The 257,834-nt window shown below is 44.4% G+C and overlaps 11 protein-coding genes and 1 long non-coding RNA gene across 30 annotated transcripts in view; 7 read left to right on the top strand and 5 right to left on the bottom strand.

The window, feature by feature from the left end:
- The first annotated feature begins 660 nt into the window (after positions 1–660).
- On the top strand, positions 661–6,782 carry LOC121585159 (bifunctional arginine demethylase and lysyl-hydroxylase JMJD6-like). Its single transcript, XM_045210668.1, has 3 exons — positions 661–1,120; positions 1,471–1,612; positions 3,757–6,782. The coding sequence occupies exons 1-3, from the start codon at positions 1,011–1,013 to the stop codon at positions 3,886–3,888; spliced, it is 384 nt and encodes a 127-aa protein (XP_045066603.1). The 5' UTR covers positions 661–1,010; the 3' UTR covers positions 3,889–6,782.
- A 7,506-nt stretch (positions 6,783–14,288) lies between these two features.
- Positions 14,289–49,132, top strand: LOC121585156 (protein TsetseEP-like). Of its 7 annotated transcripts, none has more exons than XM_041901540.2 (5): positions 14,291–14,807; positions 30,972–31,260; positions 36,985–37,069; positions 38,824–38,898; positions 45,535–46,153. In XM_041901540.2, the coding sequence occupies exons 1-4, from the start codon at positions 14,487–14,489 to the stop codon at positions 38,855–38,857; spliced, it is 729 nt and encodes a 242-aa protein (XP_041757474.1). In that variant the 5' UTR covers positions 14,291–14,486; the 3' UTR covers positions 38,858–38,898; positions 45,535–46,153. The 7 variants fall into 7 exon arrangements, with proteins under 7 accessions (XP_041757470.1, XP_041757474.1, XP_041757473.1 ...); XM_041901539.2 differs by having other exon boundaries at positions 45,530–46,153; XM_041901536.2 differs by lacking the exons at positions 38,824–38,898; positions 45,535–46,153 and adding an exon at positions 48,547–49,132 and having other exon boundaries at positions 14,289–14,807.
- Positions 49,133–53,142: 4,010 nt separating this feature from the next.
- On the top strand, positions 53,143–57,978 carry LOC121584238 (alpha-N-acetylgalactosaminide alpha-2,6-sialyltransferase 2-like). Of its 2 annotated transcripts, XM_041900070.2 has the most exons (9): positions 53,143–53,521; positions 54,815–54,893; positions 54,999–55,170; positions 55,280–55,442; positions 55,623–55,761; positions 56,073–56,176; positions 56,528–56,611; positions 56,707–56,800; positions 57,287–57,978. In XM_041900070.2, exons 1-9 carry the CDS (start codon positions 53,397–53,399, stop codon positions 57,464–57,466), a joined length of 1,140 nt encoding a protein of 379 aa, XP_041756004.2. In that variant the 5' UTR covers positions 53,143–53,396; the 3' UTR covers positions 57,467–57,978. The 2 variants fall into 2 exon arrangements, with proteins under 2 accessions (XP_041756004.2, XP_041756005.1); XM_041900071.2 differs by lacking the exon at positions 56,528–56,611.
- A 740-nt stretch (positions 57,979–58,718) lies between these two features.
- Positions 58,719–153,779, top strand: LOC121585154 (caskin-2). 5 transcript variants are annotated; one of them, XM_045210962.1, is made up of 20 exons: positions 58,719–59,018; positions 62,658–63,196; positions 109,687–109,738; positions 122,747–122,844; positions 125,149–125,294; positions 127,419–127,514; positions 130,250–130,380; positions 138,409–138,517; positions 138,740–138,848; positions 142,084–142,178; positions 144,614–144,731; positions 146,551–146,727; positions 146,975–147,052; positions 147,727–147,869; positions 148,094–148,157; positions 148,289–148,395; positions 148,640–148,852; positions 148,989–150,930; positions 151,024–151,306; positions 151,796–153,779. In XM_045210962.1, exons 2-20 carry the CDS (start codon positions 63,103–63,105, stop codon positions 151,890–151,892), a joined length of 4,152 nt encoding a protein of 1,383 aa, XP_045066897.1. In that variant the 5' UTR covers positions 58,719–59,018; positions 62,658–63,102; the 3' UTR covers positions 151,893–153,779. The 5 variants fall into 5 exon arrangements, with proteins under 5 accessions (XP_045066897.1, XP_045066899.1, XP_045066898.1 ...); XM_045210964.1 differs by lacking the exon at positions 146,975–147,052 and having other exon boundaries at positions 147,730–147,893; XM_045210963.1 differs by lacking the exon at positions 146,975–147,052 and having other exon boundaries at positions 147,727–147,893.
- A 150-nt stretch (positions 153,780–153,929) lies between these two features.
- On the bottom strand, positions 153,930–186,744 carry LOC121585155 (Na(+)/H(+) exchange regulatory cofactor NHE-RF1-like). The gene is made up of 6 exons (XM_041901535.2): positions 185,835–186,744; positions 162,720–162,890; positions 160,592–160,745; positions 157,584–157,627; positions 156,041–156,154; positions 153,930–155,313 (listed from the first exon to the last, which is right to left on the bottom strand). Exons 1-6 carry the CDS (start codon positions 186,339–186,341, stop codon positions 155,167–155,169), a joined length of 1,137 nt encoding a protein of 378 aa, XP_041757469.2. The 5' UTR covers positions 186,342–186,744; the 3' UTR covers positions 153,930–155,166.
- Positions 186,745–190,564: 3,820 nt separating this feature from the next.
- On the bottom strand, positions 190,565–210,013 carry LOC121584010 (ras-related protein Rab-37-like). Of its 3 annotated transcripts, none has more exons than XM_045210665.1 (9): positions 209,589–210,013; positions 201,570–201,680; positions 195,515–195,556; positions 195,030–195,096; positions 194,867–194,919; positions 194,238–194,303; positions 191,431–191,487; positions 191,097–191,173; positions 190,565–190,782 (listed from the first exon to the last, which is right to left on the bottom strand). In XM_045210665.1, exons 1-9 carry the CDS (start codon positions 209,751–209,753, stop codon positions 190,674–190,676), a joined length of 747 nt encoding a protein of 248 aa, XP_045066600.1. In that variant the 5' UTR covers positions 209,754–210,013; the 3' UTR covers positions 190,565–190,673. The 3 variants fall into 3 exon arrangements, with proteins under 3 accessions (XP_045066600.1, XP_045066601.1, XP_045066602.1); XM_045210666.1 differs by lacking the exons at positions 201,570–201,680; positions 209,589–210,013 and adding exons at positions 197,816–197,926; positions 199,579–200,556; XM_045210667.1 differs by lacking the exons at positions 201,570–201,680; positions 209,589–210,013 and adding exons at positions 197,816–197,926; positions 199,716–200,556.
- Positions 210,014–212,925: 2,912 nt separating this feature from the next.
- Positions 212,926–226,689, bottom strand: LOC121585153 (xylosyltransferase 2-like). Of its 3 annotated transcripts, XR_006657810.1 has the most exons (12): positions 226,558–226,689; positions 221,159–221,696; positions 220,546–220,721; positions 218,900–219,102; positions 218,107–218,187; positions 217,178–217,394; positions 216,677–216,853; positions 216,283–216,539; positions 215,865–216,060; positions 215,245–215,578; positions 213,486–214,978; positions 212,926–213,426 (listed from the first exon to the last, which is right to left on the bottom strand). XR_006657810.1 is itself a non-coding variant. In XM_045210960.1 (11 exons), exons 1-11 carry the CDS (start codon positions 226,687–226,689, stop codon positions 214,650–214,652), a joined length of 2,640 nt encoding a protein of 879 aa, XP_045066895.1. In that variant the 3' UTR covers positions 212,926–214,649. The 3 variants fall into 3 exon arrangements, 2 of the variants coding, with proteins under 2 accessions (XP_045066895.1, XP_045066896.1); XM_045210960.1 differs by having other exon boundaries at positions 212,926–214,978; XM_045210961.1 differs by lacking the exon at positions 218,107–218,187 and having other exon boundaries at positions 212,926–214,978.
- A 2,492-nt stretch (positions 226,690–229,181) lies between these two features.
- LOC121550914 lies at positions 229,182–239,614 on the top strand. The gene is made up of 5 exons (XM_041863363.2): positions 229,182–229,448; positions 230,672–230,763; positions 234,157–234,255; positions 235,750–235,920; positions 237,136–239,614. The coding sequence occupies exons 1-5, from the start codon at positions 229,358–229,360 to the stop codon at positions 237,328–237,330; spliced, it is 648 nt and encodes a 215-aa protein (XP_041719297.1). The 5' UTR covers positions 229,182–229,357; the 3' UTR covers positions 237,331–239,614.
- Positions 239,615–246,029: 6,415 nt separating this feature from the next.
- On the top strand, positions 246,030–250,694 carry LOC121551092 (butyrophilin subfamily 1 member A1-like). 2 transcript variants are annotated; one of them, XM_045210954.1, is made up of 7 exons: positions 246,030–246,184; positions 248,050–248,130; positions 248,782–248,880; positions 249,008–249,109; positions 249,218–249,493; positions 249,612–249,690; positions 249,797–250,694. In XM_045210954.1, the coding sequence occupies exons 2-7, from the start codon at positions 248,071–248,073 to the stop codon at positions 250,381–250,383; spliced, it is 1,203 nt and encodes a 400-aa protein (XP_045066889.1). In that variant the 5' UTR covers positions 246,030–246,184; positions 248,050–248,070; the 3' UTR covers positions 250,384–250,694. The 2 variants fall into 2 exon arrangements, with proteins under 2 accessions (XP_045066889.1, XP_045066890.1); XM_045210955.1 differs by having other exon boundaries at positions 246,039–246,184; positions 249,221–249,493.
- Positions 250,681–252,034, bottom strand: LOC123482619 (nucleoplasmin-like). Of its 3 annotated transcripts, none has more exons than XM_045210958.1 (6): positions 251,849–251,938; positions 251,628–251,741; positions 251,440–251,525; positions 251,085–251,295; positions 250,871–250,924; positions 250,681–250,761 (listed from the first exon to the last, which is right to left on the bottom strand). In XM_045210958.1, exons 2-6 carry the CDS (start codon positions 251,677–251,679, stop codon positions 250,742–250,744), a joined length of 423 nt encoding a protein of 140 aa, XP_045066893.1. In that variant the 5' UTR covers positions 251,680–251,741; positions 251,849–251,938; the 3' UTR covers positions 250,681–250,741. The 3 variants fall into 3 exon arrangements, with proteins under 3 accessions (XP_045066893.1, XP_045066894.1, XP_045066892.1); XM_045210959.1 differs by having other exon boundaries at positions 251,628–251,738; positions 251,849–251,928; XM_045210957.1 differs by lacking the exons at positions 251,440–251,525; positions 251,628–251,741 and having other exon boundaries at positions 251,849–252,034.
- Positions 252,035–252,279: 245 nt separating this feature from the next.
- LOC121551772 (ATP-dependent DNA helicase Q5-like) lies at positions 252,280–254,857 on the top strand. Its single transcript, XM_045210956.1, is given in 6 exon segments — positions 252,280–252,373; positions 252,598–252,719; positions 252,875–253,396; positions 253,865–253,961; positions 254,127–254,401; positions 254,568–254,857. Coding segments are annotated over 6 exon segments (1,197 nt in total). The 3' UTR covers positions 254,655–254,857.
- Positions 254,858–255,193: 336 nt separating this feature from the next.
- The window catches only part of LOC121551095, a 3,507-nt gene continuing 866 nt past the window's right edge, over positions 255,194–257,834 (bottom strand). The window contains exons 2-3 of the long non-coding RNA XR_005997020.2: positions 256,250–256,434; positions 255,194–256,017 (exon numbers count right to left, since the gene is read on the bottom strand). This is a non-coding gene — a long non-coding RNA (uncharacterized LOC121551095). The remainder of the gene's footprint in view (positions 256,018–256,249; positions 256,435–257,834) is intronic.

Here is a 257,834-nt window from a genome sequence, read left to right as displayed (position 1 = left end):
TGAGTATGAAAGGTCTTTGGTGAGACGTGATATACCTATGTTATGTGCTGTGAATACATAAATTATAGCCGTGTGTGTATATTGAACAAAAATATAAACGCAACATGCAACAATTTCAAAGATTTTACTCCGATACAGTTCATATAAGGAAATCAGTTAATTTAAATAAATTGATTAGGCCCTAATCTATGGATTCCACATGACTGGGAATACAGATATGCATCTGATGGTCACAGATACCTTTAAAAAAAAAAAGTAGGGGTGGGGATCAGAACACCAGTCAGTATCTGGTGTGACCACCATTTGCCTCATGCAGCACAACACATCTCCTTCACATAGTTGATCAGGCTGTTGATTGTGGCCTGTGGAATGTTGTCCCACTCTTCAATGGGGAATGTCAAGAGTGTGTAAAGCTGTCATCAATGCAAAGGGTGGCTACTTTGAAGAATCTCAAATCTCAAATATATTTTGATTTGTTTAACACTTTTTTAATCATATGTGTTATTTCATAGTTTTGATGTCTTCACTATTATTCTACAATGTAGAAAATAGTAAAAATAAAGGAAAACCCTTGAATGAGTAGGTGTGTCCAAACTTTTGACTGGTACTGTGTGTGTGTGTGTGTGTGTGTGTGTATATATATATATATATATATATATATATATGACACTCACTCACTGGCCAGTTTATTAGGTACACACATCTAGTACTGCGTCGGACCCCCCTTTGATTCCAGAACAGCCTGAATTCTTCGGAGCATGGATTCTACAAGGTGTCGGAAACATTCGTTGCTCAATTGATACCATAAAGGTCTTGTAAACTAATAACTAAGATTTGCATAAAAATGTCCTCGGACAGAGTATGTTTTCTGCAATGTGAGAAGGTCAGATGGTGTACTTTTGTACTTGGCCATTCTGTGTTTTCTTTTCTGTGGTTTGGTGATCCTAAACCTAATCCTGGGTATCTCTGTTGCTTGTTCTCTAGGAGGCTGGTGGCATGTGGTTCTCAACATGGACACCACCATCGCTATCACTCAGAACTTTGCCAGCACCACCAACTTCCCCATCGTGTGGCATAAAACTGTGCGGGGCCGGCCCAAACTATCCAGGAAGTGGTATCGGTAAGCACTCCTAACAGAACCCCCACAGCTATAGGAACATAAGTCTTTCGTCAAATAAGAAACATTACAATATTTTGTCTGTCGGGAGGCTGTGGAATATGAGGAACAATTCTGTGCACTGGGTTTTGCGTCACTGTTTATTTGGACCAATTATGATTTAGCAGAGGTGAACTGTCACCTGGCATCTTTAGAATTTCGGAAGGGGAGGGGTTTGTTTGGTCCATAGACGGCCGAGATGATTACAGAGGAGGGGGTGTGAACATCTAGGGCCCCCCACAGCCTAACCCCAGATCCACTAACTTCCACTAGGAGGGTGTTTCTTTTTTTCATACATAACATCTCTCTCTCAGTATCCTGAAGCAGGAGAGGCCAGACATGGCTGCCCTAGCAGACAAAGTGGACCTCCAGGAATCGACTGGCATCGCCTCGGACAGCTCCAGTGACTCTTCCTCCTCCTCCTCTTCCTCCAGCTCCTCTGATTCAGACTCAGAGGTACATCCTATTTCCTCGAAACACACACACACACACAGTGTGGTATTCACACATGAATATACATTAGCCCTCTACTCTAGGGACCCCTTAGCTGGGTGTAAGGTAGCACTATAAAATAGATGGCAGCAGGCACCTGTTCACATGCGGGCAGATGTCACGGGGTCTGCCACACGTGAAACGGCCACACATACTGTATAGGCAATCATGTCGCCTCATTCTGAAATGCTGTTATGCAAAGGTCCTGTCTCTCACTACTGCATATGAGCACACACAACATGCCTTGACATTACAATTAGAAGGCAGTCAGAGGTGACAGAAGTCTAGAGATAGAAGAAATTACATGAAGTTACGATGTGCATATATTATATTTTCCTGCCTTAACACGCACCTATATAATGCCTTAAATGTTAAGGGTATATTGTTCCCTCTAAGTTGGCTTGCTGGGTCACAGAAACATAGCCACGGGTCAGTCTTGGGTTTCTGGAGCTGGCGGAACTGGTGTTGAATATCTCACAGCCTTTTGAGCAGAGGCCTGCTTGGTGGACAGCATGTCCCTCCAGTTACATATACATGCATGGGCTGTTGGGTGTAGGTTGGGGGTTACCCTTGTGTAATGGTTGGTAGGCCCTGCCTTCCCTTGGATAGAATATTCTGTTCTGCTGACTTAGGTGTTCCACTGGTTGAACAAGAACACTATTGTCATCAGATGATTGTCTGTATATACATTTGAAGTCGGAAGTTTACATACACCTTAGCCAAATACATTTAAACTCAGTTTTTCACAATTCCTGACATTTAATCCTAGTAAAAAAATCCCTTTCTTAGGTCAGTTAGGATCACCACTTTATTTTAAGAATGTGAAATGTCAGAATAATAGTAGAGAGAATGATTTATTTCAGCTTTCATCACATTCCCAGTGGGTCAGAAGTTTACATACACTCAATTAGTATTTGGTAGCATTGCCTTTAAATTGTTTAACTTGGGTCAAACGTTTCGGGTAGCCTTCAACAAGCTTCCTACAATAAGTTGGGTGAATTTTGGCCCATTCCTCCTGACAGAGCTGGTGTAACTGTGTCAGGTTTGTAGGCCTCCTTGCTCGCACACGCCTTTTCAGTTCTACCCACACATTTTCTATAGGATTGAGGTCAGGGCTTTGTGATGGCCACTCCAATACCTTGACTTTGTTGTCCTTAAGCCATTTTGCCACAACTTTGGAAGTATGCTTGGGGTCATTATGGCGGTTTTGGAGCAGTGGCTTCTTCCTTGCTGAGTGGCCATTCAGGTTATGTCGATATAGGACTCGTTTTACTGTGGATATAGATACTTTTGTACCGGTTTCCTCCAGCATCTTCACAAGGTCCTTTGCTGTTGTTCTGGGATTGATTTGCACTTTTCGCACCAAAGTACCTTAATCTCTAGGAGACAGAATGCGTCTCCTTCCTGAGTGGTATGACGGCTGCGTGGTCCCATGGTGTTTATACTTGCGTACTATTGTTTGTACAGATGAATGTGGTAATTCAGGCATTTGGAAATTGCTCCCGAGGATGAACCAGACTTGTGGAGGTCAACAATTCTTTCTGAGGTCTTGGCTGATTTCTTTTGATTTTCCCATGATGTCAAGCAAAGAGGCACTGAGTTTGAAGGTAGGCCTTGAAATACATCCATAGGTACACCTCCAATTGACTCAAATGAAGTCAATTAGCCTATCAGAAGCTTCTAAAGCCATGACATCATTTTCTGGAATTTCCCAAGCTGTTTAAAGGCACAGTCAACTTAGTGTATGTAAACTTCTGACCCACTGGAATTGTGATACAGTGAATTATAAGTGAAATAATCTGTCTGTAAAAAATTGTTGGAGAAATTACTTGTCATGCACAACCGACTTGCCAAAACTAGTTTGTTAACAAGAAATGTGTGGAGTGGTTGAAAAACGAGTTTTAATGACTCCAACCTAAGTGTATGTAAACTTCCGACTTCAACTGTAGCATGTTAAATTGGTAACAGGTGTTTGTAAGTAAACAGTGTGTATGAGGGACAGTGACACCTAGTCCTCTTATTATGTAATTATGGGATGTAATAGATGTGTAGTATGTTATATGGAGAGATGTAACCAAGACCTTTCTGGTTTGCCCCTCTCCCTGCAGGCTGAGTCGGGCTCGGAGGGGGACGCCATGTCTCACCGGCGGAAAAAGAGGAGGACGTGCGGCATGATGTCCAACGGAGACAGCAGCACCAAGGATGACTGTGTCAGCAAAGAGCGCAGCTCCTCCCGGTGACCCCCTCGCTCCGCCCCTGCTTCTCCAGAAGGCCACACCCAGGGGGACTCTCGCACACCGAGCGGCCATTTTGTTTGTTTTCATTTGTGTGTCTCCAAAGGAGATTATGGTGGCCCTCTGTCTGTTGGATAGATAAGAGGGCTGCCTCAGAGACCCAGCCTAACCCTAGGCTGTGATAAAGGAGATTCCCCCTGAGGCGTGGACCTGCTGGAGATCTATCTGCCACCGCTCAGCTTCTAGTCAAACGTCAATCTATATTGCTGTTAATTGTAGGGGGTGAGAAGAGCAGTATTTCAGTGAGAGGGAGGGGTGTTGACCTTTGGAGAGAGGTGGGCTGTTGTCCTGTTGTACACCAGGTACTGGGGCTGAGGCAGGGAGCCTATCAGGCTGGCCTGTCTCTACAGTGCCATGGTCTTATGTTGCTCAGTGGGGAAATGTTTTCTATTCACAGTGAGATGATGGATGGATGAATAGGTGTGTTTTGGATTTACTTTAATTTGCAGTACATGGGATGCCAGTTGAGTTTTATCATGGCAGATTTGACCATCTTTAGATATTAAAGTGTACTGTGAGAGTTCTGTAAGTCGATACTGTATGACAGGGTAAGGGTAGAGGAACGATGCTGCCTTGAAGCCACTGATTATATTTTTTCTTGGTTAATTTGATAATATTTCTGCTTTCATCCTCTGGCCTTCTTTTGCTAGTAACAGTTGAAATCGTATGCGTATGTGCTGCAATCAAAACAGTTAATTCAGTTACAGTTAATTTAATTTAATAGTTAGCAAATCAACAGTCCAAAATCCAGTCAAGACCGTTTGCATAGTGACATTTCTCTTTCATATAATTTTTATTTAGCTGCTGTTGGCATCTGTAGTGCAGACTAATGCACATGTCTAGTGAAACAGCTTTTTCAAGACTTAGCCCAAGTCATCCAGCAACAACTATAAAGGCCAAGGGTTCCCCCCTGACTTAGATTTAGCCGGTTCAGCTTGACATTCAAAAGCTTGACCTTTTTAGGTGAAATTGCCTGTACTACACTCCCTTAGCTACAGGTTGGGTAAGATTAATCACTCTCATGTGCCACAAATGAATGTTGGGCTATCAACAACAATAACATTTCACCAAAAAGAAACACTATTTTTGCAATATTGGCTGGTTATGATTGGTTTTTCTGTTATGTTTCTGTGAATTTAATTATGTATGGGTTACTCACACAATTTTGGCACACACTTTCACATTTTTATGAAAACAATTGGAGTTATTTAATAGTGATGCCTCTCGTGTAAAAGTGTGCCATTTGCTGCTATATTAATCAACATTTTAAGATGAATGAAATAAAACTATTCAATTTATTTGACATTACACAGCTATACTGTAGATCAGGGGTGTCAAACCATTTTTTTTTTCATGAATCTTTCCGGAGAAGAACGATCTCAATTGACATGACTAAAACCAAATCGAAACTGTGTAGAAATGATAATGGACATACTTTTATAGTCTCTTCACCCTGTCCAGCTTGCTAACAGTCATCGAAACGAAAGCTAGACAGTCAGGGAGCACTCTTTTTTGCCAATTTTGACAGCGAGGAATATAACCAATATTAGTGGACCTAAATGAATGCCAAATGTGGCCCTTCTGGGCAAAATGAGTATAACACCCCTGTTGTAGATGCTGGTTTCCCAGAGCCAGATCAAGACTATTCCTGGTCTAAAAAGCACTTTCAAATAAGTCTCTATCACGGATGCCTTTTAGTCCAGAATTAGAATGAACCTCTTTCCGGGAAACGAGCCCTAGGTGTTTGATCTTGTGTTCTGATTCCAAGCCACCGTTTTTTATTCTCCATTGCATACAGAAGGGGGCACCAATGCCAGAGCTCTCACACTAGCTTGGCACCAGTGTGTGTGGTTTACAGTCCAGAAGAAACGGTTGTGTCAAAAGTAGAAATGAGGGCTGGCAAAGGGAAAAGTGTAAACATTGTAGGCCTTGTAGTTGCACATCTTGATCTTATTTCTCTGTGTAGTGCAACTAAGGTTTTTTTTTAAACATTGCAACAACAAAAAAATATGTGAGGGGATAGGTAGATATTCTGGACAGACTAAATTCATGGTTCTATCCATGTGGCTTCTAGATTATGTGGCATATGCTGCTCTACAATGATTCAACTGCTTTGTATTTCGTTAGTGTAAATTCAAACAAAAGCAACTAGCTAATACATTACTCTTATTCAGCAAATAGAAGTTAATGGGTTGAATGCAGATTCTGCTTGTATAACTTTGTTCTGTGGGGTTCTGTGTTTTTTTGTGCTTTAAAACTGGCGTTGTCATCTAAAATGATTGAAAGTACTTTGAAATATGTGAATTGCTGTATGTCTATGCAGTAGGTGTTTTCCACTGTCTTTAGACAAAAGTGCCTATAAGCACCAATTGATACTGTCATTGGCCTGCAGATGAGAGGTTGTGTTGCTACTTGTGGTCAATGCGTCTGGTGTTTGCGCTGTTTTTAACCCATTAGGTGCTCACCTCATGTCAAGCATTTAGCACTATTACCGTCCCTGGGGTCGGTCACATAGTGCCTTGGATCCGATGGGGGAATGGTGTGAAAACCAGGAGCCTACATGGGTACATCTCAGTGGTCTAATGTGGCTTCCTTTGGTCGACCTCCTCCCTTCAGCCGCACTGATCTAAATCTACAGGACTGGAAAAAGGAAGCCCTCTATTAGGGTTCTGCCATATTGCTTTCACTTTCCTGTCTGTCCAGATCAGGGCAGATGAAGGAGAATGATGAGAGGAAGCCATTTTAAGAGATTTAGATGTACACCCAGACATACCTTGACGTTAACCAGAACAAAGTTAATAAATTAATGTTGATGAGTTAATAAATTCTTTTTTTATGCAGCAACGTGTTGGTATGTTTCATTCTACATATCCATAGTTTCATCAGAATCCCCTTACAGATTGTTCATAGGTTTTCAACTAAATCAATAAATTGTTCAACTAACTATCCAAAACCCTTGGCCTAACCTTAACCCTTACCTTAACCCCATATCAGTAGAGTTGCAGTTGTTAGTTTGTTAATAGTTATAACATCTGTAGACCATCAGTAACATCTGTAAGATGACTAAAGTGGTACCTGTGATGGTAGTTGCCAAAGCAAACCCTAGTGAATCATAAATACTGATGAAAGAAGTACGGCACTAGTATGGCTGGCTGGAATCTGCCTGTGATAGTGTCAAAATGGGCAGGGCATTTGGGAATGGGATATTCAGTGATCTGAGTATACACACAAATAATAATTTGTTTTCATGGACATTGTGAACATGGTAAGGGTAATAAAGTGCCTTCAGAAAGTATTCACACCCCTTTACTTTTTCCACATTTTGTTGTGTTACAGCCTGAATTTAAAATGGATTACATGTAGATTTTTTGTGTGACTGGCCTACACACAATACCACGTAATGTCAAAATGGAAAGCTGAAATGTCTTGTCAATAAGTATTCAACCCCTTCATTATGGCAATCTTAAATAAGTTCAAGAGGAAAACTGCTTAGCAAGGCACATAATATGTTGCGTGGACTCACTCTGTGTGCAATAATAGCATTTAACATGATTTTTGAATGACTACCTAAGTTCTGTAACCCACACATACAATTATCTGTAAGGTCCCTCAGTCGAGGTGTCACGTTCGTTGATGAACGGGTCAGACCAAGGCGCAGCGTGATATGCATACATGTTTATTTGAACTGAATAAACAACGACAAAACAACAAACGAAACGTGAAGTCCAAGGTACACAAACAACATACGGAACAAGATCCCACAACCCACTAGTGCCAATAGGCTGCCTAAGTATTGTCCCCAATCAGAGACAACGAGCGACAGCTGCCTCTGATTGGGAACCACACCGGCCAACATAGATCTAGACATACTAGATCTAAACATAGAAAATACAACATAGAAAATCACAACAAGGAATATACACACCCTGACTCAACATATAAGCGTCCTCTGAGTCAGGGCGTGACAGTACCCCCCCCCCCCCCAAAGGTGCGGACTCCGACCGCACAACATACACATAACAGGGTAGGGGCCGGGTGGGCATTCCGCCTCAGAGGCTGATCCGGCTCAGGGAGTGACGACCTCTCACTCTCCGCCTCCCTGTTGCGCCCCTGGTCTGGTCTGGAGCCGCTGCTTCCCCTCTCCTTCCTCCCACTATACTCCAAGCCCTGTCTGGACCCTGGTGTGGGAGAGCCCGAACCTGGAGAGGGGCTGACGTCTGGGTCTGGAATGGAGCCGCTGACTGGAGCTGGACCGGGCACCGGTGGAGCGGACTGCTCAGGCTCCGGACTGGAGCCGCTGACCGGAGCTGGACTGGGCACCGGTGGGGTGGACTGCTCTGACTCCAGAGTGGAGCCGCTGACCGGATCTGGACTAGACCCCGGTGGAGCGGACTGCTCTGGCTCCGGAGTGGAGCCGCTGACCGGAGCTGTGTCAGGCACCGGTGGAGCGGACTGCTCTGGCTCGAGTGGAGCCGCTGACCGGATCTGGACTGGACCCCCGGTGGAGCGGACTGCTCTGGCTCGGAGTGGGAGCAGCTGACCGGAGCTGGATCAGGCACCGGTGGAGCGGACTGCTCTGGCTCGAGTGGAGCCGCTGACCGGAGCTGGACTAGACCCCGGTGAAGCGGATTGCTCTGGCTCCGGAGTGGAGCAGCTGACCGGAGCTGAACTGGGCACCAGTGGAGCGGACTGCTCTGGCTCCGGAGTAGAGCAGGTGACCGGTGCCGAACCAGGCACCGGTGGAACAGGCACGGGCCGTGCCGGACTGGACACACGCACCACTGGCTTGGTGCGAGGAGCAGGAACAGGCCGGACCGGGCTGGCGACGCGCGCCACTGGCTTGGTGCGAGGTGCAGGAACAGGCCGGGCCGGGCAGGCGACGCGCACCACTGGCTTGGTGCGAGGAGCAGGAACAGGCCGGACCGGGCTGGCGACGCGCGCCACTGGCTTGGTGCGAGGTGCAGGAACAGGCCGGGCCGGGCAGACGACGCGCACCACTGGCTTGGTGCGAGGGGCAGGAACAGGCCGGGCCGGGCTGGCGACGCGCACCACTGGCTTGGTGCGAGGGACAGGAACAGGCCGGACCGGGCTGGCGACGCGCACCACTGGCTTGGTGCGAGGGGCAGGAACAGGCCGGGCCGGGCTGGCGACGCGCACCACTAGCTTGGTGCGAGGGGCAGGAACAGGCCAAACCGGGCTGGCGACGCGCACCACTGGCTTGGTGCGAGGGGCAGGAACAGGCCGGGCCGATCTGGGAACACGCACCACTGGCTTAGTGCGGGGAGCAGGAACGGGCCGGACCGGACTGGCGACACGCACCACTTGCTTGGTGTGAGGAGCGGGACTGGGTTCCTTTATTAACCCCCGCTCCTTCTGCTGCCTAACCAGCTCCTCTCGCCGTGCCTCTACACTTTCCTTCTCCCTTTTAGCCTCCTGTAGCGCCTCCCTCTGACCGAATAACTCCTGCTCCCTCTGAACCAATATCCCCCGTAACATGGTGGCCTCCTCTCCTAACCTGCAGACCCGCCCTTTAACGGCCTCCTGCTGCCTCGTCGTCCACACCGTGTGCCCCCCCAACATTTTCTTGGGGTTGCCTCTCGGGTCTCCATCGTCGGCACTCCTCTTCCCGTGAGGACTCCTCCGGGAGCCCCCACGAGTTAGGAACAGAAACTCGTCGTCGTCGTCATCCTCCGACTCCTCAGTATAATACTGTTCCCACTCCTCTTCCCATGGTCGTGGGGACCCAATCTTGAAACCAACCGGGTGCAGTGATCGGGGCTCTTCTCTCTCGCTCCCCGACCACCCCTTTAGCTCCCAAAACATTTTTTCTTGGGGCTGCTTCTCGGGCTTCCTCCTCGGCCGGCTTCCGTGTTGCCGCTGCTCCTCTCCTGCCTGGGCTTCCTTCTTCGCCCAGGGTCCTTTTCCCGAAAATATCTCTATATGCCTCTGATTGGGAACCACACCGGCCAACATAGATCTAGACATACTAGATCTAAACATAGAAAATACAACATAGAAAATCACAACAAGGAATATACACACCCTGACTCAACATATAAGCGTCCTCTGTGTCAGGGCGTGACACGAGGAGTGAATTTCAAACACAGATTCAAGACCAGGGAGGTTTTACAATGCCTCGCAAAGAAGGGCACCTATTGGTAGGTTGGGTAAAAAATGAATATTCCTTTGAGCATGGTGAAGTTATTAATTACACTTTGGATGGTGTATTAATACACCCAGTCAATACAAATATACTGTACAGGTGTCCTTCCTAATTGAGTTGCAGGAGAGGAAGAAAACCGCTCAGGGATTTCCACATGAGGCCAATGGTGACTTTAAAACAGTTGCACCGGTGCGTCAATCTAAGTTACATAATACAAAAATTCCCATCAAAATCCGTCAGGTTAAGCTAGAGATATGTTTTTTTGCATGGGCTGCGTCTCAATCCACCGCATCTGCCTATGTGGCCCTGCATCTGCGGTTGAAAGTGTCAGAGCTACAGCGCAGTTTATCAGACCAGAAAACGTCTGTAGCATCTGAACGGTGTTCCCTCTAATTGTTTTCGGAACTGAGCAAATTTCAGGTCTGCTGAGTGCAAACTTGAACATTGTGAAAGTTCTGTGCAACTTCCGGCGCGCGTTTACTGTGAGCACTGAGGCTGTATCCGCTTTAAGTTACAGTTTTAACAGTGGTCAAGTAGGCTACTGTGGCTATTTGATCATAATGTAGGCCTACCATCAGAAACAATGGAGAAAATGCATCCCATAACATTTTAACATGGAAATAGCTGTTCTATCGTTCAGCCTACAGTAGCAGCCAATGTGTGGTATTCATTGTAGGCCTACATTCCATGAGACCTTTGGGAAAAAAACATGCAGGGCTTGACATTAATCTGTTTATCCACTTGTCCTTCAGACAAGGAGGTGACTGAAAATGTTGTTGTGTTGTTTGATGCAAGGAACCATTTAAAAAAAAAATATTATTCCCATACCGTTATTACAGGGAATCAGACAAATTATGCTACCCTCTGCCTATTGGCTACTTAGTTTATTTAAGCCTGTCTGAAAATACAACACTGCCCCTTTAAGACAAAAAAAAAGCTATTTACTTGACTCACTTTTCAAAGATGGATAGAAATGCACACGTTTTGTGCTCTTGTAGGAAGCAATCACTCCCCCATTTCTTACTACAAATGATCTATAACTGGGCTAATAACTCACTAACTATCAAAGGATATGAACAAATGTGCAGACGTGGCTACATGTAGCTCTCGCTTTGATCTCAAAACAAGCACATCTACTCATGACTGCTCATGCTGTAAACACAGTCCAGTTCAAAGTCAATGGCACAGATCCATATATGGCAATGGTTGATTTGCATATAGGCCTACTTCGCCTCTGATTGATTATGGCACACTGGTCTGTGTAGAGTACGGGCCTGAGTCGTGCCTGTCAATGCAATAGAATCCTACTACGATGCATTCTGCCTACAACAAAATCTCTTGCATAGTTAGTTTTCCATACTAAGTCTTGCATAGTTTGTTTTGTTTCAGTATGTTGCATTGAAAGTGGCTAATATTGCATTGATTCGATCACAATTCCAACAGTAAAGGGAAACGTTGATAGTGTTAACTAACGGGGAAAACTAGAAAGTTGAGTGAAGTTCAATCTCATGTTTCTATGTGCCGAGGGGCAGTCCCGGGGGAGCTGTGCGCCCCTGCACACACGCAGCTTAGAGGGAACATTGCCCACAAGTGTCACTGGACTTATCTGACGGAGGACACGCGGCAGCTGGGCCTGGTGGTTTGTAGAGGGACGTCCATGGTGCTCATCTGTCCTCAGGACGGCATGGAAGCCATCCCCAACCCCTTCATCCAGCAGCAGGACGGATAGTCGGCCAGCCTCGTTCTCTAGGATGACCTCACAGTAGTCCAATTCCTGGTGTGTATGTAAATTGTATTTCCTTGATTCCTCGCATCCTCTACTTGCCTCCTTCTCAAAATGCATTGGAGGAGAAGATCATAGGAGAGGAACCTAAGATCTACTCCAATGTGCTTTGAGAAGGAGGGAGGATGTGAGGATTCAGTTAAATATTATTGCGGTTAGTATGATTTTTTTTTTTTTTTTATGGATGCACTCACTAACTGTAAGTCGCTCTGGATAAGAGCGTCTGCTAAATGACTAAAATGTCAATATAAAATGTAAATCTAAAGGTAACCCATACAAATGAATGGAAGTATGGAGGTAGTTTTGTGCCAACAAAAATAAAGGGTTCAATATGTGTCCAAAAAAACACAAATATTTCCTTAGCTTTCTTATGTCTCTTAGATATAGGATAGACAGTTAAAAACCTTATTCCTTATGATTTATTTTTTTGCCATTTATGAATGTGTTATTCAATGTGTTTCTATGGGCTATAAGTAGTAAAGCCCCCCCCCTAGATCCTAGATAAAAACCTGGCTCACCTGCTTTCCACCAGACACTGGGAGATTAATTCACCTTTCAGCTGGACAATAACCTAAGACATAAGGCCAAATATACACTGGAGTTGCTTATAAAGAAGACAGTGAATGTTCCTGAGTGGCCGAGTTACAGTTTTGACTTAAATCTACTTGAAAATCTATGGCAAGACCTGAAAATGGTTGTCTAGCAATGATCAACAACCAATTTGACAGAGCTTGAATAATTTTGAAAAGAATAATGGGCAAATGTTGCACAATCCAGGTGTGCCGTCCATTATGTAATATGTATTTCAAAAATATTGTCAAGTTATGAATTGTATTAATTATTATACTGTATTGAAACTAAAACAAACAACAAAAAAGCAATAAGATATGATGCAAAACAACTTGTTTGTATCTCATAAACGAGATAAGAAACAGAAAGTAATTTTAAGCTGATCTTAAAAAAGAAAGCAAGAAAAAAGAAAGTTCTTAGAGACTTACCCAGAAAGACTCACAGCTGTTGAATTGAGGCTGTAACACAACAACATGTGGAATAAGTCAAAGGGTATGAATACTTTCTGAAGGCACTGTACATCTTTAAAGTAGGCAGACTCCTCAAGCTTGGCAGTTCTTTAGGAAGGGCGCGTTCCTCTGCCAAGGCATTGCTGACGACGCATGCCAGATCTTACAACACCTAGTTACGGTATTTTACCTATCAGCTGGGTCATTCCTACATGTGGTGCCTTTTGGACCTCATAACTTTTGGAATAAAAAATAAAATAAACGTATTCTATCAGAAAAAGGAAATGTTTGACTTTTAGAAAAACATATTGGTCAAGCTCAGGCACTTAATTTCTTTTGGGTGCATTTTCCAACCTGTTAGGTGCATAATCCTAACAGGGTGGAAATTTGCAGCCTAAATTAGCCATAGCTCTGCGAGTGAGCAAGATTGAGCTAGCATAATGGTGACCACTTGAACAGGATTTTAACTTCTCTATCAAACATATTTTAACATTTAGAAATGTTAATTTTCTCTATAATTTAGCCTAACAGGGTGGAAATATATGACTGGGACAAACAGACTAACAACATGAAATGTGGAAAAATATATAAAACTGAGTGTTTATATTTATTTAGCCTTGCACCATTGTTTTCCCACCAAAGACATGATGACACTTCCTGAATGTGGTGTCATTGTAGGAAGGGGTTGTTTTGTTAAATGGAGAATTACAACAAACTAACAGGGTGGAAGGTAATATCAGGGACACACAGAAAATCTTAAATAAAATAATAATAAATGCAATAATCATGAAAAAAACGTTATTGATGAGAGATAATTTAACTATAAAATAATGAAGAAAGATTTTAAATATGTTATGGCTTATACTGTATTTCTCGTGGAACTTGATGAATAACACCTGGGGTCATGGCAAAAACGCTTACCTACACTGAAACAAAGTGTTCAAAATGCATAACATTCCCTTTCAAGATCCATATTTTTGTGTTTTTAAGGTAAATGACACCTGACCTTATATTTAAAGCCTTTTGGAATCCACATTTTACACTAAATAAGAAGTGATATTTCCTGGGGACAGAAAAGGAAGGCACTGCAATGTAGGAATGACCCAGCTAATCAAATCATATGAAAATTGCTGTGTTCAAAACAACTGGAAACTCGGAACTCTCCGACTTCAGTGCGTTCAAGACTACAAGGAGAAAACGAGCTCCGTCTGAGAAGTATTATTAATCCGGGTTCCCAGTTGTCTTGAAAGCACCATTATAGCAATCTGGTGCATGACAGCACAGTCTATGACGTAGCATGCAACCATTGGTTGATGCATGCAATGTCTGAGCAGAGGAACGCGACCGAGATGACGCTCAGCTTTAAAGTCAGCGTTTACACACGCAAGTTTATACGATTGTGTTCAGTGGGAGCGCGGATGCGATGATCTGCAGTGTGCGTGGGACTACACTCTGACCAACACACCATCTGGCATCTACAACAAGAAGGACAATTTTGCATGTACACATAAAAAGACAATATAATACATCTGCAGAAAACATAACATTTCACAAGTGAACCTTAAATAATTCTACCATCATGGAACTTGACGCGTCTATCATTCTCCCTGCGCTCTTCTTTACCATTCTTGCTGTTGTCTTGGCAGCCAAATTCATCCCCAAAAAACAACCAGAGGAGAAGAAGAAGAGGGTTAAAGTAGGCTATGGAGACGACAGTCCTCCTTCCAGAGCATTGGCACCAGCAGTACCAGTAGTGGAAGTACCAAAAGTGGAGATATCACCACCAGTGATGAAACCTGAAGTTATCCCCGAGCCAGAAACAGTTGCCCCAGTAGTTGAAGAGATCAATGTTGTAGAAGAAGAGACAGTAAAAGAGCCAGAAATTATCCCCGAGGTTCAGGTAAGATATTATATTTAGCTTCATTGACCTGTTATGAATAGAACATCTGGGCTTAGGTAATTCTTTGACTAATTGGTTTGAAGATGATGAAGTGACTATTTGGTGAACTGACCACAGCCTTTGTTGCTTAGTGCCTGGCCAGAAAACACTGTGCAATTGCTCTACTTTTAGATTAAATGTATTCTAAATCAACATTGTTTTAAATCCAATTTTGCGTCAAGTTGTGCCATTTACGCACTGTTTAAGCACGTGATTTCATTTGCAGCATCAATGCAATACTCTTGCATGCTATTTCACATCAAATACGAATTCCACCAAAAGCTAATGTCTCTTTTGATAATCTAACATTAAATGTGTTTATTCAGTTAATAAATCCTTACGTTTCAAGCTGGATTTAAAATGAGCCCAGCTTGTATTGTCACAGAAGAGAAAATGACAATGAAAAACCATCTGTGTCTCCAAGGCCATTAATACAATACTTGCTTTATAATACCCATTTAGCTAATGACTGTGTTATGTGCATGCCAGAGCCAATGCTCTAAAGCCCACAATAAGCAGAACTGAATGTACCTTGTCTCCCAAGGGCACTAAGCATTTTGACCCCCATACCTCCCCCCCATGTATCCTATAGTGCAACTGACCTTTTCCATCACAAGCCTATATGAGCCCTTTACAAGCCCCTGACTAAAGACAGAATGTGTCCACTGCTGCTGTAACCCGACACACACGTCACAGAGAATACATTGGAGACACCCTCTATATTTGGTCCCAAACATACATTATATTCTATATTTAACGACCGTGAGGTCCAAGAGTAGTTGGACAGTGACCATTTATTTGTATTGTTTTATCTGTACTCCAGCACTTTGGATTTTAAATTATACAATGTCAATGAGATTAAAGTTCAGACTGTCAGTTTTAATTTGAGGGTATTTTAATCCATATGGGGTAAACCGTTTAGAAATTACAGCATGTTTTGTACACAGTCCCCCCATTTTAGGGAACCAAAAGTATCTGGACATTCAAGTAGTCAAAAGTTTAGTATTTGGTCCCATATTCCTAGCACACAATAACTACATCAAGCTTGTGACTCTACAAACTTGTTGGATGCATTTGCAGTTTGTTGTTTCAGATTACTTTGTGCCCAGTAGAAATTAATGTTAAATAATGTATTGTCATTTTGGAGTCACTTTTATTGTAAATAAGAATATAATATGTTTCTGAACACTTCTACATTCATGTGGATGCTACCATGATTACGGATAATACTGAATGAATCATGAATAATGATGAGGCACAAAAATAATGCCCCCAAGACATGTCAGCCTCTCACCATTACCAATAACAGGGGAGGTTAGCATTTATGGGGGGGTATGATATTTATGTCTCTGTAACTTTCTCACTCATCATTATTCACGATTTGTTCATGATTATCCATAGTCATGGTAGCACATTAATGTAGAAGTGTTCTGAAGCATATTATATTCTTATTTACAATAAAAGTGACTCCAAAATGACACAATAAATGATTTACCATTCATTTATATTTTACAGCTTCTTCTATAGTATTTATCTTTATGGTCCACTTTGTTAGACTCACTTAATCACTATGTTAGTGGCACCATGCCAACCAAGCTGAGGTGGTTTGTGTGTACATTACCACCTGACGTGCATTTTGCCGCGCTCAAGTGCTAGTCGGAACTCAGAAATGTCGGACTTCCTAACTGGTTGAACGTGGCACGTGGATAACTACAACCAGTTTGCATGTCAGACATTTCTGAGTTTCCTAGTTAGGGCTAGCACGTGAACAGGGCATTACTGTCTGAGCTTGACTATTATGTTTATTTTTTACAGTTGCATTTAAAGTGCACATTTAAGAGTGCTCTCTCTCTCCTCCCTCAAGCTGAAACAATCAATCAATCCAATCTATTTATAAAGCCCTTTTTACATCAGCAGATGTCACAAAGTGCTTATACAGAAACCCAGCCAATTCAGCCTCCTTTGTTATGAGAGACATAACATCTCTCCATTGCCTGCTATATGGGACTCAGCCAAGTTGTGCTGCTGCAGCCCTGGGGCTGGGGGAGCTCATTGGTGAGTCAACATACAGTGCGAATGGCATGGCACTTCGTGTGGCTGGCTTTCTGAGGGGCTAGATTAGAATAACATGGTGTCTGTTTTAGCGCTCCACTTTTATCACCATCAGCTTTCACATCAATGATCTGGGGCTGGGCTCTCATTTACCACATTAGACAACCAACATGCACTGCTCCGCTTTGAAGCCTAATATTACCTACAATAACATGTGCGTATGTTTAACCGCTTTCACATCATTGATCTGGCCTCTCATTTACCATGTTGGAAAACTAACCTGCACTACTCTCTGCACAAATATAATACCATTGAGGTGGAATAACATCTTGATAGATCCATAGGTGGTATGCAATACAATTCTGTACTGTAACTGCATAGTATGCAAAGTATGCAAACTGCACATTTACATTCTAACCAAAGGTATAGAGTTCTGAAATCACTAAACCTTTGCAATGCGACCAAGGCTACATCTGGGAGCTGTGGAATTTGGGGCTCCTTCCTGTGCTGCTTGCTTTGCTGAAAGTGTTCCCTTACTAGTCCCCTCTCCTCTCCTTCATTCCCTCCGTCTCCTCATGTTTCGGCTGTATGTCTGTGTGTGCTTAGCAGCGGAGGCATGCTCTATGTCACGTCCATAGTCTTCCCTTCTGTTTGAACTTCACATTTCTGTTCCTTAATCTTCTCTCACTATCACTCTCCTGTGTTGTTTTGGGTGTGGGGGTCAGTGTAAGGTGCTCATAAATGTGTGTTACTGTCCTGGACACACCCCCTTCTCAAACCCTGTAGACTAGTATAGACCCTATAGAGCAGCCACTATAGAGCAGGCACTATAGAGCAGCCACTATAGAGCAGCCACTATAGAGCAGCCACTATAGAGCAGCCACTATAGAGCAGCCACTATAAAGCAGCCACTATAGAGCAGCCACTATAGAGCAGCCACTATAGAGCAGCCACTATAGAGCAGCCACTATAAAGCAGCCACTATAGAGCAGCCACTATAGAGCAGCCACTATAGAGCAGCCACTATAGAGCAGCCACTATAGAGCAGCCACTATAAAGCAGCCACTATAGAGCAGCCACTATAGAGCAGCCACTATAGAGCAGCCACTATAGAGCAGCCACTATAGAGCAGCCACTATAGAGCAGCCACTATAGAGCAGCCACTATAAAGCAGCCACTATAGAGCAGCCACTATAGAGCAGCCACTATAGAGCAGCCACTATAGAGCAGCCACTATAGAGCAGCCACTATAAAGCAGCCACTATAGAGCAGCCACTATAGAGCAGCCACTATAGAGCAGCCACTATAGATCAGCCACTATAGAGCAGCCACTATAGAGCAGCCACTATAGAGCAGCCACTATAAAGCAGCCACTATAGAGCAGCCACTATAGAGCAGCCACTATAGAGCAGCCACTATAGAGCAGCCACTATAGAGCAGCCACTATAGAGCAGCCACTGACAAACGTAAAGAGAAGCATTAAGATCAGAAGCCAACCCAGAGTTGTTCTTCCATATCCTCACTATACTCCATTAGAGGATTGTGTAACAGTATTGAACAGTACTTTCTCCCTCAAATGTTCCATGACCACATTGACAATACAGAGGGTAGCAAACTAGAAAAGAGAGTATTGAATATTCAGCAGTCTAGTTTTGCTTGTTATGGGTCAGGGTCTGCAAACCTTTTTAACTGTACCCTACACCTATAGTAGTCTGTGAATATGCCACGTTATCGTGGCCCCCCTAAAACCAGAAAGGAAAACATTTCCACTAAAGCCCATTATTCCATACTCAAGCTGTAGCAGTGTTGGAACATTGTGTGTGTGTGTGTGTGTGTGTGTGTGTGTGTGTGTGTGTGTGTGCGCGCACGTGTCGTGGAGGAGCACACAGTATAACATACATACATGTACACAGACACGTCAACCTATAGTGACCAATCAGGGGCCATGACTTATTAACTCCCAGTAGCCAGGCTTTGCCAAATCAATGTCTACACTGTGTTCTGAGATTAAGAGGGGCCCCTTCTCTCCTCCATGCTGCTCTCTTCACTATGTGGAGGTATATGCACTCTATAGATGTGTATATGTGTTAGAGGGTTGGCCTTAAGGTAGCAAAGATACTGTAGTATGCTTCTGGCTGAGATTGATGAGCAGTAAAATAGTCTCAGCAGTTCCTCACCTGTCAGCCTACAGATCTATGACTATGTAAACCCTTTCACCTCCCTCATATGGGAGAGCCCAATCTGTCTCCTCGACCTTTGGAGTGGACATGTGTGCTTGGCATGTTTGCCTGAACAGCATTCTCGTTTTACATGTTCCAATGGCTGCAACAGTCCACACCCTGCCCCCATACCCATCCTTTCTTGTTGTACAGTCAGAAAGAGTTAAGCTAGCGTTCTATGCCTCAGGCTTGAATGTAATCATGTTAATCAAGTGTTGTATTTGCTCACCTCTTTTAGCGATACATCTCCCATGAATTACTGTATCAGGGAGGAACAACACAAATGTTGATTGTGTCTTTTCACAAGTGTGACTTTTTTGCTTTATTTATATGAACATGTAAAACCTTCAAGAAATCATTTACAAAACCCAAAATTAGTTGCAGATGTTCTTCTCTCTCTGCACCTTCTATTCTAACCTCTTGGATCTTTCATCGTGTTGAAACACACCATAAATGGGAATGTGTCTAGGCCTGCTAGCTAACTCTCTGCTCACGCTGAGAAGGCAGAGATACACAGGCAACAGCTGGAGCAAGCTGTTCTTTTTTCAGATGCAACATGGAGGACAGTCTACTGTCATCCGGAAGTAGTTTGCTGCCTGTCGAAGGCCGTCAATTTGTTTTTATACAGGCGAAACATTCGCAGTGTATAGTGGCCAATGTATGGTACCCTTTGACTGCTCATTAGTTAAATCCAATGTTTGTCAGTTGTCCCATGAGGGTAGTTCATAAGTAAAGCTGAGTTATCTTATGGCAGGACACAGTGGGTGTTATGTGTATAGTACACAGACTACAAGAAGAGACTAGGGAGTGTTTCTCAGAACATTCCTCAGCTCTCTGCTCTCTTGTGTGTTCATCAGACTCCTAACAGTAGCCTGTGATGGAATCTGCAGGGCTGCTTACTCATTGGTCAAGCTCTCCGCTGACCTACCTCTCTTGGTATTTCCCCTGGTCTCTCTGCCTACCTACCTCTGCATGCAGGCTGGAGCTACAGTCTGCTCTGGGCCCTGTTGTCCTTCCCTTTCCCAGCGCTCGAGAGCTTTGTCTGGACCCAGACCCAGACCCAGGCAGGCACCCATCCCCATGAGAACATAATGCCATGGCTTCACACAACACAACCGCTAATTCCCCTCTGTAACACAGGCATTATTTTATTTATATTTTTATTTCACCTTTATTTAACCAGGTAAGCCAGTTGAGAACAAGTTCTCATTTACAACTGCAACCTGGCCAAGATAAAGCAAAGCAGTGCGATAAAAATAACAACACAGAGTTACATATGGGGTAAAACAAAACATAAAGTCAAAAATACAACAGAATATATATATACAGTGTGTGCAAATGTAGCAAGTTATGGAGGTAAGGCAATAAATAGGCTATAGTGCAAAATAATTACAATTAGTATTAACACTGGAATGATAGATGTGCAAGAGATTATGTGCAAATAGAGATACTGGGGTGCAAAAGAGCAAAATAAATAACAATATAGGGGATGAGGTAGTTGGGTGGGCTAATTTCAGATGGGCTGTGTACAGGTGCAGTGATCGGTAAGGTGCTCTGACAACTGATGCTTAAAGTTAGTGAGGGAGATAAGAGTCTCCAGCATCAGAGATTTTTGCAATTCGTTCCAGTCATTGGCAGCAGAGAACTGGAAGGAATGGCGGCCAAAGGAGGTGTTGGCTTTGGGGATGACCAGTGAGATATACCTGCTGGAGCGCAGACTACGGGTGGGTGCTGCTATGGTGACCAATGAGCTAAGATAAGGCGGGGATTTGCCTAGCAGTGATTTATAGATGGCCTGGAGCCAGTGGGTTTGACGACGAACATGTAGTGAGGACCAGCCAACAAGAGCGTACAGGTCACAGTGGTGGGTAGTGTATGGGGCTTTGGAGACAAAACGGATGGCACTGTGATAGACTACATCCAATTTGCTGAGTATAGTGTTGGAGGCTATTTTGTAAATGACATCGCCGAAGTCAAGGATCGGTAGGATAGTCAGTTTTACGAGGGCATGTTTGGCAGCATGAGTGAAGGAGGCTTTGTTGCGAAATAGGAAGCCGATTCTAGATTTAACTTTGGATTGGAGATTCTTAATGTGAGTCTGGAAGGAGAGTTTACAGTCTAACCAGACACCTAGGTATTTGTAGTTGTCCACATACTCTAGGTCAGACCCGTCGAGAGTAGTGATTCTCGTCGGGTGGGCGGGTGCCAGCAGCGTTCGATTGAAGAGCATGCATTTAGTTTTACTAGTGTTTAAGAGCAGTTGGAGGCTACTGAAGGAGTGTTGTATGGCATTGAAGCTCGTTTGGAGGTTTGTTAACACAGTGTCCAATGAAGGGCCAGATGTATACAAAATGGTGTCGTCTGCGTAGAGGTGGATCTGAGAGTCACCAGCAGCAAGAGCGACATCATTGATATACACTGTGATGTCACGAGAGGCTGTGTCCTGGAGGGACGTTACATCCCCCTGAGGTGGCTGCAAACCCAGACAGCTATGGCTCCATCTGCTGGTATGGTCGGGAACTCCACCCCTCTATGGCCAATCTTCCCACGCAGCTGAAACAAATGAGGAGCTGATGAGCTGAAGGTTTGGGAAGGGAAGAGACACAGTCTCCAACGTGGGCTCTCTGGAGGACAAGAGGGCTGCACGTCCACTTCCATGAGGAATATAAGGATTTGGAGATACTTACCTTTGGGAAACACTCACCTTTGGATATATGCACCTGTGGAAATACGTGAGAGACATTTGGAAGGACTTTTTGCTGGGTTGGCCACTAGCTGCAACGTGGACTACAGTAAGGCTGGGGAAAAGTTATCTAAGCGAGTGAGAATTATGATTTTGGATGTGGAAGAGACATCCCTGAACTGTTAACCCTTAAAGAGCCACAAGAGAACAGAATTTTGTTATATTTTCGTTAATTTCCCAAGACCTATAATAAAATCCTTGTTTTGTTTGAACCTTGTCTCCTTGCACTACTTGAGCAACCCCGCTGAAAGCTGTGTAGCCTCTCGTGACGTCACAACACGGAGAAAAGAGTCTGCCCAAGAATTGAACCCTGTGGCACCCCCATAGAGACTGCCATAGGTCCAGACAACAGGCCCTCCGATTTGACACATTGAACTCTATCTAAGAAGTAGTTGGTGAACCAGACGAGGCAGTCATTTGAGAAACCAAGGCTATTTAGTCTGCCAATAAGAATGCGGTGGTTGACAGAGTCGAAAGCCTTGGCCAGGTCGATGAAGACGGCTGCACAGTACTGTCTATTATCGATCGCGGTTATAATATCGTTTAGGACCTTGAGCGTGGCTGAAGTGCACCCATGACCAGCTCGGAAACCGGATTGCATAGCGGAGAAGGTACGGTGGGATACGAAATGGTCGGTGATCTGTTTGTTAACTTGGCTTTCAAATACTTTCGAAAGGCAGGGCAGGATGGATATAGGTCTGTAACAGTTTGGATCTAGAGTGTCACCCCCTTTGAAGAGGGGGATGACCGCGGCAGCTTTCCAATCTCTGGGGATCTCAGACGTTACGAAAGAGAGGTTGAACAGGCTAGTAATAGGGGTTGCGACAATTTCGGCGGCTAGTTTTAGAAAGAAAGGGTCCAGATTGTCTAGCCCAGCTGATTTGTAGGGGTCCAGATTTTGCAGCTCTTTCAGAACATCTGCTGTCTGAATTTGTGTGAAGGAGAAGCGGGGTGGGGGGCATGGGCAAGTTGCAGCGGAGGGTGCAGAGTTGGTGGCCGGGGTAGTGGTAGCCAGGTGGAAAGCATGGCCAGCCGTAGCAAAATGCTTGTTGAAATTCTCGATTATTGTAGATTTATCGGTGGTGATAGTGTTTCCTAGCCTCAGTGCAGTGCATTAGCCCATGACAAGAAGTTGGCAGTTGGCACTGACACAGTGTGGTGGGCATTGACTCCCTTTCTCCCAGCTTGCCTCACCATAGAGCTGAAACCCTGGTGTTTTGGTCTTTTCTGGCTATGTTGGGCCCTGTGCTGTGCACTAGATGAGTCAACACAGAGGAATGGAGGAGGTCTGCCCAGTGCCCGAGTGAGAGGGGGAAAGAGGAAGCATGAGGGAGTGATTTCCACTCTTAAAGGTTAGCCAATCCCCCAGTGAAAAGCTAAGAAACAGCAGCTCTTTGTAAGTTCATTGGCCAGGCCTGCACAGGCCTCTTGGCAGGTAGTTCCTGTTAAAAGCTACCGTCAACTGCAGTGCTGAATACTGTATGTCTAAACAGTACAGTACATGCTTTCTATACAGTGTTGGTATGTATGGAGGAAGTCATGGTGGGTTGAGCTGTTTCCTATAGAAGTGTTGCTGCTCTAGGCTGTGTGCATTGTTCTGTCAAAACAACAGATAGACTGTATCATGTGATTCACTCTTTTGATATCATCAATTGCATGCATGTGGCCTGAATCATTGAGGATGTTCTTACTTAATAAAAGTCAGCTGTTTCAGATAACAGAACAAGGGCAAAACTATTGTATAATTTTAGTAATAATCCAATATATTCCAAGTCAATCATTACTTGTGAGAATCAACATTTGGACTCAATTTAGAGTCAATGACATGTTGAAATGAAACCTCACCCACAGTCTCCAGTCCAGTGGTGACGTCATCGATGGCACAATGGAGTAGGATCTCATTCCTGCAGGCCGCCACAGCACACTGTGACCATTGACTGCCAGGACACAAAGCTGTGAGTCTGTGTGTGTTTGTATACACATTAGCGACACCTCTATTAGCAACACCCTATGGCTAGCTCTGCACCTGAAAGCTCTGAACACTAATTGGCTTCATGCTACCCCACCGGATGTTCCTCGCTGTATAGCTCCACACACTATCGAGGTATGTCTGTTGTTGTTTCATTCATTGGTAATATCATCCACCGATAAGGCAGTGGCTTTGGGGGAACAATGTGTCTGTGTGTACGCAGAGACACAGAGCAGGGGTGGGAGGTTGCTGAGACAACGGGACACTATTCCACCCCAGATACCTTGGCCCACTGCCCTGAGCCTCTTTTCAGGGGATTGTCTGATGGACTGCAACAACATGACACAAACAGCCTGGTACCCCCTGGTATGAACGCATCTCAATTGACATTTCAATGGAGGAAGAGAAGAGAACTTTAGGACAATGTAAAGGAGAGGGTACAGTACACCCAAGGGGCTTCAGCTGAATTCTCAGCTGATGCAATCTTGACGTGGACAGTAAATACACAAAGTTCATCCCGCTACATCAGAGGTGTGGTATCAACACCACCCTTGCCCACCACCCACTCAAGGGGCGCGGTAGCACTATAAGTTCCCTGAGGCAGCTAGAATTTCACATGGCAGGCCAAGTGCCCTACCCTGACAGCTCTTAAGAGGATCTCCAGTGAGACCAATGCAGTTTATCACCATTCTGTTTATTGTTGCTATATAGGTAGCCACATTATTCAGTATCCACTTGCAGAGAGATATCATTCTCTTCTGCCTCCTTCTATGCACGGACCACTATCAATGTTGCAGATGATTAGGAGCTAGAAGCAGAGTATCATGCTAGGTATCAGGTGTACACAGCTATGCAGCTGTCTATTTACCACCACAAACCGATGCTGGCACTAAGACTGCACTCAACGAACTGTATAGGGCCATAAGCAAACAAGAAAATGCACACCCAGAGTTCGGCGTTTCTTGTGGCCGGTGATTTTAATGCAGGGAAACTGAAATCCGTTTTATATCCCTTTAAGAGTGTGCTCCTAATCTCAGCTCGTTACCTGTATAAAAGACACCTGGGAGCCAGAAATCTTTCTGATTGAGAGGGGGTAAAATACTTATTTCCCTCATTAAAATGCAAATCGATTTATAACATTTTTGACATGCGTTTTTCTGGATTTTTTTGTTGTTATTCTGTCTCTCACTGTTCAAATAAACCTACCATTAAAATGATAGACTGATCATGTCTTTGTCAGTGGGCAAACATACAAAATCAGCAGGGGATCAAATACCTTTTTCCCTCACTGTATATATACAGGTAAAAGTCAGTAAATTAGAATATTTTGAAAAACTTGATTTATTTCAGTAATTGCATTCAAAAGGTGTAACTTGTACATTATATTTATTCATTGCACACAGACTGATGCATTCAAATGTTTATTTCATTTAATTTTGATAATTTGAAGTGGCAACAAATGAAAATCCAAAATTCCGTGTGTCACAAAATTAGAATATTACTTAAGGCTAATACAAAATAGGGATTTTTTTAGAAATGTTGGCCAACTGAAAAGTATGAAAATGAAAAATATGAGCATGTACAATACTCAATACTTGGTTGGAGCTCCTTTTGCCTCAATTACTGCATTAATGCGGCGTGGCATGGAGTCGATGAGTTTCTGGCACTGCTCAGGTGTTATGAGAGCCCAGGTTGCTCTGATAGTGGCCTTCAACTCTTCTGCGTTGTTGGGTCTGGCATTCTGCATCTTCCTTTTCACAATACCCACAGATTTTCTATGGGGCTAAGGTCAGGGGAGTTGGCTGGCCAATTTAGAACAGAAATACCATGGTCCGTAAACCAGGCACGGGTAGATTTTGCGCTGTGTGCAGGCGCCAAGTCCTGTTGGAACCTGAAATCTCCATCTCCATAGAGCAGGTCAGCGGCAGGAAGCATGAAGTGCTCTAAAACTTGCTGGTAGACGGCTGCGCTTGACCCTGGATCTCAGGAAACAGAGTGGACCGACACCAGCAGATGACATGGCACCCCCAAACCATCACTGATGGTGGAAACTTTACACTAGACTTCAGGCAACGTGGATCCTGTGCCTCTCCTGTCTTCCTCCAGACTCTGGGACCTCGATTTCCAAAGGAAATGCAAAATTTGCTTCCGTCAGAAAACATGACTTTAGACGACTCAGCAGCAGTCCAGCTCTTTTTTTCCTTAGCCCAGGTGAGACGCTTTTGCGCTGTTTCTTGGTCAACAGTGGCTTGACACGAGGTATGCGGCAGTTGAAACCCATGTCTTTCAAGCGTCTCTTGGTGGTGGATCTTGAAGCCCTGACTCCAGCAGCTGTCCACTCCTTGTGAATCTCCCCACATTTTCTATATATTTTTTGCATGTCACCTGTGCAACTATAGGCGTCAAAACTCTTGATCACTTTTACTCCACACACAGAAACGCATACACCCTCACCCTCCCTTTGGCAAATCAGACCATGACTCTATCCTTCTGCTTCCTGCTTACAAGCAAAAACTAACATAGGAAGTACCAGTGACGCGCTCAATACGAAGGTGGTCCGATGAAGCGGATGCTAAGCTACAGGACTGTTTCACTAGCACACACTGGAATATGTTCCAGGATTCATCCGATGGCATTGAGGAGTTTACCACATCAGTCACCGGCTTCATAATAAGTGCATCGACGACGTCGTCCCCACAGTGACCGTACGTACATACCCCAACCAGAAGCCATGGATTACAGGCAACATCCGCACTGAGCTAAAGGCTAGAGCTGCCGCTTTCAACTCTGCATTGTTGGAAAAGGACCTGTAAGTTAGCATTTCACAATTTGATTAGATTTTATGTGCTCATGCTGTGAGGTCATGCCCATACACTCTTAGAAAAAATTGTGCTATCTTGAACATTAAAGGGTTCTTCGGCTGTCTCCGTAGGAGAAACCTTTGAAGAACCATTTTTTGGTTCCATGTAGAACCCTTTCTACACAGGGTTCTACATGGAACTGAAAAGGGTTCTACCTGGAACCAAAAAGGGTTCTCCTATGGGAACAGCCGAATAACCCTTTTGGAACCCTTTTTTCTAACAGTGTACTGACCCAAAATGGCTGAGGGCATGTCAGTGGATGCCACATCTACAGCATGAGGTCAGAGGTCACTGTCACTGTATGAGCTTAGTGAGGGGTTAATTGGACAGGCAGTTATTAACAGGGCCCTAAATCCTCTACAAGCCATCCTAAAGCTCTTGGCCTAAGTTTGGTGTCTGGGTGGTACAGACACCATTAGAAAAATTAAACCTACTTGAGGAGCCTGAGAGATGATGACTGATGCACAATGGAATAATGACCTCATACACTTCTACTAGAGAGAGCTCTCTAACCAAATTAGGAGAGAGATGTAAAAAGGCAGTATTTGTGATGATAGTGTATCTTAGACTTACAAAATGCGAGCAATGCATCATCTCATTCTAAAGCAGTGGTATTCAAAGTCAGGGGAACTGCAGTGGGGTCGCCCGAAAAAAGATATATACTTTTTTTGAGTAAATGTATTTATTGGTTTCTTTTCATTTTGATAAGAAATCAAGATGCAATGCATTGAAGGTTATTTGTTGATATAAAAATCTACATTTACCGATTTTAAGATTGTGTCATTAGATTTGGGTTAGGGTGGGGTCGCGAGAAATTCTGGCAAAAATGGGGTCCCCAGAAATTCTGTCGAAAAAAATGTGGTCCCCACTGAAAAGGTTTGAATTCCATTGCTCTAAAGGGATTCTATAGACCTACAGTACCAGTCAAAAGTTTGGACACACCTACTCATTCAAGGGTTTTTCTTTATTTTTACTATTTTCTACATTGTAGAATAATAGTGAAGACATCAAAACTATGAAATAACACATGGAATCATGTAGTAACCAAAAAAGTGTTAAACAAATCAAAACATATTTTATATTTTAGATTCTTCAAAGTAGCCATCCTTTGCCTTGATGACAGCGTTGCACACTCTTGGCATTCTCTCAACCAGCTTCACCTGGAATGCTTTTCCAACAGTCTTGAAGGAGTTCCCACATATGCTGAGCACTTGTTGGCTGCTTTTCCTTCACTCTGCGGTCCAACTCATCCCAAACCATCTCAATTGGGTTGAGGTCGGGTGATTGTGGAGGCCAGGTCATCTGATATAGCACTCCATCACTTTCCTTCTTGGTCAAATAGCCCTTACGCAGCCTGGAGGTGTGTCGGGTCATTGTCCTGTTGAAAAACAAATGATAGTCCCACTAAGCGCAAACCAGATGGGATGGCGAATCGCTGCAGAATGCTGTGGTAGCCATGTTGGTTAAGTGTGCCTTGAATTCTAAATAAATCACAGACAGTGTCACCAGCAAAGCACCCCCACACCATCACACACCTCCTCCATGCTTCATGGTGGGAACCACACATGCGGAGATCCTCCGTTCACCTACTCTGCATCTCACAAAGACACGGCGGTTGGAACCAAAAAACTCACATTTGGACTCATCAGACCAAAGGACAGATTTCCACCGGTCTAATGTCCTTTGCTCGTGTTTCTTGGCCCAAGCGAGTCTCTTCTTCTTATTGGTGTCCTTTAGTAGTGGTTTCTTTGCAACAATTCAACCATGAAGGCCTGATTCACGCAGTCTCCTCTGAACAGTTGATGTTGAGATGTGTCTGTTACTTGAACTCTGTGAAGCATTTATTTGGGCTGCAATTTCTGAAGCTAGTAACTCTAATGAACTTATCCTCTGCAGCAGAGGTAACTCTGGGTCTTCCTTTCCTGTGGCGGTCCTCATGAGAGCCAGTTTCATCATAGCGCTTGATGTTTTTTGCGACTGCACTTGAAGAAACTTTCAAAGTTCTTGAAATGTTCCGGATTGACTGACCTTCATGTCTCAAAGTAATGATGGACTGTCGTTTCTCTTTGCTTATTTGAGCTGCTCTTGCCATAAAATGGACTTGGTCTTTTACCAAATAAGGCTATCTTCTGTATACCACCCCTACCTTGTCACAACACAACTGATTGACTCAAATGCATTAAAAAGGAAAGAAATTCCACAAATTAACTTTTAATTAATTGAAATATATTCCAGGTGACTATCTCATGAAGCTGGTTGAGAGAATGCCAATAGTGTGCAAAGCTGTCATCAAGGCAAAATGTGCCTTGAACACATATGGAATCATGTAGTAACCAAAAAAGTGTTAAACAAATCAAAATATATTTTAGATTTGAGATTCTTTGAAGAATCTCAAATATAAAATACATTTCGATTTGTTTAACACTTTTTTGGTTACTACATGATTCCATATGTGCTATTTCATAGTTTTGATGTCTTCAATATTATTCTACAATGTAGAAAATAGTACAAATAAAGAAAAACCCTGGAATGAGTAGGTGTGCCCAAACCTTTGACTGGTACTGCACATTTAGCACTAGTATAACCCTGAATAAGATAGCTTTTATGAATGTGTGAGTTGGGTCCTATGCATAGAGTGTTTTGGTGTTTAATAGCTGAGGAATTCAGTGGCAGAGGGGAAGAGGCTGTTGGTGGGTAGGTCTGCTAAATGGATTCCATTCCAGTGGCTGGGTGTGAGTAGCCTAGAGAGGGCTGCTCAGGGATTAGGCTATGAGACACAGTTGGGCCTGGTGGAATCCATGCCCCTGGCCTGCTCTGTCTGCTACCATTTGTTACTGTGGTGGGTTAGTCAACATGTCCATCGCCATAAAGTCTGCTCCAAGAAGAGGGGTAGGGTCGTGACACAGGGGGCCATGAGCTTCCTCTGCTAAATTTCATTTTCCTTTCTGTGCCAAGATACATTTATACACTTTAAAGTAATGTGTCCAATTTATATAGACACAAATATGAACAGCCACAGGCAGAAATGTCAACAAAACATAGAATATTTTGATTAAATCGCCTTCAGCTTCTTTCCTTCACTGTCACTTTGGTCTTCTAAATTTGGAGACTTTAGAACTACTTTAGAGTTGGACTACATTGTAAATGAGCACCCTACTTATACTCTTAGTTCTAGGCTTTAGTCATTGTTACTCTGATCAGAGATGACAGGAGGCCTCTGGCAGCGCATCAAGCCCTGAGTCCACTGTGTCCCCATATGTGTCCTCACTGTCTCTCTGTGTCCTCACTGTCTCTCTGTGTCCTCACTGTCTCTCTGTGTCCTCAATGTCTCTCTGTGTCCTCACTGTGAGATTAGTTCTCCCAAGTATCAGACACCAAAAGCATTAAAATAACTTGTTTGTGTGTGTGTGTGAGTTCCTGCGAGTCCAGTTCTGTCAGGGCCAGGGAAAGTTCTGGAGAGGGAGGGGTGGAGATGGATTGAAGGGGGGTTTATTTGTGCCTGTGTCATTGGCAGACGGCATACAGAGAGAACACAGCCACTAAACAAGAACCTGAGAGTGAGCTGCAAATGACAGCTGTCACTCATAGAATAACCATTACAATGTGTCAAGAGGTTATCACATCCATGTGGGTCAGCAGTTGAGACAGCAGTTTGTAGAGGTTTGCTCTGATACAATGGCACAAAATATGCAGGTTTTACATTTCAGAATGTGAAGGATGATGTTATGGGTTATGTCCTTCCAGCACCAATTTCAGAGGAGAAAAATGCATTTTCTACCTTTTATAGAATGTGGGAAGCGATGCCATTTAAGTATATGGCTATATTTTCCCACCATAGGCCTACTCCTTATAGAATGTGGCAATTTGGATACTATGGGGGTGTCCTATTGCTGTCTGTAGTGACAGTTTGACAGACACTTTTTGCACAAGTTCTTTTCAGTGTCTCTATTCTTGGCAGTTTCCCAAAGTCAACAGTGGTTGAGCCCTCAGTTTGTATTGTTATTCCTGTGAGGAATTGGTTCCACTAATGTAATTGTCACAGGTACTATAGAAACAAGTATAGCCTAAAGCTCTGCTATATTTAGAACCTAGGACTGCTAGGTTGGGAATACAACACAATTCCCTATTAACCTCGATTAGCCACTACACAGACCATTGAAGACCATTGGAAAACAAAGTCATATTCACTGTCTGATTTTTATATTAATCACAATTCCATTGTGTTAAACAGCATTTCAGGTGTACAGTAGATGATATCTGTTATACACTTTGTCCCTGCAGACTGTGCCAGAGCCCGTGCCAGAACCCGTGGTTGAGCCAGAACCCGTGCCTGAGCCCATCCCAGAGCCAGAGCCCATCCCAGTCGTTGTTGAGGAGCCCATCCTTGAGCTCATCGCCGAACCTGAACCTGTACCCGTGGTGAAGGAGGTCCCCGTCAGAGAGCCCACCCCTGAGCCAGCGAGGGAACCCACCCCAGAGCCAGCAAGAGAACCCACCCCCGAGCCAGCGAAGGAACCCACCCCTGAGCCCGTCTTCGTGCCAGAGCCAGAGGACCTTGAGAGCAACGGTAGTACGTTTTAATAGTTTTTGGGTGTCAGCTAACTGTCAGCTGTGGGTACAGTCAGTCATCCCAAGTCCGAAAGCAGATCAAGTTTGACTCCCTGAATGGATTGACTTTAGTAATGACTAACATATAATGCTGCATCATACCAACCTCAAAAGGGCCCTAATGCATTAGCCAGCATTAACGTATGCACATCAAAACACTGCATACCTAGCAAATCCTCATTTAGACTGGATCTGGGGAGGCTAGCGGAGACACTTGCGTGTATATACGCTGTGTGGTATATCCTCCACTGACACGTCCCCTTACAGTCTTGAGACTTGCCCTCCTTTCACTGGAACTGAGTTGTGCATTCAAACCAGCCACCATTTTGTCTTTCAGTCAGGTATTTTCTGATCACTTGAGGCCCCAGGTCTCCATTGAGGCAGGTCTCATTGTGCCAGATTACAGTAAGTGTTTCCAGGTGAGAGGTTGAAGTCAGTCAGGCCTCCCTGGAATACTGTACAATACAACCACACAGAGCCACACAAACACAAGAGCTTTGTGCCTATGGGCTTTTATGCTGTCGCTTTTGTTTCCCGTTCAGTAGGGATCATCAACTAGATTCAGCCGGGGGCCGATTTTTTCTTGAGCGGATGTTCAAGGGGACGTAATATAATTACAGTCTAAAAATAATTTGTAGACTGCAAATTGACCGCAAAAAGCCCAAACGAATACGGTATCATACTTATCATATTTCACTAAAACATAATAACATAGTATACGATCACATACCTGTATATATCTCTATTATGCGTGGGAATACTTTGGAACAGATTTTCAAAATTAAAATCACTTGGAGCTGATTTCCTGGTGTTTTTACAGTTTTGTAAGTCCAACAATAAAATAAAATAAAATATATATATATACAGTGGGGAGAACAAGTATTTGATACACTGCCGATTTTGCAGGTTTTCCTACTTACAAAGCATGTAGAGGTCTGTCATTTTTATCATAGGTACACTTCAACTGTGAGAGATGGAATCTAAAACAAAAATCCAGAAAATCACATTGTATGATTTTTAATGAATTTATTAGCATTTTATTGCATGACATAAGTATTTGATACATCAGAAAAGCAGAACTTAATATTTGGTACAGAAACCTTTGTTTGCAATTACAGAGATCATACGTTTCCTGTAGGTCTTGACCAGGTTTGCACACACTGCAGCAGGGATTTTGGCCCACTCCTCCATACAGACCTTCTCCAGATCCTTCAGGTTTCGGGGCTGTCGCTGGGCAATACGGACTTTCAGCTCCCTCCAAAGATGTTCTATTGGGTTCAGGTCTGGAGACTGGCTAGGCCACTCCAGGACCTTGAGATGCTTCTTACGGAGCCACTCCTTAGTTGCCTTGGCTGTGTGTTTTGGGTCGTTGTCATGTTGGAAGACCCAGCCACGACCCATCTTCAATGCTCTTACTGAGGGAAGGAGGTTGTTGGCCAAGATCTCGCGATACATGGCCCCATCCATCCTCCCCTTAATACGGTGCAGTCGTCCTGTCCCCTTTGCAGAAAAGCATCCCCAAAGAATGATGTTTCCACCTCCATGCTTCACGGTTGGGATGGTGTTCTTGGGGTTGTACTCATCCTTCTTCTTCCTCCAAACACGGCGAGTGGAGTTTAGACCAAAAAGCTCTATTTTTGTCTCATCAGACCACATGACCTTCTCCCATTCCTCCTCTGGATCATCCAGATGGTCATTGGCAAACTTCAGACGGGCCTGGACATGCGCTGGCTTGATCAGAGGGACCTTGCGTGCGCTGCAGGATTTTAATCCATGACGGCGTAGTGTGTTACTAATGGTTTTCTTTGAGACTGTGGTCCCAGCTCTCTTCAGGTCATTGACCATATCCTGCCGTGTAGTTCTGGGCTGATCCCTCACCTTCCTTATGATCATTGATGCCCCACGAGGTGAGATCTTGCATGGAGCCCCAGACCGAGGGTGAGTGACCGTCATCTTGAACTTCTTCCATTTTCTAATAATTGCGCCAACAGTTGTTGCCTTCTCACCAAGCTGCTTGCCTATTGTCCTGTAGCCCATCCCAGCCTTGTGCACGTCTACAATTTTATCCCTGATGTCCTTACACAGCTCTCTGGTCTTGGCCATTGTGGAGAGTCTGTTTGATTGAGTGTGTGGACAGGTGTCTTTTATATAGGTAACGAGTTCAAACAGGTGCAGTTAATACAGGTAATGAGTGGAGAACAGGAGTGCTTCTTAAAGAAAAACTAACAGGTCTGTGAGAGCCGGAATTCTTACTGGTTGGTAGGTGATCAAATACTTATGTCATGCAATAAAATGCAAATAAATTCATTAAAAATCCTACAATGTGATTTTCTGGATTTTTGTTTTAGATTCCGTCTCTCACAGTTGAAGTGTACCTTACAGACCTCTACATGCTTTGTAAGTAGGAAAACCTGCAAAATCGGCAGTGTATCAAATACTTGTTCTCCCCACTGTATATATGCAGTATCTCACAAAAGTGAGTACACCCCTCACATTTTTGTAAATATTTGAGTATATCTTTTCATGTGACAACAGCTTGTATAATTTGCTGTCCCCTCAAAATAACTCAACACACAGCCATTAATGTCTAAACCGCTGGCAACAAAAGTGAGTACACCCCTAAGTGAAAATGTCCAAATTGGGCCCAATTAGACATTTTCCCTCCCCGGTGTCATGTGACTCGTTAGTGTTACAAGGTCTCAGGTGTAAATGGGGAGCAGGTGTGTTCAATTTGGTGTCATCGCTCTCACACTCCCTCATACTGGTCACGGGAAGTTCAACATGACACCTCATGGCAAAGAACTCTCTGAGGATCTGAAAAAAATAATTGTTGCTCTACATAAAGATGGGCTATAAGAAGATTGCCAAGACCCTGAAACTGAGCTGCAGCACGGTGGCCAAGACCATACAGCGGTTTAACAGGACAGGTTCCACTCAGAACAGGCCTCGCCATGGTCGACCAAAGAAGCTGAGTGCACGTGCTCAGCGTCATATCCAGAGGTTGTCTTTGGGAAATAGACGTATGAGTGCTGCCAGCATTGCTGCAGAGGTTGAAGGGGTGGGGGGTCAGCCTGTCAGTGCTCAGACCATACGCCGCACACTGCATCAAATTGGTATGCATGACTGTCGTCCCAGAAGGAAGCCTCTTCTAAAGATGATGCACAAGAAAGCCTGCAAACAGTTTGCTGAAGACAAGCAGACTAAGGACATGTCCAAGATAAACTTATTTGGTTCAGATGGTGTCAAGCGTGTGTGGCGGCAACCAGGTGAGGAGTACAAAGACAAGTGTGTCTTGCCTACAGTCAAGCATGGTGGTGGGAGTGTCATGATCCCCTCCCTTCGGAGACTGGGCCGCAGGGCAGTATTCCAACATGATAACGACCCCAAACACACCTCCAAGACGACCACTGCCTTGCTAAAGAAGCTGAGGATAAAGGTGATGGACTGGCCAAGCATGTCTCCAGACCTAAACCCTATTGAGCATCTGTGGGGCATCCTCAAACGGAAGGTAGAGGAGTGCAAGGTCTCTAACATCCACCAGCTCAGTGATGTCGTCATGGAGGAGTGGAAGAGGACTCCAGTGGCAACCTGTGAAGCTCTGGTGAACTCCATGCCCAAGAGGGTTAAGGCAGTGCTGGAAAATGATGGACACTTTGGCCCCAATTTGGACATTTTCACTTAGGGGTGTACTCACTTTTGTTGCCAGCGGTTTAGACAATAATGGCTGTGTGTTGTGTTATTTTGAGGGGACAGCAAATTTACACTGTTATACAAGCTGTACACTCACTACTTTACATTGTAGCAAAGTGTCATTTCTTCAGTGTTGTCACATGAAAATATATACTCAAATATTTACAAAAATGTGAGGGGTGTACTCACTTTTGTGAGATACTGTATATGTCAAAACAAAATTGCTAAGAAAACTTGGGTGGCCAAATAAAATCACCCGCGGGCCAAATTCGGCCAGAGGGCCACCAGTTGGGGAACCCTGCCTTACAGTATATCCTCACTGAATAGCATACTGGCCACTGCTGCTGCTAGCAGGCAATCATCACTGGGTGTGTGTGCAGGGGAGATAACTCGATTCCAGGAAGAAAAAAAATAGTAAAGCTACCATTTTGCATGTTGAGATGGTAAAGGGGAGAAATGTGGACTTTGAGACCAAATGTGATCTCATGTCTCCACCTCACCAACAGTTAACTGTTGATTGACAGTGAAACATGAGTTTCAATAAGTGACATGGACTGATGATCGCTGTGGTTTTTAGAACATACTGGTTAGCAAGGAATGTACATTGAGTATACCAAACATTAGGAACACCTTCCTAATATTGAGTTGCACCCCAGCCCTTTTGCCCGCAGAACAGCATCAATATTTAGTCTTTCCCATTCACCCTCTGAATGGCACATACACAATCCATGTCTCAATTGTCTTAAGGCTTAAAAGTCCTTCTTTAACCTGTATCCTTCCCTTCACCTACACTGATTGAAGTGGATTTAACAAGTGACATCAATAAGGGATCATAGCGTGCATCTGGATTCACCTGGTCAGTCTATGCCATGAAAAGGTGTTCTTAATGTTTTGTATACTCAGTGTATTTATTGAGTCATTTGAAGTTGACAGTTACCTAAGGACAGAAAATGAACACTAGTTCACCGTAATGCAGTTCCATGGAGCTACAACTATGTGATGTCTTAACTCTTGTCATCCTATGATCATGTTTAAGATCTCTATGTAAATGTAACAGGTGTTACATTTAACACCACATTACATCTAATTATTGAGCTTGTATCTTCTTGGTAGAATGGACTCCTTGAAAAATGGTTTGCTTACCCTGATCAGTGTCTCTTTCACTATCAGACCTATCTATGGGATATGACCTTGGTGGCTACAGGCCAGGTTTGTACAGCTGTCTGTATCAGTAAAGTGTATTCCTCTGGATGAGAGACAAACTGCCTCACTAAGACACGGGACTGTTGGGGTCTGGTTCCACCAATAGCACAGGGTTGTAATGTCACTCTGTGTACTGTAAATTGAATCAGCGACGTTGGCACACATAAAAGTGAATCAGCCATCTGACTCTGGATTTAATCACGGCCACACGGTCACTCTTGGCTCCGTTTTGACTGTACTCTACTGCTGGTCTCCTGAGTGGCGCAGTGGTCTATTCCACAGCTGTGCCACTAGAGATCCTGGTTCGAATCCAGGCTCTGTCGTAGCCGGCCGTGACCGGGAGACCCATGGGGCGGCGCGCAATTGGCCCAGCGTCGTCCAGGGTAGGGGAGGGAATGGCCGGCAGGGATGTAGCTCAGTTGATAGAGCATGGTGTTTGCAACGCCAGGGTTGTGGGTTCGATTCCCACAGGGGGTATGAAAAAAATTAAAAATAAATAAGGTAAGTCGCTCTGGATAAGAGCGTCTGCTAAATGACGTAAATGTAAATGTATGTCCTTCCTGATATACTGTAGCAACAACAGTACTGTAACTAACAGCCACAGAGGCCCCAGAGGGCTCTTCGATCCAATGAGCAAGTCCAAACATTGATCTGTGTGTGTGTGTGTGTGTGTGTGTGTGTGAGAGAGAGAAAAAGAGCTTGCAAACATTAGGGGTCCTTGTACTGTATGTATGAATGATGTGTATGTGTGTGTTGACCATGGTCCCTCTTGTTTTCTCTGACGTGGCATCAGCTGAGGAGGTGCACTTTACCCCAGGAATGAAGATGAGCAAGTTGGAGAAGCTGATGACCAAGGAGGAGATGGAGGAGGAGCAGAGGTGAGACTCTAGTCTAAGCTATCCTCCTACTTCACGCCAATGCAACCACCTTCTCCCTCTCTTCCTCCCTCCCCTATCCTGTCCTTGTGTGTTGACCTGGCATTTAGGTGCCATCTATGACAACATCTCCCCTGCAGATAGGAGGAGGAGGTTGGTCACAGAGTGGACAGTTAAACCAATAACCCACCAAAGCAGTGAGGGACTTTCCAGACTCTGTACCTGTAGCTACTAACTCCCTCAAAATAAATGTAGACTTGAGACATCCCACTGGGTACAGACGTCCATTCCACGTCTATTCCACATTGGTTCAATGTAATTTCATTGAAATGACGTGGAAACAACGTTGATTCAACCAGTGTGTGCCCAGTGGGATGTTCTGTATCTTTATAGGTCACCAGATTGTAAAATAAGATTAGTGAACTTCACTGAAGAAAATTGAGGGGCACTTAAGGAAGAAGACAAAAACAACAACTGCTTGTTTTGAAGCCTAGAGGTTACTCTTAGTTTGTAATGCCAAACATCATCCTATAGACTGTGGTGGTCTCTCTCTCAGTTACAGCCTGTACTCATCACCCTGTCCTTTCTTTACCACCCCCTCCTTCTGTCTCTCTCTCTCTCTCTCTCTCTCTCTCTCTCTCTCTCTCTCTCTCTCTCTCTCTCTTTCTCTCTTTCTCTCTCTCTCTCTCTCCTCTCTTTCTCTCTCTCTCTCTCTCTTTCTCTCTCTCTCTCTCTCTCTCTCTCTCTCTCTCTCTCTCTCTCTCTCTCTCTCTCTCTCTCTCTCTCTATCACATCCTAGGGCTTGAACTTGCATAAGCAGAGGGAGGGAGGCTTTATGTGATGTAACAGGGCAAGATGCCTCCTATCTTTTGGTTTAGCCAGTCCTGTTCTCTGCTAGTGGAGCAGTGCAGTGAGCCTGGGGCCCAATACTTGCTGGGGGTTGGAATGACTTAGTGAGTGAGTATGCAGGGGGCGGATGGGGACTCTGTTTAGGGGTGTGACAACAAGGCAGTATCATGGATTAATAGCAGCATTTACCGTTTTTTTTTTTTGGGGGGGGGGTTCTCCCCAGATTCTATTGCGAGGGGAGTGGATGTCTGAAATGCCATGTGATTGGTGGCTTGTGCCTTCTAACACAAGAATTGAATCAAGGTCTTCAAATATCTGCTAGGCTTGGCTCTGTTGTTTTATTATGTTACCATGGAGATGCGAGCTGCTGAAGAAGAAGGAGGGGTGGGAGGAAAGGCATGTGGGCCTGAGTTTCAGGAATGTTTTTCTTTGTCTTTTTTGGGGAGTATGCTTCCACTCTTGTTTGGAGCCTGAGCAGTGACTCAGGGTTTTAAATGACCAACAATGTATCAATACATTTTCATATGAGAAACTATAGTCCCACTCCAGCCCCAAACCCAGCTATATGTTACTAAATCCCTGTGCCCTGTACCCTGTGCCTTTCACTTGTGTGTTTACACATGAGAGCACAGCATGTACTTGCTCACCACACCAACCGTTGGGCCTGAAATAAACTCAACCACAACTTTGGCCTAAACTTTACATCATACAGCTCAGTGCAATGTTTTTACTTTTGGCACTAGGTTTTAAATGGAGAAGATGTAAGCATGTGAAACTTATTTGCATTTCCATAAGTGCCAAAGTTGGGGCCAAAGTTGTGGTTAAGTTGTCTGTTTCCAAGCTGTGAAATTGTGTAAAGTTCTGGGCTGCTGTACATAACAGCTTTCACCCTGCCTTTATCTTTTCAGGATAGAGCTCACACCTGATTTTACCTCTCTATAAGCAACATCGACAAGCACACTGTGAGTTAGGAAGGATTATGGGTAAGGTATAATTTCACTTTAACCCCCCACCCCAGAGCCTCTTATCCACTCCCAAGTCTCAAAAATACCACCTTCACTTGACCACCCAAAACCCCTCACTTGACCACCCGACCTCCCTCTGACCCCCTCACCTCCCTCTCCTTGCTCCCCTCACCCACTACCCAGGGTGTGACACACTGTGTGACTGCCACTCCATCACTGGTGAAGGGCAGAGCCATATACAGTACATATCTATATCTATATCTATATCTATATGTAAATATATATATCTATATATATACAGTGGGGAAAAAAAGTATTTAGTCAGCCACCAATTGTGCAAGTTCTCCCACTTAAAAAGATGAGAGAAGCCTGTAATTTTCATCATAGGTACACGTCAACTATGACAGACAAATTGAGAAAAAAAAATCCAGAAAATCACATTGTAGGATTTTTAATGAATTTATTTGCAAATTATGGTGGAAAATAAGTATTTGGTCACCTACAAACAAGCAAGATTTCTGGCTCTCACAGACCTGTAACTTCTTCTTTAAGAGGCTCCTCTGTCCTCCACTCGTTACCTGTATTAATGGCACCTGTTTGAACTTGTTATCAGTATAAAAGACACCTGTCCACAACCTCAAACAGTCACACTCCAAACTCCACTATGGCCAAGACCAAAGAGCTGTCAAAGGACACCAGAAACAAAATTGTAGACCTGCACCAGGCTGGGAAGACTGAATTTGCAATAGGTAAGCAGCTTGGTTTGAAGAAATCAACTGTGGGAGCAATTATTAGGAAATGGAAGACATACAAGACCACTGATAATCTCCCTCGATCTGGGGCTCCATGCAAGATCTCACCCCGTGGGGTCAAAATGATCACAAGAACGGTGAGCAAAAATCCCAGAACCACACGGGGGGACCTAGTGAATGACCTGCAGAGAGCTGGGACCAAAGTAACAAAGCCTACCATCAGTAACACACCATGCCGCCAGGGACTCAAATCCTGCAGTGCTAGTGTCCCCCTGCTTAAGCCAGTACATGTCCAGGCCCGTCTGAAGTTTGCTAGAGTGCATCCAGAAGAGGATTGGGAAAATGTCATATGGTCAGATGAAACCAAAATATAACTTTTTGGTAAAAACTCAACTCGTCGTGTTTGGAGGACAAAAAATGCTGAGTTGCATCCAAAGAACACCATACCTACTGTGAAGCATGGGGGTGAAAACATCATGCTTTGGGGCTGTTTTTCTGCAAAGGGACCAGGACGACTGATCCGTGTAAAGGAAAGAATGACTGGGGCCATGTATCGTGAGATTTTGAGTGAAAACCTCCTTCCATCAGCAAGGGCATTGAAGATGAAACGTGGCTGGGTCTTTCAGCATGACAATGATCCCAAACACACCGCCCGGACAACGAAGGAGTGGCTTCGTAAGAAGCATTTCAAGGTCCTGGAGTGGCCTAGCCAGTCTCCAGATCTCAACCCCATAGAAAATCTTTGGAGGGGAGTTGAAAGTCCGTGTTGCCCAGCGACAGCCCCAAAACATCACTGCTCTAGAGGAGATCTGCATGGAGGAATGGGCCAAAATACCAGCAACAGTGTGTGAAAACCTTGTGAAGACTTACAGAAAACGTTTGACCTGTGTCATTGCCAACAAAGGGTATATAACAAAGTATTGAGAAACTTTTGTTATTGACCAAATACTTATTTCCCACCATAATTTGCAAATAAATTCATTAAAAATCCTACAATGTGATTTTCTGGTTTTTCTTTTCTCATTTTGTCTGTCATAGTTGACGTGTACCTATGATGAAAATTACAGGCCTCTCTCATCTTTTTAAGTGGGAGAACTTGCACAATTGGTGGCTGACTAAATACTTTTTTTCCCCACTGTATATATATATATATATATATATATATATATATATACAGTTGAAGTCGGAAGTTTACATACACTTAGGTTGGAATCATTAAAACTCGTTTTTCAACCACTCCACAAATTTCTTGTTAACAAACTATAGTTTTGGCAAGTCGGTTAGGACATCTACTTTGTGCATGACACAAGTAATTTTTCCAACAATTGTTTACAGTCAGATTATTTCACTTATAATTCACTGTATCACAATTCCAGTGGGTCAGAAGTTTACATACACTAAGTTGACTGTGCCTTTAAACAGCTTGGAAAATTCCAGAAAATGATGGCATGGCTTTAGAAACTTCTGATAGGCTAATTGACATCATTTGAGTCAATTGGAGGTGTACCTGTGGATGTATTTCAAGGCCTACCTTCAAACTCAGTGCCTCTTTGCTTGACATCATGGGAAAATCAAAAGAAATCAGCGAAGACCTCAGAAAAGAAATTGTAGGCCTCCACAAGTCTGGTTCATCCTTGGGAGCAATTTCCAAACGCCTGAAGGTACCACATTCATCTGTACAAACAATAGTACGCAAGTATAAACACCATGGGACCATGCAGGCGTCATATCTCTCAGGAACGAGACGCTTTCTGTCTCCTAGAGATGAACGTACTTTGGTGCAAAAAGTGCAAATCAATCCCAGAACAACAGCAAAGGACCTTGTGAAGATGCTGGAGGAAACAGGTACAAAAGTATCTATATCCACAGTAAAACGAGTCCTATATCAACATAACCTGAAAGACCGCTCAGCAAGGAAGAAGCCACTGCTCCAAAACCGCCATAAAAAAGCCAGACTACGGTTTACAACTGCGCATGGGGACAAAGATCGTACTTTTTGGAGAAATGTCCTCTGGTCTGATGAAACAAAAATAGAACTGTTTGGCCATAATGACCATCGTTATGTTTGGAGGATAAAGGGGGAGCTTGCAAGCCGAAGAACACCATCCCAACCTTGAAGCACGGGGTGGCAGCATCATGCTGTGGGGGTGCTTTGCTGCAGGAGGGACTGGTGCACTTCACAAATAGATGGCATCATGAGGAAGAAAAATTATGTGGATATATTGAAGCAACATCTCAAGACATCAGTCAGGAAGTTAAAGCTTGGTCGCAAATGCGTCTTCCAAATTGACAATGACCCCAACCATACTTCCAAAGTTGTGGCAAAATGGCTTAAGGACAACAAAGTCAAGGTATTGGAGTGGCCATCACAAAGCCCTGACTTCAATCCTATAGAAAATGTGTGGGCAGAACTGAAAAAGCGTGTGCGAGCAAGGAGGCCTACAAACCTGACTCAGTTACACCAGCTCTGTCAGGAGGAATGGGTCAGAATTCACCCAACTTATTGTGGGAAGCTTGTGGAAGGCTACCCGGAACGTTTGACCCAAGTTAAACAATTTAAAGGCAATGCTACCAAATACTAATTGAGTGTATGTAAACTTCTGACCCACTAGGAATGTGATGAAAGAAATAAAAGCTGAAATAAATAATTATTTGCACTATGGCCTATTTATTGCCTTACCTCCATAACTTACTACATTCACACACACTGTATATATATTTTCTGTTTGTATTTTTGACTTTATGTTTTGTTTACCCCATATGTAACTCTGTGTTGTTGTTTTTATCGCACTGCTTTGCTTTATCTTGGCCAGGTCGCAGTTGTAAATGAGAACTTGTTCTCAACTGGCTTACCTGGTTAAATAAAGGTGAAATAAAAAAATAAAAAATAAAAAATATTCTGACATTTCACATTCTTAAAATAAAGTGGTGATCCTAACTGACCTAAGACAGGGAATCTTTACTAGGATTAAATATCAGGAATTGTGAAAAACTGAATTTAAATATATTTGGCTAAGGTGTATGTAAACTTCCGACTTCAACTGTATATATAGATATGGCTCTGGTGAAAGCAGTGTGTATCTATGCATTCACCCATTTACTGATTACACTAGTATGACATCACCAACAGTGTACCTCCCGAGTGGCGCAGTGGTCTAAGGCACTGTCCATTGCAGTGCTAGCTGTGCCACTAGAGATCCTGGTTCGAATCCAGGCTCTGTCGTAGCCGGCCGCGACCGGGAGACCCATGGGGCGGCGCACAATTCGTCCAGGGTAGGGGAGGGAATGGCCGGCAGGGATGTTGGTAGAGTACGGCGTTTGCAACGGCAGGGTTGTGGGTTCGATTCCCACGGGGGGCCAGTATGAAAAAATATAATGTATGCACTCACTAACTGTAAGTCGCTCTGGATAAGAGCGTCTGCTAAATGACTAAAATGTAAATGTAAAAATGTACCTTGCCACCAGGCGAATGGGCTGCAGTAGGCTATTGTTTTTCTGTTTTTGAAGGGACTTGTTAGCCACTAATAGGCTTCCACTGATGTGGTAGAGCACACAACTGGGTCAGATAGGGCACATGCTGGCAGAGCTTGCTTTATTCTTTCTATTATACACTTTCTGTTTGATCCCCGCCAACGACCACCAGACCTATAGTGCATTCGGAAAGTATTCAGACCCCTTCCCTTTTTCCACATTTTGTTACGTTACAGCCTTATTCTAAAATGGATACAATTTATTTTTTTCCTCATCAATCTACACACAGTACCCCATAATGACAAAGCGAAAACAGGTTTTTAGACATTTTAGCTAATTTATTAAAAATAAAAAACAGAAATACCTTATTTACAATTTAATCAATTTTAGAATAAGGCTGTAACTTAACAAAATGTGGAAAAAATCAAGGGGACTGAATACTTTCCGAATGCACTGTACATCCCTTCCCCAACACCCCTCTCCCATCCCTCCGCCATCTCTCCCTCTATGTCCCCCTGTGTCTTCAGACAGTCTAATATCCTGGAGCTTAAGGTTCTATAAGGATACAGTTAATAGTCATCATATGCTGCTGCCTCACGGCCATTGAAAACAAAGGGACCTGCGATCATGGGAAATACTGCACTGGGGCACCAATGTGGGTCATCATCAGTGCTGCAGGGGAGACTTCATATAAAACATACAAAGGCCTGTCCCTATGTAGACCTTCCCCCCCCCACCTTCTATTGAGATGACATCTGTGAGGAATCATTCACAAAGGCACATTCTTTACCTCTTAATGCTGGTGCCAGAGGGGAATCCATTTGGAATTGGTTGGTTGCGCGTGACACCTGCTAAACAAATGCTTGAGAGAGAATCAGTTCCTCACTTGCAAATACTGCACACCCAAAATGGCTGCCATGATAGTATTAAAGAGTTTCTTAATTTAGTGGTTGGGTGGGACTTTTGTCAGAGCCACTCTGATTTTAGGAGCCACCTGCAAAATTAGAACTAATCTTGTGCCAACAGCTGCGCTTGCACACGCTCAGGGGGCCTTGCAGAGAGCTATGATGGGGATTGAATACATTTGAGCTTCTTCAAAAGCTGTGTGCTAAAAGTGCTCCGATGATAGCCTACAACGTAAATAATGAGTAGTAGTACTAGTAGTAATAGTAGTAGTAAATGTAGTAGTAAGGACAGAATATGATATATTATTTTCAATCGATATGTACATGAAACAGTCATATTTGAAGTTAAATTTTTGCTGAGCCCCTGAATCTTGGACCTTTGCTGCTATACCATTGTACCCTCTGCAGGCGATATCGAGGTAGTGAGACACTTAAATTGGGAGGATTTCTTTACTGTGTCTGTGTGAGCTGAAATGCTTTCAACATAATTGCATTTTCATTCCACTCTGTTGATAAAATGTTTGAGGAACAGGGCTTGGACTTATTTTACCATGATATGTTTTGTCATGATATGTTGCCAAGTCAGAGTGACAGACAGTGATACAAGATTGTATAGTGTATACCTAATGAACTGTCAGCTAATAGCCAGATGGTGACAGCATTTGATCAGTGTAGCCTGAAAATGCAAATCAGGCCACTATTTGCAAGCCGCATTTATTGGCTCTACTTGACAAACAAAGAGCAACTTTATTATTCCAGTAAGGCTGACTCACTGGAATATGAGTATCTTCCCAACCAATTTTTTGCTCATAAACTGTTCATGTTCAGCCTACCAGTGTCTGTAGGTCTATCTAGAATGTGTATTACTGTATCTCCAATTACAACATTGTTGGGCAACCTAGACTCAGGGGTAGACGTTACATAGTAAATGTAAATGCGGGACACTCTAATTAGTATAATATGTTACGTTTTGTATGGTATATATTAATTTGTAGATGTCCACAATCCATTTTGTATGATATGTTACGAAATACAATTCGTATGATATGTTACGAGATTGCTAAACATATGATATGTTACGAATTCCAATTTGTTGTGGCTAACGTTAGCTAGACTAAGGGTTAAGGTTAGGGTTAAGGTTAGGAGTTAGGTTAAAGGGTTAAGGTTAGGGTGGGGAGGGAGATCTGTGGTGGTGGTGGGTATTCTATGGTGGTATGCTATTTTCCGGGTGTGTTTTGCTCAACCTTTGGTCAGAGCACTGTCTGCTCTAGGTCTCCTGAAACCTACTAAACCCTGCTGCATGCTGACATAACAACCATGGCAATGGTGAGTGATCTCACTCTCTCTCTTCCAAATCTTGAGTCTGATATCAGTCAAATTCCAATACTACAGCTACTTAACATTTCTGGCTCTTCAGCTAATAACAATAACCGGCGTATAATATCAATGAAATACTTATATTTATCAATAGATAAAACTGTACCACATTGTAGTGATATATTAGTTCTCTCTGTTTTTCAGTGCAGCTGAGTAGGCGATGAAGAAAAGGAAGGACTCTACACCCACACCTTTCTATTCTTTACTTTGTTTCCTGAAAAGTGATCACTGAAGAAGAACCTTTGAAACCTCTGCTGAGAAGAGCGATCTCTTCTGTTGATTGTCCGGCGACTCTGCTGTTGATCTGGAAAATATCTGTTGCTTTTCGTCCTCTACTCTTTTCTTTCCTTCTTTATTACTTTTGAAGGATGTGAGTTAAAGGCTACTGCTCAACTCTGCCTGTGAATAGCATGCTGCATTACACCAAACACACAAGTGCCTATGTGAATCTGTGCCAATCAGTAACATCCGACTAGCCTAATGATTGCATTCTGAATGCTGAGAAAAGCATATATCTCACTCCTGTCCTGACTTTGACGATCGTTGGGGCTTTTGTCACTTTAGAAGTATGTAACCAATGCACACTGACAATGAATGGGCTTCTTTTCATATGGGACTGGAGATCGGTTGTTAGAATGGCTGAAGTTGAATATGTGTATGACAACCCGTAGTGATTTTTGTAGAAAGATTGAAATGTTTAGTTTAAACATGACATTTTGGGGCTTTTGTAAACTCTTGATTATTAAAAGCCAGTTTGTCTAAAACCAATACTTGTTTAAGCCTCTTACTCATTTCCACCCATTAATCCACACATCTTTCCATTTTATGCAGATCAGCACATCTAATTAAAAGTAGTAAATTAATCTCATCATTGAGTTTTGCTCACCTACTTTGTAGCACATTTTGTAGTACATTTACATACAACACAATGCTAATCAGTATGTCATGTATTGCATCTTTCTATGTAAGCCAGATCAGGTCATACATGGATTGATGATGATATCATAACTTCAAATCTCTCTATATACATACGCAATAATAGCTGTTCTCATTGCACCACCCATCATATGATTTCTGGTAACTAGTAGGGATTTGTATGCTGAAGACGTGCCTTAGTTGACGTGCCTCCTCTGTCAGGTAGGTGTTCACACCAATGGATGTGCAGTTAACTTCAGTGCGACTTGAGAAAGAAGACCTCTAGAAGAAGGTCCCCTGAAGTGTTATAAAGTGTTTTTATAGGGCAGCATGTAAATGTCCTGTATGTGAATGATGGCAATAATAAACTGTGAAGGACCTGTCTACCCCAGGATATGTTTTATAGCTGTGTTTATTATAACATTAGAAGACACATCGTGTCCAACTACAGTCGTGGTCAAATGTTTTGAGAATGACACAAGTATTGGTCTTCACAAAGTTCGCTGCTTTAGTGTTATGATATATTTTTGTCAGATGTTACTATGGTATACTGAAGTATAATTACAAGCATTCCATATTGACAATTACATTAAGTTTATGCAAAGAGTCAATATTTGCAGTGTTGACCCTTCTTTTTCAAGACCTCTGCAATCCGCCCTGGCATGCTGTCAATTAACTTCTGGACCAGATCCTGACTGATGGCAGCCCATTCTTGCATAATCAATGCTTGGAGTTTGTCAGAATTTGTGGGTTTTTGTTTGTCCACCCGCCTCTTGAGGATCGACCACAAGTTCTCAATGGGGTTAAGGTCTGGGGAGTTTCCTGGCCATGGACCCAAAATGTCGATGTTTTGTTCCCCGAGCCACTTAGTTATCACTTTTGCCTTATGGCAAGGTGCTCCATCATGCTGGAAAAGGCATTGGTCGTCACCAAACTGTTCTTGGATGGTTGGGAGAAGTTGCTCTCTGAGGATGTGTTGGTACCATTCTTTATTCATGGCTGTGTTATTAGGCAAAATTGTGTGTGAGCCCACACCCTTGGCTGAGAAGCAACCCCACACATGAATGGTCTCAGGATGCTTTACTGTTGGCATGACACAGGACTGATGGTAGCGCTCACCTTGTCTTCTCCGGACAAGCTTTTTTCCGAATGCCCCAAACAATCGGAAAGGGGATTCATCAGAGAAAATGACTTTACCCCAGTCCTCAGCAGTCCAATCCCTGTACCTTTTGCAGAATATCAGTCTGTCCCTGATGTTTTTCCTGGAGAGAAGTGGCTTCTTTGCTGCCCTTCTTGACACCAGGCCATCCTCCAAAAGTCTTCGCCTCACTGTGCGTGCAGATGCACTCACACCTGCCTGCTGCCATTCCTGAGCAAGCTCTGCACTGGTGGTGCCCCAATCCCACAGCTGAATCAACTTTAGGAGACGGTCCTGGCGCTTGCTGGACGCCTTCTTCACAACAATTGAACCTCTCTCCTTGAAGTTCTTGATGATATGAAAAATTGTTGATTTAGGTGCAATCTTACTAGCAGCAATATCCTTGCCTGTGAAGACCTTTTTGTGCAAAGCAATGATGACGGCACGTGTTTCCTTGCAGGTAACCATGGTTAACAGAGGAAGAACAATGATTTCAAGCACCACCCTCCTTTTAAAGCTTCCAGTCTGTTATTCTAACTCAATCAGCATGACAGAGTGATCTCCAGCCTTGTCCTCGTCAACACTCTCACCTGTGTTAACGAGAGAATCACTGACATGATGGCAGCTGGTCCTTTTGTGGCAGGGCTGAAATGCAGTGGAAATGTTTTTGGGGGATTAAGTTCATTTTCATGGCAAAGAGGGACTTTGCAATTCATTGCAATTCATCTGATCACTCTTCATGACATTCTGGAGTATATGCAAATTGCCATCATCAAAACTGAGGCAGCAGACTTTGTGAAAATTAGTATTTGTGTCATTCTCAAAACTTTTGACCATGAGTGTATGTACACCTATGTGTATGTCCTGTGCACACACACACACACACACACACACACACACACACACACACACACACACACTCACACACTCTCACACACACAAACACTGATAACAGTGTGCTTATTTTGGATGTCACGTGTTGAATGTGTACAGTTAGTTTCTGTTATATGTATCTATTGTGTGTGTTGATGAGTGTGAGTGTGTCAGCGTGTCATGTAGAACCAGGCATTGGAAGCCGTGCCATCATGTCTGTGTGTATTTGTTCTAGGGTGCAAAACGATCAGTTGGCGGCCATCTTTCTCCTGCTGATGCAGAACCAGGAGGCACTAGGGGAGGTGACTGAGGGAGACATGGAGGAGCAGCTCAAACTCTACTCCCTGTAGTCTGGGAGAATGGAGAGTTGACCCACATGAGCAGAATGGGGCGGTGCTGTTATTGTCAACCTCTCAACCTTATATTGGGCTGAATAGCCTGTTCCCCCTTTTTAGAGTGCAGGTGTCAAGCAGAGCAACTGTCAATGTATAATACAGTATTTATGTTTGACTTATCGTGTCAGACAAAGACAATAGGTTTAATATTGTGAGATACTGTAGAGTGATAAGGTTAAATGGCATTACCTATAAGACCAAAACAAATTGTACAATACTTGAATGTAAGACACAATTCTTTATACTGTTCTTGTTCTGTTAACCTTGGTTAATATTGTTGGTAAGTCACATATACTGTATGTATTTTCAGTTGTAAATAACTATTTTGGAATGACTTTGTAGTGTTAATATAGGTAATATTGAAATATACACTGAGTGTACAAAACATTACATAGACTGACCAGGTGAATCCAGGTGAAAGCTATGATCCCTTATTGATGTTACTTGTTAAATCCACTTCAATCAGTGTGGATGAAGGGGAGGAGGCAGGTTAAAGAAGGATTTTTAAGCCTTGAGACAATTCAGACATAGATTGGGTGAATGGGAAAACAAAAGCTTTAAGTGCCTTTGAACGGGGTATGGGTAGTAGGTGCCAGGCGCACCGGTTTGAGTGTGTCAAGAACTGTAACACTGCTGGGTTTTTCACGCTCAACAGTTTCCTGTGTGTATCAAGAATGGTCCACCACCCAAACGACATCCTGTGGGAAGCATTGGAGTCAACATGGGTCAGCATCCCTGTGGAATGTTTTCGACACCTGTAGAGTCCATGCCCCGACGAATTGAGGCTGTTCTGAGGGCGAAAGGCAAAAGGGGGGGGTATTAGGTAGGTGTTCCTAATGTTTTGTACACTCAGTGTATATGTTTTTCAGATATTCTAAACACTCCATATTTTAAATCAAATGTTTTTAATGGTTGATAAGGGAGGTCTGAGTGTGTGATCTACCCTTCAATACTGTGTGGATATATTTTAGTAGTTTGTTTAGAGTCTCAAGCGATGAGGTTTTAATAGTTAGTACCACAGGTGGCTGGTGGCACCTTAATTGGGGAGGACGGGCTCATACTAATAGCTTGAACGGAATAAATGGAATGGTATCGAACACATCAAACACATGGTTTCCTTGTGTTTGATACCATTCCATTCACTCCAATCCAGCCATTATTATGAGCCGTCCTCCCCTCAGCAGCCTCCTGTGGTTAGTACTCTGGTGTATCTTTTTACCATTTATTTTATTAAATAATATGACACTCAAAACAGGTTGTGTGATCATGTATTTTTTTATGTGTGTTTGAGTGATAACACTTTAATTTGTTTGTCTCTGTTTCTACACTGTATGAACAGTCCATTTGATAAATCATGATTTCACATTGGGCTGGATATTTTTTCAGTAAGTCTAACACCAATATTATTTTGCTAAACTTCTATAAGAAATAGCAAGCTATGAAATGTACAAATGTTTAAACAACTTTTATGATTGTGTCACATGAACACATACAAGTTGTTTATGCCTTGTCCAATGTTTCTATGATTATGTGTTGTACATGTGAAAGCAGGCAAGAACAAATGAGGTAGGCTACACTGATAGGGTCTAGCTGTTTTGACCACACCACAACTAGATGAGTACTCTTCCCATCTACTGTTTGTCACACTCTTATCATTCCTCTGTGGGGTGGTACCACTAACATGTTTGAAAAAGTTACAGTATACATAGTTACACAGTACATGTTTGAAAAACACCTTATAAAAAAATATAGTTGCTCAGATCGTTATCAAAGTCATGCAACGTTTGTGTTTATGTCATAATAAATTTCAAGGCATAATTATAATCACTTCCTAGTATAAATTGGCTTCATCCTCATGCCATAACTTTTGTAAGCTGTGTTGGCATCATTCTACATAGCACCACAGGTGAGTATTAGTTAGCAGACAGAGACAATGGAGAAGATTAAGGACACAAAGTCTGGATCAGAGAAAAAGTAGGGGTTTTAGTGGAATACCCACAGAACTCAAATGAAAGTCCTACTTGTCTCATTTTCAGCTCATTTATCACCTGATTTACTTAATAAAAGGCATATTTCAATAGGTGGTCCAGGTGTCCTCTGACACTATTGTTCCTCAATCAAGGTGGGAGACCGATATTTTTTGTTGTTGTTACTCAAAACATATTTTTTTTACCCTTAAAGCCAAACTCTGCACTTGGAGAAACAGCGCCACTGGCAGCTCCAGGCACATTTATTATTGTTTTTGTTTTATTTATTAAAGCCACAGTTCAGTCAAAAATGTGATTATCCTGTGTTTTATATACCGGCCCATTTATTAGGTTGGTGATCATGTGCCCACTGGAGCCGCTTCTTCTTGTTTTTAGCTGATAGAAGTGGAACCCGGTGTGGTCGTCTGCTGCAATAGCCCGTCCGTGACAAGGATCGACATGTTGTGCGTTCCGAGATGTAGTTCTGCACACCACTGTTGTACTGAGTTGTTATTTGTCCATTTGTGGCCCGCTTGTTAGCTAGCTTGCACGATTCTTGCCATTCTCCTTCGACCTCTCTCATCAACGAGCTGTTTTCGCCCACAGGATTGCCGCTGACTGGATGTTTTTTGTTTGTCGCACCATTCTTGGTAAACCCTAGACACTGTTGTGCGTGAAAAGCCCAGGAGGATGGCCGTTTCTGAGATACTGGATCCAGCGCGCCTGGCATACCACGCTCAGTCGCTTAGGTCACTCGCTTTGCCCATTCTAACGTTCAATCGAACAGTAATTGAATGCCTCAAAGCCTGTCTGCCTGCTTTATATAACAAGCCACGGCCACGTGACTCACTGTCTGTAGGAGCGATCCATTTTCGTAAATGGAGTGGTATACCTAATAAACTGGCTGGTGAGGGTATATTTCCACACTATGAGGTTGGAATAATACTGTGAAATTGTGAAAATTATGATAATGCACTTTTAGTGTAAGAGCTGTTTGAAAAGACCGCCTGAAATTTCAGCCTGTATTGGTGTGATGGAGTTTTGGCCTTCCATGGTGACATCACCATGCAGAAATGATTTAATAGACCAATAAGAAAAAGAGTTCCAAACCTCTCTGCCAATAACAGCTAATTTTCAGTTTTCCCCTCCCCACTCACACCACTCCCAGACAGTCCTAGCAAAATTCTTGCTTGAGAAATTGCCCTTTGCTAAGAAGCTTTTTTTTTCTTCTTTTTGACCATTTGAATTGAAAACCACAGTAATGGACTTAATTGTTACCCAGAAATGATTTGATATTGAGATAAAAACGACTGCATTGGACCTTTAAACGGCAGAGGAGCTCCAGCAACAATAAAATAAAATAAATCTGAGTACATACTCTGCTGTTCTATTGCACGTGCAATGATGTGCAATGATGTCTGCCGGACAAAAACAGTGTTCATTGTCTGAAGTAACGTCTTTGCTGTTGTAATATCACAAATGAATGTGACAGTTTCACCGCTACGGATTCCAATTTTAAGTGTGTGTACATTATTATATTTAAACGTGGGATATTGTTTTAGAATAGGAAAAGTTCAAAAATAGCTGGAGTGCGTCTTTAAATTACATTTCTATGGGAACACCACTCATTCCCATCTCTGCATGAAATAAATTCTGGAATGCAGCAGAGTTCCCATTCTGATCTGTGCTGCATTCTTCTGGTCTGGACAGGAATCACCTTGACATCAGCTGTTGGTCTCTCGGTGCTCCCCCTGGCCCTTGGTTATTTATCTAGTCACGGAAGGGAAAAGGGGCTCTACTGGTTGAAGGTTCCTGTCATCAGCTGGAGACCAATTAAAACCCAATCCTATTCTGTCATGCTGGAAAATGATTTCTCAGTCCATCTGCAAATCTATGTAATTACTTACTCCCCTCTATCCATCCCACTCTGTCATTTCTAGATCACAAAGGATGTGTTTACACAGGCAGCCCAATTCTGAACTTTTGTCCATTAAATTGTATTTTGACCAATCACATCAGATCTTTTCACATCAGGTCTTTTTCAGAGCTGATCTGATTGGTCAAAATACCAATTAGTTTTAAAAAGATCAGAATTGTGCTGCCTGTCTAAACGCAGCCTAAGTAACGTAACGAATCTGAATTTATGAGAATTCTTATATGGCACTAGCTATGATTTCATAACTCCAAAGACAACGCCTTAAAATCCTAGCTACAATGGCACCTGTAATGAACATGTAATGCATGACATGTAGACTACGCTCTCCTCAAATTGTAGTCTAATCATGTATCAAGTTTAAGCAAGTTGAAAAGGTAAAAAGGTAGAAGTTATAAAGAATCATTGAAACGCAAGCCAGCCCGAATTTCCCTAATTATGGCCACACCTCTTTAAACTGCCAATTAATGTGAATTGAGACGTTTCCATATAAAGAAACCCAACACACGAGGAAGGTGCACTGACAGTTAAAAATAAAAAATAAACAGGAAGGAGACAACACAATCATAGTCTGCGGGACAGATCAAATTCTGACCGAAAAAAGACGCAGAGGAAAAACAATGGTATTGCTCCTGTTGTGCACAACACGTGGGTCATTAAGGATATGGACCTTGTTCGCCCAGCTGACCTGGGATTTAGAGCAGAAAATGACTTGTAACTGGAAAGTTAAACTCAAACTTTTTTTTAACTCAAACAGCACCAGATATTATATTCTCTAGTTTTGAGAAATATGGCGATTTCTTTGAGGAAGTGTGTCTTCCTAGTAGGGGCTTTATGTGTAAGTTTGACTATAACCACGATTATGTATGGACAATACTATGACCTGAACTTCTTCCACGACAGATTTGCGAACAGGTGAATATTCTGTGATTTCTGAAATTGTTTTCCCGCTCAAATATTTGTAGATTCCAACAAAAATCCAATCGCATGCAAATCGACTATCTGCATCTGTCTTTACCTCGGTATTCTACGACCTGTTGCATTCAATTGGGACATTGACACACTCAACCTACTGCTACTGTAGTTTTTTGGTGTCTTATTGTGGAATGGTTCGATTTTGGCAGATGAGATTACATTTATCACATTGATGCATTTTTTATGGGGGGGGGGGTTGTAATAATCCGTTTCCCATTCATAAGACTCCACCTTCATTTTTGCAGCTGAAAGTTGAAACTCAAATGTTTTACTAAATGAGAGGACGTTTGAGGTTCCAGTGTTGCTGGTGTCTTTAAAGTTATGCTTGCGGTCTTGTCAAGCTCTGAGTTAGTGGTAAGGCCACTGACTAGGCTAATGTGGAACGGATGTGTGACCTATTATATCCCACAACTGACCTCGTTTTATTGATGTTCAGACCTGTCCTGAAAAAAAAAAATAATGTCTACATTACAGTTTAGACATTGTTTGTGCTCCGGTTTTTAAATTGTGGATGTAAATGTAATATTCTGATTCCACAACTCAGACAGCAGTAATTATCACAACTACAACAACACTTATGGCAGTAATTTGAACTCTAATCTGAATTGAAGTCAGGTGTCCTGTCACTTGTTTTCCTCTGTTCCAAGGAAAGGTCCCTTTTAAAATGCATGTTTGGAATTGTTTTGATAGGTTTAATTTGTCAGGGTCTCAACTTACTGTTGAGAGTTAAAATAGTACAATACATCAAGTGGAATTTTGAAATTTGGTTGTGCATCAGCAGTTTTTCTCTTATGTCACTCAATTAGCCCATGTCAGCTATTTTTTAAATTTGATTTTAAGTTAGTTTTGCAGCCAGCTATCTAAACGTCGTTTAATTACCTACCAGTGGGCCCCCATTGATTTTGTTAGTCACTCTGTCAGATGTCATATTAAAAACGGCCCTTTTCTCTCCGCCCCATGGCAAAATGAGTAGAATTGCATGAAATTTACAGAAATTACACTTCAAATTTCGCTTAGGGTCCCTAAAAAGGCTAAATATATAACTGCATGTGTGAGTACGCAGACCCGCGAGCCATGAGGTTAGATTTTGTGGGCCCCATCAAAATTGCCCATCCCTGATTTAAACAAATCCGCTGGATTGGTCTGATGTGCTTCTGTCCACTTAACAAGGTTTTGTGTGGATTTAACTCTTTGTTGTGCATTTTCAATACATGTGTTGTCTTCTCCTTCCAGTCAAGACACAGAGTTTGATAACATTTGGACTCGCGATGAGGAGCTTTGGGACAACACCACAGCAACTGGTGAAGAGAAGGTAATCGCACAGAGATTATGTAGTTGCCTCGCCTCTAATAGAACAAAGGCACACGTATACGTCTTGTACAGTACAATGTCAAGTGAGGTCTGTCTCTCTACTCAGCTAGAGGGTTTGTGTCCTCTGAGAAAAGCAGTGAAGAAGGATGACTTCTTCAGACTACGCTTTAACTTTAAAGTGCCTGTGCTGCAGTGGGCTGGGAGCTTCAGCCATTCAGAGTGGGGGCGATTGGAGAAGTATATGCCCCCCTATGGCTGGAAGGACCTGCCCCAGGACGGTATGAACATTCCCTCCAAGACCCTATTTAATAATCTCAACAAAACTACGGGTATATTGTATATAAACACATTGTCCTCTCTCCTTTTTGCTTCTTTGTTTTTGATCAGTTGTGAGATCCACTTTGGCCCTGCTCAACGACTCATCCAGCAGCCGCCTGTTTGAGCGCAGGTGGCCTGATCAGTGTGTCCGCTGTGCTGTGGTAGGCAATGGCGGCATCCTTCGAGGCTCCAAACAAGGCAGGGCCATCGACAGTCACCACTTTGTCTTCAGGTCAGTAGTGCTGCTGCAGCTCCCCTTTGACCAGCTTCAAAAACCTATTAGACTTCTCTTATTGCTCTTTGACATAACTAAGATCAAGTTGTTGCAATTGTAAATATTTCCTTATACTGATCCACTTAATTTATAAGCAAACGCAAAAGTAATAGACTGATGGTAAATTATTAATTCCAGGGTCAATGGGGCAATCACCAAGCACTTTGAGGAGGACGTGGGCACAAAGACATCTTTCTATGGGTTCACCACAAATACTATGAAGAATTCCCTCAAATTTTACAGAAAAGATGGCTTCAGCAAGGTCCCACAGGGGCGGGTAAGAACTTGTGGGACAGGCTACACGCAGCGTTTCCCAAACTCTGTCCTCGGGGCCCCAAAGAGTGCATGTTTTTGCCCTAACGCTACACAGCTGATTCAAATTATCAAAGCTTGTTGATTATTTGAATCCGCTGTGAAGTGCTAGGGCAAAAACCAAAACATGCACCCCTTGGGGTCACGAGGACCAAGTTTGGGAAACCCTGGGCTACAGTGTTGAATCCGGTCCATTTTAAAGTGTTAGGAATTTGTCACACTGAGTGGTTGTTTATGCAACTATTCCTTAAAGCTTTGACTATTTCCTATCTGCAGAGAGGCCGATATATCTTCATTCCATCCAACAAACGTGACTATGTGATGATGTCAGCTGCTATCCAGGGTCTCACTGTCACCTCCGGTCATGACAAGGGGGACTGGTGAGTTGAGAGGGTCATTAAGAAGAGTAGTACATTTGAACAGCATGATACAATGGTGTGTTACAGTACTGTGGTCAAGGAAAGTACAACGATCTTGCACTTATGCTGGTGAATGGGTTTATCTCCGCTGTAATTCACCACAAGATGGTGCCGTTGTATTTCTATGAATGTAGTGCAGTGCGCAATGGATAGAATCTTGTGAGTGGTGGTATGGCTGTAGGCATACAATTCACTTGACGATACTCGTCTATTTGTAAGCTCCCTTGCTATTGATTATTGACATTTTTTTCAGGTAACATTCTTAATGGAAAATGTTTTTTCACCTCATACTACATTTGTCCCCTCAAACAGGCCCTCTCAATACTTTGGATTTAAGCCACCAGTTCAGCACTTTAAAATGCTTAATCCAGATTTTATTACATATGTAACGCAAAGGTAAGGGGACTCGTATTGCCAAGTCAAATGGAGACTTTTAGATAATTATTGGCTGCTTTTAACATTGATGACTATTGACTGTCAATGCTGCACAGGTTTCTGAAGTCTCCCCTGCTGAAGTACAGTCAGCTCTACATGCCCAGCACTGGTGCTCTGATGCTTCTGACCGCCCTGCACATGTGTGACCAGGTCAGGTCACATCACCACATGCTTTGTCATTGGTAATCTATTGGTCACTGTTTAACCAACCAAGTGTCTAATGACATATGGCAATTTGGCAAGTATGGAAGTGATTTATTGGGAAACCATGACATCCTCTTTTTATAGTCCTGGTATAGACCCCATATACAGTTATTCCATATTGATTGTGTCAGATGTAATTAACATAATCCTGCAGCAACAGTAAAAGTGGATTATAATTCATGGACATTTTTGTAGGGGTTGATCTTTTTTTGTAAGGGAAAATCAAGTCTGAAATTTGAAAGTGGAAATGACACTTCAGAAGCCTTTTTAAATGTCAAATACACACGTTTAATGTAAGATCCTACATCTGTATTGAAGGCTAGATGCTATACTGAAACTGTATTATAGCCTGAACTATGCATGCAGATATTTACACAGCTGACTGAGAATGCCATTCATGCATAAGTGAACAAATCTCCTACCCTCCTGCAGGTGTCTGCCTATGGGTTCATCACAAAAAACTTTGCAGACTTCTCTGACCACTACTATGATGCTGTGAAGCAGCCCTTGCGCTTCTATGCCAACCACGACATGCAGATGGAGAGCTGGTTGTGGGAGGTACTGCATGCACGAAAAGTAATGTCACTGTACAAGAGGACAAAAGAGAAATGATGGACACTCAATTGTATTTTCATGTGAAAAGCCTTCCTTGAAATACTGTTAACTCCTATGTTTGCCATGGCGGTGGTCCCTCTGAAGGAGTGGCTGCTGGAGTTGTGTGGCGTCCTTTGTCATTAGTCACACAGCAACATTAAAGGGCTTTGACGGTGTAAAGCCAATCTCAGGTGTTCCAAGCGTCTGTTTGTGGGATCGGGCCTTTGATCATTTTAACAACCCTTATCTTCTCTGAAGGCAGGTGCAGGGAGCCGAGACTATAGTCTCTCGGTCATTCCTCTTTCTCATTTTCCTGCAATGCCTATTCTCATTTAAAACTGTCGGTTTGACTGGGACTTACATTGAACACATTAACGTTATGAAGCCAGCATCCATTCATGCCAACCTTTTGTAGGTGAACTTTGACTTTCAGCCTCTTTGTGCAGTGCCTATCCAAGGATGGGTTACTCCAAGCCACAATAAAGAAAATGTGACCCATTCTTGGAAGACTCAAGCTTTGATCTGCTGAACTATTGTTACATAAATGGATCTACATGGCTGAGTGTCCTCAAGTGTCTGTTATGAAAAATCCTGATAATAGACCAGCAAATGCTGCTAGATTATGTCATTAACTGTAAAAGCAAGATAATGACCACTTGTAACAAATTGTAGATTTTTTTTGGGAAAGCTGTGTTATCGCCATTTTCTGCCACTGACACCTGTGCAAAATGTTATGGGACAGCATCCCATGTGCAATAATTGTTTTCTTATTCCAACAGCAAATCTTTAATTTGACGAACCTAATTAAAGCTAGAGTCTAATTGAAACAATAGCAAAGCGGTCACCCGGCCTCTATTTTGGTAAAAAGCTGAGGGAGGGGCCAGGAGAAATGTAACCACTCTCAAATTCATAGAGCTATGGATGCAAGGACTGACCAGCCATGATATCAACATTATAGTTGTAACCATGTTTTGAGGCTATACAGTTTGTTTACATACACATGTCCAAAAATGTATGTACAACTAGGGATTCTAGCTTTAAACTTTAATGTAGTGAATGTTATGGATTTTTAAAAATATAAATAGTTGGTTAGTGATAGACAATGTCGAGATTATCACATCTTTGATGGAAAAATATCCCTACTTCATATGTGAAGTTGCACTGGCGCGAGTTGGGACGCACTGCTTGCTCTTTTTGGAAGCGGAGGAGGGGAGAGCGGGGACAGAGGACTGTGGGAGGGACGAACACATTCTGGATTGGATCTGGCGGAGCAAGTGACAATATAGCGGAGTCTGGCTTTCGGTTCGGAGTTGGAAAATATTGCATCAAATTATACAAACTGTTTTATGTATTTTTATATTTGACATATATTGGTAATAAGTAGGCTACGTGTTTACGGGAAATAAGAGGAGTACTAAGATTCGCTTTCTGTAGGAGACGGACTCAAAATTACTTTCCTTGAGTTATTGGAAGGCTACGATTACTTTTGCTTGTACCCTGGAGGGCTCTGAAAACTGCCACCTTGACATGTATTCCCGTTTTCTAACATGCAACAACAACACTGTATAAGGTAAGACAAATGTGAATTTAAACTTCATCATCATGGAGAGACAGGAATGGCCCCTACCGACGGGCTCGGAAATCTAGTTAAGAAGTTCAGTCCGAAGGTCGCTAGCAAGCAAGTTAGCTTTGCTAGCTAGCTAGCCATGTTATTTTAGTGAACGAAGCAATCGCGAGACTGAAAAGTAGATGCTAGCTAAAGTGATAGGCTTGCTACATATGGAGCAAGAACTACTAGCTAACGGTATTTTTCTTTTCATAATCCAGTTCAAGTTGCATTGCACGTTTGCACCATGCTTTGTAATGTGTGTGTCTTATTTATGGATAACTTTGTAATTGAGTGATAACTATCTTACAGTTGCATGAACAAAAATGACTAGGTCTACTTCTAAAAACACATTATTGGCAATACATTATCCATAATCAGAATCATGCATCATGGTATAGTTCTCCATTGGGACCAGTGAATAAAGTTGCACCCCATCACCAGTTACACACGCCAACCTCTCAAACACACATTCATATTGTATGACCCCATACAATATGGGGGAGGAGGAGGACATGATCACTGTTATTGGGAATGACAGCTTACGCCCTGTGCACCTCTTTGGGTGTGTGGTGTACTCAGACTGCCAGCTTATGTAATGTAGCAAGTTATGTTCGCACAAAAAAACAGTGCAGACTGCAGAGCTGTGCTGTGCAGACACCATCTCATTAGTGTGATCCTGCTGTGCACACTGTGAACTTTCTCAAAACGGTGTATGTTTATATAGCAACATTTTGCTGAACATGAATTTGCAGGCAAGGGTGATCTGAACTGGGCAGAGGAGATGACGAGTATTCTCTCTAGCCCAGTTAAATACCATTAATTTTACTATTAGACTGCTCTGCAAGCCTTAAATCAAAATATGCTGGTTATACTCACCAAATATGGAGTTTTGCTGCGCAACTATGGTCATTTACTGCCGTCACGCCCCAGTATGTGCTTCAAAAAAGGTGTAAATAAACGTTTTATAAATTATCTTTCGGGATACTGTACTGCTGCTGTATTAGCCGACCTGTGCGTGGCAGTAATGAGGAGAAGGGTGCAATTCAGGGCATTCCTGCATGTGGGCATTCTTGCATCTACAGGAACACCTCTTTATACTTCTAGTTGTTCGTTTTTAAGTTAGGACAGGCAGGAGGTGGGGGCGCTCCAGTACAGTAGGTGGCTTTAATGCACAATAACTTTGGATGCCAGCCGCTGATAAACCCCACAGAGAAGGGGCGGGGGCGATAACAGTAGCTAGCTAGCCATACACCGGTAGACAGTGTCCTTTGCCCATGCCTTTCGGGCACTGTTTTCCCGCAGTTCTGTTAACGACAGCGAGGGCAGGTGTTTGGCAGGCGGGAGCAAAGTACACTGTGCGCTAGCTTAGCGAGCTAGTCCTAAGGAGAACCGGTACACAGCAGGCGGGAGCGGCACTGTGTGCTAGCTAGCTAACTAGTCGCTAACTATCAAGCTAGCTAGTCCATGGTGTCGCCCCAGCCTGCTATGCTAGTGATCGGTAGACAGTGTCCTTCGCTAGCTAACTAGCAAGCTAGCACACGGTGTCGCTGATTAGCTAGCTAGTTAGCTATCACACAGTGTCACCCAAGTCTCCCGCCTGCTGTGCTAGCGGGAGGGGGGGGGTCGACCGGTACTAGACAGTGTGCTCCTCCCCCGCCTGTCGGGCACTGTTTTCCCACAGTTCTGTTGGTATTTGGTATTTTATTAGGATCCCCATTAGCTGTTGCAAAAGGTGCATGTTTATCAATAATTGGAAGAAACATCTCGATGCTCCTTATTAATCACACCAGACCAACAAATATTTTTTTCAAACATCATCCACATAAGAGTCACAGCGAAATCTTTTGTATGATCTCTTATACACTATTTTAGGCCCAGCTTTTGGAACTTTTGCTTTCCTGGATATAGCCACTATATTGTGATCACTGCATCCAATGCGTACGGATAAAGCTTTTCAACAAAGTTCAACAGTATTAGTAAAAATGTGATCAATACATGTGGATGATCTTGTTCCTGTAGTGTTTGTAAACACCCTGGTAGGTGTTTTCAAACGACAGTGACGGGTAGGTGGGAGCAAAGGACACTGTTGACCAGTGTCGCTCCTGCTAGCTAGCAAGGAGGACTCCGGTACACAGCAGGCAGGAGGCGGGGGCGACACGTGTGCTAGCAGGAATGCCCACATGCAGAAACGCCCCAAATTGCGGGCTGCAGTTGCACACTATTGGTAATGAGTGATTTTATTGGCGGTGCTGAAGAGTTGGATTTGGCACATGCGCACTTGGTCAAAAACAATACATTCTTTCCAGACAAGACAAAAAATGTTGGTTGCTTGTACATTTTTAATTTAGACCTTTTTTGGAAGTACATACCGGGCGTGACGGCAGTAAATGACTAATTGCTCAGCGAAACTCCATATTTGGTGAGTAACAAACGTATTTTGACATTATAACGCTTGCTGAGCTGTCTAATGGGGACATTAATGGTAGCTAACTGGGCTGGAGTGGGAACTCATCATATTCATCGTCTCCTCCTCTGCCCAGTTACTGGTTCAGGGTGATCATGAACACATCACAATTTGCGTTATTGTACTTTCATGCATGAGTTCTATCTAATTCTGCTACCGTCTAAGTGCAACAAATATAGATGAATTGTTTACATTTTACATTTTAGTCATTTAGGAGACGCTCTTATCCAGAGCGACTTACAGTTAGTGAGTGCATACATTTTCATACTGAAGTTTAAAAGCAACATAAACACTCCTAAACTAGGCTACTTCTTGCTCTCATTTCCCTCAACTGTTCTGGCCATTGGGCTGGAAGAGTTTAAGTAGCCTCCAATTCAATTGCATTTGGTACATGGTCAAGCATTGAAAATCTTATCACAGAGCCTCAGGGAAAACTGTAAATAACACCAGCTCACGTGTTGAAAAGGCTCTGAAAAAATGTCCATCATCCTCTATGGGCAAGTTGGTCTCTCATGAACCATTTGTCCATAAAGTCCTGGTATGCACTGCAGTCATTAAACCACATTTTTTCTCATAAATTGCACTGATTATCAGACTTGTGCTGTTGTTGAGGAGGATGGCCAGAAGAGGCTACTTCATTTAATCTCAGATATTTGCTGCTCACCATGAATTGAAGTGACAACGATGCGTATTTATGTATGTGAGTGAGATGTTAATTTTGTGGGGAGATTCTTTAGAGTTTTCAGGATATTACTCCCTCCCTCACTGTTTTAGTAAAGGGCACTCCACTGATTTTCCTGTAAATTCGAGCAGGGAAATAAATGAAAAACTGATGCTAGGCATGCTGGGCTTTGTGCTAAATAGTTTTTTCTTCCCAATTTAATATTTTGATTCATTTCCAAATTAATAGGCCCATAGCATTGGGGTGAAATTTTGTTGAAGCGTGGTAAAAACCCTGTTGCTGTTCTTTGGGTTGGAGCTTCCTTGTGGTTACACGCTTTCTGACGGCCCTGCTTTGGTTTCTCCTCCATGTGTTCTATAGCCATATGGGCATGTCTGTGTGGTTTGTCCAGTATTGAATGCACTATGATATAGCCTATTAACCTAACTGTTATTCTCCTTTTCTCTGTTCTCAGGTTCTGGACTGCTGGTTCAAGCTGCTACATTCCAGCCTTCTCAGTGCTCTGACCACAGCACCCGCCGGGGCCCTCCAGCACATAAATGGTAGCTCCACATGACTCCAACCCCTGATACACTCTGTACAATAAAATATTTCGCAAATAAAGACAGAGAGAAAGTTGAACAGGAAATTTAAGCAGCAAAAGAGATTTTCCATCTCTCAGGCCTCCCTTGACTTGGCATCCGTAACCGGACTGGGAGTTGAGGCAGCTGATTTGAGGCTGTGAGTCCTCCCCTCTACTACTTCACATTCCATGTCAGCTGTGTGTGTTTCTGTGAGAGCGTGAGGACAGTAACTCTGAGGTAGGTTGATGCGGCTGTGCCTTAGCATGGCGCTGTGAGGAAGCCGCTGCCTGGACTCTCGACGGACGCCAGTGAAGCGCTTACACACCTTGGACCATCATGGGGAAGGAGCAGGACTTACTGCAGGCCGTCAAGAACGGAGACCTGCCCTCCACTCAGAAACTACTGGCCAAGCTGAAAGCCAGCCGAAACAGTGAGTCCTCAAGTTACCCTTAAATCTCATAGCAAGATTTAATTTAGCACGCAGAAAGGCTGAGGGAGTGTGCAGTGCAATGCATCTCCGTTATGTTTATTTTCCCAAGCTTTGGGATTATAGGCAGATGGCGCATAAGTAAGACAATTAGATGTGGGCACAGTCAGAAATCTCTTCCTCTGGAGGCAGTAAGGCAATTGGTAACATGCTTAAACAAGCAGTTTGCTTAGTTCTGTCTGCTGCTGCTGATGCCACACCTGTCATAACTACTAAGCGTCTCCCAAATCAATAGATCCTGCTAAACGTCTACGCCAGTGATTCTCTAACAGAAGTAGGCTAGTCGACAGTTCTCAGTTGTTCAGACATGATGCAAAAGCCAGTGTTTGCTATCTAACTGACTCATCAACCAGTTTTCTAGGTCTGTTGGTTGACTCAATGAATATTTCAACATTACATAAAAATGTTAACATTTCAGTCATTTAGCAGACTTGCAGGAGCAAATAGGGTTAAGTGCTTTACTCGTCAGGTTTTTCACCTAGTTAGCTTGGGGATTCGAACCAGCAGCCTTTTGTTTGCTGGCCGAACGATCTTAACCGCTAGGCTACCTGCCGCCCCACACAGTTACATGTATTTTCTTTGACATGAAAAAGTGATCAGCTCTGTTATTGGATTATGTGAAAGATAGCCTACCTTTTACAAAGTGGAGTATTGGAGCTAATCCTATTGAATGTAGAGTGATCCTTATGTTCAGTTGAGTGTATTTGTTCTAGGGAGCTGTGCTGAGAGGAGGTGAGTGCGCTCTACTCTCTACTCTGAGGTCGAGGTTCAGGAACCTGACTACAGAAGATGCTGAGCCTCAGCTAAAGCTTTGGGGAAATCTATCCCTTCGGATTTGCCAGGCCAGCTCCTATCCAGCCCTTCTGATGATGGCTCACTAATGAACTCTCGCTCTCGGGAAACTGAAAGCCTATCCACATTCTCCCTGGGTTTTAATTCACTGGACCATAAGCTTACGGCCATCTATATGGGCTCCCTTGAGAGGGACACTTTCTATCCCCAGATTAGCTATCTGCTGTATGAGGGTCTATGGATGGGGTGGGTGGGTTCCCACTTGCAGATCCCCATCACAAATCTCTCAAAGGTCTGAGGGGATGGGGGGGGCTCAGGTGCCTCTTCTTGAGCTATCAAGTCCTCTGATCTTTCTGCTCTCAAAAGCTGTTATCTCCAACTACATCAGTCTATCAACTGCAGTTTACCGCACCTTTATCCTTCCGCTCTTTCAATCACTAAATTCACATACTGGCACTGGCATAGTTTACAAACACAAAGACCTTTACTCACACACCCAGGATGACCTTTTCTCTGACAATGAGTGTTGTCGTGTACTCAGAGGCCTGAATTACTAAAATTACAGTGCTGGGTGGCTATTCAGAGGCATTTTTTTCACAACTACAATGCGTTCTGGAGGACTCCTGTATTTAGTTGCTTGTTTCTCTGCTCATTCACGGTAGAGATAGTGTCCGACATTGAGTTCAACATGGCACAACACAGCACAGTGACTGAGAGAACTGAGAGCCCCAGGCCAGGAGGTTGGGCTGCTTTATCATTGTGATAACCTATCACCCTCTGCTATTATGGACCCTCTTTTGGCTCTAAACAAACATCATGAATTGCTCTGACCCAGAGGGGAGAGATGATGGGATATGAGGGTTGAGGAGGTTGTCAGGGTTAAGAGTGGTGTCAGTCTACCCTGTGTTTTTCCTGTGTTTATCAAATTCAGCAGACTATTATATTGTAAGAATGGTGGACATAAGGTGTAATTACACTATAAAGATCTCTTTGTCTGCCGTGGGGTTATAAACCCTGTCAACCGTTCATATTAAAGGGCAACTCCAGCCCTTTTCAACCTCATTTTCACTATCTCCAGCACAATACCAGTGTCAACATACAGCTGCACCATTGAGAGCATCTTGACTGCCTGCATCACCGTTGGTATAGCAATTGCTTGGCATCGGACCGTAAGGCGCTACAGAGGGTAGTGCGTATGGCCCAGTACATCACTGGGGCCGAGCTCCCTGCCATCCAGGACCTCTATACCAGGCAGTGTCAGAGGAAGGCCCTAACAATTGTCAAAGACTCCAGCCATCCAAATCATAGACTGTTCTCTCTGCTACCGCACGGCAAGCGGCACCGGAACGCCAAGTCTAGGTCCAAAAGGCTCCTGAACAGCTTCTAACCCCAAGCCATAAGACTTCTGAACAGTTAATCAAATGGCTACCCCTTTTTATTTGCACTGACTCTCTTTATTTGCACCGGCTCTATGCACACTCACTGGACTCTACCCACACACTCACACATACTACACTGACACTCCAACACACACACACACATAGACTACATTTGACTACATAAGCTCACACACACACACACACACACATAGACTACAGTGGCTTGCAAAAGTATTCACCCCCCTTGGCATTTTTCTTATTTTGTTGCCTTACAACCTGGAATTAAAGTGGATTTTTTGGGAGTTTGTATCATTTGATTTACACAACATGCCTACCACTTTGAAGATGCAAAATATTTTTTATTGTGAATCAAACAAAAAGTAAGACAAAAAAACAGAACTTGAGCGTGCATAACTATTCACCCCCCCCAAAGTCAATACTGTGTAGAGCCACCTTTTGCAGCAATTACAGCTGCAAGTCTCTTGGGGTATGTCTCTATAAGCTTGGCACATCTAGCCACTGGGATTTTTGCCCATTCTTCAAGGCAAAACTGCTCCAGCTCCTTCAAGTTGGATGGGTTCCGCTGGTGTACAGCAATCTTTAAGTCATACCACAGATTCTCAATTGGATTGAGGTCTGGGCTTTGACTAGGCCATTCCAAGACATTTAAATGTTTGCCCTTAAACCACTCGAGTGTTGCTTTGGCAGTATGCTTAGGGTCATTGTCCTGCTGGAAGGTGAACCTCCCTCCCAGTCTCAAATCTCTGGAAGACTGAGACAGGTTTCCCTCAAGAATTTCCCTGTATTTAGCGCCATGCATCATTCCTTCAATTCTGAACAGTTTCCCAGTCCCTTCCGATGAAAAACATCCCCACAGCATGATGCTGCCACCACCATGCTTCACTGTGGGGATGGTGTTCTCGGGGTGATGAGAGGTGTTGGGTTTGCGCCAGACATAGCGTTTTCCTTGATGGCCAAAAAGCTCAATTTTAGTCTCATCTGACCAGAGTACCTTCTTCCATATGCTTGGAGTCTCCCACATGCCTTTTGGCGTTTTTTGCTTATTTATTTTTTTAAGCAATGTTTTTTTTCTGGCCACTCTTCCATAAAGCCCAGCTCTGTGGAGTGTATGGCTTAAAGTGGTCTTATGGACATATACTCCAATCTCCACTGTGGAGCTTTGCAGCTCCTTCAGGGTTATTTTTGGTCTCTTTGCTGCCTCTGATTAATGCCCTCCTTGCCTGGTCCGTGAGTTTTGGTGGGCGGCCCTCTCTTGGCAGGTTTGTTGGGGTGCCATATTCTTTCAATTTTTTTATAATGGATATAATGGTACGCCGTGGGATGTTCAAAGTTTCGGATATTTTTTTATAACCCAACCCTCATCTGTACTTCTCCACAACTTTGTCATGTGACAGATCATGTGACACTTAGATTGCATACAGGTGGACTTTATTTAACTAATTATGTGACTTCTGAAGGTAATTGCTTCTTTAAAAAAAATTAATAACGGAAAAGTGGTGCGCGCATATGTATGCGCCCTTTGCTATGAAGCCCCTAAATAAGATATGGTGGTTTTTCATTTCACTTCACCAATTTGGACTATGTTGTGTATGTCCGTTGACTGGAGTAGGCTAGAGACTGGAGACTCTTATCTCCCTCACTAACTTTAAGCATCAGTTGTCAGAGCACCTTACCGATCACTGCACCTGTACACAGCCCATCTGAAATTAGCCCACCCAACTACCTCATCCCTATATTGTTATTTATTTTGCTCTTTTGCACCCCAGTATCTCTATTTGCACATAATCTCTTGCACATCTAGCATTCCAGTGTTAATACTATTGTAATTATTTTGCACTATAGCCTATTTATTGCCTTACCTCCATAACTTGCTACATTTGCACACACTGTATATATATTTTCTGTTATATTTTTGACTATGTTTTTTTACCCCATATGTAACTCTGTGTTGTTTTTATCGCACTGCTTTGCTTTATCTTGGCCAGGTCGCAGTTGTAAATGAGAACTTGTTCTCAACTGGCTTACCTGGTTAAATAAAGGTGAAATAAATAAAATAAAGATAAAACATGAAATCCAAATAAAAATCCATTTAAATGACAGGTTGTAATGCAACAAAATAGGAAAAACACCAAGGGGGATGAATACTTTTACAAGGCACTGTACATTCAACTACATACTCACACACACACACAACACACACACACATGCATATTGATGCCACACACACACTCACACAGACACACTTTCACACTCTTCACATACACTTCTGCTACTCTGTTTATTTATTTATTATCCTGATTGCCTAGTCACTTTTACCCCTACCTACATGTGCATATTACCTACATTATCTCAACTACCTCATACCTCTGCACATTGAGTATGTTTACATGCACACTAATAAATTGATATGAAACTGATTATGGCAGATTATGCAAAAGTAATGTAAACACCTTACTCTGCTTATCTTAATGACACAGTAAGGTCAAAATCTAAGTAAGCATACGCCGATTAAAACACCTGGTTTTCTGAGCAATCTTTCAAATTATTAAGACATGTAAACACCTTAATCGGCGTTCCAGCTGTGTATTTGATCTGCCCATGTGCTAGCACTGTCACGCCCTGACTCAGGGGACGCTTATATGTTGAGTCAGGGTGTGTATATTCCTTGTTGTGTTTGGTCATTGTTTGTCGATCTAGTATGTATGGTTCTATGTTGGCCGGTGTGGTTCCCAATCAGAGGCAACTGTCGTTCGTTGTCTCTGATTGGGGACCATACTTAGGCAGCCTATTGGCACTAGTGGGGTGTGGGATCTTGTTCCGGTTAAAGTATGTTGTGTCGTCTACCTTTGACTTCACGTTTCGTTTCGTTGGTTGTTTTGTCGTTGTGTTTTAATAGAAAATAAACATGTACGTATATCACACTGCGCCTTGGTCTGTCCCGTCATTCAACGAACGTGACAGAAGATCCCACCAAACGAGGACCAAGCAGCGTGTTCAGGAGCAGACAGCCTGGACCTGGGAGGAGATCCTGGACGGTAAGGGATCCTGGACTTGGGAGGAGATTCAGGCTGGGATGGATCGCCGTCCTTGGGAGGAGACAGTGGAGGCCCGGTATAGAGAGGAGAAACGGCGCCAACAGTGCCGACGAAGGAAACCCGAGAGGCAACCCCAAGAAAATGTTGGGGGGGGGGCACACGGTGTGGACGACGAGGCAGCAGGAGACCGTTAAAGGGCGGGTCTGCAGGTTAGGAGAGGAGGCCACCATGTTACGGGGGCTATTGGTTCAGAGGGAGCAGGAGTTATTCGGTCAGAGGGAGGCGCTACAGGAGGCTAAAAGGGAGAAGGAAAGTGTAGAGGCACGGCGAGAGGAGCTGGTTAGGCAGCAGAAGGAGCGGGGGTTAATAAAGGAACCCAGTCCTGCTCCTCGCACCAAGCAAGTGGTGCGTGTCGCCAGTCCGGTCCGGCCCGTTCCTGCTCCCCGCACTAAGCCAGTGGTGCGTGTTCCCAGTACGGCCCGACCCGTTCCTGCTCCTCGCACCAAGCCAGTGGTGCGCGTCGCCAGCCCGGCCTGTACCTGCTCCTCGCACCAAGCCAGTGGTGCGCGTCGCCAGTCCGGCCCGGCCTGTTCCTGCTCCTCGCACCAAGCCAGTGGTGCGCGTCGCCAGCCCGGTCCGGCCTGTTCCTGCTCCTCGCACCAAGCCAGTGGTGCGCGTCGCCAGTCCGGCCCGGCCTGTTCCTGCTCCTCGCACCAAGCCAGTGGTGCGCGTCGCCAGCCCGGCCCGGCCTGTTCCTGCTCCTCGCACCAAGCCAGTGGTGCGCGTCGCCAGCCCGGTCCGGCCTGTTCCTGCTCCTCGCACCAAGACAGTGGTGCGCGTCGCCAGCCCGGCCCGGCCCGGCCTGTTCCTGCTCCTCGCACCAAGCCAGTGGTGCGCGTCGCCAGCCCGACCCGGCCTGTTCCTGCTCCTCGCACTAAGCTAGTGGTGCGCGTCGCCAGTCCGGCCTGTTCCTGCTCCTCGCACCAAGCCAGTGGTGCGCGTCGTCCGCCCGGCCCGGCCTGTTCCTGCTCCTCGCACCAAGACAGTGGTGCGCGTCGTCCGCCCGGCCCGGCCTGTTCCTGCTCCTCGCACCAAGACAGTGGTGCGCGTCGCCAGCCCGGCCCGGCCTGTTCCTGCCCCTCGCACCAAGCCAGTGGTGCGCGTCACCAGCCCGGCCCCGGCCTGTTCCTGCTCCTCGCACCAAGCTAGTGGTGCGCGTCGCCAGTCCGGCCTGTTCCTGCTCCTCGCACCAAGCCAGTGGTGCGCGTCGTCCGCCCGGCCTGTTCCTGCTCCTCGCACCAAGCCAGTGGTGCGCGTCGCCAGCCCGGCCCGGCCTGTTCCTGCTCCTCGCACCAAGCCAGTGGTGCGCGTCGCCAGCCCGGCCTGTTCCTGCTCCTCGCACCAAGCCAGTGGTGCGTTTGTCCAGTCCGGCACGGCCCATGCCCATTCCACCGGTGCCTGGTCCGGCACCGGTCAGCTGCTCCACTCCGGAGCCAGAGCAGTCCGCTCCACCCCCCTTTCTCTGGATTTGACTTTGTTCAGAGCTGCCACAATTAAAACATTAAAACGCTTTGTCTGAGATTGACAGATGGTATATTGGAATTTGGGATCACTTAGAATGACAGAGGATCGCATGTATGTGTACTGTAGGGAGCTACTCATTTGTCCTGTATTAGGAGGTCCATATTTAAAACTGATGTTGGGTTCCATCATGACTTTGTATAAGCCATCTTTACCTCCAGCCTCTATTTGAAAGGACTTATTTAGTCCAACATATTCAAGCTGATAAGGTTTCATTTGTGTTTTTATGCCCAGAAATATTTCACAGCTTGTTGCCCAATTAGACCTATAAAGCTTGGGGAATTGGTTTGATCTTAGATTTGCATCCATGCAAACCCCCAGGAATTGGGAGTGAAACCCCCCTGGCGTACAACATCGCCATCTGTCTTTTTAAAACATAAGTGTGCTACACACTGCATTATTATTGACCAAAAGGAGCAATGTTCCGTATTGAAGACCATCAATGTCCCATTATCGGAGTCTCGTAAAACTGTTGGGCCATAATGAAAGGCAGAGCCGTTAAGAGAGCCCCAAACAAAACGTCCAGCGCGGCGGTGGTGTCTGTGGTGATTCTCCAGGAGGGAGCAGCTGTCAGGCTCCCCAGGCCAGGGAGAGGCTTCTAAAGAGGCCACTGTGACTGTCTATCGGCCGCCAGGCTGCTCGCCCATACTGCAGCCATGGTTTATTCATGAGTTTGTGTTCAAATAGAGCCAGCCCACCCAAACACCCAATCCAGTCCCTTCATTCCACTTACTTAGGCCTTTTCCTGCTTCCATCTTATTCCTGCCTCTAGCTAGCACATCTGGGCCATAATGGCACAGACAGGCACACAACCTCCTGTTGAACTATTCAACTAACAATAATTCTGGGAAAAGCTCCATCCGTTTACAGTCTCGTCATTGCCAGTATAGCACTTCTTGCTACTGGCAAAAATGAATGAGCTAGAGTTCACAATCTGAAGATTGTACAAGTTTTTCTATTTTCCATCCCAACATACTAGACATTTTGCATATAGACTTGACCTTGTTTCAAGCAAACACAGCATATTGTTTGCTCAGTCATCTGCTAGTTATTTTTGGTAGAAGTTTAACAGAATTGTATGGGTTTTACTTCACCATTGCACCGTCCTCTCCCATGCCACAATACCTCAAGTACAGCACAGGATAATGAGAAGGACATTTCCACTTTATTTTCAGACTGGGCATATTGATGGGAAAGTGTTAAAACATTTTAGACAGACTGTGAAATTCTGTCTCTGTACTGAAGCCGCTTGTGTTTGCCCGTCAACTCTACCGTTGGTGTGCTAAATGTTTAATTGGCTCGCTAAACAGACAGGTCCCATAGACCTTGTAAAGGAGGTCAGTTAGCCTATGCCTCAGAAGAGGAAGAAGCACTGGTCTGTGTTGGAATGGGGCCCTTCAGGACCTCTAGCTGTCAGTTTTTTTTTGTCTCTGACGGAAGTGGAAAGAGAAGAAACCCAGAGTTAATGGGAAAAGCAAAGGTTATTGTTATCAGTGGTCTACCTTTGACCCTTTGTCAAATGTTCTGTTTTTTCTACTCGGTTGTATCACAGACAAGCCATCCAATGTTTATGAATGCATTTATTACATTTACATTTACATCATTTAGCAGACTATTAGTTTTACTCATCTAAGACAAGATTAATCTATAAACACAACCTCAAGGATATCTCTTGCCTTGGATATTTGGGAACTGTTGAACTTTTGTTGAACTTCATGTTTCATGTCACTATTTAACCATCCTTTAATTTTTTGTTGATGAGTGCCAAATTTACTGAAATTAAATGGGTGGGTGTCTTCCAAAACCACCCACTAGAGCAGATACCAATGTCAATGATGCAACAAGCGTTGGAATGCACTACCATATTTACAAAGAAGTTGAATGACATTGCCCTATTTTGTATGTTAGTGCATGCATGTGCTTGTAAGAATGTGTATAATCTGGGGGGGTTTGGGAGTGTATGTCTTTGTGGATTATGTCATCTTCTTTCAGCAGACTGGGCTCTCTTCTTTGTTGCTTCTCTCTTTGCCATTCTGTTCCCACATCATCATGTCAGACGTACAGCTTTCACAATGTCCAGTCATTGCCTGACTGAACATCCATAAGATTTTAAGATATGACTGATTGTTCACCTCATTTGAAAAAGTTTTACTTTTTTACTTATCGTAATCTTTATACAGTCAAGATTAGAATTACCCAAAACAAGGGATTTTGGATGTCACGTCATGGTATTTCCACAACATAGAAACATAGGCTTACATGCACATAACTGTACCTCCTATGGCTCAAAGCTGGCTTTACACATTCACATTTTGACACGTGTGTAATATCACCAATTTGTAAGTCGCTCTGGATAAGAGCGTCTGCTAAATGATGTAAATGTAAATGTAGTGGAAAGCTGCTATTCTGAGCGCAGTGGTTTTCCAAAAGGCACCAGTGCGGAGCTTTCAAAGCACCCTTCCTGTTGAGGGCCTTAATGACTAAGCCTTCATGCAGGATGTGACTGGAGCATAGGTCCAGGTGCACACTGGCACTCTGAACTGGAAAAAACGGTACATTTTAAGATGCGGTTTCACGCTGACAGAAAGCTAAGGTACCAAACGGGCAACAGAACAGTATGACTTATGACTCCCAGCTGTGGACTGCTTGGTCTTATCAAGGTTTCGGTTATTTTCCCAAATCCCTCCCGCTCTCTGTGCCAACCATTGTCCAAGACACGTCATAGCAGCACAGTGTATTTGAATGCAGAAAAAGAATAGGAGGGATGATGTCATGTTGTTGGAATGTGTACCCCACAAGGATACCGCCGATCTGTTTTCTGGAACTGGAATCCGACTCCCCTTGGTGCAATTACAGTTCGACTTAACCTGAAAACTGAGATGAAAGTTTTGGTATAGAGGACAAAGAGAAGGGTAAGAGGCCTCAGAACTTTCCAACAGAACTGTTACTATTCTGCCCTCCAGGAGTCTGAGGCGACTTCAAACAGGAGAGAAAAGTCTAGCTTTTGTCATGGAGATGAGGAAATGTGGTCTCGGCTACGGTGCTGATAGCGAAGGGGAGAGGAGCGGAGCTGTCGGAAGCTAAAGGGAAAGTTAGCTGGTATCTCTCCCTGGGCTGTTAATCTGTCACCTTATCTCCATTACTGTAAGTGGAGGCCTGATGCACCGCACCCACACTGACCACAAACAGACATGGTCAGTCACATGCTTACTCTGTCAGGAGGAGAGGGGAGTTAGTACTGGGGAAGTAAGTAGATGAAAGTTTGGCGCCGCTGGAGAGTAGAAGTCCATTATGAACAAAGGATGGGGTGTGGAGTTTCCTCTTATCCTGTGACCAAAAAGTGTGGAGTGTTCTGGTGCATCTGTTTGGCTTTAAGAGGAAGAGGCATGAACTCACACACACACTCATATTTGCTATCCTCCACCCCTCAAGACAAAAACAATGAAATGTTTGTTTTCTTTTTTTACCCAAGGAACATTCTCCACACTGGGAAATAGTATCTCATTAAGGACTTGGTTCTCTGTGTGTGCAGTCAGTTACCACAGGGGTGCAGGTTTAAATGCATACCTCCATGGCAAGCTCTTCCATGAGGACCCTAGAGTCTGCCACTACATCGTCAACTGGCCATTAGGCCTCCCATTAGGGCCTGCCCTCCAATCAGCTATATTCATTAGGGCCTGGTCTCTGGGCCTTCCGTTTCTGTCACACAGACCAGAGTGACACACAGAGGTGAAGTGTCCCGTTTAGCATTCCTGCAGGTCAGTGTGAATTAGGCCCTGTCAGCAGCTTCCAGCTGGATCAACATGAGCTACTATTCTCTCTCTCTTTTTCTTTCTTTCTTTCTTTCTTTCTTTCTTTCTTTCTTCTTTCTTTCTTTCTTTCTTTCTTTCTCTCTCTCTCTCTCTCTCTCTCTCTCTCTCTCTCCACTCACTCACTCACTCACTCACTCACTCACCACTCACTTTCAACAACTCACCCACCAGTCTCTCTCTCTCTCTCTCTCTCTCTCTCTCTCTCTCTCTCTCTCTCTCTCTCTCTCTCTCTCTCTCTCTCTCTCTCTCTCTCTCTCTCTCTCTCTCTCTCTCTCTCTCTCTCTCTCTCTCTCTCTCTCTCTCTCTCTCTCTCTCTCTCTCTCTCTCTCTCTCTCTCTCTCTCTCTCTCTCTCTCTCTCTCTCTCACTCACTCACTCTCTCCTCACTCTCTCTCTCTACTCTCTCTCTCTCACTCATCTCTACTCATCTCCTCACTCACTCACTCTCTCTCTCCTCCTCATCTCTCCACTCACTCCCCACTCACTCACTCTCTCTCTCTCACCCACTCATCTCACTCACTCACTCACTCTCATCACTCACTCACTCACTCATCTCTCATCCTCCCACCACCATCTCCTCTCTCACTCACTCCTCACTCACTCACTCACTCACTCACTCACTCACTCACTCACTCACTCACTCACTCACTCACTCACTCACTCACTCACTCACTCACTCACTCACTCACTCACTCACTCACTCACTCACTCTGGCCCCATGACAAACAGCAACCAAAAACACTCCAGCCCACTCCGTGTGTCGTCATTCGTCGGTATTGTCACACCGTGTGTCATCCTATTATAGATGAGCTTTTCATCCATCCAGAAAATAACAGAAAAGGGATCCATGTCCATTTTGTGCATGCTTTCATCTGTTTAGTGTTCACTTCAAGCCAACGGCATGTCTTTGGGTGTTTCAAAGGGACACAAAGAAGACAAAGTGGTGTTTGTGTAATCTTCTGCATGTATCATATGCAAACATCACTGTTCATTTCCTCTCAGATCTTGTGATGCTGGTGTCATTGCACCTGCCTCTTCATTAGCCCCACCCCCCAGCCCATATGGGTCTGTATGGAAGAACCCCCTATCAGGACGATTATGTCACCCTGCTGTCCTTCTTTTATATGAATGTGTGTCTCTTTCTTTAATAAAACCTGCCGTATGTGTCACATCCCCGAGCCCCTTTCTCTGTGGGTGCCCAGCTGGGTGGATGCACAATACAACTCATGCAGGTCATTTGCATGCATGGCGCTCCATTGTGTCAGCTGTCTAATGGGCCTCAACAGGGAGACCGATCAGGAACCTTATCTCCTCTCATAGGCTTGCTTTGCATCCCGCTCCCACAGCCAGGCCCCCACCTGGGTTTCCAGGAAGGCTCTGTCTGACCTGGGAACAAATGACTGAGTGCGTGATTGTTAGCTCAATTAGTACCTTGTCTCTAAAAAGTTATTTTCTTAAACTATTTTTTAGTGTTTGTGTGCGATCCTCGAGCAAATAGACTAATGACTTGGAAACAGAGAATTCTCTGGAAAAGAGAATTGGATGAACAATTTGGGTCAGAGCAATAGCTGCACCCATTAGACAAATAATTTTGACCTCTCTTTTGGGACAGTGCTCAATAGGAGCTCAGTTCAGCGTTTAGTCTCAGGGTCATTGTGAGGTTAGGGGCATATTACAGTCTTGGTGGGTTGGTGGAGCTCCCAGCATGGCAGCAGTGGGTATATGATATAATCACAGTGATGAGTCAGTATCTTTGTCCATGGCTCTTCTCCAGGCACTGCTCCAGCACTGGGGCTTAGGCCTACAGTTTGGGACCCGGAGATGCAATCTCCGCTCTGCGTCCGGTGCGGATAATGCCACAGCACAGTGCAGCAGGTACAGAGTGAAGCCATGGGATTATCTCCCAAGGTGGTGCAGCGGTTTCACCCTGCTACACCAGATGTGTTGTAGCATCTGTAGCTGCTAGTCCTGTTGGTGGACATCAGGGCTGACCCCATTTAGTCGACTGGTCGATTGTTTGGTCGATAGGCTGTTGGTCGACCGAGATTTATTTTAGTCAAGCAGTAGCAAATAATAATAATAATAATTTCATGGTGTACAAGACACCTGTCTGATTCGCGCCTGTCTGCGTGGACTAATCCATTGTGGAGGCCGTGGGGATGGCACAGTTCATCAGTCTAAGACGTGCTACTGTAATTGTATATGTTTATATTACGTAAGAACAATGGTGCAACACTAATAAAAATACATTTATTTTATAACAAATGCGCTTTCTCCCTCGTTGGATAGCGGTCGCGGTTCTGAAACATCAGTGCGCTGTTGAATTGGCACCTTTTTCTAGACCATGTTGCTATGTGCATAATAGCTAAATTAACCAGCATATTGGTGTTGAGAACAATGCGGCGGAGGCAGCAGCAGAGTTAGGAGACGAGAAAACAGCACTTTCCTTAATTGTCTAAGAAAAATGAGGAGAGGGGAAACGCCAACTTAATGAGGTCTATAATCAATAGCCTAACTGTTAAATGTGCCTAAAGAAATAAGACAGATCCTGCTTCTGTTTGAGTGTTTGTTTAATAGCCTACTGATTCCGTGAGCACCAAGCCGCACGCAACCACAACATGTCGGATAAACAATTTCACAAATGTGGCTGTATTTCATCTTTGCCATGCTGTAATAAACACTTTACACCTTTTTCCCGTTAGAACAACCTCTCTGGTATTACTTATCATTTATTTAGTGTTGTTTATTTATTTATTAGTTGTTTGAGGAAGGCCCTCAAAATTGTCAAAGACTCCAGCCACCCTAGTCATAGACTGTTCTCTCTGCTACCGCACGGCAAGCGGTACCGGAGTGCCAAGTCTAGGTCCAAAATACTTCTCAACAGCTTCTACCCCCAAGCCATAAGACTCCTGAACAGCTAATCATGGCTACCCGGACTATTTGCACTGCCCCCCCCACCCCATCCTTTTACGCTGCTGCTACTCTGTTAATTATTTATGCATAGTCACTTTAACTCTACCCACATGTACATATTACTTCAACTACCTCAACTAGCCGGTGCCCCCGCACATTGACTCTGCACCGGTACCCCCCTGTATATATAGCCTCCCTACTGTTATTTTATTTTACTTCTGCTCTTTTTTTCTCAACACTTTTTTTGTTGTTGTTTTATTTTAACTTTTTTGTTAAAAATAAATGCACTGTTGGTTAAGGGCTGTAAGTAAGCATTTCACTGTAATGTCTGCACCTGTTGTATTCGGCGCATGTGGCCAATAAAATTTGATTTGATTTGATTTACACGCTTTTAAATTGTCTGAAAAATTATGTGTATAGTAATAATAATAATAACCCTCCTTTTTCTTGATCTCCTTCTTATTGTTATTATTACTATTATTATTATTGTTATTATTATTAGCATCATTATAATGTCACGAACCGGCTCAAGTTCGTAACAAAAGGGAGACACGTGGAGACAAGGAGTACTCAAAGTATATATTTATTAATTAAAGTAAACTAAATCAAATAACAATGGTGTGTGTAATCAGTAATCAGTAGTGTACGTGAGTGTTTGCATCCATAAATGTAATATGGAAAAGTGTTGAAAAGTGCCAAAACAAACAACCCAAAAAGGCCTCAAAAATATCACAACCAAGATCAAAGTAACTGCCTGGAGAGAGTCTCTTCAATGAATGTGGAAGAGGTCCATTTATCCCGGGACACACCCGGCCCAGGTGTTTCCCATGTAACTGACGACCCCCCCAACTCCGCCCACCGGCATCCTAATAAGGAAACAAGAGCAAAGAGAGAATACGGCAGACAGAGTGGGAGGGTCGTCACACCCCCCCCCCATAAGACCGGGGACCAACAAGGACCCCGGCCCAACGTACCAGCCCCTGCGTCCCAAACCGACAAGTTGTACATGTTCACCCCTCCACTTGCCCCACCCATCATCCTCCTCTCCAGACCTCAGCAACCTTTAAGAGGAAAGAAAAACACAAGACTAGGAGGGGACAAACAGGAAAGATAGAACATGACAAAATCAAACACTGGTCGGTCACATCAATATTCATGAACAGGGCGCACGAGAGAGCGCATCAGCAATCACGTTATCAGTCCCCCGGATGTGCCGCACATCTAGATGGAAAGATTGTAAAAATAAACACCATCTCATTATCCTCTGGTTAGGACACCTCATGGACCTCAAAAATGTGAGAGGGTTATGGTCGGTGTAAACCACAATAGGTACTACACCCGACCCAACATACACTTCAAAGTGTTGTAGCGCCCATATAAGTGCTAATGCTTCTTTTTCAATGACAGAATAGTTCAACTGATAATGGTTAAACTTTTTGGAAAAGAAACTAACAGGCCTCTCAACCCCAGCCACATCTGCTTGCAGCAACACTGCCCCCCGCCCCCACATGACTAGCATCCACCTGCAAGGTAAATGACAAATCCACACGAGGAGCAGCCAGTACCGGAGTTGAAGTAAGCAACCTCTTTGCATCTTCGAAAGCCTGTTGACAATGAGAAGACCATACGTACACAGCCTTAGCTTTCAGCAAATCTGTCAAGGGAGCGACCACAGTAGAGAAGTTCCTACAAAAACCACGATAATACCCAATCATTCCCAAGAAACGCATCAGTTCCTTTTTTAGTAGTTGGTAGTGGAAAAGCATCAATAGCTACCACTTTAGCCCGAACAGGACGCACTTCACCCTGCCCAACCACCTTTCCAAGGTATGTCACAGTCGCCTGAGCAAACTCACATTTAGCCAAATTTATCGTGAGACGACCCGCAGCCAGACGTTCGAACAAGGCTTGAATACGGGACAGATGTTCCTCCCAAGTATCTGCATATATCACTACATCGTCCAGATAAACAGCGCACCCGGCCAGACCAGAGACAACCCTGTTCATAAGTCGCTGAAAAGTTGCAGGCGCATTACGCAGCCCGAAACTCATAACCGAATACGAGTACAGACCAAAAGGTGTAATAAAGGCAGAGATTTCACGTGCCCTACTCGTCAGTGGCACCTGCCAATAGCCCTTTAACAGGTCAAATTTGCTCACAAACTTAGCTGCGCCGACTTGATCAACGCAGTCCTCCATCCGAGGAAGAGGAAATGAATCCGGCTTAGTGACATCGTTTACCTTACGGTAGTCCGTACAAAATCTGTTTGTTCCATCCGATTTACTGACCAAGATACAGGGGAGAAGCCCAACTGGAGAAAGAAGGCTCTGCTATTTTACTCTCCAGCATGTACCTGACCTCAGCATCCAGACAACGCAGTTTCTCTGAAGAAACTCTATAGAACCGTTGACGAATGGGGTCAGCATCTCCAATGTCAATATCATGTTCTATTAAGTTTGTACGTGTTGGTGTATCAGAAAACAACCCTGGAAATCTCCGAATCAGACCCACCATCTCTTTCCGCCCATCAACAGGTAGATGAGTAAGAAGACTATCTAAAATCTCCAGTGTCTCTGAATTCTTCAATCTACCCTGCAGTATGCAATCGTCGGGACCAGAAACCTCTTCCTGCTCCTGCACAGACCTAGCATGACCAGAATCCAGGGAATAAACAGTATCAGCCAAAAGAACAGCCTTACCGTCCTCTGTAGACTCCCCCTGTTCAGTCTCAGAGGAACGTGCATAATAGGGTTTTAACAAATTTATATGGCACAGTTGATGTGCTTTCCTCCGTTCTGGAGTGGCAACTAGATAATTTTGCTCAGTGTCCTGGCGCACCACTGTATATGGACCTTGAAACTTGGCTTGAAAAGGAGAACCAACAATTGGCAGCAGAGCCAGAACCTGATCACCTGGACTAAAGTGACGAGGCTCAGCTCGCCGATCATATATGCTCTTCATCCTGTCCTGTGAAGATGATAGCTTCTCTTTAGCCATTTCACCAGCGGCATACAAGCGTCGCCGAAAATCACACACATATGATAACAGGGACTGAGGAGGCTCGGGAGACTTCCAGTCATCCTGGAGAACAGATAAAAGCCCACGCACCTTATGTCCAAACACTAGGTCATTTGGGCTAAAACCTGTGCTCTCCTGTGAAACCTCCCTAGCAGCTAACAGTAACCAAGGCAACCCCTCCTCCCAATCCTTATCCATCTCAGTACAATAAGATCTCAACAAAGACTTAAGCGTTTGATGGAAACGTTCCAGTGCTCCTTGACTTTGGGCATGATAAGCGCTAGCCAAGTTGTGTTTAATATGGAGTTGTTGGAGAACCTGTCCAAAGAGATTAGAGGTGAAATTAGATCCTTGATCACTTTGAATGACCTTAGGGATTCCAAACAGTGAGAAAAACTGAGTCAAAGCTTTTAACACAGACTTAGTCGTGATAGACCTGAGAGGATAGGCAGCAGGAAACCTAGTGGTCTGACACATCACAGTCAACAAATAATTACTACCCTTTCTGGAACGAGGCAGAGGACCAACACAGTCAATAATCAGATACTCAAAAGGATTACTGAGTACAGGAATAGGGAACAGTGGTACCGGCTTAATAGCTTGATTAGGTTTACCAGTTAATTGACAGGTGTGACAAGTTTTGATGAAATCAGAAACATCCCTCTTTAATCTTGGCCAAAATTTTTTTCGTAATATGCGATTGTAGGTTTTTCTCACACCCATATGCCCAGCAACGTCGTTGTGAGAAGTTGTCAGCACCAACTCACGAAGCTTAACTGGTACCACAACCTGACTAATCGCCTCCCCCAGAAAACAACTACCATGAGACATCCACTTTCTCATCAGGACCTCCTCTTGGAGAAAATAGCCCTGTGCGACATCTCCCAACTGTTCCACAGACACAATTTGGTCCCGCAACTCTTCTAATGTAGGGTCAGTCCGTTGCGCCTCGATTAAATCGGAGCGGGATACAGCTAACGGGATAACAGGGAAAACAGTAACAGACTTCTTTATGGTATTCTCGTTAGCCAGCTCCGTGACCAGGTCGTCATGGATCATAGAACGCGTCACTGCACACGCAGAAAACACCTCTGGGAAATCCTGCGCACTCTCATCAGGAATCCCTACAATTGACGGCTTAGTGGAAACCACTAAAGATGGAGACACGATAGGCCACACACGCTCCCCAGCCAAGTTATTTCCAAGGATCACGTCAATACCCTCAATAGGCAATGAAGGACGCACCCCCACAACAACCTCACCTTTCACCAGTCCACAATCCAACATCAGTTTATGCAATGGAACTGACAGAGTGTTCAAACCTATTCCCCTGATTAGAACACTATTCCCCGAATCAGTCTCCGCAGAGAAGGGTAACACAGACTCCAACACAAATGATTCAGAGGCACCTGTGTCTCTTAGGATCTTTACTGGCACTCGGTTCTTACTTCCTACCATAGACACAAAACCCTCCGTAACGAAAGGTAAATAGTCGGGATCAATATAACCCTTCACCTGGCTCCGGGCAGGAGACAATGCGTCATGAGTGAACTGATGTGGAACAGGCGCGGCTAACGCTGCAGGCCTCGATTTACCATAAGCACCTGTACTGAATTTACCCCTAGATCTAAGAATCGGACATTCATTTTTCCAATGACCTAATTCTTGACAGTAGTGACACTCTTGACCAACGTCAGTTTTACCACGGGTATCCGTCTCAACCCTATTTGAATGAAACTCTGCCCGGGAACCGAAGTATCTCGGCGAGCGAGGCCCAAATCTCTGCGAACGCCCACACTCACTCCGAATACGGGGTTCGGCAAAAACATTTTTGTGAGTCAACACATATTCATCGGCCAAAACCGCAGCTTCAGCAACAGTCTTTATTTTTCGTTCGTTAATGTACGTCGCTATACGATCAGGGATTGTGTCCTTAAATTGTTCTAACATAATCAGATCACACAGCCCTTGGAAAGTCATAACTGCAGAGGCAGAACACCAGCGATTGAACTGTGAAGATAATATTCGCGCAAACTCAACATGAGTCTGCTGATCATCCCTTTTAAAGTTCTAAATCGTTGGCGGTAAGCCTCAGGGACCAATTCGTAACTCTGTAACACAGCCGTTTTAACCTTCTCATAACTAACACTGTCTGCTACGCTAAGAGCTGAATATGCTTCTTGCGCTTTACCAGTCAGCACACACTGCAACATCAAAGTGCGATCAGAATCAGGCCAACTCCTAGCGTCAGCAACACGCTCAAACAATGAAAAGAATGTCTCCGGGTCCTTTTCATTAAACTGGGGCAACAACCGTAAATTCCCTACAACATCAAATGTCTCTGGATTACGACCAAAAGAGGAACGACCCCTAGGTAACTCTGGGTCACCTTCCCAGAGCAAACTCTCCCCTGAGAGCTTTCCTTCCCTAACCAACTCTAGTCGCTCTTGTTGCAGCTTGATTTTAGCACGCTCCATATCCTGTTTAAATTCCAATTCCCTTTCATATTTTACACGATCATGCTCCATTTTAGCTCTTTGTCCATTTCGTTCATGCTCCATTTTAGCTTGTTCATGCTCCATTTTAGCTCTTTGTCCATTTTGTTCATGCTCTAGCTGTAACAGAAGCAGTTCTTTCTGCTGTTCAAAAAGAAGACCACTATGACTAACCGATGGAGCGGTCATTGTAACATATCGGGGAGACAACGTGTCCTCAGCAGAGGCTGCCCCAGTGGTAACATCCAGAATACCACTCTCCATCAAATTGGCCTTCAATATTAACCTAATAGAATTTTTTTAGACGTTTATCACTAATTTCAACCTTGTAGTGTTCAGCAACCTTCAACAGCTGTTCTTTAGTACATAATTCTAACAGTTCTTCTGATGGAAAGCGAATGAACTCGTCTACATTAGACGCCATAATCAGGGGAAAAAAAATTAAATATATATATATCATAATAATCTTGCTCAACCCCTCTGCTGAGCACACCAGACACAAGAGAAATACAATCACACCGAGCACCACAGAAAAGAGCTGGGATATGGAGCTTCCCCAAAACCTACAATAACTCAACCCTAGTCTTCGTGCAGATTTGCGGTGGGTAATTACGCACTGTAGCCCGCTGGCAAGGAATTAAACCCCCAGCACGCTGGTAGATTTCCCCAAGCCACGGATGTGCCCCGAGACAACTGCTCAGTCCACTGACACCACACAAAAATAACAAACATTTAACCATGCCCACGTATCCCAAAACAAAACACGTCACTAAGCCTATCAGGGGAAAAAGCTATAGCTCCGGGTAGCAAATGTCACTACCCTACCCAATCTCCCACTGAGGTACACAGCCGATTGTACTCACCTCAGACCGATGTCCCAACAGCGAGTAGAGCAAGAGTTTCCAGGCTGGGCAGGGACTGGAAACTAACCAATGTACTCTCTCCAACGCAGTACAAAACCCAAAGGCAACCAATACTGGCCTATCAAACTCAAACAAACTAACAAAATTTACAAAGAAAAACCCTACAGAATTGGACATTAACTCCACGTTCTCCCAAACACAACCAGTTCAAGATCCCGGACGAACCCCCACTTGTCACGAACCGGCTCAAGTTCGTAACAAAAGGGAGACACGTGGAGACAAGGAGTACTCAAAGTATATATTTATTAATTAAAGTAAACTAAATCAAATAACAATGGTGTGTGTAATCAGTAATCAGTAGTGTACGTGAGTGTTTGCATGCATAAATGTAATATGGAAAAGTGTTGAAAAGTGCCAAAACAAACAACCCAAAAAGGCCTCAAAAATATCACAACCAAGATCAAAGTAACTGCCTGGAGAGAGTCTCTTCAATGAATGTGGAAGAGGTCCATTTATCCCGGGACACACCCGGCCCAGGTGTTTCCCATGTAACTGACGACCCCCCCAACTCCGCCCACCGGCATCCTAATAAGGAAACAAGAGCAAAGAGAGAATACGGCAGACAGAGTGGGAGGGTCGTCACAATAATAATAATCATTATCATTAGTAGGCATAGTATAGCAGCCTTGTATAACCACCATTGAGCTGTAGACCTAAGAGCGCATCCTGTTTAGTCTTAATACCATAACTTATTTAGGCCTATATTTCAATACTTATATAGGCAACTGTATCAATCAATCATTCATTCATTCGTTCATGTCATCACACAGCATATGAGTCATTCATGATTTGAAATGCAATCAAGCATTTTCGTTTTAAAATAAAATAAATTGGCGTAAACAATAAATAAACCGTTACATTTTGGAAATTGCATTCACGAATGAATGCGACTGTTTTTAGTCTTTGCTGTAATAAAGGCTTTACAAAAAAACATTACAACAGACTCTCTGGTACGGTTATAATGTATTTAGTGTTGTTTACATTGTTCCAAATGGTCCGTAAAATTATATTGTAATCTAACAGCACCTGCTTGGCACACATAATACGCACGCAGCGCTTGCTCCTTACCTTCTTTTTCTTGATCTCCAGTATTTTCCGCAACTGGTCAAATTTATTCCACACATCCGACATCCCCTTTACCTCCTGAGCAACCAGTAAACATTCCCTGTTTCAAGTTTATTTGTCTCGTCCTCTGCATCCATTTTGCTGTTACGTGTTCAGTTTGTTTTCCAAGTTATTTATGTAATTATGATAGGCTATAGGTCAGGCCCTATTGGTCACGTGCATGTGATGCATACATGTGTCACGTAAAGAGAGCAAGGGTTGAGGGAATAGGGAATGTTTTTCCTAAACAAATTAGGGATTTTGGTAACAGAATTTTTCAGTCAGAAATGGCTGTAATTATGTTTAAGTTCTGTAGTGGTCGCTGCAGCATGGAGGAGAGAGAGGGACAACGGGTACTAGTCACACAGTCACTCGCTGACATTTTTTTTAAAGCGCCGCAAGTCTGAGCACAAGCAAATCAATTGCGGTCGGACTCCCTCTAGTCATTTGTGTCTTAATTATTTCATAAAACCGTGCGCTTAATGCATCAGACAAGATCAGTGCATATAGTTGATTTGATTAAGAACAGACTACTCTCGGTCGACCAATATTTTATTTTAGTCGGGGACAGCCCTAGTAGACATAAACACAGAGTATGATAAACCGCTTTGTAACTTTGTTTGACCTGACGAGAAAGGGCAACAGGCCTTCATCATATTCAGATTTATTTTCCATTGTAATTTATACTTTTTCAAAGTAACCGTTTTTTTTACTATGTACATGTTGAAACACTGTACGTACATTTTAGGCCTAGTACTTCAAAAGAACGTCATGGATGTAGAAGATGGATTTTTGTCCATTGTTCTTCTCTCAATGCACCAATGTACTGTAATGTGATTCAAATGATGCTGTATGATGGTTTACTCATAGGGAGTCAAAGGGACACCATTTGCCAGTGAACCCTGGGGAGCCCCGTCACCTGTGAACCCTGGGGAGCCCCGTCACCTGTGAACCCTGGGGAGCCCCGTCACCTGTGAACCCTGGGGAGCCCCGTCACCTGTGAACCCTGGGGAGCCCCGTCACCTGTGAACCCTGGGGAGCCCCGTCACCTGTGAACCCTGGGGAGCCCCGTCACCTGTGAACCCTGGGGAGCCCCGTCACCTGTGAACCCTGGGGAGCCCCGTCACCTGTGAACCCTGGGGAGCCCCGTCACCTGTGAACCCTGGGAGCCCCATCACCTGTGAACCCTGGGGAGCCCCATCACATTTGCAGTGTTGACATTACATATGATAATACAGAGCTTGTGTCCCTCCCAGCTATGACTGGTAGGTCCTTATGATTAAAGATAAGAAAATCCCTTCAATGTACAAGTCTACCCTGTTTCTAATGTTTGCTGTCCCTCAAAATAGTCTCAAGTGCATTAACTCTTTTGGCCTAATGAATTGGTCAAGGTGCAGAGACGTGCAGTTGGGACAAAAATGTCATGGCATTTTGGGTTAACCCTCTCTGGTGATCCTTTTAAGACAAAATAGGATGTGGTCAAGGAAATTACCACTCTTTCTATTTCGGTTTGGACGACCAATCTATTGTTGGTTTTTGTTGTCTTTATTTGTATAGTAGAATGCAGCCTGATTTGTGTATCTTCTGAGATTGATCCTTCCTTTCATGAAATGACACTTCATCAGATGAAAGTCTCTGACAGATGGGAATAAGCTTGAACTGCTGCATTTGGGTTGAAAATTAACCCAGTGATTGAATCCTCAAACTGAGCATTCTGAGGTTTGCCTTGAGATGAACTATGATGTATGTGTTTTCTTAACTGCCTGCCCTCCTTACACTGTTCAGCTTTACCTATCAAATTATAGCTGTACTGGTAGTCCTTTGCACACATATAATTAAAGTACTTTTCTGTTCGTTTGTCATGAAACAGCAGGGATGTTTTTCTCTGGTCTCTGTGCCAAGGAAAACATTCCCTCTTTCATTTCCCTTTGCTTTTCTCTCCTCGTTCCTCCTCTGTCAGTTAAACCAAACACGTCTTTGGAGCATTCTTGTCATGTAACTGACTTTTGCATATGCACCAACAACTTATTTTTCTTTGCATTTGAATCCTGATCACAAAAGAAGTGCCAGGCCAGTGTTTAGGATGCCTGACGACTCTAACTGAATTACTCTGCTACATACTTCAGTCTGAGTCTGCCATCGTTGAAGTCGTTTGTGGTGACATCAAAATGAGTGTGTTGTACAAAACAAAAGTAATCAGGGATTGGATCATCTCTAACCAATTAGCGTATCAAAGCCAATGACGCATTTTCAAAACGCTGCTTTACCCACGTGTTCTGGCTCTGGCCCAACCCATCGGTTTCTGGAACCAATCAGAACGGTTACAATGTGTTTGCGTTCTAGAAATCGTCCGGGAGGTACTCTGATCCAGACTCATTGCAGAGAAGAAACTAACGTCTGTGGGCGTGGCCTAGCGTATAGCTGGAGCAAGGATTTTGAGTAGCCAGGCCTGTGTTTAGGGCGGCTTCGATGTATTTTCTCCAGTGTTGCTGCTTCCTGCTGCAGTGTGACTGTGGCCTCCTGTAGCCGGGGCTGGCCTGAGCTCTGATACTTGGTCTCTCAGCCAGTTCCCCAGAAGCCTGCCCTGCAGCTGCCGAGCCATGTCAGTTGGCCCAGAGATGAAAGTCTCGCGGCCCACTCATTCAGGGGGAGTGCCTGACCGCCATGTCGTCACGGATACGTGTCCATTAGGGCCCAGTGAGTGACAGGCCGGCTCCACAGACAGCAGGGTTCACTGCACTCACAGTCCAGGTGTGCGCACACACACCCTGAGGCAGAGAGCTGTGAAACCCATCACACACAATCATGATTTATGACTCTGAGGCCCCCCTGTGCTCTACGGGAAGTTCACTTTTCCTGACTTTAAGGGCAAACAAGGTTTTTTTCTCTTTTTAAGGAAAGAGTTTGGACTTGCGCTGGTCGTAAATTGAGCCTTTGCTTGATGCATCCGGCTAGCTGACTACGGAATATCAATTTCAAGCCCTTGGTTGGGAGCTTTGTTTTTAGGTCCCTGTTGACTTAAGGTAAAACGTATTCTCATCCTCAATGATATCGTGCTGCAAAGACTGACATGCAATTGAAATGGTACAGCAGCATTGTCCATCATTTACAACATCTTTATGGATCACTAGTCTCACAAATAACCTAATCATGCATTGTGAACCATGCTTTTATTCATCCCCCAGTTCAGTTCACATCCTTCCTCTGGCGCTCCACTGGAAATAGCTAGAGATGCACCATGATCATCAGCCCAGTGCAGTAGAGCGCTCTGTCAGTAAACTGCTCTGTGTCTTCTCATGCTTGAAAGGAGCGTCCAAATCCCCACACTAAACATGAAATGCCTTCTAGCCTTATATAAACTGAAGTTCTTATCCCCAAAAAGTCTACTGGGAGAATGTAATGCCAATGGTGAGACGGGGTACATAAGCAGGAAACGGCAATAAATGCATTATTGAGTGAATGTAGTGATACACATCAAATAACCAGTATTACTGAGAAAGGCTGCGCCACAATGTCTGTACTGCTGGGTGTTTAGATGTGTATCAATACATGTATAGCGTGCTGAGTAATACACTTATTGCTGATTTTGCTTGTGTACCACTACCACCCTGTCTCTTCAACATGGTTAAAAGAGGGCTCTCTTCTAACTGAGCCACTCTTAATTTGGCTTTTTCAAGTCCAGTAAATCCAGGTCTTGTGTTCTGTAATGAAATGGGACATACTGTATCTGTAATGAAACTACTGCTCCCCGTTTATAATCACATTCCGCTTTACATGAGGACATTTCAAGCATCAGATAAAGGGGTTATTCATGGTAGGAAAGGAGTTCTTTCAGTTTTCCCAAACTACAGGGACCGTAAGAACCAATTTTATGGCTTTTGTTCTTGGCCTGATTCATAAAGCACAATGTTGTTTGTTCTCTGTTTGAAAGTGTTCCCTATCTTGATGTTCAATATTTTCATCTGGATTGGAAAATGAAGGCTTTCCTCTGTTATCATTGTGACTACTGTACCTCAATCTATCACACCGTGTTAGTGGAAATGGGTCGTTTTCCCCGTGTTTCCTCCGTCAAATAAGACAACAATGTTATTAGTACTAATCTTCCTAACCTCTGTGTCTGTTCTCACCGCTGGACCTGTAACCAGTAAGAAAGTCAAACACAAACACGTTCAAGACCCCGCAGACCAAGGGAGATGAAGCAACCTCCCCCTTTAAACTTTAAAGGGCAATTCCGCCACTTTTCAACATCCTATTCATAATCTCCAGCACCAAACCAGTGTCTACATATGTGAAAACAGTGCATTTCTATGATCTGTGGTTAAAAAGATATGAAGGTCCTAAAACATGCTTCTCTGTGACATCACAGGGTAGGATTAAAAGTGAAAAACAGTGCTTTCCTGCAACGAGTTTCAAGCCCAAGGGATGCTACTTTCTTGCTCCCCATGTCACTGCAAATGTCATATTGTTTGAAAATCACTGTTTTTAAAAGGTTAGAAGTTTTCACATGTTGACACTGGTATTGTGCTGGAGATAATGTCATGAGAATTTATATCTCTAATTCAACCTAAGCTTGAATCATTACCAGGGGTTGTAAGGCTCTGGTTTTAATCATAAATGATTCAAGGTCCACAACCAGCAAGAATGATCTGTATTTTTAATCATGGAGAGCTCTGCTGCCAAAAAACATACATACAGTTTTATACCCCTTGACACACAAAGGCACTTTGCTCCGCCCACCTTTAGGAGGCTTTTTTTTTACCCGTTTTCTCAGTCCCCTTCACCCTGGAATGTTTAGTCCCGCCCCCCTCTGTTAGTGGGTTGCCACTACATTATAACTCTAACACCGTTCACACATTTATACTGTATTTGGGGTGAAATCCTTTAGTCATTATTCTTAAAATACAAATTAATCTATCAGATAATGAAAATGAGGTGAGGTAATGAAAGGTGGTGGAGTTACCCTTTAGCATTTTCACTAGTTATTGTTAATATAGGCTATATGTTTTGGAACGCTGTAAAAACTTATTTTTAGAACAAAAAATTATAATAATCCCCAACCACAAAGACGCACGGTCAAATGATGACAACATCAGTAGCCTAAACATCATTATAAGCGCCAAGTGTGCTTGATAAATAGTGTAAATCAGCACAAAAGCAATAATGGCATTATAATGAATATGTGTCAATGACAGCAGTCAAAAATAGTCAATTATTGTCAGCTCGTGCTTACATGGTGTGTAACAGTGGCATCAGTTGGAGCATGTCCATGTCACATAAACAATGAAAGCTGGTGAGTGCATTGCTGATGTTGTTTTTTGCTTGAGATGTAGGGACTGCTCTCTCAGTGATGACATTTTGTGCTGATAATCGTAGCATTTTCACTGGCTTGTTCTAATCACCATTTCATTTGGTGGTAGTGCAGGCACCTGTTCAGTGCGTCCCGTTCTGTCTTTTTAGTGCCTAGGCTTAGGTTCAGGCTGAGGCTCAGAATCTGAAGAAAAATCAGAGATGTCATGATTAATTTCTTCCCCACCATCTGAGTCATTTTATTCAGATTTTGTAGCAAAGCTAACTTAGCATGTGCATCCATTCGTGTTGGTCTTCTTGCCATTGTAAATTACGCACGCTCTCACTGTGTACTCAAAGTAGGCCAGAGTAGACTGATAAGACTGCTAGGATTGGTTGGACTGATACAGGGTTAGGGCTATTGCAGTGACAGAATTATGCTACACCAGCAGTCATGAGTCATGACCGCAGTATTCTCCTCTTATGCACTCTAGACATGTGTTGGTAGTACCCAAATCGCTAATGACCACAAGGTCGCTAATGGCCTGGTACTCAGGGCTCTATTGTCCCTCTAACCACTCTGACATCAATGAAAATGCAGTCGAAAATCACATCAAACACTTATCATCAAAACAGTAGGTGATTCTCAGATCCACCTCTACGCAGACGACACCATTTTGTATACATCTGGCCCTTCATTGGACACTGTGTTAACAAACCTCCAAACGAGCTTCAATGCCATACAACACTCCTTCCGTAGCCTCCAACTGCTCTTAAACACAAGTAAAACTAAATGCATGCTCTTCAATCGAACGCTGCTGGCACCCGCCCACCCGACTAGAATCACTACTCTCGACGGGTCTGACCTAGAGTATGTGGACAACTAAAAATACCTAGGTGTCTGGTTAGACTGTAAACTCTCCTTCCAGACTCACAATAAGAATCTCCAATCCAAAGTTATATTTAGAATCGGCTTCCTATTTCGCAACAAAGCCTCCTTCGCTCATGCTGCCAAACATGCCCTCGTAAAACTGACTATCCTACCGATCGTTGACTTCGGCGATGTCATTTACAAAATAGCCTCCAACACTCTACTCAGCAAATTGGATGTAGTCTATCACAGTGCCATCCGTTTTGTCACCAAAGCCCCATATACTACCCACCACTGTGACCTGTACGCTCTTGTTGGCTGGTCCTCACCACATGTTCGTCGCCAAACCCACTGGCTCCAGGCCATCTATAAATCACTGCTAGGCAAATCCCCGCTCATTTAGCTCATTGGTCACCATAGCAACACCCACCCCTAGTATGCGCTCCAGCAGGTATATCTCACTGGTCATCCCAAAAGCCAACACCTCCTTTGGCCGCCATTCCTTCCAGTTCTCTGCTGCCAATGACTGGAACGAACTGCAAAAGTCTCTGAAGCTGGAGACTCTTATCTCCCTCACTAACTTTAAGCATCAGTTGTCAGAGCACCTTACCGATCACTGCACCTGTACACAGCCCATCTGAAATTAGCCCACCCAACTACCTCATCCCCATATTGTTATTTATTTTGCTCATTTGCACCCCAGTATCTCTATTTGCACATAATCTCTTGCACATCTATCATTCCAGTGTTAATACTAATTGTAATTATTTTGCACTATGGCCTATTTATTGCCTTACCTCTATAACTTGCTACATTTGCACACACTGTATATATATTTTCTGTTGTATTTTTGACTTTATGTTTTGTTTTACCCCATATGTAACTCTGTGTTGTTTTTATCGCACTGCTTTGCTTTATCTTGACCAGGTCGCAGTTGTAAATGAGAACTTGTTCTCAACTGGCTTACCAGTTTCATCAGTTTGAATAAAGAAGTTCAACAACAGGTTGAAACTGTGGCGGTCATTGCATTTTGTCAGACGGTTATTGTAATGGAGGAGATGGAAATGCACGGTGGTGAGATATTCTGTAGCTAAAGGTCATGTCTCAGCCTATTAATTATGAAAATATTTAAAAAATCCCTATTTCTAGGCTATTCAAAATCCATGAGCCAACAGCATCGCCTAGGCCTATATGTTCTCAACCCAAACTCATGGATAGAAAGTTTGTAGCGTAGCATAAGGTAACCAGTCCATCCAGTATGCATAATAATACAGTCCATACTCAAAGGCGATTTACTATACTTTTATTTTATTTAGGAGAATAGGCTAATAGGGTACATACCATTTTGAGATTATAATTAGAATGGATCAATACAATAAAATGACCCGCCCTGTTCTTCATTCACAATTGGTGATGACATAATTATGCATCATTCTCTTCCCTTCCCCCTTTCTCCCCATCATACTTTCATTTATTTAATCTGTTGTTATATGTGTGAAATTAGTTTCGGTATAGTTTAGGTTCAGTTTCGAGGCAGTTATCGAGGTGATTATCAGCTGGGCACAGCGCCATCAACTGTCAGTAGGAGTGGAGCAGGCCCTACTGTCAGTAGAAGGAGTGGAGCAGGCCCTACTGTCAGTAGAAGGAGTGGAGCAGGCCCTACTGTCGGGAGAAGGAGTGGAGCAGGCCCTACTGTCGGGAGAAGGAGTGGAGCAGGCCCTACTGTCAGTAGAAGGAGTGGAGCAGGCCCTACTGTCAGTAGAAGGAGTGGAGCAGGCCCAACTGTCAGTAGAAGGAGTGGAGCAGGCCCTACTGTCAGTAGGAGTGGAGCAGGCCCTACTGTCAGTAGTAGGAGTGGAGCTGGCCCTACTGTCAGTAGAAGGAGTGGAGCAGGCCCTACTGTCGGGAGTAGGAGTGGAGCAGGCCCTACTGTCAGTAGTAGGAGTGGAGCTGGCCCTACTGTCGGGAGAAGGAGTGGAGCAGGCCCTACTGTCAGTAGTAGGAGTGGAGCTGGCCCTACTGTCAGTAGTAGGAGTGGAGCAGGCCCTACTGTCAGTAGTAGGAGTGGAGCAGGCCCTACTGTCAGTAGTAGGAGTGGAGCATGCCCTACTGTCAGTAGTAGGAGTGGAGCTGGCCCTACTGTCAGTAGTAGGAGTGGAGCAGGCCCTACTGTCAGTAGTAGGAGTGGAGCAGGCCCTACTGTCAGTAGGAGTGGAGCATGCCCTACTGTCAGTAGTAGGAGTGGAGCAGGCCCTACTGTCAGTAGAAGGAGTGGAGCAGGCCCTACTGTCAGTAGAAGGAGTGGAGCAGGCCCTACAGTCGGGAGAAGGAGTGGAGCAGGCCCTACTGTCGGGAAAAGGAGTGGAGCAGGCCCTACTGTCAGAAAGAGTGGAGCAGGCCCTACTGTCAGTAGAAGGAGTGGAGCAGGCCCTACTGTCGGTAGAAGGAGTGGAGCAGGCCCTACTGTCGGGAGAAGGAGTGGAGCAGGCCCTAATGTCAGTAGAAGGAGTGGAGCAGGCCCTACGGTCAGTAGTAGGAGTGGAGCAGGCCCTACTGTCGGGAGAAGGAGTGGAGCAGGCCCTACTGTCGGGAGAAGGAGTGGAGCAGGCCCTACTGTCAGTAGTAGGAGTGGAGCTGGCCCTACTGTCAGTAGTAGGAGTGGAGCAGGCCCTACTGTCAGTAGTAGGAGTGGAGCATGCCCTACTGTCAGTAGTAGGAGTGGAGCAGGCCCTACTGTCAGTAGAAGGAGTGGAGCAGGCCCTACAGTCGGGAGAAGGAGTGGAGCAGGCCCTACTGTCGGGAAAAGGAGTGGAGCAGGCCCTACTGTCAGAAAGAGTGGAGCAGGCCCTACTGTCAGTAGAAGGAGTGGAGCAGGCCCTACTGTCGGTAGAAGGAGTGGAGCAGGCCCTACTGTCGGGAGAAGGAGTGGAGCAGGCCCTACTGTCGGGAGAAGGAGTGGAGCAGGCCCTACGGTCAGTAGTAGGAGTGGAGCAGGCCCTACTGTCGGGAGAAGGAGTGGAGCAGGCCCTACTGTCGGGAGAAGGAGTGGAGCAGGCCCTACTGTCAGTAGAAGGAGGGGAGCAGGCCCTACTGTCGGGAGAAGGACTGGAGCATGCCCTACTGTCGGGAGAAGGAGTGGAGCAGCCCTACTGTCTGCAGAAGGAGTGGAGCAGGCCCTACTGTCAGTAGAAGGAGTGGAGCAGGCCCTACTGTCAGTAGAAGGAGGGGCAGAGGCGGAAAACCATACAAAAAATGACATGCCCTCCTAAAACTGGTTAACTCCAGTCATGTTTGTGATATTAAGATTCTAATAACAACAGTGTGATATATACACAGTTGAAGTCTGTCACGTTCGCTTAAGGAGGAGGACCAATGCGCAGCGTTGAATGCGTACATATTATTTATTAAACAGATCACCCGATCAAAACAACGAACGAAACGTGAAGTCCTTCGATACACACAAACCAAAAGGAACAAGAAACCACAACACAAAGTGAAAAGACCGATAGTTAAATATGGCTCCCAATCAGAGACAACCAGCTGACACTCGTTGCCTCTGATTGGGAGTCACTCAGGCCAACATAGATATACAAAACATAGACTTACACACCCTGGCTCAACATAACATAGTCCCCAGAGCCAGGGGCGTGACAGTACCCCCCAAAGGCGCGGACTCCGGCCGCGCCAAACAACCACAACAGGGGAGGGACCGGGTGGGCACTCCGCCTGGGCGCGGATCCGGCTCGGACACGACCCAGGCACGGGTTGTGCTGGACTGACGACGCACACCCCTGGCTTGATGCGTGGAGGAGGAACGGGCCGGACCGGGCTGACGGGCGCACCCCTGACTTGGTGCGGGGAGCAGGAATGAGCCGGACCGGGCTGACGACGCGCACCACTGACCTGGTGCGGGGAGCTTGGATGGGCCGGACTGGGCTGGCGACGCGCACCACAGACTTGGTGCGGAGAGCAGGAACGGGCCGGACAGGGCTGACGAAACGCACCATAGACTTGGTGCGGAGAGCAGGCACGGGCAGTGCCGGACTGACGACGCACACCACTGGCTTGGTGCGGGAAGCTTGGATGGGCCGGACTGGGCTGGCGACGCGCACCACAGACTTGGTGCGGAGAGCAGGAACGGGCCGTGCCGGACTGACGACGCACACCACTGGCTTGGTGCGGGAAGCTTGGATGGGCCGGACTGGGCTGGCGACGCGCACCACAGACTTGGTGCGGAGAGCAGGAATGGGCCGGACCGGGCTGGCGACGCCGCACCACCGACTTGGTACGGAGAGCAGGAACGGGCCGGACAGGGCTGACGACGCGCACCACAGGCTCGGTGCGAGAGGCAGGAACAGGCCGAACCGTACTGGGGACACACGCCACTGGCCCTATGCAGGGATCAGGAACGGGCCGGACCGGACTGGTAATACACCCCAGTACCTCTCGCCGTGCCTCCACACTTTCCCTCTCCTCTGTGACCAGTGGCCCCCTTAACCTGGCGGCCTCCTCTTCACACCCGCTGGACCGCTCCATCGCGGCCTCCTGCTGCCCCATCGTCCACGTCGTGAGCCCCCCCCTAAAAATGTTCTGGGGTTCTCTCCTCCCCGTGGACCAGGCCTCCCTAGCTCTCGCCAGACTCTCGATCCATTGCTTCATAGACCAGCCTCTCTCCTCTTCACTTAGCGTGGCCCAGCCGAAACTCCTACTCCCCTGATCCAAGGTCCTTCCTCTCTCCTCTTCACGCTGCTTGGTCCTGTCTTGGTGGTTTCTTCTGTCACGTTCGCTTAAGGAGGAGGACCAATGCGCAGCGTTGAATGCGTACATATTATTTATTAAACAGATCACCCGATCAAAACAACGAACGAAACATGAAGTCCTTCGATACACACAAACCAAAAGGAACAAGAAACCACAACACAAAGTGAAAAGACCGATAGTTAAATATGGCTCCCAATCAGAGACAACCAGCTGACACTCGTTGCCTCTGATTGGGAGTCACTCAGGCCAACATAGATATACAAAACATAGACTTACACACCCTGGCTCAACATAACATAGTCCCCAGAGCCAGGGCGTGACAAAGTCGGAAGTTTACATAGACTTTGGTTGGAGTAAATAAAACTTGTTTTTCAATCACTCCACAAATTTCTTGTTAACAAACTATAGCTTTTGCATGTCGATTAGGACATCTACTTTATGCATGACACAAGTAATCTTTCCAACAATTGTTTACATACAGATTATTTCACTTATAATTCACTGTATCACAATTCCAGTGGGTCAGAAGTTTACATACACTAAGTTGACTGTGCCTTTAAACAGCTTGGAAAATTCCATAAAATGATGTCATGGCTTTAGAAGCTTCTGATAGGCTAATTGACATAATTTGAGTCAATTGGAGGTGTACCTGTGGATGTATTTCAAGGTCTACCTTCAAACTCAGTGCCTCTTTGCTTGACATCATGGGAAAATCAAAATAAATCAGCCAAGACCTGTAGACCTTCACAAGTCTGGTTCATCCTTGGGAGCAATTTCCAAACGCCTGAAGGTACCATGTTCATCTGTACAAACAATAGTACACAAGTATAAACACCATGGGACCACGCAGCCGTCATACCTCTCAGGAAGGAGACGCGTTCTGTCTCCTAGAGATGAACATACTTTGGTGCGAAAAGTGCAAATCAATCCCAGAACAACAGCAAAGGACCATGTGAAGATGCTAGAGGAAACGGGTACAAAAGTATCTATATCCACAGTAAAACGAGTCCTATATCGACATAACCTGAAAGGCCGCTAAGCAAGGAAGAAGCCACTGCTCCAAAACCGCCATAAAAAAGCCAGACTACGGTTTGCAACTGCACATGGGGACAAAGGTCGTACTTTTTGGAGAAATGTCCTCTGGCCTGATGAAACAAAAATAGAACTGTTTGGTCATAATGACCATCGTTATGTTTGGAGGAAAAAGGGGAAGGCTTGCAAGCCAAAGAATACCATCCCAACCGTGAAGCACGGGGGTGGCAGCATCATGCTGTGGGGGTGCTTTGCTGCAGGAGGGACTGGTGCACTTCACAAAATAGATGGCATCATGAGGAAGGAAAATGATGTGGATATATTGAAGCAACATCTCAAGACATCAGTCAGGAAGTTAAAGCTTGGTCGCAAATGGGTCTTCCAAATGGACAATGACCTCAAGCATACTTCCAAAGTTGTGGCAAAATGGCTTAAGGACAACAAAGTCAAGGTATTGGAGTGGCCATCACAAAGCCCTGACCTAAATCCTATAGAAAATTTGTGGACAGAACTGAAAAGGCGTGTGCGAGCAAGGAGGCCTACAAACCTGACTCAGTTACACCAGCTCTGTCAGGAGGAATGGGCCAAAATTCACCCAACTTATTGTGGGAAGCTTGTGGAAGGCTACTCGAAATGTTTAACCCAAGTTAAACAATTTAAAAGCAATGCTACCAAATACTAATTGAGTGTATGTAAACTTCTGACCTGCTGGGAATGTGATGAAATAAATAAAAGCTGAAATAAATAATTCTCTCTACTATTGTTCTGACATTTCACATTCTTAAAATAAAGTGGTGATCCTAACTGGCCTAAGACAGGGAATTTTAACTAGGATTAAATGTCAGGAATTATGAAAAACTGAGTTTAAATGTATTTGGCTAAGGTGTATGTAAACTTCCGACTTCAACTGTGTATATATATATATATATATGGTTATTTAGAAAAAGTAAAGGACTGAGGGGGGCATGACTTAAAAAATGACAGAGTAATGTTTTGTATTTTTATGAGCAGTCCAGATGACTGCTTTAGCAGTTCTAGTGTTGTCCTTCACAACCTTTTCAACTCCTCATGAGATAGGTGGATTCAGGGAATTGTTTTCTTCTTAGTCCCTCCCCAGTATGAGTGAATGAATTAAATCTTTGCTGACTGTAATGGGATCAGCAGTATTTCTACAGAGTGACAGAAAGGAGTTACTGACTGTTGTCACTGACCCAAAAAAGTTCCAGATGACAACAAAATGGCTGTGTGAAGTCATTACAGACAATTCCATTGTCAAGGAAAACAACTACACGGAGAGGCTGTCTGACTCAGGAGAAGATCGTAGCCGGCTGCGCCAAACACTTCATCGTCATCGCTGACTTTAGGAAGGACTCCTCGGCCCTGGGCCAGCAGTGGAAGAAGGGTGTTCCTATAGAAGTGATCCCTATGGCCTACATCCCCGTCTCCAGGGCTATAGCCAAGCGGTTCGGAGGGGAGGCAGTGCTCCGCATGGCCATCAGTAAAGCTGGTCCGGTGGTAACAGACAACAGTAACTTCCTTCTGGATTGGAAGTTTGAACACACTCACAACTTGAATGAGGTTAATACAGCTATAAAGATGATACCAGGTGTGGTAGAGACAGGTATGTTTGTGGGGATGACAGAGAGGGTGTACTTTGGGATGGAGGATGGTAGTGTTCGTATCAGAGACCCCCCAGTCAACTGACCAGAGCCCTGCTCCAGCACCACCTGGAACCAACCACCATCAACCATCTCATCTCAACCACAAGTGCCCTAATATTCTATCTCTGCCTGATCTGACGGACTCCGACTGTGATTGGTGTAAAAATAGTAACCTGTAGTTTTGCCTCACACAGACACAACGTCACCTCAACATCTGTCTCTCATCATGGCATGTACAGACTCTAAGTCCCAAATGGCACTCCCTTTGACCAAGGCATATAGACCCATGGGGCTCTGGTCAAAGGGAGTGTAGTATGTAGGGATTAGGGTGCCATTTGGGACTGTCTTAAAGAATGTCACTGTCATAAACATCCAACCTGTATTGACTCACTGTGGCCATAGCTAAACCTGCATTGACTCACTGTGGCCGTAGCTAGACCTGCATTGACTCACTGTGGCCGTAGCTAAACCTGCATTGACTCACTGTGGCCGTAGCTAGACCTGCATTGACTCACCGTGGCCGTAGCTAAACCTGCATTGACTCACTGTGGCCGTAGCTAGACCTGCATTGACTCACTGTGGCCGTAGTAGCTAACAGGGTGTAGTAACATCAGTCAGTGGTGTGTTTTCTGTTATCTTTAGATAAACAGAGAGCTCTGGTGGTGTTGAACAAACCAGTCTGGCAGCAGCGGTACAGTCCAAAGACTAAACCTCCTGAATGGTACCCTATCCCCTTGATGGCGCAATAGTTTTGACCCTATGGGGCACACTGACACCAATGGGCCCTTGTCAAACGTAGTGCACTAAAATAGGGATTATGGTGCCATTTTGACCACTAGCCTGAACATCTGCTCTGTTTCTACTGAGAACTGTCTAACTGGTGTTGTCTGTGTCCCAGATCTGTCTCTAGTTGCCTGGTCCCAGATCTGTCTCTAGTTGCCTGGTCCCAGATCTGTCTCTAGTTGCCTGGTCCCAGATCTGTCTGGATGGCCCAAACAGACTTTCTCTCAGGCTGTGTCTCTGTTTGTCTAGTTGTTGCACATCGTTTCCATTCATTGCTCAAGCCAGCCTTGTGGCATTCTCTTACCTAATACCAAAGTTGCAGGGTCTGGATTCACAAAAAAATTCTTAAGGTTTTCAAAATCCAGACTCAATGCATGGCTCACCTAGTCTCAACCTGCTTCCAAACAGCAGTACAGGGGAAGGGGGGGGGGATAATGCACCAAATGTAACTATTGAACAGCCATGCATGTCCCCATCTGTAGCCTATTGGCTGTCTTGACTGAGTCTGCTTCTGGCACCAATAACATCCCTTCTCCATCTATAGCAGCTCCTTTATTGGTCACTTAGCAGGATGTTACAGTTTAGCACCAGCTCTATGTCTAACTATCTATACCTTTCAGTGCCAATATGACTGTGATGACAATTTGTAAGTCGCTCTGGATAAGAGCGTCTGCTAAATGACGAAAATGTAAATGTAAATGTAATTTGGGACACCAGCAGTTTCAACTACTGACAGGGCAAATCACAATTTCCCATAAACACCCCCCTTGACCCGGGGTGTTGTTTGTGTGTGTGTGTACATGTGCGTTTCAAAGCTCATCTCTTCTGCTGGTGTTAGTGTTGGCCCTCTGGCGTGCCGTGTCTGTGTGTGACCACACACTCCTCCAGGCCCATCTGCAGCGCTCTTTTATTTACATACCGTGGTGCTACTCCCCGTGCCAAGCTGGCCCAGGCTCCGAACCCCAGACTCCCCACTGGCTGAGCCAGAGCCGGACTGGGAAGACAACACATGGGCCTCAGGTTTCACTCCACTTCATCTCAAATGAAAACCTTGGGAGCCTCAACTCTATTCAGCCTCATGCATTAGACCATGCATGTTGACATTCTTGTCAGCCATTAGGACATAGCTTGTTGGAGCCTAGAGGGCCAGGAGAGGAGAACAGGCCAAGATATGATGGGGAGAGAACAATCTTGCTCTTATCTGCGCTGCTACGTGTCTGATGTCGGTGTTATCTGCCTTTTCTTGTGTCCTGATAAGAGTGTGGCGTGAGTAAAGCTTCGGGGGCGTGGGGCAGCAGGTGTGGGCAGGCAGTGAGACGCTACAGTACAGCAGCGTACACATTCCTCTGTGGAGAGGCTGAAGTGTGTGAAAGGTCTGGATCAGTAGGGCACTGCTTAGGGCAGGAGGGGGCCCTTGTCCCCTTGCTCTGATCAGAATTCATTTTTGAAGGGATTGACACAAATGAGGCTACATGTTCACCTAAGTAATTGCTCAGTTGCTTAAATAATGTTTTTCCCCTTTTTATGAAAGTGCATTTGTACTCCTTTAATGGGGGGATTGTTGTTTGGTTACTTGATTGTGTGAGAAGCTGGTTGTCTGTGTCTGGTTCCTCTGTTGTGTACTAGAGGTGGTCCTGGTTTGCGTGTAGGCTGCATAATGAGTTGTGAATGGAGCAGGAGGAACTCCCTGCTTCTCAGGCATTACTCTAATCATCAGAGGAAGAGTCGGGGGAACGAGGGGAAAATAGAGTGCAGAAAAAAAGGGAGAGGTGGAGGAAGAGAGAGAACGAAAGAGAGAGGGAGGAGGAGTGTCGGTGAGATGGAGGAACACAGAGTTTAGGGAGAGAGAAGGTTTGCAAGGTTAGGGACCTCTCTATCTCTCTCTCTCTCTCTCTCTCTCTCTCTCTCTCTCCCTCTCTATCCCTCGGTCTCCCTTTCTCCCTCCCCTGGGAGGGGGCTCACACAATGGCCTAAGCCTCCCGCTCTTTGGAACAATGGTCTTGGGAAAGGAAGTGTAGAAGGGGCCCAGCTCAAGTCCCTGCTTTGTTTCTGAGAGCCCCCCCCGTGTCACTGCCAGATTGCAACGAAACGCCCCTAAGGTCACTCACACACTCTTACACCTCCGGTTTCTGGTCACACAGCCAGTGCTTCCTCACGGTGCCTCCAGTAAAACTCTGGCCCCCTCTGATCACCCCCAAACACCACCCCCAGGAGGTGGAGGTGATGGCGCGAACTGGAAAACTGCCTCACAATACGAGGTACATTCCTCCCCGGAGAAAAACAACACATACACAAAGTGGACCACCAGAGGCCCGGGAGGTGAACTGAGATGGGCTTGTCTCTGCTCGGCCGAGTATGAGTGTGTGCCGTTTCACTGTGGTCTTCAGCAATGGGGTCCTATCATATGCCAGTACAGTGTGCACGGTGGGAAAATACCATGCAGAAAGAACAGTCATGGACACGAGATGAAGAGAGAGGAAAATCAGCCACACCTATCTTACCTCTGATGTGTTCTTAACCTTGTGTTCTTAAAGGCCAGACAGTTTGGACTCCTCTGTGTAGCTGCGTATACTGAAGTAATATGGGGTAGTCTGGCATGGAGACTTCTGAGGAGGGGTGATGACCATATTTAAAAAAAAAAATGCTTGCTTACCTCAGAAGGAAGCACCCAGCCTTCACTTTCCCCTCCATACTCTCTCTCTCTGACAGCACTTCCCCTTATAGTTTGAGTGCGAGAGTTCCTGAAACTGTGGCTCTGATTGCTGAGGGATTTTCCCGCTCTTTGGCATGGAGGCAGGTGTTCAGACAGGAAGTGGATGTGAGGAGTGAGCAGCAGCACAAGGGGCCTCAAGACACAGCAGTGAGAGTACTGCTTCCTATGATGTAACCAGGCAGGTGCAGCTCCACAGGTGTTCTTAGCACCAGGAACAGGTAGGTGTTGATAAATGTGTGGGCCTCCTGCTGCCAAAATGCTATAAAGGTCAATATCTAGCTCCAGAGAGGGCTAGCCACCAGGCAAACTGAGGACCTAACTTTACCCAGCGGACCTAGCAGTGTGTGATTACTTTTCTCCACATGTAACTGTTGATTTGAGGAAAGCTAAGTAAACAGATAAAACCGATCTGTGTTGAAATTTGTGGCTGTGGTCCACTCTGGCAGCGCTGCCTCTAGACGCGGGGAATAGCCACTCTGACGCGATCTGGGAACTGGCCAGGGGAACGGCCTCCTTTGTGTGCAACCCTGTCATTGTTCCAGAGCTCAGATAAGGCAAAAAAAAAAGAAACTGCACTCCGCTGTGACTGTTCCTGTCCCCATTTACTCAGCAGATAAGGCCCTATTCCCACTACGAGATATGAAGGAGAGTGAGGAGCGGGGTGGCGAAAAGATAATTCTGCTTTTCAGTTCACATTACATCCTTGCTTTACTGTACCTTTCGTTGTGGCTGGCAACGTGACATTTTTGGTCCGCAGCTCAAATTTACCGTAAATATCACAGTAGCCACAAGCCAGTAAGCAAAAACTATTCAACAGTGACTAACTTTTATTCTTAAACATATTACACTATTGAATAATGCAACCAAAACATATTTCACTCTTGAATAATGCAACAATTCACAAGCATGTATGGGCAGACAATTAAAGGGTAGGAAGGATGAGTTTTTACTCACCAAAGTAACAACACAGTGTTGTCAAAGACTTAGAAACTTAGTTATAGTCATGATCTGGTTACCTATAACTACAAATATAGTTATGTTTTTGTGTTATTACTTATTAACTTATTTCCAGATATCTTCTAAACTACCCACAATGCACTTTTTCTCAACATCATATGGAGAATCTACCCTGTGCTACCAAGTTCGTATGCTAGCTCAAGCCGGCTAACGTTAGCATCCTCATGCTCTTCAGACTTTGGCTGTGTTATCTAGTGGGAACCCATTAGCACGGCATGCTCTGGTGCTTTCTTGGTGTGGGTTCAAAACAAAAGAGAAAATTATACCTGCTTGATCTGTAGTGCCTCGTCTGTTCTCCTTTTTGTTTTGTCAACTTTTCGGCATGTTCTCTATGAAGTAGGCTACAGGAGTTTTGTAACTTGTTCCATCTTGGCTTAGTGCTAGCACGCTAGCTGACATCTGGAATCTAGCTATTGGAATTCCCTCACTGACTCTCCGTCAGCCCGGTGAAGTGCCCGCCTCCCCTTGCTTTTGTAGCTAACTCAACCTGCACTCTATTAAAAGTTTTACCATCGGATGGGCCTCAGCCATCAATCTGTACGTCTCTGCTCTCTCTTTGCTTTTGGTCTGCGGTTATGTTTTTGTTGTGTTCTACCTGGTCTCCAATTGTTGGGCTCTGGCTTTGTGGTTGGCTAAATAGTTCGCTGGCTGGCTATCTTGCTGGCAAAAATAACTGCATATAGCTAACATTCTTTGATAATATTATTTGATAACTGGTTAGATGGCGTTATGCATTTCCAAAACGTTGGTTTACTTTAATTTAGCTGTTGATAGCAAATAGCTGACTCAAGCTGTGCTAATGTAACGCTGGTAGGGCTAAGGTTAGCGGGCTAGTTGGCTAGCAAACTTGCAAGTTGATTTGTAACAACAAAATCATAAAGTATTTGCTTGTAAGTTCCCTGAAAATATAATTGAAACCAGTAGTAATGAGTGCAAACGATTTGGTTTCATTTGATGTTATTTCTGTTGGAGTTGACATTATAGGGAATAGGCTGGCTGGCTGGGGAATCCATATTACATCCCATCCTCAGAAAAACATTTTCCGACATGACTTTGGCATTCTTTGGAATTCTGATGTAATAACTCTAAAAATAGAAAAGTGAAGTATAACTTAACATTGGGACTTTCGATGCGTATACTAATGCAAATATGTTACGTGTGGTTCCGTTTATGCTACCTACCCTTTAAAGGGTTTATTTTCTCGTCTGTTGAGATGGGCATCCATAGTTTTACGTGGCTCAGTGCAGCCGGGATGGGCATTTGTCATTTTTTGACTGTTCGAGTACTCACATGATTTTCTTTCGAGTACTCCCCCAATATTGCACTGGAAAAAAAGATGTGCGCATTTATCATAACCATTACAGATAACAAATCCTAATTGCTAAATTGGCCCATATACGGTGCCTTCGGAAAGTATTCAGACCCCTTGATTTTTTCCACATTTTGTTACGTTACAGCCTTATTCTAAAGTGGGTTAAATAGTTGTTTTCCCTCATCACTCTACACACAATACCCCATAATGACAAAACCAAAACGTTTTTAGACATTTTAACACATTTATAAAAAATAAAAAACTGAAATATCACATTTACATAAGTATTCAGACCCTTTTACTCAGAACTTTGTTGAAGCACCTTTGGCAGCGATTACAGTATCGAGTCTTCTTGGGTATGACGCTATAAGCTTGGCACACCTGTATTTGGGGAGTTTCTCCCATTCTTCTCTGCAGATCCTCTCAAGCTCTGTTAGGTTGGATGTTGAGCGTCGCTGCACTGCTATTTTCAGGTCCGGGCTCTGGCTGGGTCACTCAAGGACATTCAGAGACTTGTCCTGAAGCCACTCCTGTGTTGTCTTGGCTGTGTGCTTAGGGTCGTTGTCCTGTTGGAAGGTGAACCGTCCCCCAAGTCTGGGGCAGGTTTTCATCAAGGAGCTCTCTATACTTTTCTCCATTCATCTTTCCCTTGATCCTGACTAGTCTCCCAGTCCCTGCCGCTGAAAGACATCCCCACAGCATGATGCTGCCACCACTATGTTTCACCGTAGGGATGGTGCCAGGTTTCCTCCAGATGTGACACTTGGCATTCAGGCCAAAGAGTTCAATCTTGGTTTCATCAGACCAGAGAATCTTGTTTCTCATGGTCTGCGTCCTTTAGGTGCCTTTTGGCAAACTCCAAGCGGGCTGTCATGTTCCTTTTACTGAGGCGTGGCTTCCGTCTGGCCACTCTTCTATAAAGGCCTAATTGGTGGAGTACTGCAGGGATGGTTGTCCTTCATATGGCTGTGCAATGGCATAGCCTTGTTTTCTTAATTTATCAGACAATATGCTCTTATTTCCAGAGCCCTTATCACAGTCAAGACACAACTATTTTATAGTAAAAAAAACATGAAAATAAAACCGAATATTTTTCCAAATGAAAAAGTGATGCGCATCTAGCGTCTGGAAAAGTTATTCTCAAAGAGTGGTCATTTAAAATGGGGTAAATTTGTCGAGTTGAAATACAATTTTGTCAGGGTTACAAACCAAAATCTGTCTTCTTTTCGATATACAGACGTTCTATTTAGTTTATTCTGCCTGTTTTCTGGAATTTTCTAAATAGAATAACAATTCCACATTGAACATTGCATGGGGATGAATTACGGCCATGACATCTGTTTGGTGAGTAGGCCTAGGCTTAATGATTCTGATGAAAATATGCTTTTTGTCTTTATCAAACTAATGTTTTAACATATTTTCACTGTCTATGTTTAGGGGGGTTATAGCCTAGGCTAACCAATTCTAAATGGAACTAGCAGTTCGCAAAGTAGCCTAAGCAGAAAATAGACAGGACACAATCTTTCCAAAACTGCAGCTCATTGTTGGAACACATATTTCCCTACTTCAGTCAACCAGTCCATTTTGAATTTGTGATAAAACTGACGTCATTTGGAAAGGAATGTAGCTTGTGTATCCCATCAGTTAGATACGTTTTTATAGGCATTTATTCATGTAGGCCTAACAGGAGCTTGTGTGTGCACTCAGCACGCGTGTGTAGAGGGAGCGGTCAAACGCAATTGAGTGAGTGAAACAAGGAGGGTAAAGGGAATTTAGGGAGCAGAAATGTGTGATGCTTGGCTTGGTTTCTTTTTTGTTGTGTTCCGCAAATGCACATGTACAATTTGAACATTAGAGTCAAAGCAAAATAACATTGTCTTCAATAACTTTTTTTGACCAAATAGTTTTACAGTATAAAAAAATAATAATCTCTGGTTAAAGATTGAGTTTTGACGTCCGTTGGAATACTCAATTACTCATACTCATCCCTAGAATGTAGCAGGCTGTTACTGCAAGTATTTTTACGAAAAATGTAGTAGGTGTGAAGAGGCTCTAAGACGCTGCAGGTCCCGTCCCGTTCCTTCCTTAGCCAAACTACATGCAGCTTCCTGTGTTCCAGTGCCAGTCCTGTGAGAGCCCGAGGAGCACAGCAGAGCTGTGAAGTCGCTGGAATCCACCAGCCTGATTGTGGACCCGGGGTTTCCGGTGTCACAATTGAGTCTTCAAATGGTGCGGTCGGATCAAACACTCTGTCTCAGATACTAAACAATCAGGCCTCCATAACGCGAGGGGAGGAAAGGGCTTTCTTCTGCCCTTTAATCATCCCAACAAGATGTTTCCTCGCTGATTAGCTGAATCCACCTAAGGGGCAGCTACCGAGGAGGAAGATGGCCAGCTGTTAAACCACTACTGTAGTAGATCTAATTTGTTACTATTTGAGTATAATATATCCTCAAAAACAATGAAAGATATGTGAACAGAGGGGTGAAGGGATGTATAATCATTTTGGCAGTGGTCCTCTTTATTTACTGGTTTATTGTACTCCTGAGTGGCGCAGTAGTCTAAGGCACTGCATCGCAGTGCTAACTGTGCCACTAGAGATCCTGGTTCGAATCCAGGCTCTGTCGCAGCCGGCCGCGACCGGGAGACTCATGGGCGGCGCACAATTGGCCCAGCGTCGTCCAGGGTAGGGGAGGGAATGGCCGGCAGGGATGTAGCTCAGTTGATAGAGCATGGCGTTTGCAATGCCAGGGTTGTGGGTTCGATTCCCACGGGGGGCCAGTATAAAAAAATATATATATATGTGTTCACTAACTGTAAGTCGCCCTGGATAAGAGCGTCTGCTAAATGACTAAAATGTAAATGTAAATGTAATTGAGTGATGCCAGTCACAGTAACTCCTGTTATTGCAACAGGCGGATACCATAGTAGTGATTTTATTTTATTTTAGTGTTGGACCAAAACCAGCCCTGCAGCCATTAAAAACCATACAAAACAGCCATATGGATTTACTCACAATTAATCTGGAAGATGTAGACGTGGCGTTTTTAAAAATGTCCTTTAAAGTTATCAGGGTTTCTTTATTGCAACTTAAAGCTTGAATCTCGGGCATGAAGTCATAAAAGGCAGGAATATGGTTGGATGGGACTGCTGGCGTTTTTCACAGAGCAGTTTTCGACAAGGCCTACTTTTGAAAGCTCTTTCTTCTATAACAGAGCTGTTCCTGCCTCACATTTTGGATGGATAATGGTGGCCTGGTCTCTGTTCTACACCACAATGAGTGCAGAAAGAAAATTATGACCTGAACTTTTGTATGTTTATTGCCTGGACGTAAGTGCAGTCATTTGAGCCCCAGAAACAAAATGGATTTCTGAGGCGTTGCCTGCTCTTTTATGGAAGAACATATAATCATAGTTTTGATACTCACAGTGGTTGTCTAATTTTAGTCTGAGATTTTACAACAGATTCTGTTTCTGCCAGTCGCACCAGAGGCACAGGCTGCGACTTGAATCCATGAACTTGTTCCAAGACAGAATTCTCAAATGTGCAGACTTTAGCAAAATCTCCCTTTTGCCCAGCATTCTTGCGGCACCAAACCTATGGTACGTTATACTTTCAGCTTAAATTAAAAAAAGATATGGAGTCCTCAAAACGTTGTAACCGAACAGGCAACGCTTTCCCCCCTCTCCATAAACTACCTTAAAAATAACTTTTAACAAATGTGCAGCAGATGAAAGCTTCAATGGGCAATTTGCTGCAATATTTAGCATCAGCGACTGGTTCCTGTAGTGAAGAGAAGGCCAGGCAGCCTGTGCTGTCAGTCACAAGAGAGGAGTTTGATGTCAGTGTGTGTTTGTTACACGGCCAGCAAAGTGTTCTGAAAACTTTTTTTGAGGGGGGATTGTGTTCCCATGACTTGACTGCGACAAGCAATGTTTAATACATCTAATTAATTATGGAATTGAGGGCATAATCAAAGAGCCACAGAGATCCCCAAGGTGAAACTGGCTGTGGAGCAGAGATCTGGAATAGAAGCTCACTTCAAAGCACTTGTTTTGGGGCTGTTGAGGCTACCTTGGCCTTGCTCGCCTCCTGCTCAGACATAATGATCAGTAGTAAGACTGGGGCTGTCGCCATGTCTCCACACCGTGGGTGTTTCCAGTGTCTGGGACTTCTTTCCCACTCGGTTCTGTGTTAACCCCCTGTGGCCTGCCCTTTGACCTCGCTGAACTCATAGCAAACAGTGACCCTCACAGCGGCTGACCCACCTTCACAGACACCATGGGAGACTAGAACACAAGTGCAGACTCTATTTTATGACCAGCTGACATGGATGGAGCGCTGCCTCACAGACCTCTATTACTATTACAGCAGATGACAAAAGCTTAGTGTCTGACATTAAACTGTATGATGACTACTGTGTCTGCCGCTGGTTGGGATGATTCATAGTCTCAATGACCTTGCTGTGAAATGAGTGACTATTTTCAGCTCATGGACGATGACTGTGGCATCCCAATGACATGCTGATTGAATGCAGGGCATGAGCTGCATGACTCTACAAAGCACAGACTTTGTTTGGAATTCACAGAGTTGATAAGAATGCTCTCCTCCTTATCACATGCAACTGGTGAGTCTGTGCTTATGTTTGGAGAAATTGCTGTATGAAAGATGTCAAAGAGACCTGGGGTGTCAGCAGGGCCAGTGAGATACACAAGGGAACGACCCTGCCATTGGTCGATCACGTCTTGGGAGGGCAGTAGATGTCTCCATCAGTTTAGTTGACAGGTCTTGACGTTGCCCATAGCGACTGTAGTGACTATTGGCACATTTCCAATGAGGATTTACCCAGTGTTTTACCCAAAAGGCTCAGACTTTTCTTTTTCCATCTACGTGGGCCGGCACCCGTGTCTCACTAGGCCATGGCTCCGGCAGAACTGCTCTGACTTGGAGCCATGGTAAAGCCCTGGGTACTTTTCAGCTGGAATTTACATAGCAATGGCTAACTGTGAACTTTAACACCTTCTCACAAAGCAACAGTCTTCTTAAATGATGCATAGGTTGTTGATTCTGCTCGCCACAAGTCTTTAGTGTCAAACTCCAGATGGAAACAGAATAACTAGAGCTTACATTAACATAAAACACTGGCAGCACCCTGGTGTGGTGGTAACTCCAGATGGAAAAGCACCATATGAGTCCCTGTGGGGGCGAGTGACAACATTGTTTCTTCCAAAGCTGCACTAGGCTGATGGAGAGGCATCTGTAGGAGAAGATCAAAGGACACAACAAGGTCTCCTCCCCTCCCTCTGTTCTCTGAACAGTGTATTGTCTCCTGACCTGGCCACAGAGGTCAGCCTGGGGTCAGAGGCTAATGAACTGCCTCTAGAGGAGAGAAAGGGAAAGATCTATGAGGGACAGTTTGTTTGGGATAGTGGTCTCACTGGTTTGGGGCCTGGTGGGTGAGCTAGCTAGAGTCTCCACTCCACTGTCTGTCGCTCTCTCCTTAAACCCTGAACCCTGACCCATAGCCCTCCAATCAGGGTGAGTATCAGGACCAGGTTCTCTTAGTCCTGTGGCCTGCAGGTCTTCAGCCTCTCCAGAACCAGATGCTCTATAATCGTTTAGAATGACTGAGTTGGTTCCCACAGATGATCTTGTTGAACTTTGAGACGGTTTGAGCTCACAAGCAAAGACATGATCATGAGTGAACTAATAATTGTAAAACAATGCTCATCCACCAGATTTTGCACAACCAAAAAGCAAGCCAATCCAGTATACTACTAGAAACCATGAACTGAACATGCACCATGCAAGGCACTTCCCTCCAGGCTTAAGTGAATAGTTTCTAGGTTAACCAGTAGCACAGTGTTTATTCTAAAAATATCCTGAGCGTATGTTGATTTATTTTCTGTTTTGTGTTTTTGCAGAGTTGTTGGGCTCCACGAAGAGACTGAATGTCAACTACCAGGATGGAGATGGGTAAGTGTGTGATGATAATAACACTGTCCTAAAGAACTCAGACAGACAACCTCTGAAATAAAGGATGGCCTACCAATAAGCTGCTCTTTCTGTAAAACAGTATTTTCACTGTGTAGCTTCTAGATACAAGTGCTGGGATTTTAAATCTCAGTGCGTCTTGTTTTGGCTTGTGATAAACACTCTGCGTTAGTTTGCCTTGGGTTGAATCATGGCCTTCTGCTAAGTCAGCCAAAGCAGACTAACTGGTAATTGTGTCTGGAGGAGAAGCGGAGGTGTCACTGCTGAAAACGCTCATATAAATGTTGTTTTTACTACTGCTTCTTGCCCAAAAGCAGACACACCACAGTCTACTAACCCCCAAGTTACCCTGTCTGCCAGTGGAAATGCTGACTGTAAAAATGTTCCCTTCTCACTTATTAGCATAGGTCTAGTTTCTCCTCATCTATTGTTCTCTTTGTGGAGGGACTTGGATCCCATATGAAAGTTCTCACTTTCTCAGTTTCCTCAGTTTCTTCTCTTTTTCCCTTCTCACAGGGTGGTGTGTTTTCATCGCAGATATTTTTGTCGGCTGCTAGAGCCATACAAATTTTCACAATTGCTCTCAGTAGCTGACAGAATATCACATTGATAAAATTGATGATATCCCTTGGTGCAGAATGGCTTTTTTAAAGAGTTGCTCAGCCCCCTGTAGAATATGAACTAGTCAAAAAGTAGATCATGCAAACTCTACAGTTAGACTCTCTGAGTTCAGATTGAGTCCATTAGGCTTAGCACACCTGAGATATCCAAATATAACTATCTCTTATAGCTCTGGATACTCCCAGTCTCCCAAATCCATCCAAACAGCCTTCCCCCTCTACAGACACGACTGGTGCCCCCTCATTCAGCCTAAATAAACAGAGTAACACAAGTGGAGAGAAGAGACAAGACAACAGTGGGAGACCTTTAGATAAGCCGTGCCCCTGAGAGGGCTGTAAAATGGTCCAGAGAGCAAGACATTGGCACACCATATATCTGGCCCCAGGCCCCAGGCTCTGGCCATGGTTTACTGCTTGTTATGCATCTTCTCCAACCCCGTTGTCTCTCTTTGTCAGCTCTCAGGGGCCAGGGGGGGGGCCAGGGGGGGCCAGGGGGGCCAGGGGGGCAGGGGGTTCAGAGGCGGGGCATGGGTCAGGGGTGGGGTTCGTCTGGCGTAGAGGGCGGGACTGTGACCGATTAGATAGGAGTGTTTACAAAAGCTGCCACACAACTCAATGCAGTGATGACAGCTACCGCATCCGGGAATTATACACTAGTGCACCAGAGAGGAAAAACGTGGCTGGAAACAGAGTTAGAGGCTTGATGATGATGATGATACACTACATGACCAAAAGTATGTGGACACCTGCTTGTCGAACATCTCATTCCAAAATCATGGGCATTAATATGGAGTTGGTCCCCCCTTTGCTGCTATAACAGCCTCCACTCTTCTGGGAAGGCTTTGCACTAGATGTTGGAAGATGACCTCGCTGAACTACGGGGACTTGCTTCCGTTCAGCCACAAGAGCATTAGTGAAGTCAGGCACTGATGTTGGGTGATTAGGCCTGGCTCGCAGTCTGCGTTCCAATTCATCCCAAAGGTGTTCGATTGGGTTGAGGTCAGGGCTCAACAGTGAGTGTTGCAACCGAGGACAGACGGTGCCACGTTGAAAGTCGCTGAGCTCTTCAGTAAGGCCATTCTACTGCCAATGTTTCTATGTAGATTGCATGGCTGTGTGCTCGATTTTATACACCTGTCAGCAACGGGTGTGGCTGAAATAGCAGAATCCACTAATTTGAAGGGGTGCACATACTTTTGTATATATTGTATAGTGTATGTGGGGCTCAACATTAGCATGTCGGAAGAGTGCTAATTTGTGCCTTGCTGTGTGTGGCTCAGGCTGTGTGTGTGTGTGTGCTGCTCGGTTCTAATGGCCCCCGTGGGGACATGGAATTTCAAGTGGAGGAAAAGGTATTGCATTATTCATCAGTGCTGTTGGCACTGCTTTGCTCTGTAGCATTAAACACAGACTATACTACTGCAGGAATCCGATCCCTCATCTTGTCACTACAACTCAGTCTCATATCCTATAGCTTAGTCTAGCGCTCCATGTCTCCATTAGTAGACCGTACCGTATCATGTATATTGTAGGCTTTTTGTTTTTCTAGAACACTTTGTTGTTGTTGGGCAATCATGGAACGCTTTCAGTCTGTCTTGGGTGAGGGTGGATATCACTGGGCTCTTTAGTATGTAATACTAGGAATGTTGTTCAGGTGAAGACCTGTATGAGAGGATGATGAAAGGTTCTTACTCATCCCCTACTGTAGGCGTGGACATGGTTGATATACAGTGCATTCGGAAAGTATTCAGACCCCTTGACTTTTTCCACATTTTGTTACGTTACAGCCTTATTCTAAATTTTTTTTTAATTTTTTTAATGCACAATACCCCATAATGACAAAGAAAAAACTGTTTAAAAAAAATCATTTTTGCAAATTTATTAAAAATAAAAAATGGAAATATCACATTTGCATAAGTATTTAGACCCTTTACTCAGTACTTTGTTGAAGCACCTTTGGCAGCGATTACAGCCTCGAGTCTTCTTCGGTATGACGCTACAAGTTTGGCACACCTGTATTTGGGGAGTTTCTCCCATTCTTCTCTGCAAATCCTCTCAAGCTCTGTCAGGTTGGATGGGGAGCGTTGCTACACAGCTATTTTCGATCGGGTTCAAGTCCGGGCTCTGGCTGGGCCACTCAAGGACATTCAGAGACTTGTCCCAAAGCCACTCCTGAGTTGTCTTGGCTATGTGCTTAGGGTCGTTCTCCTGTTGGAAGGTGAACCTTTGCCCCAGTCTGAGGTCCTGAGCGCTCTGGAGCAGGTTTTCATCAAGGATCTCTCTGTACTTTGCACCGTTCATCGTTGCCTCCAACCTGACAAGTCTCCCAGTCCCTGCTGCTGAAAAAACATCCCCACAGCATGATGCTGCCATCACCGTGCTTCACCGTAGGGATGGTGCCAGGTTTCCTCCAGATGTGACGCTTGGCATTCAGGCCAAAGAGTTCAATCTTGGTTTCATCAGATCAGAGAATCTTGTTTCTCATGGTCTGAGAGTCCTTTAGGTGCCTTTTGGCAAACTCCAAGCGGGCTGTTATGTGCCTTTTACTGAGGAGTGTCTTCCGTCTGGCCACTCTACCATAAAAGGCCTGATTGGTGGAGTGCTGCAGAGATGGTTGTCCTTCTGGAAGGTTCTCCCATCTCCACAGAGGAACACTAGAGCTCTGTCAGAGTGACCATCGGGTTCTTGGTCACCTCCCTGACAAAGCCCTTCTCCCCCGATTGCTCAGTTTGTCCGGGCGGCCAGCTCTAGGAAGAGTCTTGGTGGTTCCAAACTTCTTCCATTTAAGATTGATGGAGGTCACTGTGTTCTTGGGGACCTTCAATGCTGCAGAAATGTATTGGTACCCTTTCCCAGATCTGTGCCTCGACACAATCCTGTCTCGGAGCTCTACGGAAAATTCCTTCTACCTCATGGCTTGGTTTTTGCTCAGACTTGCACTGTCAACTGTGGGACCTTATATAGACAGGTGTGTGCCTTTCCAAATCATGTCCAATCAATATAATTTACCACAGGTGGACTCCAATCAAGTTGTAGAAACATCTCAAGGATAATCAATGGGAACAGGATGCACCTGAGCTCAATTTCGAGTCTCATAGCAAAGGGTCTGAATACTTATGTAAATAAGGTGTTTCTGTTTTTTTTATTTGTAATACATTTGCAAACATTTCTAAAAACCTGTTTTCACTTTCTCATTTTGGGGTATTGTGTGTATTGTTTTATTTAATCAATTTTAGAATAAGGCTGTAACGTACCAAAATGTGAAAGAAGTCAAGGGGTCTGAATACTTTCCAACGGCACTCAGTGGGCAGTTTATTAGGTTCACACATCTAGTACCGGGTTGGACCCCCCTTTACCTCCAGAACAGCCTGTTCAATTGGTATCAAGGGATCTAACATTATCCACATCACTGCCACCACCCTGTACCTTTGACACCAGGCAGGATGGGGCCATGGACTCATACTGTTTATACTAAATCCGGACTGTGCCATCAGCATGACGCAACAGGAATCGGGATTCGTCGGACCAGGCAACGTTTTTCCACTCCTCAATTGTCCAGTGTTGGTGATCGCGTGCCCACTGGAGCCGCTTCTTCTTGTTTTTAGCTGATAGGAGTGGAACCCTCTGTGGTCGTCTGCTGCAATAGCCCATCCGTGACGAGGACCGACGAGTTGTGCGTTTTGAGATGCCATTCTGCACACCACTTTTGTACTGCGCCGCTATTTGCCTGTTTGTGGCCCGCCTGTTGGCTTGCACGATTCTTGCCATTCTCCTTCGACCTCTCATCAACAAGCTGTTTTCGCCCACTGCCGCTGAATGGATGTTTTTTGTTTGTTGCACCATTTTCTGTAAACCCTAGACACTGTCGTGTGTGAAAAGTCCAGGAGGCCAGCTATTTCTGAGATAGTAGAACTGGCGCTCCTAGGACCGACGATCATACCACACTCAAAGTCGCTTAGGTCACTCATTTTGCCCATTCAAATGTTCAATCGAACAGTAACTGAATGCCTCGTTGCCTGTCTGCCTGCTTTATATAGCAAGCGGCCACGTGACTCACTGTCTGTAGGAGCTAACCATTTTCGTGAGCGGGTGGTGTGTCTCCCGAGTGGCGCAGTGGTCTAAGGCACTGCATCGCAGTGCTAGCTGTGCCACTAGAGATCCTGGTTCGAATCCAGGCTCTGCTGTAGCCGGCCGCAACCGGGAGACCAATGGGGCGGCGCACAATTGGCCCAGCGTCGTCCAGGGTAGGGGAGGGAATGGCAGGCAGGGAGGTAGCTCAGTTGATAGAGCATGGTGTTTGCAACGCCAGGGTTGTGGGTTCGTTTACCACGGGGGGCCAGTATGAAAATAATAATGTAAGTCGCTCTGGATAAGAGCGTCAGCTAAATGACGTAAATGTAAATGTAATAAACTCAGCTCACACAACTGTGTTATTAAGGTGTGTGTGTCGTGAGAGTGTGTGCTTGGCACCCATTCATATCATTTCCATAGACTTTATTTTCCCTCTCTCCGTGTGTGTGTATGTGCGCAGGCGTGCATGAGAGAAATAGATCGTAGGCCTGTGAGTGTGTGTGTGTGTGTGTGTGTGTGTCAGAGAAAGGCATGCTGAACAAACACTGGTGCTGTAATATGTAAAAGGGTCTATTTTCTGCATCCCTGTGAGACAAATTAGTATTTGAGACTCCGTTAACTTTTCCAGCTTTTGGTCTGTGTTTGGGGTGCAGTTTCCATGGAGAGCAGCACTGGAATGGCCTGGGCTGAATGGCTGTGCCAGTGTGTGGGGGACTGGCCTGTGTGCGTCCACAGAGGGCAGTACTGCCAGGACCCGTCAACACACCCCTGTCATCTGAAGCAATGGAGGGAAAGAACCAACCCTGACAGGAGAGGACTATACACTACTAACTCTCCCTCTGAGAGCTGGACAGAAAGCCTGCTCTGTTTCCAAACTACCATAGAAGCTGACATCCATGCCATGTTAGAAGTGTATGTCAGCACAGCTCCCTGTGGGAGGAAGACGGTTGTGTGTGTGTTTGAAAGACTGCATATTTAAGAGATTGAAACAGCGTGCCTGAACCTGCGCTCGTAAAAACTCCCTGTAAATGTTCTCATTCAGACGGCCTGTACTGTCATACAAAATCCATTGACTGCTAAAAGGGACATGGGAAAGATTCCAAAGAAGACCTCACCATTGAAATGTAGCTAAAAGTGATGTCTTGGTTTCCATGTTTCTGAGCCATTTCATTTAGAGAGACATCAGCTATGACTCTACTACTATACTACACAGAGCTCTAAGGCCCACCTGCATTGATGCTGTCCCTTGATGACCATGGCCAGGTCACTGTTTGCTGAAACGATTAGCACACAGCCCAGACTGGAAGGAAGTTATTGGCCTCTGACCTCCCAGTCAGACAGCCAGTCAGATACTAGACTGACCAGGTCACCTTGGGGAATGTGACACTATCAGCAGGAATGTCATTTGACAGGATGGTGATGTGGCTCTGAGAGGCTGTAACTCTCCCTCTCTCTCACTGTCCCTGGCCTGGCTGGGGAGCAGTGTGGAGTAGTGTGTGTTTGCGTCTTTGTGTGTGTGTGTGTGTGTGTGCGTGCGTGCATGTGTGTGTTTGCTTGCTTGTGTGTGAGCGAGCATGTGTGTCTGTCTGTGTGAGCCTGTGTGTGTCTTTGTGTCTTTGTGTGTATGCGTGAGTGCGTTTGTTTGAGGTGGGTGATATACTACATTTACATTTACGTCATTTAGCAGACGCTCTTATCCAGAGCGATTTACACGAGCAATTAGGGTTAAGTGCCTTGCTTAAGGGCACATCGACAGATTTTTCACGTAGTCGGCTCAGGGATTAGAACCAGCGACCTTTCGGTTACTGGCACAACGCTCTTACCCACTAAGCTACCTGCCGCTCTACTACCCCAGTGCATTCCAGTCTGCAGGGATGACAGCACTCCAACCCGGTACTGAGGGGCCTGATTGGAGACAGGTCAGACTCTCTCCATCTCCCTCCATAAATATCTCCCTCCTCTCTCATCCTTTCTTTATCTGTCTCTCCCTCTCTCTCTTTCTCTCATTGGAGTGATGAGCCAGAGCGATGAGGTCAGTGGTGTCCTTGTTCTCTTTGAGAGAGAGGGAGAGAGAGAGGGAGAGAAAGAGGGAGAGAGAGAGGGAGGGAGAGAGAGAGAGAGAGAGAGAGAGAGAGAGAGAGAGAGAGAGAGAGAGAGAGAGAGAGGGAGAGGAGAGGAGAGAGAGAGAGAGAGAGAGAGAGAGAGAGAGAGAGAGAGAGGGAGAGAGAGAGAGAGAGAGAGAGAGAGAGAGAGAGAGAGAGAGAGAGAGAGAGAGAGAGAGAGAGAGAGAGAGAGAGAGAGAGAGAGAGAGAGAGAGAGAGAGAGAGAGAGAGAGAGAGAGAGAGAGAGAGAGAGAGAGAGACCTGGGTGCTTTGAACACAGAATCTTTTCAAGGGCCTTTCTCTCTTCTGGACTCTCACGTCCTGCCAGGGGGAGAACAGGAAAGAGAATTGAAGGGAAGGACAGAGGAGGGATTGTGTACCTCCGGCCTCTCACCTCCCTCTCTCCCTCTCATGACGTCCCTGTTTCAAGGCTGGGCCCTGTGTAAAGCCCCTGGCCCCTGAGTGACTTAATACATCCCCACCCCGTGGCCCTAAATAGACCCTGCTGCATTAGGGTAGGGAACAGAGCTTTACCTCAGAGGATAGAGGCAGGATTCACTGGGTTAAGTGGTCCTAAGGCAGGCCTAATGAGACCAACGTCAAAGGGGTTTCATCTAGGTTTAGAGGGATCTCAACTGAAGGTTCATGAAAGAGAGTGTGTGTGTGTACGCTCTGCTTGGTGTGTGTGTGTACGCTCTGCTTGGTGTGTGTGTACGCTCTGCTTGGTGTGTGTGTGTACGCTCTGCTTGGTGTGTGTGTGTACGCTCTGCTTGGTGTGTGTGTGTACGCTCTGCTTGGTGTGTGTGTACGCTCTGCTTGGTGTGTGTGTGTACGCTCTGCTTGGTGTGTGTGTACGCTCTGCTTGGTGTGTGTGTGTACGCTCTGCTTGGTGTGTGTGTGTACGCTCTGCTTGGTGTGTGTGTGTACGCTCTGCTTGGTGTGTGTGTACGCTCTGCTTGGTGTGTGTGTGTACGCTCTGCTTGGTGTGTGTGTGTACGCTCTGCTTGGTGTGTGTGTGTACGCTCTGCTTGGTGTGTGTGTACGCTCTGCTTGGTGTGTGTGTGTACGCTCTGCTTGGTGTGTGACTCTCACAGAGGTGTGAAGTGTTTGCAGAAGCTCTTAGGAAATCAAGTGATTTGGGACGCGGTGCACGGTACACCGACACTTCTGTACTCGATACTACAAAATGAAAAACGGTTCGGTACTCAAATTTTGTTACTTTCGGTTCTTCTATCAAATGTGTCTCACACATTTGTATTGAACTTATTAGAACATTTATTAATTCGTTTATCATTACCAATGAACAGAATGCATCAGTGATTCGTATTCCCTGCAATTTTCTGAAGAGGCAGCGACACAGGAATGCCCCTGTCTGTGTGCGGTGCGCTTATGTCTCACTTTGTGTAACCATTATGGATGTTAATGATAACAGTCTTCGGCTAGATGGAAAGCTTTCCCCAAAAACCTTCTCAATAAAAAGTTAACTACAAAGTAGCCTGTGCCTACCTGGCAGAATCATTATTATTTGCATCAATTCAGTGGCCAATTGTTTTGCGAACTCCATCACACATGCGCTACAGAAACACTACTAACCAAACAACAGTGCTAAGTGTGTGCACTTGAATTAAAGGGTATCTACACTCAAAAATGGAAATGTCTTAGATTTTTCCTAGACTTCAAAAGTCATCCCCTGATGTGGTTTAAGCATTGTACAATTTAGTTGTTTTTCTGTCTTTTAAAAAGCGTAATTTTTGCGAGCATAAACCTGAACAAACTGGGAAAAATCACATTCTCCCTGCTTTTTTTGGCTTGGTATCGAGTATCGCGATACTAAACCTGGTATCGGTATCAAAGTCAAAATTCTTGTATCGTGACAACACTTGTGTTCATCCCTAGTCTGGGCCCCAGCAGCTGGTTTTATTCATGCAAAATATCAATTTAATTCCCTGTATGTCTAGTCTCCCCTACTTCTGCTCTTTCTTCAGACTCTCTTTGTGTAAGGAAGCCATAGAGTGCAGCTTACAGTAACTCCATTATAATATGCAGGTTAGCCATATTTAGTATCGCATTATCAAACTTGATACCTTTCTGTTTACGTTGTCATATGTCTAAGATACCTCAGTCTTTACAGTAGGCCTTTGTCTTTACTCTGAGGTCCCTCTATAGACTTTGGACTGGAGCGAACTTGTTTCCTATCCACCAATAGACAGACATTGTTTATTTAGATTTTAGAAACAGTCCTGATAACTAGGCTGTTTGCACAGATGCTCCTCACACATACATTTTTAATGTCAGATTATTTTCTATCACCTCTCAGTCAGGCTGCTGGATTGTACAGAGGGATTAGACTCTCTCATCCTCTACCTCTTCTATCTCTCTCTCCTTCCCCCCTCCCTCTCTCCCTCATTATATGCCATTACTCTGTTACTGTACCCAGACACAGCAGAACCCCCCAGCCTCCCTTCATAGTACACAACTCCCTCTGGTAGAGAGATAGGAAATGCTACATGCCCACTGAGGCACTACTTATTCCAAAACACCCTGTAGAGCTATAGTACAGACCGTCTCTCTATAGTACAGACCGTCTCTCTATAGTACAGACCGTCTCTCTATAGTACAGACCGTCTCTCTATAGTACAGACCGTCTCTCTATAGTACAGACCGTCTCTCTATAGTACAGACCGTCTCTCTATAGTACAGACCGTCTCTCTATAGTACAGACCGTCTCTCTATAGTACAGACCGTCTCTCTATAGTACAGACCGTATCTCTATAGTACAGACCGTCTCTCTATAGTACAGACCGTCTCTCTATAGTACAGACCGTCTCTCTATAGTACAGACCGTCTCTCTATAGTACAGACCGTCTCTCTATAGTACAGACCGTCTCTCTATAGTACAGACCGTCTCTCTATAGTACAGACCGTCTCTCTATAGTACAGACCGTCTCTCTATAGTACAGACCGTCTCTCTATAGTACAGACCGTATCTCTATAGTACAGACCGTCTCTCTATAGTACAGACCGTCTCTCTATAGTACAGACCGTCTCTCTATAGTACAGACCGTCTCTCTATAGTACAGACCGTCTCTCTATAGTACAGACCGTCTCTCTATAGTACAGACCGTCTCTCTATAGTACAGACCGTCTCTCTATAGTACAGACCGTCTCTCTATAGTACAGACCGTCTCTCTATAGTACAGACCGTCTCTCTATAGTACAGACCGTCTCTCTATAGTACAGACCGTCTCTCTATAGTACAGACCGTCTCTCTATAGTACAGACCGTCTCTCTATAGTACAGACCGTATCTCTATAGTACAGACCGTCTCTCAATAGTACAGACCGTCTCTCTATAGTACAGACCGTCTCTCTATAGTACAGACCGTCTCTCTATAGTACAGACCGTCTCTCTATAGTACAGACCGTCTCTCTATAGTACAGACCGTCTCTCTATAGTACAGACCGTATCTCTATAGTACAGACCGTCTCTCTATAGTACAGACCGTCTCTCAATAGTACAGACCGTCTCTCTATAGTACAGACCGTCTCTCTATAGTACAGACCGTCTCTCTATAGTACAGACCGTATCTCTATAGTACAGACCGTCTCTCTATAGTACAGACCGTATCTCTATAGTACAGACCGTCTCTCAATAGTACAGACCGTCTCTCTATAGTACAGACCGTCTCTCTATAGTGTCTCTCTATAGTACAGACCGTATCTCTATAGTACAGACCGTATCTCTATAGTACAGACCGTCTCTCAATAGTACAGACCGTCTCTCTATAGTACAGACCGTCTCTCTATAGTGTCTCTCTATAGTACAGACCGTCTCTCTATAGTACAGACCGTCTCTCTATAGTACAGACCGTATCTCTATAGTACAGACCGTATCTCTATAGTACAGACCGTCTCTATAGTACAGACCGTCTCTCTATAGTACAGACCGTCTCTCTATAGTACAGACCGTATCTCTATAGTACAGACCGTCTCTCAATAGTACAGACCGTCTCTCTATAGTACAGACCGTCTCTCTAGTACAGACCCTCTCTATAGTACAGACCGTCTCTCTATAGTACAGACTGTCTCTCTATAGTACAGACCGTCTCTCTATAGTACAGACCGTCTCTCTTTAGTACAGACCGTCTCTATAGTACAGACCGTCTCTCTATAGTACAGACCGTCTCTCTATAGTACAGACCGTCTCTCTTTAGTACAGACCGTCTCTCTATAGTACAGACTGTCTCTCTATAGTACAGACCGTATCTCTATAGTACAGACTGTCTCTCTATAGTACAGACCGTCTCTCTAGTACAGACCCTCTCTATAGTACAGACCGTCTCTCTATAGTACAGACTGTCTCTCTATAGTACAGACAGTATCTCTATAGTACAGACCCTCTCTATAGTACAGACTGTCTCTCTATAGTACAGACTGTCTCTCTATAGTACAGACCGTCTCTCTAGTACAGACCCTCTCTATAGTACAGACCGTCTCTCTATAGTACAGACTGTCTCTCTATAGTACAGACCGTCTCTCTATAGTACAGACCGTCTTTCTTTAGTACAGACCGTCTCTCTATAGTACAGACTGTTTCTCTATAGTACAGACCGTATCTCTAGTACAGACCGTCTCTCTTTAGTACAGACCGTCTCTCTATAGTACAGACCGTCTCTCTATAGTACAGACCGTCTCTCTATAGTACAGACCGTCTCTCTTTAGTACAGACCGTCTCTCTATAGTACAGACCGTCTCTCTATAGTACAGACCGTCTCTCTATAGTACAGACCGTCTCTCTATAGTACAGACCGTCTCTCTATAGTACAGACCGTCTCTCTTTAGTACAGACGGTCTCTCTATAGTACAGACCGTCTCTCTATAGTACAGACCGTCTCTCTATAGTACAGACCGTATCTCTATAGTACAGACCGTCTCTCTATAGTACAGACTGTCTCTCTATAGTACAGACCGTATCTCAATAGTACAGACCGTCTCTCTATAGTACAGACCGTCTCTCTATAGTACAGACCGTCTCTCTATAGTACAGACCGTCTCTCTATAGTACAGACTGTCTCTCTATAGTACAGACCGTATCTCAATAGTACAGACCGTCTCTCGTGTCTCTGGTCTGGTTATTTATGGTTAGGTGCTGTAACCACATGTACAGTATATTATGTTCTGACTGGCAGCTTCCTCCCTCTCTCCTTTCCATGTGGACGGTGGTGGCTGCAGGCTGTGGCTACGGCCTGGACCTGCGTGTGTGTGTGTGTGTCTGTGTGAGAGGGGAGATTTATATCTGTGGTGTTTGGACTCGACGGTGGTGCTGGAGGCAGGACTGTTACTCACCAGCCTAATGAGTTGAGTCCTTCTTCCCCTCTGAGCTGAGTCACCTCTGAAGGCCACACTGTGTGTTGGCATGCCCCGACACACATACACATCATGGCACTCATAAAACATGATGTGGGGATGGCAAATCCTCCCTCCCACAGTTTGGGGGCTTTTATTTTCTACCCCCTTTCTCCCCAAAACAGATAAAGCTGAACAACACCGAGAGAGAAGGGGAGGAGGGTGAGAGACTGTGTGGATGAGGATAGAGGGAGTCTGGTCTTGATTGAGCCAAAGCCTCCAGCTCCATTATCTTTCCTGTTATTCATGTCTCCTGGTGTCTAGTGAATCCTAGACTACTGGCTGGCTGGCTTCTACACTACAGTACAGGCCTGCCCAATAACACAGCCCACAGCCCAGAGCAGGGTTCTGGCTGGGCCTGGCTTTGCTTTATGTTGTGGCCTCTTTCTACATATTGAAGATGTGTTTTCCATTCACTTTACGATCAGATCACATGCAGACTTTTAATTGAATCCTCACCAGTGAGAGGATGAGTGTGTGACTAACAGCCCAGGGCTGTGGTCTGTTATTGGCTGATGGAAGAGTACTGTCTCTCTCTCTCTGTGTCTGTCTGGGTGGGTGTCGGTGGTGGGTTGTTTACTGGTGAAAGACACAAGCAATGCCATTGGCCTCTAAGCATCCCCATTGCCAAACAATCCCAATGCCCTCTCCATTGTGTCTTTCACTCAACTATACTATGTCTGTACTGAACTATATCTCTCCAAACGTCACCTTCCCATCTCCTCTTCTCCATTGTCTTTGAGCCTCTGTACTATATCCCTCTGTCATCTTTCTGTGTGTTGTTGTCCTCAGGTTCTCAGCCCTCCACCATGCTGCTCTGACCGGAACTACAGACCTGCTGTCTGTGCTGCTGGAGGCTCAGGCCACTGTGGACATCAAGGACAGGAACGGTGAGACACACAGCACTATCTATCACCTGCTCTCAGATCAGCTAGCAAAACAGCTAACCACAGGCCTCAGTGAAAGACATAGCACTGCTCTCAGATCAGCTAGCAAAACAGCTAACCACAGGCCTCAGTGAAAGACATAGCACTATCACTGCTCTCAGATCAGCTAGCAAAACAGCTAACACAGGCCTCCGTGAGAGACAGAGCACTATCACTGCTCTCAGATCAGCTAGCAAAACAGCTAACACAGGTCTCAGTGAGATCATCTCAGTCAGCACAGATATTATCTCTGATGTTTTCTGTCAGTGGCACACATTGTCTTGAGATTCCATGTTAGCTGGTACATCCAGATCTCAGACCAGTTAGCAACATGTGCCTCAGTACAAACAGACTCGCCTTTAATGAATATTATCTGTGATGTTTTTATTAGTGACTCACACATTGTTCTACAGTGCCTTGCAAAAGTATTCATCCCCCTTGGCGTTGTTCCTGTTTTTTTTGCATTACAACCTGTAATTTAAATTGATTTTTATTTGGATTTCATGTAATGGACATTAGTCCAAATTGGTGAAGTGAAATAAAAAAATACAAATAATTGTTTCAAAAGATTCAAAAAATAAAATAATGGAAAAGTGGTGCGTGCATATGTATAAACCCCCTTTGCTATGAAGCCCCTTAATAAGATCTGGTGTAACCAATTACCTTCAGAAGTCACATAATTAGTTAAATAAAGTCCACCTGTGTGCAATCTAAGTGTCACATGATCTGTCACATGATCTCATACACCTGTTCTGAAAGGCCCCAGAGTCGGCAACACCACTAAGCAAGGGGCACCACCAAGCAAGCGGCACCATGAAGACCAAGGAGCTCTCCAAATAGGTCAGGGACAAAGTTGTGGAGAAGTACCGATCAGGGTTGGGTTATAAAAAAATATCTGAAACTTTGAACATCCCACGGAGCACCATTTAAATCCATTATTAAAAAATTGAAAGAATATGGCACCACAACAAACCTGCCAAGAGAGGGCCGCCCACCAAAACTCACGGCTCAGGCAAGGAGGGCATTAATCCGAGAGGCAACAAAGAGACCAAAGATAACCCTGAAGGAGCTGCAAAGCTCCACAGCGGAGATTGGAGTATCTGTCCGTAGGACCACTTTTAGCCGTACACTCCACAGAGCTGGGCTTTACAGAAGAGTGGCCAGAAAAAAAGCCATTGCTTAAAGAAAAAAAGAAGCAAACACGTTTGGTGTTCGCCAAAAGGCATGTGGGAGACTCCCCAAACATATGGAAGAAGGTACTCTGGTCAGATGAGACTAAAATTGAGCTTTTTGGCTATCAAGGAAAACGCTATGTCTGGCGCAAACCCAACACCTCTCATCACCCCGAGAACATCATCCCCACAGTGAAGCATGGTGGTGGCTGCATCATGCTGTGGGGATGTTTTTCATCAGCAGGGACTGAGAAACTGGTCAGAATTGAAGGAATGATGGATGGCGCTAAATACAGGGAAATTCTTGAGGGAAACCTGTTTCAGTCTTCCAGAGATTTGAGACTGGGAGGGAGGTTCACTTTCCAGCAGGACAATGACCCTAAGCATACTGCTAAAGCAACACTTGAGTGGTTTAAGGGGAAACATTTAAATGTCAAAGCCCAGACCTCAATCCAATTGAGAATCTGTGGTATGACTTAAAGATTGCTGTACACCAGTGGAACCCATCCAACTTGAAGGAGCTGGAGCAGTTTTGCCTTGAAGAATGGGCAAAAATCCCAGTGGCTAGATGTGCCAAGCTTATAGAGACATACCACAAGAGACTTGCAGCTGTAATTGCTGCAAAAGGTGGCTCTACAAAGTATTGACTTTGGGGGGGTGAATAGTTATGCACGCTCAAGTTTTCTGTTTTTTTTGTCTTATTTCTTGTTTGTTTCACAAAAAAATATGTTTTGCATCTTCAAATTGGTAGGCATGTTATGTAAATCAAATTATACAAACCCCCCAAAAATCCATTTTAATTCCAGGTTGTAGGCAACAAAATAGGAAAAATGCCAAGGGGGGGTGAATACCTTTGCAAGCCACTCTATCTGTGGAACACATTGTCTTGTGATTCTACTGTATATCAGCTGGTACATTCTATTAGTTCCATCTGTGGCACACATTGTCTTGTGATTTAATATCAGCTTTCATATGGATAACCCAAAAATATCTACCGGTACTTCTGTCTGTCACTCACTGTCTGTCTGTCTCTATTGTGTTTGTTTATATGTGTACTGTATATGACCAGAGATGTCCTGTGTGCTGCCTCCTGCAGGTATGCGTCCGCTCCACTATGCAGCGTGGCAGGGCAAGGCTGACTCTGTTCTTACGCTGCTGAGGGCCGGAGCTGGAGTCAATGGGGTCTCACAGGATGGACACATCCCCCTGCACCTGGCCGCACAGTACGGACACTATGATGTGGTCAGTACACACACACAACACACAACACACACATACTGAGACAGACAGACACACACACACACACACACACACACACACAAACAACAGGCATGACACTACACACAGCAATCGTTATGCACTGTCAACAAATATCCCCATTCCGCTGGATTGGGTTTAATGTATGGTGTGTCTGTCCACAAGGCTTACACTGACACTGGGTTACTGTGGGTGACTTATCTGAGATTTAGATGTGTGTGGTCATGTTTGGTCAGTCCACTTAAGTCTTAAACAGTAAACAAAACTGTCAGCAAATCACAGCCATAGCCCCAAAACAGATGTGACATGGCAGGGGATAGAGTAGGATGGGTGGTGTTTGGTGGTACAGGCATTTAAGGGATTGAGGGGGTACGGAGCAAGCAGGGAGAGGAGAGGGATGTTGGTGTGATTGGATTGGAGAGGGATAAAAGGGAGAGAGAAGCACGAGGCAGGATGAGGAGGATTGGATTTGTAGGGATTGAGGGGGTAATGATGGGGGGGGGGGATCCGGGGTGATCAGGTTTAGGGGGGATTAGGGACCTTGTCTTTGTTACCAACATCACCCCCCCTCACCTCACCCCCTGTAGTGCTGAGCGATAAGTGATAAGTGCTTTTTGAGGTCGGTTCAGTTTCGGTTCGATTATTTAAAAAATGTAATGGTTTTCGCTGTAACAACACAGAATAAAACAATTAATAAAAGTCCCATGATGGTAGTGACTGCCCATTACTGCTTATCATCTTTTAACCATCATTTATTCACATTACTTGAATAAAATATTTCAGATGTGTATATTTACATTTGTTTTATTTTATAACTTTATTATTTCATTCCAAGTCATCTCATCTCTATAGAACTGCTGCCTATGCTGTCTGACAAAATCACTATTTTAATAGTTCTTCAAAGTAAATAAGGCATACTGTTATGACTGCTGAATACCAACTATCAATCACTTAGATAATGTATTTTCAGGTAGAGAGACCTCACGCAACTGCTCTCTATCCCTCTCGATCGCGTGTTCTTCTGTCTCTTCTCTCCCTCTCTGTGTATGCACCACACAGACCGGACAAGGAGGCATGCAATGGATTATGGTCATTGTAGTTAATTACCAGGTTTTCTGCGCTAAACTATTTAGAATATTGGCCTGTTGGAAACTACAACTCCCTACTACATCGCACAGTTCGGCCTTGATCTGATTTATCTCTAGAGAAACTGCGCATTGAGCGCAAAGAAAAAAAACGAACGAAATGGAATTCAAATAATTGAACCGATGTTGGTCAATTAGTTGTTTCAAAACAGAAAAAGAACTGAAGTTTGGTTAATTGCTCAGCACTACCCCCCTGTCTTACCAGCAGGCCAGATGTGTAGAGTGATGTAAGGGGATGTTGTCACTCTCTAACAATACATCTACATGATGAAAGGACTGTGTGTGTAGGTATAGAGCTCTATAAGACACCACTTGGGAAATAGATCAGGAACTAGCCTACAAACATTTTGTCATGATGTGTTTTTGTTATGCAACATGAATTGATTTGTAGGCCTTTAAGGACCACAGTTTGTGTGAAAAGCCTTTATCTCCGCAGACCATAAAGTCCCATTTGATTGTAACAGCCTCCGGTCCTCTAGTCTACTCTGTATTCCCAGAGCAGAATGACTGTCTGTTTTCACCAAATACTATGTGTCCTTGGATACGGCAGGCAGCACCAGGTGCTGATAGAAACATCTGCCATCATCTCCCTAGCTATGTGTGTTGTAATACTATCTGCATGACCACATCCACATAACATAGCCTACACCCCTGATGGCCCCGGTGACAGTGTGTATGTGTATACGGTATTTGATCTTGGTTATGTGTGTAATGATGTGTGTGCTGTGCTGTGCGTGCCATAGTATGCGTGCCTCTGGTGGCATGTTTCCATGAATGTGTGTGTGTATGTTAATATTTGTGTGTTTGATTCCCTGTTTGTCTGTTTTTCTCAGTCTAAGATGCTGCTGCAGCACCGTGTGTATGATTGCATGTATAGTGTGTATATGCCTGTGTGTGTGTGTGTGTGTGTTTATATTTGTGTGTGTTGATCCCCTGTCTGTTTGTCTGTCTGTGTCTCTCTCAGTCTGAGATGCTGATGCAGCACCAGTCCAACCCCTGTCTGATCAACAAAACCAAGAAGACCCCCCTAGACCTGGCCTGTGAGTTCGGTAGAGTCAAGGTAAGACTGTATTTGTGTTTTTCCTCCCCCACCACTGGCCCAGGCTCACAGAGACATACAGGGGGGCTGCAGCCTGCTGTGAGAGTGTAACTGATGTAACTCTGTCATGGCCTGTGTTAGTCTGGACAGACACAGTGGTCACAGCTGGACAAATACAACCCCTCTGGAGCTGGGATGGGCTGCATTGTTACAACTGCTCCTCTTCCATCAAATACATCTCAGTTCTGCACTCTTTACTTTCAGTCTCTCTCTCTCATCCTTGAGCATGCTGATTCTCTTACTAGAACACATTTACTTCTCTCTCTCTCTCTCTCCATTTCTCTCTCTCGCTCTCTCTCCATTTATCTCTTTCTCTCTTTCTCTCCCTCTCCATTTCTCTCTCTTTCTCTCTCCCTGGAACACAGTTGTTCTCACTCAATCACACCAACTTCCTCCCTCGCGCTTCCTTCTTCTCACTTACACATTCATACGCTCATTTTGTCACACTCTCTCCATCTCAAATGTACATTCGGTCGCTATGACTTAATGGTCAATTGGGCAGTTTAGGCCTGCATCATTAAACCAATTTGACTATTTCAGAAACAACTCTCTCCCTTACCGCACAATAGCTTTGTATGTGAATTTGTCAGTTCCAATAGCCCTTCAAACACCACCAAGCCAATGTGAGTGTATTTCAAACTCTGTGCGCTGCCTAAATCAACGTCCCTGGTCTCAAATAGTGCTGCAGCAGCGTTTAGTTTGGATAGGACAGTGTGAAGCCGAACCAAGCCAGGGTGAAGTAATAGTACGCACACACACACACACACACACACACACACACAGACACACACACACACAGGCACACACACACACACACACATTATGAACGCTGCTTTCCTCTTATGCTGGGCTGGAAAATCCCCTCGTCTTTCATTCTTATTTATCTGGATGTGGGCTGGAGAGGAAGTATTGGCAGGTCTGTAGCTCCTGTTACTGAAAGGTTTGCTGGGCAGCTTTGTTTGTGCTTGTGTGTTTGTTGAATGAGACTTGAGAGAGTTAGCCTGTAACTACTGTCCCCCAGGATTGATTTAGAATGGGATATCTTTAGAATGCTGACACTGGCTCAACTGTGGAATGACCTGTGTGTGTGGAGTGTGTGTGTGGGGAGTGTAGTGTGTGTGTGTGTGTGTGTGTGTGTGTGTGTGTGTGTGTGTGTGTGTGTGTGTGTGTGTGTGTGTGTGTGGAATGGAGTGTAGTGTGTGTGTGTGGAGTGTAGTGCGTGTGTGTGGAATGTAGTGTGTGGGGAGTGTAGTGTGTGTGTGTGGAGTGTAGTGTGTGTGGGTGTGTTTTGGGCATCAGCTGCTGTGTTGGGGTGCCAGGGTGTGGCAAGGCCCTCCCTATTTATATTTCTCTCTCTCTCCTTCCACTCTTCCTTTCTCTCTCTCCTTTTCCCTCTCTGTCCCTGTGTGTTTTCCTCCTGTCCTCTGTCCCAGACCAATCTCCCAGCAGCAGTAGACAGTCAGTGAGTGTTGCGGTGTCATCCAGATGTGTGGGGTTGCTTATCACTCCTGTATTACCTCACACTCACCTGTGGGGCCTCCCATGTCAAATCACAGAACTCCTAAAGGTTTTAAACTTGTGTGTGTGTGTGTGTGTGTGTGTGTGTGCATGAAATGTACATGTGTTGGTAACAGTTACAGCCTGTACTCATCACCCTGTCCTTTCTTTACCACCCCCTCCCTTTCCCCTATCTCTCTCTCTCTCTCTCTCTCTCTCTCTCTCTCTCTCTCTCTCTCTCTCTCTCTCTCTCTCTCTCTCTCTCTCTCTCTCTCTGTCTCTCTCTCTCTGTCTTTCTCTGTCTCTCTCTCTTTGTCTCTCTCTTTCTCTGTCTTTCTCTGTCTCTCTCTCTCTCTCTCTCTCTGTCTTTCTTTGTCTCTCTCTCTCTTTGTCTCTCTGTCTCTGTCTCTCTCTCTCGCTGTCTCTCTATCTATCTCTCTATCTCTCTCTGTCTTTCTCTGTCTCTCTCTCTCTTTGTCTCTCTGTCTCTCTCTCTCTCTCTCTCTCTCTCTCTCTGTCTCTCTATCTCTCTCTCTCTCTCTCTCTCTTTGTCTCTCTCTCTCTCTCTGTCTGTCTCTCTCTCTCTCTGTCTTTCTCTGTCTCTCTCTCTTTGTCTCTCTCTCTCTCTCTCTCTCTCTCTATCTATCTATCTATCTATCTATCTATCTATCTATCTATCTATCTATCTATCTATCTATCTATCTCTCTCTCTCTCTCTCTCTCTCTCTCTCTCTCTCTCTCTCTCTCTCTCTCTCTCTCTCTCTCTCTCTCTCTCTCTCTCTCTCTCTCTCTCTCTCTCTCTCTCTCTCTCTCTCTCTCTCTCTCTCTCTCTCTCTGTGTCTCTCTCTCTTTGTCTCTCTCTCTCTGTCTGTCTCTGTCTCTCTCTCTCTCTCTCTCTCTCTGTCTTTCTCTGTCTTTCTCTATCTATCTATCTATCTATCTATCTATCTATCTATCTATCTATCTATCTCTCTCTCTCTCTCTCTCTGTCTTTCTCTGTCTCTCTCTCTCTTTGTCTCTCTCTGTCTGTCTCTGTCTCTCTCTCTCTCTCTGTCTTTCTCTGTCTCTCTCTCTTTGTCTCTCTCTCTCTCTTTCTCTGTCTCTCTCTCTCTCTCTGTTCTTCAATTTCCCTTTCTCCTCTCTTCTGTCTCCATGGCTTTATTACTTTCTTGACCTCCCTCACTCACTCCTCCTCTCAGGTTGCTCAGCTGTTGTTGAGCAGTAACATGGTGGTGGCTCTGTTAGAGGGTGATAGGAAGGAACCTACAGACTCCGGCTTCAACACGCCGCTGCACCTCGCCGCACGCAACGGACACAAGGACATCATCCGGTAAGATACTTTCTATTGTTTTTCACAATCTGAACTTGAGAAATGTATGCAAAACTCGTATTGTGTATTAAGTGTCAATGAAAGATTTTCAGAAAAGTTTTAATGCAGATTTGTGTACATGTTTCTCAGGCTCGGATTCAGCCCATACTGATTTGTGTGTACATTGATAGATTGATATTTTCTTATGGGACTTATTCCTCTGCCTGTCATTCCCGTCATTTTTCCCATACTAAATGAAAGGCTATGATTGGTCATGGTTGGTCAGTGCAGGTCTGTGTGATTGAACACCTCCTCTGAGGTGTAGAGGTGGACAGGGGTCTGACAGGGTTAACACAGTCACTGATCTCGAACTGGTGTGCTGGGAGACTCGACAGGACAGTAAATGGTTCCCATGGGTCTACCCTCTGCCCCCCCTCCTCCTCCTCCTCCTCCTCCTCCTCCCTCTTCCTCTCCACTATACTATGGACAAGACAAGAACCATCAGACACGGCTCTGTCTCCACACCCTCACTCTGGAACACTGTGGTGTGTGTGTTCGCTCTCTCAAGTGGATCTAGCCATATATTTCCTCAACACTGACTCTTAGTACCCCAATCTCTGATCTGACTAGCTGGGAGGCTATAAAACAGCCTGTCCAATGTCTACTCCACCAGGGGCCACAGCCCCAATCCCCTAGAACCTCCATGGAGACCTACATCAGAGTCTGTCTGTCTGGCACAGTCCAGAACCAGACACCCAGCTCACCCTGAGCCCTGCCAGAGAGAAGAGGAGGAGGAGGGGGTTCTACTCTACAGCCCTGTTCCCATGTTTCACTGACAGCTGCAGCAGTCTGTCACTAGCCTGAGAGAGAGAGAGATAGATATGCAGAAAGAGGCATTGGAGAGAAACCGAGAGAGAGATCGAGAGGGAGGCTCTATGGTGTGAGGCTGCAGTGCTGCCAATGTGACCCAGATCTGCCAGTGAGATGTGGCTGCTGATCTATCAGTAGTAGTTGGGACCAGACAGTTAACACTAGAACTGCTGGGTCTCGATGGACCCCACCTTCAAGCTAATGAGCAGTCATTCTGACTGCAACATTCTAACAGTGTCATTTATATATTGAATATATGCTATCGCAAAAATAATCATTTGGTTGTGTTTATGAAGGCCTTGGGTAACATCAGAATATGATTTTTATTTTATTTCAAATAACACAATAGCATTTTCATTAGTTTGTTACTGTAGGATATACGAAAAAAAGAAGAAGAACGCCCAAATTCAAGTGTTCAAGAAATGTTCTTATTGGAGTTCCTTTGTTACAACTATGAAACAGAAAGTATATGTGTTGGAACACGGTAACAGCTTCTTTTTATAACTGCAAAATAAAAATACCCCAACCACCAATACGCATGGTCAAATGATGAAAACATCAGTAGCCTAAACATCATTATAGCGTGAAGTGGCCTTGATAAATAATGAAACTCGGTGCAAAAGCAATAATGGCATTATAATGGATAAAAGTGTCGATATGACAGCAGTCAAAAATAGTTAATTATTGTCAGCTCATGTTTACATTGTGTGCATCTTCTCGCAATGGCATCAGTTGGATTTCATTGAGCTGTTATCCCTTGTCCTAACAGTTGGATTTCATTTAGCTGTTATCCCTTGTCCTAACAGTTGGATTTCATTTAGCTGTTATCCCTTGTCCTAACAGTTGGATTTCATTTAGCTGTTATCCATTGTCCTAACAGTTGGATTTCATTTAGCTGTTATCCCTTGTCCTAACAGTTGGATTTCATTTAGCTGTTATCCATTGTCCTAACAGTTGGATTTAATTTCAGTTGGATTTCATTTAGCTGTTAACCCTTGTCCTAACAGTTGGATTTCATTTAGCTGTTATCCATTGTCCTAACAGTTGGATTTCATTTAGCTGTTATCCCTTGTCCTAACAGTTGGATTTCATTTAGCTGTTATCCATTGTCCTAACAGTTGGATTTCATTTAGCTGTTATCCATTGTCCTAACAGTTGGATTTCATTTAGCTGTTATCAATTGTCCTAACAGTTGGATTTCATTTAGCTGTTATCCATTGTCCTAACAGTTGGATTTCATTTAGCTGTTATCAATTGTCCTAACAGTTGGATTTCATTTAGCTGTTATCCCTTGTCCTAACAGTTGGATTTCATTTAGCTGTTATCCATTGTCCTAACAGTTGGATTTCATTTAGCTGTTATCCATTGTCCTAACAGTTGGATTTCATTTAGCTGTTATCAATTGTCCTAACAGTTGGATTTCATTTAGCTGTTATCCCTTGTCCTAACAGTTGGATTTCATTTAGCTGTTATCCATTGTCCTAACAGTTGGATTTCATTTAGCTGTTATCCCTTGTCCTAACAGTTGGATTTCATTTAGCTGTTATCCATTGTCCTAACAGTTGGATTTCATTTAGCTGTTATCCCTTGTCCTAACAGTTGGATTTCATTTAGCTGTTATCCATTGTCCTAACAGTTGGATTTAATTTCAGTTGGATTTCATTTAGCTGTTAACCCTTGTCCTAACAGTTGGATTTCATTTAGCTGTTATCCATTGTCCTAACAGTTGGATTTCATTTAGCTGTTATCCCTTGTCCTAACAGTTGGATTTCATTTAGCTGTTATCCATTGTCCTAACAGTTGGATTTCATTTAGCTGTTATCCATTGTCCTAACAGTTGGATTTCATTTAGCTGTTATCAATTGTCCTAACAGTTGGATTTCATTTAGCTGTTATCCATTGTCCTAACAGTTGGATTTCATTTAGCTGTTATCAATTGTCCTAACAGTTGGATTTCATTTAGCTGTTATCCCTTGTCCTAACAGTTGGATTTCATTTAGCTGTTATCCATTGTCCTAACAGTTGGATTTCATTTAGCTGTTATCCATTGTCCTAACAGTTGGATTTCATTTAGCTGGGCGGCAGGTAGCTTAGTGGTTAAGAGCGTTGTGCCAGTAACCGAAGGTCGCTGGTTCTAATCTCCGAGCCGACTATGTGAAAAATCTGTCTGTGCCCTTGAGCAAGGCATTTAACCCTAATTGCTCCTGTAAGTCGCTCTGGATAAGAGCGTCTGCTAAATGATTAATTATATTATATTATATTATTATATTATTATATTATATTATATATATTATATATCCATTGTCCTAACAGTTGGATTTCATTTAGCTGTTATCCATTGTCCTAACAGTTGGATTTCATTTAGCTGTTATCCATTGTCCTAACAGTTGGATTTCATTTAGCTGTTATCCATTGTCCTAACAGTTGGATTTCATTTAGCTGTTATCCCTTGTCCTAACAGTTGGATTTCATTTAGCTGTTATCCTGTCCTAACAGTTGGATTTCATTTAGCTGTTATCCATTGTCCTAACAGTTGGATTTCATTTAGCTGTTATCCATTGTCCTAACAGTTGGATTTCATTTAGCTGTTATCCATTGTCCTAACAGTTGGATTTCATTTAGCTGTTATCCCTTGTCCTAACAGTTGGATTTCATTTAGCTGTTATCCTGTCCTAACAGTTGGATTTCATTTAGCTGTTATCCATTGTCCTAACAGTTGGATTTCATTTAGCTGTTATCCATTGTCCTAACAGTTGGATTTCATTTAGCTGTTATCCATTGTCCTAACAGTTGGATTTCATTTAGCTGTTATCCCTTGTCCTAACAGTTGGATTTCATTTAGCTGTTATCCATTGTCCTAACAGTTGGATTTCATTTAGCTGTTATCCCTTGTCCTAACAGTTGGATTTCATTTAGCTGTTATCCATTGTCCTAACAGTTGGATTTCATTTAGCTGTTATCCCTTGTCCTAACAGTTGGATTTCATTTAGCTGTTATCCATTGTCCTAACAGTTGGATTTCATTTAGCTGTTATCCCTTGTCCTAACAGTTGACACAAATCTTCATAACTTTCACTTGCTTGACACACTCTGACATACCTTTGTTTGGTTGTAGTGCATAATAGTCTCCAGTTTTCTCTTTGTGTTCCCGTTGTCTTGTCATTCTTCAGCACCGTTGTGGAGTACAACAGCTGTGCAGGTGCCTTATTTTGTGCAGAGGGAGGGAGCTCCCGTCTCACTTTATTCATGGTGCAGGCCAGACTTGTTTTCTTTACAAGCAAATTGTTCGCCAATGACAGTGAAGTTAAGAAATTGTCCATGGTGACATTTCTCCCCTTGCTAATGTAAGGTCTCCGACACTCACTCACCTGCTGCCCGATGTAGATATTTTCCCAGATATTGAAATCTGTTCAGCATGTTCTCACTGTGTAGCCTACTTCAAGTAGGCCAGAGTAGACTGATAAGACTGCTTTGATTCAGTGGAATGATTTAGGGTGCATACCATTTGAAGATTATAATTAGAATGGATCAATACAATAGAATGGCTTGCCCTGTTCTTCATTCACAATTGGTGATTACATAATTATGCATTGTTCGCTTCCCCTTGCTCATCAAATGAAATTGTATTTGTCACATGCGCCGAATACAACAGGTGTAGACCTTACAGTGAAATGCATACTGACAAGCCCACTCAAATCACCTATTCTCCCCCTTTTCTCCACATCATCCTTTATTTCATTTATTTTATTGGTTATATGTGTGAAATTAGTTTCGGTTTAGTTTAGGTTCAGTTTCGAGGCAGTTATTGAGGTGATTATCAGCTGGGCACTGCACTTTCAACTGTCGGAAGAAGGAGTGGAGCAGGCCCTACTGTCAGTAGAAGGAGTGGAGCAGGCCCTACTGTCAGTAGAAGGAGTGGAGCAGGCCCTACTGTCAGTAGAAGGAGTGGAGCAGGCCCTACTGTCAGTAGAAGGAGTGGAGCAGGCCCTACTGTCAGTAGAAGGAGTGGAGCAGGCCCTACTGTCAGTAGAAGGAGTGGAGCAGGCCCTACTGTCGGGAGAAGGAGTGGAGCAGGCCCTACTGTCAGTAGAAAGAGTGGAGCAGGCCCTACTGTCAGTAGAAGGAGTGGAGCAGGCCCTACTGTCAGTAGAAGGAGTGGAGCAGGCCCTACTGTCGGGAGAAGGAGTGGAGCAGGCCCTACTGTCAGTAGAAGGAGTGGAGCAGGCCCTACTGTCGGGAGAAAGAGTGGAGCAGGCCCTACTGTCGGGAGAAGGAGGGAAAACCATTTTTAAAAATGACATGCCCTCCTAAATCTGGTTCTAACTCCAGTTCTGTTTGTGATATGAAGATTCTAGCACAGACAGTGTGATAGATATACTTATTTAGGAAAAGTCAAGGATGGAGGGGAGCATGACTTAAATGGCAGGTTTAATAAATAAATACAATTAATGAGCAGTCAAAATGACTGTTTTAGCAGTTTTAGTGTTAAGTAGTCCTACACACCTCCCTGGTCCAAACCACCTTACCAAAGGAACAGTCAAGGCTTTCATTGGCTTCCAATTCGTAAGTCGCTCTGGATAAGAGCGTCTGCTAAATGATGTAAATGTAATTGATATTGAAAGACAGAAACTGTGTATTCAACCACGGCACAATGATTTCTGGGATCCAGTCTATAGTGGCCATATGTCTTAATAACAATGCCCTGTGGTCCAATCACACGGTTATGTTACCACAATACATGCTGTAACCTGTCCCATGGTTCCACCACTTTGGCCTCGCATAGACATCCATGTAATAGAGGTATGAAATGGGGGATATGAACAATGTGCTATTGAGTCAGTGCAGCCCCAAAGGAGGAGAGGAGAACAGGATAGGTCTCTCTCTCTCTCTCTTTCAGCACCCAGCCAAACCAGAGGGACAGAGAGACTTTGATGAGCCTGCCCTCCTTTGTGTTTCTAAGGTGAAATGAAACGAGCACACTGACCCAGAGCTTAGCAGCCGCAGGGCAGAGAGAGGGAGAGAGAGGTAGAGAGATGGGGAGAGGGAAGAGATATGCAGCTGAAGCACAGTATCTGTAACAGGATGAGAATAATGAAGTTCAAGTAAGGGAGGTGTATTCTTCCTCTCCCTGTTTCTATATCTCTGTCTGTCTCTCTGTCTCTCTCTCTCTTTCTCTGTCTCTCTGTCTCTCTCTTTCTCTCTGTCTCTCTCTCTCTCTGTCTCTCTCTGTCTCTCTCTGTCTCTCTGTCTCTCTGTCTCTCTCTTTCTCTGTCTCTCTGTCTCTCTCTTTCTCTCTCTGTCTCTCTCTCTATCTCTCTCTGTCTCTCTGTCTCTCTTTCTCTCTGTCTCTCTCTCTCTGTCTCTCTCTGTCTCTCTCTGTCTCTCTCTTTCTCTCTGTCTCTCTCTGTCTCTCTGTCTCTGTCTCTGTCTCTGTCTCTCTCTGTCTCTCTTTCTCTCTGTCTCTCTCTGTCTCTCTCTGTCTCTCTGTCTCTCTCTGTCTCTCTCTGTCTCTCTCTTTCTCTCTGTCTCTCTGTCTCTCTGTCTCTCTCTGTCTCTCTCTTTCTCTCTGTCTCTCTCTGTCTCTGTCTCTCTGTCTCTGTCTCTCTGTCTCGCTGTCTCTTTCTCTCTGTCTCTGTCTCTCTCTCTGTCTCTCTCTCTGTCTCTCTCCCTCTCTCTCTCTCTCTGTCTCTCTCTCTGTCTCTCTCTCTGTCTCTCTCTCTCTCTCTCTCTCTCTCTCTCTCTCTCTCTCTCTCTCTCTGTCTCTCTCTCTCTGTCTCTCTCTCTGTCTCTCTCTCTGTCTCTCTGTCTGTCTGTCTCTCTCTCTCTCTCTCTCTCTCTCTCTCTCTCTCTCTCTCTCTCTCTCTCTGTCTCTGTCTCTCTGTCTCTGTCTCTCTGTCTCGCTGTCTCTTTCTCTCTGTCTCTGTCTCTCTCTCTGTCTCTCTCTCTGTCTCTCTCCCTCCCTCTCTCTCTCTGCTCTCTGTCTCTCTCTCTCTGTCTCTCTCTCTGTCTCTCTCTCTCTCTCTCTCTCTCTCTCTCTGTCTCTCTTTCTCTCCTCTCTGTCTCTCTCTCTCTGTCTCTCTCTCTGCTCTCTCTCTGTCTCTCTGTCTGTCTGTCTCTCTCTCTCTCTCTCTCTCTCTCTCTCTCTGTCTCTCTCTCTCTGTCTCTCTGTCTCTCTGTCTGTCTGTCTCTCTCTCTCTCTCTCTCTCTCTCTCTCTCTCTCTCTCTCTCTCTCTCTCTCTTCTCTCTCTCTCTCTCTCTGTCTCTGTCTCTGTCTCTGTCTCTGTCTCTGTCTCTGTCTCTGTCTCTCTCTCTCTCTCTCTCTCTCTCTCTCTCTCTCCTCTGTCTTTGTCCCCAGCACGGCTCCTCTCCCAGGGCTCAGTCTTCTGAGTCATCGCTCTCTGCTCGGCAACTGAGCCCCAAAAATCCCTCTCTCTTCATTAATGCGTTCCCTCTCTATTTCTCTCCCTGTCTCTAAGCGACTTCTTGTTAGATTCATGCTTATTTACTCAGGCGAGTGGTGAGGCAAACTGATGATGCAAGTCACTGTCTGAATCAGTCATGTTATTTTGGGTTACTATAGATAGGTGGTGTGATTGTGACAGAGGTCATTGTGAGATGGTATGGTTGATAAGCAGGAATGCCATGGAAAGACAGACAGGGGTTATGGGTTTGTGGTAGTTAGTTACCAAACCATTTTGCATATGGGCGTGTGTGCATGCCCACTTCCCCTCGCCCAGTGTGTGTGTGTACTATGTGTGTGTTTGCGTGTGTGTGTGTGAATATACCTCTCCTGCCACTCTCACAAACTTTCCATGCTGTACATTCCCAGAAGAGCGCTGACATTCCCGCTAATATTCTAAAGCCTAACTTGTCTAATACCAGGATATGTGAGTGTGCATCTGCATGTGATATCTGTGTGTGTGTTTGTGCAGTGTGTCTGTGCAGCTGGAATCCAGTGTGAGTTCTCCACATTTCCCCCTGGCACCTCAGTGAGTTAATGTGATGTGGGATGTTGAGCAGACTAGCTACGGTGCCATACACAGCATGTACTGTACTGTCCTGGCATCTGGTCCTGCTGGCTCCATCCATGGCTCTGCCGCGCAATTCACCCAGGAGTTAACGGCCTTTGTAAAATTGAAGTTGTACTAAAGTAGTATTGTGTTGTTCCTCTCTGGTTCAGGTTGCTGCTGAAAGCGGGCATCGACATCAACAGGGCTACCAAGGCTGGCACTGCCCTGCACGAGGCTGCCCTCTACGGCAAGACAGAGGTGGTCAGACAGCTGCTAGAGGTAAGACACCTGGAGGGAGTCTTAACTTTAACTAGTCTGAATCAATCACTATTCTACCACATTCAACTAGCAGTTGGTAACATATTGTCCAGAGTAAGTGAAGTGTATTATTGAATTGGCTATACAGTACAGTACATTGGCGTTGACTGCATTAGAGTTGAGAACGTTGGTGTGTTTCAGTGCACATCTGATTGACGATAATGTTGTGTGTGGTTTTGACAGGCTGGTATAGACGTGAACATCCGTAACACGTACAACCAGACAGCCCTGGACATCGTGAACCAGTTCACCACCTCTCACGCCAGCAAGGACATCAAGCAGCTCCTACGAGGTGAACAGAGCACCACTCACCACTGCAATACACTGGGACAGGAGATGGTTGTTAACAAATGAAGACATTATTCCATGAAGTATCATTCTTTGGCAGTCTTTACCTCTCATTCTGTGTTTCCCTCCTACTTTATTGTCCTCTAACCAGGGCTGTACAGTGCGACAATTTTACTCACATATGCGCCTAAAATTAGATGTGTGCAAACTGAAAAAGTCAAGTATGAGCACATGTGCGAGTTTTGAGTTATAGCATAAGAATTGCTGCCGTAGCTCTTTTCAAAGTATTTTGGCCGTTTTGTTTCATAGCTGGTATCTAATCACACAAAGGACTAGGCTACGTAGAGTCCCATATATCCAACCTGGCGCAGAAACAGGGCCTGGGGCGCTGTGTGCACTGAGTGGTGCTGAAAGATTCATTTTTTGAAGCGCACAGGCATAGAAGTTGGTTGAATTTACCCTAAAGGCTACTAAATTGTGACTTTGTCCTTGTGTTTCTTGGCTATGTATATCATTTTGTTCACACGCTAGGTTGTTTTACAATGGTAGTTTGTTTGAGCTTGCTCAACTCAACTGCTAGTGAAGGGACATCGGAGAATCTCATCTCTCACAAACAGACATGCCAGTCTCACTGTTACCCTTAAAGGGGCAGCTGAATATTTTTGTCTCCCCTAAGTGACTCAAATATTTGAGGGTACATTGTACTTGCTTAAGCATGGAACACCACAAAAATATTTTAGTCATTTCTTATCATAACACTCTTCCTCAAGTACTTTCATTGTGCTCCTAAATGTATTTGTGTGTTGAAAATAAAATCAATTTAGGCGCACGTGCTCCTTGGAATTTTTTTTAGCATAGATTCCTGCTAGCGGATTTCTTTCTTTGTCCTTTTGTGTAGTGAACCCACTCTGAGTTCTGCAGGACAGAGTGTTCAGAGGTGTCTGTGTGTGTTGGGAGAGGAGACAGACTGAGACAGAGCCAGTGCAGACGCTCCCATAGCGAGAGCGGCCCAGAGGAGAGACTGAGGGATATGATATGCTCTAAACTGTAATTCACCAAGCAGCTGTGTTTAACCTCAGAGAGTACAGGTTACATAACCCTATCAGCTCCCACACACACACACACACACAGACTCACACACACCCAAAATACTAGGTGTGTGTGGGTACGTTTGTGCGACCTATGCGTTTGTGTGTGCGTGTGGTACGTGCCACCCTTGTGTCCGTGCGCATGCATGAGAGTGTGAGTGTTTTGGACCTCTGCTGTTTGTTCTATCTCCTCTGTAATCCAGCAGGCCTGGGTCTTTGATCTGCTTCTAGCAGCCTGGGAACTCAGGCCATAATGAGCACTTGTGTTCCTCAGTCAGCAGCCTGCTGCTTCAAACATGGAGGCTATGGAGAGAGACTTCCTGTTATGATCCAGCTCTCTCTCTCTCTCTCTCTCTCTCTCTCTCTCTCTCTCTCTCTCTCTCTCTCTCTCTCTCTCTCTCTCTCTCTCTCTCTCTCTCTCTCTCTCTCTCTCTCTCTCTCTCTCTCTCTCTCTCTCTCTGTTCAGGGCAGAGTGAATAACAGATTAATAGAACACAATCAGCCACCACTCCTCCTCGTCAGGGATTAATTATTGATGTGTACCAACCAGTCAGAGGCTGAATACAGCACTGACTGACTCTGCTCTCTGACTTTACTGCATTCCATACCAGTGCCGGATGTGACTGATACAAAACAACAGGCATTGGGATTATAGCAGCGTCTGGGTATATTCCCTTAAGGGGATTGAAAAGGTGTACATGACAGTATCTATCAATCATTGGACTGTATTTTCTTCATGCCTTCCTTCATACCAATTCCCTGAACTAACTTTGTATGTGTGTCTCTCGCTCTCTCTCTCTCTTCCCCCTCTCTCTCTCCCTTCTTCCCCCTCCTCCTCTCTCTGTCCCCCTTTCTCTCTGTCCCCCTCTCTCTCTGTCCCCCTCTCTCTCTTTCTCCCCTCTCTTTGTCCCCCTCTCTCTCTTTCTCCCCTCTCTCTGTCCCCCTCTCTCTCTTTCACCCTTCTCTCTGTCCCCACTCTCTCTTTCTCCCCTCTCTCTGTCCCCCCTCTCTTTCTCCCCCTCTCTCTGTCCCCCTCTCTCTGTCCCCCCTCTCTGTCCCCTCTCTCTTTCTCCCCCCCTCTCTGTCCCCTCTCTCTGTCCCCCTCTCTCTGTCCCCCTCTCTCTCTGTCCCCCTCTCTCTCTGTCCCCTCTCTCTCTTCCCTCTCTGTCCCCCCTCTCTCTTCCCCTCTCTCTCTGTCCCCCTCTCTCTCTTCCCCTCTCTCTCTGTCCCCCTCTCTCTCTTTCTCCCCTCTCTCTCTGTCGCCCTCTCTCTCTTTCTCCCCCCTCTCTCTGTCCCCCTCTGTCTCTTTCTCCCCTCTCTCTGTCCCCCTCTCTCTCTTTCTCCCTCTCTCTGTCCCCCTCTCTCTCTTTCACCCCTCTCTCTGTCCCCCTCTCTCTCTTTCTCCCCTCTCTCTGTCCCCCCCTCTCTCTTTCTCTCCACTCTCTCTGTCCCCCTCTCTCTGTCCCCCTCTCTCTCTGTCCCCCTCTCTCTCTTCCCCTCTCTCTCTGTCCCCCTCTCTCTCTGTTCCCCTCTCTCTCTTTCTCCCCTCTCTCTATCCCCCTCTCTCTCTTTCACCCCTCTCTCTTGCCCCCTCTCTCTCTGTCCCCCCCTCTCTCTGTCCCCCCCTCTCTCTTTCTCCCCCCTCTCTCTGTCCCCCTCTCTCTCTGTCCCCCTCTCTCTCTGTCCCCCTCTCTCTCTTTCTCCCCTCTCTCTCTGTCCCCCTCTATCCCTTTCTCCCCTCTCTCTGTCCCCCTCTCTCTCTTTCTCCCCTCTCTCTGTTCCCCTCTCTCTCTTTCTCCCCTCTCTCTGTCCCCCTCTCTCTCTTTCACCCCTCTCTCTCTGTACCCCTCTCTCTCTTTCTCCCCTCTCTCTCTGTCCCCCTCTCTCTTTCTCCCCTCTCTCTGTCCCCCTCTCTCTCTCTCTCCCCACTCTCTCTGTCCCCCTCTCTCTCTGTCCCCCTCTCTCTCTTCCCCTCTCTCTCTGTCCCCCTCTCTCTCTTTCTCCCCTCTCTCTCTGTCCCCCTCTCTCTCTGTCCCCCTCTCTCTCTTCCCCTCTCTCTCTGTCCCCCTCTCTCTTTCTCCCCACTCTCTCTGTCCCCCTCTCTCTCTGTCCCCCTCTCTCTCTTCCCCTCTCTATCTTTCTCACACACAGATGCTACAGGTGTCCTGCAGGTGAGAGCTCTGAAAGACTACTGGAACCTCCACGACCCCACCGCTCTCAACATCCGGGCCGGGGATGTCATCATGGTAGGCAGCAGGATCACACACACACACACACTCTCTGCCCCCATGTTGTCTGTTAGGGCAGGTGTGTTTTCCCTGTGAACTGTCAGGCTCATTCTCTCTAACAGGTGTTTTAGTAGCAATGAGGGAGACAGGCTGGTGTTTATGTACGGGTGGCTTCACGAGTAGTCAGTAGGCACAGTATGTAGATATGTGTGGACTAGAGAAGGGATTTTCAGCTGTTCCATGTAGTTGAGCTATTCCACAGCTAGCACACCTGATTCAACATGTCAACTAATCACCAAGCCCTTGAATAGGTGAATCCGGTAAACTAGTTCAGGGCTACAACTAAATTGTGAAACGTCTGTGGGTCCCAGAGGATAGGTTTGAAAACCACTGGACTATAGGACAGTAAACAAACAAACAACCCATGTGTCCATTAATAGGTCTACTTGATGTGATCAACTTACAACCAGTCATACTGTAGCACATACAGTCGCTAGTGAACGTCTACACACCCCTTGCACAGTCTTCACATTTTGCTGCCTTAAAATGTAATCTCAAAAGGGAATACATATCATTTTTTCCCTACCGATCTACACAACCTACTCCACGTTCCCAAAGTTAAAGACAAATTATATTATTTTAAAAAATAAATAAAAATAAAATCAAAAATGTCTTGATTGTGTGTCTTTACACCCCAGAGTTAATACCTCATTGTAAAGCAGCAAAATGTGAAGACCGTGACAGGGTGTAAACTATCACTGTACTGCACCTGATGTGTGATCTATCAATTAAAGGTCCCGTAGGTCCTTAGGGGTATGGCGTACAACAGGTGAACTTCACTACCCATATTCCTGAGGGGGAACTAGTTTATAAGGAGAGAGTACAGTGAGCCCCTATATCTGAAGGATGGATCTCTTTGAGCCCAGAGAGAGAGAGACGGGTAGGGACAGGCCCTGGTATTCATCTATCACTTCCTTTCAGCAATGACTTAACTAATACTGTCACACACACACACTCTCATGAACCCTGGCCTGTTTTTCTTCTTGGGAGTGTGTCGGTCTATTCTGCTGCAGTGGAGTGTGAGGTTGCTTCAGTACCAGAGAGGGACGATTTACAAAACCTGCCCTCAGGTCATCCACCTCACCCATCAACAAGCCTTTCCACACCTCTTTTTTTTTTGTTTGTCATTTAGCAGACGCTCTTATCCAGAGCAATTAGGGTTAAGTGCCTTGCTCAAGGGCACATCAACAGATTTTTCACCTAGTCGACTCGGGGATTAGAACCAGCGACCTTTCGGTTACTGGCACTACTATTCTCTTAACCACTAAGCTACCTGCCGCCCCAACACCTCACACACACATGTACATGTTAGATACTGGGCAAAAGGTTAGCTGACGTCTTAGTAGGGACTGGTGCCGAACTAAAGCGCAAAACTCACCAGAAGCGGTCGGGCAGAGCGAGGCGGGTGAAGAGGACGGGACAGGCTGATAGCGATGTTGTGTTTCCATAAGTGGATTCATTGGTCTAATTTAGCATGTATGGTAAAGCCTAAAATCTTAGCTACCTCTTCCAATTAGCAAAGAAAAAGTTTATAATTACCCCAAAAATATTATTTAGTGTTATTACAGCACCAGCGATAAAAAGCAAAAATAGAGACACGTTCTAATTGAGCGAGGTGTCAAAGCGGACAGCACGCCCGCCAGGCTTCGCTTGGGTTATTATCATTGAAAACAATGCATTCTAAAATAAATCGCATGCGTGCCTTGAGCGAGTTTAGGCCTTTAGAAAAAGATGTGTTGCCAACTTGAGCGGGTCAATGAATATCGAAGTATTTTTCTATAGCTGCCAATCTGGCCCATTCAGTACATGCTATTTCCCCCTCTACCCACAACTTTTACCAGACACACAACCCAACACCCCTCTTCTTCCTTCATACCCTCAGCCCCTTAACCCTAATGTCCCTGGCTTGTATCCTCTGACTAAGGCTGCTAAATTAGGGAGCAGAGACTATGGTCTTGGTATTAGCAGCTCATGTGGACAAATGGAACATGATCAGAAACACATGACTACTGTCATCATCTATTCATGTGCTTGACCTTTTGGTTCTCTCTTTGGTTTGTTATTGTGTGTCCATGTACTACAGTTGAACTCAGGGCTGCTTTTGTATCACCCTCCCAATTTATGTAAAGCGTCTTTGACATTCTGAAACCAACCATACAGAGACATAGATACACAGATTAAGTTGTTAACATACAGAATGTGTTTCAAGTTGGAACATGTACTTTCTGTCAATGTCCCCGATCTGCACACTCCTTTACACACGTTCATAAACAGTGGAAATAACACCACGGTCTGACAGACCTCCTACCTGCCTCAATATGGAGAGACACTGGGTAATAATAGTCATCTGATTGGTTTAGTCTTAATGTTTGTTTTGATTGGCTGCCTGGCAGGTCCTAGAGCAGCACATGGACGGGCGCTGGAAAGGGCACATCCACGACAGCCAGAGGGGCACCGACCGGGTGGGCTACTTCCCCCCGAACATTGTAGAGGTCATCAGCAGACGCTCAGGTCAGTCACACACACAGTGTAATCATTAGCCATTCCCCCCTCCCATCTGAAAGCAATGGGCAAAGAGAGAGAGCCCTCTGACATTTGCCTCTTTCATTGCGTAACCGTGGCACCCACAACAAATGGAGGATTCGTAGCTTGTTGAGTCAGCATCCGGCATGTCGGAACATCTACACACAGACACACTCACACACTCATTAACTCACTCATCTCCCAGACATGTCAGCACACTCAGAATGCAGGATTAAGTTAGAGATGGAAATGGAAATGGCTTGGAACTGCAGGAGTCATCTGCTATTGTACATGATGTAAAAACTCCCAACCTTACCCACGCAGTCTACCTCTAATACCGGTTAGATTAACAGAAGGTGTCAGTTACCTACCTAACACCACAGAAGAAGAGAATCCGCCCCACACCACCTCTTTGATGTGCACTAGAGGGAGAAATCCCTGACTGAATAGGTTGGGGTGGTGACACTCATGGAGCAGCTTTGACAGAACAAGGAGCAGCTCTGCACTGCAGTCAGATGAAAATGACTCTCATGTTTCTGTCTTCTCTGCAAATCTGTCACCACAACAAAAGATCAGGGGAACGGGAGACCCATCTTAAATTCTCCCTCTGCACCTACTGTACCTTCAGAAAGTATTCACACCCCTTTACTTTTTCCACATTTTGTTGTGTTACAGCCTGAATAAAAAAAAGATTACATTGAAATGTTGTGTCATTGATCTACACACAATACCCCATAATGTCAAAATGGAATTTTGTTTTTAGAAATGTTTACAAATTAATAGAAAATGAAAAGCTGAAATGTATTCAACCCCTTTGTTATGGCAAGCCTAAATAAGTTCAGGAGAAAAAATGTGCTTAACAAGTCACATAATAAGTTGCATGGACTCAATCTGTATGTAATAATAGTTGTTAACATTATCTGTAAGGTCCCTCATTCAAGTAGTGAATTTCAAGCACAGATTCAACCACAAAGACCAGGGAGGTTTTCCTGTGCCTCGCAAAGAAGGGCACCTATTAGTAGATGGTAAAAAAAAAAGCAGACATTGAGTGACCTAGTTACAGTTTTGACTTAAATTGGCTTGACAGTCTATGGCAAGGTATGAAAATGGCTGTCTAGCAATGATCAACAACCAACTTGACAGAGCTTGAAGAATTTAGTACAATCCAGCTCTTAGAGACCTACCTAGAAAGACTGACAGTTGTAATCACTGCTAAAGGTGATTCTAACATGTATTGACTCAGGGGTGTGAATACTTATGTAAATGAGATATTTATGTATTTCATTTTCAATACATTTGCAAAAATGTACACTTTGTCATTATGGTGTATTGTGTATAGATGGGTGAGAACATTTTTGAATTCATGTAACACAACAAAATGTGGAATAAGTCAAGGTGTATGAATACTTTCTGAAGGAACTGTATCTCCCTTGGCTCCAGTGTATATGGTATGTAATATTGTGTTTAATGTATCTCTCACAGTCATCAATAAAGAAATCCCCCCTCCCCCAACACACACACACACACACTGATTGGTTGTATTGCTGCACATCATCACTGCATTGGAAGAGCAGTGGTGGCCCCTCTTCATTACAGGCTGGCCACTCCAGAGAACACTCCATTTCCCAGACTGCCTTGGTTGGACTAATCCCTAATGCTTCCAATCCATCCCTTGCTCCTATTTGTCTCTCTTCCCCCTCCTCTTCCTCCAGCATCTCTCCATCCATACCATGTAATGTCCACCTCTAACCATCAGCTTGCGTTAACCTCCTTTCTGTCTGTGTGTCCTACCTGTTTGACCCTGTAGGGGGCACCCTGTCCCGACACGCCTCTCTGCCCACCCAGCGCCAGCAGCTCCTCTCCAGAGCCCCCCTCTCCTCCAGCCTGAGCTCAGCCCCCCAGATCGACGACTCCTACACACTGTACACCCCCAACAACCCCCACCTGGCCCTCCCCCACGCCAATGGCCTCAGCGCCAACCCAGGTATACACACACACACCCTTATACATGCACACAGAGGTACAGACACACATCGAAACAGGTATATGGTACTCAGCCCCCTAACCAGCCAGACAACTCCTCCACCACTGTGAACCGTGGTGAGGGCACAAGGACACCTATGTTCGCCCCTTCTAAACCCGTCTCATGCCCAGGCCCAGCCAATCCCCAGTGCTGCTCTGTGGACCATGGTACCCCCATGGCCCCAACAGAGTGTTGTTATGTCTGATAGGTCGGCCTCCCAGCAACCTCTCTCAGCCTGGTTGTCCCCTGGAGGACATCTGGGTGCTCAGGAACTCACACACCGCGGGTAAGAGTCCCTCCACTGTTCCCCAATGACAATAGCTGGCTGTCTCTGCCCCCTGTCCCCACGCTCTACCTTTGTCATGTGCCAGCTTCAAACTGAGCTTCCCATAGCTCCTGCTGTTCTCCCTGCTGCCACAAGATGGGACCACCACCAGGAAGCCCCTGTTCCAGTGACCAAAAAAAGTGACAATCTCGACATTCTACAGAACACTGCAAGCTTAATGGGTGCTCTGTGTACTCAGTGTCACTAGCTGTAGGAATTTTCCATTGTGTCCTACTACAGGACTGTAGTTGTAGTTTACCCCTGTAGTTCTGTACCCTTGGCTGTTGTTGCTCTATGCCTGCAGCTCCGCTCCGCTCCGCTCCACCATGCAACCATCTCCCTTGGCTTTGTATGGCAGCAAAGGACATCCTGCCCTGGCCTGTGCCACCCCTTGATCTATGATGACTTGGCTGGCTCAGTGACACAGTCCACAGCCCCAACCTCTGCCATCCTCTGCCAGCTTCAGTTAGAATCATGTGGATGTCTGTGTGACTGTATTGACGTGAGGTCTGGAAGGACACAGAGGGGAGGTACCTCATTTTGCTGTCCCTCTTGCTGTCTTTAACGTCCCTCACTTCTATCTCTCTCTTTCTCTTCTCCCTCTCTCCATCCTCCTCTCCTGTGGTCCTATCTAGCAGGTGACAGGAACAGTGTAGGGAGTACAGGCAGTGTGGGCAGCACCCGTAGTGCTGGGAGTGGACAGAGCACAGAGAGCAACAACAACACTGCCCCCAACGGACCACACCACCAGACCACTGCAGTCCCAGACACAGCCAAGGTACTGGACCAATTGTTATTTCAGGTTTGTTTATCCTGACTAGTCTTATTGAGATAATATTACAAGGGAGATCACCATGCAAAAATTATTGCAAATGTCACTCACAGATATGAACAGAGGAAATGTGATATCGTCATTTACTGTCTTAGTATGTAGTGCCAGTCAACAGATTGTTTATTCCTGTGCTCTCTGTGACTTGTCTTGCACTCTGTTTTGATGTGCAGCCAGCACCCTCTGCTGGTGACTCAGGGCAACCAGTTCTCAATAAACAGCCTGACCTGACTGCAGGTAGGAATACTAGCCCTTTCTCTCATTACTGTTGCATACCACAACATTTCTCCTGAAACTTTTGTGCTTATTGTTAGAAAACCTCCTAAACACCATTCATCTAATTCTCCATTGTGTGTTTTCCTGTGTAGTGGTTCTGGGTGCTCCTCGGAGGCCGATGGTGAACATACAGAGACCAGGGGAGCAGCAGTTTGTCTCCCCACAGTTTATACGTCCTCAGCAGCTACTGGAGGGCAAGGTGAGACTCAGACACAGGACAGGACAGACACAGGACAGGACAGACAGAGGACATAAACAGGACAGACACAGGACAGGACAGTCTATTTTTTGTGTTTGTCACACATTACAACTCATGATTGTCTTTTTCCGTGTACTCTGTATGCTACAATGAAATAAATGTAGCTATTAAAAGAAAGGAGGACAGTGAATAGGCCAGTGATTGATGTCAATGTGATACTCAACCCCTCCCCTCTGTGGTGTAGGATGGAGAGGCCATCTACCAGTGGCTGAGTGACTTCCAGCTGGAGCAGTACACCGGGAACTTCATCACGGCCGGCTACGACGTCCCCACCATCAGCAGGATGACCCCAGAGGACCTGACGGCCATCGGCGTCACCAAGCCAGGCCACCGCAAGAAGATCTCTATCGAGATAGGAAACCTCAGCATCCCTGAGTGGCTGCCTGAATACATCCCGGTAAGGTCTTACTGTATGCCTGTGTCTGTCTGTCTGTCTGTCAGCTTTTGTGTGCAAGTCAGGTTTTACATTACTTTCATAAAGGTTTCAACTGTGTAGGTCTGACTGTGACTCTTCTCCCTCCCCCCTACTCCAGGCAGACCTGGGGGAGTGGCTGAGTACCATAGGCCTGCCTCAGTACCAAAGGAAGCTGTCAGAGAACGGCTATGACTCCATCAGCATCGTACGGGACCTGACCTGGGAGGACCTGCAGGAGATAGGCATCACCAAGCTGGGCCACCAGAAGAAGATGATGCTGGCTGTGAAGAAGCTGTGTGACATCCAGAGGGCCATCCTGGCTGCAGAATCTGGCCAGGGCACGTTGCGCCGCAAGCCCCCTGGAGCCCTTCACCTGGTCACCATCGAGCCCCCCGACAGTGCCTCCGACTGCCACTCGCCCCACACCCCCAAGATGCTGACCTTCCAGGACAGCGAGCTGAGCGCTGAGCTGCAGACAGCCATGTCCAGCCACTACCAGGAGGGCCTGGCCATCAAGAGTGCCATGGGCATGTCTCGGAGCCAAGAGAGCATCGACGCCCGGTCCAGGGGCTCAGGGCGCTCCCAGGACCCACCCACGGCCTCCATCACTCCCCACAGCCGCTCACAGGAGAGCCTAGGCAGCAGCAGCACCTCCACCAGTCTCAGTGCTGACAGCAGCCCTGCCAAGGAGAGGAACATTCCAGAGGGCTGGGACCAGATGTCCATACTGCAGCAGCAGCTGCCCAAGCAGGTCCCCCTGGGGGCAGCCACTGTGTTCAAGTACCCAGCCATCCCAGCCAAGCCTAAAGGCCCTGGGTCTCACTCCCTAGGCTCCTCTCCCCAGGGCTCCCCAGCCCAGAGGGGCTTCAGCTACCTCCACTCCCACTGTGGCAGCACCGACCTGGGCCATGGCTCGCCCACCAAGCCCTTGGCACACACCTACCACGCCATGACCCTGGCCCCGCCTAAGAAGCGCAGCCAGAGCCTGACACGCTACGCCCTGTCAGACGGCGAACCAGACGAAGAGGATGACGACCTGGCTCCGCCCTCTGGCACCCTAGCGTCCTATGCCACCCTGACCCGCCGGCCTGGACGCAGCCAGCTGGCACGCATGCAGACCACATCCGAAAAGTACGGCACCGTGGGACGCAGCCAGTCCTTCGCCGTGCGCGCTCGTAAAAAGGGACCCCCTCCGGCCCCTCCCAAGAGACTGAGCTCGGTGAGCAGCAGCCCCAGCATGGGGTCCACTGAGAATGTGGCGCCCTCTCCTGGGGGGGTGGAGACAGACAGCCCAGGGAGCGTGAGGAGCATCGCAGCCTGTCTGGAGGCCTCCACAGAGGGGAAGAGCCTGCCTAGGCCCAGGCTGGACCTCCTCCAACCAGAGCCTCCCCTCCCCAGCCTCACCCCCTCAGGACTGGAGCCCAGAGAGGCCTCCGCAGGGGTGAGGAGGAGGGTGCAGAGTGAATGTGTTCCAGCCCAGACCGATATCCCAGACCATTACCCAGACACAGAGCGAGGGGTGAAGTCAGACTCTGAGGAGGAGGAGCCTAAGGCACCGGGGTTGGATGGCTCCTCATCCCCTCACAATAGCTCCAGCGAGTGCATCCCCTTCGCCGAGGAGGGCAACCTCACCATCAAGCAGAGGCCCAAGGTGGGAGGGCCCAGGGCCGAGAGCAATGTGGAGATCCCGGCAGACAAGAACCAGCCCACCAAGACAGCCCTGGAGGTGCCTGAGTTTAACCTGAAGGAGTCAGACACTGTGAAGCGGAGACACAAGACTAAAGACCATGCTGGCAGCTCTCCCACCAGTGACAGTGAGTGCCAGATAGGGTCAGACTCCAGTCCAGGCAGCAGGCCCCAGTCCCAGAGCTGTGAAGAGGTGAGTCTGGTCAGTCTGAGGATCAGTGAGGCCAGTCTGGACGGGCTGGAGAACCTAGCAGGGACAGGGACAGGGACAGGCACACCCCTCAAACCCCCCGTCTCCCCCAAGCCTCACAGCTCCCACGGACCCCCCGTCACCGCCCCCAAACCGTCCCGACACAGTCTGGCTGCTGCTACAGGTAATTACACATGTAAGCTCCTTATTATATTGTCATTTTGTTTAGGCTTTTATCATACATTCTGAGTTTCTGCTTTTGCTTCCTGTCTAACAGCCATAGTGCCGCCCACTGTGACTGTCAACGTGGTACAGAGTCTGGCCTTCTCAGCCCCACCATCACCCACACCCAGCCGGTGTCCCCCAGCCCCAGGGCCTCAGAGCCAGGCAGCTCAGACAGGCAAGCCCCAGGTCTGTGTGGTCGGCCCAGGCCCAGGGGTAGAGTCTGGCCCGGAGGTAGTGGTGGTGCAGCAGCAGAGGCTGGAGCAGACCAGCACCTCCCTGGAGGCAGCACTGAAGGCTGTGGAGCGAAAACTCACCGAGGAGGACAGCGCTGACGGGTAAGAGAACACGATAAAAACTTCACCATTTCCAGTATGTACAGGCCATATACACTGTACTGTTTGTTATGTGAACTGAAGAAGCATTCATGCAACATTGTATCTGTCCCATTATGGCGTCTGTGAGAGCATGGGCAGCTCCATTGAGGCCATCTCCATTTTGAAGTAGTCAACTTCTATGAGTTGGTAAACAAACTGAAATGTGCATACTGCCACCTGGAGTGTGTTGTTTGAACAGGTATAAAGCCAAGGTTGGCGATTTACTGCCACCTGCCGTTATGGAATGTTTGCTCAAGAGTATAATTCATTGGCTGATCCCTCCTGTTGACCTGGATGGAATTATGTGATCCTTCCTTAACCCATAGTTGACTACTTAAAAATGGTGAAAGTCCTCAGTGGCGCGCTGCCCATGATAAAACAGCCTTTTGAGCACTAGAGTCCTCTATCTATCTTACTAAACCCTGCTTCTTTTTCCACCTCTCCTGACAGTGGGGCTAACACAGTGAAGTCAGCGGGCAACATTCTGGATGACATTGGCAACATGTTTGATGACCTTGCTGACCAGCTGGATGCAATGCTGGAGTAAGCCCTCTCCACCCCACTGACCAGCCCCCTGACCCTTGACCCTTCACCTCAGGAAGTACTAATGACCGTGAGAGGGAGGATGGAGCAGGTCACCCCAGCTCAGTGTTACCCCCAACCCCCACACCCCTAAAACTACAGACCAACCCCCACCACCAGACTAACAGAAAACATATGGGACTACATTGTAGGATGTGCCATGGAGTGGGATGGTTTTAATGAACAGTCATGCAAAAGTGTGGATCCATCTCCCTCCTCCCTGCCTCCATGTTGCCACTTCCTCTCCTTTCAACACCAGCACTTAACTCTGCTCTACAGTGCTTTGCCATAAGTCACAACAAGCCTGTTGGTTTCAACACAGGGCCTCTGACTGACTGACTGTAGATACATGAGGGGTGGACAACATACTGTACCAGTACACCATTGTATTGGATCGTTTCATATTAAACTGTATTGTCCTTCTACCCATCATCCTCCATTTCTTCATCTTTGTTGGTGTGCCTTTCCTCCCCGCCTTTCTCAAACAGGATCCATCTCTGTGTGAAGTCATTGTTTGGCCACTGTAGCAGCAGAGAGAGAGAGACAATGGGGAGAAGTGGAATGTTTTTATACTGGCCTATAGAGAGGAACCATTCCTAGACATAATATTACCATACGATACCATTTGTATTAGACGCTGTATCTGTCATTTGACCTTTGTATTTTGCTATGTCTGACCATTTCAATTTGACCTTGTTGATATTTTCAATACTCTTGTATTTTATCCATTTTATACCAAGTGATGTTGACCACAATGAAACTGTTTGTGTCTTCCGCAAGGCATGGTGCCAGTACGTTTGTACTGTTAAAACAGTCATTCTTTAGTAATACAGAATGATTAGATGCTATGTTATTTCTGGTTTTATGAAGCTATGTAAAACATGTGCTCGATGATATTGTTTATACAAAAGGGAAGAAGACCTTTGCTTTTCAAAGCATATTTAGCGATCGTCACTGTCAACACTGTCAATATAAGGACTTATAAGTGCTTTGTACAGCCGAGGGATGACATGCAAGATATCAATAATGTACACTATTTTTGGAGAAAGGAGAAAAAAACATTTTAATGTAGATTAGTCCAACTAGTATTTAAATTAGAGTATCTAAATATGTATATTGTATACTTATAGGTATATCTGGGAGCAGAATCATTTTCAACCAAAGTTCTTTGTATAGATTTTCCCTAAATATTTTCATGATTTCCATAAAATATTTCCTTAAAATGCAGAACCATGGTTAAGGGATTCTGGTCTTCCTTATTGTAACATGAATGAAATGAAATAATTATCTACATGGTTTTCAAAAACTGTATAATACCTTTTGCTCTGTCTACCCAGCATTATATGGCTATGTTCCATATTTGGGCATGCTACAGTACTTCTAGCAGAGAGAATGAACTATTCTATGCTGTGTTTGTCTTCCTCATGAATGTTAAAATCACTCATTTGTATCATTAACTCTGACTTGTATGATTGTGTACTGTCCTCTGTACTGTAAATGTTTGTGTCGTTTCAGTGTGAACGTGATCCCTGGCTGTAACCTGGGTTTCATCTCTGTCGTTCTCAGGAATGTCCCACCTATTCCGTTCAAGCTGCTCTCACATTAAACACGCACACATGGCTTTGTGTTATGGAAGGGGGTAACAGAGGTTTTGAAGAGGAGGTGAAGGAGAGCCTTGCGTGAATGTGAAAGATGTGTCTGTCTCAGACGGCACTGAGACCTGCTAGATGCACCTTATTTAAGATGGATCTGTAGATATCTGTTATACTGTCTTGAGTTATCAACATCTGTCCTTTTCCATCCAGCTGGATCTTCATTTGTTTACAGTTAACCATTAAATATTCAAGTCTGATCCTGTTGACTTCTCTCCTTTATTTCTGGATTTAAATATTCAGAAGTCTTTTAAGAGTGGGTGCATTTCATCTACGCCTTCATAGCACAGAGATTCTTAACACTTATGTTACTGTAATGTTAATTTAAATGGAGAGTCGTGAGACAACAATGGTGTGATCTCCAATTTAATACAGTATAGAAAGAAGAGCATGACATCCCCATACAATTCAATAGTCAAAATAGTGAATCTCATTCTCAATACTGAACATACACATAAAATCTAGTGAAGCGCAGACATATATATTCATATTAGAGAAACAAATTATGTTTAAGTACATCTACATAAACGTGTAAAAATCTCAAAGCATTTTGCCAATGGCAATTTAAAAAAAAACACAAACAGTATCACAATATACAGTGGTAATGGCAATGCTTCGGTATGGACGTAAGATTTTCAGCCTTCACATCTATTGAAGTTAAGTAAGACTGGTATGGATGGACACTGCACCAACATAGCGTTCCCCAATGACTGACAGTGACTGTCAGAGTGGTTGTCGTATATCAGATTTTTGGTCCCTAAAAGGTTTGTAGATAATAGAGTCTACCGCACAGCCAGAGCTGATTAATGAAGGTGCTGAAGGCAAAACTGGAGAAACATGAAAAGGTCTCCGCACACTTCCAGTCAGAAGCAACTGTCATTAATGTACCTGAGCTTTGGGTCAGTCGATTTCATCAGAGCACAGTCTGATGAAGCTTGACTGACCTAAAGCTCAGCTACATTAAAGACATTTTGCATCTGACTGGAAGTGTGCAGAGGCTTCCTATTTGGTCCCTAAAAGGTGAAAAGTGATAGACTAGACAGGTAGCTGATTGTCAGGTATGTAAGTGGCTGGTCCCATTCTCGTTTAAGGCGAGAAAAGTATGGTAAAATGTGTTTGAATGACTGAATAACGTGTAGAGGAATGGCCATAAGAGAGACCTACTCCACTATATGTACAGGCACCAGGCTATGACCAGCAGGGAGTTCCAGGGTCTTCTGGGCATACCCACTCAGGTACGCACGCGCGCACACACACACAGGAATACTTAAAAACTGATTTTCAAATCACAATACAAAAATTATTATCTGATCTAGCTGTTTCCTTTCCAACATTGGCATATTCGTCTATATATTGTTAGTACATAATTTATAGCATCTGGAATATAACACAAATCTGTGTGTATATATTTTACATACATATACCTGTATTCTCCCTCACCAATAGTTAAACTGCTGGTTTTAATTAGTCATAGAAAGCATGGGGCTTAGAACAACCCCTCTCTCTCTCCGTCCCTCTCTCTCTCCTTCACTGACCTCTATGTGAGTATCTACTGTATGTGGGTGTGTGTAGGGCGAAGTGCTCTATCTATAGGTTGCTGAACAGTTCATTTTTCTTGCTCCAGTCCATGGGCGGAGCCCTCTTGTTGGAGCGTTTCTGATGAGCACGCTCCTTGACCTGCTGCAGGGACAGGTTCAGACCCGGGATGGCGCCCATGATCACTGGCTCAGACCCCTGACCAACCAGGGAGGAGAGGGAGGGGTTAAAAGAGCATGTGAGAGAGGGGTAGAAGAAGAAGAGAGAGAATGCACTAGAGACAGAAGCCCCATTTATACCTGGTTCTAACATGAGTCCTTTGTCCTGATCTTGTCCACATTCTGATTTTGCCAGCATATTTAGACAGGTGTGGACGATTAAAAGAGACATTGTGATCTGATCTTCCAGACCACTTTGGGAGGTAGTCAGACATGCATTGTGTCTGGATATCTTTCAAGTGTAGACGGATCTGGACAGTGAAACCATTTAAATCATCATTATCCCACCCTCTAAAATGATTGACAGGTGACACCTTTGACTTATGGCATCAATGTGTCTTAAAATAAATCGATATTATTTTGAAAGAATATCTGTCAAATAATTTGCAAACAGGGAGGGACCAGGATATCTGGTCACAATGCGGACACAATCGTAGATGCAACTGCTACAATGTGGGCACTATCAGAATGTGGATAAGATTAGGACAAAGGACACATGTTAGCACCAAGTATAAACGAGGCTAGAGAGAGAAGAAATATATATTTTTATGTTGTAGTAAAGTCTATTTTACAAGAGCGCGCTCAACTACAGACTACTGCTATACATTACTGTGTCACTATGGATACACATTCAGATCATGAGACTTTAGCTGCTTTATGATGCTGCTTCAATGCTGCTTCATGTGTGTTTTCAGGGCGGGACTTACCTCTGTGGGTGGGGTTGTGAGAGAGGCGTTGGAGGAGGTGTTGCTTGGAGACGGGCTGATTGACAGCTTAGAGTCCTGCTCTACCTCTTTGGCCAGTTTTCCATTTACATTCACCTGCAGTGGACACACAGATAGCACGCATCCTTCATGACCTCATGGAGCAAAAAATCTAATCAAGCAACAAATCAAATCAAATACAAAGTAGCCAAAGTGGGGGTCAAGTTTGAGAGAACTCTCCATGGAGAGTCTGGCTGCAATATTACATTTGCCCACAGGGAGGCAGACTTGCCTCTACCTGTGCCCCATTCACAAACTGTCTGGCCATGCTGGTTGGGAAGTTGTATGGCATGTCTGGCAGCAGCAGCAGTTTACTAGAGCCTGATTGGCTCAGAGCATTAGAGAAGACGCAATCCCCCTGTCCTGCTATGACAGTGCCTACCTCACCCTAACCTAACATAGCGGACGTAAAATTACCCCACATCTGTTTTTCAGGGGAAACTGTAGTTAGGTTGAAAATACTGTATCCATGAAAACCCGGAAACATCCGCTTTCTGCCGACCCTGCGGAGAGTGACCTCACCCTAACCTCTCTACAATCTCGCTCTCTTATCTCTCTCTTCCTTTCCCTCACCTCTCTACCCTGCCTCCCCTCTCTCTTAATCCAATGTTTTGACTGTTAGACTCAGGGGTTAAGATGATGGTCAATGACTGAGGACTAGGGTCTCACACTACTAACCAGCACCTGTCTTCTTTACAGATAAAGTATATTAGCATAGTATTAACGTAGTAGAGTTAACCTAATGAAATGTTGTACTTCGGTTTGTTGCCAGTGGCCTCACTCTGGGTTTATCTGCCGGTTTGGCAAGCCTCCAAATCTCTGTGTCTCTCTGTGTCTTTCTGTCTCTGTGTCTGTGTCTGTGTCTGTGTGTGTGTGTGTGTGTGTGTGTGTTGGCCTGTCCCCTAACTAAGAGATTATGCCCAAATACCTCAGAGGGATTAACATGGTGCTACTGAATTCTCCATGCCTGCACAGCACAGTGTGGCTTTCAGCTTCAGGTTATCCAGCAATACCATGTAAACCCTCTACACCTGTCTACCAGGCTCTGAGCACACTATTGAGGGCTACACTAGCCCTGGTACTGTATATCTTACAGACACCTGGACCTGGTTCTGTCAGGGTAGACTGCTCCCCTGCCTCCCTGAGTGAAACTGGAAACAGACAGTATGTTCTATTCAGTCATGAGAGTGCTGGAAGGAGAGAGAGAACCAACCAACACAACGTAAATACACACACTCCACAGTCAAATAAAATAATACTAGTCCACTCCCTAGGAACGCTCAGCTGATAGAGTGCCAGTCAGTGCCAAAGCAGGAGCAGTGAGCCACAGTGTTTCAGTGACCTCCACAATACCAGGAAGTCCACTCTGTGGGAGCGCATTAGCGGCCCCCTCACTCTTTCTCTCTCTGTCTGTCTGTCTCTCTCTCTCTCAAATGTTCATTTTGTATGATATTAGATCGATAAGGTATTTGGCATCCAGTCTTACCGTCTTCTCCATGTCTCCGTTGACGACAGGCTCAGGCAGAGATCCTGAAAGCAGAAGAGAACACTGCTCAGTCATGGACTCTACACAAACTCACACTCCCTCCTCCATAACAGCTATTCACAACCATTCAACAACATCTATTCACAGCAATTCTCCAATCTTACAGTCAGTCCTAAATATCCTGTGACTGTCCCACCTCCGTCGTACACCAGAACAGAATGTCAGAGTGACTCATACCCTTGCTCCAGAGAACGGCTCCTATCCAGTTTGGGTTTCATCCCAGTGACACCTACTCTGTTACATAGCGCAGGTATGTGTAGGTCATCCATTATTCAAACAGGGTTGATCTTCACAAAGATGTTCTCTGACCCTGGTTACCTGCCACGCATCATCACGTCCAAACAAGCTGCTGCATATGAAACCCACTACCCTAGTAGCCTTCCTATATCAAATAGCCCTGGTAACAAACTCTCCCCTAACCCTGTCACAAGGGATATTATGGAATGATCTTCACTTGGCTTAATCAACCATAGAAAGAGACAATACACTATATCTAAACCTGTGTGTCTATCTATCTAAAACAAACAGATACAGTTGACTGATGAACAACTGACCCCTGGTCGGAGCTGGTGTAATACTAAGACGGACCCTTACCTTCCATGCTTCAGTTCCTCTCACACAGACAGACAGACACACAAACAATCAGTGAGATAGTAACCTGTTATCATCTAAAGATAGCCTGACCCTGGTCTGCATCCCCCTGAGCTGTTCTGAGACCTGTTGGAGCTGTCTCTATCTAAGTACCTCTGTGCTCCTTGGGTCCCTCCTCACTGTTCTGAGACCCGTCAGAGCTGTGTCTAAGTACGTCTGTACTTCTTGGGTCCCTCCTCACTGTTTGCACACGGATAAGAGGCTCTTCAGTTCCAATACAGCTAACACTACAGGCTGAGAGGCCACTTGGAGCCAGCGCCTTGGAAACCAAACACAAGTGCTGGCCAGAGGGGTGGCGAAAGGGGAGTGTGGAGTGTGTGTGTCCATCCATGTGTGTGTGTGTGTGTGTGTGTGTGTCTGCCCGCGTGTTCGCGCACACGTGTATGTGTGTGTGTGTGTGCGTGTACGTGCTTGAGTGTGTACCAAAGTCACGGTGAGCAGGTACCCTCTGAGTGGGCAACACGAGAGAGCAGTTACCTGGGCAACGCCTCAATGGAATTTTGCTCCTGTTGGGCATTTTTCAGTCAGGTTTAGAAGCCGATAGCAGAAACCAAAGGAAGTTAGATAGGGCTAAGACCTGACCATATATCCCCCTGGATGTAACATAAGTTTCTATCTCCTTTTACTCCTTCACTATACTTATTCAGAGGAGTGGACATAGCATGTCAATCATCAGTAAACTTTGAGGTGTAACCATGGCAATGGACAGCTGTCTATCCAACCAGTGTGGACTCCAACTACAAGAACATTCCTCCATGTAAAACTGAGCAAATTCTTATCACAACAAAGCAACTACTGTATTTTTATTGGTGCACTAAAGAAGCATAAAAAACTCCCAGTTAGGTCAAATAGCATGAAGGACATTAACTGACTTATATTGTCTACTTCTTCCCACCTTCTTATTAATAGGGTTCACTCAGAGGCACAGACAGGGGCACAGACAGGTACCCTTTTTAATAAACAGTATCTCAGCGCTTCACTGTTGTTTATGGCAGAGCTTCAAGCAGAGGAAATATAAAGGCAGTCTGGGGCAGTGCGTTGTGTGTGGGGGGGGGTTGTGTGTTTGTAGCACACACACACACTGACTAATATGCATGTCCCAGACACAGAGGGAACCGCTTTCCTCCACACCCATATGGTTGTCATAGCGTCGGCTGGGCTGGCATCACTGTTCTATGAGGCCGTTGGCATCAAAGTGGCATTCAGTGTAGCCAGCCAAGTGTTACCATGCGCCATCGCCCTGTTTCAAAAAGTGTTACTTGGGCACAGCTGGCCTCCCAAGCCTAACACAGCTTGACGTTTATTGTCATGAATCTTGCCCTGGAGGCAGAACCGAGCAATTTCCGCTAGATGGGCCAGCTACAAAGTCATTATTGGCTATATTGTACAAATGTATGAAAGCAAAAATGTGCTTTTTGGTCTTATTTTAAGGTTAGGGTTAGCAGTGTGGTTAAGGTTATGGTTATGTTTAAAATCAGATTTTAAGACTTTGTGGCTGTGCCAGCTAGTGACTACTCTGCAGAGCTGCCTCCAGGGCACAATTCATGACAATAAATGCCAACCTATATCCAGACACTCCAGCACTGGAGTCAATTCACAGGCTGAGGCTCCCTCTAGGGGTTTACAGAGGTACAACAGCCTTCCCTTTGTGAAGAGCTCAGTGGTAGTTAGGGGACGTTGCCCCTAGACAGTTGGGGAAGTTTGCATTTAGCCCCTAATAGTGGTTAGCATTCAGGGAGGTTAAGCTGATTCTAGATCTGTACCTAAGAGTTTGGATTTTGTACCTCGAGCAAACAACGTGAGGGGACAGGAAATGAGATGTGCTCAGTGTCTGTGTGTCTCTATGTCTGTGTTCCTTGGCAGAGAGAGAGAGGAGCAGAGGAGCCTGGCCAAGCAGTCAGACAGACGCTTAATCTGCTAGTGTTTACCAAGGACAGGGGGACAGGGGGGTAAGGGATCTGGCCTGAGAGAGAAACCTCTGGGGACTATAGACCTTGAAGGAGGCTGTTAAAGGACTCTAAGTGGTTGAATCATTATGAGGTGATTGCAGAGGCAAAACGCTCACTACACTGTGAGGCTGTCTCAGTTCTGATAATGATTCCCATGTCCGTCAGTGATAGTGTGAGTGAAGGGCTTCAGAGGTCTGTCCTCACACACACACAGTGAGGAACATGCAGGCCGATAACATCCAGTGTGTATGAATGATTGGAGATGTATGTCTACAGAAAGGATCACTAACTCAGCCAAACTGCATCAATAGAGTTCTGGCCCTTTCTTGTAGATGTTTCTGGTCTCACCTGTGATGTGTTCTGGGGTGGGAGCGACTCTGCACCTCCTGAAGAAGGCATCTGTGTCTGTGTCCACAACCAGTAGAGAGGTCTCCTCACCACCAGCCTTGATGGCTGCCACCACCTCCGAGTGCTGCTTCCCCTCCACTGCCATACCATTCACCTGGAGAGAGAGGGGGAGAGGTGGGGGGTGGGCAGAGAGAGACAGAGAGAGCGAAAGAGTGTAAGGAACTTCAAAACACACACAAACACAAGAATCATGTCTGCACAAATCAGCTCATGAAGCATTAACTCCTTAGTTGTATAAGTAGTGTAACTATGGTTTACCAAGTCAAAACGGTGAAGGCTAGTCCAACAGCCTAAAACTACAGGTTTCCCTTTCATATCAGCATGATAGTTTGTTCAAGTAACTAACTATTTATGGGAAACTATTTATGGGAAACTATTTCTTGCATATTTCCATTGTTCTCACAAAGAGGACGATAACCTGTTTATCAAAGCAAGGACTCAGTTTTTAATATTATCAGTCTGTTGTCCAGCAGTTCCAAGAAAGGAAATCCTGTCTCTTCACACAAACACAAAATATGCTGCTGCACACACACAGAGAGGAACTGAAGTTCTCCTAGGGGCTTGGGAAACTGGTGTTAAACTCTTCACTGTTGCATAAGAATCTGTAGTACGTAGCCTGAATACAAAATGAAACATTGCTGAAGAGAACAGTGTACAATTCAGGGAAATTGACCAATTCAGGGAAACATAACGGAGTGCAAAAACATTCTACTTTCCTTTCTCTTCATACAGCAGGTTACTGGATAGCAACAACTGCTAGAAGCTAGATAGTGCTAACAACACCATCTCAGCCATAAGGCCATTGGCCCAGCATCTGTCAAAATGGCTTCTGTTCCCCAGACAGCTGAACATTCTGAGGAACCACTGCTGAGATAGCATGTGTGTACTTTGTACGTGTGGGTTTTGTGAGCTCTGAGTGTGTATTTTGTGTGTGTGTGTGCATGCATGTTTGTGTGTATGCATGCGTGTGTATCTTTGTGTGTGTGCATGTGCGTGTATCTTTGTGTGTGTGCATGTGCGTGTATGTGTGTGTGCGTGCATGTGTGTGTATCTGTGTGGGTCATAGTGTGGAACTGCCTGTCTACCACAGTCCCAGGAAGGAGACCAAACAATACATGCTTGGGCAGTAACAATAGTTGTCCATTTAACACAAAGAATCCAGTCCTCAGTGGGTGGTGGGTGTGTGTGGCTCGCTGGGGGCTGGAAACCTCTCTGACTCAAGGACTCAACTCTCATCTCTTTCCTCTCTCCTTTTCTATGGCAGCCTGACATGGCTGCTGGGCTATAGCAGCAACTCATTTACACAACAGTGGCTAGAGTAGTGAGGGCAGCCATACACACCTGTGACAATACACACACACACACACACACACACACACACAGCTCTACAGTACTGAGCACTGAGCAGAATAGACTGGGGTGGTGGAGTGCAGACAAGTCACCAGTGACAAAGCTGGATTATCCCTGTCTGAGCTAACTCCCAGTGACAGTTGGGTCCACCTCTACCCTCCTATGAGATTAGGACCCCACACAGAGACTTTTACTCCCCTTCACATTCCTCCTCACTATACACTTCAACTTGAACATGACTGAATTGTGCCAAGGCTATTAGAGACAAGTCCTGTAGTTTTAGAAAAGCTTGCATGACATACAGAAGTATTTTAATCAATACAATTTGAATCAATTTACTACTATACAGTAATAATATTACTGTGCATTGAATACTACTAACAATAGTAATATAATATTACTGTGCATGGATTACTACTAACAATAGTAATATACTATTACTATACATGGAATACTACTAACAATAGTAATATACTATTCCTATACATGGAATACTACTAACAATAGTAATGTACTATTCCTATACATGGAATACTACTAACAATATTAATATACTATTACTATACATGGAATACTACTAACAATAGTAATATACTATTACTATACATGGAATACTACTAACAATAGTAATATACTATTACTTTACATGGAATAATAATAATAATAATAATAATAATACAGTATGATGCCAGAGGTCAAAGGTGAGCTAGATAGTTACCTGTACTATCTTGTCCTTGGCCAGCAGGCCAGACCTCTGTGCAGGTGAGTCCTCGTCCACTGCTCTGATGTACTGGCCTGGTCTGGCCTTCTCACTGTGCAGGTTGAAGCCGTAGCCATTAGGCCCCTTCTTGATCACACACAGACGCGGCCTCAGCTCACTCTGCAAGTCCTGAGGAACAGATGAAGCACAGTTAGTTGAATATCAGCCTTTTGGATAATCTACTTTCTCCTTCCACTCTCCTGTTTTCCTGTGCTAAGATAATGAATAACATTAACAAAACGTACATGAAATGATTCACATGCACAAAAATATGATTTTTTCTACCATTAATACCTAATACATCCCAATATGGGGCAGCAGGTAGCCAAGCGGTATTGGACCAGTAACCAAAAAGCCGCTGGTTCGAATCCCCGAGCCAGTGAGCAAGGTAGTTAACTCCCCAACTACAACTGCTCCCCGGGCTCCTATGACGAGGACATCAATTAAGAGGGGTTGGGTTAAATGCAGAAGACACATTTCGGTTGAATGGATTCCGTTGTGCAACTGACTAGATATCCCTTTCCCTTTCCCTATGTCCGGTATGCTGATATGGTATGAAATGCAGTAATAGGCTACATTTAAGACCATGACTCTGACATTCATGATCAAATAAGACTAAAATTACACCAGAGGAAGGAAAGGAGTCTGACAGAATAGGAGGGTGTACAGAGCATGTGACTGGAGCTGTGTTAGTGTAGGGAGGACTGGGATGGGCTGGAGCCAGGAGGCATGGAGCCACTACCCCGGCCTAAGGAAGGGCCAGTTCCTGAGGGCCAGTCCCTTGTGTTGTGTGAGCCCAGTCAGCCCAGTGAGCCCAGGGCAGGACAATAGCAGGCTGGGAGGTGACCCCTGTCCTCCTGCCTCTCTGAGATGACAGGAAGACATTGCACTGTGTCATCCAGGAAAAAACTCTACCAAGTCCAGCTACTCCCATCCGTCAGGTAAGAGAACACAAGCAGTTTCTTTTTTTAGTAACAGGACCTTTTACAGAGTTTTACAAAGTCCTCAGGGAATGTTAAAATGTAGGTGCAGAGCTAAATACAGCACATATATAAAACAGGAGCCAACAAATGACACATAATCATAATCAATGTCTCTCTGACCCAACAACCCCATACTGCCCCTATTGGCCAATACGATTATTGACGTAATCAGTTTTTCCAAATACACTTTTGACAAGACTTTGATTGAGGCCTATAATTGAGATTATAGAAACCATCAGCCAATCACACACACACACACACACACACACACACACACACACACACACCATCAAAGCTGAGCAGTAATGAATGCCCAATGGCCTTTGTCTTATGTAAGTTGGTTGCAGACTTAAGGAGGAGTAGAGAGCTGTATTAGTCAGTCCAATCAGTGCGTAAAAAAAAGGGGCAGGCTGCTGGGTGGAGAGCTGTAGTCACTGAGACTCAGAACGGAAGAAGCCTTTTGTTTAAGGAATCGCACACAAAGCCTTCCCCCCTCCAACGAGCAGCAGCCTCTCCCTCTGTGGAGTAGAGGTCCAGGAAAAGACAGGTTTCCTGAAGACTCCACCTGCTTCCCGCTTTCAGGAATGGCCCAGGCAAAGCCCCTCACCCACAACCCATACGGTCCCTCAGCCATCTCAAGACGCAACAGCCTGAGAGCTAACTAGTCTATCATAAAGAGACTAGACCGTTCAGTAGACCATTCTTGCTGTCAAAGACAAATACTGGTCCTCTCTGAGACAACATCAATAATGCTGGGGCTGGGCAGAGCTTCAATGAGGCTCAACTGCCCCCTGAATTCACTACATGTCTCTGTAGGAGGTTCTAGTCAGAGGAACAGAGTTGAACATGGCTAGGAGGATAGGGAGCAGCAGCGTGCCAAACACTGATCCTGCCAATCAGACACGCCGAGTGAAGTGGACCGTGTGTGCGAAATGTGCATCAACTTAAGTTGAGTCCCTCTGCATCTGATGAAACTGACAACCATCTTACAGTACCAGTCAAAAGTTTGGATACACCTACTCATTCAAGGGTTTTTCTGTATTTTTACATTGTAGAATAATAGTGAAGACATCAAAACTATGAAATAGCTCATATGGAATCATGTAGTAACCCAAAAAGTGTGCAAAGCTGTCATCAAGGCAAAGGGTGGCTATTTGAAGAATCTCAAATATAAAACATAATTTGATTTGTTTAACACTTTTTTGGTTACTACATGATTCCATGTCTTATTTCATAGTTTTGATGTCTCCACTATTATTCTACAATGTAAAAAATTGTAAAAAAATTAAGAAAAACCCTTGAATGAGTAGGTGTGTCCAAACTTTGGACTGGTAGTGTAAATGTTAATCTGGTCTGATTCTCCTCCATGTTCTTCATTCCAGACCTCCATATAAAATATACATTCCAAACTGTGAGTAAATCAAAATCAACTGTCACAACATATCAATAAAGATCAAAAGAGCATATTTAGAGGGAAAGTAGAAAAAATTGGAAAGTATGCAGAAAAAGGACATTAATTGGAACTAAATTCTCCCTGAGTAACTCTTGGTGTGGTCCCTCCCTACCCGAAGGCCAAAGTCCTGGTTAAACTGAAAAAGCTGGTTACAGTGGTTTCTCTGCTTCCTGTTTTTGGTGTGTAATCGCTATTTTGCTACATAATTAAACGCAAACTGCAAACTGTACACCACAAAGGATTTTCCCTTCAAAATGAAGAAGAGCAATCTAACGACCGAGGGTGCACCTGCATCCTACAAACTGAAGGCTAGAAACACGGGGTCATGGAGGGTCATGTAAGCTAAGAAAAATACAGCATGACTTAATGATGTCCTTCTGGTATGAAGATCCCATCGACTGTCCACTGCACAAGTCTTACCACACATTTTAGAGACGAGCACTAAGCAGTGTCTGACAAGGACAGATCAGTTTTAGTCCAATTGGAGTGCTATTACTCTTAAAGGTGCACTATGCAGAAATTGCTCTGCCATTTCCTGTTTGCTCAAATTCTAATAGCTCGCCTAATTTCAATTAATGTAACAAAACAAGCAAGTATAGCATAGAAAATCATTGTACCATCGAAATCGCTTTGAAATATATTTTCCATAACCACTATTTGAAGCTGGTGTACAAAACCGAAAGTAAAAGACGCAAAAATGTAACTTAAGAATGGGAAGCATAGAAATAGTGCACATAGAACAGATCTACTGCGTCTTAGACTTGCTTTCAATGAGAATGACAGATCTATAACTCAGATTTCTATGTGAATTTGGTCAGGTCTCCTAAAAAAGTTACATATTGCAGCTTTAATAACAGGCATTCACAGCAGAACACAGCCAGGAAGGATGAGGTCAACTGGCCAACGTCGAGCGTCCCTTCCAACCAACAGAAAGGGACCATGGCAGGGTGGCAGGGATAACAGAAGACAGTTTGTGTCGGGAGCAGGGAAGAATCTTCGGGAGGGCACGGAATCTGTGGAATCTGCTGCACACACACAAACCAGGGCCTTTTACTGGGGAGGAAACCATGCTTCACTCCTACTGCATGTCCTGTGTGTGTGTGTGTGTGTGTGTGTGTGTGTGTGTGTGTGTGTGTGTGTGTGTGTGCACACTCAACCTCTCCACTGCAGGAAGGGAGTAATGCATGGAAGATACCGTAAGAACAACAGTCACCTGCAGTGGTCAGCTATCAAAACAGTCAGCCCAAACAGACAGCTTTCCAGTCACCCCTCCGCCCAATAGCCTGGGCCCCATTCAGTAGGCACTAAACAGGAGAAAACAACCTAGCTTTGACAGAATATAGGGAATATCCATCGCAAATGCCATAGTGTGCTATTGGAGAAAATCAGGTGACTGTCTCTGTATTAGAAAAGTCTCCCACATGAAACCAATATTTATTTTAGATAAGCTTAGCCCTGACATGAGTTCAGTCTCAGGTCAGAAATATTTGTATACCGGTAATCTTTTCACTCTTTATTTTGTTTTGAATGGTTCCCTGAGCCTAGTTCTCTCTATCAAGACATAATATTTGGAGAATGTGGGAGAAGAACGCTGGAAAGTACGTCCAATTCGGGAGAGGTAGTTACTGGTTCCAAATGGGAAGGGTTTGGTCATGGTAACCACTCAGGTGGGGGAAGGTTGACCAACAATTACATAGTTAACATTCAATTCAATTCATTAGATCATATTAAGCCATCTTTCTATCTCGTTTTAAGAAATGAAACATTCCTGTGGTAATTATATACTGTAAATAGGAATACCGTGTGCTATAACTCCTGAAGAGTTGTCTCTAGGCCTATACCTTGCTCAACATGTTCCTTTAAAGCTCCCTGAGATCTCACATATGGGCACCTTGAGCTCCAATCATGTTGAGTTCAGTGACCTCTCAGGAATATCCATCCTCTCATCCCTATCACCCACACCTACATATCTACACCACCTTGTGTTGTTTGCTTGGTGGTGTTCTATATGGGGAGGTTTCTAACAGTCACAATCACTGGGGTCTGTGTTCCCACAGAGGAAAGTCATTATCTCCAGTCAACTGAGAAGCAACACCTCATGAATAGCAGTTTAATACAGGGAGAGAAGCTGAGACAACAGTTACAACACAGTTAGTATTAACATTTATGTGAATAAATGACAAGGTTTTACATATCCTGAATCATCAGAAATAACCATCTTAGTAAGCATTTTAAAAGCCAGAGAAAGTATTGTGCTTTGTGGACTATTTTAAATGCTTAGGAATAGATTTCATGTACAGTAAGGTTAAGAGAATGGGTTCCTAGCTGAACACATTCACTGGATGACAATGACACAACCTTTTCCATCATGAGGGAAGTGCGCAGCACAGCACAGGAACTGTTGCTACTTCTTTCCTGAAGCATACTCTTCCCTCTGTATTCAACTTCCTCACATAAAAGAGAAATCAATATACAATACAAATACACACCCCTACACCTGCAGTCCCACTGGTTACAGCACTCACATCTAACACACAGAAGACGTGGAAAAAACAAACTGCCATTTTCCATCCTGCCCACAGCTTGACTGATAAGAATGAATTGGTTTGATTACGCTTCCAGTGTAAATTAGAGATGGTGACTAATGGGCATTTCTACCTGCTGGTTACTGAAACCATCAAGCAAATGTGACAGCACTATTTTACAGCTACAAGGATTTAGAGGCACACAGACGTACAGAGGCTCATCCCTTTCTAAAGCCGTGACTTACAGTAAGTCAGTGGTCGGAGCTGTTCTGACAGGTCGTTGGCTGTCACCAGAGAGAACGATAGAGGACTCTAGTGCCTGAAAAGCCCCTTTTAGCATGGGCAGCACCATTGAGGACTTTCAACATTTTGAAGTTAAGGAAGGATCACATAATTCCATCCAGGAGGGATCAGCCAAGGAATTATACTAGTGAGCAAACATTCCATAACGGCAGGTGTCAGTAAATCACCAACCTTGGCTTTATACCTGTTCAAACAACACACTCCAGGTGGCAGTATGCACACTTTCAGTTTGTTTACCAACTCATAGAAGTAGAAGAAAACTGACTACTTCAAAATAGAGATGATCTCAATGGCGCTGCCTGTGCGCTCACAGACGCCATAATGGGACAGATGCAAAGAAAAGTCCTCTGTCATTCTCTATGGCTGTCACATGGAGGGACTCACTAACACCTTCTACATGGAGTTGACAGGAGGGAGGAGAAGCAGTACCTTACCAAGAACCATCTCTACTCTCTTTTTTTTTAGGGCAGGAAAATAATGTGATCACCATCATCTGTGGCCGCTGACTGTTGACACGTGTGCTCAACCAGAAACCTAGTTTCATATGAACAAGTGCAACACTTTCATTATGAACACATCAACCAACCTTGGGGTCTTACTTGAATCCGACTAAAAGCGATTGAGTCATTATTCAAAACCAGGCTTTCCCTTACTGACAATTGTGCCAAATGTTTTACTATGGGTTGATGCAAGAATACAACTGCAATCATGTCATCATCATCATCCAGTCCAAGTCTAGGAAGGGGACCTATGGAGCAGTTAGCTCATTGGAGAGAATGAGACATACAGTTGAAGTCGGAAGTTTACATACACTTAGGTTGGAGTCATTAAAACTCGTTTTTCAACCACTCGGAAGTTTACATACACCTTAGCCAAATACATTTAAACTCAGTTTTTCACAATTCCTGACCTTTAATCCAGTAAAAAGTACCTGTCTGAGGTCAGTTAGGATCACCACTTTATTTTAAGAAAGTGAAATGTCAGAATAATAGTAGAGATAATGATTTCTTTCAGCTTTGATTTCTTTCATCACATTCCCAGTGGGTCAGAAGTTTACATACACTCAATTAGTATTTGGTAGCATTGCCTTTAAATTGTTTAACTTGGGTCAAACGTTTCGGGTAGCCTTCCAGAAGCTTCCCACAATAAGTTGGGTGAATTCTGGCCCATTCCTCCTGACAGAGCTGGTGTAACTGTGTCAGGTTTGTAGGCCTCCTTGCTCGCACACGCCTTTTCAGTTCTACCCACACATTTTCTATAGGATTGAGGTCAGGGCTTTGTGATGGCCACTCCAATACCTTGACTTTGTTGTCCTTAAGCCATTTTGCCACAACTTTGAAAGTATGCTTGGGGTCATTGACCATTTGTAAGACCCATTTGCGACCAAGCTTTAACTTCCTGACTGATGTCTTGAGATGTTGCTTCAATATATCCACATAATTTTCCTTCCTCATGATGCCATCTATTTTGTGAAGTGCACCAGTCCCTCCTGCAGCAAAGCAACCCACAACATGATGCTGCCACCCCTGTGCTTCACGGTTGGGATGGTGTTCTTCGGCTTGCAAGCCTGCCCCTTTTTCCTCCAAACATAACGATAGTCATTATGGCCAAACAGTTCTATTTTTGTTTCATCAGACCAGAGGACATTTCTCCAAAAAGTACGATCTTTGTCCCCATGTGCAGTTGCAAACCGTAGTCTGGCTTTTATATGGCGGTTTTGGAGCAGTGGCTTCTTCCTTGCTGAGCGGCCTTTAAGGTTATGTCGATATAGGACTCGTTTTACTGGATATAGATACTTTTGTACCCGTTTCCTTCAGCATCTTCACAAGGTCCTTTGCTGTTGTTCTGGGATTGATTTGCACTTTTCGCACCAAAGTATGTTCATCTCTAGGAGACAGAACGCGTCTCCTTCCTGAGCGGTATGACGGCTGCGTGGTCCCATGGTGTTTATACTTGCGTACTATTGTTTGTACAGATGAACGTGGTACCTTCAGGCGTTTGGAAATTGCTCCCAAGGATGAACCAGGTCTACCATTTTTTTTCTGAGGTCTTGGCTGATTTCTTTGGATTTTCCCATGATGTCAAGCAAAGAGGCACTGAGTTTGAAGGTAGGCCTTGAAATACATCCACAGGTACACCTCCAATTGACTCAAATTATGTCAATTAGCCTATCAGAAGCTTCTAAAGCCATGACATAATTTTCTGGAATTTTCCAAGCTGTTTAAAGGCACAGTCAACTTAGTGTATGTAAACTTCTGACCCACTGGAATTGTGATACAGTAAATTATAAGTGAAATAATCTGACTGTAAACAATTGTTGGAAAAATTACTTGTTTCATGCACAAAGTAGATGTCCTAACCGACTTGCCAAAACTATAGTTTGTTAACAAGAAATTTGTGGAGTGGTTGAAAAACAAGTTTTAATGACGCATTTGACCTTTCCATTGTTTTAACGATGTAGGATTGTTTTTTTTCCCAGATGAGTGATCAGAAGAGAACTGTCCAGCCCATCGGGTATCTCACTACACCCCCATATGCCATGTCTTGAAATATGCAGACAGACAGATTAAAAGTACATTTACATTGTAATTCTTCTGAAAGCCAACTTTCTAACTCTGGACATAACTTTTGGACTTTATAGCATTCCCAGAAGGCATGGATTATTGAGTAATTGTTAGTTTTACAATTAAGACATGACTCTGCCCTTGTGCTGTAGAATTTGTGAAGGGCTGGAAAACCACTGTAGGCCTACTGCACATGCTAACAAACCAGCCTGAACATGCTAACTAACCAACACACACGCCAACAAGCGAACCTGTAAAAAGGTACTATCTAGAACCTAAAAGGGTTCTTCAGCTGTCCCCATAGGAAAACCCTTTGTAGAACCCTTTTTGGTACTAGGTAAACCCTTTTGGGTTCCATGTAGAACCCTTTCCACAGAGGGTTCTACATGGAACCCAAAAGGGTTCTACCTGTAACCAAAAAGGGTTCTCCTATGGGGACAGCTGAAGAACCCTTTTGGAACCCTTTTTTCTAAGAGTACAGTCTATCTACACACAACTATTCACCAACATCCTTAAGCCTGATATGCTCAACTATCTGCAGCTGCTGGTGATGCTTCTTTATTAATCTATCTCTTCTGAAAGTTAGAGATCTGACAGCCCCCACCCAGAGCATGATGTAACCCAGTTCAACGTAACGTTACCCCCTCAGGAAGTACTACATGCCAGAAAGGTACAGTATCACCAGAGCTTCTGTTTAACTGGCACCACACAGCTGCAACACCTCAAACCACAGCTCTACTGAATACTCCTGACAAAGATCTGCCACTAAAACTGACTGACCTTGTTTATACCTGGTATACACAAACCAACCAAAATCACACCTGGAGAAACTGGAGAACACTTATTTCACTCTTCAGTTGATACTTACCTGATATGAATCCATATTTACTATTTACCTATACCCCTGTCATGGGCAGTAAGATGGAGGACCACAGAGCTTCACTGTCTCTTCAGCACCTGAGTCAATGATTGACAGCAGAGATGGCATCCCATAAAAACCTGATCTGATGTGGAGAGCTGTAAAACACCATGATGAGCTCTAGTAAAACATCTGAAAGGTTAATGATCTAACGCAATTTGCATCCTCTCATTCTCTTCCCCTGACCATATTTATAATATAATAATATATAATACACTGCTCAAAAAATAAAGGGAACACTTAAACAACACAATGTAACTCCAAGTCAATCACACTTCTGTGAAATCAAACTGTCCACTTAGGAAGCAACACTGATTGACAATACATTTCACATGCTGTTGTGCAAATGGAATAGACAACAGGTGGAAATGATAGGCAATTAGCAAGACACCCCCAATAAAGAAGTGGTTCTGCAGGTGGTGACCACAGACCACTTCTCAGTTCCTATGCTTCCTGGCTGATTTTTTGGTCACTTTTGAATGCTGGCGGTGCTTTCACTCTAGTGGTAGCATGAGACGGAGTCTACAACCCACACAAGTGGCTAAGGTAGTGCAGCTCATCCAGGATGGCACATCAATGCGAGCTGTGGCAAGAAGGTTTGCTGTGTCTGTCAGCGTAGTGTCCAGAGCATGGAGGCGCTACCAGGAGACAGGCCAGTACATCAGGAGACGTGGAGGAGGCCGTAGGAGGGCAACAACCCAGCAGCAGGACCGCTACCTCCGCCTTTGTGCAAGGAGGAGCAGGAGGAGCACTGCCAGAGCCCTGCAAAATGACCTCCAGCAGGCCACAAATGTGCATGTGTCTGCTCAAACGGTCAGAAACAGACTCCATGAGGGTGGTACGAGGGCCCGACGTCCACAGGTGGGGGTTGTGCTTACAGCCCAACACCGTGCAGGACGTTTGGCATTTGCCAGAGAACACCAAGATTGGCAAATTCGCCACTGGCGCCCTGTGCTCTTCACAGATGAAAGCAGGTTCACACTGAGCACATGTGACAGAGTCTGGAGACGGCGTGGAGAACGTTCTGCTGCCTGCAACATCCTCCAGCATGACCGGTTTGGCGGTGTGTCAGTCATGGTGTGGGGTGGCATTTCTTTGGGGGGCCGCACAGCCCTCCATGTGCTCGCCAGAGGTAGCCTGACTGCCATTAGGTACCGAGATGAGATCCTCAGACCCCTTGTGAGACCATATGCTGGTGCGGTTGGCCCTGGGTTCCTCCTAATGCAAGACAATGCTAGACCTCATGTGGCTGGAGTGTGTCAGCAGTTCCTGAAAGAGGAAGGCATTAATGATATGGACTGGCCCGCCCGTTCCCCAGACCTGAATCCAATTGAGAACATCTGGGACATCATATCTCGCTCCATCCACCAACGCCACGTTGCACCACAGACTGTCCAGGAGTTGGCGGATGCTTTAGTCCAGGTCTGGGAGGAGATCCCTCAGGAGACCATCCGCCACCTCATCAGGAGCATGCCCAGGCGTTGTAGGGAGGTCATACAGGCACGTGGAGGCCACACACACTACTGAGCCTCATTTTGACTTGTTTTAAGGACATTACATCAAAGTTGGATCAGCCTGTAGTGTGGTTTTCCACTTTAATTTTGAGGGTGACTCCAAATCCAGACCTTCATGGGTTGATAAATTTGATTTTCATTGATAGTTTGTGTGATTTTGTTGTCAGCACATTCAACTATGTAAAGAAAAAATGATTTAATAAGATTATTTCATTCATTCAGATCTAGGATGTGTTGTTTAAGTGTTCCCTTTATTTTTTTGAGCAGTGTATAATATATAATATGCCATTTAGCAGACGCTTTTATCCAAAGTGACTTACAGTCATGCGTGCATACATTTTTGTATATTTGACCCAGAGGGCCTTTCTAATGGAACACTAAGGCAGCTGTCAAAGTCAACACCTCATCTTGAAAACAGCTTCATACACCATGCCAGCGGCTGCCACTCTGCCAGATGCCTGGTTAATATTTTCCCCATCTGAAGACAGTGGAGGACTGAAGTGTATCTACTGTGTATTTAACAGGACATCATCATACTTTAGCCACGTAATGTGTGTCATTATTAATACAGAATGCCAGGGTCTCTGAGTGACTCAACTACAGGGCAACATCCAGGAAAAAGACTAATGTTAAATCATGTTATTCTTAAGCAATAAGGCCCGAGGGGGGGGGGGGTCGTATATGGCCAATATACCATGATTAAGGGCTGTGCTTATGCACAACGCAACACGGAGTACCTGGATACAGCCCTTAGCCGTGGTATAATGGCAATATACCACAAAAACCAGAGGTGTCTTATTGCTATTATAAAAACTGGTTACCAACGTAATTAGAGCAGTAAAAATACATGTTTTGTCATACCCATGGTATACAGTCTGATATACCACAGCTTTCAGACAATCAGCATTCAGGGGTTGAACCACCCAGTTTATAATTCATGATAACGCCATACAAGAGATATTTTACTGCAGCTGTAATGGACAGAGAATGTGTCTTGCTCTGCCTGATAGGCATTGGCTAAAGCAGAGTTTTCCATGCTGCACATGGCTGCATTTTGTGCCATCGATAAGGTCCAAAGTCTACGCACACACCTCTGCCACGCGCCCCGCAAATCATCAACCCAGGCATTCCACACGCATTCAGCCGACCTCTATATACAATAGATCTGTCATGCAGTCAGTCCACTTGCTTCTGCCTGCTATCACAGCAACTTTTAAAGTAGTACACATTTTTTGGGGGGGGTTATCTGGACCTTACTTTACTATTTATATTTTTGACTACTTTTACTTCACTACATTCCTAAAGACAGTAATGTACTTTTTACTCCATACATTTTCCTTGACACCCAAAAGTACTTGTTACATTTTGAATGCTTAGCAGGACAGAATTTTTTTTTACTTATGAAGAGAACATCCCTGGTCATCCCTACTTCCTCTGATCTGGCGGACTCACTAAAACACAAATGCTTTGTTTGTAAATTATGTCTTAGTGTTGGCGTGTGCCCCTGGCTAACCGTAAAAAAAAAAAATATGTAAATTGTGCCGTCTGGTTTGCTTAATACTTTTACTTTTGATACTTAAGTATATTTTAGTAATTACATTTACTTTTGATACTTAAGTATACTTAAAACCAAATACTTTTAGACTTTACTCAAGTAGTATTTTACTGGGTGACATTCACTTGAGTCATTTTCTATAAAGGTATCTTTACTTTTACTCAAGTATGACAATTGGGTACTTTTTCCACCACTGCTACTATCCACCTCCATTTGAAGTTGGAACAGACTGGGTCTACAACGGCCACCTATGGGATGGCTCTGCCCAGGGTTCGAATTACAAGCTACTCGTGGTGGGTTCACTAAAAATAGTGGACCATTGTCAATCACAACAATTATGGGGGGTGCCAATGTTGATATTTTAACACTAATGGGTGGGTGTGCCTTGATTAGGTACTGAAGTGCCCGGCATCCCCGTCAATCAAATCTCTAGTTCTGTCTCTTCTCAGGACACACCTTTCCAAAGCAGCTGTCTCTCCTCCATCCCTACGGCTCTCTATCAGTGTGTTAGTATCAGTGTGTTAGTCCTACCTTATCAGGCACCAGGCCTGAGGAGTCAACATGGTTTATCTGTGAGGCCATGCTTCCTGTTTCTGACCTCCGCCCAATGAGGTGCAGGCACACAAAATGTCTCCCACAGAGAACCCGGCACTGCACAGATTGACAGAGAAGAGGAGATCATACTGCCAGCTCAGAGGGGAGAGGAAAAAGGGCTAGAAATGGATGAGAGGGTTGAATAAGTCAGAGAGAATGTTGTGACATCCTGTGTGGCGTCATTCAGGCTGTGGATGGTCAAAATGTGACAAACATTTGCCCACACTTTGCTGTCACACCGTAGTCAGTTTTGATAACATAACCAAGCTCACCAAAACTGCGGAAAGCAACATCATACACACGCTTGTAGAATAGATTATGCCCCTGGCCTTTCGTAACTTGATAGAACCACTTTCAGACAGTACACAGTGTCAACACTCTGCCTGTATATGTTGTATAGTCTGTCCTGGTCCTACTGTATGGTGTCATGGCTGGGCGCGGGTGTGGGAGAGTCTAATTCAGGGTCCCAGAGTGTCATTCATTCCTCCTCCCCCACCCCTATCCTTGGAGTGTGCGGCCCTCTCCCTCATTGTCAGGGAGGGGTTATGAACCCTGAGGGGTATGGAATGGGAAATGGAATGTGGCATTGTAGCAAGCCCCCCCCCTGCATCCCAGGGGGTTCCCCTCCCCATCATGGGGTCCACTTCCACCCCACCCTGACCTGGCCCTATACTGTAGGAGAGACAGTGGTGCTGCTGTTTTGGGCCAGAGTCACTGGCTCACTTCACCAAGCAGCTTTCACTGGTCACTGTACTACAAACCCTCTACCATCTACTCTTTCTTTCTCTCAACTTTCTCTCTCTCTCTCTCACACACACACACACAAACACACATACCGCTCTTCAGAGAAAGCCATTGGGGCTCAGGAAGAGGGCTGTGGTGGGTGTGAATGTATGGCCAGAGCTCCACCCAGGGCCCCAGACGAGACTGTAGACAGAGAACACACAGAGCAGGGAGTCCAGTGACCTGCAGTGAGGGACTTCGAATGCACCTCTCTGTCCATGTGATGCCTACAACTATAGCCTACTATTTTGTGCAGTAGATCTAAGGCCAAAATCACACAGTCTGTATGATACAACTAAACGTTATTAGAGAACCAGATCTACAGGACTGACCCTATAGCCTAGAGGGGGTGTGTAAGACAGAGTTAGTTACATAATACACTCACAAGCTGCTGAACTCTTACCCTCTACAAACAAATACACACGCATAAGAGACACACGCTGGCAGAACACACACACACACACACACACACTCTGACTGCACAGTACACAAATAAATGGATCCTTCCATTGAAACACAATGAAGCCTGTGACCATGTGTTTAGCCCTCCACCCTGTCTGTCTTGTCATTGGACCGTTTCCTCTGGAACATACTGCTCAACAATCAACAAAGAGGAGGGAAGGAAAGGGTGACTCCAAAACATTCACTCACACACACACACACAACACACACACACACACACACACACACACACACACACATGATTGAGCAAATACACAAGACAGACGCCCTACACGTGACCACACATCACAAACAATGGAGTAATCGGGCTATATCAATTATATACTCTAGTCCTCAAGTACCCTCAACAGCATACAATTTTGTTGTAGGCCCAGACAAACTCACCTGATTCAACTCATTGAGGGCTTGATGATTAGTTGACAAGTTGAATCAGGTGTGTTTGTCTGGGGCTACAATAACAATGTGTACTGTTGGAGATACTGGAGGACTGGAGTTGGGAAATGCTGCTCTAGATTTGACCAAAGTTACATTAAATGCAGTTCAATCAACTACAGTAAGAGGTTTGACTTTGACTTAAACAGTCCACATGAGTTAGCATGTTATCCACTAGCATGCTATCCTATCAGTTTGATCAACACTGTACTGTGTGTATACTGTAGATCGGGGTACTCAACTCTTACCCTACGAGGTCCGGAGCCTGCTGGTTTTCTGTTCTACCTGATAATTAATTGCACACACCTGGTGTCCCAGGTCTAAATCAGTCTCTGGTTAGAGGGGAACTATTGAAAAAAATGCAGTGGAACTGGCTTCGAGGTCCAGAGTTGAGTTTGAGGGCTGTAGACTGTAGTAATTGTAGAAAAATGAAAGTTATAAAGACTAGGTGTTTTCATTGTGACCAGTAGAGGCAACCCATTTTGGAGAGAGCAGAAGAGGGGGATGAGGGAGGGGTCTGCCTGACTCTCTCTACCTTCCCCAACAACAATGACAGGAAACCAGCCTAAGCTTTCTGGAGTCTCTGTGCTGGCCAAGGCCCCAGGAAAAGATTCCCACAGAAGCAAGCTACGCTAAGGAGATTTAAAAAGAGAGTCACAAACTAAGGTGTGGCCGCCTGGTTCCTAAAATATTTATAAGAGAAGTTCATGAAGAGTTGACATATTTTCTTTAAATGGCATAGGACAATGTTATATTGAACAGCCATTGTGGATTGTATGGCATCAGCGTCTGATTGAATAGTTGGTAAAGCTAACATAAATAATGTCAGGATTTGTGTCGTAGCTAACTTGAACATGGTGAGGTACACACAGTGACTTGGTCTGAAATACATAACTATAACCCAGTAAATAAACTATTACCCACTATAGGTCAATAATCAAACCCACTAAATAATCCATCAGGAATGCTTAAAGAAAAAGCCTGGTTTGAAATCTATTTCAACTTCAAGCTTTGCCACACGTTGGGAACACATTGACTTGTATGTGAAATGTGGTCTCCTTTTTACGAGTTGCTCGCTCCTCAATCACCAGATTAAACCATTTAAAGTCATCGTCAACCCACGCACTCTATTCTGTGGGAGAAAAACCATTTTAGAGAGTGAATACTCCTACACAGGCACTAAAGTGGGATATTCCGATGCCTGAGGAACCATGTTGTGCCATAACAAAAGCCTCTCCCCTCTACGGCACACCACAAGGGCCAAAAAGCCAAGTGGCAGTGGGTGTGTCAGTGGCTGACCCATGCTCTTTAATAAGCAGCTTTTATATGAATGAGTAGATAACAGGCTTGATATCCGGTAGAACCCTGGTGGAGACAGACAGACAGACAGCCCAGTGAAGACAGTCAGCCAACTGGCATATGCCTACAGGCCTGTCTGCATGTCGCCTGCTCTCCGGGCGAAGTCTCTACGTTACTGTTCTCTACAGACTTCCTCCAAGACATGGAACACACACAACGGTCCCTCCCTGAACAGCAGAACTCTCAGCCTACTAGTCACAGTTGATTTCATCTGACACACGGAGGACTCTTTCTCTCCTGTAATTTGCCTTTAAAAACAGGCTTATGTAACCAGGCAGTCATTCATGAGGACTCCAGAAACCCCAAGCTGACTGGCTGGCTGGCATCCTCCTCAGTCTCCCAGTGGAATCTCAATGGACCAAAGCCTCTGTTGATGTGGGCTTTCCTCAAAAGCAAAACGGAGTGAATTAGGCGCCTCACCCACACAAAACAATAACACAAACAGATAAGATAGATACAGTGGATAGAAAATAAACTTGGAGGCTCAACTCAAGCCATGCATCACACCCTTATTTTCATATTTTATCAGATGTTTAGAGTGGCTTTAATGACAGATTTTCCCATAGGATCCAGTCAATATGACATGAGGCACCTAAATCTGTTAAGGGTGTAATAAGGGCAGCCAAAATATAACCTGTTGTGACTTGTGTGCTGGTTTAGACCTCTCTTTCTTATTGGTATATTAACTAATTTACCATCTGGTGATGTCACCAGGCAGGCCAAAACTCCATCCCACCAAAACAGGCTGACATCGCAGGTGGTCTTTTCAAACAGCTCTTACACTAAAAGGGCAGTATCATAATTTTCATAAATACACAGTATTATTCCAACCTCAGTGTGGAAATATTTAAAAAACACAGATAAATTACGTTTTTCACTGCACTGGGCCTTTAAACTGTCAAGTAATGTATTCTCTCTAACTAGGCCTATATTTTGTGTGCATTTTTGATTTAGAAAGCAAGCAAGCAAGCACACTAGAAACCAGGGAAACATTAAATGTCCAATATGAAAACTATAATTCAACCAATGAAATATGAGCGGTACAGAAGTGGTCTTGTTTGTTCATGGAACACTTCCTTCTGAGTTGCGTGCCAGCGTTAACTATAATACCACAACTCCATTAGGCCATCTGGGTGAGCTTGAAAGTAAACAGAGGAACAATCTGTGTGTATTTCTAAGACAAACAACATAACTGTGCCTGTTTTTCTATGGTGCTTGAGTCATTTTCCAGGACCTGTAGATGCTTTACAAGAAATGCCCAGACAAGTGAGGGCAATTTACAGTAAGCCATTTACACTAATATACAGTACATTGTTTCCATGAGCTTCAATTGCTCTAGTCTATAGAGTTAACTAATGTGATATTGTGGCCGGCTGGGACTCTGCCTTGTAATGTTAACACACAGCAGTGATAAGAGATGAGGCAGACACAGCATTTAACTACCCTGCAGACACCGTGTCACAGCCAGGACACAGCAGGGCCTATAGGTGGGGTGGAATTGCTGTGTTTTGGATATTGGGACGAGACATGGAAGTTAAGGGTGGAGGTGAGGGAAACAGGGTTCTCATAAGGTTTCTTAGATGGCCCCCATTACCTTCCCTGCAAGTTCAGATTAAACCCTGTTGGAAATCCTGCTCATACTATTGATTAAGTCAATGAGATCACAGTGGGTTACTGCTCTATTGGAAGTGTAATACTGGAGGAGTTCAAGTCACAAACATGTCAACCGTATACGGTACATAGCATACATTTTCACATAGCAAACACAGGATATGCATGATGTCAAATCAAATCAAATGTTATTTGTCACATACACGTTTAGCAGATGTTATTGCAGGTGTAGCGAAATGCCCCTCGAGCAGCCCGTAAGATGCTGCACATGTGTCTGGCTGACTGCATCCTGTCCAACACATGAGTAGGCTGCTCATGGCTGGGCACTGCAGGGTATGGTAGTGAGACTGTTGTTTAGACTGTTATGGTAGCAAATCACTCAGCAGTGAGATTCACTCGGAGCGCCACATTGGAACACAGAGACCCAAACAGACACTGCAGTGTCAGTGATGAAGTCTGGGTTATTACACCACGGCAATAGAGGAACCAGAGAGAGGGGCTGAGAGGGGCTGGGAGAGCCCCAGGGGTAAACATCCGGGGCACGCCAGGGGGCACAGATGTTTTGGAATGCCCCTCTTTTCTTCAATGTTTTAATGAACCCACGTCATGTGCATGCTGTTGGCTAGAGGGTATAAAGAGGATGTGAAGACAAAATGTAGTCCCTTTACAGAATAAATAAAGTGAGAAACAGACATTGAACAATGTGAAGAGATTAATTCCAAAACGCTTTATCCACACATTTTTCACATTTGTGTTTTTTTCACTAAAAATGATTGCTTATTGGTACCTTTGTGTGTGTAAAATATTACTGTTCTCAGATAAATAAATAAAATGTTTATTCAAATGTGTTATTTTAAAAAACGCTATATATACATTGTTTCGCTGGAATGTTTGTATACTGTATATTTAACTGTGATATAGTGCCTTCTGAAAGAATTCACACCCCATCACGACTTCCGCCGAGGCTGCCTCCCCTCCTTGTTCGGGCAGGCTTCGGCGTTCGTCGTCACCGGCTTACTAACCACTGCCGCCCCAATCATCATCACAATTGTCTCGTCTTGTAAATCACACACACCTGGTTCCTATCCCCTAATTAGTCTGTGTATAAGTGTTCCCTCTGCCCCCTTGTCCTTGTGGGTGATTGTTAATTGTGAGAGTATGTAGCTCGGTGGAGCTACTCATTCATTGTGTTGCCAGGGTAGATTTTCCCCTGTGCTTATGTATTATTGGATTCCGTTACAGTGTATTTACTAGGGATGTTGGTTTCCCCTGTGCCTGTTTCGTTGATCGTTATTGGAGCGCATGTGTGTGTCAACGAAGGAATAAACTCTGTATTCGGTGATTACCCTCCTGCGCCTGACTCCTTTCACGACACTCATCACACACCCCTTGACTTTTTCCACATTTTGTTGTGTTACAAAGTGGGATTAAAATAGATTGAATTGTCATTTTCTTGTCAACGATCTACACAAAATACTCCAATGTCAAAGTGGAAGAAAAATTATAATATTTGTACAAAAACATAGGAAAAATAAAACTAATATAGATCTTCATTAGATAAGTATACAACCCCCTGAGTCAATACATGTTAGAATCACCTTTGGCAGCGATTACAGCTGTCAGTCTTTCTAGGTAAGTCTCTAACACCTGGATTGTGCAACATTGGCCCATTATTACTTTCAAAATTCTTCAAGCGCTGTCAAATTGATTGTTGATCATTGCTAAACAACCTTTGTCCAGTCTTGCCATAGATTTTCAAGCAGATTTAAGTCACTCAGGATTTAAGCCACTCAGGAACATTCACTGTCTTCTTGGTAAGCAATTCCAGTGTAGATTTGGCCTTGTGTTTTAGGTTATCGTCCTGCTGAAATGTGAATTAATCTCCCAATGTCTGGTGGAAAGCAGACTGAACTACGTTTTCCTCTAGGATTTTGCCTGTGCTTAGCTCCATTCCGTTTCTTTTTTATCCTGAAAAACTACCCAGTCCTTAACGATTACAAGCATACCAATAACATGATGCAGCCACCACTATGCTTGAAAATATGTGGTACTCAGTAATGTGTCGTATTGGATTTGCTCCAAACATAACACTTTTTATTCAGGACAAAAAGTTAATTGCTTTGCCACATTTTTTGCAGTATTACTTCAGTGCCTTGTTGCAAACAGGATGTATGTTTTGGAATATTTGTATTCTGTACAGGCTTTCTTCATTTCACTTTGTCCATTAGGTTAGTATTGTGGATTAACTACAATGTTGTTGATCCATCCTCAGTTTTCTCCTATCACAGCCATTCAACTCTTTAACTGTTTTAAAGTCACCATTGCCCTCATGGTGAAATCCCTGAGTGGTTTCCTTCCTTTCCGGCAACTGAGTTAGGAAGGATGCCTGTACAGTGAGGGAAAAAAGTATTTGATCCCCTGCTGATTTTGTACGTTTGCCCACTGACAAAGAAATGATCAGTCTATAATTTTTATGGTAGGTTTATTTGAACAGTGAGATAATAAATCCAGAAAAACGCATGTCAAAAATGTTATAAATTGATTTGCATTTTAATGAGGGAAATAAGTATTTGACCCCCTCTCAATCAGAAAGATTTCTGGCTCCCAGGTGTCTTTTATACAGGTAACGAGCTGAGATTAGGAGCACACTCTTAAAGGGAGTGCTCCTAATCTCAGCTTGTTACCTGTATAAAAGACACCTGTCCACAGAAGCAATCAATCAATCAGATTCCAAACTCTCCACCATGGCCAAGACCAAAGAGCTCTCCAAGGATGTCAGGGACAAGATTGTAGACCTACACAAGCCTGGAATGGGCTACAAGACCATCGCAAAGCAGCTTGGTGAGAAGGTGACAACAGTTGGTGCGATTATTCGCAAATGGAAGAAACACAAAATAACTGTCAATCTCCCTCAGCCTGGGGCTCCATGCAAGATCTCACCTCGTGGAGTTGCAATGATCATGAGAACGGTGAGGAATCAGCCCAGAACTACACGGGAGGATCTTGTCAATGATCTCAAGGCAGCTGGGACCATAGTCACCAAGAAAACAATTGGTAACACACTACGCCGTGAAGGACTGAAATCCTGCAGCGCCCGCAAGGTCCCCCTGCTCAAGAAAGCACATATACAGGCCCGTCTGAAGTTTGCCAATGAACATCTGAATGATTCAGAGGAGAACTGGGTGAAAGTGTTGTGGTCAGATGAGAGCAAAATCGAGCTCTTTGGCATCAACTCAACTCGCCGTGTTTGGAGGAGGAGGAATGCTGCCTATGACCTCAAGAACACCATCCCCACCGTCAAACATGGAGGTGGAAACATTATGTTTTGGGGGTGTTTTTCTGCTAAGTGGACAGGACAAAAACACATGGCCAAGGCAACAAAGGAGTGGCTCAAGAAGAAGCACATTAAGGTCCTGGAGTGGCCTAGCCAGTCTCCAGACCTTAATCCCATAGAAAATCTGTGGAGGGAGCTGAAGGTTTGAGTTGCCAAACGTCAGCCTCGAAACCTTAATGACTTGGAGACGATCTGCAAAGAGGAGTGGGACAAAATCCCTCCAGAGATGTGTGCAAACCTGGTGGCCAACTACAAGAAACGTCTGACCTCTGTGATTGCCAACAAGGGTTTTGCCACCAAGTACTAAGTAATGTTTTGCAGAGGGGTGAAATACTTATTTCCCTCATTAAAATGCAAATCAATTTATAACATTTTTGACATGCGTTTTTCTGGATTTTTTTGTTGTTATTCTGTCTCTCACTGTTCAAATAAACCTACCATTACAATTATAGACTGATCATGTCTTTGTCAGTGGGCAAACGTACAAAATCAGCAGGGGATCAAAAACTTTTTTCCCCTCACTGTATCTTTGTAGTGATTGGGTGTTTTGATACACCATCCAAAATGTAACTTCACCATGCTCAAAGGGATATTCAATGTCTGCTTTTTTATATATTTTTACCTATCTACCAATAAGTGCCCTTCTTTGTGAGGCACTGGAAAACCTCCCTGGTCTTTGTGGTTGAATCTGTGTTTGAATTTCACTGCTCAACTGAGGAACCTTACAGTAATTGTATGTGTGGGGTACAGAGATGAGATAGTCATTCTAAAATCATGTTAAACACTATTATTGCACACAGAGTGAGTCCATGCAACTTATGCGACTTGTTAAGCAAATGTTTACTCCTGAACTTATTTAGGCTTGCCATAACAACGGGGTAGAATACTTACTGACTCAATAAAGGTCAGCTTTTAATTTTGTATTAATTTGTAAAAATGTCTAAACACATCATTCCACTTTGACATTATGGGGTATTGTGTGTAAGCCAGTGACAACAAATCTAAACTAAATCAATTTTAGATTCAGGCTGTACAACAACCAAATGTGGAAAACGTCAAGGGGTGTCAATACTTTCTGAAGGCACTGTATGTGGTTGCACTAACTGTATGTTGCTCTGGATAAGATTACTAAAATGTAAAATCTAAATGTTTTACATACAGATCTCATATTACTGCATTGATTAACTAAATATTGATGTCACAAATGTATCATTTGTACAGTTCTTTATTAAAAAAAACATGTTATTTGTTACATTTGACTGTGTAAAACCTAGCAGTCCTACTTATTTCTCAGAGAGTGAGGCGGATATATAGCGTTTTGCTAAAAAAAAACATGATTATTTGTCCCTCTGAAATGAAACCATCAAGTGATAGATTTTTAAAAAAAATACATGTCTGTCATTGAACAACCTCATGGCATGATAAGATAGTGGAAAAAACACACCAATCTCTTTCATAAGTTCTTTAAACAATAAAAGCAAATTTACCAACATTTCTGAAAATTGATATGTAGCGTTTTGGAATTAAACTCTTCATTTGTTTTCATAGACAGCGGAAGGTCATAATCAAGGACTAAGAATTGTATTTTGATTTGTTTCTTGTGTTCCATTGTGGGTGCATTAAATTGCGAGTAATGAAAATATGAAGAAGACACCAGAAATATGTTTGATGTGGTCTGTTCAAAGACATCTGCTTCAGTAAACCTCAAATTATTTATCTTCAACACCAATGTCAAGTGTCAGTTATTTCTCAAACCTCAGAACAACAACACACAAAACATAGTTGCCCTTTCCCCTGAATGTGTGTGGTGTGCAGCATCACTGTCAAATTCACACACATCCAAGCATGTATTTCACATTCCATTACAGGAGATAGTGAAGGAAGTTTGAAGGTGGCAGATGTTTTCCCTGGAGACCCTTGTTGCCAGAGACAGATCAGGATGTTGGTGATTAGCAGAGTAAGAACAGGTGAATAGAGTTCCAGTGTTCTGGAAACATGCCAGGGATTCTGTAACTGCAAGGGAGTTAAGCATTCTACAGCTGTCTGAAAATGAAAGTGTGAATTCTTAGAGCTGAAAAGATGGGTGTTAATACCATGATGTATAATAATTTAATAGAAGTTCATAAACAGGACCCCTGGAGCCACAGTGTGTTGTGTGAGTGAGTGAGTGAGTGAGTGAGTGAGTGAGTGAGTGAGTGAGTGAGTGAGTGAGTGAGTGAGTGAGAGACTGACTGACTGACTCCTGTCCCAGTCCTACAGTAATGTTGACTTGAACTCGAGGCTGAAGCAGGCTGTTTGTCCTTCCTCTCCTATACCCCCCACCACCCACAACAAATGTGCAGCCAACTGACTCGCCTACGACCTGCTACCTCTGCCAAAACTGCTACAATGAAGAGAGTGGGAATACTGGGCTTTGCAGCTGACCATATTAATGATGTTATTTTCACAGTGCACTTATATAACAGGAGACTGAAAAGTTAAGATATTGTAATTACATTGTTGGTGAATAAATGGATGAATAAAAAAAAACATCCCATTCGTTTAATTGAAATCCCTAGGACAGTGTCAGTGGTATTATTACGCAAACTGTAACGGAATCTGTGTTGTATATTTGCGGAATATACCTTATGTGGCCACCAGGCTTTCATAGATTCTTCTGGTTTTGCACTTTGGCACACTCACCTTCTCAGAGTTGATGCTCAGCTTTTTCTCAACGTGGCTATGGATCTCTACGTGGCTATGGATCTCTCCGTTATTTTCCGGGACGGGGGTGGATTCTCTCGGTGTCCCGCATGGTGTCCCGTTCTCCTTCACATCTTCGCTTTCTGACTCGTCGTCGCTGGGTAAAGGAATGCGCTCCGTGACATATTCTTTGAGACACTTAATCTTGTGTTTTTTCAACAGTTGCTCAGTGTCCTGGTCGATAACAATGAGCTCGAGCTGGCCCACGGTGGCTTTTATCCGGGACACAACCTGTTGATGGCTCTCGCTCTCCACGTTCTCCCCGTTCACGAACACTAGTCGGTCCCCCGCGCGAATCCCCGAAGTTTCAGACGGACTGTCGGGCTCCACAAGCCGTATAAACTGCCCGGTCTTACCCTTCTCACCGTGGAGATGGAACCCATACCCATTGTCCCCTTTCTCCAGCACGCAGAGTCTTGGCCGATGATCTTCGCTTTTGCTGGGCATAGTTTCTGCTATTTATTTAACCAATTCAACCTGTTGCTTGTGAGAAGGATCGTTCAGTAGCTGGAAATTGCCAAGAAAAGTCAGTTTGAGATGCTGAGCACGAGTGGTACCCGTCAACAGGAATCTCTACCGCTCTCAAGGAAGAGCGTCTGGAATCCAATCCGTCTGTTTATAAGGCGCCGTCCGTGGTGACTGGATATCAACCGCAGTCGCAACTCACTTTCAAAAGCAACTCCTACAACTTTGTGCATACAGGGGACTTATGCCAACACGAGATGTGTCGCCAAAATCTCAAGTTCTACTAACTATATGTATGCGATGACTCTGCTCCAAAACTATATTCTCTACTCTGACACTGAATTAAACTCAGTAGACTACTTTATAAAGGACAGTGACGTAGGTGCAGAAGACAGATAGTAACACCAATCACTACTCAAATACCCCAGGAGGAGGGAGGCGCATAAATCATTGGGGCATGCATGCTATTGGCCCTAATGATGGACAAGTGCATGCGCAAAAATGATTGCTGCTACTGCAGCCAGCCAGCTGCGCCATATTGTGACAAATGCATGTGGTCCTTCTGTAAACATATGGCATGTATCACAGGAGGTTGGTGGCACCTTAATTGGGGAGGATGGGCACGTGGTAATGGCTGGAGCGGAATAGGTGGAACGGTATCAATAACAGGTTTGATGCCATTCTATTCGTTCCTTTCCAGCCATTATTATGAGCCATCCTCCCCTCAGCAGCCTTCACTGTACTGTATATTCCTGATGTTGAAATAGGTTTACTTATAGATTGCATATATTATGCTCAGGAGAGGACATCTGCATTCGCCACATGTGCTTGTTCTCTCTCCCTCCCCCGCTTGCTCTCTGTCTGTCTGTCTGTTTGTCTCTGTGAGAACACACACACTCACTGACAGACAGACACTCTTCTGATAAAGGCCCTGCAATTCTGAAGAAATGCAAACCTTTATGTGGAAGGAAGGGGCCTACACCCTCCTTGAGAAAACATGCTCTATTACATCAACACTAAAACATCAAGGACCTCACTGACCCAAAACCACAGCAGAGTCTTTATTTCTCTATACTGGGACATTTGCCAGGTACACTTATCAATGCATGGACATGTCCTTATTATAATCTATTGATGACTCACTGTAGTCTATTGATGACTCACTATGGTAATAATAAAGTAATTGGTCATTTAGCAGACACTCTTATCCAGATCGACTTACAGGAGCAATTAGGGTTAAGTGCTTTGCTCAAGGTCACATCGACAGATTTTTCACCTTGTCAGCTCGGGGATTAGAACCAGCAACCTTTCGATTACTGGCACAACACTCTTAACCACTAAACTACCTGCCGCCCCTATTGATGACTCACTAATAGGCCTATCATCTCAAACTATGTATACAGAAAGTCTGATGATCAGGTGCTTTGTGATGTTTCTGAGGAATGAATGATTCTTGTTTGTGATTGATTTAATCGTTTGTACAACTGTACAACTGTGTGGAGGACGAAGTGTTCCTAGGAGGTTTATGGTCTGTGTGATTGATAGACTGGATGGGAAGGGGAGAGCTAGATTCCAGGTACACAGCTGAGCCAGGTACAATGAGTAATGAGTGTTCTGCCTGGCACCACCATCTCCACTCCAGACTCCACCATCCAGGTTGATATAGCCCTGCAACTCAGCTCAAATTGAACCTCTTTTGTACAGTACCGGTAAATAACCCTTTTCATATTCCAGGGCTGTGAGGATTCCCATAATCTCACATTTCCAGTTTCATCTCTATATGTGGTGGTTTGAAATAAACATTTTTTTGTCACTCTCAATAAGTGGATGCCTTACTGGCTTATTTATTTTAAAATATATATTTTTTCAGATGGATGTATTTCACAAAACAATCCAGTCCCTTTGTGCCTTTGTGTATGTTTGGAGCTATTTGTGTGAAACAAATAAAGAGTGGTGATATTAAAGAGTGACTGCCTTTAAAAAGCAACTAATCCCTTTGAAAAATATGAGTCAGAAACAGCGTGTCAAAATTGACTACAAAGTGTAAATAGGATACTTTTTTGGTCATAAAGTCAGTCTTTATTAAACTGAGTTTGGAACATCCGTGCGTCACAACTGGTAAATGAAGGTTGGGTTTTGATTTGACGATGCCCAGTTGCCTACTAACATGGGGTGAACAGCTGCAGTGATTGCTCTCTATCCAATAGCATAGACAGTCAGACAGACCTGCCCAGCAACTCCGACATGTGTTGCATTTTTTAACTTGAGAAATACTGCACCAAACACCTTAGTTAGATGTAAAATCACGCAACTAAAACATCGTCGGCAAAAACGTCTAAATGATTTACTGATTTCTTGAGTTATCTTAGATTCATTATGGGGATTTTCATGAAGTGAAATAGGCTTGTCATGGGGGACAAACTTCATTAACCAAACGCGGAATCGGTCAGGAAACACACCCCAAGACTGAAATATTGGTTTTCTACAGAAAAACACACTTACCAATCAGCGTGTTCAGTGGCGATTTAAAAAGTGCAATTGAACTAGCTGTGGTAAATAGCGTAACGCCCTATTATTCTTTGAAAAGCAATGCTGCCACCTGGTGGGAGGCAACCTCAGTACATCATATCCCATCCACCTATAACAGGGATCATCAACTAGATTCAGATGATGGCCGATTTTTTCTGGAGCCGTTGGTCGGGGGCTGGAACATAATTACAAATAATTTGTAGACTGCAAAAAGCCCAAACACATACAATGTTTGACTAAAACATAATAATTTAAACCTTGCTTGCATTTGTATACAATCACGTTTCTCTCTATTATGTGTGGGAATACTTGGGTACAGATTTCTTAAATTAAAATCACTTAAAGCTGGTTTCCTGGTGTTTTTAGTATTTTATGTCCAACAATTTTTTATTTATTTTTTTGCTCAGAAAACTTGAGGGGCCAAATAAAACCACTGGCAGGCCGCCAGTTGGGGAACCCTGACCTATAACCTCCTCCCCAGGAGACTCAAAGAAACAGATATACAAACACACACTGCACACTACAATAAACACCACCATCTTCATTACAAAAAATAGTTTTTATATACTGTACGATAACAAAGCACTTTTCCATGGCACTTTGTGATCACTGTGACACCTCCATAGAGAGTGACAATAATTGTGACATCAAGCCAATTCAATAAGCAAACATTCATAACCAAATACAAAGGAACATGTTACACAATGCAACCCATGTACAGTAGAGCCACAACAACAACAACAACAACAACATCCATTAATGATGACTGATAGAGGCTCCACAACAACAGTCTCAGAGGGAACTCTCTCATTGGTCGAATGTGTGGTGGATGGCACGTTTAAAAGCAAATCAAAACTCATGCTGGAACTTCTGACCACCACCTCAATTAACGTTTGACCACAGCATTTCAGAAAATAATATTAATTTGGGGTATAATTACAAAATCACTGTCATTAGTCCGCTTTTTGTGCATGACACCGCAGTAGTAGAGGGTACTCCTCATACAACATGTACTGTATAATGGCATTTAGTCCTGAATAACATGTGGTGAAACAAATGAAGCCATGAGCCCCCCAAAAATCTGTGTTTTATTCCACCTAACATCTTTACATAAAGTGATCAGATCATTTCCTAATTTCTTTGTAAATATGGCAAAATTGGGGCAAGAAATTCAATTTGGATTTCCAATCCTTCCTTATGGCAATAATGAGTAAGGCTGACAGGCTGCAGCTGCAGCATGTGATACACATGAACTAAATTACCAGAGCATGTTTCAAATATCAATTCACATTTTAAATACACTGGTAATGAATTTCTATCCAACTGAAAACACTGACATGGTTTTTCTCCTGATAGGGGTAGAATGAGGGTTGGCTAGTTGCCATAGGCCTTCCAAGCAGGTGGGGAGCAGACCAGGTATTCTCTTTTTCACAAGTGGTTGCACCTGCTCTTTTTAAGACTGCTCTCTCTGTCTGATGATGGTATTTTAGGGGGACTGTCTCCCTACTGCTCTATGTCTCTCTCTTTATTTCTCTCTCTCTCTCTCTCTCTCTCTCTCTCTCTCTCTCTCTCTCTCTCTCTCTCTCTCTCTCTCTCTCTCTCTCTCTCTCTCTCTCTCTCTCTCTCTCTCTCTCTCTCTCTCTCTCTCTCTCTCTCTCTCTCTCTCTCTCTCTCTCTCTCTCTCTCTCTCTCCCTCTCTCTCCCTTTCTCTGTAGATGTGTGTGTCTCTCTCTCCCTCGCTCACTCTGTGGCCTGGTGTGGTATAACACTTGGTGAGAGATTTAGCTACATGTAGCCACCACAGCAGCCAGACTTCTGCTTCTCAGACGCAATGTAGTCGTGGATCTGGAACTTGGGCTCATTGGGCTGCTGGGCAGCTCTGTGCTTCAACTCCCTGGCAGGCAGGCAGGCAGGCAAAAGAAAGAAAGAAAGAAAGAAAGAGATATATATATATATATATATATATATATATATAGAGAGAGAGAGAGAGAGAGAGAGAGAGAGAGAGAGAGAGAGAGAGAGAGAGAGAGAGAGAGAGAGAGAGAGAGAGAGAGAGAGGGAGTGTGGGATGGAGCAGTGCAAGGGCAGAGAAATTGAGAACATACGGGAAAAGAAAAGGAGAGATGAGGAATATAATTGGCCAATATGTCTTTGCCCTTTCACATACAGTGCAACTTTCATTTTGAAATAACATGAGTCGTGACTTACTTTGCTACAGCCAGGAAGGCCAGCTCTACATTGACTCCAGTCTTGGCACTGGTCTCCATGAAAGGGACTCCATATTCCTGAAATGCATACAGTGCTTTTAATGGCATTACTCAAGTACACCACATTAATCATATGAATGGACTCACTACCAAACACTCAGAGTGATAAATCTCTTCAACACTTGAGGGAACATCAGTTCACAATTTTAGTATATAAATCAACACTTCAAGCTTATTTTTCTTTCACGGTGCTGTACAGTTGCTTTTGAAGAGGCTACTTGGTGTTTTGCGGTAGGAGAGTGGAGCAAACCCTTTAAGTGGGCCTTGTCTCTTACCTTGGCCAGCTTCTCTCCCTCCTCACGCTTGATGACCCTCTCTCCGGCCATGTCCGTCTGTTTGGACAGAGCAGAGGAGAGTCATGGATACAACTAGTCCATTAGATCCAGAGAGGCACCCCTACATCAGCCCACACAAGTCACAGCAGATCCCAGGGCAGTCTCCAGGCTGCCTCTGAGTGTCTGACCACAGGCCAAACATTGCTCAGAGAGAGAAATGTTCCCTGTCCTGCTGCTCTCCCCAGCTCTGGGAATAAATTATGTCTGGTGGAACGTGACAGCAATGACCCAGTGTCTCTGTAGTAGCACCACCAGAGGGGGCACATGATCTATGGGTGCTGTTGAACTGGAGATGCCACCAGTTCTATTTTACAGTTTTTCTCAATTGCTAAAACACTAAACCCTATTGTCTGAACCAAATGCTCAGTTGCCTGAACCCACTGATTGAATCAATCACTCTTTTGGCAAAACCATAAGCACTTTTCACCTGTTTAGACATAACTTGCCAACACATTTTCATTGTGATGCACCCGTGCTGCATAATGGTGAGCACAGGTGACAAAAGTCAAACACAATTAGAGCACAGGTGTCACCACTTGAACACAACAACTCAAAATTGATCACACTTGTGGCTAATGATGTGAGGGAACATATACAGTAAGCCAGTTCAGAGAGCACTGGTTTGTGAGGCTCTACAATGGATAGAAATCTGAGAGGAAGAGTTCGTGTGAGAGGTCGAGGTGGTCGAGGTGGTCGCGAAGACAAAGAACAGTAATATCTGATGAAATCAGAGCTACTATGATTGACCATGTTCTTGTCCATGGTATGAGCATGAGGGAGGCTGGACAAAGGGTACAACCAAACATCAGTAGATTCACTGTGTCCACCATAATCCGAAGATTTAGAGAAGAGAACAGGTAATTACCTTTTTTTGACATTATAGTACAGTATGTAAATGTTGACAGCAATTACTGTATGACATACTATATACTGTACCACAGTATACTGTAAGTAAATATATGTTTCAGTACATCACTGTACCAATGTACTGTAGTATTGTAATGGAGGGTTGGTCTAACTGTTTGTAGGCCTAGTATTCCATGTATATTTTTTGTAACTCCATGTTCTCTTTTTGTAGAATTGAAAGACTGCCACATGGGGGTGGGAGGACAGGTATGTTCTCCCCACACCAAGAGACCCTAATTGTTGATATGGTACGTGAGAACAATGCCATTACACTGAGCGCAATTCAGCAGAAGATCATTGAGGACCATTTAAATTTTGAGGGTATCAACAGTGTCAGCCTCTCTACTGTTGATCGTGTCCTCAAGCGCAACAGACTGCGCATGAAACAGCTATACAGAGTGCCCTTTGATCGCAACTCAGACAGAGTCAAAGAGCAAAGATTCCAGTATGTACAGGTTGGCATATATCCAGACACATTCAATGTTGCTTACTCTAAGTAGTGATTTACTGTAGTGGCCTAAATCACTTTTTCCGTATCACTTACAAAACTATATCTATTTCTACAGAGGGTTTTTCAACTGGATGCAATGGAAAGACCCCATCAATACATCTACATGGATGAAGCTGGGTTTAATCTCACCAAAAGGGAGAAGGAGAGGCCGGAATGTGATTGGCCATCGGGCCATTGTTGGTGTTCCTGGGCAGCGTGGTGGCAATGTCACATTATGTGCTGCCATCAGCAATCATGGGGTTGTCCACCATTATGCCAACCTGGGGCCCTACAACACTCACCAGCTCCTCATTTTCCTCAATCACATGCGAGATGCTTTGTTAGGCAGCAGGATGAGCATCCCATCTATGTTGTTGTTTGGGACAATGTGAGTTTTCACAGAGCCCTCCAGGTTAGAGAGTGGTACAATATGAACCAAGGTTTTATCAATCTTTGCCTTCCACCGTACTCCCCTTTCCTAAACCCCATTGAGGAATTCTTCTCCTCATGGCGGTGGAAGGTATATGAACGCCAACCTTACACCAGGGTAAATCTCCTGCAAGCCATGGGACTTGCCTGTGGTGACATAGGTGTGAGGCATGCCAAGCCTGGATACGGCATGCCAGGGTTTTTTTTCCCCGTTGCCTGGCCAGACAAAATGTGCTTGGGCTTACTGTACACAAGTGGCAAACGCATAAGATTTCTGTTTGTTTTTACAAGTGCTACATGTAAATGCACAAGATTTCCTGTTTTGTCTTTTTTGTACAAGTGCTAAATGCACAGGTTTTTTTTGTTTTGCAACATTCATTTAGCCTACAGTGAACAATAACATTTATTTCTCCAGCTTCATGTCCTGAGCATTGTGTTTTCTATTTTTCTACGTAGTGTTTAGTGACTGTTCAGTAGTGTTTTTTATTTTGATTGACTCGGGGCATGATTTGACAACATAGTTCAGTTTTGAGCACAGATTGAACTGTTTTGAGGTGAAAGTTTGGTTTTGCAAGAAGAGTCTGAGGTTTTGTGAATGTAGCTTGAAAATTGGGTTTTGTGTTCACAGTTAAGAGAAAAGGAGAGCAGCTTTCAAGAAATGTGTCTTAGCAATCGAGAAAAACTGTAATTATCACAACACATGTATTCACTTTGGAGGACTGGTAATGTTCTAATTCAGCTTCAATATAAACTCTGAGGCTGACACACTCTGTGTGTGGGTGCGTGCATGTGTAATTAGGCTACAAAGTCAATAGCAGAGACAAATATTTTTCTGTGTGTGTGTTGTGTTCTTATTGTTACTTTTGGTATGACGACTTCTCTTGATGCACTCTACACAACTAAAAGGATGTCTAGCTCACACCTTGTTGCCGAGCAACATGATGACCACATCCTTCTGAGTATACTCATGAATTTCAGTCAGCCAGGCCTATGGGGGGGGAGAGAGAGAGAGAGAGAGAGAGAGAGAGAGAGAGAGAGAGAGAGAGAGAGAGAGAGAGAGAGAGAGAGAGAGAGAGAGAGAGAGAGAGAGAGAGAGAGAGAGAGAGAGAGAGAGAGAGAGAGAGAGAGAGAGAGAGAGAGAGAGAGAGAGAGAGAGAGAGAGAGAGAGAGAGAGAGAGAGAGAGAGAGAGAGAGAGGAGATTAAAAAGGAGATTAGTCTGTAAAAATGCCAGTGCTGAAGGAGATCCTCTACAAAAACAGAATCAATTTCTCTGCTCTGCTGCTTTGAATATGATTACTATTCTCCATTCTGCCATTCTGAGCTGCACTTCCTCTTATCCCCAAACCTTCACATTACATTACTGAAGTGGCCTCCACAACCAACGCTGATAATATCACAACATTTCCAAGAAGCCATTTTAAACGTTTTTGAAGGCCATATATTACTTGGCATGTAAAAGGAATTCAGGGTTCTTCATCTAAAAGGGGGCTTATGAGAAGACGTGAGGAGATAAGGAGGAGGAGTGAAGAGTCACATGATAGGTTTCTCACCCTGATGTTGTCAAAGGATGACTTGCTGGTGATGTCATAGAGCAGGAGGAGGGCTGAGGAGAGAAAGGCAGAGTCACACACAGCCACATGTTCTTAGCATTCTACAACACACACACACACACACACACACAACCAGGAAGTGTTTGAATAGAGCAGCGGTTACCCTGTGCGTCTCTGTAGTAGGCGTGTGTGACACTGCGGAATCTCTCCTGTCCTGCAGTATCCCAGATCTGAGAGAAAGAAGATAAACAAACTAATTGTAACAATGTAATAAACCTGGAAAACTGGATAATATCCCAACCAGAAGCAACCAATTAGCATGCAATGGTATGCAAGTCATAATGGGAAATACGTCAAATGAATTATCAATATATTTTACAGTGAAATACATTGGAATAGTCACGTGGCTTGCTCACAGCCCAATGTTTGGCACCTCCCACCCAGCATTGTCAAAATAACAGGATATGATGATAACTATGTATTTTTAAAAGATACGCTGTGTTTACATAGGGACACTTCCGTGTTGACCACATACGCCACTGCCCACTGTGTAATATTATGATACTGATTGTGGTTTATTGAATTAGACTGGTAGGATCACAGGAATAGTGGCATCAATGTGGGGTGTAGAGGTCCCTGCTCTCTCACCTGGAGTTTGACTTTTACGCTGTCCACCGTCACAACCTTATTCTGAGGAGGAGAGGAAACAGTTAACCACAGGACTGTCTGTGGGGGTCTTTTTCCATAAGAGAGACAGACTCAGACAAAACACACCATAGGCATTTAAATATTAAGAAGCTTCAGAAAGCAAGAATATTCCAAAGAACAAACAAACATTAGACCTGAAATGGCACAGCATGCTGTATAGACTCATATAGACAACATGAAAACTAAGAGGAGCTTCAGAGGCCAGCAGAGAAAGCCAATTGCTACACCCACACTACAGCAAGGTTCTCGGATTAGACTTAATTGCACAAAAAGACTGGCAAAATAACAACCCACTCCCCCGTTAATTTCCTGTGACTGTCAGGGATGCCCTGTGATTTCCTGTTTAGGCAGGATTCTAAAATAGTCATGAGTGAAAAAAAGAACATTAGCTACAAATATGGATTACTGAAAAACATACCCTGTGAAAAATGCTCTTTGAGGGAGTATAGAAAGAATATGGAAGATTGAGAAGCAATAAGATGCTTCCAAGTCATGGGAATTGATGTGTCCCTTCTAAACTAAGTCCCAAATACGTACGTACATACACCTACACACACACACACTCACAAACAAACTCAATGACACACATTCTAGAGGTCAACCAATAACAGCTTGTTGTAAGGTCAGTCTGTTGTGTAGGTGCCATTATTATCCAGGTAACTGAACCAGTTTACCTCACCCTGGCTTTTTAAACTTCCCGTTTGTATTTCATGGGAAAGCAGGGGGAAACTCACTGAGTGAAAACATGACACAAGCAACGATGTTGAAATGAAGGAAGTGAATGGCACAACTGGTACATATCACTTCCTCTTAGCTAGCCTCATATCTCCACTATCAGTAACCGGTCGCAGTCAGCCCCTGCATTTCCTGTGAACACACTGTGACAGACACACACTCTCTCTGAAGTGAGTCCAATCTTCTAAAATGGTCCCTCTCAACGGGAGTCACCACCCATTGAGACTTCCACCTTGGCAGAACGGACATGGTCTAACCCCTGCATTAGTTGCCATGGGTTTCAGTTTTTCCCTCCAATTATTATGCAGATTGGCCACACACGGCTCCACGTTGACACGCCTGCATGCTGAGTAACTGCTACAAGGAAGCAGGCCCAAAATAGCCCTGCCACGTTAGAGCTAGTCACAGCAGTCTTCCCATCCACACAGGGTATTGACTTGTACAGCTGGAGGCTCAGCAAGGAACATATTGACTGATCCTTTATCAGTCTCAAAATCATCTCTCCTTATAATCTTCTGTTCCATACGGATGCAATGCAAGCAGCCGTGGGTGGTCACTACACACAGCTCATTGTTATAATGCACTTATTTATGAATCTCATGAATAGCTATTACCTGTTGCACAAGCATGGAGAAAAGAACAATCTCCATTTGGCTACATAAATGCTCCACACATCCCCATCCATGTTGGACTCCCATCCCAGGCAGTCCTAATGTCTACACCATCACCACAGAGTGGTAACACAGTACTCTGCCTTAATGCAACACAATTTCCTCCAAAACCGCCATTTTACCAGTCATTAGTTAGAGTGTTTTCTTTGGAGGGTGAGCGGGTCCAAATCCACTGGTGCAAGAGTCTTTCTTTCTGTCCACATTCTCTCTCTTTCTCCATCTCGCTCATTCACTTTCTCTCTCTGTCTCTTTCTCTCTGTCTCTCCAGCAGCTGGTTGGTAGCTATGGAAATCTGGCCCCCACCAATGACATTAGAGCTGCTTGTTTATTTGACCCCAGCCAGGTCTGAGCATCGTTTGTGGGGGTAACGTAACGTCTCTCCTAATAGGGGGAGTAGCAGCCTATCTGTCTGTCTGTAGTACAGCTCCTCCAGGCTGAAAACAATCCTTCTGGGAGACAGGGATGTGGGCTGGCATCCCTATAGCCGTTTATGGAGCCATATGTGGCACAGTAGCAGAAGTGCTCTATGGACTTGACTGATTTGTGAGAGGGTTTGCACATTTTGAGCCATCATCACTGCATGAAAACACTTTAAACTAGTTATCGGATTTACAGATTTAACTGAAATAGGATGGGAAAATATTTTATTTATGGATTCTTCAACATCAACATTCTAGGGTTTATCTTGTAAATTGACCATTTAGAAATGAGAAAGAACAGAGAAAAACAGCAGACATAATGTATACATTATGTACACATTATGAATGTATAGACACAAAGAACCTTCCAACCATGAGGTGACCCCACTCTGTGAGTCCACTGACGTCTCTCTCACCCTAAAGTCTATTCCCACGGTGGCTATGAAGTTGCCTCCCAAAAAGGCCCCGTCTTTAAAGCGCACGAGCACACATGTCTTCCCCACCGCAGAGTCTCCCAGCAGCATCACCTAGAGAGGCGTCATGGCCAGAGGTCAGAGAGAGAGGTTAAGGGTCACACCTGGGCCCAACACACTGACATCAACCCTCACATGACCAGAAGAATGGTAATCACACCAAACAAGCTTTCACTGAACAATGTTTGGTCTTAAGAGATGAATCATATATTTAAATTGGTTCATATGCAAATGACATTCTGAGAGTAATCTGTTGATTATTTCATGATGCTGTGCATCCATGAGAGGTGAAACTGATCAAACTAGAATTTCACAACATCATGATGACTAGTGTTAAGTGTCAAAGCACTGACTCATGATCCTATTGCAAAATGTTCTTGTTGTTGTTTTACCCTCATCTGAACTTCCTGGTTATTTATTGGGCGTCTAATTGAGTTTGGATATTTTATCCATCTGTTGATTTCATCTTTATAAGGTTGTAGACTAAATTACATGGTTGATGTGTGTCTCCCCTTATTAATTAGATCATTCATATTTCAACATGAGTAGTGTTCTGCAGTAAATCGGCTTAGAGTGGATATGTATGTGATATGTATGCACAAACCATCATGGGACTGATGTGGAACTACTTGACTATGTGAATGACCTGTTGTACTTCTGCTTGATATAGTCCATTAACCACACTCTCCTGATTCTGATCAATCCCAAAACACTCATTATTAAAAGTACTATGTAACAATATGCACCTTTACTGTAATTACACTTTAGATACAAGTATTGTGTAATTATCATATAAATACATGATTTACGCACACTTATTATAACATGAATTATTCCCTCTGAGATTTGGAGAGAAATGTACTATTACGTGGTATGCAGTTAAACCTGTATTACCAAGTGCTCCATTCTTCCTTGAGCAAATATTTAGATATCACTAAGAATGGGAGGACTGAATAGCGAGATTCATATCAAATAAACCTGTGTCACATAGGCTACACTATCCATAAGGGAGGTGTGAAATTGGTGTGCACTGGTGTATGGCAAGGCACATAATTGATAGTGGTGTGGTAATTAAGAGTAATGTAAACAGAATAGAAACTAGCCACACTGATAACAGCTGTTCTTATTCCATAGTGGTATATTATGCTCAGTGTGAAGACTTGAACTACATTAGGGGAAACTTCACAATAGCAAGGGCTACACTCTTAGGGAAAAAAGGTGCTATCTTGAACCTAAAAGGGTTCTTTGGCTGTCCCGTTTGGAGAACCCTATGAAGAACCCTTGTTGGTTCCAGGTAGAACCCTTTTGGTTCCAAGTAGACCAGTTTTAGGTTCCATATAGAACCTTTTCCACAGAGGGTTCTACATGGAACCCAAAATGGTTCTACCTGGAACCAAAAAGGGTTTAACCTGGAACCAAAGTGGGTTCTCCTATGGGGAATGCCAAAGAACCCTTTTGGAACCCTTTTTTCTAAGAGTGTACTGGTGTGCAGAGTAGACAGGCTACTGTATTTGAATAGATTTTCCTACATTTGTTTGAGAGAAGGAGACACGTACCACCAGTGAAGCTTCTCAATTAGGCTACAGTCAATATTAATACCAGCAGGCAGCTTCCTAACATGATCATAAGCATAATACTGTTATAAGCACATAATAAACATAGCCTAATAATATATAGCCTAACAACAAGAATAGCCTAATACAGACCTTGAAGGCAATATCAAAATACTCGTTAACCGAGGCGCATCTCTCCAACACATATTTTGATGTTCCGTTTTTAGTATCTTTATCCTTCAACGATGCCTTCTTTGTGGACATCGCAATGACTATCACCACAGTCTCACCAAGATCTGTCAGCGCGCCGTGCGATGTTCCTCCTGAGATGCCAGTGACTCAATCCCAGTCAACACAAGCAATGAGTCCATCAGCAGTCATTTAGCGTTGTCCAAAACCACCCACCGCTTTCTAAGGACAATTTCTTGATGCTGAATCAACTATTGCTAATCATAGTCGTGGTTAAAACTTAAAGTGGGCTTCTCTTGAGGACGCGGCTACATTCGTGGAGAAAATATGATCAATATGCGGAAACATTTCTCAGTTATGCAGAACGTTGGAACGGATCCGCATCCTTCTTTACGTGTAGGCAGATGAAACGACGTTGCTATTGTCATTTGTCCAATGAAGATAATGTTATTTTGGCCTATGAAATTAGGCAGTTTTAGATAATGTTATTTATGCCTATGAAATTAGGCAGTTTTTTGTCATTTTCATAAATGAAAACAACTAGGTCTTCAACCGAGCCACGGAAGCAACAGGCAGTGATGGCACGAGTTATTAGTCACAGGTGGTACTGAACTCGTCGATCATGAAAGAGGAGTTCAGCGAACGAAAGATTTAAAATTAAAATAAAAAATTTCAACGGCTCTCAACGTGTTGCCACTGAAAAATACACTTTTCAGTTTCAATACTAAATTAATGCTATTCCAGTGATTTCAGCATTCTGAAAAATACAAAAAATGTAATCCACAACATGTCAGGTAGGTGGTCTGTCCTCACCAATGTCTACTTTTCAAAGGATATATGTAGCCTTGAGAAAAGACACTATAAATAGACAGTGTTCATATGATAATCTGATTTTCTTTCCCTTAATTGACATGACAATAATGTCAAAAATGGTCTCCTAATTGCCAAGCCATGTATGATCATGTAGATACCAGCTGAATCTGACTAAGAGTTTGTCTCCCCCCAGTGTTCAAAAGAGAGAGAGAGACGAGAGAAAGAAGAGAAAGAGAGAGAAAGAGAGAGAAAGAGAGAGGTTTGTGGATGTATCTCTCTCTCTATCTCTATCACTTCACATTACAGGTAGTTGTGCGCCCAGACAGACAGAAAGACAGACCGACCTTGGTTAATCTTCTATCCACCTAGTCCAACAAAGGTTGCTGCAAGTGCAACCAAACCTTTTTATACCCACTGCATTTGCGTCACAAGGTTTTACTGTATGACAAAGCATTTTTCGTATCTCCAAGGCAAGCAGCTTTTTGAGTCCTTTTCTGCATTGCTTTTGTGTGGCTTATATGCCTTCAGACAAGCAAAGCCTTCATCATCACTGTCTGTCACAGCACAAAACATTCAGGTCTATTTCTGAAAATAGCATCACCCTGAGCTTTATATCTTTTACAGTCTATTTCTTTCTTTCTTTCTTTCTTTCTTTCTTTCTTTCTTTCTTTCTTTCTTTCTTTCTTTCTTTCTTTCTTTCTTTCTTTCTTTCTTTTTCTCTGTGAATGGAAGCCCACCATACATCACTACAGTGATAATGTAGACTGTAAATGCAGACAATCAATTTTTTCCAGTTCACATTCACAACAGTGAGTGATACATCTGTGAAACACAGCTATCCAGCAGGGAACAGACTGACTGCTGCATTCATTAGACAGGGGTTTTGTTTCCAGTGATTCGATCATAGCAATGGAATCATTAACTGGAATCATCGCCCCGCTTTGTAGCAACCCCCAACTGTGTGCTAAAGATCATTATGATTGCAGAAAGAGGAAGAGGATTGGCTCCTCAGACAATAGCATTTAGGGACCCTGGAAGAGAAGACACTTGTTGTCCCATCAATCCCAGTAGCAAAGTGGCCTGGTCCCTTCATGGTCACTTGTCCCCTATGGCTCATGGCAGACAATAATGCAGAGACTCACCGTGAAGCCGATGCCCACAGTGGCAGAGAAGGAGCCGGGTATGAACTTGCCTTGGTCGTACTGGACCAGCAGAGAGGTCTTCCCCACACCGCTGTCTCCCACCATGATGGTCTGTGGATAGCAGGAAGAACAGAGAGCAGGTTAGCCCCAGCACAGAACTACACAACACATCACTACACAGCACAGAACTACACAGCACAGCACTACACTGCACAACACAGAACAGCATAGTACACTCTTATAAAAATAGGTTTTTCGGCTGTCCCCATAGGATAACCCTTTTTGGTTCCATGGAGAACCCTTTTGGGTTCCATGTAGAACCCTCCGTGGAAAGGGTCCTACATGGAACTCAAAAGGGTTCTACCTGGAATCAAAAAGGGTTCTTCAAATGGTTCTCCTATGGGGACTGCCGAAGAACCATTTTAGTACAGTACAGAACAGCACAGCACAGCACACTGCTCATCCATAAGCCTGTGCAATGAGTGGGTGTAGCGTACCCTACTGTATATGTGCATCTGTTGCTGACAGTAAAGAACATGCCCTTGCCTGATGCCATATAATGTGTGTAATGTAATGTGATGCTATGAAGGGCAGTTGTGTAAAAACCCGGCGGGAGGAGGAAAAGGCAGTGGATGAGTCTCAATGGACCAGGGGAATAAGGCAGCTGCAGCCTGAGCATCATGTCAGCCATGGCGACTTGGATTCAAGACGATGCTCTCTGTGCCCCAAAGGGAGCATTAAGAAATCTCTTCTTGCCCACTCAACTGAAAAACCTCTTGCACAATGACACACAGCACAGACTAACGCACACAGTAGGCTACACACACACACACACAGTGATGTAGTGGAGGGTATACGCAGGTATACGCAGGTATACCTACTTATTTTTCAGTGGGCATTGTGTATACTTCCTTCTTAATCCCCATGATGCGTATCAAAGTAGTGTAGTTGAGGTATATACTGTATCAATAAATAAGGCGGATGGAACAGAGTAGTGTAGTTGAGGTATATACTGTATCAATAAATAAGGCGGATGGAACAGAGTAGTGTAGTTGAGGTATATACTGTATCAATAAATAAGGCTGATGGAACAGAGTAGTGTAGTTGAGGTATATACTGTATCAATAAATAAGGCGGATGGAACAGAGTAGTGTAGTTGAGGTATATACTGTATCAATAAATAAGGCTGATGGAACAGAGTAGTGTAGTTGAGGTATATACTGTATCAATAAATAAGGCTGATGGAACAGAGTAGTGTAGTTGAGGTATATACTGTATCAATAAATAAGGCTGATGGAACAGAGTAGTGTAGTTGAGGTATATACTGTATCAATAAATAAGGCTGATGGAACAGAGTAGTGTAGTTGAGGTATATGCTGTATCAATAAATAAGGCTGATGGAACAGAGTAGTGTAGTTGAGGTATATGCTGTATCAATAAATAAGGCTGATGGAACAGAGTAGTGTAGTTGAGGTATATGCTGTATCAATAAATAAGGCTGATGGAACAGAGTAGTGTAGTTGAGATATATGCTGTATCAATAAATAAGGCTGATGGAACAGAGTAGTGTAGTTGAGGTATATGCTGTATCAATAAATAAGGCTGATGGAACAGAGTAGTGTAGTTGAGGTATATGCTGTATCAATAAATAAGGCTGATGGAACAGATCAGAATGTTTAGTTTAAAATGTTGATAAACTATTATTTCTTCATATTTTAGGCGGAGCAGTGTGCACACGGCGGTAGACCTACGAGCGAATATTCCAAAATGCAAATTGCGGGAAAACACTGTTCTAAAATGCGCACGGCACATGCGAGCCGTTTCATGGACAGAGATGGAAATATGCCTATCCTCCCGAGTGCCGCAGCGGTCTACAGACCCGGGTTCGTTCCCAGGCTGTGTCACAACCGGCCGTGACCTGGAGTCCCATAAGGCGGCGCACAATTGGCCTAGTGTCGTCCGGGTTAGCGGAGGGTTTGGCTGGGGGGTGCTTTACTTGGCCCATCGCGCTCTAGCGACTCCTTGTGGCGGGCTGGGTGCCTGCAGGCTGACTTCAGTCGTCAGTTGAAGATGTTTCCTCCAACACAGTGTTGCGGCTGGCTTCTGGGTTAAGAAGCACGGTTTGGTAGGCCTACTATTATCCTACTTGCACAGTACAGATTGGGTTAGCCTGACTGTGAAAGACCAATATGGGATTGACCATTTTAGGTAATTCAGAGTGTATGTCACTGTTTCTCATATAATTTTTCACACAGGGCACCTTTCCTTCGCTGGGTGGGCCGTTTGGGAAATGTTTGGCAAAATTAGAGCATACCCACTTCTCCAGGCACCACTGCACACACAGAGAGAGAGAGAGAGAGACGCACTATGATATCCCATGCGTCATCCCAACGGGAGGGGAGCGTTGCACGTGGGCATCAATAAGGCCCTGTCGCCATGGTTATCAGGTTGGTGGCTGGCATTGTGTGGCTAGCCTGGGGCTCCGTAGCAGCAGTCAGCAGACGCTCTTCGCCTCTTTTGTTGACATTTATCACCTCTCAGCAGGCGGCCCCACTGCCTCTTATCTGCTGGCTCATAGAGCCTCACAGCCCACTCAGCTCCCCAACACTCTAATCACTCACATCCCTTTCTCAACTTTTACATTTTTAGACCTCAGAAAGAAAATGTTCATTTCTTCATTACTGCCTCAACAGATATGGTAGATTTAGCTAAAATACATTATTTCTAGTCTGCACCCAGATGAACATTTTCTATTCCTACAGAATACAAAGTGGAGACTGTCTGGGGACTGGACAATACATAAGTGCTGACATTAGTGTTGACCTTTTAAAATCTGGGATTTAAAATCTCAGGTCAATTTAAAATCTCAAATCAACCAATAGACACTGACCTTTTGAAGCAACTTTGACATTAGCTTATAGAGAGCTTTGGAATACATAACATGTGCCATAACATTTATTTGTATTTGCACGTTTAATTTTAATTTTATTAAAGGTTAATTGTGGGGATGGATGCTTAGGAAAGGATAGCATTCATGAATACACGGTCACAACACCAACAACGTCTGATGACGCATGGAACACAAACACACACAGTGAGTGTACCCTGTGTGGAGGCCTGACCAACCAGAAGCCACTGTCATCCAACCCCATTACTATTTATTGTCATCCTCATCCAACATTAATGTCTGTATGTAAACTCCTCATGAGTCATGACTAACTTTGAAGAGGGGGCAACGGGGTGGGGAGTTTGCGAAAATTGAGAGGAAGTGGGGGTGGAGCCTACCACAGGGGGCAGGGGAGAGATGTGGTTACCATAGCAACACACAAGCTCTCATAGCTACAGAGTACCAACTCCCCCCTGAGTTGTTTTAGTTAATCAGGCATAACCCCCTAGCCTGGGTACCAGTCTTTTTAGCTAACATTCCACTCCTTGTACTCATTGTACATACAGTGCCTTGCAAAAGTTTTTCCTATTTTGTTGCATTACAACCTGTAATTTAAATGGATTTTTATTTGGATTTCATGTAATGGACATACACAAAATAGTCCAAATTGTTGAAGTGAAATGAAAAAATTACTTGTTTCAAAACATTCTACAAAATAAATAACGGAAAAGTGGTGCGTGCATATGTATTCACCCCCTTTGCCATGAAGCCCCTAAATAAGATCTGGTGCAACCAATTACCTTCAGAAGTCACATAATTAGTTAAATAAAGTCAACCTGTGTGCAATCTAAGGGTCACATGATCTGTCACATAATCTCAGTATATATACACCTGTTCTGAAAGGCCCCAGAGTCTGCAACACCACTAAGCAAGGGGCACCACCAAGCAAGCAGCACCATGAAGACCAAGGAGCTCTCCAAACAGGTCAGGGACAAAGTTGTGGAGAAGTACAGATCAGGGTTGGGTTATAAAATAATATCAGAAACTTTGAACATCCCACGGAGCACCATTAAATCCATTATTAAAAAATTGAAAGAATATGGCACCACAACAAACCTGTCAAGAGAGAGCCGCCCACCAAAACTCACGGATCAGGCAAGGAGGGCAGTAATCAGAGAGGCAACAAAGAGACCAACCCTGAAGGAGATGCAAAGCTCCACAGCGGAGATTGGAGTATCTGTCCATAGGACCACTTTAAGCCGTACACTCCACAGAGCTGGGCTTTACGGAAGAGTGGCCAGAAAAAAGCCATTGCTTAAAGAATAAAATAAGCAAACATGTTTGGTGTTTGCCAAAAGGCATGTGGGAGACTCCCCAAACATATGGAAGAAGGTACTCTGGTCAGATGAGACTAAAATTGAGCTGTTTGGCCATCAAGGAAAACGCTATGTCTGGCGCAAACCCAACACCTCTCATCACCCCGAGAACACCATCCCCACAGTGAAGCATGGTGGTGGCAGCATCATGCTGTGGGGATGTTTTTCATCGGCAGGGACTGGGAAATTGGTCAGAATTGAAGGATTGATGGATGGCGCTAAACACAGGGAAATTCTTGAGGGAAACCTGTTTCAGTCTTCCAGAGATTTGAGACTGGGACAGAGGTTCACCTTCCAGCAGGACAATGACCCTAAGCATACTGCTAAAGCAACACTCGAGTGGTTTAAGGGGAAACATTTAAATGTCTTGGAATGGCCTAGTCAAAGCCCAGACCTCAATCCAATTGAGAATCTGTGGTATGACTTAAAATTGCTGTGCACCAGCGGAACCCATCCAACTTGAAGGAGCTGGAGCAGTTTTTATGACAGGCCAATCTCTTTTGGCAAATGACAGGAATGGCAAGGAGTGGAATGATAGCTAAACAGACTGGTACCCAGATGAATAACCCCCACATACGTCTCACAATTAACTAAGTCAAAAATGGCTATGTGATTCTGTCAAGCTAGGGGAAAGACTTATCTCCCTGCACGTCTCTCTCTCTCTGTCTAATATAGCAAAAGGTTGTTGTTTTCCTTCAGTTCATGAGAATCTACCTCTGGGGATGTCCTCATATGCCTGCTGAGTCATTACACTGCATTGTTTGTGAAGGTAACACAGAGGGTAAATGTAAACATTTAACATAAGCACTTTCTGTTCCTACACTGGAGTATTCTGTCAGTTGACGTGAGGGCTGGATTTGTCTAGGTGCTTTGGGGAATGGAGTTGTTATAGAATGAACCAATTATTATCATCACTATTGATGCCTATAGATAAATAATATATACTTGCTATGAATTCAAAGACTTGCCCTAAAAATAAAGTGATATGAAAAAGTATGACGTTAATACACTGCTCAAAAAAATAAAGGGAACACTTAAACAACACAATGTAACTCCAAGTCAATCACACTTCTGTGAAATCAAACTGTCCACTTAGGAAGCAACACTGATTGACAATAAATGTCACATGCTGTTGTGCAAATGGAATAGACAACAGGTGGAAATGATAGGCAATTAGCAAGACACCCCCAATAAAGAAGTGGTTCTGCAGGTGGTGACCACAGACCACTTCTCAGTTCCTATGCTTCCTGGCTGATGTTTTGGTCACTTTTGAATGCTGGCGGTGCTTTCACTCTAGTGGTAGCATGAGACGGAGTCTACAACCCACACAAGTGGCTCAGGTAGTGCAGCTCATCTAGGATGGCACATCAATGCGAGCTGTGGCAAGAAGGTTTGCTGTGTCTGTCAGCGTAGTGTCCAGAGCATGGAGGCGCTACCAGGAGACAGGCCAGTACATCAGGAGACGTGGAGGAGGCCGTAGGAGGGCAACAACCCAGCAGCAGGACCGCTACCTCCGCCTTTGTGCAAGGAGGAGCAGGAGGAGCACTGCCAGAGCCCTGCAAAATGACCTCCAGCAGGCCACAAATGTGCATGTGTCTGCTCAAACGGTTAGAAACAGACTCCATGAGGGTGGTATGAGGGCCCGATGTCCACAGGTGGGGGTTGTGCTTACAGCCCAACACCGTGCAGGACGTTTGGCATTTGCCAGAGAACACCAAGATTGGCAAATTCGCCACTGGCGCCCTGTGCTCTTCACAGATGAAAGCAGGTTCACACTGAGCACATGTGACAGACGTGACAGAGTCTGGAGACGCCGTGGAGAACGTTCTGCTGCCTGCAACATCCTCCAGCATGACCGGTTTGGCAGTGGGTCAGTCATGGTGTGGGGTGGCATTTCTTTGGGGGGCCGCACAGCCCTCCATGTGCTCGCCAGAGGTAGCCTGACTGCCATTAGGTACCGAGATGAGATCCTCAGACCCCTTGTGAGACCATATGCTGGTGCGGTTGGCCCTGGGTTCCTCCTAATGCAAGACAATGCTAGACCTCATGTGGCTGGAGTGTGTCAGCAGTTCCTGCAAGAGGAAGGCAATGATGCTATGGACTGGCCCGCCCGTTCCCCAGACCTGAATCCAATTGAGCACATCTGGGACATCATGTCTCGCTCCATCCACCAACGCCACGTTGCACCACAGACTGTCCAGGAGTTGGCGGATGCTTTAGTCCAGGTTTGGGAGGCGATCCCTCAGGAGACCATCCGCCACCTCATCAGGAGCATGCCCAGGTGTTGTAGGGAGGTCATACAGGCACGTGGAGGCCACACACACTACTGAGCCTCATTTTGACTTGTTTTAAGGACATTACATCAAAGTTGGATCAGCCTGTAGTGTGGTTTTCCACTTTAATTTTGAGGGTGACTCTAAATCCAGACCTCCATGGGTTGATAAATTTGATTTCCATTGATAATTTTTGTGTGATTTTGTTGTCAGCACATTCAACTATGTAAAGAAGATTATTTCATTTATTCAGATCTAGGATGTGTTGTTTAAGTGTTCCCTTTATTTTTTTGAGCAGTGTATTAGATGTTGCTTACTAAAGTAATTTACCCCAACAATGTTAATGAGTATTCACAAAGTGGGTGTATTGTGAAAAAAAGAATGTGGCGTTAAAGTGAATTTGGTCTCAACTGTGAGGGAATAACATGCCCCATGTCTCATCTTTCTTTCATGCCATTTCCGCCCATCTACTTCCACCACACACCCACATATTTCCTGAGGTAAAACTTAACGTTGGCATCAGTGCTAATGTCCTAAAAAGCAGCCTTGGTCTTTAACAGGAAGATGTTCTATCAAGGCTATGAGATTACACATAGGAAGAAACAGAGAAAGTACTGGAAGCATACATATCAGGGTTGGGGTCAATTCTATTTTAATTCCAGTCAATCCAAAAACTAATCCAAATTCCAATTCTAATTCCAAATTTTCCTCATTGAAAAGCATTGAAGAGAATTGGAATTTGTATTTATGCATACTTCCTGAATTGACTGGAATTTAAATGGAATTGACCCCAACCCTGATACATATCCCTTCAATTACAAAGTGTGCTCACATGAAGTACAAATAAAAATGCAGTTAATAATGACAAAGTATACATCATATGAGTAGGCACTTGCTGGTGTATGCGTGTTGCTGTGGCTCACAAAAACAAAAGGGGAGCAGTTCAACCATACATTACACTATAGAAAGTAAGGGTCAGGTTACATTTTAATGATATAACCTGGAGGGCTATATGTGACACCTGTACATGTCCATTGCCATTGGACATGTACAGGTGTCAGCCTGGCTGTCCATGGCCCCTGAAGCCTGGCAGGTATCAGTGCTGATTCAGGTGAGAGAGATTAATGAAGTCATGGAAGCTGGCAGAGGGAATGGGTCCTCCACACGCAGTCACCACACACTGAGATGTCCTAGCAATGCACAACCATTCCAAAATGCTTACCTACATAGTCAGTCCAACTTTGAGATTATTACCTCTACACCTGTTTACTTTCAAACGATTACAGAAATACATAATTAAATATTAAATACTTAAAATATATATTTATAAAAGAGTACAAAGAGTACAGATTCTGTATATAAAGATAGGCTACCCCAATAGTATTGGCCAATTTAGCATATCATCTTATGTGAGTTCAGTCTCTTTGGTGATTTTAAATTAGCCAAAGTGTTAAGTGAAGTAATTAAAAAGTAGCCTAATCACCTTGTGCATTAGGTCCTCGTTATAGGGGAAAGTGATCTCGAGGGGAGTCAGGCAGTCCTCTGTATCCGTGTCCACCGCAGATGACCCATAGGCACTGTCCGAGTGAAGCGCCTCACCCTGGTCAACACATTCCAGTTCAGGGGTATTCTCAATAATGATTTCCATCTTCTTATTGGTTTCTATTTATTCGTTCCAAAATAATATTTTTGTCAACGAGTTGAGAAGTTATTTTTTTTTAAGCGGGGCTTTTAGATACGTCGCTGCAATAACTTTATCTCCCTTCCCCGCTGTCTCTCGTTTGCTGTCACTCTTCTCTACACTCACCGCCCCCTCCTTGTCTAGCTCTAAAACCCTTGCAGGTTTGATACTGATGCTCCTGGCAAGAATTATAGCCACCTAGGGGGATCATTTCCGCAGAGTCGAATAAAAATTTAAAGCAAAAGGCTCCTACTAGAAGTGAACACGGAGGTACTCTACTATTTATGAAACCATGTCAACTGCGTGCGGTGAAGTGGAGGATGTGCATCGTGTTCAGCACCATGGAGAGCGCCTTTCTTCAGACGCAAAGCATCACGTGTCTTCTCTTTGGGATTACTGCGATTTAGCTATGCACTTTTGAGGGATGGATGAAGCATATTTTGAGTCATATCCTAAACCTGCGTTTAAACTAGTCATTGTGACCGAAATAATATATTGTTTATCAATGACTAATTTCACACCTGAACACACATGACCTCTTGATTAATGATTATTGATACTATCCAGCTTCTCTGAGATCCTTGGAAACCTGTTAAAAATAATGCCATAAAGCACTGACATTACTCACTAGCAGAATACATTTCATTCTAGTCAAAAACGAGTCATAAACTAAATACCCCAAAAAAGCATGACTGGACCAGATTTGATTTTTGTATTTGTTTTTTATTGTGCCACCAGTCAACCTGTTGTCATGTCAGTTTTACCAGAGGCGTTCTGTGATTGGCCAGCACTCCCCTCTCCAGTCCAGCATTGTCATGCCTCAGGGAGGGAGCCATTGCCACGATGTCATCATCATCAGAGTGAGTCATGAGTGGGCTGTGGGGTGATACAGCATAGATGGAAGATCCAGGGGAGGATCTGTTTCAAGTGACATTGAATGAAGGATGACGTGTCCAAAAAATAATACAAGAAGTGTTTCTCAATTTGACAGAGGGGTTGATATTGAATGGATGGACAAATGTATATTTATCAAAGACTAAAATTCAAAAATAGTAATAGCCAATTCCATTTACACTAAACGGGGCTCTGCTATTCTTTCTGTTAAACGGAGGCTTCACTGAAGCAAGTTTGCAAGGGAAACAAGGTCACTTGTAAACTCATATAGTGGCAGAGAGACTGAAAAAAACTACATAAGTAGGGGTTTCAGCCGGTTTAGTTTTAAAACATTACAATTAAAAACTAAGGTATAGGGTAGGGTTTCATAATTGTCTAAAAAGGCAATATTTGCACATCTTGAAGCTATTCTCCCATTATAAACAGTTCATATTAACAAACAAAGTAAAAGCAGCTTTGATTTCTTGACCAGGCCGTGAAATAGTAGTTGACCACTCTTGGGCGGGAGTTTCAGTGGTAGAAATGCTTATGGACAAACATTAACATTAAAGTGGTAGGTACAGTAGATGACAGAGGAGTCTTCACTTTGTTGGCATACAGAGCATAGACAGCGTGGACAGTACTGCACTGCATATACACTGATAGAGAAGAGGCAGCTAGGCCCAGAGCCATGTACAGTGGGGGGAAAAAGTATTTAGTCAGCCACCAATTGTGCAAGTTCTCCCACTTAAAAAGATGAGAGAGGCCTGTAATTTTCATCATAGGTACACGTCAACTATGACAGACAAATTGAGAAGAAAAAAATCCAGAAAATCACATTGTAGGATTTTTAATGAATTTATTTGCAAATTATGGTGGAAAATAAGTATTTGGTCACCTACAAACAAGCAAGATTTCTGGCTCTCACAGACCTGTAACTTCTTCTTTAAGAGGCTCCTCTGTCCTCCACTCGTTACCTGTATTAATGGCACATGTTTGAACTTGTTATCAGTATAAAAGACACCTGTCCACAACCTCAAACAGTCACACTCCAAACTCCACTATGGCCAAGACCAAAGAGCTGTCAAAGGACACCAGAAACAAAATTGTAGACCTGCACCAGGCTGGGAAGACTGAATATGCAATAGGTAAGCAGCTTGGTTTGAAGAAATCAACTGTGGGAGCAATTATTAGGAAATGGAAGACATACAAGACCACAGATAATCTCCCTCGATCTGGGGCTCCACGCAAGATCTCACCCCGTGGGGATTAATGATCACAAGAACGGTGAGCAAAAATCCCAGAACCACACGGGGGGACCTAGTGAATGACCTGCAGAGAGCTGGGACCAAAGTAACAAAGCCTACCATCAGTAACACAATACGCCGCCAGGGACTCAAATCCTGCAGTGCCAGACGTGTCCCCCTGCTTAAGCCAGTACATGTCCAAGCCCGTCTGAAGTTTGCTAGAGTGCATTTGGATGATCCAGAAGAGGATTGGGAGAATGTCATATGGTCAGATGAAACCAAAATAGAACTTTTTGGTAAAAACTCAACTCGTCGTGTTTGGAGGACAAAGAATGCTGAGTTGCATCCAAAGAACACCATACCTACTGTGAAGCATGGGGGTGGAAACATCATGCTTTGGGGCTGTTTTTCTGCAAAGGGACCAGGACGACTGATCCGTGTAAAGGAAAGAATGAATGAATGGGGCCATGTATCGTGAGATTTTGAGTGAAAACCTCCTTCCATCAGCAAGGGCATTGAAGATGAAACGTGGCTGGGTCTTTCAGCATGACAATGATCCCAAACACACCGCCCGGGCAACGAAGGAGTGGCTTCGTAAGAAGCATTTCAAGGTCCTGGAGTGGCCTAGCCAGTCTCCAGATCTCAACCCCATTGAAAATCTTTGGAGGGAGTTGAAAGTCCGTGTTGCCCAGCGACAGCCCCAAAACATCACTGCTCTAGAGGAGATCTGCATGGAGGAATGGGCCAAAATACCAGCAACAGTGTGTGAAAACCTTGTGAAGACTTACAGAAAACGTTTGACCTGTGTCATTGCCAACAAAGGGTATATAAAAGTATTAAGAAACTTTTGTTATTGACCAAATACTTATTTTCCACCATAATTTGCAAATAAATTCATAAAAAATCCTACAATGTGATTTTATGGATTTTTTTTTCTCATTTTGTCTGTCATAGTTGACGTGTACCTATGATGAAAATTACAGGCCTCTCTCATCTTTTTAAGTGGGAGAACTTGCACAATTGGTGGCTGACTAAATACTTTTTTCCCCCACTGTATTTAGAGAGTTGGGCCAATGCGGTTTCTCCATTACATTTACACCATTTAGCAGACGCTCTTACCCATTATGATGCAATCGCATGACTGTCTAGAAAATTCTAAAAGTTTGCCTAACTCTAAATATATGGCTCTGGCTAGGCCTATATAGCATAACAGTGAGTAGACCCATTGAGAAGGGACGTAGTCCACTGTGAATATGATGATGACACAACACAGGAGAGCCAGGCCACTGTAGCCTTGAATATTACCCACATCAGTTAGGCACTTCCTCTGACACACAAAACCCCCGGTGACTTTGCTTTGCAGTGATCATGGACAACAAAGACATTTCACATTTCAATGTTCAAGAAACAAACAAAACAAACATTGAAAAACATGTCACAGTAAACAGAACTCATGAGAGAAGAGGACTCTCTCCCAACTTTAACTGATTGTTGTGTCCCAGCTGGTACCATTCTCCCACCTCCAGGTGAGCTAGCTGGTCCAGATATGGTATGGTTTCAGCTGGTACCATTCTCCCACCTCCAGGTGAGCTAGCTGGTCCAGATATGGTATGGTTTCAGCTGGTACCATTCTTCCACCTCCAGGTGAGCTAGCTGGTCCAGATATGGTATGGTTTCAGCTGGTACCATTCTCCCACCTCCAGGTGAGCTAGCTGGTCCAGATATGGTATGGTTTCAGCTGGTACCATTCTTCCACCTCCAGGTGAGCTAGCTGGTCCAGATATGGTATGGTTTCAGCTGGTACCATTCTTCCACCTCCAGGTGAGCTAGCTGGTCCAGATATGGTATGGTTTCAGCTGGTACCATTCTTCCACCTCCAGGTGAGCTAGCTGGTCCAGATATGGTATGGTTTCAGCTGGTACCATTCTTCCACCTCCAGGTGAGCTAGCTGGTCCAGATATGGTATGGTTTCAGCTGGTACCATTCTTCCACCTCCAGGTGAGCTAGCTGGTCCAGATATGTTCTAGCAGCACTTTTATACAAAGACATGTAAGTAAGCGAAGGGAAGAGGATGCCATGTCACCATTGTGACGACCTCCACCGTGACCTTTTAAGCTCCTACTCCTCCTCGTTGTCGTTCTCCAACTAGTGATCGACCCTGTCCTGCGTAACCTTACAGTCTTACAGTAAAGTGCACTTCCTCCATCTGCTGCTGAAGTTCTGATAATAATGCTTGAAAATAAGCATGAAGATCCTAGTCCAGAGGGCCCACTCCCCTCTGACAACAATTCAACACAGCATTTAGCCACTGTCAAAATGTTGGCCACTGCTTTACATTCCTTCAAGCAGAAGAAAACTGTGCACTGAACAGAGTTCGAACATATCCAAGGTTCTACCCAGAGAGACCCTGAATGAAGACTTAAGTGCAGACAGATAACATAACAGAAATCGTCCATGTAACGATGCAATGACGTTTGAACATAAAAAAAACATTTGTCTTGCAGTCTTCATGTGCAAATTTCCAGCACGCATCTCCTCTGAAAAGGCCATGTAGCCTCTAAACTGAGAGCATAGCCACACCTCAGCATATGTAGGGAGAAGCCTTGTCTATTTATGTGCTCTATGAGCTATGAGTTTGCCTCAGAGACCAGGCCCTACTCTCCCCTCTCTTCTCAGGGCTCACATATCCTCTCCTCTCCCTCTCCTCCTCTAATGTAGTTCAGCATGCCTCCTCTCCGGGGGGCTACCTGATCCGGCCGTCACCTTTGACAGGGCCAAGTTCTGACTTGGGGTCTGGGGCGAGGGAGCTCCAGGTGGACTTGGTGCAGGGGCCCAGGGAAGGGCAGGGGCCCGGGGAGGGCTGGGTGGAGCACAGGTCCCCGGTCACCCAGAAGGCCCCCACGGTGCTGTCCACCCAGGCATCCAGGGGCTTGCCTACCAGCTGGGCCCTCTGCTGAGCCTCCTGCAGGGCGGGCTCCTGGGGGGGCAGCTTCAGAACAGATCTCAGCTGCTGGAAGCCCTGCTCTAGGTACAGGTTGCCTGGTGGCCCCGCGTGCAGCCAGCTGTCCTCCTCTGGATCAGGCAGGGTGGCAGGGGGAGGAAGAAAGGGAAGAGAGGACTGTTAGGGATCAGTTCACAACATCCTCATCAGATACATAAATACATACTGAGACAAGTCTTCCAGTGAGTTGAATTGGATACGGAGGCTGAATGGCTGCACTGAATCAAACAGAACACCAAAGGGGCAAACTACCCTGAACTAAACTCCCTTTGGAACCACTTCACTTCCTGGTAAAAAGTATAGATGAACTACCCGACCCTCAAACCACCAGGCTGACCTTGGCGTAGTGGCTCTCGTCCTTTGAAGGCCAGGGGCATGACAAGGAAGCGAGCCTCGGCCACGCGCTCCCACAGCCTGAGCACCCTGACCGTCCAGGCCCCGGGGCGGAGCGGCCGCTGCAGCGGGGGCTTGTACTGCGTGTACTCTGCATCCACATCCACGCTGATGTCATAAGACGCCGCCACCGTCTGGGCGGGGTCGATCCACACGATGGTAGCAGTGAGGTTGGGCCCCCTCACCCACTTCTGTACTGCCACCGGCTCGTCCAGCGGCCCGATCACACCGCCGAAGTTCCGGAAGATTCTCTCCTTGGGGTCCCACTCTGTGCCCACCTGAGGGGGGAAAATAAGCAGACACAGACATTTTACATCAATGTGTTAGGGCAGTCTTGTATCCTTGTTGTCCTAATGGTATTCTAACTTGTTCATTTGTATCCAACATCTAGTCTACAGTAGATATGGGTATTTCATCATCAAACTAGGTCCACAAACTTGTTCATCCGTAGTCTCAGCCCTTGCCATATACCACTATCTAAACTGCAACAACCTTGACTGTACACAATACCCATAGAAATACAGACAGACAGACATCTATCTATCTATCTCAGGTCCCACTCACCTCCAGGTTCTTGAGCCGCTCAAACTCCCTGAGGTTGTTCTCCAGCTGCATGGTGGCCTGAGGCACGGCCCACACCTCCACCGTTTCCCTGACCCTTGACCCCACGTTCTGCACCTCCTGACGGACCAGGTAGCCCTGGAAACGCTCGTCGTAGAAATACAGGTGCACTGACACCGGGTAGCCTATTGGCTCATACCTGCACAAAAGGAGGAAGAGATATTTGAATAGACAATATGAGAAGGTCAAATCAATTGAGATATCTTTTTATTGTGTATATCAATAATTAAACCCGGACTTCAGTTGTCCTTCTTTTGAAGAAATCAATCTATTGAGCCTCAACTAGCCTAAGTAATAGTGAAATCTTCCACTCTGAATCTACCATTTGGAAAGATTGTAGTATTCAGTATTCAGGCCTCACTTGCAGGTATCCAGGCTGGTCTGGCTGCTCTCCAGGCTCCTGAGGCCCAGGCGGAAGAAGGAGGAGTAGGCCGTGAGGGCCACGTCACTGAGGGAGCCCACCCCATCCGCCCGCTCAAACAGGCTCTCCCAGTAGGCCTTGATGGCCACCGTCCCTGGGGCGTAGTGCCCATACAGGTGGGTGTCCAGGATGTCTATAGCCTCCTGGTTCACCGTGGACTCAAACTTACGGGCAAAGAACGTGGGCCGGGTCAGTTGCTGTGGTGGAATGAAGACATGAGAATCAAAGTTAAATACTACACTTGTTGGCTGAGGAGGAGTGCAGCAGTTAAGGACACTCAATTTGAACTCTCATGATGGGTACAACAGTGCCCTCTCCTGGCTGGCTGACTGACCTGTATCCTGATGAGGTCCTGTGGTTTGAAGTCGTTGGGGGAGCAGCCGCACCAGTCCACTATGTGTTTGTACTGGCACTTACAGCCCAGCTTCCTGTTCCAGTTGGTTACACGCAGGTTGTTGTCCACCAGAGAGTCACACATGTGACTGTTCCCCAGCACTGTGTGGAAGAAGGACTGGAACAGAGAGGAGGGATTATATTAATATTTCAAACACTGGGTTGTGACATTTCCTGTAAATAGAATTGCAACATTTCACCATCTCCACAGGGATTCCTGAACAATGAAGACAATCCAGACATGTTTCAAAACATCAAATCAATGCTTTTGACTCTAGTGTACAACATTCAATACTAAGATATGACCTCAACCAACCCACTTTAACTGGCAGCTAAACGCTCTGTGACCCCCTGTTCAGTCTAGCACCTCTACTGCCCAGAGAGGCTGTGACTGAAGCAGTCACATTGTCATCTTCACCACTACATTTTCCCTGACCATTACCTCAGCGGGGAGCAGGGCGTAGGTGTAGAACTGTTTCAGGCCCGCCACCAGCTCATCCTGGGAGTTGATGACGTACTCAACGAAACGCCTGGTGAGGGAGAACCAGTCAGAGCCCCCAGACACCTCCAGGCCCTCAGGGATGGTCCGCTCACCCAGCCGCCACATGTGGTTGTCACACTCATGGAACAGCCGGTCCAGACCCTGCTTCTTTATGAACCTGGAGGTCACAGGCAGTGTTCATTTCGTCAACAATAACTATGACAAAAGATATTCGTCAACAACCTATTTTTCCTTTTGATCTGTTTTGTCCAATCAGAAATATGCCTTTGCATAATATAATGCAATCTTCTCATTTGTCTTCCAGTTGCGCATGCTGATTGAGCTGATCAGCCCGGCTCTCCCACACACACAGCTACCAGGCGGCCACTTCAGTCTAGAGTTTTAGTAAACTGATAACTAAAACTATGAAGGATGAAAGCTATTTTAGTCAAGACTAAATCTAAAATAGCTGCACAGGGAAGGACAGTGATTAAGAGTTCTTCATTTATCTAACCACTACATTACCAGGCAAGTTAACTGACAACCTGTTGCCTTGTTGCCTAACTTCAGCAATAATATTCAGCAATAATAACTGATCTTAAATAGTTTGTCAGAGAGCTGTCCTTGACTATGTGGGAAATAAACATCAAACAGAAGCTTTACATCATAATCATCATTCCTTTCATTTTCCCTTCCAACATCTTAGTCCTCTCCTCCAATATGAAAGCTTAACCATTACATCATACTGAGTGAAGCTAAGCTTGATGAGAAGAGCAGTGGAGGAAAATCTCAGCCGATGTGAGCGGTGTCAGACACTAACAGTAAGAGCCAAGTGTGTCAGACAGACTGACGAGGCTGTGAGTCAGAGGTTTCCTAACTAAGCGCCCTACCTCGCGTTCTCCCGCCCATGTGACTTGAGGAAGTTCTGGTCTCTGTGCTGCGACAGAAAAGCCACCAGTTCATCGTTGGTCCTGCCGGAAGGCGATAGGCCAAGGAGAAGACAGAAAGAAAGGAGTGAAGGAAAAAAGAAGATGAGAGGATTAGGTTGGGGATAAAACGCTGACTGGAGCGTGGCGCGAGGACTTTCCCTGGGTGGAATTAGCCGCTGTCGGCAGGATTTGGGAGGCAGCGGCGGCTCCTCTGTGTGCATCCAAGCATTCCCGTTTATTCCCCCCCTTTAAACCCTGGGACGGTTCAGTAGGATTGGCCACTGCTCTGGAAGCAGCTCAGAAGGGCCTCAGAAATCCACCCCAGAACTGATTGACAAGAAAGAGGCGATTTAGCAGTCTGTCTCTGTGCATCAGTGACCAAAACAGTCCATGACAGTCTGGGCTTTCAACTAGCAGGAGACGTGGCTCTCCTTTATCTTGTAGCTATAGGAGTCAAAGTCACTGCAGGTCAACGGAATAATTGAATCAAATCGCAGAGTGAAGTGAGACCAAAAAGCTCCGCAACAGATGAAAAGCTCAGACAGGCACAAATGAAATTACAACTCCAGAGCACATTTCTTCTAAACAGAGTGAGAGTTGTGTGGCAGGAGGAATACAGAAATTACAAATGTGATCATATTGTGGAGAATTTTGATTGAGATCAAGTCTTCATCACACAAGTCAATTAACCATAATAAAAATTAAACAATAGTTTCAAAGCCAATCATATGACAATGGTGTTGTGGTCACTGACCTGGTGGGGAAGTCAGTGGCACTGAGGTTGATGAAGAAGTCCCAATTCCAGTCCAGCATGGAGAGCAGGTCCTGCATGCTGCGCAGGTAGGCCTTCAGCAGGCTGGCACCGCCCCAGATGGTCACCATGCGCCAGGGCGTGGCACGCACATTGGGGTACTGCTGGGCGATCTGCTGCACCTCCCGATGCAGGTAGTTGGAGCGCTGGGGGGGTTAGGAGACAGACAACATTTACATGCACAATAATAATCTGATATTAAAATGATTATGGCAGTTGGCAGATTATGCATTAGTCATGTAAACACCTTCCTCTGCTCATCTTAATCAGTGTGAGGTCAAAATCGAAGTAAGCATACGCCGATTAAAACACCTGGTTTTCTGAGCAATTTTTTGAATTATTAAGACATGTAAACACCTTAAAGTAACAATCTGCCTACTGCCATAATCAGTTTCATATTGAATTATTAGTGTGCATGTAAACATACGCATTACATCAAAAACAGGCACGTGCAAAGAAATCAACAGAATCTCCTGGTATGAAATAGCTGTAGGTTTTTCTGACAGCAGGACATGAAGAAAGAATGAGAAGAACTCAGCTAAGAGACTACTTCCAAACCGTAAAGAAGACCATTAAACATTCAGAGGGAAAGATGGATGGGGGGGCTGCAGTAGGGTTGGTGACAACAGGCCTGAAGGTGTGAGAGATGAGATTCTTGCGATGAGAAGAGCAGGTAGAAAGTGTTGTGACAGGGCCCAGCTCCAGGCTAACACAGGGAGAGAGCGGCCTGCTCGGCTGGGGGGAGAAAGAAAAGAGAGAGAGAGAGCGAGAGCGAGAGAGGAGAGAGAGAGAGGCTGCCTGGCGGAAGGACTCCAGAACAACCTGACCTGCTTTCCATCCTGTCCCATCCCTCAAGGCGCACTGCCTACCCGTCCCAGTGAGAGGAGCGATAAGGTGGAGGGCCGTTAGCGTCTAGTGTAGTCTGAACGGTGTGAACCCATTGACTCCTCATTTATCAATGCTTTCCCTTCCCTTCTACTCTGCAGTGTTAAACTGTTGCTCTGAGCTATATGGCTCTGCAGCTGTGTAGACATGCTACCAGGAGCTGGGGTGAGCAACCTGTGTAGACATCCCCCTCTTATTGCTCCCACTTCTCCTACAGCAACCAGACAAACCCCTCTATCCTGACTAATCCTCCAGCCACTTCCTTACCTGAGGGTTATTATAGACTCTACTACACATGAAAAACACAGTGACCTCATCAAGCATGTACGAGTCAGCGAGACCCTCCAGGTTAGACCTCCTGCCAGCATATGAGAAGCAGAGACGCAATTCTACATATCAAGGCGTCCTCATAAGCTAACAAGAAACATGCGGAGTACGATAAAGCATAAGCTTAAATCGTATCCCCTCTGTATGACCTTTGTGTGATTATTTGTTTGAATTCAACCCTCAACTGAGCCAGACCAAACCAGATCATCCAAATGACAAAATACAATTTCCAGCCATAAGAGACTGTATGGTGCATCTAGGAAAGTTCCAACTAAGTAATCCTTTTTTTGTGAACAATTTTTATTTGATGTTTTTATTCAAGATGAAATCCTTCTTGAATCAATCACAGTATAGTGTGTATGTCTGCCAGTAGTTACCTTGTCCACGTGGATGTAGTAGAAGTGGTCTCGGTGGTATATGGCTTTGATGAGGCGTTTGAGCTGTCTGATGGCCCGGCCGTGGACCACCAGGACGAAAGCCACCCTGACTGGGTTCTCCACTTTGGACAGGTCATTGTCCAGCTCATCAGCTGTCTGGACCGGGCTGGAAAAACCTGGGATGAGGACACAACACAAAGGATGAGAGAGAGGATCATGGGAATAAGTCTCTGGATACGGACTCATGGGACTGATTAACAGTCTGATAATGGAAAATAGGTAGTCCTCAAACCCCCACTTTATAGGTGGATAAGGGGTGGTGTGAAAATATGCTATCTGAGAGGGGGGGGTGGGCTGCCAAAAGAGTACATTCACAGACATCTATGTTTTTGCAGAGGAAAACATTTTACATTAAAACAGGAAATGGAACTGCAAATGTAATATTCATGCATTGATTTAGCCTTGGGGGGCACTTCAAGGCACAAATGAAAAATGTACCAGGGAGAATAAATATCCAATACATCATTAAGAGTCTGCAGTGTGTGGGCTGTCTGCATATGCAGTTAGTCTCTGATCCCTAGAGGAATGATGGCTAGGTAGGGGTGTGTCTCACCGTGCTGCGGGCAGAACTGAGGCAGTGCCCTTGGCATGAGCTGCCCGGCCTGATGCTGGCACACAATGTTGGCGATCTCCTGCCGGCACTGCCGCGAGCCGGCGCGGTGCAGGGCTGACAGGGCATCCTTGCCCATGATGTCACACTTGGGCACAAAGTCGCTGCTGGGGGCTTGAGGCGCCCCCTCCACACTGCCCGGTTCCCCTGGCATGGCTGGAGGGGGTAGTCTGGCCGCCCCCTCCCCTCCGCCCCGGGTATCAGTGAAGTTACGGCTGCTGGAGGGGTCGTGGGGGGGAACACCGTCAGCTGCTACCCCTACCCCCTGGCCCAGGGGCACCTTCACCCTGACGGTGGTCTTCCCCCGGTGCTTGTTGCCCCTCCGGAGGGCGCTGGCGGCCGTGGCCCCCGTCCTCTCCAGCCTGCTGTTCCATCGGGCCCCGCTCCTCCCAGACAAGGCGTTCTGTCTCTCCCAGCCCACCGCCTCCCTTTTGGGGTCCTGGCTGTTGTGGTCAGGCAGCTTAGACCGCCGTGTTTTCCTCTGGGGAGGGGGGAGAGAGTTAGCACAGAGAAGATTCTCATTCTCCTCCTTTCCTGTCGATACACTACACAACATACTGGGACCAATCAAATTATCAGGAAGAGTGTTTGTGAAACGAGGAGATGATTCACCCTCTAAGAACAACCAAAACAAGACGACAACAGAGCAGGAGCACCAGAGGCAAGATATGTTTACAATGTGTTTTGTTTTTGCTCTGGGTTATTTTTAGCCCCCCCTCTGCCTTTTGTGGAAGTAATCAGAGAAGGCACAACATACAGATGTAAGGTATGTAATGAAGGCAGTGATTCACCGCGGTGACCTCAGTAAACCTCAGTCAGACCCTGGGCACAGCACAGAGCGCACACAGCGCATGCATGAAACGTACACATTCAGTCACACCACATGAAATTGGGCATATGCTCACATCTACAATGAGAGTCCTTATCAGAGCACTGCGGGGAGTGTGTGTGTGTGTGTATATATATATATATATATATATATATATATATATATATATATGTGTGTGTGTGTGTGTGACAGACAGAGAAGTCCTCTGAGGAGTAATTAGTGAGGCCTGTAAATGGGCAACGACAGACAGGCAGGCAGGGGGAGCTGGAGGGCTGCCACGCTCTGAGCTGCCCAATAAGATCACTGTCGGCCAGAGGCCAAGTGGCCTTATCAGCAGCCACCCCTGCAGCCCCAGGAGCGCTGAGCGCAGCGCTGCCCACTTCAGCACCCAGCCCTAAGCCCCTGCCACTTCAACTGTACAGTGCACAGCAATGGCCCTACACCAACACTAGGACCAGGGCTACCTGGGGAGGAGGGTGTGTGTGGTTTGGGACCTTTAAAAAAACATGTTTTTTTAAGGTCTATCCCTTCATTCACATTCTGAGCAACTAAGTAAAAACATAAGACAAAAAAACATAATGACTCTTCTGGCTCTAAGGGTGTTTCAGGTGGTTAGTGGAGATAAACAGGGAAACAACTTCTCACCACACTCTTACTGGAATGCAAAAACGGGGCCTCCACAAATGGATGCATCGAAAGCAGCAACCCCGCAGCTATTTTCACTTCTGGCAGGAAATATCACAGCTTACCACGCTGGCTTGCTGGCTTAATGAAATTGTACAGAAGGGCCCCAAAATATGCACCCGGAGAAGGGATAGAAAAACAGGGAGTGGGCATGGCCCAGAGTGGGCCCCCGCCACACGCTGCTGGCACAGAGACAGACCAGAGCACAGACTGTGGGAACAGAGGCTATGGCCTGGGACAGACAGCACAAGGCAGGGAGCTAGACCAGTGCAAGTCTGCCAGCCAGTAGCCAACCCACACAACACAGCTACTGATCGCCCGGTGCACCACAAATGCTGTTCCAGTTAGAAAAGCATTTGTCCACAATGATGTTACAGCCCAGCCCCATTGAATGTGATTTGCGTCAAGGAGTCTATTGAAAAGCATCATAGGGCAAGAAATCCATATTTTAAAAGACTGTTACTCTACTGGTGGTTCACTGGTTCAAACAGCTACCAAATGTTAAGTGGACTTGGGCAATGTTATCATATTGAAGAGAAACACAGCAATTTCAATGAAACTTTTCACAATTTTCCACACTTTTTAATTAACGCTCTCACATCAGAAATTCGTCAACTCAAAGGCGGGTTTCTTTTCCTTTTTTCTTTCCAATTAGTTGAAGCCATATCACTGCCTTCATCTCCATGTGAGGGGAGCGGACCAGTACGCCCCAGCAGCTCTTTATGAAGCCACTGACTGGGGATGACGGAACAGAACGTGCGGTTTTCTTCACTTCTTCTCAAGTCCTCTTCTGTGGGGGCTATAATAGGATGCATGTGATTGTGTTCACACATGCACAGCAAGCAGCCAGCTTCTGATTAGAGCAGATGTGAGTTACATCGAGGCCACTGAGCAGAGAGGGACTCAGTCCACTCACTCAGCCCTGCATCCATACTTTTTTTTTTTTAGGCCCCAACTCTATACAAACACCCACTCAGAAGGGGGAGGGGGCCACTGCCATTGTGTTAAAGACATTTTTTTTCATTTTAGTCATTTGGCAGATGCTCTTATCCAGGGGGACTTACAGTAGTGAGTGCATATATTTTTCATACTGCTCCCCCGTGGGAATCGAACCCACAACCATGGCGTTGCAAGCGCCATGCTCTACCAACTGAGCCACACGGGAACTGTAAAAAGTCCTCCTCCAGCCTCCCGATAACCTAATTTATCACATGATTTACCTAACAAAAGGTACATTTCAGTAGGTGGTTGGTACAAGGTTCAAAATTATGTTGCACCATTGGGCGGTTGGCGTATAAATGTGCCTTTGTTTAGGCTGGCTGGCTCAGGACTGAAGTGATGGTAACAGCTGGATGCATCCTTATGGAATGAACATGGAGAGTAACAGAGGAAGGCCCTAAATATTGTCAAAGACTCCAGCCACCCTAGTCATAGACTGCTCTCTCTGCTACCGCACGGCAAGCGGTACCGGAGCGCCAAGTCTAGGTCCAAAAGGCTTCTTAACAGCTTCTACACCCAAGCCATAAGACTGCTGAACATCTAATCAAATGGCTACCCAGACTATTTGCATTGTCATCCCCCCCTCTTTTACGCTGCTGCTGCTCTGTTTATTATCTATGCATAGTCACTTTAATAACTCTACCTACATGTACATATTACCTCAATTACCTTGACTAACCGGTGCCCCCACACATTGACTCTGTACCGGTACCCCCTGTATATAGCCTCGCTACTGTTATTTTTACTGCTTTTATTTTTTACTTATCTATTGTTTACTTAACACTTATTTTTCTTAAAACTGCATTGTTGGTTAATGGCTTGTAAGCATTTCACTGTAAGGTCTACACCTGTTGTATTCGGCGCATCTGACAAATAAAATTTGATTTGATTTAAAGCAATCTACTAGATGTCACAATAGGAACATCCTGCTCTCAGGACGATCTCATGTCATGTCACATTTCCTGTTTACACTGTCTGTTCAAAGGGAAATGCATTCATTGCATCTTGGCTGTTATAAATTCAGACAGATGGTTGATGTAATGCTCCTACTGGTCCAAGTAATAACATCTTCTTGATTGCGATAAAGGACGTAGCATAGAAACACATTAAGAAGAGAATGGCTAATGGTGGGTTTGCTCCAATAAATAATATAGATCTAACACATCACCAGTGAAACAGTCCAGAGAGTCCAGAGTCCCAGAGCAAACCTACCCACCCTATGCAGTGCCTCTTCTGGGGCCCTCCTTATATGCTTCCTCTCCCTCCAGGTATGCACAGCTCAGTGAGACAGCTCTGTGTGACCACCCGAGCCACGGCCTGTTCCCCCTGCTACCATCCAGAAGGCGAGGTCAGTACAGGTGCATCAAAGCTGGGACCGAGAGACTAAAAAACAGCTTCTATCTCAAGGCCATCAGACTGTTAAATAGCCATCACTAGCCGGCTACCACCTGGTTACTCAACCATGCACCTTAGAAGCTGCTGCCCTATGTACATAGACATGGAATCACTGGTCACTTTGCTCGTCCTAATATTTATATATTTCTTAATTCCATTAAATTTACTTTTAGATGTGTGTATTGTTGTGAATTGTTAGATACTACTGCACTGTTGGAGCTAGGAACACAGCTAGGAAGACTTTATTTGAAGAAGAAATAGGAGGTTCCAGGCCACTGCCTCTAGGGTAGTGTTCCAGGTGTGTGTGTGAGATTGGAGAGCCAAGATTCCCATGGATAAGTATGTTATAGGTCGGTTCAGACGCTCTAGTTCAGTCAGTACTTTAGAAAATATAGACCAAATTGGCTAAATGTGTTGTTTAGCTAGAAATAGTTCAGGTGTAGTTTTATACTTGGAAAGAATGCAAGTAAATTACTATGCTTATATCAAGACCAATAAATTGTGAATTAAACTGAGAGTAAATGATTAAGATGACTATGGTATGCAATGGATCATGAGCCAACTCAGATAGCTTGGTGCAAGGACAAGGAAAGATGAGCCAGAGGGAAGCACGACTGCTCGCTCCAACTCGTTGCATGTCATAAATTGACATTATACTCGCAAGTCTTGACACCTACTTTGAATAATCACCGAACCTATTAATCCAGTTGGCAAGCCAGATAATCAACCTCGCAATGTATTTCCGTTATCTTCATCACTACACAGTCACACAATACTAATTGTGGTGCTCTGTAGCTCAATTGGTAGAGCATGGCGCTTGTAACCCCAGGGTAGTGGGTTCGATCCCCGGGACCACCCATACGAAAAATGTATGCACGCATGACTAAGTCGCTTTGGATAAAAGCGTCTGCTAAATGGCATATTATTGAAGTGACAGTCGCAGCACCAATCAACATTCATCCAAGGACATGCCAAATCACAACATAATGAAATGAGAGCCTACACAATGTGCCCTGTTTTTAAATGTTTTGCTTGCTAGTTAGCTGGTTGGCAGTTTACAGTTTACATCACAATGACCTCATACGCTATTATGCGTATACTCAGGAAACGTCTCACCTGAATTCTGAGACAGGTTGGCCAAACAAAGAAGTGGTTCACTTCAAGTATTATTGATTCTTGAACTAGTCTAGTGTAGTTTAACTAGCGAGTTGGTTTAAATATGCAATTCTAGCTATAATAAGTGTACAAGGAATAAGCTTACTACGAACTAGCTTTGGTTAACTACAGTATCTTTAATGTAGTTCGCTACAGTACTAGAGACAGCTAGCTAACGTTTACGTTAGCATAGTAAGCTAGCTTGCTAACTACCGCTACCAGCTTTAGAGACCAAATCTTATCTTAACCAGCTAACCAAAATCATATTAAGCTTTCTTACCTCCGTCTCGCCCTCTTCGAGACTTCTCAGACTCCATACCACTAGCCCTTGAATCAGAAGAATCGTTAACGCGGCGGCAATCGCTAGTTTGTATCGTCGGAGGAGCTTCCGCACTCTGACGCTGGCCACCATTTTTCCGATTCTAGTTTACATGAGCGCGTGCCAGGGGAGGAGAGAAGCAAATCTGAACAACGCACGCGCACGCAACTGATAGACTTGCATTTCCTCAGCGTAGAAATTGTAGGCAGGCTACTGATTGCATATTTTTGGAGTCTTATACAATACGTTTGATTATGTTTTATAATCATAGTTTTTTTTTTTTTAAGAATGTTATAGGTTTACAGCCAGATAGTTTTATAGAAAATGTGACATTTACATGATAAACAGAACACATACAATTAAAACCTATCATCATTAGTAATAACATTGTATTGAATGTATTTAGATTTTAATACAAAATGCTATTTGCATGTTCCTAATTACATATAAGGATGAAAAGTGCCGCCCTTTCTATAGCCTACAAACGTTTTGTCAATCCTCTTTATATGGTTTATTTAGATTATGAACCATCATGATCATTATGGATCCTTTTTATAATGATAATCAGATTCTATAATGTTGTTACAGCTTGTAGCAGCTCAGTGCCATATATTTAGCTACAGTGCCTTCAGAAAGTATTCAGACCCCTTGACTTTTTCCACATTTTGTTACAGCCTTATTCTAAAATGGATTAAATAAAACATTTTCCTCAGCAAACTACACACAATACCCCATAATGACAAAGCGAAAACAGGTTTTTATACATTTTTGCAAATGTATTAACAATAAAAAACAGAAATACCTTATTTACATAAGTATTCAGACCCTTTGCTACGAGACTCGAAATTGAGCTCAGGTGCATTATGTTTCCATTGATCATCCTTGAGATGTTTCTACACCTTGATTTGAGTCCACTTGTGGTAAATTCAATTGATTGGACATGATTTGGAAAGGCACACATCTGTCTATATAAGGTCCCACAGTTGACAGTGCATGTCAGAGCAAAAACCAAGCCATGAGGTCGAACCTGATGGTCACTCTGACAGCGCTCTAAAGTTACTCTCAACCATCTCTGCAGCACTCCACCAATCAGGCCTTTATGGTAGAGTGGTCAGACCACTCCTCAGTAAAAGGCACATGACAGCCCGCTTGGAGTTTGCCAAAAGGCACCTAAAGACTCTCAGACCATGAGAAACAAGATTCTTTGGTCTAATGAAACCAAGATTGAACTCTTTGGCCTGAATGCCAAGCGTCACATCTGGAGGAAACCTGGCACCATCCCTACGGTGAAGCATGGTGGTGGCATCATTATGCTGTGGGGATGTTTTTCAGCGGCAGGGACTGGGAGACTAGTCAGGATCGAGGCAAAGATGAACAGAGCAAAGTACAGACAGATCCTTGATGAAAACCTGCTCCAGAGTGCTCAGGACCTCAGACTGTGGGCGAAGGTTCACCTTCCAACAGGACAACGACCCTAAGCACACAGCCAAGACAACACAGGAGTGGCTTCGAGACAAGTCTCTGAATGTCCTTGAGTGGCCCAGCCAGAGCCCGAACTTGAACCCGATTGAACATCTCTGGAAATACCTGAAAATAGCTGTGCAGCAACGCTCCCCATCCAACCTTACACAGAGCTTGAGAGGATCTGCAGAGAAGAATGGGAGAAACTCCCCAAATACAGGTGTGCCAAGCTTGTAGCGTCATACCCAAGAAGACTCGATGCTGTAATCGCTGCCAAAGGTGCTTCAACAAAGTACTGAGTAAAGGGTCTGAATACTTATGTAAATATGATATTTCTGGGGGGTTTTAATTATAAATTAGCAAACATTATGGGGTATTGTGTGTAGATTGATGAGAGGGATAAAAAAAAAAATCAATTTTATAATAAGGCTGTAACGTAACAAAATTTGGAAAAGTCAAGGGGTCTGAATACTTTCCGAAGGCACTGTGTACGTTGCAGAGATGCAGTTTTGGACTCCACCAACAGGCTGTCCTCTCTCATTGCACACTATCCAATCACAGACATCTCCAAGGTAACCTGTGACTCCAACGCTGGAATGTGATGTCCTCCTGGCTGATTTGGACCTTAATATTAGGATTCCCAACCAAGAGAAAACAATTAGGCTTCTTACTTTTCAAACACGCTGTATTGGCCAGCTTTAAGATATTGTAAAGCGTGGTGTTGTGTGAATGTAGTCAATAAGTTACATTTAATCAAATAAATAAACTATTTAAATTAGCGTGTGCTATAGTCTGGTTGGTGGTGGTGATTAAGCCTATCTAGTCTGTCATGAATAATACAGACTAGTGCATTTCTGAATGATTGATTGAGTAAAGTTGTCTTTAGCCTATGATCTGTCAAGAAAATGCAGCAGAAAAACCTCTATTACATTGTCTCAACATTATAAAAAAAGCCTTCGGTGTGCTGCTATGAGTTCAGTGTCTACTTAACAACCAGTGTCAGCCAAGTTGCCTCCTTGACGACTGCGCGCGCGTCTATCAACATCGTACAAGGACTGTTTGTTGTCAGGTGCCCGGCGACGTCACGGAATTTGAGAGCGCGACAGCGCGCCCTAGGACTCAAATACTGTGGCATGTTTACCGACGTGAGTTTCCCTGACCCGACTCTTGTTTGGAGCTCGTCACTCTTGCATTGGAATAGGACAGGGGATGAGGAAAAGAAGCATAATCTCTGATCTCGGTCCCTTTTACGAAAATAGTCCCCTTTTACCCTCTGACTTCAGGATCCAATTGGGCATAGATGGTCTATTCGCCAGAGATGTCCACCGCTGCAACTCCAACCATCCCCTCTCAGTTAACATCGGATCAACTCACGGTCATTGTGGCAGCATGTAAGTAAGCTTTTAATCTCTCAAAATGTCAAAATGTCCATGAAACTGATGGTGGCATTTGAGCATAGATCAAAATCAGATATCATTTTAGGCATATTTTTGTAAATAACCCATCTGTTATGATAAACAGGCGTATTGGCATGTCACTTTTACCTGTTACAATAATAGCAGTTGTATGTGTTCATTCATTTTCTTTGGACAAAACACAACTATTGTAAAGTTGTAGAAAACTACCACAGTCTAGCCTATGTGGACCACTGACCTATGCTATAGATCTGGATGGGGAGTCTGTTGCCTCAGCAGGTTGTTGACACCAGTGATGGATCATTTTACTTTATCAAATCACTGCTGTGGTGGTGTGATAAGGAATATGTTGAATATACTGTTCGCCAGCTGCTATCACTGTAGATAGCAGCCTATTTGCCTACCATGTTAGATATGAAGCTTTCTATTTTTAGAACCTATCTGTATTATCTTGAAGCTACCAGTGTTCCTCTTGGACTTGTTTTGGATCAGAAGATGAATTACATGGTTGACTTCACATTTAGATTTGATAGTAAATGAATTTGAAGTGTGGAAAATCGACTGCGACTAACGTTACGATAGCCAATTATCCCTGTCCACAGATTGAAAAACATATTGTGAACAGCGTTCCATTAAATAGTCTACACAGTATGTCCACACAGCGTTTCAACTTAATTACCTGTGATCTGAGCAGGAAAAGCTCTGTCCCCTAGCAACAGCATATTACAGTGTCCTGAACACTATAATAAACTATTACTTTACATTAATTAGACTGGGGCATTACATAATGTGCCTTTTGTACAAGGGCATGTCCTTTGTCATTGTGATGCATTGTTAACAGCAGGTATCTCCTGAGTGGCGCAGCGGTCTAAGGCACTGCATCGCAGTGCAAACTGTGCCACTAGAGATCCTGGTTCGAATCCAGGCTCTGTCGCGACCGGGAGACCCATGGGGCGGCGCACAATTGGCCCAGCGTCGTCCAGGGTAGGGGAGGGAATGGCCGGCAGGGATGTAGCTCAGTTGATAGAGCATGGCGTTTGCAACGCCAGGGTTGTGGGTTCGATTCCCACGGGGGGCCAGTATAAAAAAATAAAAAATGTGTTCACTAACTGTAAGTCACTCTGGATAAGAGCGTCTGCTAAATGACGTAAATGTAATGTGATGAGTTTTCCTCTTCTTCTTCTCCTCTCCTTTACTAGTTTCCTGTCTGGTGTTGTTTGTGGTGATCGTGGTGCTGCTGTCCATATACCGGAAAGAACCTCACTGCTGCAAGGACGCCCATGGAGACATGGTAAGAACGTTGAGCTCATTCACTATATTTTATTGAAATTAATGAGAACGTGTCACTTGTGAACAAACCATACATTCAAATTCGGCACAATACAGATTAGATTAGGTGATTTAGGCCAAAAGTACCATGCAATTTCAAATTAGCGCCATTAAGAGGTGTCACGTAAAATTTGCATGACTATGGGAACAGGCCCAGAATAAACTTGATATGATCACTGTAAAACCATGGATTTGCATTGATGGAATTAACATTGCTTTGGCTATGAGCGCCGGCATCCATAACTATCCCTGAGTGCCAAAGCAACCATGAGCCATAGTGTGTGGTGCGGCAGCATTGATAAATGCTATTGATACCTGCGTCAATCTTGTGATGTGTCAACACCACTACAATGAGAATATTACAAACAGATTGTTTAGCATAAAATTGTACTCAAAACATGTTGTATGAAAACATATGAATGGCTAACACAGGGCGGAGGAAAATCTGATCTTGACTGCAGACAAGCATATCCTGCACAGCCTACTGGCAAATCTCACCCAGAAACTGGATACAGTATTCAGTATTCCCCTGAGTGAGGAACACAAAGCACAGAGGAGGAGTCTTCTGTATCACTGTTGACCTCCTTTCCTCTCCCTCCCTGAGAATAGAACTTAGCAGACAAGAGTAACTTATATGAATGGTACCATGATGGATGTCCAAAGTATGGAGGTTCATACATATCAATACTATTTAACAACTTTAAAATTCCTACTGTTATTTTATTTTACTTCTGCTCTTTTTTTCTCAACACTTTTTTTGTTGTTGTTTAATTTTTACTTTTTTGTTAAAAATAAATGCACTGTTGGTTAAGGGCTGTAAGTAAGCATTTCACTGTAATGTCTGCACCTGTTGTATTCGGCGCATGTGGCCAATAAAATTTGATTTGATTTGATTTAACCAATATTCAAGTCCCTAACTTGGTACATGAAATAGGGAACAGGAAGTATAAACTCTCCATGGAGGTCAGTTTTCAGTTTCTGCCCATCCTCCATGTTTCCTCTTCCTGCCCTGTGTCCTGCCTCTTGCCCCCCCTCGGTCCCTGGGGTAGGGTTAGTATGTTATCTCTGGAGCACAGGGACACTGCTCATACTTTTTCAGATAGACAGGAAACACCAAAATCTCCTTTGGCTCTGCTATGTTTGGCTCTGGCCTGAACAGACAGAGAAAAGTTATGCTGTCTCTTGGCAGGAAAAGACAGGCTTATCCTCTTGTACATGTCTGCCATTTTGACCTGCTGTCAGCTAGAGTAACCCACACATGACAGATCAGACAACATTGCTCATCCCTATTTCCAAACATATTGTCAGTGTGGGGAGTGGAGTCTAGTCTATACAGTAAACTGTGGGTGACAGGGTGTAAATATGGAAAGAGCTTGGTGGGTATGGAGATGACCTCTGGAAACTGTGCAGGTGACAAAGTGCTACTGGGTGAAATAATACACAGATAGCTGGCAGTGGTGTGAGAAAAGTAAACAACACGTTTCCTGACAATGAAGTTATTTTAAATAGAAACAGATTTGTTGAAATCAATTTGTTGTTTTTGGTGTCCCTGGTATGTCTCTTACACATTCCCTGAAATCCTATCCAGTCACCCATATAGTCATAGTGACTGGTTAACTGAGGCATGTTGTGGAAGAGGGTGGTTTTGTTACAAGATCATTACAAGGACACCAACTTGAAGGCAAGCCAGATTGCGAGGGAGGCTCACATGGAAAAAAGCCTCTATTATTGTTTTTGATGGAACGTTTACTTTCCTCTATCTGTGTTGTAGCCACATACCTTTCCCTGCTTCAGTTTGCACCATGAATAGTGGCCAGACCCTCCTGTGGGTGTTGGGGACAATGGCTCTCCTTCAGGTCGCGGCACTGAAAAAGGCACACTGCCGATGGGGTCCTCCCCCCACTTCAGCTCTGATTTTACACGGTTGTGCTTTTTCACGCTGGGTGAATCAGAGGCAGAAACAAAAGGACATCTCCCATTTTATCCTGAGGACTTTTTTCACCGCTTGAAAGTGCAAACTAGCGAGGGAAGGTGACCTTTGACATCAATGTTTCTGTGGCTTCTCTCTCAGTCACATACTGGAGGGGTGGTGGCAAAGGTCAAATTGCATCACTGGGAACGTGAGTGATGTCACCGTTCAGGCAGGCATCAAAAACTGGCCCTGATGTTTTGAAGGTGACCATTTTGTTGATATGAACAAGCCTACTTCCCTATGAGTGATTTGCAGTGGGGCAACTTTCCTATGTAAATTGCTACAACCGTTCTCCTCCTACTCATCACGCATCCTCATGCTGGATTGAACTCTCAGTCAGGCAAAAAATGACTTTGCTGTGTAATGCCGCCCAAATTAAGTATGGGGGTCATAATGTGTATTTGAGCACGCTTGTTAAGAGGTACCTGCTGCAGTTACAAGGGAAGAGAGACATGCTGAAAAGGTCACACTGTGTGGTTTCTTGCCAGGGACCCTGATGACACAGTAGGACACTGCATTGTCCCCAACACAAAGAGACTCATTTAGGCCCAGGGTAATCACCTAGTTTTCCAGCAGGGTTTTTGAAGAATTCCAGCACATTTTACATTTTAGTTATTTAGCAGACGCTCTTATCCAGAGCGACTTACAGTTAGTGAGTGCATACATTATTTATTTATTTTTTATTTATTCATACTGGCCCCCCCGTGGGAAACGAACCCACAACCCTGGCGTTGCAAACGCCATGCTCTACCAACTGAGCTACATCCCTGCCGGCCATTCCCTCCCCTACCCTGGGCCAATTGTGCACCGCCCCATGGGTCTCCCGGTCGCGGCCGGCTACGACAGAGCCTGGATTCGAACCAGGATCTCTAGTGGCACAGCTAGCACTGCGATGCAGTGCCTTTGACCACTGCGCCATACAGTGTGAGCCTGCCTAATCTTGTTTGAAAGGGGTGGGACTGGGAGGAGGCATGGAAATCGGAGGGTGGTCGTCTTATAGGCTAGATAATTTATGGTATTGCTAAAAGTCAGGACCTACAAGAATGAAACAAGGCATGACAATTGGTCAATAAGGCTGAAATTAGTGAATGCCTTCCTAATTGGGACGTTGGGCTAGCCTCGTAATTACCAGACTGATTACCACTGCGCTATCAAAACAGAAAGTAAGCTTGCAAGACTTCCAGATGGTTGTATGAGGTTAACATTGGGCAGATCGTCAATGACATTCAATCTATATTTTAATTAGATCCTCGTTGAATCTCAAACTTAAATTGAGGGTTGATAGAAGTTGTTCACTCATCTCTGTAGTTAATGTGCTAGTGGGTGGTTCACCATACTATACGCTGACTCACATTGATCACTGTTCCCTCTGTCCTCCTGCAGGACGCCCCTCCTCAGTACTACAGCAGCAGACAGACACTGGTGGGAAACCCCTGTCTGGAACAGACTCATGACATCATGCACGACAACACACACACACAGGTAAGCAGGCCCAGCACTGGGTGGGTCAATACGTTTTCAGTCAATATGTTGTCAGTCCCAGTGATAGGGTTTCACCACAGGGGAGGGGTGGGGGGCATATTATTTACAGTTTTACAATTATGGCTTATAATAATAATAATATGCCATTTAGCAGACGCTTTTATCCAAAGTGACTTACAGTCATGTGTGCATACATTTTTACGTATGGGTGGTCCCGGGGATCGAACCCACTACCCTAGCGTTACAAGCGCCATGCTCTACCAATTGAGCTACAGAGGACTTCCAAAGTAGCTGGTATCATAAATGCATTCATGTTTGAATGGTCATCAATCATCATTAAGTATCTTATACCTGCACCAGGATTATTAAGTGCACAGATTGATACAAAGCAATGTGCAACGAGCAGACAAGTCAGAACCATGGAGAAAGAATTAGGCATAGGCTACACCTGGTTCTTTAGATAAGTCAGACCGTAAACTAAATAACATCAATCATGCAAGATCAGGTAGACAGCAGTCTTCAACATAAGCAGCAAACACATCCACATCAATTCGATAGGCTATTGCTTTCTGTAGTCTAGCACAAGGAACTGAATCCCATGTGTCTACTATGCTATAGTTCAACCTAATAATGTAATATAGAATAGACTACTTTTGCTTTCAGATGCCATTCAAAAACAAGTTACAGGGAAGAACATTATAGTAAACCTTCTCACCAAACAGATGTGTCGTGTCATGGGGTATAAGGTCATTCATGCGCAATCATGCAATGGGCAATGTAAAATTGTAAATCCATTTTTGAAATGTCCAAAGAACAGGTAAAACCTAATCCGAACTAACATCTATATATATTATCGAAAATAAGAAATTATATGGTTTATATCCCTGAATAAATTGAGCGCATGAGACCCTTCTCAAATTGTCACTCTTTTTAAAAAGTAACCATTCCAGTCACGAGATGTGCATCTCACTTCGCACTGGCATCTCTTTGATTTTAAAAAATATTATTTTCTATTTTATTTTGTTATATATTCCATTATATTCTACCTATAAAATAGGGGTGTCTTGACTGTGATAAGGGCACGGGAATATAAAAGTGTATTTTCTGCTAAATTAACAAACAAGGCTATGCCATTGCAGTGCAGAGTCAGTCCCAGGCCAGGGGGCCCCTCAATACCAGCTCAGACCAATTTCAAGATTTATTTAAATCATATTATATATACATTTGTCATGTTTTATAGTGTTAAATAATATTGTATTTATTTATTTTTTGGTACCATGTTTGTCTTGTAAAAAATCTCCAGGAACAGGGGGCCCTGCTTCCGCTGTGTGTGGGTAGGTTTATCGCTTTGACAAGTATAGTCAGAAGTGATGCACTGACAAGGATTCTCCATGACCAAACAGACACCAGCAGTACCTTCCATCAAAGTGTTTGTCACATCCCTCTAACTGTCCCGTTGTGTTCCTCTGTCTGTCTCTGTCTTCTCTCCATCAGTCAGGGCAGCTGTTCCTCATCGGCCTGCCCTCCAGCTACCGCCTGCCCTCCCTGGAGGCGCCCCTCCCCAGGCTGCCCTCCTACGAGAGTGTCAGGAAGAAGGACCGCCAGAGACAGATACACATGATGATCGCTGACCGTTTCGGCCTCAACGGCCCCATGCTGACTGAGGTACGATACCGGGAGGTGGATGGGTAACAGTGAGATAAGTGGCATGTGGCCTCATAAGTATTCACACACTGCCTCAGTTTCCTGGAAAGTGTAGATCATTGAATGTTACCAAAGTTAATCTTTAGTCCATTATTAAAGAGCCTTACATAAATAATCTGCTGTTACTGCAGAGGCCTCTAAAAGAAGATAATAAATGAGAGGTTTTGTTCATTATGAATGTGCTGTCACAGGGTAACTGGAGCTTGTTCTAAGATTAAACACTATTCAGAGCGCCGCAAATAGGAGCCCTATCATCTCATCTTCTGCTGTAGTGATACACAGACTGCGCATTACCAGGTTTTACCATGTTGATCTTTCGCCGGGGCTTTGACTTGCGTAACGCTCGAGCAGACAAGGTAATGAGAAAAAGGCACATAAAACATAATTAAAGCTTGTGTCCTCAGTGTAAACAGTGGCAGAGCTTTGTGCTTTTCTCCTTTGCTCCTCTTTTTCTTTAATAAACGTCCCAGTGAATAAGTGACCTCCCACCAGTCCTCCATCCTGTCACCGGTAGCTCAAAGTGGCCCCGTCAAACAGTAGAGGGGGGTCTGAAGGCCTATAATTGCCCTGTCTGTGTGGTGGCCGGAGGGGCTGAGTGTAACTGTGTTGCCCGGTACGTGTGTGGTGTTTTTATAGGGCTGGGAGAGGAGTGCAGGGCAGTCCCTGCCGCCCGCGGGGCCCCCAAGCAATTAAAAGATAAGAGGAGTCAGTCAGGGAGTGAGGAGCTGGCTGATGACGGAGATAGGCTCTGTACTGGAGGAGTGATGCTAAAGGCAGCCCGGGTGCTGCCAACCTAATCTGTCATGTAAATGCTAACATGATGCCATTAGGTTTTGTGTTAGATATCATGTATCAGCCAATACACGCTAGGAAACACCTGCACCTGGGAAATGGAGTCTCTAATCTTAGATGGGATGTCATCTTAGAAGGTCATGGGTTATTTTGTTATATGTGTGGAATATTTAGAGTTTAACATTTTCAGGACAGTTTATAGCCTCTCACTTGTGAGTGTTAACATAAGAGGGTGACTCACTAAGTGTCTCACTTTGTCACAAAGTATAGCTTGATATGATGAGCCGCGACACACTCAAATCAAGCCATCCACTCACCCATCTGACATGTACCCACTTACCCTAGGTTCTAAAGCAGTGTTAACCAGAGCTTTCTCTCCCACAGCCCCCTCCAACGTATGAGGAGAGCATCCGCCACTCCATTGAAGTGCCCTTGGACATTCTGGGGTCTGGAATAGACACCCCTCACCCCCAAAACATTTACCCTCCACACCCTGGCACAGACCTCACCACTCAGTCAGAGGTAACCACTCAGTGCCCATCCACTCAGGATGCCAACAGTGCCACCCAACCAGTCTGAATCCTCAGACACTCTACTGACCCCTGCTGGCACACGATGACAAGGACAACTGGAGTATTGACGCTTTTTATCCACCTTGATGTGCCAAACTGGTCAGAGGATAACAGACAGTGGAAATGCACACATTCTCAATAGGTTGAATCAGATCCAGCAGCCAATGGCTTGACTGTACTGTAGGAACATCCTGCAGTGACAGTATGCTGGAAGATAGTGACCAAAGATAGTGAAATTCTCCATTGCGAGTTACTCCATACTGACAAACTTGAATGTCTAAACACCTCTTGTCAGTTGTGATTTTAAACTGGAGCCTAAATAAGATTGGTGAACTGGGAAGACCTGGATTGCCATTATTCAGTGAAAATGGAAACAGTCCTGGAGATGACCAATGCCAGGACTATGTGTCTGAGGTGGAAGGTTCTAATGCCAAAGGTAACTGTAAGAGGAGACAGGCCAGACGGAAAGACAGTCCATGGCAAATAGGCTGCTGAAAAACAAAGACCATTTTGCTGTGAACAGAAAAAGCACCAAAAAGGGAAGAACAATCTTTAGACTTTAAAAAAATGTTTCTCATATTTTCTACATTTGATCATGGTACCCTCTATAGATCATTTTATGGATGAAGGTGTTCTGGATTATTTGGTCTTTGGGAACTGTGTTGTAGCAAGTCCTATTCTGAGTAAAACCACTCTCCTCTTTTAGTGCAATGTCTGAGCCAAAAACGTATAAGGGTGAGTTGTAATATGCTCCTGTGTCCTACCCTGCTGAGCTTGGGTTGTACAGCTGAGCCAGCTACAATTTATGTGTGAGTCTTGGAACCTGTGAAGAGAGTGAGTCAACAACACCAAACCTGTGTTGGCTCTGGTAACGGGTCTTAAATGCAGCCGTTTTTTATATCAATATCAAATCATTTATGGGTAACAATTATGTACCTTACTGTAATAGTTTTCCATTAAAATGTTCAAAAAGAAGAAAAAAATAGCTTTTAAGCAAAAAAATATTTCACAAGCAAGAATTGTGGTCTGAGTGGGGAGGGGAAAAGGGAACACTAGTTTTTATTGTTTAACTCTCTTTGTTATTAGTCTATTAACTCATTTACCACCTGGTGATGTCACCAGGCAAGCCAAAACTCCAGCCATGCAAAACCTGCTGTTTAGAAGGTCCTATGTAGAATGTATTTTCAACCAGCAACTATCAGGAAATAACACTGATCAAATCGTGTTAGTTTCATCAGCTGAATTTTGACTGCACTGGGCCTTTAAGATACAATTCAGCACTGGGATTCTGGGAATTGTTAACTAAGTAGCTAGCTTTGTTTATTCAAGAGCTCTGTGAACAGTGAATGAGAATAGTTGTGTAAAAAGCTTTTTTGTTCATGAACTGGTTTTATAATATTAACTGTGCTGCCTGTCTTTTAACAGTCCCTGCACAAGCTTGAGAAGAAACCAGTATGAATGACAATAAAAAGTATGTAATATTTCCCTCACATCAACGACTTACAGTTAGTGAGTGTATACATTTTCATACTGGCCCCCCGTGGGAAACGAACCCACAACCCTGGCGTTGCAAGCGCCATGCTCTACCAACTGAGCTACAGGGGACTATAAATTCCTGTCTGTCACGTGAACTAATTGAGATGGTGGTGGCTTCTAGAAAATAAAGACACGTTTTACATAGCTCCTGTGTGCTGCCTCTGTCTGGTCTTAATGTCCACCAGTCTCCTTTTCACCTCATTTAACACCTGATTTACTTAACAAAAGGCACATCTCAATAGGTGGTCCAGGTATGACATGACATTGCACAAGTGTGGGGAGGGGCGGGGGGTGCTTTCCTCTTTTGTTCTCTATTGTTCCTCAAGCAAGGGTGAGGCTGATGACATCACATCTGACCATCAGACCAAATCCTTGAATGCCCTACTCATTGAAGTTTGCGGTTGTGTCTAAAAAACACTATTTTGCTCAAAACTTATTTTTTAACCCTTTAGTGTGTGTACTTTAGTGTATTTATACTTGGGATAGTTGAACAGGAAAAGTTCGAAAATCACTGGAGGACGTCTAACTTTCCCTTTCCAAACCCTCCAACAGCACATTACATTGGTGGGAGTGGTGTTTTTGTGCATTTTGAATGACTCTGGAACCTAAGTATTATACATGTGAATTAATTACCTGTTAATTACATTTCTATTTTATAATTTCTTAATCATGTAAATTGTTACTTGCAATGAGTGAATTGTTTTTAAAAGTCATAATGACAGTCTAAGGAGGAAAATGGATGCATTTGTCTCTGTATTAGTTAACATATTTGTTACCTCTGTGCCTTGTCAAATTCCTTCTCCATCCATTGTCACTCATAAAAAGGTTGACCTCTGATATCTGGTGGCCATCTATAGAATTGCAGAGTCTTGAAGATTACAACATTTTCACTGAAAACTGAACCAATTTACCCCATCCTTTTGAGACAATACTCTCACAGAAATACATTACTGACCATGACATCATTATGTTTAACTCATTAGATGAAGTGTCCACAAGGGTTCCATTGTCCTGCTGCTATTGGGTGTCTAATGAGAGAGAGAGAACAAAAGGGGTCTCTCAGAGGTCATTAAGCTCCTCATGGTTGGGCAGCACAGCTGGAAACAGCCTAGGGGCAGAATGAGAAGACACTACAGGATGAACAACTTTCATCACAGTCTTCTGACTGACAGACACAAAGTGCAACTGTTTGGTAATCCCCTTGAGCTCTTGTCGTAAAAGATGAGCCCCATATAGTTAATTAGGTTTTATGGTCGTTTGATCCCTTAAAATACAGATCACAAAAAGAGGTGACATGGGGTGCTCTCTTCATCATTGACATCTCAACAGCTAATTAAGCATAACGATTTGGTATTTAGGGGATTAGCACAGGCTATACTGAAAGACAGGCTTTGTTAGATTTACAATGACTTTCTGATAACCCTTCAGATTTCAATGAAGGAAAGGAAATAGCAGTGTTTTTTTCTTCAATAAACGTCCTAAATGTCTTAATCTTCATAGCCCTTTACACTCGTACCCGTATATTGATTGAAAATGACAGGTTTGGGCACTAATAAATGCCTAAATTGGAACGCAGTGGCTGTACAGTAACATGCTATACATGACTTCAGAGCTCTGGCTCTGCGCTTCACAGTGCTGTATGGGTTTTGACTGACAGCCGTTCTGAACTTGAGCACCACGCGTGACAGAAGTGGCCCCCATCCCTCCCAGTAATTGGGCAACTTTTGCAAATGTTTTGTTGTCTGAGTGAGGGAAATGCTGTAAATGAAGATAAATAAATGTATTTTGAAAGGTGAGACGTTAAGCATTATAATAAATACTGCTTTGATGTCATACAAGCAAGATAAACATCCATGAGTCCAAATGTGCACTTCACATTTCCAAATCATAAAACTCATGTCATATACAGTGTCAACGTTTATGATCACTATGTTTGATGTACAGTTACAAGATGACATGGCATCATACCCTGGGTTGTTCTGAACAGAATGAGACGATGTGTTTATTGGGAAGAATATTCGCCGCAGCACACACACCTGAATGCACTCATGACTCCTTTCTGTGCGGACCAAAATTATGATCAGTTTCTCTGAATTGCCTTGTGAAAGTCTAACACTGTATGATCGTATTTTATTACTTTAAAAAAAAAATGTTTTTAAATATAAAAAATATAAAAATAATTAGGGGGTAGATCAGCTTAATATTGCAGATAGACTGAAACTTCCATCAATGTAATTGTTTGCATCACTTCCAATCCCCCATGTTTATACATACATACAGTGGGGGGAAAAAGTATTTAGTCAGCCAACAATTGTGCAAGTTCTCCCACTTAAAAAGATGAGAGAGGCCTGTCATTTTCATCATAGGTACACGTCAACTATGACAGACAAATTGAGAAGAAAAAAAATCCAGAAAATCACATTGTAGGATTTGTAATTAATTTATTTGCAAATTATGGTGGAAAATAAGTATTTGGTCACCTACAAACAAGCAAGATTTCTGGCTCTCACAGACCTGTAACTTCTTCTTTAAGAGGCTCCTCTGTCCTCCACTCGTTACCTGTATTAATGGCACCTGTTTGAACTTGTTATCAGTATAAAAGACACCTGTCCACAACCTCAAACAGTCACACTCCAAACTCCACTATGGCCAAGACCAAAGAGCTGTCAAAGGACACCAGAAACAAAATTGTAGACCTGCACCAGGCTGGGAAGACTGAATCTGCAATAGGTAAGCAGCTTGGTTTGAAGAAATCAACTGTGGGAGCAATTATTAGGAAATGGAAGACATACAAGACCACTGATAATCTCCCTCGATCTGGGGCTCCACGCAAGATCTCACCCCGTGGGGTCAAAATGATCACAAGAACGGTGAGCAAAAATCCCAGAACCACACGGGGGACCTAGTGAATGACCTGCAGAGAGCTGGGACCAAAGTAACAAAGCCTACCATCAGTAACACACTACGCCGCCAGGGACTCAAATCCTGCAGTGCCAGACGTGTCCCCCTGCTTAAGCCAGTACATGTCCAGGCCCGTCTGAAGTTTGCTAGAGTGCATTTGGATGATCCAGAAGAGGATTGGGAGAATGTCATATGGTCAGATGAAACCAAAATGGAACTTTTTTGGTAAAAACTCAACTCGCCGTGTTTGGAGGACAAAGAATGCTGAGTTGCATCCAAAGAACACCATACCTACTGTGAAGCATGGGGGTGGAAACATCATGCTTTGGGGCTGTTTTTTTCTGCAAAGGGACCAGGACGACTGATCCGTGTAAAGGAAAGAATGAATGGGGCCATGTATCGTGAGATTTTGAGTGAAAACCTCCTTCCATCAGCAAGGGCATTGAAGATGAAACGTGGCTGGGTCTTTCAGCATGACAATGATCCCAAACACACCGCCCAGGCAACGAAGGAGTGGCTTCGTAAGAAGCATTTCAAGGTCCTGGAGTGGCCTAGCCAGTCTCCAGATCTCAACCCCATAGAAAATCTTTGGAGGGAGTTGAAAGTCCGTGTTGCCCAGTGACAGCCCCAAAACATCACTGCTCTAGAGGAGATCTGCATGGAGGAATGGGCCAAAATACCAGCAACAGTGTGTGAAAACCTTGTGAAGACTTACAGAAAACGTTTGACCTGTGTCATTGCCAACAAAGGGTATATAACAAAGTATTGAGAAACTTTTGTTATTGACCAAATACTTATTTTCCACCATAATTTGCAAATAAATTCATAAAAAATCTTACAATGTGATTTTCTGGAAAATGTTCTCATTTTGTCTGTCATAGTTGACGTGTACCTATGATGAAAATTACAGGCCTCTCTCATCTTTTTAAGTGGGAGAACTTGCACAATTGGTGGCTGACTAAATACTTTTTTCCCCCACTGTACATACATACATACATACATACATACATACACACATACATACATACATACATACATACATACATACATACATACATACATACACACACAGTGAGGGAAAAAAGTATTTGATCCCCTGCTGATTTTGTACGTTTGCCCACTGACAAAGACATGATCAGTCTATAATTGTAATGGTAGGTTTATTTGAACAGTGAGAGTCCAGAAAAACGCATGTCAAAAACGTTATACATTTATTTGCATTTTAATGAGAGAAATAAATATTTGACCTCTCCGCAAAACATGACTTAGTACTTGTTGGCAATCACAGAGGTCAGACGTTTCTTGTAGTTGGCCACCAGGTTTGCACACATCTCAGGAGGGATTTTGTCCTACTCCTCTTTGCAGATCTTCTCCAAGTCATTAAGGTTTCGAGGCTGACGTTTGGCAACTCGAACCTTCAGCTCCCTCCACAGATTTTCCATGGGATTAAGGTCTGGAGACTGGCTAGGCCACTCCAGGACCTTAATGTGCTTCTTCTTGAGCCACTCCTTTGTTGCCTTGACCATGTGTTTTGGGTCATTGTCATGCTGGAATACCCATCCACGACCCATTTTCAATGCCCTGGCTGAGGGAAGGAGGTTCTCACCCAAGATTTGACGGTACATGACCCCGTCCATCATCCCTTTGATGCGGTGAAGTTGTCCTGTCCCCTTAGTGGATTCCTCACCGTTCTCATGATCATTGCAACTCCACGAGGTGAGATCTTGCATGGAGCCCCAGGCCGAGGGAGATTTACAATTATTTTGTGTTTCTTCCATTTGCGAATAATCGCACCAACTGTTGTCACCTTCTCACCAAGCTGCTTGGCGATGGTCTTGTAGCCAATTCCAGCCTTGTGTAGGTCTACAATCTTGTCCCTGACATCCTTGGAGAGCTCTTTGGTCTTGGCCATGGTGGAGAGTTTGGAATCTGATTGATTGATTGCTTCTGTGGACAGGTGTCTCATACAGGTAACAAGCTGAGATTAGGAGCACTCCCTTTAAGAGTGTGCTCCTAATCTCAGCTCGTTACCTGTATAAAAGACACCTGGGAGCCAGAAATCTTTCTGATTGAGAGGGGGTCAAATACTTATTTCCCTCATTAAAATGCAATTCAATTGATAACATTTTTGACATGCGTTTTCTGGATTTTATTGTTGTTATTCTGTCTCTCACTGTTCAAATAAACCTACCATTAAAATTATAGACTGATCATGTCTTTGTCAGTGGCAAATGTACAAAATCAGCAGGGGATCAAATACTTTTTTCCCTCACTGTAAGTATTCAGACCCTTCGCTATGAGACTCGAAATTGAGCTCAGGTGCATCCTGTTTCCATTGATCATCCTTGAGATGTTTCTACAACTTGATTGGAGGCCACCTGTGGTAAATTCAATTGATTGGACATGATTTGGAAAGGCAAACACCTTTCTACAGCGCCTTCGGAAAGTATTCAGACCTGTCAACATTTTGTTACGTTAGAACCTTATTCTAAAATTGATTAAATTGTTGTTTTTTTTACACACAATACCCCTTAATGACAAAGCAAAAACAGGTTTTAAGCCATTTTTGCTAATTTATTAAAAAATAAAAAATGAAATAATACATTTACATAAGTATTCAGACTCTTTACTCAGTACTTTGCTGAAGCACCTTTGGCAACGATTACAGCATCGAGTCTTCTTGGGTATGACACTACAAGCTTGGCACACCTGTATTTGGGGAGTTTCTCCCATTTTTCTCTGCAGATCCTCTCAAGCTCTGTCAGGTTGGATGGGGAGCGTTGCTGCACAGCTATTTTCAGGTCTCTCCAGAGATGTTCGATCAGGTTCAAGTCCGGGCTCTGGCTGGGCCACTCAAGGACATTGAGACTTGTCCCGAAGCCACTCCTGTGTGCTTAGGGTCGTTGTCCTGTTGGAAGGTGAACCATTTCTCCTTTGCCAAGATAATCCATCCACCTGACAGGTGTGGCATATCAAGAAGCTGATTAAACAGCATGATCATTACACAGGTGCACCTTGTGCTGGGGACAATAAAAGACCACTCTAAAATGTGCAGTTTTGTCACACAACACAATGCCACAAATCTCTCAAGTTTTGAGGGAGCGGCCAGCCACCCGGACAGCTGATGAAACTGAGGAGTATTTCTGTCTGTAATAAAGCCCTTTTATGGGGAAAAACTCATTCTGATTGGTTGGGCCAGTGGGTGGGCCTATGCCCAGTCATGTGAAATCCATAGATTAGGGCCTTATGTATTTATTTCAATTGACTGATTTCCTTATGTGAACTGTAACTCAGTAAAATCATTGAAATTGTTGCATGTTGCATTTATATTTTTGTTCAGTATATATACACACACACCTCTATCACTCCAGTATCCCTGCACATTGTAAATATGATATTGGAACTGACAATGTACATAGCTTCTTACTTTCTCATGTTCTTCTTATTTCTATTTATTGTGTGTTTTTGTTCTACCTTATGTTATTTTTAGTGCTACATTGATATTAATTACTGCATTTGGGTTTGGCGCTTGCAAGAAAGGCATTTCACTGTACTTGTGCACGTGACATTAAAACTTGAAACTAATGGATAAATGGATTTGCTCTTTAGCGATGTTGTAATGGAACTTGCTTTTGAAGTAATCTGGAATATACCACAGTTAACTACTCAGCTTCTCATGTCAAGTAGTGAACACTGGATCATACTACAGAGAGGATGCCTTTACAATGTACTGAACAGGGCTTGTTTTCCAAAAAGCATCTTAAGGCTAAATTCATATTTAAAATGTTTCTCAGTCAATGCCTTATATATACACACTAGATGACTACCAGGGCTGTTTTGAAGCCTCCGTGCCTCCATCTTGGCACTCCCCCGTGTAAAAACATTTTGGATGGCATATAAATGCATTTATTAACGTCTACATGTGTTTTTGCCACGTTTATTCTATTACAGACACCTTAAATCTATTGGACACCTTAATTCTTCTCTACTAATATAAGTAGGACACGTGATATCACGACAACTTTGAGAAAAAACACTTTATGTCGGAGTTGTCTTATGGCTATGCATATTCATGAAATGAGGCTAGTAGCATAGCATCGGTTGACGTCAACAAACCTCATCGAACATTCAAAAAGAGATTGCAATAAGGATTTTTATCCACCAATCCAAAGAAAGGATAGGCGGGAGCTAGACAGCCCGCTGTTCCGCTTCGTGGACGACTGAGATACCACAACAATCATGGCGGCGCTGTTTGTCTGCCTTCGGATTCAGAAACGGAGAAAGCCGAACCATCTTCGTTCCTACGAAAATCTTGTATGTAAACAAGGTCAGTCATACTGCAGCATACAGTCAACTTGTTCTCCAGTAGCATTACTCCTGTGCATAGAAGACACCAATCGGCTTACATTACAACATTGTGACAGGTATGTCTTACAAGTTTGTACGATTCAACTGCATGATTGAGTCAAATTTTCTATAAAATATAATACAGAATTTCGATTGCATGAAAGTCCACAGACGTCACATAACAGCATGGCATTGTTTAGTGTCGCAAAATAACTTAATAACTATCATGCATAGTGAAACATTTGACATGTTGCAATGTCAACCAAGGATTTATAGGATAGGATCAAGCTCGCTGGGAGTGCCGCAAAGTCACACGACCCTGCTCATTACTTTGTGCGCAGACTGCGTCTAGACTGGTCTGTAACTGGGTCACTGTCACTCAAACAAAAGATGCAATACACATAGGCCTACCCTGAATACCTGAAAAATGTTTCCTGTTTTTGTTTTCATTATTTCATATGCCTACTCAAAGTTTTTTTTTGCATTCTATTCCATTTCCTTCCATTGTATTTATTTGTATTCTATTACGAAAGGTTGACATGAGTTTACCATGCATTTGATAACAAATGCCACCTGGTTTTGCTCTCCTCAATGTGTGCTGATGAATATGCATTTCATTTAGCAATATTATTATTTTGCGCCAGTCATTATTATTTGGTCTCTGTTGTGCTTGCCATCCTCTATCTGGTTGTGCTTGGCTGTATCAGGACCTAAAACCCTGTTTGGAAGTCCTCCTGGGTAATCTGCTAACGGCTTCAGTGGCACACTGACTAAGCTCACGTGCCACATTTACCCTGCTGCTGACAGCAGAGTTACTGGCTTAGCCCGCAAGGAGTGTGTGTTATGGAAAAACCCAGGCCAAACACATTACTGCTGGCATATGAGACAGCAGCAGAGAGCATGCAGGGCCAGTCACATTACAGAGGGCCAGGTAACCTCTGCTCTGACTGTTATCACTCATCCTAACCCAGTTAATGATCAGTTGATGCCCCAGGCTCTAGAAGTAGGTAGGACCCCTGCTTCTCTCACAATGATAATATGACTTGAATAACATCCACACAATAACTAGGTCAGCGTATCATTAAAGATTCCAAAGGGGAGGTATCCTTCATGATATGATGACCACAGAGGTGTTGCTGTTATGATTTGGTCCAGTACGATTAGCCATGTGTTATTTACACGTAGGTCCCCTGTAGCTCAGTTGGTAGAGCATGGCGCTTGCAACACCAGGGTTGTGGGTTCGTTTCCCACGGGGGGCCAGTATGAAAAATGTATGCACTCACTAACTGTAAGTCGCTCTGGATAAGAGCGTCTGCTAAATTACTAAAATGTAAATGTAAAATGTGTTGCCTGTCCTCCACCCTATGATTAACTATTTAAATAAATCTTCTTAACAGTGGAGCTGCATTATTCCTTTGCCCATAATGCCAGCGTCTTTTAACTTGACTGGGGACAGAATATAGGGCAGTGGGGTGGAACGGCTGACATATTTCTAATGAAAGTAGGGCAGGGGTAGTTTTAGATTTCAAACCATTTGAGTGCCCTTAGAGAATTTAGGTGGTTCTGTTACCACTGACTCAGATCAGTGGTGTGGTTTTAGTTCAGTAGCACCTGTCAATCTGAAATCCTTACACAGCACAGGAGGCTGCCGAGGGGAGGACGGCTCATAATAATGACTGGAATGGAGTGTATGGAATGGTATCAAACTCCTGGAAAGCATGTGTTTGTTGTGTTCGATACCATTCCATTAATTCCGTTCAAGTGATTACTATGAGCCTGTCCTCCCCAATTAAGGTGCCACCAGCCGCCTGTGTTACACAGGTAGTTTGATGGATGGATCGGCCCACTTGAACATTCTGTCAAGTAGAGGTGACCTGCGATCAGGTGCCCTGTCTGTCAAGGTACATCTCTAATGCTGCTTTATCTGTCTTTTTCTTTGTAGAATCTCAGCACAGTTGTCAAGATGATGCAGTGTTTCCACTTTATTGTCGAGCCGGTCAAGAACATCACAGCCAAGCTTAAGGTAGGTCAAACTCCTGCCATGCATCACAAATACTCCAAACAACAAAAACACAATGTGCCTGGAATCTAACCAGGGTCTGTAGTGAGGCTGTGTTGTGGAGGGGTTGTCATGGTAGCGCCACCAGTTACATGCTTACTCAAGTTATTGTTTCCTTAGTTTAATTTAACGCCCTATTGATTTATATTTAAACCAAATCAAATCAAAGTTTACTTGTGTGTGTTATGGAAAAACCCAGGGCAAACAGATTACTGCTGGCAGATTAGAAAGCAGCAGAGAGCTTGCAGGGCCAGTCTTGCTACAGAGGGCCAAGTAACCTGCACGGACTGTTGATTTGATTTAGTTTAATTTGATTGTGTAAACAAGTAAATGAGGGTGTTGTTGGGTAGATAATAGATGTAGTCAGGGGGGTTATGGGAGAGAGGAGATCTCTTTCTTTCCTGCTTACAGGAGAAGAGCATGGTGTGCATTTTGATAAGACCAAGTGGCTCCTTCTTTTCTGGGTTGACCTTATTACTTTCTAAAGCACTAGTAAAACCCCCATTTCAGTCCTCTAAATCTGTTTCATTTCCTCTTTTCCTACTATTTCTATTTCATTGAAACTTTCTATGTGTTCTATAGCTAACTCTTTTCACAATTTTTTTCCTCCGTCAGGAATCTCGCAAGAGGGCGAAGAATGAGAAGAGAGAGCCACTGGAAGCGAATCAGCTGTTTATTGTGGAGCTGGCTAGAGATCTCAATCGAGTGTGTCAGGTACACTGAAATATATACACACCTTTTGTAACATCCATTATACAGGGTACAAGTATCCATTGTCAGGTCTAGTTTGGAGGATAAACAAGTCTACTAAACCCCCCACTTGTCTATACCCTCTCTGCAGAGGTCTGAGGTGCTGGAGAACATCTGGAAACTAGAGGACATCTGGCCCACTCCTCTTTGCAGGGCCTTCATCCTGGAGTGGGCGTCTCTGCTGGAGAGCAAGGTATGGAGGGCAGGAACCAGTATAGTGTAACAGCTATTAATATATACTGTATAGCTTGCAGGTGACTTTCTCCAAACATGTGCTGAATGAGTCTCCACCTGTTGTCAGCAGAAGAGGCCCATGCAGTCGGATGGCTGGCCAGAGAAGAGAGAGTGGAGGGAGCAGGACCTGTTCAGTGAGCAGGACATGGAGAATGCTAAGAGGACCATCATCAACTGGACCAATGACCTGAGAGCCCAACCTGAGCAAAGTGTGTGGCCTGGGGAGGCTGTGGCTCAGGTTCTGGAGGACCTCCAGGCCGCATGGAGGAGTCGCCACATGCCCAACCTCCTGACAGCCATGGAACTGATCATGTGGGTCTTACTGACACAGGGGCTGGACAAGGTGGGGGCCTCCTTCAATATCAATTGTCCCCCTTTAAAATACATTAATGTATATTCATGTTAACAGCTCTGATATTTACCAATGACGCTATTCTCCCTCTCCGTCTTTGTGCTTGCAGGAAGCCATCCCCCAACAGTGGCTCATATGGAAGCAGAGGACTCAGAAGATAGGTGCTGCCCGCTACATTCCTCACTCAGGTATGTGATGCCTTGGACAGGTATTGACAGAGCCAGATGTGATGTTCACAGAATGTATCTTTATTTCCCTAATATTTGTTACTAATCTGTTTTATCTATATTCCAGTATGGGACTGGATCTCTAATGCAGCAGTGGAGATTTCCCTTGACCTGGACACGGCCAACCCTGACCTGCTGATCTCCAACGACGAGAAGAAGATGCGCTGCGGCTTCGAGAGGAAGGACGTGCCAAACTACCACCAGCGCTTCGATGGCTGGTGGTGCGCCACGGGGGTGGAGGGCTTCAACTCTGGCCGCCACTACTGGGAGGTGGAGGTGGGGGAGCGGGACTTTCGGCTGGGCGTGGCCAAGGAGTCAGCCCTGAGGAAGGGCTTCAAGTCCCTGAACACAGACACGGGCTACCTGACCCTGCGCCTGGAGAGGGGCACGGAACTCAAGGCCCTGACCGTGCCCTTCACTGCCCTGCCGCCAGGCCTCATCCCCCGCAAGGTGGCCGTCTACCTGGACTATGACCAGGGCCAGCTGTCCTTCTACGACGTAGACAGCCGCTCCCACATCTACACCTACAACGAGAGCTTCAACGAGAAGCTGTTCCCTCTGTTCGGCACTACAGAGTTCATTAAGGACCTGGTGATCAAGTCCCCTAGGAGCAAGGCCTACTGCCTCTGTCCCTCCCTGTGCCTGTGGGGCTGAACACTGCCTCTTAACACCATCCCTCCACCCTATGGTTACCCTCTCACCACTCCTGTAGAGTAATCAGAACCTTCATTACTGTAAAGAATAAAACCATCACGCTATTGAATAGCTATGTGACCACTGATGCTGCTGCTTCTATGTGATTCTTTCTGCCTCTTCCTAACGCGAGTTATGCTATGCACTCACATGCTCTGTATTTTCGAACATTTGAAAGAATACTGTAGTATTATTGTAATCTATTGTGAAATATTAATCCTGCAATAACAATGCACTTTCTGTGATGAATAAATATACGAAACTCAAAAGTCTTACTTTTTGTGCTGTGTTTTATTGAAGTCCTTCAACTTTTATCATGTTACTGAAGCCCAACGTGATCTGAAATAAAAACACAATAACTATTTCATACTGAACTGTACAATGTCATAAGGGATCAAAATAGGTAATCCTTTTATGAAGCTTAGAAGTTCTAGATTTGTTTACTTACCAAGTGGGTGTGTTGATGAGAAGACCTCTTCCTCCTCCTCCTCCTCAAAGACCACTATGACAGCACACAAATACCAGGTATCATTTGAATTGAACTTAAAGCCAAATAAAATAACAGAGTCCCAGAATTGACATACAAATAGTTTCTACTGAATGTTTGTTTTCATGACATTCTCTCAACAATAACATAATTTTCTCATATCTCAGTTACTTACATGTCACATGCTGTCCAGAAATGAAGAGGGGGCCCTGCCCAGAGCGAAGGTTGAAGGTGACAGGTGGCATGAGCTCAAACCCACTGAAACTGACCATAGGTTGGCACATAGGGTGAAGAGTGGCAATGGGCACTGGCTTGGAGTATTCCCCAACTCTGTCCTGTACCTCCACTACATGCATCTCCTTGCTGGCCTCTGCACTCAGACACATCTATACACAAGGGGAGCAGAGATTATGAGTTGGGCTGTCATTGGACTATGTTTATTTTTGTTTCACAGACTAAGTCAAAGTGATCTCTGCTAATGGGGTGTGTGGAGAGGGCTGGAGACGGACTAAAGACTTGAACAGACTGACCGTCCGAATAAAGAACTGATGCTCCAACAAATCCTCCTCCTCTATTTCAAACACTGCCTTTCTCTGGGTGTCACTCAGCTCACAGCCTAGTCAGAGGAGAGAGGAAACCCTGGGTTTATAATACATTGCCATGCATCTAGGTCACCAATATCAAACCATCTCAAAGTGGCATTAACCTCAGTACATACCCCAGAGCACACAGACAGTGTCAGAAACAGAGGATGAAGTGGAGAGATCCATGGAGATTAAGTGGAGTTATCCTCCTTTTAATATTCTGCAATCCTGTGCCTCTTCTCTCCCTGCTTTATTGATACATAAATCAAGGTTTTTGGTTTGGGTGTTGATAAAGTGATCGTTGGAGGTCACCAAATTCAACCAGAACTCAAACGTAAACGGAGACTCAACTCACCTGTCGAGACAAAAAAATACAATTCCTTGCATGAAAATCTGTCCTGGCCTGGGTCGTGGAAAACAAGGTGTTAATCACAGCGCATTCGACTCTCATTGGCCAGAAAAACAAAGGCGTGTACCCATGGACGATGGATCCAGTCAGAGTTGTGTGTGTTAATGTTTTTTGCACAAAACATGAACACATCTGTTTCGGTCATTTGACATTTAATAAAAATTTAAATGTAAAAGAGAACCGTAGATAAAATGTGTTTAAAAGGATTCACTGGTGAAAATATGGCTTCCTTTATGTGCCGAATGGCGTGATGTCATCGATACGCGACGACTAGAGAATGAAGTTTGTTGTCAAGTTGGAAGTCTTTCTGGGGCAACATTTGTTGGATGCCAACCGCTGTTAAACCTCATCGAAGAAGAAGTCTTTCGGGATAAGATATGACTTCCATTAAAAAGGCGTTAAAAACCCATTTTGGGTTCGATAAGTTCCGATCCCAGAAGCAGGAGGACGTTGTTAAAGCAGTTGTTAAAGGTGAGGACCATAATAAAAATGTTGGACTAACAATAACTTACGCAACCTAAGAACGGCTCTATTAATTCTAGCTAGCTAACTAGCTAATTAGCCAATTCTTCAACCAGTTCATTGACTACTAGCTAGCATGATCAGTTATTGTCATTAAAAATATCTGAGTAATGTAGTTGCCCTAATTGGACTGTCGATGGAATGGTGTAAATTACTGCCCCTGTTGTGTGCAGGTGACAGGGATGTTTTTGTGTGCATGCCAACTGGGGCAGGGAAGTCCCTCTGCTACCAGCTTCCTGCAGTGTTGGCGAAGGGCATTACCTTGGTTATATCCCCTCTAATCGCTCTTATCCAGGTCAGTCTCTCTTCTTTAGTATTTTCTTCTGTTGTATAATTTGTCCTGATTACATGATTGATTCTGATATAGGTTGAATTATCCTTAACTTAATAGCTAGCTGTGTATTTAGGTTTCTTCAATGATGATCCCTTTCTCTGTATCCTCCATCACAGGACCAAGTGGAGCACCTAAGAGACCTGAACATTCCTGCATGCTCCATCAACTCCAAGCTCCCTGCGGGGGAGCGCCGTCTGATCCTGGCCGATCTGGAGAGTGAGAGCCCCAGGCTGAAGCTGCTTTACATCACCCCAGAGATGGTGGCCTCCCCTGCCTTCCAGCCCTGCCTGACAGGCCTGCTTTCCCGGAGCCTCCTCTCCTACCTGGCTGTGGACGAGGCTCACTGTGTCTCCCAGTAGGGGCATGACTTCAGACCAGACTACCTCAAACTGGGCAATCTGCGTGCCCGTCTTCCTGGGGTACCCTGCGTGGCGCTGACGGCCACGGCACCCCAGAAGGTGCAGGAGGACATAGCAAAGTCCCTGAGGCTGCGATCACCGCTGTCCTTTGCCACGCCCGTGTTTCGCAGTAACCTGCATTATGAGGTGGTGTACAGGGAGTTACTGGAGGACCCCTACAAGCACCTGCATGCCTTCATCAGGGAGGCCCTGACCCTGGGGGAAGGCCCCAAAGGACAGGTTGGTGGACTAGATTCCCCTCTGACTCTCTCTTACATGAAATATCTCTTCCTACTGTACCCTGTATCTAATGGATGGTGTAATCAGTTAGGGCTGGGCGATATGGCCAAAAAATTCTAAGTCTATTTTTATTTATTTTTTAAACTTATGGACAATTCACGACATACAGTACCAGTCAAAAGTTTGGACACCTACTCATTCCAGGATTTTTCTTAATTTTTACTATTTTCTATATTGTAGAATAATAGTGAAGACATCAAAACTATTTTAATAACAAATATGGAATCATCTAGTAACCAAAAAAGTGTTAAACAAATCAAAATATATTTTATATTTGAGATTCTTCAAATAGCCACCCTTTGCCTTGATGACAGCTTTGCACACTCTTGGCAATTAAATATATCACCCAGCCTTATAATCAGTGCATGGTACTTAGCTTGGGATAGTTATCTGTATGTCTTTTTTCAGGGTTGTGGAATCGTGTACTGTCGGACCAGAGAAAGCTGTGAGACGGTGGCTCACCAACTGACTAAGCTGGGAGTCCTGGCCAAGCCTTACCATGCAGGTGAGACATTCCTCAAGGGCTTACAAACATTGTGGGCTAGGATAGTAAATGGCAATGCAAAAGTTTGATAAAGACGAGAATCAAGCAGATTGTTTAATTGGTGGTGAGACGAGACATAACAAAGTGGGCGGCATGACTCTTGACCTTTATCTCCTGCTTGTGTAGGGTTGAAGGCAGGAGATCGCACAGAGGCTCAGACTGATTGGATGCAGGGTAAGGTGCTTGTCATTGTGGCCACCATCAGCTTCGGCATGGGGGTGGACAAAGCTAATGTCAGGTTTGTAGCCCATTGGAACCTGGCCAAGTCACTGGCCAGTTACTACCAGGAATCTGGGCGTGCGGGACGAGACGGGCTGCCCTCTTCCTGCAGGACATACTACTCCCCCAAGGACAGGGAGCAGTTGAACTTCCTCATCCGCAAGGAGGTGGCGCGCAAACAGGTGACGTCTGGACCACACTGTCAACCTGCCTCACAGGCTGGTTATTAGTATAGCAACATGATAGTGCTGTAAATGCATAGGGATTGCAATTGGTGTGTACAGTGTTCAAATATTTTTATGTTTGTTTATTTAACGTTGAGTGAATGATTGTGTGACTTCTCTGCAGGCAAAGCGTGGTTCCGAGAAAGATCAGGACAAGGCTTCCATCACAGACTTCGAGGCCATGGTGTCATTCTGTGAGCAAGAGGGGTGAGTGTTATATAACACAGGGGTTTCCGAACTTTTTCACTCAGGCCCCCCTTCCAGCATTGGGGAACATCTCGCGCCCCCCCTGCGCTCGCGCGCCATGTCTATTTCTGTGGGCACTGTTCATAACACAAACTGTCACACCCCTCTTGTTGGCGGAGAGAAGATTATGCAGGTTTAAACGCTTACAGTATTTCCTGCAAATCTACACATTTTGTCATGGTGTGTGGAGAAACTTTTGCAGTTTTAAAGCAAAATGTCTTGCAATTCTATACGTTTTGCCATGTCTAATGTGTGTTTATGTGATATTTGAGCGACTCAAACATTATAACAAAATCAACAGGCTAAAAAACATTAGCTGACATGGGCTAGTTGATCTGGACATTTCTTACAAGTTATAAATAGCTCTCTAAGGTATGCAATGATTGACATGACAAGAGGAAAACAATTTAGAAGTTGCACCTTGTGCCCCGCGCCTCCCGTGCCAACCACTCGGGGCGCGCCCCACAGTTTGGGAACCACTGATATAACACACCCACAATCATCTGCATTTTTGTTTTATTTCATGCAAGAGAGATACAAAAGCGTATGGCACTATTTTAGGCAGGCTAAGAAAATGCTTTTTTAAGAAGGAAGAGATACCCTTTTTAACCTATGCAACAACTATACGTAAAATACAACATTACTCTTTTTCTGTTGTGTATAACTGTGAAGCATATTACAAGGCTCACTGCCTCAGTTCCATGTTTGTACAGCAGAGGGCAGGCATGGTCCTCTGAATCCCCTGAGAAGGAGATGATGGCTTGTTCACGTGCCGCGTTCAACCAGTTAGCATGTCGGACATTTCTGAGTTTCCTAGTTCCGTCTAGCACATGAACACAGCAATAAAGCAAAGGAAGTCCTTTAGATAAAATACATATGGCAACACTCTCACAAGGGGTTTGGCAAGATGTCTCCATTGTTGTTGATGAAAACTGCAGAGGGCTCTTTCTTATAATCTTTGAGCCAGTGGCAGAAGTTGAGTTGACACCCATACATCCTAGAAGCTGGGCTCCTTTATAAACGGGCTCCACACCCTCCCCACGGGTCCTCCTCATTCCTCCGGGGTTAAGAGGCCCATAGAGTGCCTTTCCAGAATGTCTTTCCTGGTGATACAGTGGTGACAGGGTTTTCAGTTCACACCAGTCTGTATGGGTCCTCATTCTTCTGGGGTTTAGAGGGCCATAGAGTGCCTGTTTATAATGTCTCTCCTCATTATTGGGGGAAGTGGGGATTGTCTCAGGTCAGCTGACTATGTGGCCCCTTGGTTCTGGTCCTGCGACAGCAGCAGCACGTCAAACAGGTCATCAGCAGCAGGAGCAGGAAGACCACTAGGAAATTACACAGTTATAGTAGCTAGTCTACACATTTTAATTATGTCTAGGCTATGTCCAGACAGGATGATTGATTTCACACTATCTAAAGTCATATTAAAGATGTTGGAGTTTCATCCCTTGCTAGACATGTTCAAACATGTTCATCCTTTGCAAGACATGTTCTGACATGTTCTGAAGCACATGGTTAAGTGTATGGAGTATATCTCCACTGAGAGGTGTAGCTTACCGATAAAGAGGATGAGGACAGCGAAGGCCCCTATCTCCAGAGGGCTGGCGGTGGGGAGACCCTGCAGTTTGGTCCAGAGCTTCTGTAGCAGGGTCAGCATCTCCTCCCTGGCATCCATAATGTCACTCACACTGAGGGTGGGTACAACTCTGTAGTATCTGGGTGCAGGTTGTGTGATGTGACCACTTCGATGAAGGCACAAATAAAGGGATAAAAGTGGATGAAATATGGATTATTGATTATTAATAATGGATTATTATTACAGTATATTGTAATTATTAGAATCTAGGTATTTTTTAAAATTCCTTATTCTTCACCCATAATGGACTATCAGAGATACTGTATGTCACTGTCTAACTATGTAGATGACCTGACACCAATGGAATGTTGACAAACCATTGTGTGTTCATCCTTGAATGTATAGGCTAGCTGCTAGTGCATGCATTTCTGATGATTAGGTAGGAAAGAGTGAAATCAACTGATTCCATCTGGAAAGAGTGTTATAATCTGGTAATATGTTGGTGTGTAAAGGATTAGTTTTTTCTGGTCCAGTGGGATTGTGTCTGTTCCAGACTTACTAGAGTAATTATAGCGCTCTCCCAGCAGCATAGCTGTGGACTGACACACAACAGTTATCACAACAGTCATGAGACCGAGAGGAGGGTCCCACTGGCTGACTGTATAAAGGGAGGACTTTTTTCTATGCTATTTCAAGGGCAGACACCGATGTTTGCCTTGTGTGTTAAAACGTTTCTGTCTATTCTTTATGCACATATGAGTAGACCATATGTTGCTATTGCTGTGGGAAAGTATGTTCCCTATAAACTGTAAATAGCAGTTGGGTGTGACAATTGATGCCAAGACAGGATACTGCTCATATTAATTATCTCCTGATCATCATTCCACAGTTCTCCTCTTCACACTCTCTCCATCTCCTTCTCTCTAGCTATGCAGTTACACCACAGTGTTACCTCTCCTCTCCCAACCCAGATCACACTGTAGGCTACTTGATTTACATTACATGTCTGTTCTCTTCATCACAACACTAGATTGACTTGGATTAGGATATAATTGAATGTATTGATTCTATTAAAGGGGAAGTCTTTAGAAAAATAGAATAGTGCTTCAATTCATTTGACAGTAAAATGCTTTATTGACTAAAGGTGTGGCATGTAAAACAGATACCAGACTATTGGCTCAGTCTCTTTGTCCTACTGTCTGTGTCCCTTTAAAGAGTTTCTATTCCTGTTGTGTTGCTGGACCTGACTGAGTTGTGGTGGAATGTGTTCTGTCCAATGTATTTTGTATGCATTTCGCTGACAATGGTTTTTAGTTCTGTTTCCCACAGCCACTCTCTGTCTCTCCCAGGTAGACTCCACCAGCTGTAGTGTTAGATCCCAGTCAGACTGGGCTTTAACCAGTCTCAGGTTTCATGGCTAGGCCGGGTGGTATGGGAGCAGGTCTTCCCACGGTATTAAAGTCTAGCTAAATATTCAGCTGTTAGAAATGTCATTATGATAATGACATACAGGAAGGGAGCTCTTCTTCTAGAGCTGTTCCAACTCTGGTCCCACACTGTGCTCTC

The sequence above is a fragment of the Coregonus clupeaformis genome, chromosome 35, assembly GCF_020615455.1.
Source record: "Coregonus clupeaformis isolate EN_2021a chromosome 35, ASM2061545v1, whole genome shotgun sequence".
Taxonomy (NCBI): domain Eukaryota; kingdom Metazoa; phylum Chordata; class Actinopteri; order Salmoniformes; family Salmonidae; genus Coregonus; species Coregonus clupeaformis.
Note: the sequence above shows the minus strand (reverse complement) of the source record. Positions and strands in the feature narration are given on the sequence as shown.

What these genes read in the sequence shown, in the direction of transcription:
- LOC121585155 (XM_041901535.2), bottom strand. Translation starts at nt 186,341, where the DNA reads ATGCCCAGCAAAAGCGAAGATCATCGGCCAAGACTCTGCGTGCTGGAG. An exon ending in CCAAGGACAAGATAGTACAG is followed by an intron (nt 160,746 to 162,719) that starts GTAACTATCTAG and finishes CTCTCTCTCCAG; the next exon opens with GTGAATGGTATGGCAGTGGA. An exon ending in TCACAACCCCACCCACAGAG is followed by an intron (nt 155,314 to 156,040) that starts GTAAGTCCCGCC and finishes CTGGTTGGTCAG; the next exon opens with GGGTCTGAGCCAGTGATCAT.
- LOC121584238 (XM_041900070.2), top strand. Translation starts at nt 53,397, where the DNA reads ATGGCGATTTCTTTGAGGAAGTGTGTCTTCCTAGTAGGGGCTTTATGT. An exon ending in CAGCAACTGGTGAAGAGAAG is followed by an intron (nt 54,894 to 54,998) that starts GTAATCGCACAG and finishes CTCTCTACTCAG; the next exon opens with CTAGAGGGTTTGTGTCCTCT. An exon ending in GCAAGGTCCCACAGGGGCGG is followed by an intron (nt 55,762 to 56,072) that starts GTAAGAACTTGT and finishes TCCTATCTGCAG; the next exon opens with AGAGGCCGATATATCTTCAT.
- LOC121550914 (XM_041863363.2), top strand. Translation starts at nt 229,358, where the DNA reads ATGGTCTATTCGCCAGAGATGTCCACCGCTGCAACTCCAACCATCCCC. An exon ending in CACGGTCATTGTGGCAGCAT is followed by an intron (nt 229,449 to 230,671) that starts GTAAGTAAGCTT and finishes CTCCTTTACTAG; the next exon opens with TTTCCTGTCTGGTGTTGTTT. An exon ending in ACGACAACACACACACACAG is followed by an intron (nt 234,256 to 235,749) that starts GTAAGCAGGCCC and finishes TCTCTCCATCAG; the next exon opens with TCAGGGCAGCTGTTCCTCAT.
- LOC121584010 (XM_045210665.1), bottom strand. Translation starts at nt 209,753, where the DNA reads ATGGAAATCATTATTGAGAATACCCCTGAACTGGAATGTGTTGACCAG. An exon ending in CTGTGGGCATCGGCTTCACG is followed by an intron (nt 195,557 to 201,569) that starts GTGAGTCTCTGC and finishes TCTCCTCCTCAG; the next exon opens with AATAAGGTTGTGACGGTGGA. An exon ending in GCCTTCCTGGCTGTAGCAAA is followed by an intron (nt 190,783 to 191,096) that starts GTAAGTCACGAC and finishes CCTGCCTGCCAG; the next exon opens with GGAGTTGAAGCACAGAGCTG.
- LOC121585156 (XM_041901536.2), top strand. Translation starts at nt 14,487, where the DNA reads ATGGAACTTGACGCGTCTATCATTCTCCCTGCGCTCTTCTTTACCATT. An exon ending in AAATTATCCCCGAGGTTCAG is followed by an intron (nt 14,808 to 30,971) that starts GTAAGATATTAT and finishes TTGTCCCTGCAG; the next exon opens with ACTGTGCCAGAGCCCGTGCC. An exon ending in GAGATGGAGGAGGAGCAGAG is followed by an intron (nt 37,070 to 48,546) that starts GTGAGACTCTAG and finishes TATTTGTTCTAG; the next exon opens with GGTGCAAAACGATCAGTTGG.
- LOC121585154 (XM_045210962.1), top strand. Translation starts at nt 63,103, where the DNA reads ATGGGGAAGGAGCAGGACTTACTGCAGGCCGTCAAGAACGGAGACCTG. An exon ending in GTGAGTTCGGTAGAGTCAAG is followed by an intron (nt 127,515 to 130,249) that starts GTAAGACTGTAT and finishes TCCTCCTCTCAG; the next exon opens with GTTGCTCAGCTGTTGTTGAG. An exon ending in TGGCCTCAGCGCCAACCCAG is followed by an intron (nt 146,728 to 146,974) that starts GTATACACACAC and finishes TATGTCTGATAG; the next exon opens with GTCGGCCTCCCAGCAACCTC.
- LOC123482619 (XM_045210957.1), bottom strand. Translation starts at nt 252,034, where the DNA reads ATGTGTTCATGTTTTGTGCAAAAAACATTAACACACACAACTCTGACT. An exon ending in TTCTGGACAGCATGTGACAT is followed by an intron (nt 250,925 to 251,084) that starts GTAAGTAACTGA and finishes GTGCTGTCATAG; the next exon opens with TGGTCTTTGAGGAGGAGGAG. An exon ending in CTCATCAACACACCCACTTG is followed by an intron (nt 250,762 to 250,870) that starts GTAAGTAAACAA and finishes TTTTTATTTCAG; the next exon opens with ATCACGTTGGGCTTCAGTAA.
- LOC121585159 (XM_045210668.1), top strand. Translation starts at nt 1,011, where the DNA reads ATGGACACCACCATCGCTATCACTCAGAACTTTGCCAGCACCACCAAC. An exon ending in CTATCCAGGAAGTGGTATCG is followed by an intron (nt 1,121 to 1,470) that starts GTAAGCACTCCT and finishes TCTCTCTCTCAG; the next exon opens with TATCCTGAAGCAGGAGAGGC. An exon ending in CCTCTGATTCAGACTCAGAG is followed by an intron (nt 1,613 to 3,756) that starts GTACATCCTATT and finishes CTCTCCCTGCAG; the next exon opens with GCTGAGTCGGGCTCGGAGGG.
- LOC121551092 (XM_045210954.1), top strand. Translation starts at nt 248,071, where the DNA reads ATGATGCAGTGTTTCCACTTTATTGTCGAGCCGGTCAAGAACATCACA. An exon ending in ATCTCAATCGAGTGTGTCAG is followed by an intron (nt 248,881 to 249,007) that starts GTACACTGAAAT and finishes CCCTCTCTGCAG; the next exon opens with AGGTCTGAGGTGCTGGAGAA. An exon ending in CGTCTCTGCTGGAGAGCAAG is followed by an intron (nt 249,110 to 249,217) that starts GTATGGAGGGCA and finishes ACCTGTTGTCAG; the next exon opens with CAGAAGAGGCCCATGCAGTC.
- LOC121585153 (XM_045210960.1), bottom strand. Translation starts at nt 226,689, where the DNA reads ATGGTGGCCAGCGTCAGAGTGCGGAAGCTCCTCCGACGATACAAACTA. An exon ending in ACTACATCCACGTGGACAAG is followed by an intron (nt 219,103 to 220,545) that starts GTAACTACTGGC and finishes TAACCCCCCCAG; the next exon opens with CGCTCCAACTACCTGCATCG. An exon ending in ACGCCCTGCTCCCCGCTGAG is followed by an intron (nt 216,854 to 217,177) that starts GTAATGGTCAGG and finishes TCTCTGTTCCAG; the next exon opens with TCCTTCTTCCACACAGTGCT.